Here is a 204,483-nt window from a genome sequence, read left to right as displayed (position 1 = left end):
TGAGAAGAGATTTAAAAGAACTTTTTGTGGGAATGAAATCAAAGAAAAATAAAAGTACTGCCTTGCTGCAGTGAGAGTCCAGCTGAAGTTGCATAATATGAATTTATAATGGACTCAATCAGCAGAGTTATGTGCTTTCCTGTACTGCCTTTCCTACTTTTCAAATTACCCTGTATTTACAGTTTAAAACATTAACATTTCACTAGAACCCAATCTTCTAAGTTACTGCTTTCTCTCTGCTTATCATCTCCAATTTATCCTGTATATGTCCTGTTTGTATATAGGTATGTTTATGTTGCCCCCCCCCACTGGATTGTGAGCACCTCGAGATCAGAGCGTGTGTGTGTGTGTGTGTGTGTGTGTGTGTGTGTGTGTGTGAGAGAGAGAGAGAGAGAGAGAGAGATTGAGATTGTTTCTGGAAGGCAAAAACCTTGTAACTTGTCCAAGGTCATACAGCTAGGATATAAAGATCACATTTGAACTCTGGTCCTCCTGACTCCTGGGCCAGTGCTCTATCCACTGCGCCACCTAGTTGCCACAGGGCAGACTGGCTATGAATAATGCTACAGAATATGAATTAACACTACATTCACTTTTTAAAAAATTTCTTTTTCCTATCTCATAGTTTTATTTTCCTTTAATCCTAATTCCTCATACCAAAAATGACTAATCTATAAACATTTTAAACACAAATGTGCATGTACAATATTCACCTGACTGCCACTGAGGGGAAGGTGGTGGGAAGGAAACTATGTAATTTAAAAATATGCATATACATGTGGATGAATGTTGAAAAATTTTCATAACATGATTAGAAAAATAAAATATCAATTGGAAAAAACATTTGCTACCCTCAGGGGAGTTCCTGACATATAGTAGCAGCTAACTAACTGCTAGCATTAATCACTGAGGTATATGAGGTGTTCAGGGAGGTCAGGGCTATTCATTTGCCTTTAGTATCCACCTGGCACCTGTGGTTCCAAGAAACTGTAGCCATCCCCTGGCAAAACCATTTCAAGAGACAAGTTAAACCAGGATGAAAGAACTGACAGGCTTCAAACACGTTGTTGAATTAGTGGAAGAATAGGTAGAAGAGAACAATTTGTTTTTAAAGGCCATGAAGGCAGCCATAGTGTATGCTATTAAGTGCTTCTACACTGAAGATACCAAGGTCTTCTACTGCATCCTGAGTCACTGGCAGTCATCCTGACTTTTGTTGTGCCACTGGACTTTGATGACTCTGGAAGAGAATGATGCTCACAACTTTGCTCAATTTTGCCTCACTTAATCCAATTCAAGTGTAAGTCATCAGTCATCACTCCTCTTTGAAAACTAGGATGAACAAACACTACTTTCAAAGCTCTAATGATGCCTCACTGAAAAAACCCAACCAAGCTTTAGGCTTTCCTCCCCCTACCCCCAATTCAGCAGCAACATTCCAATTCCATCCCTGATCGTTTTGGGAATCATGATGATCAATGGGCTCAGCAAGAGGGAACCAGAGAAGTACAAAGCTATCCAGATTTCAAGTGACAAGCTACCCAGAGTAAAGATAACTCAACATAGTAAAATAAATCTTGGAATTAAGTCATGAGAACCAACTTTGAGTCCTTTTTCTGCTGAGTACTGGGCAATGCCATGCCAATTCACAATGTCTGTTTTCTTATCTATAAAATGGGCTTAACAATTGTACTAGCTAGGAAACTGCTAGGTACACTTGAAAGACTTGAGCTCTGAATCCTGCCTCAGACCTTGTCAATATGACCATAGGAAGTCATTTGATCTTATCTTCCTCATCAATAAAATGGAGATAATAATCCTAAAGTTTGTCATGAGCATCTAATGATATGATATCTAATGCTTTTATACTATATAAATGCTAGTTATTATTACTACTTATGATTAGGCAATTAGGTAATACAGTGGATAGAATACTGGACTTGGAAAGGAAAACTTGAGATCAAATTTGAGCTCAGACACGAGCTTTGAGAACCTATACAAGTCACTAATTCTGTCTCAGTCTGTCTTTCAGTCTCCTCATCTGTAAATATTTCGGGGTTGTGAGGCAAAATGGGTTTACCTTGGTTTCCTCAACATAAAATAGGAATAATAATAATATCTACCTTCAGGGTTGTTGCGAAACTCAACCAAGATAATCACTGTAAAAAGCTTAAATAAATGTCAGCTATTATGAGGATCAAATGAGGAAATACATTAATTGCACTAAAAAAGCAAATTATTATTAAGTACAAGGAGCAGAGCTTTGCCCAAATCTAATAACCATCTTGGTCTGATAACTCAAGTTTTCAGCTCAGGAAGATAATATATTGAAGTAGTTAGTAGTCATTTTGGTTCAGCCCAAAAGGCATTCTATCACTCTGCTTCATGCCCACACTGCAAGAGATCACAAATCTCTTCACAGAAACAAAGATTTCCAACCAGGAAAGAAACTTTGATGCCATTCAGTCTAGGTTCCTAACTTCAAGAAGTTATTAAATTGTTAATGCACTGATTTAGAGTAAAGCAAAGAATCTTGGAAAAGGATGATACAATAACAACATTGTTACTGAACACATCCACAAAATTAATTATACTGACCAAATATGTGGCTTTCCTCTCTCAGAAGACAGGTGGGAGTGGGGAGGACATAAGACTGTGGTTCTGGAAAATGATGGACACTGCCATAATAAACTGTGAAGTAAAAGTTAGTTTTGCTTCCATGTATTTCTTGGTTACAAAGGTTGTGATCTAGAAGAGGAAAGGATTTAGGCAGAAATGACTATGGCATATAAACACAAAGCAAAAGATTGACCTGACAGGAAAAAAAGTCATGACTCATTTCTAGACTGAGCAATAGATCTGCTCTTGAGGGTGCATGAATCAGAGTTAAGATGACTTGGGATTTTGAGCCCCTACCCTGCTTTTATCAGTTTACCTATCTATAAAGTAGGGATATTTATATTTCCTATTTAATAGATTTGCTGTGAGTTAAGTGGAATGTTGAAGAATACTTTATAAAACTCCAGATACTATATAAATACAGTACTATCATATCACAGTGATGATGACAATAAACGAAATGTTAGAACTGGAAGGGCATCTACTTCACACTGATGGAGCCTTTCATGATCTCAACTGTTGGTGTCTCCACTCTCTTGGCCATCTTTAATTCTGGATCTTTGTTTCTGTCATTAGAATGTAAGCTTCCTATGGGTAGGTAGTGTTTCATTCATGTAGTCTGTGTCCTCAGGGTCTAGCACATAACCTTGGACATACAGTTCAGCTTCATGTTTTACACATGAGGAAATAAAAGCCGGGCAACCTGCCCAAGATCACAAAGCCAAGGTGATAATTGAATCTGGTTCATCAGAGTTCTTTGTTTTCAAGTCTTATGGCTATACCACAAATACATAAAAATGACAACAATAATAATTTTAATAGTTAACTGTCGCCATGGCCTCGAGGGAAGGCTCACCATCCTGGTCTTCAGGATGTGGTGTGGGGTGTGTTCAATTCTTGAGTTGAGGCTTTCCCTGCTGCCAAATAGGGCCAACACATCCAAATTCTTCCCTGGGAAAGAGCTGTATGGGCACTGGGAGGTGCCCAGCAGGATACCTGAAGAAGAGGGTGGGAGTTAAGGCTGGCCCAGGTGCAACCTTAGTGGGGGGACTCATTTGCTTTGCCAGGAGGGCTGGGCCCTGTGCAACCTGCCCCCTACTCCCCCTTACCCTCCAAGCTGTGCATATACACAACTAGAGCTCAGAGCCCTCACCTGTGTCACAAAGCCCCCGTGGGAATGACTGGGTGAGGAGGTGCCATCTGATCTGCTCTGCTCTCCCTAAGACCAGTGGATTTGTGACAGGTTACAGCCCCAAAGACAAATAGATTCTGTCAAGTATTTAGCTGCTCAGTGACAGAAAGAGGTGTGAGTATGTGTACGACAGTGAGTAGCAAAGGGGGGGCAGTCCTGAAAGAAAGAAGTCAGGGGGTGAGATAGGGTGGAGGGGCTACATTTCCCTACCAGAACAAACAGCTACAGGCACTTGAAGCAGGATATGGGTTCATGGCCTGTGCCACAGAAGAGGGGTGGGGTAAGGGGTAGGGGCAGTAAGCACTTAATCCAGAGGAACTCCTCTCTGGAAGGGAATGTTTCTCATTCTGGAGTCAGAGGATCTGACTCTGCAACTTACTATCTATGTGATCCTAGGTATCTCTCTTTGGTCCCAAGTTTCTTTCTCCTAAAAAATGAGGGGTTGGTTGTGCTTTGCTCTTTTCTTCTTCTTCTTCTTCTTTTTTTTAAAGTCTTTAAGGGATAGGTCTCAAAGAGAAAAGAAAAAGGTACAGGGGAAATGAATGCAATATAAAAGCAAAAATCATCAATAACTATATAATGTTTGGGGTTTTTTTTTAGTTTTTGCAAGGTAAATGGGGTTAAGTGGCTTGCCCAAGGCCACACAGCTAGGTAATTACTGATTGTCTGAGGCTGGATTTGAACCCAGGTACTCCTGACTTCAGGGCCGGTGCTCTATCCACTGTGCCACCTAACCACCCCTTTATAAAATTTTTAAAGGTTGATCCTATTCTCCAACCCCCCCCCCCACTCCAGTTGTACCGGGGGCTAGGCCTTATGTGATGGACATCAGAGGCTAGTATCTGACCAACAGGACTAGAACTTGGGTTTTGATTCCAATTTGAGCACTATCTTGCTTGTAGCCTTGGGTAAGCAATTTCCCTTCTCTATAACCCCTCATACCATTATACTGCTCATTAGGCCCAGTTATCCCTGGGTTTAATGTTAAATGTTTTGAGGACATCTCTAGATTTCACAGTTTCCTCATCTTGGCAGAGCTGGGGATTAAGAGTAGGTAGAAAATGAAACAAGGGACCCAAATATTTCTCTTCAGAAATATACAGGTTCTCAAAACCAGAAAATTCCACTCTAGGTGATACACAATTGTTCATTTTGTGAAGAGTTGAGTTGCAAGTGGCACAGGCTTATAGTTACCATTTAGATCTAAAATTAGAGACTTGTATGTGAATTCTGACTCTAGTACTTATTACCAATGTGCCTGGTTCAGTTCCCTTCTCTAGACCTTATTTTTCCATAATTATCGTGGACAAGGGCTCTGCCATTTATACTATCTGCCACATATGAGGGAAGTAAGTTGACCTATTACAATGGAAAGAGAAAGCAATATGGTCAAACTAGTACTATCACCTCTCCTTGGACCCCAATGGAATCAACCCAGAACCCCGAAATCCAATAGTTTCAGGAACAGCAGTGGCCAGTAGCCTGCCACCATAAAAACACACACACAGATGTGAGCATTTCATTAAGAAGGTGATCTTTCTCAACCCCATCACAAACAATCATTTGTCAGTTGCCATTAATGGGCAGATAAGGCCAAGAGAACAAGGAAAGGCAGTACTCCCCCAAGAAACTGCCCTGTGTCTGACCCAGCAACCTACAGTTGATTATCCTAGTAAGCAACCATAAGCCCCTGAAAGCTTAAGAGATCTTGACCCAAAAGTCCTTTGGCACTGTCACATGGTTCAACATCAGAAACACATGATTTAATCAATAGAAATTACATTAAAGACAATGCATTGCTATCAGTTTTGCAGATGTACCCTCCTATAGACCACAAGATCTTTCCATCTGACTTACAGTGAAAACCTCCAATATTAATTTGGCTCCATCAGAATGTGATCTCCTCCAGAGAAGAGACTGCACCTCTGCTTTTCTATTTGAAGCTCCCAAGCTTATCAGTTGCTTTTTTTTAATCTGCAAAATGACCATCCCTCAGGGTCCCTTATAAGATCAACAGTATTACAGTGAAACCCAAGTCAGTAACATACAAAAGACATAATTTCCTAATCTTGTCCCCCCATTAAAATGTGAGCCCCTTGAGGCGAGAGATCATGTTTCTGCCTTTCTTAATATCCAGTGCTTAGCACAGTATGGAGCACCAGTAAGCATTTAATAAATGTTTATTAACTGGCACATATGACCTGCTCTAGTTCTACTTTCCTATTAGGCACCTTGGGAAGTAGCACAGCAGAGTGGCTAAAGTGACCCTTCAGACTCGTGATCATAGAAAACTCAACACAATCAAAATTGAAATCACAATCTTTCAAACCTTTCCTTTTTCTATCAAAGGCAACACCATGTTTCTAAGTCTCTCAGCTATGTGGTCCCTGCATTATGCCAAATCTCTCTGCTTCTTTCTTTAAAACAATTTTTTTTTTAGGTTTTTGCAAGGCAAATAGGGTTAAGTGGCTTGCCCAAGGCCACACAGCTAGGTAATTATTAAGTGTCTGAGACTGGATTTGAACCCAGGTACTCCTGACTCCAGGGCCAGTGCTTTATCCACTGTGCCACCTAGCAGCCCCTAAAACATCTCTTGAGAATGGACTCACAGCTCCTCCCTCAGTTCAGTCTTCTAACATCTGTCTCCTAAATTAGTGCCACAAGTCCCCTAAATGGTCTTCTGCCTCAAAACTTCTCACCACTCCAGGCCATCCTACACACTATTTTCTTTTTTTCTTCTTCTTCTTCTTCTTCTTTTTTTTTTTTAACAAGGCAATGGGGTTAAGTGGCTTGCCTAAGGCCACACAGCTAGGTAATTATTAAGTGTCTGAGGCTGGATTTGTACTCAGGTACTTCTGACTCCAAGGCCAGTGCTCAATCCACTGCGCCACCTAGCCACCCCCTACACACTATTTTCAAAGAAATATTCCTTAAGTGCACATCTGATCATGTCATTCTCCCTCTGCTCAAAAAAAAAAAAAACCCAACAAAAAAAAATAAGGTTTCCTACTGCCTCTAAAACAAATTCCTTTGTTTAGCTTTTAAGTAAGACCTATAAAATCTAGATCCAACTTTATTGGACATATTCCTTCTATATATACACTCTGGGAACCAGCCAAACCAGCTTTTCTTTGTTCAACACAAAAAAACATCTCCTATATCTATTACTTCATACTGGCTGTTCCACATGCCTGTAATAAATTCCATATTGATCTCTTCCTTAGGGTCTCTTTCTTCCTTGATAACAGCTGTTCAAGGACTGTCTTCTACATGAAACTTTTCATAATCTTCCCAACTACTTTGTATGTAGATTTATGTGTTTCATGTTACATTTATGCTGTATATATTTATGTATATGCAGTCTCCCATTAATATTTTCCCACAGAACCAAGCAAATTGTTGGGCAAAGAAAAGGCATTTTATACTTATTGGCTGTTTGACTGATGCAATTTCAACCTGTTTGCTTATCTGTTATCTAGGGAAAATTATATTATCTCACTGAGGAATAATAAAGCAAAATTTACCATGTAAAATCCATAGTAAGTTTTAAAATCTAGCCAAATACTATTATATTACCTTTTATATTATTAAATTATAACAAGCTATTATCTATGATATTATCATATATTACCCATAATATGCTTTATTCCATTATTACTTCTTGAATGGAAAACTCAAGGATCTATTAAGTCACCAACCACGTCTTGGTTTCTCTTGAGCTTTTGTTTCCCCGATTCTAGCAAGAGGAAACAACCTCGCTAATTCCCCCTCAAAGACAAAATGAGGAAATAAATGCAAAGGTTTTGTAGTCATGCCATTCAGGGAGATAGCTAGCTAGAGTACCTGGCATTTCAAAGAATGAACTGAAGCCCTAGTCAACCAGCTAATGATTTGTGATTACCACCCATCTCTTCCCAAGGAGATCAAGCAGCCAGACACAGGCCAAACAAGTTAGAGCAGTGTCATGGAAGGAGTCAAGTCAACATCTCTTGATTGATTCCTTGCCCCACTTTCCTTTCCTCTTTAATCCATCCTACACATATTTGACAAAATAATCTGATCATTGTCACTACTCTGCTCAAAGGTATTTGATGACTATAGCCTCTGGGATAAAATATAAATTCAGCTTGGCATCTAAAGTCACAGTTAGGGGTCCCATTTTTCTTCCCAAACACTTCACATTAATTTCTTAATACAATCTATGTTCCAAAGACATAGACTATTATCTAAAGAACATTTCATCTCTTATCTCCATGCCCCAAACAGGTTATTCTCATGCCTAAGAGACACTTCTTTCTCAACTATACCTTTCAGAATCTTTAGCTTGCTTTTTAAAGATCAAAAGATTTAGAATTGTAAGAGACCTTAAAAACATTTCAAATAACCTTTTTTTTTTTCCTTCAGAGAAAACTGAAATCTAAAGAGGGGAAGTAAGGGGAACCAAGTAAACACATAGGCAATAAGGCAGAACTTGGGAGTCAAGAAATTCGGGAATCACTGTGTAACCTTGGGGATCAGTTTTAGGATTATTGTGAGACCCAGATAATTATAACACATACAAGTAGTTTGGCAAACCTTAAAGTTATAGACCAGTCATTAATAATGGTCTTTCTGCAGATTCAGCTCAGGTGTCAACTCCTAGAGGAAAGCCTTTATTTCTCCCTTGCACCTCTTAGCACTCACCATTCTCAAATGATCTTACATACAGACTATATTCCCTGGAAAGTTCGAACTAATTTTCTGACTTTAGAGTAGAAGCTTGTTTTTTTTTTTTTGTCTTTGTGCCCTCCCCAAGGTCTAGTATCTTACCTCGTATATAGTAGGCATTTAATATTTGTTGAACTGAACTCACCATTCATTTGGCATCAATCACGTGCTGTTTTTAACCTGTTACAGGGATAGCTCATGTTGGAAGGAAAAGGAAGGAGATATTAAAAAATCAATGTAATACCAAAAAACCCACAATTTTTAAAAGAAAAAAATAAATCTTGTCTCAATTCATATTGTCTTTACTGATTTTTGCAATGTATTTAAATTTTCATGTATTCATGGCATATTTTTCTAAATGGACAGCTAATTTCTTGCAGACAGAGACTGACTTAACCAGGACATATTTCCAGAGAAATAATATTTAAAAATGCTGGTTAGGCTCCCACCAGATCAATCTACAAAAATCTGTTTGGTATCCACATACCTTTCCTATTATTTTTTCTATGTGATAAAATTCCAGTTCAGGGAACACATCCTTTCTCCCTGCCTCCTCATCATAAGGCAGCCTGGTAGTAGTAGCTACTTGTCTATTTTTACATGGGGTAGGGTAGGGGGCAACAAAATAAAAATGAACAAAGGCTTTATCAATTGGGGCAGGTATGGGTAGATGGCTCACTCCTTGGTCTATCCATTGAAGGGAGTTTAAGTTGACTCCAGCATGTGTAGATGAGAATCATCACAACAGCAGGGACGGGGTCATACCCAGGATTCAAGAAGGTCTACTTGGCATGTGTAGCCAACCCCCCCCCCCCCCGTTATTTCAATGGGTGGAACAATTCTTTCTTTTTAAATTCTTTTTTTTTTCTTAGGTTTTGCAAGGCAAATAGGGTTAAGTGGCTTGCCCAAGGCCACACAGCTAGGTCATTATTATTAAGTGTCTGAGGCCACATTTGAACCCAGGTCCTCCTGACTCCAGGGTCAGTGCTCTATCCACTGCGCCACCTAGGCGCCCCGGAACAATTCTTTCAAATATAAAAACAATGGTTCTTAATTAGAGAACAGGACAGAAAGGATGGACTCCAGATTTATGTCTGAAAGTCCCTGCCAGTCACCCCACCATCCCACTACTTCAGTACTCAGTATCAAGCAGAGGACTGAATTTAAAAGTAGGTGCTTACTAAGTTTTTCGAACTACTACTTTAGGGAACAGGTTTTTAACCCTTTGACGAGATAGGGATCAATCATAATGGCAGGCTAAGATGTGTCATTGTAGTTGATTGTTCCTCAAAATATAATAGAGTCTTGGATTCTAAATGCTATCAGTGGGGAAGAGTTCTGGGAACCCAGAAACTGGAGACTGTATACTACCAAAGGGTTGACAACCTGAGTGAATGAATTTCTGGGGTGGCAAAGTATCAGTGTAAGCACTTAATAAGTGAGTTAAATGAAACACACCAAGTATGGACAGATGTAGATTTTCTGCGTTAATTTAATCATACAAATATTCATTTATACAGTAATGAAAAGCCTCTTTACCATCTCCTCCCAGGCACTGTGAGGCCCCACCACATCATCCAACTCACTCTCTCTCTCTCGCGCGCTCTCTCTCTCTCTCTCGCGCTCGCGCTCTCTCTCTCTCTCTCTCTCTCTCTCTCTCTCTCTCTCCACATGCATCACCATCCTAACAAGAGGAGGCAGCCTGGAGCTGCTGCTGCTCCTTCAAGGCACCCCCTCCAATGACCAGAGAGAAAGAAGGAAAGCCTAGGTAGGGAACATCGTGCATTTCCAGGTGGGCCCAGCACCCCCACATTCCAGGTGCCAGAGTACAGACCAAGTCCTGGAGGTTCTGTCCCCATCACCTTCCCTTCCTCGTTACTCTTAGGCCATATTACTGTGTCAGGGCAGATTCTTTTCCAGGTTGGAAATATCCCTTCCAGAAGGAGGCATAGATTTAGCTTAGAAAAATGCCTCCAAACAATTCTTATCCTTCCTTCCCCCAAAGGAACACATGCATACACACCACACTTACTGATCTCACCCTGAGCACCCTAGCTACTCCCCATTGTCTAAACAAAGTAGACCATGAGTCGGCACCAAAGGGGAAATACTTCCCATTTTTCAGACAAGGCAGTAAAATGTCTCCCTCCTTATTACTTCAAGGGGGAAGGCTGTTTTGCCCAGAGATTTATAGGATTCTTCCAAAATACAGAGAGAAGGAACAGGAGTATTCTACCAGTTAGTCAAAGGAGAAGAAAGGAAACAAATGGGGAAGTCAGCAGTTAAAAATTCACATCTAACTGATGGCCTTACTACCCCATTGAGAGCTGCTGATCATGCTATGCCCTGCTTCACTTTACCCAGAAAGCTCACTCCTTGGTCTATATGTTGAAGGGAATTTAAATTAAGAAGACTCCAGCGTGTGCGGGTGAGAATCATCACTCAACTGCAGGGAAGGGGTCATACTTGGGATTCAAGAAGGCTCACATGGCATTGTGTAGCCAATCCCTTCTATTGTTATTACAGTGGGTGGAACTCCTCTTTCAAATACAAGTTAGGTTCTGAGTATGATGTAGCAAAGGGCACCCTGGAAAGTGCTACTGATTTTCCACTTTCTGGACTAGCAAAAGACAAAGGAACTTGCAGAAGATTCCTGGGTCTCAGGATATAGCCAAAGCCCACAAAAAAGTTTGAAAGGGCAGATGATGAAAGCAGAAGCGAAAATCTGTATTCCTCCCCCAAATTCCACAATCTGCCAGTTTTAGCTCAGCTCTATAGGCTATTAGTCACCCAGCATATTGTCCCCTTCTGCAAAGGGAAGGAGGCCCTTAATATGTGCACAGAAAAGGGTTACTGCAGTAGAACACCCCCTACATCCTGTGCTGGTCTACAATGCCCCCCCCACTGTTCCTCAGGTCTTCAGTAGGTAGAAAACTCCCTCTCCTCACAGGACAGATACACAGACAGATACCTCTCTCCTACAATCATGCTTTAAAAACACAAGTACCAGAGGAGGACACTCATTCCAACAAAGATGCCAAAACCTTGTACACATATAAGCTCAAGCACACAAACAGAAAGACAGACAGACAGACAGACATACACACGTACACAAGAGGCTACAGGACCCCTGCAGCTGCCCATCTGGTCTGGGCAGTGTTGCACTGCCCAGCAGTGGCTGTGGGCAGACAATATTGCGACTGCATCTCAGATCCACTCACTGAGAGGCAGCACAGTCCTCCTAACTCGGCCATTTGCTAAGACTTTTCAGTGTGGTTTGGGGAGAAAGGGAAGGATGGGGGCAGGAAGAGGACTTTGCATATTCTTGTATCTTTGGCAGACAGCTGTTCTAGCCTGGTTCAAGCTTCCCATTGGGATAGTCTTATCCTACCCATCCCAGAGCCAACAGGCAGCTGGGGCAATGCAGAGATTTGAGCCTGAAACAGATATGGAGCCAGCAGCTGGAACCCAGCTCTGACTGTAAACCCCCTCCCCCTGCCCATTAACCCTAGTTCTCAGTCACTTCTACAAAGCACCCTGCCCTGAGGACCTCTCTTTCCCAGACTAACATGGCCTCTAAGATTGAGAAGTGACCGAATGTGGCTCTCCCCTATGGCTGATTTACACTTCTGGTTCTAGTTTCAGTATCTCTAGACAGCAGCAGCTCAGCCTCCACAGGCTGGCTGTGAATATATCACAAAGGAGGACTTGAGGGAAAATACAGTGAAGGAGATTTGGTGATAACAGAGAAACACAGGACATCTTCAAATGTACACACTACACACTAGTTGGTGAAATTACACCAAGAAGCGTACACACTTTTTTGGGGAGGGGGGAATAAAAGGGCATGTAGCCTATCCCCCGTTATTATAAGGGAAAAAAAACTCTAAATAGCATTTCACTTGTGCAGATTTCTCTTAAGAAAAGTGAGGGGGAAAGCAATTTTGTTTCTTGTTACAGATTTCAAAGTGCATGTGATGTGGGTTGGGGACTCCTTCAGATGAATGAAAGCATCATCTGAGATATGGTTCTAGAGAATTTCTCTGCTGAGGACACTAACGTTTTGCTCTTCCGAGAGGGTTTTCTTGTGATGAAGAGCCATAAGGTTGGCTAATTCAAATGCTGAAAGGGTAAATCAACAAGATTAAAAGAGTAACAATTAATGGCTGATGCCATTTAAAACACAAGGTCAGCACCTGCTCTAACCTCACATTGAACTAATAAACACTCATTACAATGATACAGTCCCCCAAAACATACACAACTTGAGTTTTCAATCCCTCCTGCTCAGAGCAAGGAGAAAAACAGCCAATCCAAAACCACACATGCTGACCCTTGTTTTTTAAAAATGAGGTTGGAGGATAGGAGAGAAGGGGGATGGGGGAATAAATCAAAACATGACTTAACATTTTCTCAAAACAACAGCCTCTCTATAGGCAAAATAAGTTTTGTTTAAAAAGATGGCTTTTCTCTCTCTCCCATTTCTAAACTTTTACCCCCTCCTGAGCAACCTAATTTTTTGTGATACCTTAAAAAAAAAAAAACCAACCAACCAGTCCCTTCCCCACAACACAGCTTGACAGTGAGGATTTCTTCTCTGTAGCCTCAATCAGCATTCCCGCAATTCAGCATTCACACATGCATACGGAGTTTACTTGAAACTAGTCTGTTTAGAGTCCTCTTCATCCAGGATGTGGAGTCAGAGCCAGAGGTCCATCTTGTGTTGTCTGGAATCCAAAGGAACCCCTTGCCCTCCCCCCGCAAAGTCAATCCTTCTTTGTAAATTTTTCTTCACGATGATACCCGTTTTAAGACTGTCCAAAAGGATAAGGGCCGTGGAACCCCTAGAAAAGAGTTGGAGACAATCAGTGATTTATTTTTGATAGCAGCAAGACATTGTTGACAAGTCAACCATTAACAGAATCAACTGCATCCATTCCTTTGTTCCAACAACTGCCTACAGTTGGGTCCCTTGGTCAATAGAAGTCAGTATTGACAGTGGAGGGAACCCAAGAACTTAGGAGTGAGAAGGCCTAGGCTCAAGTACCCATTCTGATACTGTGTAAAAACTCTCCAAAAGTAGCCAGCTAACATGATTTGTTCTTTGACTACAAACCTGGACATGGTATACCACACATGTATGTCACCTGTTAACTATTCTCAAGAAAATTGGCCCTCAAATCCCAAAGATACCATGCTTCTAACTTACATCCCATACATAGGAATCCAGTGTTTCATGGTCTTACTTCCCTATTTGCAAAGAACCAAATTTACTTCAGTATAACTGTTAAAGAAATGACCAAAGGGCAAAATAAGTAGTTCTTCTCCAATCTCAGCATTGCAAATATCACCCTACTCCTACCAGTTCATTTTTTTTTTGAACTGGGATCAATTTTAAGTATCTGGAAACCAAATTCTTTCAGCCAGTAACTGTTAACATTTATATAATTTAGATAATCCTTCATCAAGGATGTTAGCTAACACATAAAAAGTGTGAAGAAAAAAGTCACTAAAATGGTTTTAACTTTTTGTGGTAGAAAACTAAAAACTATGTTAAACTAATGTAACGAGAAATTATTGCATCAAAATAAACTACAAATATGAAGAACTCATGGAAATTTAAGGCAGCTTATATGAACTGCAAAGCCAAGTAAACAGAATCAGGAGAGTCATTTTCAGGAAAACCACAATAATGTAAAGGGAAGCAATTTACTCAGACTTCAGAACTCTTAAAAGAATCACAAGAACTGAGAGAGAAACATGCCTACTTTCTCTTCGAAAAAAGTGATTGACTAAAGCATACAAAAAAGCATACATTCTCAGAGAGAGGTAATGTGTTGACTTATTTCATTAATTGAACCTGCCAGGTCCCATTCCCAACTTGTAGGAGTGCCCTATCTGAACCAAAGGACCATGATGACATAAGTATTGTGGCAAGAAAGAGCAGGGTTGAGGAATGTGACTCAGAAGGGTCAGTCTTGTCACCAACTAACAAACAGCATAACTCTGGACAATTCAAATCTTCTATAAAATGAGACGATATAGAGTAGTTTCTTAACCTTATGGCCCGTAGATGTCCCCTCAATGCATCTGTGAATAAATTTCAGAGACTTTACGAACAAATGACATCTTTATGAACACTGATTATTCTTGTAACACTATGTATTTTATTTTATGCATTTAAAAACATGGTTTCTGAGAAGGTATCCATAAACTTCAACAGTCTGCCAAAGGGGGGGTCCATGCCTCAAAAAGGTTTCCAGGTCCCATATTTTAGTGATTTTATTAAGTTTATAAAAATCTACTTGAACTAGGTCACAAAAGATTCAGAGATCCAGTTGCTTGATTATATTTAAGTCTAAAGATTAGAGAGAAACCACAATCTCCTCTATATACTAACCAGAAGTTTTCTTCTTTTACTACTAACCATCCTACTGAATGATGTCACTGAACCAAAACTCCTGGGACCCATCACTTCCACTTCCCTGATGCTCTATGGCAGTCCACTTCATCCTTCCCTTCTTCCTAAGAAATAACTATTCTTTTGTTAATTCCAAGCAGAACTGTAGTTACAAAATAAAAGAGTAAGGAAAGTGAAATGAGGTGGCTTAAGTGGCTCAGATTCAATTCTCAGCAACAATTCAAACACCCAGTCTACTATAAACATATCAAAAAGCCAGTAGTTTCAGTTTAGAGAAACAAAAGCATTATTTTTAAAAGACAGAAGTAAAGACTGTTAGTTTAGGAGTTAAGGACAAATTGCTTCCCTTTCTTGAGTCATAGTTTTCTCATCTGTCAAAGGGAGATAAAGAATACTGGCCCCACAGAATTATTGTGTGGTAAAATAAAAAAAGTCCTAGATTTTGAATGGGGTTTGATTGAGTCCTGACCACAAAAAATAAGCTAGGTGACATCTTGAGCATTCCATTATCTCTTTGAATCTCAACCTTTTCATCTGTAAGACAAGGAGAATAAAAATTATGCTACCTACTCTACAAAGGGTTGCTAGGAGGAAAGCATCATGTCATAACTTTAAAATATCACTGATAGTACACATTATTGTTATTGCTAACATTTATATAGTGCACAGTGCATTAAGGTTTGCCAGTGACTTGGGATCTATGATCTAATTTGATTCTCACATGAGCCCTGAGTTAGGGATCATTTTTGTCCCTACAATACAGATAGGGAAAGAAGGCTCAAAGAGAGATAAGTGACTTTGCCTGGGGTCACACAATGAGAAACAATTTCATACAGATAAACTTGGTAAGAAGAGTATTCACTTTAAGTCAATGTTTGTTCCAACTTCCCAACCTACCCTACATGAGACAAAATGATCCTAACCCCACTTCCCATCACACATATATGAACTGCCTAGTATTAAAAGTCTGCATACTATCCAGCACAGAGGTCAAGACACTGGTATGTGAATTCATTTTCATGAGGAAACATATATATATATATATATATATATTTATTTTAGGTTTTTGCAAGGCAAAGGGGGTTAAGTGGCTTGCCCAAGGCCACACAGCTAGGTAATTATTAAGTGTCTGAGACCACATTTGAACCCAGGTACTCCTGACTCCAGGGCCGGTGCTTTATCCACTACACCACCTAGCTGCCCCTGAGGAAACACATTTTAAAATTTTCATATTAGTGTTCTGGCCTTTAGAACTTATAAGCGGGTATTTAATCTTACTTTATACAAGTTTCCCTTGATCTTCTTTCCTGGGCTATCTCCTTGACGTGGGGGGGGGGGGTGATTCCTAATTCCCTTTCATTGGGAGAGTTGTGTTAATTCCCGAACTGGAAGTACCTGAAGGTCTATTTAGTGATGATTTCTGATGCATATTCTTCCTCCCTTTCCACCCATCCTCTTTCTCACTGCTCTTCCACCAAGCACTATCACTTTAAAGAAGAAAAGGAATACATTTTTTCAAATAGTTAAAGACACCAATTGTACATATATACTTGATTTTAAATGCTGAGAGCTGATCATTCAAGTAGAGATAAAGAGTAAGGTGGCAAGGAACGAAGATTTCCAAACACAGCTTGTGCAGGTTGTCTTATGGCAGGAGACCACAAACTCCATTTTGTTACAGGAGTTGTTGGCCTACGTTAGTGAGCATACCCACTAACCATGATTATCTCTAGAAGCTAACATTCAAAACACAAGGTAACAGTATACTGTGGCCAATATGACTAGCTCCCATTATAAGACTGAGTTAAAGCATCCACACTCTAAAGAAATGATTCTTTTTCAATGCATACCTAAACAGGGTGAATGTAGAAATTAACTTGTGAAATTCAGCTAAGGATCAAACTAGTTAGGCTCAAGATCACTTTGAGATCATTGACACCAAAATCACTTGATCTGACCTGATCTCAATAGCATAGTTTCTTTCACAAGTCAGTCACACCACTGATGGAAGATGGAATCCAACAAGAGGGATACAGCATTGGCAACACCTAAATTCTGATTGCAACTACAAGACAAATGAAATTACAGACCACTTACAAAGCCTATTTGAAAAGTTAGCAGAGCTCACATCTAGTTGCCCAGAAAAACATCAGTAAACACATTTCATTGTACCTTTCAAATGGAAGCTGAGATTCAAATTGATTCTTCAAATTTACAATAGAAGAGGTTAATGCAATTGCAAAAGTAGAAAAACAAATTGAAGACTCTCCCTAGAGAGTCTTCATTCACAAGAATTTCACAGTGGGAAGGAATTTCAGGGATTATCTTAATCTAACCACTACCACCCAAATAGGAATCCTTTATAAAATGCAAGTTGTTTTTTTTTTGCCTTACATCCAAATTAAAATTTTAAGTTTATAGATAACTAATGAACTGTTATGCTATCTTTATGGGAAATAAGAGACTATTTTCTAAGGAACAGGAACACTATCCTAATTCTTTGTAGTGACAATCCAGTGGCCAAAATTCATGTGAGCCTACAGTAGATATGTTTTCTGAGAAAGAATGGGCCCAACTATCAGAATTATGGTTCCCAATAGAAATGCAGCTCAAGTATTAAATAATGAGGAATGCCATCCTACTCTTCAATGGAGATTCCAATAATGGTTGCTATAACACAGTTATTGGAAATGGAACCTGAGTCCTGGCTCCAGTTAGGGGATAGAGAAACTCTCATGGATAAAGAGTAGTTCTCTATCTCTCAGTTGGGTCAAGAATGCCTTTCTGCTTCCCACATGAACTTGCTCTGCTATGAGAGCAGAAACATGACTGTCAAACCAATTAGATGATATAGTAGTCAGGCAGGCTCCTGAGTCTTCCAGATTTTATATCAAAAGTCAACCAGACATAATCGAGATTTTTTTATTTAAAAAGATTTTTTTTAATGAAATTTAGATAAAGGCACTCTAGTTTCCATTTACCTTGAATTTAGGTTTCTGGAATTTAAAAAAAAATTTCAACTCTTAGTACACAGCATTCACTAGAGCAAAATATTAAAAAAAATCATCAAACATACCATTTCCTCTTATTGTAGTCAAAATAAAAGTGTGGGGAGCATGATAGTTTAACAAAATACTTATATGATACAGGACAAAGTTTACACACTATGATTTCATTACCAATTGTCTTATCTGGGTTTAGCACTTGAAGTACTTTGTGGCTCTGTGATTCTGCTCTGAAGTAATGTCTTCAAAGAAAAATTATTGGTTGAAAACTGCTTCTGAGCAAGAAAATGTTTACTGAGCTAAGTACCAAAGGGAGAAAGAATTAGTCCTTTCAATATTTATTCACCAAATACTTTCAGCATCATTGTATAGAACAAAAGAAACTCTGGATTCAGATTCACAAGATCTGATATTCTAAGTTTCATTTCCCCCACTTAGCAGCTGTGTGACCTTGAATAAGTCTTTCCATATGTAGGGCTCCTAATCTGACAAGTAAACTTAGAAAACAGGGGCAAAAGTCCAGCCAATGGCATTTATCAGTTAATAATGTGATTCTGGGGAAGTCACAGTCTCTCCTGAGACCCAATTGATCTGTAAAATAGGGATGATAATAATGCTTGAACTACTGCCTCACAGGATCCTTGTGAGGAAAATGCTTTATAAACCTTAAAATGAAACAGAAATCTGAGTTATCACCCATCCCCCAGGGTTTTAGTGAGGATCTAAAAATCAGAAAAAAAAAAAAGATGATAAAAGTACTTTGTAAACTGGAAGGTATTATATAGCTGTACAAAATGTGTAACTCAGTGTAGTGGCAGATAGTACTTTGCATGTTTTTGTCTCAGGATCAATCCCTGGCCCCCCTTATGTTTTTTTACATAATGCAGTATACATAGTAGGCATCCAACTATTTTATTTTAAACCATGACTGAAATTCACCACACTTCTGAGTCAGTTCTCTTTAAAATTATCTCTAGAAACTGGAAAGACCTAAACTACTGCTATAATAAATTACTTAAGTACATTGCTGATGGCTTTTATTTTTTTGTTACCCCTTTCAAAAGAGCAAGCTTGCTACTGGATAAACCACCACAAGATGAAAACTTCACACACACCTGTCTTTATTTTGCTTTTATTTGTGATTGATTTAAATAAATAAAAAGGTTCACACAGATTAATAAAGAGACAGGAGACTTTTGCTGCATGGCTGCAAAATAACATAAATCTCCCATTGTACACTGATGGGAGCATCAGATAACACCAAGAGTCCCCTCTCTTCCTGGGTCATTCCCGGTCAATGCTTCTCCAGACTAGTGCTCATTCTTTTATATCACTTATGTACACTGAATACAAACACAGAAGAATATGGTGTTTAGGACTAGATTCTACCACAGTCCTACTAATGCAAATATGGTGTGGCCTGGAGATAAGACCTATCACTCTATAGATACATGGCTACCCTGCTTAAATCAGTGACACTTTCTTCAATCGTCAGTAACTTTCAGCTAAGATAAAATATATTGAAAATTGATATAGATGTTAGGAGCAGTGTTAACTTTTATATGGGTAAGGATCATTTAGTTCTTTTCCCTATTTCTTCTAAACCAGTGCTTTTCAACCGGCATGCTAAGGCATATTAGTGGTTTGCCATTAGTAGTTTTCTGACCACTGTAATACTAACAAAAAAAAAAAAAACACTCCAATGTGACAACAGAAGATTCACACATGTGTTGGTCAAGGATGAGTCAAAGAACCAGCATGAGCAGAAGTTAATATGGCTTGGTTATGAGCAGGGGCATGCTCAGTCTTTTGGTGATGCTTATTACTGTGTCACAAAGCTCCAAGCATGCCACAGAATGGAACAGGTTAAAAAGCACTGCTAAACCATTCCCCATACTTACCACCCTCAGCAGTTCTTCTGTAGCTGCCAAATAACATCTTCAACCCTGTTCGGGAGGCAGTCAATCCCCTCAGATTCACTCATGTGTTCCAGAATCCCCATGGTCAAAGGCAGTTCCCAGAGTCAACTTGAACATCCCCAACCCAAAAGGGGCAGAATAGATCCTACCTTGTTGAGAAGCCCTCCCTTACCCATTTAAGTAACAAGAAAAGCACTCTGAAGAATAAAACTCAAACACTAACTTGAATGAGAACAAGCTGTTTTAAAGGTCTACAAGAAGATGGAGGAGGCTTCCAGCTGGGTTAGACACACCCCTTCAAGTAAAAAGTTTAGAAAGCGAACTCTTTGAACTGTTTGGAATAATGCAAAAACAAAAAACAACTAAAAACAAAAACAAAATGGTTCTCCAACAGTGAAGTGTGCTGGACTCCAGCTGGGATATTGGCAGAGCTCCCTGGTGACTTTTTCTCTACCCTTAGGGCAGGGGAGAACACTAGAATGGGAGTAAGAACTGGATCCAAACACCTGTAGAGTCTCGCTGGGGTGGAAACCCAATGGAGAGGATCTAGTCTGAAGGTCTGCTGGCCGGTGGAGATCCAAGTTCCTGGTGATATAAACAAACTGACATTGGTGCAAGGAAGAAGTCTGAATTCAATAAGGATTTCTGGTAAGGAGTAGGCTGAGACTTAAGGACATTTCCCCTCCACCTTCCCGCCAAGTCCCACAATCCTAGCTGAACTTTAATTCAACTTTGTGCAGCTAAATTTTACTCCTTTTCCCAGAATACAATTATTTCACACACCAAACTGGTGCTGGGTATGAAGAAAATAAGAAAAAAAAAAACACCTTGCTTTCAAATCATCCCCCAAATGAAAAATAATCAATGGCTTTTCATTTCTTTTCACCTAAAACATTTCTAATCAGAGGTCATGACCTCTTCATTGCCCCCCCAGGCCCCACTCCACCTAACTTATTTACTACTATAATTCTTTATATGCACATTGTGATTCTAATCAGGGGCTGTCTCCTCACTGTTCCATATACTTATTTCTACCTCTCCTAGCAATTCCCCTCTGATTTAGGTCTTTCCTATATCCTTTTTCAAGTCCATTTCTATTAAATCTTTTCCAACTATTCTAGACCTGTTCTGTTTCCAAATTTATAAAATGAGTGGTTTGAATCAGATCTAAAAGTTCAGTAGTTATCAATACTTGGTACATATGAATTTTTTTTCTTTAAAGAGTCACAGATACTGATCCAAATCTATTAGCAGTTGGTTATACAATGCTATTGGAGAAGCAGGTCAAACTAATACATCTATACTACCTTATTAGGTAAGAGTTTTGGAGGACTGCAACCTGGGGTCAATAGTCCATATGATGAATACCCAGGAAGTAGTATATAGTATTTAAGCTTACCCTCTGCAGTCTTAAATGCTAAGGTCCTATACTCTAGCTTTCACTGATTCCTCCCTTCTTCTTTGGCTTTTGACTTGAAATAAAGGTAATTTAGGGAACCAGTTTTTTTTTTGGTGGAGAGCAATGGATACTTTATCTTTTCTAGTAGGCTTGAAATAGTAATCCAGTAATAACAACCATAACCAAAAATGAATCTGAAAATATAGATAATGTAAATTAAACAAGGTATAAAATTGTCAGGTAATTTTAAGTATGTAAATAGGGTCAAACCTAATCCTGCTATCCATGTGCAATTCCCTATTAGCCTAGTTTTTTAAAAATTTATTATTTTTAAACTTCTGGTAGATTTGATTGGAAGATAATCTGGTAAATTAATATGATATCAAAAGAAAGTTTCCTCTCATCCTCCAAAACAGCTCAGCACACAAACTCCATTTTAGCTTGTGACCAAGTACACTCAGAATCTGGGCAGCCAGAATAATATTCAAAGTTAAAAGTAAACAGCTAAGTGGTTTTGCTGCCACGAGAAATAAATGAAAACCTTATTAAATGAGGAAAAAAGATCAGCCCTTGGACTTAATTTTAATCTTCAGTCATTCTAATGTGTTATAAAATAAGAGACATGTTTTTAGGCCCATAGTGTTTGATTAATTTATTATGACCCTTGCCAATTTACACACAGGAGAAAATAGTGAACATTTTTTAACTAAAATTCAAAAAAGAATTACTTTAGAATGATCAAAATCAAAACTGGCAAACTCCTCCTGAGTAGAGAACGTTCATGCTGTTAATCTTCCTTAGCCCATGGGAAGTTTCTGAAATCATCCTCTATTTCTTCCTTCTCAGTCACAAATCCCTTTAGAATGATTGACAAGGAAGAAAGGTATACAACCACATTACAAAAAAACAAAAGAACAAAAAAAACTTGTATGGCTATCTTTTTATTTCCCCCAAAATTAACAACTTACCTTGGTGTCTGACATTAAAGATCACATAAGGGCATGTCTAGAATAGCAGAACTATGACTAAAAGAAGATCGGGGGGGGGGGGGGGCAACTAGGTAGTGCAGTGGATAGAACAATGGCCCCGGACGACCTGAGTTCAAATCCAGCCTCAGACACTTAATAATTACCTAGCTGTGTGACCTTGGACAAGTCACTTAACCCCACTGCCTTGCCGCCTCCCCCCCAAAAGGAAGATCCAGGTTATTAGCCTGAGTCAATGACAGAATCATGAATGACCTTTGAAAAGTCATAACTTCTCTTAGATTCCTTTTTGTCATCTGTTAAACAGTGACAGCACCTGCATATTTCCATTGATGTTCTGAGGATCAAATAAAATAACCTTTGCAAAAGGACTTTCACACTGCACATCTATATAGCATTGTTACTATGTTCTGTAGATTCCCTTAGGAAGATAAAAAATTTCAGACTATACATGATTTTCTACTTTTCTTTGAAATTCATGGTACATATTTAGTGGCTTAGTTTTCCCTCCATTTATGGCCTGGCAATCCTGAAGAGTCCCATAAGAATATTTTCTCACAGGGGGCAGCTAGGTGGCGCAGTGGATAGAGCACCAGCCCTAGAGTCAGGAGTACCTGAGTTCAAATCCAGTCTCAGGCTCTTAATAATTACCTAGCTGTGTGGCCTTGGGCAAGCCACTCAACCCCATTGCCTTGCAAAAAACAAAGCAAAACAAAACAAAAAACTTAAAAAAAAAAGAATATTTTCTCACAGCAATAAACCATGTAATAGTAGGAATATCAGTAGACAGCTTCCTTAATGCCAGTAATACTTTATACTATTACCTGGCAAGTCTTAGCCTATTACCCTTACCATCACAAGCTGTCCATGGAGAGTTCATGACAGCAACAGTTAACACAGAAGCAGGTATCTAATCATGTCCAGAAACAAACTCTCCAGGAAGGAGATTCTGGAACAGAAGTTCTTAATTTTTTTTTTAATCTTGTGCATCCTTTTGGCAATCTGGCGAAGATCTAGTGAAACCACTTCTCAAAATAGGAGTTTTTAAATGCATAAAATTGAAATATAACTATCAAAAAACCAAAACACAAACAAAAAACTGACTAAGTTCATGGATGCCTGGTTGAGTTTTCTTGTTCTAGAGGAACAGAACTGAGCAGACTACTTCCTGTTTTAAGACAGAAGACCTAGCTCCTTTGAGAAAATAATCTTACGGAAATCTATAATACTAAAAGCAAAAGGCAACCAAATTGTGCTTAGACATATTTCAGATTGGATAGAGCACTGGACCTGAGTTCAAATCCGACCTCAGATTTTGCTATGTGACCTTCAGCAAATCACTTAAACCCATTGCCTTGCAAAAGTTTAAAAAAACAAACAAACAAGAAAACCCACTCCTTCTTTGGACAATGGAAGAGTGAGTAAAATGCATTTCAGTTAAATTAGTAATAAGAAGCTTACAGTATCACAAATCAATATTAACTGATTTGCTATAGCTATCAAAGGGAATGACACCAAGGGAACAACACAATTCTAAACACTACTGGTTGCACTATTTGCTTCTGACAACTGAATGGAAGAGGTATGCTAGCTTCTGCTACAAAGTGTACCATATACATTGGATAAAATAGAAAGAGTAACAAAGTCCACTTCATTCGCCAGTTACTATCTTTTGTTTTTATATAAAAAGGTCTTTATCTGACAGTCAAAGATAACAACCCTAGAGTAGTTGCTAAAATGATGGTTACATAATTTTCTAATGTCATAGTCATTAACTTCACTATATATGAACTATACTTTAAAAGAAGTCTAAATTGAGAAATCAATGTCATATCTAATTCTACCAAAATCTCCAATCTCTTCCCCAAACCCATATACCTATTATTACCGTGAGATATGAATAATAGGATTCATTTTTGTTTCACATACATAAAAATCTTCAGAAAGCTCTTTCAAAAGAGTGATAGTCTCCTTTGTTAAATCTTCTGCCCCCAGTTCAAACTCCCATAAAAACTGATTTAAAGGAAGAATGGATATTTAAGTTTAAATAGTTAAGTTACTAAGGACACTAGAATAGTTAACTTCTTATTTAATACTTTAATACTTACATAGGGGCAATTAGGTGGTTCAGTGGCTAAAGTGTTGCACCTGAAGTCAAGAAGATTTGAGTTCAAATTCAGACCTGCAAGTTCACTTAGCCTGTTTGCCTTAATTTATTTAGCAATAAAATGGAGATGTCATCAGCATCTACCTCACAGGGTTGTTTTAAGGATCAAATTACGTATCTGTAAAAAGTGCTTAGCAGTCACTAACACATTGTAGGTAGTATAAAAATACTTGTTCCCTTCTCTTACTCCTTCCCTAATAAAAACAGAATAACTTCTGCTAAAATTCTAGATACAGATTTCTTTAGACAGAGCCTGCTAGAAAGACAAATCTCTAAGAGGATGCAAGTAGGTAGGGGGTACAGGAAAAAACAAGAGTAGATGGCTCAGCAATGGATGAATGAACACCTGGGAACAAAGTGAACCCTTCAACACAGATAAAAGAAAGGCAAGAAAACTATTCTGACAAGACATTTGGTAGAATCAGGAAGAGATGATCATACTAGACCATAACCAGTCTAGGCAATGTCACATAGCCAGAAGCAGTTTAAAAAAGCAAAAGCAAAATACCCTACTCCAATTCAAGGTAGTTAAATAAATGAATCTCAAGAGTTTCTTCTTGTCCACAATGATTACTCATCAGGGCAGGTCAGTTACTGGCTAATTAAAAAGTTGCTACCATAATCCTAGTTTAATCTTATTTTAGAGTGATTTTTTTGTTTAGAACCAAACCAATTGGTTTAGGTCGTGATGGGATTGTGACTAGTATCTTCAAACAACTAAATTTCTTCAATAATTTGATGAGCAATAATTACAAGACAAAGTCTAATTTTAATATTTCTTTCCCATCCTTCCACATTAAAGTGCCAAATAGATGCTAGTTTTACCTTAAAAGATAATTCAAAACACTAGAATATACATAATTGGCAAGATTAAACTTGTGTCAAAAGAATGAATATCTATTTGTGTTGTCTGTTTTGCTACAGACATTTTTTTTAAGATAAGTCATATTAAGAGTTAATTTAAAATAGCTTCTAAGTTTCAAGAATAATTGATTCCTTGGAGAGGCTACTTACAATTGAGTTGACAAAAAGACCAGCTAATAAAGACTTCTCTAAAAAGCAGATTTAATGACTGAGCAGAACAGGTCAGCATACACTTTTCAGACTACCTTTTTAAGGCTCTCAGAAACTCCTGGGGTATGGGATGCAGACAGAGGACTCATTCCCACCTGCAGCTTCCCACTGAGCACATTTCATTACATCCAAAGAGGTTTTTTTTTTTTTATTATTAAGTTGTGGTTGGGGAGTTCTAGACATGGAGCAAAGGTGTCTAGTTCCCGACAGTGATAGATGTACCATTATGTTGACATATCCACCCAGCCCTAAACAAGCAGGATGCATGAAGCAATCTTTGAATTTTATTCTGCCAACCTTAGCAAGTTAAACTGTAACTGTGTAGGCAGCAGGAATTTGTACCTGCCTTCTTTAATTGCTCTCTTGAGCCACCAACAGCATCAAGACACACTTTCCTTGCAGAAAGTTTCTTTTATGGCAAATCAAATTTCTAATCATACTCAGTGATTTCAGATGCCAAAGATGTTTCTTTCCTGCCTACTTATATCAGCCAAGGGAAACAACATTTAAAGGATTAAGACTTAGATGAAGAAGGGACTTCAGAGATCCTTTAGTCCAAACCCTTCATTTTACATACAAGGAAACTTGATACATCAAATGACTTGTCCAAGATCACATAGGTAATAAGTGGTAGAGTTAAATATCATGAGCTCCAGTTCAAAATCCTTCCTACTCTAACAACTACATCATGTTGCTGTCTCTAATCTAAGAAACTGTGCTGATGACATACTAGAATCCAGTGGCAAGAATTCTGAGTCAGAATCGGGCAGCTTGTATTCTAGTCCTGTCTCCAAGTCCTGTATTCACTACTAAAAAAATCACTGGAAAATCAATAAATTTCTCTTTGTTTGTTTCCATTTATGTGAAATAAATACATTTTTAATGCTCCAAACCTCAAACATAAAAGGATAATAAGGAATCATAACAGTTACTCACAACACTCAAATGATATATAAGAATACTTTTTTTGGGGGAAAAAGGTTCCATGAGCCAACCTCCAATTTATCTGTGAGGTGATACTGCTTCAACTCTGTTGATTTACTCAATTAATCTACCTAAGTCTTTTGTTGATCTTATTCATAATTTTATTTCCTTAACAGAATTCAGGAAGATTGGACAAAAGTCTTTTAAACAAAAAATACTTAATTTTTTCACCTCTCTGCCTAAGGTGAATCAAATAGTAAACTTCAGAGAATATATGTCTTTACTTATGGAGAAGACACACTAGTCTTTAGATTTTTCCATAACTAGATCTTTACAACATGACTCTTATCATTAAATTTGAATCATAATGTATCCCCAGTACATACTTATTTAAATAGATACAAATTCATAATTTTTCAGGAAATTAAAAATGATTTTTAGGCTATCTGCCACTGTTTGCCTCCATCAGGAAAAATAATTAAAGTCTTACATATGAGCACATGGGGGGTGGGAAGGGGATTGTTACTATGCTCATTCTTGTAATTGAACAAATATTCACAAAATATCTACCTTGTGTAAGGCCTAGTAGAAAGCATTTCAAAGATAATGTATATCCTGCCCTCAAAAAATTTATAATCTAGTGGAATTTACATCTAACACACAAATAACTGTTAAACAAGGTAAGACTATATGTCAAAAAAAGGGCAACAAAGTACTTTGGGGGCTCAGAGGACAAAGCACCAGTCACATCTAGTTAGACAGAACCAAGAAATTACATAAATAAGGTAGAAGAGGGACATGGGATGGGAGAAAGATTGGAGATTTCTCTGCTGAGAAGCTTGAACATTTTTTCAGCAGGCAATGGGGAAAACCACTGAAAATTTTTTTCAAGTAGGCAAGTGACATTATCAAAACTGTGGTTTGAAAGCTAATTAATCTAGCAGCAGAATGAAGAATAAGGAATTTTATCACACCAACTAAAAAGAAACTATATAAACAGACAACTACCAACCCCACCCTTACATATTCAATCTTATTTCCCATTACTACATTCCCCACTCCCGACAAATACTCAGCTCCAATTGGATAGTCATCTAAATTAATTCTTAACTAATTCTCTTAAATTCACACACACACACACACACACACACACACACACACTCATACCACCCCTTCCCACCCCCCCACCTACCTCCTACTTCTCCCTTTTGTACTTTTCTTCATGATATTCCCTAGTTCCACCTCTAAATTCCACCTCTAAATATTGTCCCTCTCCATTTATCCAAATTCTACTCATTTTTCAAGATCCATGAATCTTTCCCTGATGACTCCATCCCACAATGATCTCTATAACTCCTATTAGACTGTCTGTAAAAATGGCACTTTCAATTCAATTGAACAAACATTATAAAACTTTATAAATGACCATTTAATTGTACTTAACAGGTGAGTATTTTAATATATATCAACCTATCTCTACTTGTTTTGTTTAGGTTTTATGTTTCCAATTACACTGTAAACTTGTCAAGGATCATGTCACATGTGGGGGGATAGTGGGGGAAGGGGAAGTCCTTAGGCAACTGCTGGGCACATTCTAGGTGCTCAATACTTATTGATTGTCCAGGAGCACTACTCTATTTAGGAGATAAGAAGTGGAGATGACTGGACCTTAGCTTGAAATGCCAGCAGGGACCTTATAAGGTCAAATGTAGTGATTTAATATTTCTGACCAGGATGCTGTTCAGGTTTGGAGAATCTGGGAACCAAATTTCAGTTTTTGGAGTCTACCTTATGTCTCTCCAGATGCCCCACAGTCAATGTTATTTCCTCTTGGGTACTATCTTCACAGTCTTGCTCTTTGCCACAGTTCCTTTCAAATGTTAATCCCAAACCCAATCTCCAAGTCCTAGAGAATCCAATTATGGTCCATGAAAAATTTCAGGAGGTACTAAGGAAACCAAAACCTCTTCACTATGACCTAACATTTTCAATGTTAAGCAAGGTGTGCAAATCCAAGGAGGGTTAGCAGAGAAAACATCTTATAACACAAGATTAAGAATAAGCAAAAAACCCCCAATGCTCATTTAAAAGCACCAGTTCAAGTAAAAAGTAAAAGTCACAATTAAAAGGGAAAACATTTCAAGTTTCGACCAATCAGTACATATTCTCGAAAATCAGAGGATCTTAGCATCATAAGAGGGACTTTTAGAGGTCACCCACTGAGGGAGTCAACTGCTCTCATCCAAGAGAATACTTCAAAAGACAGCAGCATGTTTTGGGAAGCATTTTAATTGTCAGACAGTTCTCACTCAATCTAGAACAAAATCTGTCTCCTTGTAATTTTCACCCATTGGTCATCCTACACTCTAACTTCAGAGGCTATAAAAGCCTAAGACCACCACTCTTCAACTCACTAAATCTTCTCTTCTCCAAGTTATTCAGGCATAGTTTAAAGCTCCTCTCATTGAGTTATTTCCCTCCTTTAAGACATACTCCAAATTCATCAAAATGTAATATCTGAAACAGACATAATACTTCTGAGATAGTCTGAGAAGCAAAGAGAATGTGATGAATTACCTCCCTAGCTTTTTTGTTGACCAGATACCTTTAGGTTACTTCCACAGAATATCTTGAAATGATGTCAGAGCTCTGACCACAACATATGTTTGTATGAATTTTCCATTATTACTTGGGTCTCTCCCTACAAGGTTACACTGAGAATTATTAGTCAAACTACCAGCTTTCTTTCTATGGTTCCTGATCTATGTTAGGTATAAATCTTTGGCCAGAGATGTTAAAAGCTATTATTATAATCCAACAGCTCACCCCTCAAATAAAATGGTCTTATTATTTTAGCTTCCTATGTCTAAAGGCCATTTTGAAGCAATGTAAAAGTTTAAAAACTGCTTTCATGATTAGAGCAGAAAGGGATGCTGGATCTAACACCTTACTAAATTCAAATCACTAATGGCTTCATCCCAGTACTATCAGAGTGAAATGATACAAAATACAGCAAATATACTCATAAGGCCCCAGCCATATGAACCACCTGCAACAGTACAGATCCCAACATCCGGGCTTTATTAAACCAAGGAAAAAATGAACAACTGGGTATAAAAAATCCTGACAGAGCTTAGAAAACAAGAAGCTATGATTAAAAGGTTTATCAACTAACATAAAGACAAAGGACAATTATGCAAATATCTAGGAGAGGAACTTACAACAATAAAATCTTAAGAAATTCAACATGCATTTTCCACACATGAAAAGCCAAAGTCAAAATACCCCACTCACATCACAAAATTCACTCAACTCTTTATGTGAACAGGTTGATGGGCAATAACTTAGTCAAAGAGTAAAGAGAAGAGTACATCTGTCTAGGATAAGAATATCTGAAAAGATTCAATGGCAATGCCTGAGTCCAAAGTATCATGCTGGTCCTTTCCCTCAGAAACAAAAATCCTGGACCAATTCCAAGTTGTTTTCAAATTCTTTTAGGAATTTTATAAGGGTGTCTACATTTAACTGGGAAGCACAGTTGGTGATATTTTGACTTTGTTTAAATAACACTCAAGAAATTGAAGGACCTCACTGTCTTTTATGGCACCAAAACAACTGAAACCTGAATTTGAAAACATGGATGTAGCAAAGTCTACAGGATATAAAGATTTTTCAAGTAGGGTTCTTTTTTGTTTGGTTATCAAAACACAAAGGTCAACAAGAGAGTAGTCTTAAAAGAAACTCCTTAGATGAACGGCATTCTGGGCTTCGAAGTCTGCAATGACAACAATCACCAAGGCCCGTCACCTACCCCTTCTCCATTTCTCCTAGGGCACCTACCTTACTGTAAGTCACTACCGATAAGTTGTTTGAGTGACTGCTGGGGGAGAGATTTACAGAGTTTTGTGACAGTCCATTTTGATCTTGTTCAATTTGGTCAGGAGCAGGAGCCCATGTGTTTTTGCTGATAGTGCCTAGCCCGGAACCCCCAGGGTCTTTTAAGTTGTTTTCATCTGGTTGCCTGTTCTTCTGCGGAGAGGCGAATGGGTTAAAGTTTCCTTCTACCTTGCGGTGCGGTTGTGTGTTGAACTCGGTTTCAAAGGATGACAGCTGCTGCGTTACTCCTAAAAGTCCTCCCACCTCCACACTGAGGATCACCCAGATGACATCTGAAAAATGAAATCAATTCACATCAATGCAAGGAATTATCCTCAGGGCACTATGGAAACCAGAGGGAATCCCTAAATCTGAACTATAGAGGCTAGACAGCTTCTAACAGGCAACAAAGAGGTAATTAATATTTTTAAGAATTGCTACTGTGGCATTTCTACATAAAGTTTTTGCTTTCTTTCCTTGATTCAGAAATCAACTTTTATGGGTCCTTTGTAGTAAAATGGTCATTTAGTTATAATTCCCAGAATGACTAGAGAGTTGTGATTTTATGGATAGAGGCATAACTCTTAAATAAAAGAAGTTGTAATAAATTATGAAATATAATTCACTCTTTTTCTAACATTTCCTAACATTGCTGAAAAACAATTGACACCTGAAAATGGTTTTATTTTAGTTTTAAATTACTCCAACTTATATGAAGAGGAAAAACATAATAAGTTGCTAAAATTACCTCATAAGAAATACAAATCAAGAATTCATGACATTTAGAACTCAAGAATGACAAAAAATGGGAAAAATTGTTTCAGACAATAATAGCAAAGCTGTGATAAAACAACTACTGTGTGTGGGTTTTAAGCTTTCTTGATTATGGGGAAGGAGGGTGGGAGGGAGTTATCTTTTTTAGAACAGTCAATTCCTAATATATCATACCACCATTATAATCCACTCAAGTAATGGTAACAACAAAGCTGAAAGTCAATTTCACAACTACCACTTCTGATAAGTACATATAACATTATGAACCAATAGTCACTCCATTCTATCAAAATAAAGGAAGTGTGCTTCATTTTCTAATCAAATGACCGTCACTGACCATTTAAGACAGTACCAAACTCAAAAGGGAATACTGACTTAGAAAACCACAAATTAAAATTATGTTCTACTGCCTTTTTATTTTGTTTAACATTTCCAAATTATGTTTTAATCTAGTTCCCTGCAGCTCGCTTGAGTCTGACATCTCTGATTTAAGATGTCTTTAGTGGGAATGTAGTTTAAGTACATTTTGGAGACTGACATGGCAGATAGCCACCAAACTGATCATAATTTTTGACTCAATAATTCCAATGTTAACTGTATCCAAAGTAATCATATAAAAGGGGAAAGAGGAGCTATCTATCTGCACAAACATTTTAAATAACAAAATATCAGAAACAACTTGTATTTTCACCAAGTGCAGAACAGCTGGATGAATTATGGCATGCGAATGTGATAGATTTTTATGTTACATAAAAAAATAAATGTGAAGGAAATAGGCAAAGCCCTACATAAGTGATGCAAAGAAAGACTAGTAGCACCAAACTGCATGTGCACTAACAATTTTTTTTAAAGATGGGGAAAAAAAACCCTAAAATAAAGTCAAAGGTAAAATAATTTTGGGTAGGTCTGAAATGAGAGAATGGAAACATTTTTATTGCTAGTTCAATAATTAATTTAACTGTGTTAAATTCTAGAACTTTGCAGAAGATTTTTTATTCCTATTTTATATGATTTTCCCCTGCTAATGATTAATTTGTAATTTAAAATTAATATCTACATTTTTAATACCAACTGTGTCTCAGATGAAAACCCCTACTACTTGATTACACCAAAGATGATGTCTATCCTTCAATCTAGAAGAAGACCATAACATCTGGAGATGATGCCATGACAAGCACATGAATTGGATTTGAGTGAGGTGCTCTGCAAAATCACCAGCCTTCATTTTAAGGTGTACCACACCTTAAATTTCTAATTGAGTTCCTCATTTCTTGAATCAACAGATTAAATTAGATAGAAACTAAAAAGGAAAGGTAGCAGGTTTCTTCTAAATTAAATTGGGGGGGGGCTGTGCATGTAGGTGGAGAGAGTATCGGCCTAGCTGGGTGACCTTGGGCAAGTCACTTAACCCCACTGCCTTAAATTTTTTTTTTAAAAATAAAAAAGAGTAAATCAAATGGCAAGTCAATGATTCTGCCTATGCCCTTGAGGTACTCCCACTTTCTGGGTCACTGGTTTTCATGGGGTGAACAGTTTCAGGAGGGCTACGTAGCCTTTTCGGTTGTGAATTGGTGTCTGTGGCACACATCCAATGAGTAATAAAAGCTTTTGTTTCAAAAAAATAAAAAAAAATTCCTTCCAACTGAAAAATAAATAAAATGGCAAGATTCAGAGAATAACAGTATTTACATTCTTAATGGATTATCATTTTACAAAGCAAAATAAACTAAAATAAAATCTAGCCTAGATAATTGCTGAAGGTCTAGTATAGGGATCAATTTAAAATTGTTTCAGACTCAGTGATAGACTAGCAATAAATGAAAAACCAGGTTAAAAAAATTCGATCCCAATTTCAGTTAAAATCATATAGATTTTAAAATATGGGTTGAATTTCCTAGTCAAAAGAATATCTGTTTTTCAGAGAGCTGACTTAGGAATTACCATGTCTTGGTGTCAACACATAAATGGCTCTCAAATTCTCAAATTTATCAAAATTGCAATTCCAAATACTAATGTAAATGGGTATATAGTGCCATCTACTGTTAACTTGTGGCAAATCGTCCTAATTAGCAAGGAATAAGGTCCTCTACACTGACAAAAAAAAAAAAAAGCTAGGCTTAGGTGTGAAGGGACAACAGAAGGCTGCCTTCAATATAGGCATAGGATTCCAAGTACTGCAAGAGAACACACAGTGCACAACTTAATTTAGGAACTTGAGAAAGTATCAGAAGCAAAGCAGGAATATAAATCAGAGTCAAATTTAAGGTTATCATATTAATATACTCTTTATTGACTGCAGTATTTTAAAAAATTCAAAATGGCAGGCCTGTATTTAATACTCTCCTATGTTAGTTGCTATCACACAATTCAACTTAATTTACTACACACACATTGCAACCAATAATACCCAGCTGCAGGTCAACGAACCTGAAGTTCAAAAACAAATTTGGAGAGTCTAGGGACTTAGCAAAAGGAAAAAAAATTACTTCTTTATTTTTATTAATTTCTAAATGAAACTTAGCATTTGTTCCTGCAAGGACTATGTTTTGCCTTTCTTTGTATCCTTATTGCCTAATACAGGAAGTGCTTAATAAAAGATGATGATACTTTATCATTATTATTTCTCTTTTAGTCTACTTTCATATTTATTTTCTTATTCATGATCAATAATCTTACTTATTTTTTATTTTCTTTCTATATTTCTTGGGGATAAAACTTAGGGAATAAATGAAGCCAAGAACAGAAGAAAAGCATAAAATTAAGGAAAAAATTTGTAGAATTTTTCATATAAAGGTTTTTTTATCTCAAATAGATAAAGAATTTTGTCAAATCTACAAGAATGAATAACTCCCCAATGATAAGTGGTCAATGGATATGAACAGGCAGTTTTCCAATAAAGAAACTAAAACAATTTATAGTCATAAAAAGCTCTAAATCATTACTGATTAGAAAAATGCAAATTAAAACAATCTTAAAATATAATTTTATACCTACCAGACTGGCTAATACTATTTTTTTTAGTTTTTTTTTTTTGTAAGGCAAACAGGGTTAAGTGGCTTGCCTAAGGCCACACAGCTAGGTAATTATCAAATGTTTGAGACCGGATTTGAACCCAGGTACTCCTGACTCCAGGGCCGGTGCTTTATCCACTATGCCACCTAGCTGCCCCTGGCTAATATTATTGGCTAAAAAGACTGAAGGGGAAAGCAAAAGATGTTTGAGGGGAAAAATTGGGACACTTAATTCATTGTTGTTGGAATTAACTGCTTTAACCATTTTGGACAGCAATCTGGAATTATGTCCAAAGAGTTATTAAACTGCCTATAGATCCTTTGACCCAGCAATACTACTACTAGGTCTATTTCCAAAGATAATTAAGGAAAAAGGAAAAGAACTGGTATGTTCTAAAATGTTTACTGAAGCTGATTTTACAGTGGCAAAGAACTGGAAATTGTGGGGATGTCTATCAATAGGGGGATGGATAAATGCCTTGTGATATATTACTGAGCTATAAGAAATGATGAGCTCAAATACCTTAGAAAAACATGGAAAGATTTGCACAAAATAATGAAGACTGAAATTTGTGGAAACCAAGAGAGTATTGTATACATTAATGGCAATGTTGCTTCAAGAAATACTTTTGAGTGAATAAATTATTTTAACTATTATAAATACCCAAAGCAACTATAAAGGATATGTGAAGACATACTATCTATATCTAGAGAAAGAACCAATAGTAGCATAAAATAATTTTACATATATATATGTATATGAAAGTGTATGTGCACATATGTATTTATACACATACCTATTTGTACTTAATGGTCATCATATCTAGGGTAGGGTGAGGGAAAAGAAGAAAAAATTTACATGATAATTTTAGTCTATAGTTAAAAGTATCAAAAGTTGTACATAATAGATTCACAGTTTCATGTGTAATCATCTTTTTTGCTAAAGTATATTACCAAAATGTTTATTTTATTCCATAAATTAAAAATAAAATAAATTTAAAAAACAAATTAGCAGGCAGATTTCAGAAAAATCTGTAAAGATTTACATGAAATGCTGAGTGAGATGAGAAATTTAGGAAGAAGATTGTACACAGTAAGAGCAACACTATTTGTTTGGTGATCAACCATGATTGACTTAGCTTTCTCAGTAATACAATGATCCAAGACAACTCCCATGGGACTCATGAAGGAAAATGCAATCCACATCCAAAGACAGACTTAGGGAGGTCTGAACACAGAACAAAACATTTTCACTTTTTTTTCTTTGTAGTTTCTTTTGTTCTGTTTCTTCTTTCATAAATGATTAATGTGAAAATGCATTTAACATGATTGCACATGTAAAACCTATTGTTTGCCATCCTGGGGAGGGGAGGAAATGGGAGGAAGGGAGAAGAATTGCAAAGTTAAAGTCTTCTAAAAAATGAATATTGAAAACTATCTTTACATGAGAAATATGGAAGAAAAACAGAAGAGGAAGGGACTTTGATTAAGATGAAATGATATTGGATAATCAATAAGCATTTATCAATCATCTTCATGTGCCAGGCACTGTCCTCAAGAAATTTATAGTCTACCAGGGCAAACAGGGATAAATGAATAAATAAGGTAATCACAAGGTAATATAGAGTGGGGGGAGATTATGAAAAGTTTCATGCAAGAGAAAATAGGAAAGTATATTTTCAGGCATAGGAAATGTTCTATGCAAATGTATGGAGAGAAGACAGGATGTGGTTTGTGAGGAGTAGAAGTCTGATTAGGTTGTAATCATAGAACAATATGGAGGAGAATAATGTATTTATCATTACCAATAAGAGGTCACACAGCTAGTTAATTGTTAAGTGTCTGAGGCTGCATTTGAACTCAAGTCCTCCTGACTCCAGGGCCAGTGCTCTATCTACTGTGCCACCTAGCTACCCCAATAAGAAACTAAATAGTAAAAGCTATTTTATTTTTAATTTTTTATTTTTTTGCAAGGCAATGGGGTTAAATGGCTTGCCCAAGGCCACACAGCTAGGCAATCATTAAGTGTCCAAGGCCGGGTCTGAACTCAGGTACTCCTGACTCCAGGCCGGTGCTCTAATCACTGCATCACCTAGCTGCCCCCAAAAGTTATTTTAAAAAGCTAATCAAACACTATATAGTTAAAATCAGTAAACATGTACTTAAAATCAGAGTAGATACATACTAAATTAGACTCAATACAACACTTTTTTCCTACAAGTTAGTGTCTCCAAATATATAGTAACAAACAGCACACATTTTAGTACTTTGGTATAGCTTTCTCTAGTAAGAGATTTTTGAGCTGTTACAAAGTCTCAAAGTGTGGCACTGCTGTTCTTGTGGTCTTAGATGTCTTAGTACTGTGCATGGAGTACTCCTGTTGCTTAGTAATAACCAAAATCCCTTTGGTCCAAAGTTCTTTGCTTAGCAATCGCTGCAGTAGATTTCCCCTTCCTTCTCTGTCAGAGTTGTTGACTCAAGACTTTTTCCATACTGGGCACACTGGAAACAATTTTTGTGCCAAGGCTTTCCTGCTATTACTTTTTCTGCAGTATACACCCAATCACATCTGGAACACTTCTCAACTCATCCAAGTTTCTGGGCAAATTTGGAAGTATTTGGATTTGTTGTGGGCCTGTGAGGTTGCACATTCTCAGGCTTGATGCCCAGACTCTCTCTTCTGTCCAAGTTAAAGCGTGCCTGCTCTTAGCCATAGTCATTGGGTCCATAGCAAGATTTGCAGTAGACCTCATCATCATGAATTGCCTCAATTGTGCTACCTAAGCTTTTCCTGAAAACCATGCACAGAAAACAGCATCTGAAGAAGGTTCTTCTATCACACTGCACCTCTCTGGCATGGTACATCATCCTTCCACAGGCCCTATATTTGTTACCACTTCCCCAGTTGGGCATTTTGATCCAGGCACAAGCAAGAGCCAAGTCCACAAGCTGTTGGAGCAGAACCCAGCTTCATCTCTTAGGGCTGTAGCAAAACCAAGAAGCAGAGTTCAGGAGAATAATGTATTAATGCATAAGGATTCTGGAAAGTGGAAGAAGCTTGTGAAGGATTTTAATTGGAGTTGGGAAGGAAAGAAAGGTAGAAGCATAGGAACCTATATCTAGAGATAATAGTGAATTGATATTATCATTATAATTTAGGACTCAAGAGTTATGTAGAAGATAGAGGGAAAAAACTGACCAAAAATCCCTTCAATGATATCCTCAACGAGGAATCATTCAGATTTGAAATTTTGAGGTGTAGAAAACAGATTGCTCCTGGAGGAAGCCCATTTCCTTTTTGAATAGTTCTAATTCTTAGCAAATAATGTTTATGGACTTGGGTTTGTATTGAACCTAATCTGCCTTAATAAAAACTTTAGTAAAGAGGACAAGTAAAACATGTCTAATTCCTATTTCAATCTTATAATTCCCTAATTACGAGAAGACAACTATAATATTCCACTTAAGTCTTCCCTTTTCTAGGTAAAAAATTTCTACTTCCTTCAATAAATTTTTGTACATTGGTCTTCAATTCCCTTCACAATCATGCTGTTGTTATAAATGTGCTTCATGAAAAGAGACACCAAGAACCTAAAACAATACTCTGTGTGACTTAAAATGGGCATGGTGTAGCAGGACTATCATCTTCTGACTATGGCTTTCAATGCAGGCTAAAGTGTTAACTGATAGTGAAATTACAACCCACTAAAATCCCTAGCTCTTTTCCAATGAATCTGGCAATTGTTTAAAATTCCACCCGACTTTATCACTATATAAATTCATCTTATTAGAGTTTGGACTATAATTCTAGCCCCCCCCCCCCGAAAAAAATTCTCTGGATCTTGATTTTGATGCTCAACACAATGATTAATCTCCCTACATTCATTTAATCTATAATTTGTTAATCCTGTTTCCTTTCAAGTTACTATTAAAAATATTACATAGTCTAGAACCAAGAACACATCTCTGGGGCACTCAACTAGAGAATTATCTCCATCCAAAGTTGATATAAACCTATTAATGGCAATTCAAATAATTCTGAATGCTCCTAAATACTATAAGCTAACCCACATTTTTCCATACTGTTTACAAGGATAGCATAAGAGATTATCAAAATGTATCAGATAAACCACTGATTTCCATGATCAGTCTAGTAATTTTGTCCAAAAAAAAGGCAAGGAAAAAGGAATGAAGTTAAGTCTAGCATTTTAGCATTCATTTCTTTTTTAAAACTTCTACTTAAAGGGGTGGCTAGGTGGCTCAGTGGATAGAGCACCGGCCCGGGAGTCAGGAGTACCTGAATTCAAATCCAGTCTCAGACACTTAATAATTACCTAGCTGTGTGGCCTTGGGCAAGCCACTTAACCCCATTTGCCTTGCCAAAAAAACCTAAAAAAAAACACAAAACAATAATAACTCACTAAATACCTATGAATTTAATACTTGCAAAGCACTTTCTTCCCAACAAGCCTAGTTTGGAAAAGCCATTATGGAGATATCAAATTAAGAACTGCCATGATACAGAAGGATCTGCTTAGATAACTCAAATTTGTAATGGACTCAATTAATTAGCACCATTTCCTAACTTCTTCCCACCCTGTTCAGCAGCAGGTTTAATAACAGAGGAGTCAAAATTTAACAAGGCATAAGTAGCAATAGGACAAAGGAGAAGAACAAGATTCAACAGTAGAGGATAGTATAGAATCAAGTTAAGCAGAAAATAAAAAAATCTGGCCTAGTAAAGAACTGAGTGGTGGATAAACTGCATACCGAAGTGATAAAAAAAATTCAGGAGGAATAAAGCAAAACAGAAATGAAACTATTAATATACAGGTCATTTTAGAGATCTCGAACATGAAAGTAGAACATTTATGGTGATAACCAGATCAAGGGTATGGCTATCCCATGCGTAACTGAGAAGAAATGGATAAGTAAATCTTGAGAGCTGGGTAGATTGAGGAATTTGGATATTTGAGTGAATATCAATAGGTCTGTTTAAGTCTCCTAATTAGGAGGTCAAGAGTTGAAACAAAAAAGGAGGTGAGTCAGACTAAATTCACTGAAAAAGCAGTAAGAAAACAGCTTCGAGAAATATAACTGGTTGATATATCTGCATAGTCAACCTCAAAAGAGAAAGATTATTCAGTGATAGTGGTAGAGAGTGTAGTAGAAGTGATAAGGAAAAAAGGAGTATTCCAGCTCTACTTCTGGGATTATTAAGTTGAGGAATATAAGAGAAAGTGTAACCAGTACTTCGAAAGGAAGACTAGGGATGCACTGTTATCTAGGGAGAGTCAGGTCTCTATGGGATGCAAAAGGTGAAAGTAACATGACATCTCATGATGTCATGAAGTCTAGAAAGGAAGGGAATTTAGTTTATTACACTGTGAGAATACCAGAGGATACTGTAGTAAAAGTAAGAAGATATCTGAAAGGAATTGAGATGAGCAGAGATGAGAGTAAAAAGCAAGGTTTGGGCAGGGATGTGGGTGGAAGATATTTTTCTAGAGTCTGAAATTCAGTATCACAAGAATCACTGAAGAATTAAATGGAGTTAACAGTAGACAGGAGTAGCTTCAGTAACAAAGGCACTTTGTTCACTTCAGAGCCTCAATTTGGGGTCTGGTCTCGACTGTATCTCTTCACTGTACCCCTAACAAAGAAAGCAGCTCAAATCTTCTGCTTTTGTTTTCTTAAAATATAATTAGAAGAGTACAAAAAAAAGTACAAAAATGGCTAACGGGGATTTCATGACCTTTAATCTCTCTTCATGACCTATTATTTTTTTAGGGGTTTTTTTTTGCAAGGCAAATTGGGTTAAGTGGCTTGCCCAAGGCCACACAGCTAGGTAATTATTAAGTGTCTGAGACCGGACTTGAACCCAGGTATTCCTGGCTCCAGGGCCGGTGCTTTATCCACTGCGCCACCAAGCTGCCCCCATGACCTATTATTGTTGAAATCAAGCTGACTCTCAGTCATTGCTCTCTTTTCTGAAAGTTTACTGCCATCCCTAAGAGTACAGTCAAATTCAACGGCCTATAAGTTTGCAGGTTCCATTTTTTCCTTGTTTTTTTACTATTGGGAAAAAATTTTCTTTCAGTGCTTTTTCATTTCTCATTATCTATGACTGCAATCATTATTTGCCATTCATAACTAGCTCCTTAAATTAGAAATCATCTGGGATTCTGGTAATTTTTTAAAACTCATCAAAGATAGCCCTAGTTATTGCTATCTCTTCGTTTATCTTAGGTTTCAAATCCACATTAGCCATTTTTATAATATCCAATTCAAGTTGAGTATTTGATGGGAATAGGGATAGAGTAACAGGAAATAAGGTTGAATATATAAAGTGGGATTCGTGGTTGTCTGCTTCTAGTTTCTTTTTAGTTGGTATGATAAAATTCTTTATTTTTCATTCTACTGCCAGATTAATCAGCTTTCAAATCACAGTTCTGATAATGTCACTTGCTCACTTGAAAAAAACTTGCAGTGTTTTTCCCACTGCCTGCTAAAAAAAAGTTCAAGCTTCTCAACCTGGCATTAATCAGAGAATTCTCCAATCTTCCTCCCATCCCACATCCCTCTTCTGCCTTATTTCCTGGTTCTGTCCAACTGGATGTGACTCTGTCCTGTGAGCCCCAAAAGTACTTTGTTGCCTTTTTGACACATATTTCCTATCTTGTTTAACAGTTATTTGTATGTTAGGTCTACATTCCACTAGATTATAAGTTTTCCATTATCTTTGAAATGCAAGCTATAAATGATCTATAAAAATGTTCCAAACCCCTAAAGGTAAGAGAAATATAAATTAAACTTCTACTCAGGTTTCACTATTCTCTATTAAAACTAAACAAAAATGTCCAAAAACAAAAATTCCTACCATTAATAGGAAATTTTGGAAGGACTAAAGAAACACTGGCACTGTTGGTGTAGCTCTAAATTGGTTCTCTACCACTCTGGATAATAACTTGGAATTAGCTTAGTAAAGTGACTTTAAGTGTCCATAGTCTGTAATAGTGTTTGCCACCTATTAGGCATATACCCTAAGGAATTCAAAGAAAGAAACTTACATCTAATATATACCAAAACATTCATAATAACACTTTTTGTGGTAGCAAATAATTAGAAACAAAGTAGGTGTCCACCAATTAGAGAACTGTTGAACAAACTTAGGCATGTGAATATAATGAAGTATTACTGCATAATAAAATATGAATGAGGAAGAGAAACAGGAAGACTAATGAATGAATGCTGAGATAAATAAGCAGAGTGAAGAGAGTATACATGATTAAAACTAAAATGAAAATGACAATGAAAAAACTGAATGTTATACAATTTTAATAACAAAATTTGGTCATAGAGAAGAGTGGAGGAAAGATTTTCCTTTACACTTCACTGCAGAGGTGGGAGATAATGGGTATATACTGTAGAAAAAGATCAATATGTTGAGGTGAAATGATTTTTTTTCCTATTTTTAAATTTTTGGTTAAAAAGACATATTTTACTGAGGGATGGAGGGGGAAGAGAGACATATAGAATTTTTTTTTAAAAAGGCATCAACACGTCAGCTAGGTGGCACAGTGGAAAAAGCACTGGCTCTGCAGTCAGGAAGACCTGAGTGCAAATCTGTCCAGAGACACTTAACAATTACCTACCTGTGTGACCCTGAGCAAATCACTTAACCCCATTGTCTTGCAAAAACCAAAAATTTTAAAAAGGGCATTAATTTTTAAAAATCACTAAAAGAAAATTAAATTGTTAGAGATAAGAGACTACTAGGACAGAATGTTGCCATACAATAGTCAAGATGCTCTTACTGTCTGTCCTGTGTGTTTATGCTAATAGCATTTCTTTGTCATAAAAGAGAGTTAAATTGGAATGGGAGACAGAACATTAAATGACTGTGATGTAACAACAAAATAAACCAATAAAATTGATTTTATCCTTTATACTCAAATATATAGTAAGTGTATATATAAGGTATAAAAGTAAAAAAATAAAATGAACCAGTTTAAGCTTACCAAGGTAGCTTATGTTCACTTTATAAAACAAAACTAAGGCTTAAAAGACAGATGAATAATGAAATAATTTTAATGAAATCTAATATTAAAAAAACTGTTGCTTACTATTTTTTTCTGTGGTTTAAACCATCATTTATCAGCACACCTTATTTACAGTAAATACATAGTAGCATTATGAGTATTAAATGAAAGTTAAAATACGAAGATATAATAAGGAACTGGGGGTAAGAGATGTGTCCAAAGTCACACAGCTAAAAAACATCAAATGTCTGAGATCAAATTTGAATTCAGGTCCTCCTAACTTCAATGCCAGTGCTCTTTCCACTGTGCCACCTATCTGCCCCAGAATTAGAAATAGTATAATGAAGATGTACTTTCCTTTAACTCTTAATTTTCTAGAGGAATAGGAAAATTATTAAAAAAAATTAGTTCAGACTAAAGAGAGAGAATATATCATTTTTAAACCGAGAGTGAACTTCCCTGTATCTATCTAAAAGTTGTTTTGAGGATCAAAAGAGACAATGTACATCTACAACATAGCAAAACCTTTCAGTGGTATGTAATTTTGATGTTTCAATAGGCCTGTAATCTTATCAAAGTGGGAATTCCCTAAAACAATGCAGTCTACAACATCTATATTTTCTCATTCTATGAAGTTCTTATATTTTTCCTACTATAAATCTTCCTCAGAGGGCCCATTCAAAATGCTAAAGAACTTCATCTAGCCCTCATGCCATTATGTAGATATCAAGAGTTATGTGAATGATCCATGAATGGCTACAAAGAATAGATCGGATAGACAGATCTAGAATATCAAATCTCAAATGGAATCAGAAAAAGCTGGACATGACTGGAAACAACAGAACGACAAAAACTCCATATTGCTGGCTCAATAACCACCAAATCTGACTTGACAACATCAAACTACTAGTGTTAAAAAATGATGGACCCTGGAACTTCAGGGAAAAACTTGAGGTCATTACTATTATGATGGAGTCATTGATTCTTTACTCTCACATTTAATCCACATATAGCATATAAGTGGTCAGAATTTATCTCCAGAACATTACTTACATCTGTCTACATTCATTCATTCTACAACTACCCTAAGTTTAGGACCCCAAAGCTAGATAGATGGCAACGATGGTTTGAGCCTGTGCCTGGAGTCAGGAAAACCTGAATTCAAATCCAGTCTCAGACATTTACTAGTTGTGTGACCCTAGGAAAATCATTTAACTCTGTTTGTTTTAGTAAAAATGAGTTGGAGAAGGAAAAGGCAAACCACTCCAGGATCTTTGCCAAGAAAACCTCAAAATTGAGAAAACAAAGAGACATAACCAAAACAACCAAACAACAACAACACACACACACACACACAAAACTTGACAGAGATTAAGTATCATTTATAATCTCAATCTTACTCAGTCTAATTACAGAATCATAAGATTTAGAGATAGAAAGGACTTAGTGTCATCTAATCAACTTAGTCATTTTATATTTAACAACATGTCATACTTTTTTTTTTAGGTTTTTTTGAAAGGTAAATCGGGGGTTAAGTGGCTTGCCCAAGGTCACACAACTAGGTAATAAGTGTCTGAGACTGGATTTGAACTCAGGCCCTCCCGACTTCAGGGCCGGTGCTCTATCCACTGCACCACCTATCCACCCATGTCATACTTGTTTTTTTCCCTGAAAACAATCAATCAACAAGCATATATTATTAAGTTACTGTGTAGTAATCACACAACTAGGGACTTCATATTTAGTGAAGGGAACACACACAAAAAATGAAATTTGCTTGTCCTGAAGAAGTGTACATTATTGGGTGAAAGAACAGATTAAAAATAACTGGAAAATACATGCAAAGTAGGAATAAGGATAGGGCTTGAACTTGTGATTTAATTGGTATAGGGAGAACCTGGTGAAGAGCTTCCTCTGCTAATGCAAGAAAGGGGTCAAGGCTGAGTCTGAGGTCTCAAACCACTCACGGAGAAGCCAGAACAAAACATAATTGAGAAATATTCAGCAAAATAATGTGGGTAATGTTAATTTGTGGTTTTCTAAGTCAGTATGTGCTCCACAGAGATCTTTTCTGTTTGAATTTCACCCTGCTGGACTGGCAAAACTGACAGTGTTAGATGACTTGTCCAAGACAACACAACCAATGGATCTCAGAGGCAGGAACAGGCCAGGATTTCCTGGTTCTGTCAACCACTCTCCCTCTTCACTTTGCCATACCACCTCATATATAAAGTGAAAATAAGATAATTTCCAAGCTAGCATGTGAAATGTGACATATTTGGGGGATCAGGAAAAGTTTCATGTAAGAAATGGTGCTTAATAGCTAATATAATTACCCCTTGACATTTGTGAGTTTCAGATTTGTGGTTCTGGTTATTTGCAGGTTGGTCATCAATAATTAAATGGGAATTTTTGAGGATTTGCCATTGATTTGCCCAAAGATCCCCTGCAGTAGGATATTCAAGGCTCCTGTAAACAAGAAGTCCAACATGATACCAAACAAAGAGGCCAGAAAGCTCCAGACTGCTTATATAAATAGCTAATAAAGAAAGTAGGATGCTCACATCAGGGAAGTCTGGAATGGCAGCCAGACAATATATTTGAATACCCCTCACAACCCCTGTAGTAATTATCAAAATCAGAGGAAGAGGGAGTTATAGTGTGTGTGTGTGTGTGTGTGTGTGTGTGTGTGTGTGTGTGTGTGTGTGTCACTGTGGATTGGCTGATACTTTGGAGTTTATTCTTGCTCAGCACTAGGCTTGAGTCCCAGACACCTGGGTGTCATATCAGTGCTGGAGTCCCGGACACACAAGGCTATGGACTAAACATATACTGGTCATGTCCCAGTCGTGTCTTGATTTTTTCTGGTTTACATTATTCAAATTCAAGGCTTTCATTGCTAGGGACCTTAACATATCATCATCATCAATCATCATCAATCATCATCATCATCATCATCATCATCGTTTTCCCTGACAGAAACTTTTGCTGGGAAACCCACATTATTCATGGCTTTTACAGCTTCAGGAAATCTACATTATTGCTTTCACCAATACGGACCACACATTGATGTACTGTGGAAAATCGCAGAAAACAAAAAAAAAATTACTAAGTCATGATTGCCGAAATTATATATATTATAAAATGATTTTATCATTAAATGTAATATATGCATAAATTTATTATAAACAGTTAAAATTTGTTAAAAGTTTAAAAGCACTAAATATAAGCTAAGCAACTCTTTGGGAATTCTTCCTCTGTTTCTCTACTATCCAGACTCAATCAAGTGATTTTTCTCCTGAAGAGAGCTTTGTATATCTTGCACTTTGTGAAAGAGAAGGCAATCCATGAAGCAGTTGCTGCAGCTACACGGATACTTATAGTATGAGAGACTAATCTTTTGTAGAAACTACAACTTTTTTTGTTGCAGATGTTTTGTATGTTAAATCTGATCAGAAATATTAAAAATAAAGGTTTGGATTGGAGTCTAGAGCAATTTAAAGTTTTTCTACATTCACAGGGTAGCAAGCCTAAACCCTTGTGAATGCTGAGTGACAACTATAAAAACAGCAGCTAATATTTAGCTGTCTGCCAGATACTGTGCTAAAACATTTACAATGTTTTATCTCACATTTAATCCTTACAACAACACTGTGCAAGATAAATGCTGTTTTTAACCCCATTTTACAGTTGAGGAAACTAAGGCAAACAGGTGACTTGCTTAAGGTCACATAACAAGTAAGTATCTGAGGCCACATTTGAATGCATGTCTTCCTGACTGCAAGCACAGGGCTCTAACCATCGTGTCACCTGGGATTTTTTAAAAAATATAACATCGAATTCAACTAAACTAAAGTGAAAAAAGAACCCTTCTGGAGGTGTTCAAATGGTGGAAAAATAATCACTTTATGATTGCTACTATATAGAAGTAAGATAGTATTTAACAAACGAAAATCAGATCTCTAAGACTTAGTCCAAGAAAACATAGTGGTTGAATGGAAAGATAAGAGAAATTGGGATCAAATCTGTACCTTTTAACATCTTAGGCAAACACTTTACTTCACATGTCTCTGCTCATCTGCAAAATGAGGGTGGCAGACTTAATTTCTAAGGTCCTTTCCACTTCTAAACATTGTGATCCTATTCCTGTACCCCCCAAAACAGTTCTATTTAAAACAACGTGGGAGCAACAAGATATTTCATCTCTTTGAAGATGTTCAAGAATGGACCTAGTTGGGGCAGCTAGGTGGCGCAGTGGATAAAAGCACCCGCCCTGGAGTCAAGTGTACCTGGGTTCAAATCCGGTCTCAGACACTTAAATACCTAGCCGTGTGGCCTTGGGCAAGCCACTTAACCCCGTTTGCCTTGCAAAAAAAAAAAAAACCTAAAAAAAAAATGGACCTAGTCTATACTACCTCCAATATTAGTTTTTTTTAAAAAAACTACCTTATTATTACATAGAATTATTATAATTATTCCCAGTTTTACACTAAAAGCAAGTAACATTCTGAAGAATATTCTCTTCAGAGACTAGAGAAAACAAAAAATAGTGATCTTTGGAACAAAATAATAACAAATTATATAAAGAGTTTCCTCTAAAAGCACTAAAAAGCAAGAAAAGAGCAAAGAGAAACAAATGTTTTTAACTATGCCATTTGGTAGATGTTTACCCAAAAGTACACGTATCTTATATGTATGTATGTATGTTTGGTATGACTGGTCTCTATTAACCTCCATGAGGACAGAAACTATGACTTTTGTATTCTGTGTATCACCTAACACATTATGCAATAAGTATAATACTAATAAGCAATATATAGCATAGCACATTAGCACACTTTTGTTTACTAAGTTAATTTTAAATCAAATTATCAAGGTAAAATGGAAGAACTATGCTACATAGATTTGTAATTTTAAATTTATTTTAACTCTATACTTAGGGTCTGTTAATAATAGGTTCTAAGCAATGAAAACAACCCTCATCTAGGGTTTAAAAATGACAAACTCACCTCCATAGTAGAGTCCTGTAGCAGTGCACATACGCCATTGTCCCTGATACATTCCTGCTATGCTGGGGCTGCACATCTGCACGCTGACATCTGCAATCTCCTGGGGTTCTAAAGATCTCACCATCACCATGTTCACATGTCCAAATTGGTCTCCCCCAACATACTTAAGACAAACCCCTGGTGGCCAGGCCTCTGCTCCTGAGTTTAAAAAAAAAAGTTATAACATTGACTCCATGGTTGGTATAGCTTACAACCTGAAATAATTGCTCAAACTTTCTAGAGTCTCCTTTACACACACAAGACATTCATTTCCTTGACCTGTACAATTTCAAAACCAGTCAAAAAGAATAAGCATGATAAGCAATTAAGCTCAGTTCAATAAGAGTTCACAACCTCAAAAAGACACACAAGCAGAAATAAAACAAATGCTCAAAATTTAAAAAAGTCAATAGCCTGCCTAAGTCAGGATATATGATTATCATTAATTATACCAAGAGTTATTATTTGGTCTTCAACTTTTCAAGCTGCTCCTAAAATGAAATTATCATTTTGCTCAGTCTTGATTCTTCAATTTACTAACCATTCCAATATCCTAAGGGCTAGGATGATCATATTTACCATTTAAATAATTTTTTAAACTCCTTTTATTTCTTTCCTGTGTCCTCTAAGGAGAAAGGTCCAAGCTAGAAATGTGGCAGGAAGGGGAAGCTAAGTGAAACAATGGCTAGAGCACTGGCCCTGGAGTCAGGAAGACCTGAGTTCAAATTCAGCCCCAGACAATAATTACCTAACTGTATGACCTTGGGCAAGTCACTTAACCTCATTGCCTTGAAAAAAATTGTGGCAATTTAATCATGACACATTAGTAGAAAGAAAAAAAAATATTCATGCTTTTATTCTGACAACCAATGTAGAAACCCATACAGCCAAGCTGTACTGCAACTTTGGCTAACAACCCTCAAGAATGTAGAATGTAGTTAAAATAATAACAGCAATAACAAAACTTTGGCAAAGATCCTCTGAAGATCCAGAAACACTGTGTATAGAAAATACTTTTATCTATATAAGTATCAATTTACTAAAAAATTCAGAGCCACAATGTGACTGACAGGAAACCTTCCTGTGCATAATAATATATATGTGTGTGTGTGTGTGTGTGTGTGTGTGTGTGTGTGTGTGTGTATGTATTTTGAGTCTGAGGTTTCTTGTCCCTAAGGAAGCAATTTCAGTGATGGAAATTATCTGGCACATAAAAAGCTTAGGACCTAGACATCCTCTTCAATAAAAAATAGTAAGCTATAAAGAGAAAAGATGGTATAATGGTAGTAGCCAGCAACGGTCAGATAATTTGGAGGTAAAGAGAAAAGAAAGCTGGGGGAACCTCCAGAGAGCTGGTGATAAAGTTAAATCCTAGAGCTACAAGGAAAGGAGAATTAAGAGATAATGCTACTTTAATTGGAGGATCTGAGATAAATCTACTTTCTTATTCAGTGATCAAAGTAGCCTAGGAGAAGGGGACTTCTGCTTACATTAGGAGTTTCTGATATGAGAAAACTAATTTTAAAAAATCAAGAGAAACTCTTCCTCTGGAAATAGATAAATTCATAAAGGTAAAGGGAAATCTAGAACAAGGCAATTCCTAAAATATCTAATCTGGAAATAATGATTCTTTACATCTACCCTCCCTATTTGTTACTCTGTCATCTACATTTTGAAATTCTTAAAATTGTAGTGATTTTTTTTCATGACTGGCTTAGTTTAAGGTACCTAATACTGAAAAAATGTATTGAGTTGAGGACAAAGAATGAAGTTCCACAGTCTTAACTCAGAGTTCCTCTCCCTTCTATTCTAAATAGTAAGTAGTATTGGAGAATGGATCTAAAGTAGAAAGTCTCTTGTAGAGATTTTTTTTGCATTTTGATGAAATCTCCTTAAAAAAGGTGTTAGCCAAAGTTCTCTGCTAAATAGAAGGCAAAATAATCAAATACACTACAATACAATACAGAAAATACACTAACACACACATAAGTATCATTTTTATTTCTACTATATTATAAAGGACATTTGTGACTTCAAGAAAAAAAGAAAAGCAATTGATTCAATTGATAAAAAACAATTTCATGAAAAACCAACTATTTGTCAGACCCTGAATGAACATACAATTGGGAAGTATAAGAATATGGAGAATCACAAAATGGGCATTTGTTTTGGGTCATTTTTAAGTCGATCCAAATGGTTCACAAGAAAGCTCAAATAAACTTATCCTAGCTAGTAAGGGGTGATATCTGCTTTAAGGTACAAGCATATATATACTATTACACCAAAGAATGTGATATAAGATTATAAACAGTATCACTTCAAAAATAGTAAAAAAGTAGCTGAGAAAAAAAATCCTTCAGAGATATTTGTATAAAATCCCATTGGGGGGGCGGCTAGGTGGCGCAGTGGATAGAGTAACTGGCCTTGGAGTCAGGAGTACTTGAGTTCAAATCCAGCCTAAGACAATTAATTACCTAGCTGTGTGGCCTTGGGCAAGCCACTTAACCCCATTGCCTTGCAAAAACTAAAAAACTAAAACTAAAAAAAATAAAATAAAATCCCATTAGGCTGGCCTAACCTAAGAACATATGAAGATAGGAAATTAAATGAAGAACATAATTAAAATGAGAAATTAAACCCAATCTACTAACATTTTTACAGCAATATATTCTCATTGATAACAATGGCAGGAGAGAGTTCAAATGCAGCATAGTTCCATTTCAGTACCTAGTGTTATGTGAACCAATTATAACACAATGTAAAATAAAACTGAGAATAGCAGCTAGACCTTTAACAAGTACTTATGGGGAAAAATCCTATGCTGGAAGACAATTTTTGAAGTCAAGTGCTTCCATCAATTCTGAATATAAATGGAAGAGATTCCAAAAGAAAAAGAAATATCACAAATACAGTACAGTACAGTACAGATATCTAAAGCCAAATGGAAATGATCTATATAAAATAAAAGGCATTATTTTTTAAAAAGTTATATAACCAAGAAAACATGAGCAATTATTAACCCACACACTTTCTTAGCATTAAATATTTTCCTAGCTATATAAAATTTTTATGAAGATGGCACTTGCACTTTGAATGCAAACTTAACAAAACCAAGAGAAGAAAGAAATCAGGCTTCTCCACATAATTTTTCATTGTAGACTACAGCTTTTATATTCATATGTCTGAAAGTTAGACAGAATATAAACTAACTGATTTTTTAAAAAATTATTTGATTTAGTAGAAAACAATCTTCAAAGTTTTCCTTTGACAAGATATCTCTCAGATGTACAGGAAAATGATACAAAAATCCACAAAAGATACAACTGTTGAGATTATTTTGTCAAACAATCTGCTGAGTATTATCATCAAAAGGACAAATTAAACAAGTGGAGAGGAAGACATATGTGCTATAAATATCTACCAATGTCACAGAAGATCTTCTGCATAATAAAGTCTAAACAAAAGAACTAGCTATTTTTATAAAATTAAGTCCCAACAAAAGGGAAATTTCCTATCAATGTCAAGTCTCCAAATTTGCTATTTGTGGATGACAATGAACAAGCTGCACTGATTTCCCTAAAGCCCTAAGTTTCTTCAGTGAAATCTGTAATAAGATATTATGTGCCAAGTGCTTTCACAATTAGTATCTCATGTAATTCTCACAATAACCCTTCAAGACTATCCCCATTTTTCAACTGAGGAAGCTGAGGTAAAAAGTGATGAAGTAATCTGCCTGGGATGATACAGCTAATATATTGGCTGAGGTCAGATTTGAAATCAGGTCTTCCTGACTTCAGACCAGCACTGTCTTCACTGTGCTATCTAGTTGTCTCTGAGTTTGGTCCAACCACAAATATTGGGGGATGAAAACAAAGCATATCAAAGACATTATGACCAGATTATGGCATATCTGCTAAATTAATGTATATTAATTATTCATATTAATAACATGTATATTTTAAACCAGTATTGCAAATGAGTAATAAGCTAGGCTCAGAACTGAATAAGAGGAAGAAACTGAGCAAAACTGAATTCAAGGCAAAACACAGTATTTTCAAGGATTCTCAAATTGCTCTTGGTTGCAAAAGCCCTTCTCTCAAACAACATTCTTCCAAGGATTCTTATGCCTATAAATCAATGACCAACAAAAACTTCCAAGAATTAGAAATTAGTCAAATAATAACAGAAAAATATAAATGGATGGCAAACAAGCTATAGTAAATGACTTTGGACAATTTGGTTGCTAGAAGCAGAATACTTAATAAATAAGTATGACAAAAAAAAAAAGCTGACTATCCAAAGTGATACATTATTATCCCAATGCCAAAATATATGATACAACTGATATATCATTCTAAAAAATAAACACCACCCTTAAAATCAAATTAATTCGAGTTTGTTATTCATGAAATGATCTTTCAATCCAAGTGTGACTTTTCTAAAATATGTGAGGAAACACATCGATGCTTAAAGATGGTTGAGTTCATTCTACTAGTTTTCTGGTTTTACTTTTTCTTACCATTTTCCTTAATGGAAAATAAAAAACAAAAACTAAAGGAGGTCCCATTGTCATGATCTTTGTCTGGGTTTGTTCCAAAAATCCAGAATTTTGCTTCATCTCACATCAGATCACAAGTTTCAATTAAATCTTGCCTTTTCAAGGAGCTTCACCTTACTCATTTCTTCTGAGAGAATCCTTATTAATTAATAGACTACTTTACTTAGTAGCCTCAAACTAGATCTTCAACTCATTCAAAGTAATAATAGAGCAAGCACAAAATTGGAAGAAATTAAAAAAAACAATTCAAATAGGAAAAAAGTCGGTAAAAAGAGATTTCTAGAAGTTAAATGGCACTGCTAATTTGGACTCACTGTTAACAACTAGAGTACAATAAACATTCCTTAAAGTTAGGATGTTTCTCAAATAGCAGTTCATTCAATATAATGAAATTCTGTTTTCCAAATAGATCTTTCCTTCTTTACTGGTTATGAGCAATCTCTTAAAATTTTTACCCCCTCTTCCATACGGGTAAGACCACTCTTTGTCTTACTATCACAGACAAGCAACTCAGGTCTCAATGAACAGTTTACAGAATTGTGGTCCTAGAGGTTACAAATGATATGAATTTTTTTTAAAGGAATAGCTGTTAACTGACACTCTCAATTACCCAATTTTGCTCAAAAAGACACTTTTTCTACCAAGCGCTGATAATACCCTGAAGGTGAAGACTAATTAGAGCAGAGCTAAAATGGGAAGCAGAAGCAGGTAAAGTCACTAATACATCCAACGCTTCCCTTTCTTTCCTATTTCATATATGGAAGTTTAAATATGTTCATTTGCTGCAAAGTCACAAGTGATTGGGTAGAAGAGAACAAGAGAAAAGTCTCAATTTCTTTTCCTAGTCAGGGACAATAATATTCTAAGGTACTGATCTTTGTCCATCATAGCAGTACAAGAAAATGCTGCACCACGTTTAAGAAGAAGAAAAACAAAGTTACACAATCAGATAGCTCAAGTTAAAACATTTACCTCTTACTTTTATTAAAGTTTAGTTTAAGGAGAAACCAAAAGTTGTGGGCGAGGGAAGCTCCCTGGCCACACATTTACCGGAGTTTTGTATCCGCCACGTTTTTGTAAATTGGGTGTCAGGAGGTATCGATTCCCCTTCTCCTATGGTAACATCCTCAACAAAGGACATAGAGGGCACGCTGATGTTTGGACTCTCAAAATCATAGTAGGCTCCAATAGCTGCTTGCAGGTTCCTGCAAATCAAGAGAGAATGCAATATACTTCAGTCCCAATGAGGTAAAGCCTCCCTTAAGAGAATTAAATCTTCCCTTTAGGAAACTGCAGTTGTTCACTACCAAACTCAAAGGAAAAGGCTTCTTCCTCTAATAGTTTGTCAAATGCTCATATTCCTAGAATGACTTCAGCTTTCATGGATATCACCAAGTAACACACACACAAAAAAGTACTTCCATAAACAAAACATTACCAAATACCAAGAGAAACAAGCAGAAGCGTATTTCATGAGTTAGTCACATTCACAAAGACCCCAGGATAAGTGTGGTATAGGGATAGGAGAAAGATAGACAGTCGCAATGAGAATCAGAGGTTGTCTATCCTTATTACTTTGAGATATTAAAACAACTTTAAAATTTAAATAGTTTCTTGAAAGTCCCATCACGCTACTTCAAAGCATACAAAATAGGATTCACAATTACATTAACACCAAAAGTTAAAAATTATAAAGACTGCCAATAGAAAAAATGCTCTGATTATTCATTATTATTTTTGAAAAATCAAAGAAATGTTGATAACTACAAAAACTGCTTCACTATAACTAGTAAAATCAAGTTCCTTGAGCTAGCAACAATATCCACTCTATCTTCCAAAGTATAATCTAATCCATCCACTAGCTCAACTCAAATGGGCTCCTCAAAATTGTAAATACAGCATACAGTCACTATAACAGGCATACTAGTAATAATAAATTACTTCACGCCAGGATGTTCATCAGTCACTGGAAATGTTTGCAGTTACAGAGCTTTATCTTCCCAACAATGGCCAGCTTGGTCAAACTTTATGAAACTAATGTCTTTAATATTAGCCAGTTTAGAGTAACATTACTATCTCTGATCATATTTATGCTAAACACTTTACAAAAAGTAGAGAAAGGCTAAGTTTCAAAATAAATCCTATTTGCATACCAAATAACAGCATAACTTAGCCACTAGTCTTCAAAGCAATATCCTCTTAAGCTGACAGGGACATGTTTAATTAAAAGCAGTATGTAATTCACCCCCTACCTCCAGAACTAGCAATAAAAGCCACACCTGAGGATATAGTCATCAGATCTTGAAGCAAACATTCAGGAGCAACTGAGAGAGATTAAGATAGAAAAACAGGGGCGGCTAGGTGGCCACTTAACCCCATTTGCCTTGCAAAAATTAAAAAAAAAAGATAGAAAAACAGTAAGGGGGGCAGCTAGGTGGTAAAGGGGATAGAACACCAGCCCTGGAGTCAGGAGTACCTGAGTTTAAATCCAGCCTCAGACACTTAATAATTACCTAGCTGTGCGGCCTTGGGCAAGCTACTTAACCTCATTTGACTTACAAAAAGCCTAAAAGAAAAAAGAAAAAAGATAGAGAGGGGAGTTACAAACTTATTTCCCACAGTGACTACAATCATCAGGCAATGAATTCATCTCATAGTTCACTGAAAAAATTGAGGCCAACTGTCATCAACCCAAACTTTAAAGCACTGCAACATCATCTCTTCCAATCCCTTACTTCTTTTGCTACAATCTCAGAAGAAAAGTCAAAAGTCCTCCTTGCTTCTTTTACTTATACCTTCAATCCCCATCCCCCCCTTTCTCTCTTCTGGGAGTTGCCCCTTTGCTCTCCTTTAACTCTAATTTTCAACCTAACCTTACTCATCGTACTCTTAACTTGCTGCCTACAAATATTCCCATATTTCTCTTATCTTTAAAAAGCCTTCACTTGATCCCCACATCCCTCTCTCAAGCTATCCTAGTCTCCTTTTCAAAGTCAAATTCTATAAAAACTATTTAAACACAAAACACAGCTCAAGTGTTTTTAACATGATGTCCTTGCTTCCAATTTGCTGGTTCTTCCTACAAGCATCCACAACCACCCATGTCTTCATTCCTTCACAGGCTCCCGGGTCAGGAACCTTCATCATACTGGTCGCCACACCCCCCCACCCCCATTGCTTTTATATGTTTCCTCCCCTATTAAAATGTAAGCTCCTTAAATTTCATTGAAAATAATCAATCACGGGTGGCAGGAAAAGAGCCTCTCTTAGGTGTTCTTTCCAAAGTATTTCAAAATCCAGCCCAAGGTAACCTAGAAAATAGTGGAAAAACTCTGATCCACAGGGTTGGGAGGGGGGGTGGCGGCCATGCCAGAGGAACTTGTGGTGCCTCTCAGCAGCAAAAACAGTTTCCTGATCTGCACCCCAGGGAGTACCAAGCCCAAACTGGAAAATCAACAGGGAGATCTCTAGCGGAGCGAGCACAAAACCCAGGCCCTCAGTGAGGTCGCAGCAGCCCAGATCCAGGAAATGGAGACAGTCCCGTGGAGTAGACCAGCAGGAGCTTCCAGGCAGCTGTGCCCTGAGTGCTTAGCCCACCAAAGGTTAAGGGAATGGAGGGAGACTTCCAAGATCTGTCCTCTGTCCCTGGAACAGGACTCTGGGGCTCTGACCACATTCAGACCCTGGTCACAGTCTGGGGCCCCCCATAGAGCAGGGACCCCCTCCCCTCATAGCCCTGTGGCAGAGGGGTGAGCTTGTGGTTATTCACAGACCAGGAACGCAGTCAGAGCCTCACACACTGAGGTCCCTTGTGGGGGTGGTACCAATAATACTCAAAAGCTCAGGAACCCCAAAACCAGGCACAAGCTGGGGGAATGAGTAAACAGAAAAATAAAAAGGAACCTGACCATAGGTAATTGTGTTGGTCTCATGGAGGACCAAAATACTCAGTCTGAAGATGACAAAATCCAAGCTTCTAAATCTAAAGATGCCAAGAAATATAGAAATTGAGCTCAAGTGATGACAGAGCTTAAAAAAGATTTTGGAAATCAAGTAAGGGAGATAGAAGAAAAGTTGGGAGAGATGCAGGAAAAACATGAAAATGAAGTCAGCAGCTTAGTCAAGGAGATCCAAGAAAATGCTGAAGAAAATAACATGTTTAAAAATCAGCCAGGGTCAAATGGATAAAACAGTTCAAAAAGTTATTGAGGAGAAGAATTCTTTAAAAAGCAGAATTGGCCAGACAGAAAAGGAGATAAGAAAGATCTCTGAGGAAAACAAATCCTTCAGATGCAGAATAGAGCTAAAGGAAGCTGATGACTTTACAAGAAGTCAAGACAATACTTCAACACCAAAAGAAGGAAAAATTAGAAGAAAATGTGAAAAATCTCATTGAAAAAAACAACTGATCTGGAAAACAGATTCAAGAAAAGATAATTTAAAAATTATTGGGATAGGGGCAGCTAGGTGGTACAGTGGATAGAGTACCAGCCCTGGAGTCAGGAGTACCTGAGTTCAAATCTGACCTCAGACACTTAATAACTGCCTAGCTGTGTGACTTTGGGGCAAGTCACTTAACCTCAGTGCCTTAAATAAATAAAAAAAAAATTATTGGGATACTAAAAATGATCAGGAAAAGAGCCTTGACTTCATTTTTAACGAATTCCTACAGGAAAATTGCCCTGATATCCTAGAAGCAGAGGGTAAAATAGAAATTAAGAGAATCCACTGATCTCCTCTAGAAAGAGATCCAATCCCCCCCTCCCAGGAATATTATAGCCAAGTTCCAGAACTCCCAAGACAAAGAGAAAATATTACAAGTAGCCAGGAGGACACAATGCAAGTATCATGGAGCTCCAGTCAGGATCACACAGTTCTTAGCAGCAACTACATTAAGGGCTCATAAGGCTTGGAATATAGTATTTCGGATGGCAAAAGAGCTTGGAATGCAACCGAGAATCACCTATCCAGCAAAATTGAACATACTTTTCCAGGGGAAAAGATGGATTTTCAATTAAACAGGGGAATTTCAAATGTTTCTACTGAAACCAGAGCTGAACAGAAAGTTTGAACTTCAAGTACAAGACTCAAGTTAAATATAAAGAGGGTGGAAGAGAAGGGTAAATTATAAGGGATTTAATGATGATGAAATACATGTATTCCTGCATGGAAAGATGATATTGATAATACTCATATGAACCTTCTCATTTAATAAAGCAGATAGAAGGAGCTTTTATAGATGAGGCACAGGACAGATTTGAATTTGAAGCTATAATATACTGTAAAAATGGAGTCAATGGATGAAAGGGAAATGTACTGGGAGTAAGAGAAAGGAGAGGCAGAACAGGCTAAGAAAACTTCATATAAAAGATATTTGCAGTGGTATGGAATGGGGGAAGCCAAAGGAGGAATAAGGGAACCTTCATTCTCATCAAAAAATGGCTCAGAGATGGGCGACTAGGTGGCGCAGTGGATAGAGCACTGGTCCTGGAGTCAGGAATACCAGAGTTCAAATCTGGCCTCAGACACTTAATAATTACCTAGCTGTATAGCCTTGGGCAAGCCACTTTAAATCCACTGCCTTGCAAAAAACTAAAAAAAAAAAAAAAAAAAAAAAAAAAAAAAAAAAAAAAAGACTCAGAGAGGAAACAGCATACATACTCAATGGGGTATAGACATCTAGAGGAAAAAGGAGAGAAGGGGGACAGGGGGAAAGGGGGGATGTGGTTGATCGAGGAGAGGGTAGATCAGAGGAGAGGATAGTCAGATATAACACATTTTCTTTTTTTACTTTTTGCAAGGTGGTGGGATTGGGTGGCCTGTCTGTCCCAGACAGGGTCAGGTGGTCTCTGGGGTGGGATGTGGGTTTGGGGCCTCTTGACTCCAGGGCCAGTGCTCTGTCCACTGTGCCACTCGGCTGCCCCACAGCACATTTTTGAAGAGGGACAGAATGAAAGAAGACAGAAAATAGAATAGATAGTAGTGGGGAGGAATGGATGAAGGGAATTACAATCAGCAACAGCAACTATGGAAAAATATGGAAGTAACTACTATGATAGACTTATGATAAAGAATGTGATCCACCAGAGACAGAGCTGATGGTATCAGAATACAGACTGAAACATATTTTTTTCTCTTTCTTTTACTTTATTTCTTATAAAGTTTTATTTTGGGGGGGGTAGGAAGTATTATGTTTATTCTTAAATATATTTTAGTAATGTGTAAATAAAAAAATAAAATCTTTAAAAAACTTTTTTTTAAATGTAAGCTCCTTGAGGGCAGGAACTATCTCTCTGCTTTTTATTCCTAGGGCATGCACTTACCTGGTATAAACACATGTTTGTTGATGAGGTCTTTCCTGGTCCCCCAACTGCCAGTCTCCTTCAAAAATTTCTCTCTTTCTCTCTCTTTCAGTTGACTTCTTTTCCTCCTGGATACTTTCTTCTCCTGGGCTTTCATGAGAATGCTTAGTTTCTAACTGCCTGACACCACTCAGTCTCCTCTGCAGGGTCAGCATCATATTTTCCTCCACTCTTAACACCTCCTAAAATAAGCATACTCATGTACCTCTTCCTTATCGCTAAGATTTCAGTTCCTATGTATTCAATTATCATCTTTATATAAATGACACCCAAATCTACAAGATTCAGATCTCATTTGTCTCCTGAGCTCCATTCCTAGATTTCTATTTGCTCCATCTATAGTTATCCCATAGCCATCTAATGTAGATCATGTCTAAAATCAAATATACCTTTCTAAAGGTTCTCTAAGGCAACCCTTCCAGTCACTCAGGTCAGTAATTTCAGTCATCCTTATTTCTTCTGCCCACCCGAATCATAACCAATCAACTAATGAATCTTAATTCTATCACATTGTATTTTTTTCATATTTGTCTTGTTCTCTCCTCCACAACTACCTTATCTCTGGTCTCCATCATCACACGTGGACTATCAAAAAAGCATTCCCCTGTCACATCCATCCCTACTGCAATCATCCTAAAGAGTACCAATGACAGTTTTTCCACTACTCAAAAAACTTCAGTGGGTTCTTATTACCTCTAGAATACCACACACACACACACACACCCTCTATTTGACACTAAAGTCTTTCTATATATTGTTCCCTAATACAAAACATTTCACCATCCAGCTCTGCATTTCAAAAATCTCTCCCTCTAGTAGATGTTTGAGTCCCTCTATACCATTAACATTCAGATCAAGTGCCACTAATTTCAAAAGGTCTTTCCTGGTTCTTCCTAGTTGTTAGTGAAAAAAACACATTCTATTTTGTAAATATCCTTCAATTACTTATCTAAGAACATGTTATACTGTATCGTCCCAGAAGAATCTATGCTCTTTGAGAAGTCTTGTTTTATTTTTATATTTGTATCATAGCATTTGATGCATCATATACACTTAAGTCTTGTTGATTTTTCAGTTTGCAAAATTTCTTTAAAAAAACGTGTTTTTTAAAGGAAGCAATATTTCCTGCTGTCAATATAATTATTTCTTCAATTCCTTAACAAGAAGTCTGAAGAAATTGCTGTTTCCTTTCTGTAAAATATTCGTTAAAGAAGCTGTTTATACTACCAAGTCTGCTGCCAATTCCCTTTTCTGTCTTGTGTCACATTTCACCATTTGGTCCTCACATTAGGATGAAACTCAGAGCACTGCAGAAAATTAAATATCTTCCAGATGCAAGTTCAAAAACATATATTTTTTAACCTACCTAAACAGGTTTGTCCCCCACTTTCTGTTCTCAAACAACCAAAGCAATGGTAATTAATACTTAATCTCATAACTTACATATGGTACAGGTTAGTGAGCCAAGCAAAGATCAAACAACTTTTAAAGATCAAACTGAAAATGAAAGTTAGCAAAACATTTTAGAAGCCCAGCCGGAAGAAGTAGTAAGAATGACACAGCAAGTTTACTTAAATTTAGGATTGTGAGGATTTTTAGACTAAATTTAAAATACAAAACTTCTCAATGATCAAATAATTTATATTATAGTTTCATTGTGCTAAGGCAAAGCAATAGTAGAAATAGACTCATTCAGGTTTCAATCCACAGGCACCAAAAAAAAAGCTCTTTCATACCTCTGAGGAAGGGGGCAGAAGCCAGGTACTATGATCTCAGTGGTATGAGGAGTTTCTCTGATTATCCTCTACCAATGCAGTTCTGTAATTTAGAGCCTTAGGGAGTTAACTGAACCCTGACTTGCCTAAGGTCATAAAACCAGGAGCTTAAGTCAGTTCAAAAGTCTTCCTAGGCTCTAGGATATAAATAATTCTTTCACTGATGAGTTCTGCAAAGGATATTTCCACCTTTATAAATAATTTAACTTGATTTTCACTGTAGACTTTTCTGAGCATATATTCCCTGATACAATATAATGTCATACCTTTGGTGGACCATCTATTCAAATGGCACAAAATTTACAACTCTTATTCCAAATACTCTAATTATATGAATCCTTGAAAACTGAAGTAATGTGGAATACTGAAGAGTAAATCCTTTAAATAGATTGCTTGGGGCGGCTAGGTAGCATAGTGAATAAAGCTCCGGCCTTAGAGTCAGGAGTACCTGGGTTCAAATCAGGTCTCAGACACTTAATAATTACCTAGCTGTGTGGCCTTGGGCAAGCCACTTAACTTATTTGCCTTGCAAAAACCTAAAAAAAAAAAAAGATGTAGTTTGCTTAAATAGATTGCTTGTCAACTGTAGAGGACCAGCCCCAGGAAGTAATATTCACATATCCTTGGTGATCTTCTCCATCAAAGGTATGTATGGATTATTGCTCATTGTATGGATCCACTGGCTCACCAGTGAACCCTAACCTAGGATAATCTGTGGCTCCAGGATGGTTGTAAAAGGTTTCTTTGATAGAGAAGCATGCATTTTTCTAAGAGCAAATATTGTAAATTTACCCACCCCTCCAAATTATTCTAAGAATCCTAGAAGCCAAGTTCCTAATGAATTGTGGCAGATAGATGTGACTCTCATACATCTTTTGAAAAAATGAAATTCATTCATGTTACTGTGGATACATTTTAGTTCATGTGCAATGGCAACAGCACAAGGTTCAGAAGTTACACAAGGTATGATTGATCATTTATTCCATTGTTTTGCTATTGCAGGGACAGCAAAATCCACAAAAACAGATAATGGATATACTTCTATGGCATTTAAACAATTCTGCCTATATTACAATATATAACATATTACAGGTATTCCCTATAATCCTACTGGTCAAACTTTAGTAAAAAAAAAACAAAGATTTTAAAAGATTTCTGGAAGTGCAAAAGAAGGGGGAATATATAGGGACAAAGGGGAAACAAGGAAGGAGAGTAAATCTCGCCTTATTTAGCATGAATTTTTTTTTAACAATGAATGATAAACAATTAACACCTGCAGAAAGATTTTTTTTTAAGGATATGTAACATGAAGAGAAGGACATGGTTACATGGAAGGATCCTAAGACATCAACAATGAAAATGACTGGATCCATTATTAACTTGGGGTCGAGGGTATGCTTGTTTTGTCCACAGATGGAGAAACTATCCGAGTACCAGAAAGAAACATCAGACCATGCAGACCAGATGAATCAAGTAATACAGAAAATGAATAATTTTCACTTAAGAAATCAAAAAGGAAAAGATGAGAGGAGAATACATTATGGACTCATGAACAATTTGGGAATTATAAAAGGAATTGAATATTGGACCTAAGTTCAAAACCCTCCATGGATCACTGCTCGACAATGGGGAGAGAGTATGGCTGAAATTCTATTAATTGGAGAAGCTGCAGATTATTTGGGATATAACAAAGTTCCTACTGGAGATATCAAAGAAGAGATGCTGAGAAGAAAATTTAGGCGTAATTTTTCTGGTTTAAATACTCTGACACTTAATTGTTTTCTAAAACATGTATTGTTGAACCATATATTAAATTAAATAAAACTAATCATTCAACTCGTCCAAATATTTATAACAGGGGAACATTTAGGACTAGAAATATCAGGAATTCCATTTGTAGAAAGTATTGAAGAAAGATAATTCCTACAGAATTTCCTTGTTTAAATTTACATGCTTGGGACTTCAAAAATGAATGTTTTCCACCTTGGGTTGCCTGTCATACCCCAAAATAGAAGAATTTATGATCATTCTATTTTGCTACAGGTGGGGAATTCTCCTGATAAGAGTTGTTCCATGGGGTATTCCAGGCAGTATTAAACCAATTATATACCCAGAAATAGAGGTAACTAATTCAGAGATATGGAAGGATATGACAGCTATAGATGTGATAAAGTATATACAATGGAACAAGATGTTGGACAAAATATCTTATGCAGAAAAGAAATTGTCTATGACTGCATGCACAAGACCAGATATTGCCTTCATAATAGGATCTTTCAAAGATGTCAATATTATCAAGAGAAAAAATGGTGGATATAATGTTAACTGTTACAATTGCACTATTGGAACATGTATAAATAAGGAAGTGGAGGATGATGATGTTGTTTTCATAATAAGAAAACCAAAATTTGCTATAATACCCACCAAGGTAGGAGGGTGGTATATGTCTCCTGCTGATGAGTTCTTAGAAAAAACATTAAAGAGAACTAGGCAGAAGATATGTAATAGTTGCATTGTGTATCGTAGCAGCCATTATAGCAGTTATGTCGGTGACTTTCTGTACAAACAGGAAATAAAGAAAAAATTGGAAGCTAAATATATTCTAGAATTATCAGAAGATGCTCAGGAGAGAATTAATGAAGATCTTTATCATTTGATTAATACACTACAAACCTCTGTAATGAACAATGGCAACATGGTTATAGATTTTCTGCTATTTGTGTTACTCCTTTAAAATATAACACTTCACTTATTCTATGGGATAATATAAAGATTATTTGAATGGAATATGGTATAATGATTCTATAACTATGGATATGAATCAATTGCATAAAATTGTTGATGATATTGCATTGGCACCTAGAAAGGAAATGGACTCAGGTATTGATAATTTGTTCAACTTTGTTAATAGGTTTCATTCTTTTCATTTTATGAACCTGTTAGTGAGCATGCTTCCTGGTATCTTTGCATTATTATTGAAATTGTGTATTTTATACCCATTTGTATGAAACGCTTTTTGTCACTGGGACAAATCATAGACGTCTTGACACACCACCTAAAGCTTCAGCATACCTAAGAAGGTGTAATCTGTAGAGGGTCAGCTCCTGAGAGTGATATTCACATATCCTTGGATAATCTGTGGCTCCAGGATGGTTGTAAAAGGTTTCTTTGATAGAGAAGCATGCATTTTTCTAAGAACAAATATTGTAAATTTACCCAGGAAATTGTAAAACTGGTTATCTTTTAACCAGTCATTCCTGAGATACGTTTTTGCTATAAAAAGTCTGAGTTTCCAAAAATAAAGTGGGTAGATTTTCATTTCCCAATCTTTTGTGTTTGGATATGTTTGTCTACCCAACCTGACTCTCAGAAATTCATGTCCAGACCCACACCAGAGCTATTGCCCGCAATAGTCAAAAAAAGGTATTAAATCTTTCTGGTGAATGAATGAGAAAGAACTATACAACACACAAATTGTTGCCAATACAGAATATATTTTTACAAAAAAAATGGCACAAAAATCTACGTACTATACTACAGAAGAGGCTAGTTGTAAAACATACATATACATTCAGGGAAACTTCCCAAAGAGATTGTTAGAAAAAGTTACAACGGATCAAAGACAAAGATATGAGAAAAAGTAAGTTGGGCAAGAACTATTACAGAGACTCCAATTCTGAATTAAAGAAAAAACAAATACCTTCTATTCTTTGAAAAAGCAGAATAATTTCTTTAAGGTATGTCATCATCTATTCTTTAAATAACAGCTAATGAAACAATCCCTTAAATTACTCTCACTTGAAGTGACCAAGTCTTACTGCTCATGCAAAACTAAAAAGATAGTTCAAGAGGAACTTTAACTGAACCTGAGGGGAATTGCCCACTCTCAGTCTGGGATGGAACTGACAATTTTACTTGGACTAGGAAAAGAACTGCAGCTGAGAAATCTAGAACAAAAAAGAAGAGAGTATAATAAGTTTGACTAAATGTCTAATTTTCACACCAAAATTCTCATAACTTTTTAAGTTAAAACAAGTTTCAAGAATTATTAATCACATTTCCTCTTCCTGGTTTTCTCACTGATGGCTTAATTTTATCAATTTCCAGGTCTTCCTACCCACTCCCTCCATCTTTCAAAGTAAAAGGTCAAAAGAACAATTTTTTGAGGCTACAGCTATTTATTATTCAAGAGCAGTTTGTTAAAATTATTGTTTCAAAAAAAAAAAAGAAAATTATTGGTTCCTCATTACCAATTTCTAATTAATACAAAAACAAAAGATCAAACATATCTGAAAACTCAAATATCAACACTGGCCCCAAATTCTTATTACAGAATGCTCCTTAGTAATAAACTTAGTTTTTAATGAATCAGATGTTAATTGCATTAAATAACAAAGATTAGACTTTGAAAATTGGCTGGAAAAACAAGTTGAAACATGTTCTTTAAGTCAGGCTTAAATGTACCACACCTATTCCTTTATTTTAAGGGCATTTCCTATCTGCATCTCTTACATATCAATTTTAAAAGTAAAGAGGACACTTAAATCTAAGACTAAGTCTAACATTTCCAATTATGACAAATGAATTCTAAGTATTAAAAGATTTCAAACTTCCTTTTTACAGCACCATCAACCAAATATTTATTGAGTTCCTACTGTTGGCAAAACACCTCATTTTTTTAATCTCTTAAATATCCTGGCCTAGGATCCAAGATTTACAACTGGAAAGGACCTTAGAAGTTATCAAATCCACCCATTTCATTGTACAGATGATGAAGAACCTGAATATCACAGAAGTGAAATGACTTGCTTGAAGTCACAAAACTAAGGAAATGACAGAACCAGGAACTGAAGCCTGGTATTCTTAAGAAGAGCAGACTGGGGGGGGGGGGGGGGGGGCAGCTAGGTGGAACAGGCCCTGGGGTCAGGAGTACCTGAGTTCAAATCCAGCCTCAGACAATAATTACCTAGCTGTGTGGCCTTGGGCAAGTCACTTAACCCCGTTGCCTTGCAAAAAATAAAAATAAAGAAAATAAAGAAGATAAAGGCAGACAGAAATACAAATTTTCCAGCTCAAGATTTACATCTACATTGGGATCTTTTAGGAAACTGTCTTTTTGAAAAAAAAAAAAATAAACTGAATGAAATTAAAATTTTTCCAGTGTAAAGAATACTTGCAGAAATCATCTTACTTGTCCTAATGGCAAAATGAAATTAAAGCTAGTGAACTTTTCAGGTAAAAGGTGCATGGGACAGAGTGCTAGACTTGAAATCAAATCTAGTTCAAATCTAGCTTCAGATACCTTACTAGATGTATGACTTTAACAGCATTAACCTCTGTTTTTCTCATCTGAAAAAAGGAAAAACAGCCTCTACAGAGTTGTTATGAAGATAAAATGAGATATTTGTAAAATGCTTTGAAAATCTTAAAACTAATTCCCAAACTATCTTGGGTTTCAAAATCCCAACTGGCCATTTTTGAGAACTGAAGTTAAGAAGACCTGAGTTCAATATAGACTCAGACACTTATTAAGCTGTGTGATCTGCACACGTATTTAAACTGCCTCATTTTCTCATCTGTAAAATGAGAATAATAATAGCACATACCTCACAAGATTGTTGTGAGATCAAATGAGTTATTAAAAACACAGGGGCTCATACATAGTAGATGCTACATAAATGCTTATTCTATAGAAGTTCACTGTTCCCTAGCATATAAGCTATAAGGAAAAAAAAATACACACACACACCTAGCAATGGTACCTAGAGCACATAATAGACAGCTAATAAAAGTCTGATGCTAATGAAAACACATACTCTTTGATCAGTCAATTCTTGGATTTGAACTCAGGTCCTTCTGATTCCAGGATTGGTGCTCTTTCCACTGCACCATCTAGCTTCTGATTCCTTTTCTGCTTCCTACAAATAGAATGAAGTCTCACCATTTCTTAATATATCTTCACTAAATCCTATCATAGTCACAACTGTCATCTTATATGTCACATCTCCTTTCCAACTAAACTCCATGAAAAAAAATCACCTGATCTAAGTTACTTCTACTTCCTTTCCACTCCCTAATAAACCCCCACCCTCTGCAATCTGACTTTTGACTTCATCATTCAACTGAAACTGCTCCCTTCAAAGATAGCAATGATCTCAACTGCCAAATCTGAGGACCTCAGTCCTTATCCTTCCTCATCTGTTGCAGATTTGACAATGGTGTGTGAAAGAAAAAGTATTTATGTAGCATCTACTATGGCCCAGGCACTGTGTTAAGCATTCTACAAATATTATCTCAATCCTCACAACAGCCTTTAGAAGCAGATGCTATTATCTGCTTTTTACATTTGAGGAGACTGAGGTAAACAGATATTAATACTGTCTTGCCCAGGGTCACACAGCTACTAAGTATCTGAAGCTGAAATTCAGGTCCTCCTGATTCCTGGTCCAATGTCTATCCATTTCACTTCCTATCTAGCTGCCTCTTACTCTTGTCCTATATCTCTCAGACATTCTCTCCTTTCTTAGGACACTGCACTCTTCCAATTCTTACTGTTCTTTTTCTGTACTCTTTGCTAACTTTTCATACATGTCTTGCATAGTAAGTATCCCTTGGCTTTTCCCTCTGTACTCTCTCACTAGGTGATCTCATCACCTAATATGTTCAAGTATCATCTCTATAGAAATAATTCCAAAATCTATTTATCAAGCCCTTATTCTCTTACCTTGAGTTCCAGTCCTACATCATCAATTGCCTACTGACCATTTTAACCTAGATATTCCATAGGCATCTCATCCTGAACATGTCTAAAACAGAATTCATTATCTTTCTCCCCCAAACCACTTCTCTTCCACATTTTCTCATGACTGGTAAAAAGTATCACCATCCTTCCAGTTATCTAGTTTCATAATTTCAATGTCTTCCTCAATTCTTTTCTTGATCATCCTCATATCCAAATAGCTGTAAAATCTTATAATTTCTTTATATTCTCTCACATATATCCACTTCTCTACACTAAGATCACTAAGATAATCACAAATCCTAGATCTCAACTAGCATTGATTACCCTCTTCTCTGCAATATAACAGCTTCTTAAATTCCTTGGGTTGTCCCCTAACCCATTATCTCCCCCACACACATCAAAGCAATTTTCCTAAAGTAAATATCTGACCACATCATCCCGCTACTTAACAAACACCAAAGGTTGAGTATTATCTCTAGGATCACATACCAAATCCTATTTAGCATTTAAAACCTTTTATAACTGGCTTCTTGCTCTCTTTCCTAAATTTCCTTTCCATCAATTTAGTCTATTGCTATTTTTTCTACATTTTCCTTCCACCAATTTCTTTTTTTAATTTATTTTTTCTTCTCATTTTGTACAAATTATTTTTACATTAATAAAATATTCTTGTTTACAAGTAAACAAAATACCCCTCCCCCATGAACATAGATAGACTTGCTTGGGAGAAAAAAGTAAAGGGGAGAGAAAAAAAATTAAAATTAAAAAAATAACAGTAATAATTGTAGGTATGGCCAGGTAGCGCAATGGATGAAGCACCAGCCCTGGAGCCACGAGCACGCGAGTCCATATCCAGCCTCCTAAGCCCAACAAGCACCAAGCCATGTGACATGCAAGCCACCCGATCCCCACTGCCTTGCAAAAACCAAAAAGAAGAAGAAAAAAGACCCAAAATAAAATAAAATAGTAATAATAGTAGGGGTGGCTGGGTGGCAGACAGAGCATTGGCCCTTGAGCCAGGAGCACCTGGGTCCAAATCTGGCCCCAGACACCCAAAGATCACCCTGCTATGTGACCCCAGGCAGGCCACCCAGCCCCACTTGCCCTGCACCCTTCCCCAAATAATAACAAAAAATGTGCTTCAGTCTTTGTTCCAACACCAACAACTCTTGTCACAGGTGGATCACATTCTTTATGGTAAGTCTATCGCAAAAGTTACTTCCATATTTTTCCAATGTTGCCATTGCTGATCGCAACTCCCTCCTTTCTTATTTCTGGTCCTGGGGCCTAGAAGCTCTGAGCCCCCATACCACCCCTTAGGCCCAGAATCCACCTGGCCCTGTGGTCCTGGGCAGGCCTTCCAATCCCAGCCCCTTGCAAGAAGTAAAAAAGGAAATGTGTTATATCTGACCACTCTCCCCCCATGGTCCATCCTCTCCTCCTTTATTCACATCCCCACCCCTTCCCCTTGCTCCCCCCCCTTCTTACTCCAGATGTCTATACCCCATTGAGTATATATGCTATATCATTGCAATAGCTCATTGTAATAGAAAAAAAATCTTATTATGTGAAATATCTTGGACTATTCCCCCTCTCCTTTTTCTTTCTCCCATTCCATTTCCCTTTTTTTCTATTGACTCCATTTTTACACCATATTTTATCTTCGAATTCAGCTTTCTCCTGTGCTTCAACTATATAAGCTCCCTCTACCTGCTCTGTTAACTGAGAAGGTTCATATGAATATTATCAGTGTCATTTTTCTATGCAGGAATACATGCAGTTCATCCTCATTAAGTCCCTCATATTTCCCCCCCTCTCCTCCAATCTCCATGCTTCACCTGAGTCCTGTATCTGAAGATCAAACCTTCTGTTCAGCTCTGGCCATTACAAAAGGAACATTTGAAATTCCCCTGGTTCATTGAAAGTCCATCTTTTTCCCTGGAAGAGGACATTCAGCCTTGCTGGGTAGTTCATGCTTGGCTGCATTCCAAGCTCTTTTGCCTTCCGGTATATTGTATTCCAAGCCCTATGAGCTTCCAATATAGTTGCTGCTAAGTCCTGTGTGATCCTGACTGCAGCTCCATGATATTTGAACTGTGTCCTTCTGGCTGCTTGTAATATTTTCTCTTTGACTTGGGAGTTCTGGAACTTGGCTATAATATTCCTAGGGGTTGGTTTTTGGGGATCTCTTTCTTGGAGGGGATCAGTGGATTCTCTCCATTTCTATTTTGCCCTCTGCTTCTAGAATATCAGGGCAATTTTCCTGTAGTAATTCTTTGAAAATGATGTCAAGGATCTTTTCCTGATCATGACTTTCAGGTATTCCAATAATTTTTAAATTATTTTTCCTAAGTCTATTTTCCATATCAGTTGTTTTTTCAATGAGATATTTCACATTTTCTTCTAATTTTTCATTTTTTTGGTTTTGAAGTATTGATTCCTGATTTCTGGTAAATTCATCAATCTCCCTGAATTCTATTCTTTGACTGAAGGATTTGTTCTCCTCAGAGAGTTTTCTTATCTCTTTTTCCATCTGGCCAATTTTGCTTTTTAAAGCATTCTTCTCCTCAATAACTTTTTGAACTGTTTTATCCATTTGACCTAAGCTGATTTTTACCATGCTATTTTCTTCAGCATTTTTTTGGATTTCCTTGACTAGCCTGCTGACTTCATTTTCATGTTTTTCCTGCATCTCTCTCTTTTCTTTTTGCAGCTTTTCTTCCAACTCCCTCATTTGATTTTCAAAGTCTTTTTTGAGCTCTGTCATAGCCTGAGCCCAATTTGTTTTTCTTGGAGTCTTTAGATGCAGGAGCTTGTGCTTCCTCATCTTCAGACTGAGTACTTTGATCCTTCTTGGGCTCATTTGCAAAATATTTCTCAATAGTCTTCCTTTTGTTTCTCTGCTTGCTCATATTCCCAGCCTGGTCCTGGTTTTGGGGTGCTTCCTGAGCTTTGGGGGCACTCCCCACAAGGGTCTCAGTGCGTGAAGCTCTGTCCTCCCTCCTGGTCTGTGAATGACCATAAGCACCTCCCTCTGCCACGGGGCTGAGGTGGGGGGGCTGCTGCTGTTCTATGGGAGGGCCTAGACTGGGATCAGGATCTGAATGTGGTCAGAGCCCCAGAGTCCTGTTCCAGAGGCAGAGGACAGAACTCTGCAGTCTCTCTTCACTCCCCTCCCTCAGCTCAATGGGCTCATGCCCTGGGGGCTCCTGCTTACTGGCTCCGCCTGCTTCTGTTTCCTGGATCAGGGCTGGGGAAAGACCAAGCTGCTGGCTGTGTGCCCTGAGGGCTAAGTTCCACATGCTGGCTCTGGCAGAGGTCCCCAGCTGTTCCCCCACTTTATGCCCGGTGCTCCCCGGGGTGCAGCTCAGGAGACTCCCCCGCTGCTGTGAGCCGTGGCTCCCAGCACCCTGGGGCTGCCTCCGGGAGGCTGAAGTTCTTTCGCTCTGGCGGGCTGCCTGTCCGACCCCGGGGAGCAGAGCCTTTCTGCTCTTTTCCAGGTTACCTTGAGTAGGAGAACTGCCTCACTGGGTCCCTTTGTGGGTTCTGTCTCTCGAAAGTTTAGTTAGAGTCCTTAGCTTATGAGTTTTATTAGAGAGCGCCTAAGACTCGATCCCTTCATGTCGCCATCTTGGCTCCGCCCCGCCCCCTTCCACCAATTTCCACAGGTCAGTCATACTGGCCAACTTGCCTGTTCCTCACTCAACATTATACTTCCAATTTTTTGTATATTCCTCAAGCTAGTAATGCTTCTCCTCTCCTCACTTCTGCCTCCTATAAAATCTGGTTCCCTGAGACTCACATTAAGTATCACATCAGATAGGAGGCCTTTCCCAATATCCCAATAAGCCCCTAAACTGACTTCCAATTATTTTAGATTTCTCTTATCTGTATCAATACATGCTTTCTCCTCCATTAAAATATAAGTTCTTTGAGGACAGATTTTTTTTTTCACTTTTCATATCTCCAGAACTTGGTAAATAGTAAGTCCCTAAACAAATGCTTGTTGATTAAGATATTCAAATAAGGATCAAGAAACATAATATAAGTGAACAAAAAGATTGCCCACATAGAAACATTAACTTGACCCATCATCAACAACAGTAGGAGAGATGCCTTGAATGTTTTTTAGTAGTAGTGAGTACTTTATATCATCTACATTCCTTTTTCACTTAACAGTATTTTTTTTCCCTAAATACTTGTAAAGATAGTTTTCAACATTATTTTTTAAGATTGAGCTCCAAGGGGGCAGCTAGGTGGTGTAGTGGATAGAGCACCGGCCCTGGAGTCGGAGTACCTGAATTCAAATCCAGTCTCAGACACTTAATAATTACCTAGCTGTGTGGCCTTGGGCAAGTCACTTAACCCCATTGCCTTATAAAAAAAAATGAGCTCCAAATTTTTCTCTCCCTCCTCCCTAAGACAAAAAGGAATGTGGAATAATTTATATACATGTACAATTATGTTAAATATAGTTCTACATTGTGAAAGAAGATTCAGAACAACAGGGGGGGTGAATAAGAAAAAAGAGGAAGCAAGTTTGATCTGCATTTAATCTTTATAAGTTCTCTCTAGAGATGAGGATATAGCATTTTCAAATTATCTTGGATTGTTGTTTTACTGAGAAGAGTTAAGTCAATCATAGGTTATCATCTCACAATGTTGCTGTTTCTACACCCACATTCTTAATCTTTATTCTGACGTACATAAAAAACTTTAAGATTTTTTTTTAAAAAGTCTAAGATCAGAGAAGGGAAGTAGAGTATATATAGTACAGTCCAAGGTGATGATTCTTAAAGGATCCAGCTCATTAACATGACTTAGACAACCTTAACTTAGCAGGCAAACAATTACACACATATGAGGTAAGAAGATTATTAATAAAAAGAACTGAGTCAGTTAAAGAAACATTCTGAAAAATGATAGAGAAAAATAATATGGATAGACAAACACAACTATCTGTGTTGTCTATCTATACGGGGGGGGAGAGGGAGAGAGAGAGAGAGAGACAGACAGAGAGAGACAGAGAGAGAGAGAGACAGAGTAAAACAAGAAGCAGGAAAATACTCATGTATAACCCAGGAAAGGATGTGACAAGTGAGTAGAAGATTTTTCTTGGTTCAGATGAAATGAAAAATAGGATATTTGAAATATAAACACGAGTCAAGAACTAGAAAAGCAAATTTATGTGAACCATTAGAAGGGACTATTTGAAGGTGCAATTCTAACATTCTACTGGGAAAGAAGAAACAAGTTGTTGGATTGTTTCTTTTAAGTCTTCAAAGAGTATTTGAGAAGATAAAATAAGAATAACATTACAGAGGTGGATTAGTTCTATGCTGGGAGTTTTAAAAGTGAAAAGGGAGGGTTTTGTGATCCTTCATTTTTTATTTTGAATTTTTTTTACAATTCCCCCCCCTAATATTGCTTCCTTCCCCCCACCCCCCAGAGAATGCAGTCTGTTAGTCTTTACATTGTTTCCATGTATACATTGATCTAAGTTGAATGTGATGAGAGAGAAATCACATCCTTAAGGAAGAAAAATAAAGTATTGTGCCTGATTGTGGCACTAATGGAATGAGCAAGTCCATCAAGGTTGGTCACACCAGCCCCCCACCCTCGTCGCTGCTAAGGGTGCACAATGTTCCTCTAGTTCTGCTCAGCTTACTCAGCATCAGTTTATGGAAATCTTTCCAGAATTCCTTGAATTCCCATCCCTCCTGGTTTCTAATAGAACAATAGTGTTCCATCATATACATATACCATATTTTGTTAAGCCATTCCCCAAGTGAAGGACATTTACTTAATTTCCAGTTATTTGTCACCACGAACAGAGCTGCTATGAATATTTTTGTAGAAGTGATTTTTTTAAAGCATTACTAAAATATTCTTGTTTAAGGGTAAATATAATACCCACTCCCCCCAAAAAAACATAGACCCTCATGAGAAATAAAGAGGGAAAAAATGTGTTTTAGTCTGTGTTCTCATACCATCAGCTCTGTCACTGGTGGATCACATTCTTTATCATAAGTCCATCATAAAAGCTGCTTCCATATTTTTCCACAGTTCCTGTTGCCAACTGTAATTCCCTCCATCCATTCCTCCCCACTACCATATATTTTATCTTCTCTCTCCTTTCATTCTGTCCCTCTTCTGAAATGTGCTGTAGGGTAGCTGAGTGGCACAGTGGACAGAGCGCACCAGCCCTGAAACCAAGAGGCCCTGAACCCACATGCCACGCCAGAGACCCAGAAACCACCTGGCCCTATGGTCCCAGACAGGCCACCCAATCCCACCACCTTGCAAGAAGTAAAAAAGAAAATGCGTTATATCTGACTATCCTCTCCTATGATTTAACCTCTCCTCTATCACCCCCATCCCCCTTCTCTCCCTTTTTCTCTAGATGTCTATACCTCATTGAATATGTATGCTGTTTCCTCTCTGAGCCATTTTTTGAGAATGAAGGTTCCCTCATTCCCCCTCAGCTTCCCCCTTCCATACCATTGCAAAAGCTACATGAAATATTTTATATGAAATATCTTAGCCTATTCTATCTCTCCTTTCTCTTACTCCTAATACATTTCCCTTCCAACCAATGACTCCATTTTTACAATATTATTACAGCTTCAAATTCAGCTCTCTCCTGTGCCTCACCTATAAAAGCTCCTTCTATCTGCTTTATTAAATGAGAAGGTTCATGAGTATTATCACTATCATCTTTCCATGCAGGAATACATGTAGTTGATCATCATTAAGTCTCTTATAATTTACCCTTTGCATTCACCCTCTCTAATGTTTCCCCTGAGTTGAAGGTCAAACTTTCTGTTCAGCTCTGGTTGTTTCAACAGGAATGTTTGAAATTTCCTGTTTCACTGAAAGTCCATCTTTTCCCCTAAAAGAGGATGTTCAGTTTTACTGGGTAGTTGATTCTCGGTTGCATTCCAAGCTCTTTTGCCTTCCGTAATATTATATTCCAAGCCCTAGGAGTCCTTAATGTAGTTGCTGCTAAGTCCTGTGTCATCCTGACTGTAGCTCCATGATATGTGAATTGTGTCCTCATGTAATATTTTCTCTTTGACTTGGGAGTTCTGGAACTTGGCTATAATATTCCTGCGGGGGTTTTTTTTGGGGGGGGGGAATCAGTGGATTCTCTCAATTTCTATTTTGGCCTCTGCTTCTAGGATATCAGGGCAATTTTCCTGTAGGAATTCTTTAAAAATAAGATAAAGGCTCTTTTCCTGATCATGACTTTCAAGTATCTCAATAATTTTTAAATTATCTTTTCCTGAATCTGTTTTCCAGATCAGCAGTTTTTTCAATGAGATGTTTCACATTTTCTTCTAATTTTTTATTTTTGTGTTGAAGTGTTGTGTCTTGATTTCTCATAAAGTCATCAGCTTCCTGTAGCTCCATTCTAGATCTGAAGGATTTGTTTTCCTCAGAGAGCTTTCTTATCTCCTTTTCCATCTAGTTAATTTTGCTTTTTAAAGCATTCTTCTCAATAACTTTTTTTTTGGTCCCAATAACAAAAGGCATTTAATACAAATGGGTATAATATACAATATCAACAGTAATGCAAAGATATAGGGGTGGCTAGATGGCGCAGTGGACAAAGCACCGGCCCTGGAGTCAGGAGTACTCAGGTTCAAATCCCGTCTCAGACACCCAATAGTTACCTAGCTGTGTGGCCTTGAGCAAGCCACTTAACCCCATTTGCCTTGCAAAAACCTAAAAAAAATAATAATAATGCAAAGATACAAGGAAGCATGCTCACTAATAGGTTCATAAAATGAAAAGAATGAAACCTATTAACAAAGTTAAATAAATTATCAGTACCTGAGTCCATTTCTATTCTAGGTGTCAATGCAATATCATTAACAGTTTTATGCAACTGATTCATATCCATAGTTATAGAATCATTATACCATATTCCATTCAAATAGCCTTTATATTATCCCATGGAATAAGTGTTATATTTTAAAGGAGTAACACAAATAGTAGAAAATCTATTAACCACATTGCAATTGTTCATTACAGAGGTTTGTAATGCATTAATCAAATGATAAAGATCTTCATTAATTCTCTCCTGAGCATCTTCTGAAAATTCTAGAATATATTTAGCTTCCAATTTTTTCTTTATTCCCTACTTGTACAGAAATAGTCACCGAAGTAGCTGCTAAAATGGCTGCTATGATACATGATTCAACTAATACATCTCTTCTGCCTAATTCTCTTTAATGTCTTTTCTAACAACTCATCTGCAGGAGACATATACCAGCATTCTACCTTGGTGGGTATTATAGCAAATTTTGGTTTTCTTATCATGAAAACAACATCATCAGCCTCCATGTCCTCATTTATACATGCTCTTAATAGTGAAACTGTAACAGTTAACATTATATCCACCATTTTTTCTCTTGATAATATTGACATCTTTGAAAGATTCTATCATGAAGGCAATATCTGGTCCTGTGCATGCAGTCACAGACAATTTCTTTTCTGCATAAGATACTCTGTCTAACATCTTATTCCATTGTATATACTTTATCTTATCTATAGCTGCCATAGCCTTCCATATCTCTGAATTAGCTAACCCTATTTCTGGGTATATAATTGGTTTAATACTGCCTGGAATACCCCATGGAAAAACTCTATCAGGAGAATTCTCCCACCTGTAGCAAAACAGAATGATCATAAATTCTTCTATTTGGAGTGTGACAGGCAACCCAAGGTGGAAAACATTCATTTTTGAAATCCCAAGAATGTAAATTTAAACAAGGAGATTCTGCAGGAATTGCCTTTCTTCCTTCAATAATTTCTACAAATGGAATTCCTGATATTTCTAAAGTCCTAAATGCTACCCAGTTATAAATATTTGGATCAGTTGAATGGATTAGTTTTACTTAATTTAACACATGGTTCAACAGTACACATTTTACAAAAACATATAGATGTCACAGTATTTAAACCAGAAAAATTATGCCTACATATTCTTCTCAGCTTCTCTTCTTTGATATCTCCACAGTAGGAATTTTGTTATATCCCAAATAATTTGCAGCTTCCTCAATTAATACAATTTCAGCCATACTCTCTTGAACGTAAGTCCAATATTCAATTCCTTTTACAATCCCCAAATTGTTCATGAGTAATGTAAGCATCATAAATTGTCCCATCAGTCCATGACATATTCACCTCTCATCTTTTACTTTTCAATTTCTTAAGTGTAAGTTATTCATTTTCTGTATTACTTGATTCATCCAGTCTGCACGGTCTGATGTTTCTTTCTGGTACCCAGATAGTTTCTCCATCTTGTGAGTACAAATTTTTTACTCCTTTCTTCTTGTTTCTCCAGTACCTGGTGTATGTTAGATGACTTGTAGATTGATTGATTTTGACATTCCCCGGGGCATCCTCGTGTGAACTCATACACCATGAGGACTGGACAAACTCTTCATTCACATATGAGGGCATCAATCCTACAGAAGTGAGGCTGGCGCCAAGCCTCACAGCTCCACAGGCAGCTGCAGAAATCCAAGGAACCAAGCGCCCGGCAGACACCACCAAGCCGGGAGCTCCTTGCTTGTTTCTGCCTTATCGCCCTCTGCCCTCCACGCTGCACCCTAGAGATACTCAGCCCCGTCGGCCCAGTGCCTTTCTCTCTATCTCGTCTCCCCCCCCCACTGAAGGCTTTTTGCTGTGTGATCCCAGCATTGGCACAAGGCGCACAAGGCACAAGGGCTACTTATTCAGCATTGGGCGCTTAACGGGTTATGTTTTTCTGCTTCTTGATTTGCGCCTCTCAATAACTTTTTGAACTGTTTTACCCATTTGACCTATGGTGGTTTTTTTAAATAAGTTATTTTCTTCAGCATTGTTTTGGATCTTCTAGACTAAGCCTGAGCCCAGCTCTTTCTTGAAGTCTTTAGATGCAGGAGCTTGTACTTCCTCATCTTCAGATTGAGTATTTTGATCCTTCTTGGGATCACAGACAAAGACTTTCTCAATGGTGTTCCTTTTTTTCCCCTCTGTTTACTCATTTCTCTAGCCTGTGCCTGGTTTTGGGGTACTTCCTGAGCTTTTGAGTATTATTGGGGCACCCGCTTTGGGTTTTTTTTTTTGGAACACCCCACTGGGACCTTTATTCCCTCCAGGTCTTAAGTTCTCTTGCCTGTGCTTTGATATGTAGATGACCACAGCCCTGGAGCTGTGAGGAGGATCCTTGTTATCTTAGTTCAGAAGGCCAAACTGCATCATGAATCTGAGTGTGGACAAACAGCAGAGTCCTGCCCCAGGGAGAGCAGAGAGATTTCTGCAGTCTCCCCTGATCCCCTTACCGTCTGTGGACTGTGCTCTGGAGATGCAGGCTGCTTTCACCAGATTCCTGCTACAGATTTTCACCACAGGGCTGCTCTGAGGCCAGTGCTCCTCACTCCACACTCATTCTGGTGCAGGAGAGTTCTCTTACCTCCCCTTCAAACTATCTGGTCTCTTACCTCCCCTTCAAGCTATTTGGTCCTTCATTTTTTTTTAAGGTTTTTTGCAAGGTAAATGGGGTTAAGTGGCTTGCCCAAGGCCACACAGCTAGGTAATCATTAAGTGTCTGAGACCAGATTTGAACCCAGGTACTCCTGACTCCAGGGCCGGTGCTTTATCCACTACACCACCTAGCTGCCCCTCCTGGTCCTTCATTCTTAAAGAAGATCATGACAGCTTTCCATGACAAGAAAATGAACTGGATTTGATTGAGGGGGTGCTGTGCTAAGTCACCAGTCTTACTTTCTCCTCCAGAACAATTTGGGTCCAGTGGCCAGATATGAATCAGGATGAGAGAAAATGGCCCTGGATATGAGGCAAACAGGGTTAAGTGACTTACCCAAGGACCCAAAGCTATTAAGTGGCAAGTTTCTGAAGCTGGATTTGAATTCCCATTCTCCTGGTTCCATGACCAATGCTCTATCCATTGTGCCACCTAGCTGCCCTGATGAGGGTAAAAGGAGAAAGAATAGAGTAGAATTGAGAAAGAAGGTGTTGATCTTCTTATTCCTCATAATTGGAGAACTTATATAAACACAGAGGAAAAGAAAGGGAGGAACAACAGAAACATTTCTGAAACAGAAAAAGCATGGTTGAAATACACAAAGATGATTTGGTATAGAAATACATCAAACTCAAAAAAAAAAAAAGAAAGAAATACATCAAACTGCATAGGCCACAGTGGAGGGAGATTTTAAACAGAAAGGATAATACTGGGCAAAGAACTGCCACAACCAAAACAAATTTCTTAATCCTCAGGGGAACATTAAAAAGAAAAAATGATAAATGAATACAATGGAATAGTACAAAGTAAGAAATGACAAGAGTAAATTTTGGAGAATCCTAGATGTTATGAACTGACAAAATGAGCAGAACCAGAAGAATATCACCCTCTACCTCTGTCCTCAGATTTTTCTAAATAAAGCTTATAAATTGTAACTTTGAAAGATAATACTGAAAAACCCTTCTTGAGGCAAAAACCATAAATCCAAAGGTCCTAAGATAAAGCATGCTATCCCACTTCCTGACAGAAAGATGATGGATTCAAGGTGCAAAAAGACAAATATATTTTTAGACATGGCCAAAGGATAGATTCATATTCACCTTCTCTTGGTTTTTAATCGCAGAAGGAGGTTGTGAGGGAAAGGGAGTTAGCAATAATGATGTCAAAAAAGAAGGTCAATGAATCATCTTTTCTTAAAATGCACAAAAAAGAACAGAAATCCAAAAGGAAGCAAAAGCAGACCAGACTGGGTTTTTTTTTTTCATAGAAAGGTTTTTATTTACTCTACTTGTTTTTTACTAAAATGAAATTATAAAAAAAAAATTTCCCTCAGAAAACTCTTCACACTTTCCCACAAACATCTCCAGCACTTATGAAATTAATGAGCATAATGTTAGACTATTACAAGAGAGTGGCCAATAAGTAAGGAACACAGCCAAAGTTCCTTTGTTTCTGCAGTCCTGGGAGGGCCCCAAGTCCTTTCTCTCTTCATGTAGTCCTCTGTGCAAGCCAAATTTTTATTGCAAAAGTCAGATCATTTTGAAAGTAATGTATGGAATTACTTTATACCTTTTTAAATAAAAGAAAGGGGCATAAAATAAAACATCCACAGTTTAATATGGAATCAGTTCTCTTTTTTTGTGCTCTTCTGTGTTTAAATGTTTTTTGGTGTTTAAGTTTAGAATAAAAACACTATGTTAATAAACAAAACAAAAACATGATAGTCATTGCTTAAGAAGAATTATATAATCAAGAACATAAATTTGAAAAATTATTTTACTACAGTGTTGAAAAGTGTTTAATTTTACTAGTGTTGAAATCTATTTAAATTTTGAAAATGAGGTGAACAGGACAATGGTCAAAGTGATCAAATGTGTTAGCAAGTGTTCAACAAAGAACTTATCACAAAACAAAAAATAATGATCAAATTCATATCACCAGGGCTGAAGAAAAAACAAATGGGAGTTGGCAACTGATTAAACATAGAATATAACAATTTGGGTGATACTAGTGACCCTCAAGTTGAAAGGAATAGAATTGTCCTGATTGGTGCCATTGAGCCATCCCAAGAGGGGAAAAAAAATCGCAATTCAAGAGAAAATAACATGACAGTGGCAGCTTGCTAAAAAACAAGGGGTTTTCTTATTATGGGGTCACATTTCATTTGAAAGATTACCATAAAAAACACCAGTTACTTCACACCACCTTTCCAGTCAAATATTGAAACATATTTTCACCATAATCATTTTCTTTTTTTTGGCTCAACCTACACTGATAATGAATTTCAACACTGGGCTGAGTAAGTCAGGCTTATATTTGAAATGTCTACTGGAGGGCAGTACAGAATCAGTTAAGAGGGATCAGGAAAGGCTTTATACAGAAGATGATGTTCTTGTCTTAAAAGGAGAGAGAGAGTGTTTGAAGTAGAGAAGTGAAAAAACATTCCAGGCATGGGAAGATCAGGAAGAACAAAGGTCCAAAGATAGGAAATGAAGGGCCACATTTGAGGACCAGAAAGGTGACGTGCTTGGATGAAAGAACTGGGAAGGGAAGAAATGTCCAATGGAGCCAGAAAGAGATTGGGGCTTTTTTGTGAAGTACTTTAAAAGCTCAACATAGGAGTTTATGTATCTTCCTGAAAACAACAGGAATCCACATTCATGTCTACATAAATATTAAATTCTGTATGAGGCCCTTGACAAGTTTTTGTTGGGCAATGCTGCCCAGAAGACCTAAAAGGTTGGATACCCCTGCACTAGAGTGTGATTGGGGAGTCACATACTCAGACTAGAGCTTTGACATTTTTTGTATGAAGACTTTCCTGATCCCTCTTAACTGGTTCTGAACTGCCCTACCTCTCCAAATACCTTATGACATTTAAATTCATTTCCTTCATATTCATTCTACATATATATATATATATATATATGTATATATATACATACACACACAGACACACACACATCCATTACCAGATCCTCCAAAGATGGGATAATTTCAATTCTTCATATGGACTGTAACAAGTAATAAACAGAGAAAGTGATTTCAAATGGATCTAAGAAACCATTTTCCTATCAAAACTAAAACTAAAACAAAACCGAATACCCTGAGTCCTCTCTTTCCTCCCACAACTCCAAAACTATTTAAATTGCAAGTTGGGTGGGAAAAGGAAAGAGAAGGTTGCTTTGGGAAAGAAAGACTAACTTAACTAGTTCATTCTCTCTTGAAGGCAAATTCCAGACGCAAATGAAAAGCAAACTCAAGTCAAGATATGAATTGTAAAGATGACAATAAGGATAAGAGAATATCTTGTATAAAGTTTTATTTTTGCTTAGTCATTACCTTCACCGTAGATCAATGTTGGAGAGGATGTGGGAAAACGACACTAACTCATTGATGGTGGAATTGTGAACTGATCCAAGTCATTTTGGAGAGCAATTTGGAACTGTGCCCAAAGGGCAATAGAACTTTGCAAAATCTTAAATCCAGCATTACCTGCTACGAGGTCTATATTTCAGAGAAATCAGAAAAACCTGGAAAATTTTCACATGCTCAAAAATATTTATAGCAGCTCTTTTTGTAGAAGCAAAGAATTGGAAATTGAGAGGATGCTGATCAATAGATGAAACAGGGAAGACTGATGGTGACCGAGAAATATATCGATTTCTTGTTGAAAATAGCCAACCAGAAAATGGAAGAAAATAAGAAAAGAATTGAAAGGTTTTATAGCTGCCTCCAGCTGGCCCTGGAAAGGGAGGATGCCAGCCATCTAAAACCTGAGACAAAAGAGACCACGCTTTCTGTGTACACTCACAGGAGAAAGAGGAAAACAGAAAAAAACGCATGGCCAGTGCAACTCTCTGGAGAAACAGAAAAGACTTGGAAAATGAGGAGGATAATGCAGAAATCAGTCTTAATTTTTCCCCGAGAATTATTAATATTTGACTTTAAAATGCCTTTTTTTTCAGGAAGACATTCTGTGATCCTTTCCATTATTGCTCTTTATAAGAGTCGTTTCTTTTGCTAAGTTCTGAAATCAATTTCTAAAAACATTTGCAGCCAGACTTTAGATTTTGAATAAGATCTTGTTTTATAAATGTGGGTATTTTCAAACAGCACTGCATAATGGTAGTGTGAAAGCATCTCCAGGTGAAGCCCCTCTAGACCCTCTGAAAACTACTTATACGCCAATATGGAAATGACCCTTATAAATCCAACAGCCATTCTCTGAACTCTCCTAAGCTTATCCCTGTGATTCCTAAAATAGGGTCCAGACCAAGCATAGAACTCCAGGGGAGACCTGCACAGGAAGAGGACAAAAGGATGGTCACCATCCTTATTTTGGATACAACAAGTCTGTTAAGGCAGTCTCTGGGGGCACAAGCTAATTCTGCTGCCATGTTCTATAAACTGTCGAATTTGTTGGCTATTAAACATCCAGATCTTTCTCAAAAAAAAAAAAAACTTCTTTTATGCTTTTCCTTTCTCATGGTTTTTTCCTCCTCAGTTCTAATTCCTCTTTCACAACATGACTAATATGGAAATAGGTTACACATGATTGTCCATGTACAACCTATATCATATTGCTCAATGCCATGGGGAGAAAGGAGGTAGAAAAACAGTATGTTGAAAACTACCTTTGCAAATAATTGGAAAAATAAAATAAAATTTTAAAAAACTCAATTTTCCATTAAAAGTATCTATTTAGAAGTCACTCTATTATCTACAGATGTTCACAACTCTTGACTTCTACTTAAGTTGTCATAGTCACTTTCTGAAATGATAAGCAGCAGCCACTATGTTCAAGTTGATGCTGATTCTCCTAAAGTACTTGCCAAATGGAATTTCCAAGGAAACTTGAGTGTTAAGTACAACAGGAAAAAGTAAAAATATATGATACATACCAAATTTAAGAATGATTGATATAGAAAATGAGAGGTAGATAATTCTATTTTAATTTTAAAAAATCTTGTTGCTATTTTTCATGAAATTTTAAATAGTTTAAAATACAAGTTACATTAAAATTTTTGATAAAATCACAAATTAGTGGTCAAATTCTGGTATAATATTTATAAAGAAATGCCAACCATTCAAAATAACTAGAGAATGTAAAATACTTTGGAGTTGATCTATCAAGACATAGAAATTGTATAAATGAAACTACAAAACTATCTTTTCAGAAATAAAAATAAAAAAAAATAATACTACCTAAAGTAATTTAGTCCTCCAGTGCCATATCAAACTAGAAAAGTGCAGAAAGAAAAGAATTTTTAAGTTAGAAAAATGATAATGAAAACCTGAGAAATCTGATCAATGCAAAGCACAACTCAGTTGAGACTGAGGTCACGAAGCTGTTACCCAGCTCTTGACAAAAAAGAAAAGATGATAAATTCAGGAAGCAGAAAGGATAAGTCTATTTGAATATATTCAATGTGGAACTTGACTATGCATGTAAGAAGCTTTGTATTATTCCATTTCCAATGGAGCAAATGGGCAAGACAAGAAAGAATAAGGAAAAATTAGTCCTCCCCAATCCTGGGAGTCAACATACTGATATTAAGTACTCATATCCATTCAATCAAACTCCAGTGTAGCTCAGAAGACCTGAACTCAAGCAATCTACTTGCCTCTAAAGTGGCTAGGATTACAGGTGTGTACTGCCAAACCCAAAGATGGAAATATTAATACACCATTGATGAAACTGTGAATTAGTTTAACTTCTGGAAATCAATTCGCAATTAACAGAGAAAAGGGACTTAAATTATTCATTCCACTACTTAACATATAATCTAAGGAAGATGACAATTTAAAAAGTAAAAATTTATCTATAAGGAGCATTTTGGTTGTAGCCCAAAACTGGAAACAAAGTATATGCCCCAACAACTGGGGATGGATGAATAAACTGTGGTAGATGATTGTAAACAGACATTTTTCTATCATAAGGAATGATGAATATAGAGAATTTCAAGAAACCTGATTGGGCTGGTTAGAAACTATGAAAACTTATTTAGAATAAAGAGAACCAAGAAGATTCATATAAGCATAGTCATATATAAGATAATACTGAAAGGGGGAAAAATACTTGGATCAAATGCAATGGTCTAGGTTCCAGAAAAATAATGGAGGTATATATTATCTAACTATTTCTAAGCAGAGAGATATAAGCTACAGATCAGGAATGTTATATAAATGCAATATCAAGCAAGGCTTAAGTTTTTTGTTATAAGAGAAGGAAATTAATAGTCCTCCAATCAATGTCTTGATGGCTTAGCTGTGAATTAGTTCAATCAATTTGGAAAACAATCTGGAATTATGCAAATATTGTAGTTGAATTATCCATACCTTTTAAGCCACTAATTCCACTACTAAGTAAATATCAGAGAGAGATAAGGATCTACATATACTAACATTTTTAGAGTAGCATTTTTTGTAGCAGAAAAGAGAAACAAAAATGTCTATTAATTAGAGAACAGCTAAACAACTGTGATATACAAATATAATAGATTATCATACCTGAGGGCAGCTAAGTGAAGCAGTACACAGTATGAAAGTGTCTGGAATCAGAAGGACTTGAGTCTAAATCCTGCCTCTGACACTTACTAGTTGTGTGATATTGAGCAAGGCACCAAAACTCTGTCTCAGTTTCCTTGTCAGTAAAATAGGGACAATAATAGCATCTACCTCTCAGGGTTGTTGCAAAAATCAAAGATGATATTTGTAAAGCATGTAGCACTGTGCCTGACACAATACAATGTAAAAAATAACAATAATTATCATTATTATTATTACTGTCTTTTAGGAAACAATGAATAAATGAATACGCTGAATTCAGAGAGAAGCACATAAAGACATATATTCACTGAGGCAAAATGAAGTAATCAAAGCTAAGAAAACAATATACACAATGGCAATAAATTTAAGAATAACTACACCAAAACGACAAAATTAAACATCACAAAATCTCAAGAAAAAATTTGGTCCTAAAGGAGATATGAGAAGACCTCTTTAAGGGGTAATAAAAGGTCATAAATGTGAAATATTACACAGATTCTTCAAGTATTGATCAGTTTTACTGAATGTTTTTCTTTCTCCTCTTTAAAAAAATGTTACAAGGAATGGCTCTATGAAGGAGAAGAAGGACAGGGAGAAATTTAGATGATGGAAAAACAAGGTATCAATAAAAATATAACAAGTTCAGAATTTCATGCATAAATTTTTTTCTGTTCTTTTTTGAGTTCAAATACAGCCTTGGACACTTACAAGCTGTGTGATCCTGAGCAAATCACTTAATAGCTATCTACCTCAGTTTTCTCATCTGAAAAGTAGAGATACTGGCCCTGTCTCCCAGAATTGTGTGGGAAAAAAATGAACATTTGAAAAGTCAAGCACTTCACAAAACTTAAAAACAATATAAATTCTAGCTATTATTTTTTGTAAGCTAGAATTAGAAGTAGGCAAAAAGTCAATGGTTAAAAAAAAGATGAAGGGGATAACCTGAGTATTCCTGTAATAAGAGAAGAAATAATTGAGGAGTGACTGACAGACAGACAAGAGAATAAAATGACTGAAAGAGCAAACCTGGAGAAGTTAATTATGTAAATCAATCCAGCATGGCTCCAGAGAAGATGGGATATGATGCAGATCATTTATAGAAGGGTTAGCCTTCCAAAATAGAAAAATCACCTTTTTTTCCCTAAGACTAAGGGTAAGGAAAATAAAATGATGCTATAAACATATTTGGGGAGGAATATAGAGAGATATCAGAGTGCCTCAGTAAATTACGATGTTGTGAAGGAGGTAGGGTTTGAAGTTTAAGACAAATTGAAAATATTAAAATCAACTACTACTGGGAATTCCATATGGACAAAGATGAATAAAATTATTAGAAAGCAATATTGCAAGTCCACTTATGGTTATGAAAAATGAAATTGGTATCAATCAACTGGTTCATTTTCATGACTTTCTGCAGGAACAGAAACCAACAAAGTAAATAAATAGGTTGGGTTTAAACCACAGGGCTGAGTTACATGTAAAGTGGAAGAGTAAAAAGTCAGATGTCTGCATCAATAAAGAAAGCCCCACAAAGCAGAGGACCACTAGACTACCTAAGAGGGGCCAAACCAACCCAGGGCAGAAATGCAGTGGGACAAAAGCTGTCATGTTAGTCAAGAGAAGAACTGGGTCCATGAGCTTGTACCTGCACTTCTAGCCTTAGCAAGATATGGAGATTTAGCAAAATAAAACTAAAAAACGAAATTTTAAAAAAGACATGTCTGTTTGCATTCTTTTTTTAATCAGCATTAAAAAATATAACTCAAAATAACAGAGAGGAATTTTAAAAGTTCACAGATGTAAGGGGTGGCTAGGTGGCGCAGTGGATAGAGCACTGGCCTTGGAATCAAGAGTACCTCAGTTCAAATCTGGCCTCAGACACTTAATAATTACCTAGCTGTGTGGCCTTGGGCAAGCTACTTAAAAACCTAATATATATATATATATATACATATATATATATATATATATATATATATATATATATATATAATATATGCTTCTTCATGAAAATGAATTCACATACCAGTGTCTTGACCTCTGTGCTGGAGAGTATGCAGACTTTTAACACTAGGCAGTTCATATATGTGTGATGGGAAGTGGGGTTAGGATCATTTTGTCTCATGTAGGGTAGGTTGGGAAGTTGGAACAAACATTGACTTAAAGTGAATACCAGCCACCCCTACTATTATTACTATTTCATTTGTTTTTTTTTTCTTTTTTTGGTTTTTGCAGGGCAGTTGGGTTGGGGTGGTTTGCATGTCACACAGCTGGGTGATTGTTGGGTGTATGGGGCCAGATGCGGGCTCGAGTGCTCATGGCTCCAGGGCTGGTGCTCCGTCCATTGTACCACCTGGCCAGACCTACAATTATTACTATTATTTTTTAATTTTAATTTTTTCTCCTTTACTTTATCGCTCAAGTGAGCCTATATTTATGGGGGGGGTATTTCGTTTACTCTTAAACAAGAATATTGTATTAATGTATAAAAAGACATTTGTACAAAATGAGAATAAATATTAAATTAAAAAAAGAAAAAAGATCTCATGGATGACTTAATTTTTTTTCTAAGAGTTTAAGAATTCTATTTCCTCTTGTTAATCTGGGAAATTCAATATTTTGTAAATATTCAGCTATTTCATTTGGATTGTTAGATTAATTGGCATATAATTAATTGTACAAGATAGTTTCTAATAATTGCTTTAATTTCATCTTCATTTATGGAGAATTCACCATTTTCATTTTTGATAGTGATAATTTAGTTTTGTTGGGGTTTTTTAGGTTTTTGCAAGGCAAACGGGGTTAAGTGGCTTGCCCAAGGCTACACAGCTAGGTAATTATTAAGTGTCCTGAGACCAGATTTTAACCCAGGTACTCCTGACTCCAAGGTGGGTGCTTTATCCACTACACCACCTAGCCGCCCTTAGTTTTTCTTTTTTTAAAAAATCAGATTTACCAGTGGTTTTATTTACTTTATTGAATTTTTTTCACTTTCAGTAAAACCAAACTTCTAGTTTTACTTGTTGAATGGTTTTCTTTTAGTTTTGTCAATTTTTTCTTTGGTTTTTCAGAATTTTTGATTTGATGATTAATTGGAGATTTAAAGTTTGTACTCTTTTCTAGTTTTTAAATTACATACCCATTTCTTTGATCTGATTTTTCTCTTTATTGTAGTGATGTATGCATTTAGGAATTTAAAATTTCCTGTCAGTGCTGCTTTTTGGCTGCATTCCATAAATTTTAGTACATTATTTTCACTGTTGTCATTCTCTTTAATGGAATTACTGATTGTTTCTGTGATTTGTTCTTTGACTAACTCATTCTTTAGATTAGAATTTCCAATTAATTTTAAATCTATGTTTTCATGATTCTTTATTGACCATAATTTTTATTACATATATGAGATCAATTTGATTGCTGGACTAAGCATGAATTAGAGTGGGGAAAGATTTGAGACTAGGCAACCAATAGGATTTGACAACTGATTGGATACGAATGGAGGATGGGATAAGGTGAGGATTTTCAGAGTGACAAGTTAAGATTTACACATATGTTGAAAGCCTAGTTGACTGGAAGGATAGTGGTACCCTTAACAGTTTTAGGAAGTTATGAAATTCGGAGGACTTTGAGAAAAAGATAAGGAGCTCAGTTTTGGACATTTTGAGTTTAAAATGTTAATGAATGTCTAACAGGCAGTTGGAGATGTACGATGAAAAATTGGAGCAGAGTTTGCGTCAGTTATAGATCTGGAAATTATAAACATAGACATGTTAACTGAATAAAAGACATCTGATGAGATCATGAGATCACAAAATGAAATAGTAAAGTGGAATAAGACTGCCCAGGACTGAGCCTTGGGAAAACTCACCTTTCTGATCTGTTAGGTACCATCCTAACATATCTTTTCTCTTTTTGTGGCCAAATTCCAGGAGAAAAATGGTTTACAGTCTCCATTTCCTTTCTTTTTATTTCACTTTTAACATTACAGTCTGGCTACTAACATTATTCAATTGAAAATATTTTCTCAAAAATTACTAAAGACCCAAAATAAAATAAAATAGTAATAATAGTAGGGGTGACTGGGTGGCAGACAGAGCATTGGCCCTTGAGCCAGGAGCACCTGAGTCCGAATCCAGCCCCAGACACCCAAAGATCACCCTGCTATGTGGCCCCAGGCAGGCCACCCAGCCCCACTTGCCCTGCACCCTCCCCCAAATAATAATAAAAAAAATGTGCTTCAGTCTTTGTTCCAACACCAACAACTCTGTCACGGGTGGATCACATTCTTTATTATAAGTCCATCACAAAACTTACTTCCATATTTTTCCACCATTGCCACTGCTGATCGCAACTCCCTCCTTTCGTATTTCTCCACTACCATGTACTATATTTTCTCTCTCCTTTCACTCTAACTCTGCTGTAGGGTCACTGAGTGGCGCAGCAGACAGATACCCAGCTCTGGGGCCAAAAGGCCCCGAGCCCCCATACCACCCCTTAGGCCCAACATCCACCTGGCCCTATGATCCTGGGTAGGCCTTCCAATCCCAGCCCCTTACAAGAAGTAAAAAAGGAAATGTGTTATATCTGACCACTCTCCCCCCATGGTCCATCCTCTCCTCCATCATTCACATCCCCACCGCTTCCCCCTGTCCCCCCCTTCTTACTCCAGATGCCTATACCCCATTGAGTATATTTCCTCTCCTAGCCACCTCTGATGAGAGCAAAGGTTCCCTCATTCCCCCTTGCCTTCAGCCCTTCCATATCATTGCAATAGCTCACTGTAATAAAGAAAAATCTTATTATATGAAATATCTTGGCCTATTCCCCCTCTCCTTTTTCTTTCTCCCATTATATTTCCCTTTTTTCTACTGACTCCATTTTTACACCATATTTTATCTTCAAATTCAGCTTTCTCCTGTGCTTCAACTATAAAAGCTCCCTCTACCTGCTCTGTTAACTGAGAAGGTTCATATGAGTATTATCAGTGTCATTTTTCTATGCAGGAATACATGCAGTTCATCATCATTAAGTCCCGCATATTTTCTTCTTCTCCTCCAATCTCCATGCTTCACCTGAGTCCTGTATCTGAAGATCAAACCTTCTGTTCAGCTCTGGCCATTACAAAAGGAACATTTGAAATTGCCCTGGTTCAATGAAAGTCCATCTTTTTCCCTGGAAGAGGACATTCAGCCTTGCTGGGTAGTTGATTCTCGGCTGCATTCTAAGCTCTTTTGCCTTCCGGTATATTATATTCCAAGCCCTACAAGCTTCCAATGTAGTTGCTGCTAAGTCCTGTGTGATCCTGACTGCAGCTCCATGATATTTGAACTGTGTCCTTCTGGCTGCTTGTAATATTTTCTCTTTGACTTGGGAGTTCTGGAACTTGGCTATAATATTCCTAGGGTTTGGTTTTTTGGGATCTCTTTCTCGGGGGGATCTGTGGATTCTCTTCATTTCTATTTTGCCCTCTGCTTCTAGAATATCAGGGCAATTTTCCTGTAGTAATTCTTTGAAAATGATTTCAAGGCTCTTTTCCTGATCATGACTTTCAATATTCAATATTCAATAATTTTTAAATTATCTTTCCTAAGTCTGTTTTCCATATCAGTTGTTTTTTCAATGAGATATTTCACATTTTCTTCAAATTTTTCTTTCTTTTGGTTTTGAAGTAATGAGTCCCAATTTCTCATAAATTCATCAACCTCCCTGAGTTCTATTCTTTGTCTGAAGGATTTGTTCTCCTCAGAGAGTTTTCTTATCCCTTTTTCCATCTGGCCAATTTTGCTTTTTAAAGCATTCTTCTCCTCAATAACTTTTTGAACTGTTTTATCCATTTGACCTAAGCTGGTTTTTACCATGCTATTTTCTTCAGCATTTTTTTGGATTTCCTTGACTAGCCTGCTGACTTCATTTTCATGTTTTTCCTGCATCTCTCTCATTTCTTTTCCCAGTTTTTCTTACAACTCCCTCATTTGATTTTCAAAGTCTTTTTTGAGCTCTGTCATAGCCTGAGCCCAATTTCTGTTGTTCTTGGAGTCTTTAGATGCAGGAGCTTGTGCTTCCTTATCTTCAGACTGAGTATTTTGATCCTTCTTGGGCTCATTTGCAAAATATTTCTCAATAGTCTTCCTTTTGTTTCTCTGCTTGCTCATTTTCCCAGCCTGAACCTGGTTTGGGGTGCTTCCTGAGCTTTTGGGACACTACCACAAGGGTCTCAGTGTGTGACGCTCTGTCCTCCCTCCTGGTCTGTGAATGACCATAAGCACCTCCCTCTCCCATGGGGCTGAGTTGGGGGGGGCCCCTGTTGTCCTATGGGGGGCATAGACTGGGATCAGGATCTGAATGTGGTCCGAGCCCCAGAGTCCTGTTCCAGGGGCAGAGCTCTGCAGTCTCTCTCTCTTCACTCCCCTCCCTAGGTTCAATGGGTTCATGCCCCGGGGCTCCTGCTTACCAGCTCTGCCTGCTTCTGTTTCCTGGATCTGGACTGCCTTGGCCAAGCTGCTCTCTGTGTGCCCTGAGGGCTGGGCTTCACATGCTGGCTCTGGCAGAAGTCCCCCTCCATTGTTCCCCCAATTTGTGCCCGCTGCTCCCTGGGGGGGGGTAGCTCAGGAAACTCCCCCACTGCTGGGAGCCAAGGCTCCCAGCACCCTGGGGCTGCCTCCAGGAGGCTGAAGTTCTTTCACTCTGGCGGGCCACCCCTCCAACCCTGGGGAGTAGAGCCTTTCTGCTCTTTTCCAGGTTACCCTGAGTAGGAGAACTGCCTCATTGGGTCCCTCTGTGGGTTCTGTCTCTCAAAAATTCAGAGTCCTTAGCTTATGAGTTTTATGAGAGAGTGCCTAAGACAAGATCCGTTCTTGTCACCATCTTGGCTCCACCCCCTCGAAATCTTTTCTTAATGATTAAGAAAAAATTCATCAGGATCAGATGAATTAGCAAATGAATTCCATTAAAGATCAATTAAGTCTAATACCATATAAATTATTTGGAAAAATAGGCAAAGGAATCCTATCTTTATGACACAAATGCAGTGCTGATATCTAAACCAGGAGGAGCTGAATGAAAACTTTGCACTAATTACCCTAATGAATACTTATGCAAAAATTTTAAATAAAATTACCAGCAAAGTGGTATAGCAATATATCATGCATTATAAAGAGATGGGATTTATACCTGGAAACCAGGGATGGTTCAATATTTGGAAAACTATCAGCATAACTGACCATATGAATAACAAAAGAAAAAATATGTCAATAGGTACAGAAAAAACTTTTGACAAAATACAACACTTATTCCTATTAAAAGGGCATGTAAGTAGAAAGTTTAGAAATAAATAGAACTTTACTTAAATAAGTATTTTCTACCTAAAACTGAGAAAGCAAGTATTATCTGTAATTAGAAGCCTACCCAACAATATAAGGAGTGAAGCAAGGATGTCCACTTATCACTACTAGAAATGCCAGCTACAGCAATAAGACAAAGAAAAATAAATTGAAGGAATTAGAATGGACAATGAGGAAATAAAAATATCACTCTTTGCAGATAACCTAGAAAATCAACTAAAAGTTAAATGAAATAACTTTAGCAAAAGGATATAGGATATTTTATAGGATATAAAATAAACCCACATAAGTTCACCAGTATTTCTATATATTAGATAGATCATCAGGATTTCTATATTACATAAATCATCAATATTTCTTTATATTACCAACAAAGTCCATAGCAGCAAGGAATAGAAAGAGAAATTCTACTTAAAATAACTATAGAATATATATAATACTTTGAAATCCTGCCAAAATAAACCCAGAAACTAACTATATACAATACAATTACAAAACATTGCTCACCCAAAGTCAAATATAAACAACTGAAGAAATTGCCTCATAGGCAGGCCAAGTCAATAAAAATGACAATTCTGTCATACCAATCTAACCAAAAACACTACTTTAGAGAGCTAGAGAAATAAAAACAGAAAATGAACAAAAAGGTCAAGAACATGAAGGAAATCGATGGGAAAAAAAAAAGATAGCTTAGCCTTACCAAATCTCAAACTGTATTACAAAGTGATAATTATCAAATTATTGACTAAGAAATATATGGATCAGTTGAACAGATTAGGTATATAATAAAAAGTTGTAAATGATCAGAGTAATCTAGAGTTTGATAAACCCAAATTTTAAAAAACCATACCATACCAAAATTTATGGAATGTAGCCAAAGTAGTTTCTAGGGGAAATTCTATGTCTCTAAATGCTTATATGAATAAAATAGAGAATGGGGAGTTCAATGACTTGGGTTTGCTACTAAAAAAAGTTAGAAAAAGAACAAATTTTTTTTCTAAATTTTATCTTTTTATTCTCATTTTGTACAAATTTTGTTTTACATTAATATTCTTGTTTAAGAGTAAACAAAATACCCTCTTCCCCCCCCATGAATATAGACTTGCTTGAGCGATAAAGGGGAGAGAAAAAAAATTAAAATATAAAAAAATAGTAATAATTGTAGGTATGGCCAGGTGGCACAATAGACGAAGCACCAGCCCTGGAGCCACGAGCACCCGAGCCCACACCCAGCCCCGTAGACCCAACAATCACCCAGCCATGTGACATGCAAGCCACCTGATCCCGACTGCCCTGCAAAAACCAAAAAGAAGAGAAGAAAAAAAAAGACCCAAAATAAAATAAAATAAAATAAAATAAAATAAAATAAAATAAAATAGTAATAATAGTAGGGGTGGCTGGGTGGCAGACTGGCCCTTTAGCCAGTAGCACCCGGGGCCAAATCTGGCCTCAGACACCCAAAGACCACCCTGCTATGTGGCCCCAGGCAGGCCACCCAGCCCTATTTGCCTTGCACCCTCCCCCAAATAATAAAAAATGTGCTTCAGTTTTTGTTCCAACACCAACAACTCTGTCATGGGTGGATCACATTCTCTGATAAGTGCATCGCAAAAGTTACTTCCATATTTTTCCAAAGTTGCCATTGCTGATCTCAACTCCCTCCTTTCTTATTTCTCCACTACCATGTACTCTATTTTCTCTCTCCTTTCACTCTGACTCTGCTGTAGGGTCACTGAGTGGCGCAGCAAACAGATCCCTGGTCCTGGGGCCAAGGGGCCCTGAGCCCCCATACCACCCCTTAGGCCCAGAATCCACCTGGCCCCATGGTCCTGGACAGGCCATCCAATCCCAGTCCCTTGCAAGAAGTAAAAAAGGAAATGTGTTATATCTGACCACTCTCCCCCCCATGGTCCATCCTCTCCTCCTTTATTCACATCCCCACCCCTTCCCCCTGCTCCCCCCTCCTTACTACAGGTGTCTATACCCCATTGAGTATATATGCTGTTTCCTCTCCTAGCCACCTCTGATGAGAGCAAAGGTTCCCTCATTCCCCCTTGCCTGTCCCCTTCCATATCATTGCAATAGCTCATTGTAATAAAGAAAAATCTTATTATATGAAATATTTTGGCCTATTCCCCCTCTCCTTTTTCTTTCTCCCATTATATTTCCCTTTTTTCTACTGACTCCATTTTTACACCATATTTTATCTTCAAATTCAGCTTTCTCCTGTGCTTCATATATAAAAGCTTGCTCTGGCAGAGGTCCCCCTCTGTTCCCCCACTTTGTGCCTGGTGCTCCCCAGGGTGTAGCTCAGGAGACCTCCCTGCTGCTGTGAGCTGGGGCTCCCAGTGCCCTGGGGCTGCCTCTGGGAGGCTGAAGTTCTTTCGCTCTGGCGGGACACCCCTCTGGCGGGCTACCCCTCCAACCCTGGGGAGCAGAGCCTTTCTGCTCTTTTCCAGGTTACCTTGAGTAGGAGAACTGCCTCTCTGGGTCCCTTTGTGGGTTCTGTCTCTCGAAAGTTTAGTTAGAGTCCTTAGCTTATGAGTTTTATCAGAGAGTGCCTAAGACTTGATTCTTTCTTGTCACCATCTTGGCTCCGCCCCGAAAAAGAACAAATTAAAGATTCCCAATTAAATATTAAATTAGACATTCTGAAAATTAAGGGAAAGATTAATAAAACTGAAAGCAAAAGAACCACTGACTTAATAAATAGAACTAAGAGTTGTTTTTATGAAAAAAATAATAAAATAGATAAAATTTTGGTTAATCTGATTTTTTAAAAAAGTAAACCAAATTATCAGTATCAAAAAATGAAAAGGGTGAACTCATCAACAATGAGGAAATTGAAGAGATAATTTGGAGACATTTTACCTAACTATGCCAATAAATTTGATAACTTGAGTGAAATGGATGAATATTTACAAAAATATAAACTACCTAGATTAACAAAAGAGGGAATAAAATACTTAACTCCATTTCAGAAAAAGAAATTGAAAAAAACCATCAATAAACTCTCTAGGCAAGCCTCTAGGATCCAGATGGACAAGTGAATTCTACCAAACATTTAAGGAACAATTAATTCCTATTCTACATAAACTATCTAAAAAAAAATAGGAGTTCTGCCAAATTCCTTTTATGACATCAATATGGTGCTGATACTTTTAAACCAGGAAGAATCAAAACAGTCAACGAAAATTATAGACCAATCTCCCTAAAGAACATTGATGAAAAAATCTTAAATAAAATTTTAGCAAAGAGATTTTAAGTTATTATAAGGAAAATACACCATGATCAGGTAGAATTTATACCAGGGTAGGCAGGGATGACTCAATATTAGGAAAACACAACATAATTGAACATATCAATAACAAAGCCAATAGAAATCATATGATTATCTCAAGAGAGGCTGAAAAAGCCTGTGATGAAACACAACATCCAATCTTATTAAAAACACTAGAGAATATAGGAATAAATGGACTTTTCCTTAAAATAATAAGCATTAATTATCTAAAACTATCAACAAATACTGTATGTAATGGGGATAAACTAGGAGCATATCCATTAAGATTAGGGGTGAAACAAGGATGCCCATTATCACCAATACTATTCAACATAATATTAGAAATGTTAGTGTATATATTATATGGCAATAAGAAGAAAAAGACTGAAGGAATTAGAATTGGCAATGAGGAAGCAAAACTTTTACTCTCTGCAGATGATATGAGGGTATTCTTAAGAGAACCAGAGAAAACAATCAACAAAACTACTTGAAACAATTAACAAATTTGGCAAAGTAAAAGGATATAAAATAAACCCTCAAAAATCATCAGCATTACTATATATAAACAACAAAGCAAGAGATAGAAAGAGAAATCCCATTTAAAGTAACTGCAAACAATATTAAATACTTGGGAATCTATCTCCCAAGAAAAACCCATAAACTGTATGAACATAATTAACAAAGCACTTATACCACACAAATAAAGTCAGATCTAAACAGCTGGAAAAATGTCAATTGCTCATGGTTAAGCTAAGCTAATATAATGAAAATGACAATTCTACCTAAATTATTTATTCAGTACCACACCAATCAAATAACTATTTTACCACACTAGGAAAAAAAGTAACAAAATTCATTTGGAACAAGAAAAGGTCAAGAATATCAAGGGAACTAATAGAAAAAATATATAAAGGAAGGTGTCCTATACTATACTATATATGGTATATAAACTATATACATGTATTTGTATATATGTACACATATATACATATGTGTATACACACACACACACACAGTATATACTATAAAGCGCTACTCATCGTGATTAAAAAATAAGAGTAATGGACCAGTGGATTAGGATATGTTCAAAAGACACAGTAGTAAATGACCACAGTAATCAAATGTTAATTTCTGGGACTCATTGACAGAAATTGTTGGGAAAACTGGAAAATAGTATGGCAAAAATTTGGCAAAGACCCAAATCTCAGACCATTATCAAAATAAGCTCAAAATGAGTACAAAATTTAGACAAAAAGAGGAATAAAAAGATCAAGAAATATTGTCATATCTATGGAAAGGGAAGAAATTTATGACCAAACAAGAAACTGAGTACATTATAAATTGCAAAATTAATGATTTAGACTATATTATATTAAAACATTTTTTTTCACTAATAAAACCAGTTCTGCCAAGATCAGAAGAAAAACAGAAAGCTGGAAAACAATTTTCACAGCTGGGATTCTGATAAAGGTCTTTTATTTCTAAAATATAGAGAACTGAATGAAATTTATATTTACAAGTCATTCCCCAACTGATAAATGGTCAAAGGATAAGAATAAGTAGTTTTCAAATGAAGAAATTAAACAATCATATTTTAAAAAAGCTCCAAATCATTACTGATCAGAAAAATGCAAATTAAAACAACTATGAGGTACCATTTCTCCATCTATCAGATTGGCTAAGATGACAAAAAGGGGAAAAACAACAATGTTGGAGAGGTTGTGAGAGGATTGGGGCATTAATGCACTCTTGGTGGAGTTATGAATTGATCTAACCATTCTGGAGAGCAATATGGAACTATGCCCAAAGAGCAATAAAACTGATCATACTCTTTTTTTTAAGGTTTTTTTGCAAGGCAATGGGGTTAAGTGGCTTTCCCAAGGCCACACAGCTAGGTAATTATTAAATTTTTAAGTGTCTGAGGTCAGATTTGAACTCAGGTACTCCTGAATCCAGGACTGGAGCTCTAGCCACTATACCACCTAGCCACCCCTCAGAGATGTTTTTTTAAAAATGTTTTCCCAGTTGATAATTTCATTATGAAAAAATAAAATTATCAACTGGGAAAACATTTTTAAAAAAACATCTCTGAGGGGTGGCTAGGTGGTATAGTGGCTAGAGCACCAGGCCTGGAGTCAGGAGTACCTGAGTTCAAAACCAGCCTCAGACACTTAAAAATTTAATAATTACCTAGCTGTGTGGCCTTGGGCTAGCCACTTAATCCCATTTGCCTTGCAAAAACTTAAAAAAAAAAAAGAAAGAAAGAAAAGAAAACAAACCATCTCTGACCTGGCAAAGAATCAAAAAATGAGGAAAACCTTAACTGACAACAAAAAAGGGAACAAAGGTTAAAAAAAAATTCATAATGGCATTTATGATAACAAAAAAGCAGAAAACAAATTTGTGACATATTATACCATGAGGGCTAGATTTTTTTGAAATCTAGATCTCATATATCATATCAGTTAGGTGAGTTTGCAATATGTAAAGAAATTCCTTATACCACTAAAGATTTGTGACTGTTTCTAGTCTCAGTGTTTGGGGTAATGAAATCTGCAGTAAATCACTAGCCAGAATCACACAGCCAATATATCAGAAGTTGGATTTGACCCCATTTTTTAAAATTTAATATTCTTTTTATAACTTTCATTTCTAAATTCTATCTGCCCCTCTAACCCCTCTCCTCTACTCTTTGAGAAGGAAAGCAATATATTCATTACATATGAAGTTATGAAAAAAGGGGGAAGTAAAAAAAAATAAGAAAAAATATGCTTCAATAATAGTTCATCAGTTATAGCTCTGAAAGTAGATAGCATTTTTCATCATAAGTCCTTTGGAATTGATGTAGATTATTTTATTGATTAGTATGTTCAGGTTTTTCGCATCTGATTGTTGTTTATAATATTACTGCTACTGTGTACAATATTCTCCTGGTTCTACTTACTTCACACTTTGCATCACTATGTTTTCTCATGTTTTTCTGAAACTTCAGTCATTTCGTATAGCAAAATATTATTCTATTACAACTTGTTCATTCACTACCTATGTGATGGGCATTCCCTCAATTTTCAATTCTTTGCCACTTCAAAGAGTAAAAATGAACCCTAAATCTTATTATTACTCACACCATAAGGAATGAAATGAGAAATTCTGAGAAAAATAGATGCAGAAAATTTTAAAAGCAAAACCAAAAAACCAAAAAAAATCAACAAATATTTAGTATGTGCTACATACATTAGTCATAATCAGTCATAATTATACTAAAAGGTAATGTGAGGGCAAATTGGCTGAGAATAGGGATTATAGAATGGTTGTCTAACAAGTATCAAAAAATTTATCCTCCAGAAGAAAAATTTTATTAGCACTTTTTTAAATTTCACAAAACCATTCATATAGGAACTTGGCAAAAAATCAATTTTGTTTTAAAGGAGAAATGCCTTTCAAGCTTAAGTTTGTTAAAACATTTCTGTGGGGGGGGGGGCCGCTAGGTGGCACAGTGGATAGAGCACTGGCCCTGGAGTCAGGAGGCCCTGAGTTCAAATCCAGCCTCAGACACTTAGTAATTGCCTAGTTGTGTGATCTTTGGCAAGTCATTTGACCCCATTGCCTTAAATTAGGAAAAAAAAAGAATGTATTAATAATCTAAAAACATGAGGCTACTGTGCAGTCTACAATTCTTTATTCTTAATCTAGAATTTTCTTAATCTATTTAATATTAAGAATATTTCTTAATCTAGAATATTTTCCAACCTTATTTTTACCAATCTGACTTATTGTCTATTTTTGCAATGAAGTCACAAAGTGTTAAAGTATACTAGATACTTGAATGAATCTACCACCTCTTCGATGTACATGTTCTCCTCTTAATGACAAAGATCACAATCTAATACATACATGTCCATTCTATACAATTATTATCTCCTAAATTGTTCAAAGAAAATCTACCCAATAGGTTGGAGTCCTTCCTCACTTTTTCCTGAAATCACAAGGACATCTGTGATGCACTCAAACTGTTTATCTGTTGTCCCTTGCTAGTTATTTTTTAAAACCTTCTATTTCCCTGATGACAACTTTCATTTCTGGTATGCTTTGAAGATCATCTATTATTATATGCCACAACCTACTCAGACATAAAATGTCTCTATTGCCCTCTAAATGATATTCACTTTCAATTCCTCTGAGATTTATGTTCTCTCTCAAAGTAAAATATCAACATAAGAATTAAAGAGATAAATCTTACTTTCCCTGACTCTTTAAAGAGTTGGGAGACTATGTATATGGAACACTGTGTATTATCAGAATTTTGTTGAAAAGCTGAGAAGTTTTAAAGAATTGATTTATATTCCTTTTCTATTCTTTAAAAGACAACTGAGGAGGTGAAGAAAATATTGGAAAATGAAAGTAAAAGAAAAACAAAAGCTAAAAATACAAATTTCTTTAAAAATAAAGTTGGGCTTGTTTTAGGCATTAGGTTCATTAAAAATCTGAACATGAACACTGAACATCTGAACATGAAATCTAACACATTTCTTCTCCTGTGAGATTCTGGTTCTGTCTTGTATATTTGTACCTTCTGTAACATACTAGTGAACAACTTCTATGGGTCATCCATCCATATCCTCTTCTTGTGAGAACCTCACAACTGTGTCAATTCCAGCACAGAGTTCTTTCTATACATTCTGTTTAATCCAACAATTTTTCTTTAGTCAATTTATCAACCAAGAAAAAATTCAGAACTATAGTGTTACAATTCAATTGTGGTATCTCTACTCTGATGATAAAAAAAAAATTGTAGATCTGATCCATTTTCTTCTATTTATTATCCACCTCCTCCTATTTCCAACCTTAAATGTCCTGAGGATGATTACTCAGCTGGGTACCCCACCAAATTTTCTTAAAATGATTTTACTCCCTATTGCTTCTGTCAGTTCTATGAGGCAATTCAGTTCATAATTTTCTACAAGTCTTCTTCATGAGTTTTTCAAAATCAGTTTACAAGGTAACTGGTGTTGGTCTTGACCCCCATCTCTGTTTACTGACTTAAAGTGTTTTGTCATGGTAATTGATTTATATTGTTCAATTAAATGTCTGTAAAAATTATAATTAGTCAAACTTAAGGAATTCATCATTGAATTTCTCTCTTTATCCTGGGCAACTAATAAAGCTGCAAATATATTCACAAAATATATTCATATTTTGCAAATGGTTTTGAGGAGCACTCTCATACAAGATGACCAAGTATTATATGCATTGTTTCTTTTTTTTTAGGTTTTTTTTTTGCAAGGCAAATGGGGTTATAAGTGGCTTGCCCAAGGCCACACAGCCAGTGCAATGTTTCCTGAAGCTTTTAGACACATAAAAAAAATAAGTCTGCTAATTCTTTATTTGTAAGTTATTTTTCCATTTTGCTCCAAGTTCTATATTGTTTCATTTACAGTAAAAGTGTCAAAATTGAGAGAATTTAGTTTTTCCATCAAGAAACATTAATTTGGGGTGGCTAGGTGGCATAGTGGATAAAGCACCGGCCCTGAAGTCAGGAGTATCTGGGTTCCAATCCGGTCTCAGACACTTAATAATTACCCAGCTGTGTGGCCTTAGGCAAGCCACTTAACCCCACTTGCCTTGCAAAAAAAAAAAAAGAAACATTAATTTTCTACTATATGCCATACCCTGCTGTACTAACATCTTCATTTGCTTAACTCTATATGAGGATATCCCATTTACAGTCTCATTAATACATGATAAATTAGTACAACAATTGAGCAGAAATCCATCCATTACAGACCAGATACATATAAATGGTACTAAAGAAGGAAAAGCAGTTAGACTAGACTCAGTGTATTCAGAAATATACTGAAGGCTAATCAAATGTAAAGGTATTGAAGAAACATGCAAAAACTCAGAAAATCTCAGATGTTATTTTTTTCAAAGGCAACCAAAGAACAGCAAGACCCAGCCTGGTGGGTGCAAAAGGGCCCAACATCAGAAGACCTGGTTCAAATCTTAGTCATGGATTTAAGGGAGCTATGGGAGCTTGCAAGTCACTTCTCTTTCAGGATACCCTCCCCCATCCCCTTTCCTGTTTCCTTAAATGTAAAAATGTAAAAAAAAAAGTCTGATACTATGAACTACCCAATTCATAAGCATGTACACAATCAAGAGTGCATAAGAAGGGGCGGCTAGGTGGCGCAGTGGATAAAGTACAGGCCCTGGAGTCAGGAGTACCTGGGTTCAAATCCAGTCTCAGACACTTAATAATTACCTAGCTGTGTGGCCTTGGGCAAGCCACTCAAACCCATTTGCCTTGCAAAAACCTAAAAAAAAAAAGATGTAGAGAATACAAGATAACACACACAAAAATAAAGCAAAACAAAACACAATTTGGTAGACCAAAATGGCATTTTAAATTTCAGGTCCTCCCCTAACTCATGAATATCTGAAAATTTGACAAGCTTTCTTGAAATATATTTACAGAAAAACTTATTCAATGACAATGATCATTTATATCAAGACAGACATCAAATAAGAAGAGATATACTCACCAAAGAGGTTTGCAACTGTCTTGGGAAAAATCTAATGAAGTCTAAATTAAAGAGGAATTTGCTGAGGTTCTACAATGTTCTGTTTTCAGATGACAATTATATCAAGTCATAAAATAACATCTAGCCTCCTGAATGAGAACCATAATCATTGATAAGAATTTCCAAGAAAAATCAAGTGCATAAAGACTATATAGGGGTGGCTAGGTGGCGTAGTGGATAAAGCACCGGCCCTGGAGTCAAGAGTACCTGGGTTCAAATCCGGTCTCAAACACTTAATAATTACCTAGCTGTGTGGCCTTGGGCAAGCCACTTAACCCCATTTGCCTTGCAAAAACCTAAAAAAAAAAAAATAATAAAAAAATAAAAGACTATATATTTGTTTACACTTATGTTATATAATTAGATGAATAACCTGTAGGTTAGTCTCATCATCACATCAAAGTCAGTCAGACAATACACATAGACAATGAGTGAAGCCTAAAAATGGGAGGAGGAGAAGTCTGGCATTGCACCTTTAGGGAAAAGGAAAGGTATTTTTTCTTTTGTTTTCAGTTTTCCCAAATTTCTACCTAAAACAAAGACCTAAATCCATTTGTTTTATTTTTGTACAAATGATGGTTTTTTTAGACATTACTAAAATATTCTTGTTTCATAGTAAACTTAATTCCCCCCCAAAAAAATATAGACCCTCATGAGCAATAAAAGAGAAAAAATAAAAATAAAATAAAATAATAAAAAATAAATAAAATGTGCTTCTGTCTGTGTTCCAATACCACCAGCTCTGTCACAGGTGGATCACATTCTTTATGATAAGTCCATCACAAAAGCTACTTCCATATTTTTTCACTGTTGCCATTGCTGATCACAACTCTCTCCATTGGTACTTCCCCACTACCATATATTTTCTCCTTTCACTCTGTCCCTCTTCTTAAAAGTGCTGTAGGGTAGCTGAGAGCCACAGCAGACTGATCACCGGCCCTGGGGCCAAGAGGTCTGGAGCCCACGTACCACCCCTAAGGCCCAGCAACCACCAGGCAGAGGCCATCCAATCCCAGCCCCTTGCAAGAAGTAAAGACCTAAATTCTTTTTTTAAATTTTTTTTTTAAGATTTTGCAAGGCAATGGGGGTTAAGTGGCTTGCCCAAGGCCACACAGCTAGGTAATTATTAATTGTCTGAGGCTAGATTTGAATTCAGGTACTCCTGACTCCAGGGACTGTGCTCTAATCCGCTGTACCACCTGGCCTCCTCGACAAGATAAATTTAAGTAGTACACAAGAGATTACAAACAAGGAATTACCAAGGAAAAGCTATGCAAAAGACAAAATCAAGAAAAACTGAGAGAAAACAATGGGGTGATCACATGAGAGGAATAAGGAATAACAATGGACAATCTCTGTATAGCTCTATATCCATTTAATATCAAAAGGAAAACAGGAAAGTCAAACAGTAAAGTCACAGATGTTACAAAGTTGATCAAGCATCTGCTTGCCTACAGATGAGTAGTGTATAAAACCCAAATATGAGTTTTAAAAAAGCATTAGATCAACCCACAAATGGTTCATTTTGGGAGTTGAAGTTCAATATTCATGTTGGGCTAGATCAAGGGTCAGCAAAAAATTGTTAAAGGGACAAATCCAACAACAAAATGATCCTCAAGTTAAAAATGGTTTTTACATTTTTAAATACAATAACGTTTTATTTCATAATAAAATTGTATTGTCAAAGTAGTACAAAAAAAAGCAGCACATTTGCTTTAAATATTTTATATATAGGTTTTTTAAATTCTAAACATTTATTCAAAAAATTCCCAAATCTTGTATTGTGTAGTACCTAACCAGAGTTACAAAATGGTTCCCATTATCTCAAAAACTGCTAACATATCAAGTTTCAAAACACACTTCTAACTTAAAAAAAGACATCTCATTCAAAATGACTACAAAATGCATAAAATACCAAAGCAAAGTCAGTACTTGTATAGGCTAATTATCAAATGTCCTTTAAAGAAATAAACAGAGGTGTCAATAAAATTAAAATGACATTACTATGAAAGTAAATTTATAGATAGAATGCTATAGCAATCAAACTACCAAAAATGATACTTTACAGAGCTAGATAAAATAATAAAATTCATTAAGAAGATCAAAAGATCTGTAACATCAAAGGAAACAAAGGGTGAAAGTAAGAATGAAGATGAAATAGCACTTCAAGACTTGAAACTATTTTAGAAAGCAGTAATTATCAGTAAAATTTATTAAGGTCTAAAAAAACAAAAGAGATCACGACAATAAACTAGACAAGGAAGAGAATCAGGAATACTCAAGACTTAAATGTTCAATAAATCCTAAAATTTAAATTAAGTAAAGGAAAGAACTCTGTTCTAAGCTAGGAACTCTAGTCAGGAAAATAAAAAATTGGGCCAAATACATCACATTCTACAATAAAGTTATGACATGAATATTAAAAAATTGTACCATGAAAAAAGAGAAAAGCATATACCTTTAAAAGAGAAATCATTTATCTTTCACAGATATGGGTTTGGAGTGAATTCTTAACCAGACCAGGGATTTAAGAAATTACAAAGATAAAATAATTTTTATTATATGAAACTTAAAAAACTTTTATGTGTAACAAAACAAATACATCTAGGAATAATTAAGAAAAAAACATCTTTGTTTTAATGTCTGTGATAAAGGCTTAACATTCAAGATACAAGGAGAGCTAAAAGAAATATATGACTTTAACAGAGAAGTGACCAATCAGACAATAAACATTTATTAAGCCCCTACTTTGTGACATGGCTCTGCCTCTTGTGCTGGGGATACAAAGAAAAGCAAAAGACAGTCTCTGCTCTGAGTCTAGGAGACAGCAATCAAGCAATTATGTACAAAATGCTAAATACAGGATAAATTAGAAATAATCACCAGAGGGAAGGTACTAGAATCAAAAGGGAATTTGCAAACATTTCTTGCAGAAGGCAGAATTTTAACTGGTCAGTAAAGCCAGGAAACAGATAAGGAGGGAGAGCACTCTAGGAATGGGAATAGTGAAACTATCTAGTCAGGAATGACTTTTTTGAATATAGCAAGGAGAGGACAGTATCACTGGATAGAAGAGTATTTGAGGAGATGTAAGTAGACTGGAAAGGGAGAGAAAAGAGGCAGGTTATAAAGGCTTTCCATTTCAAATTGGAGATTTTATATTTTATCACAGAGTTTTACTGATTAGGAGGGAGGGAGAAAGAAGGCAGGATGACATGGCAAGATCTGCTTTAGGAAGATTACTTTGAGAGTTTGAGTGGAAGATAACTGGAGTGGGCAAAGATTTCTGGCAAGATAATCAACTGGCAGATTATTGTAACAGTCCAGGTGTGACATGATGAGGGCTTGAACAAGAATGGTATGAATGTGTCAGATGAGAAGAGGAAGAATATGCAAAAGACGTTACAAAGGCAAAATTGACAGGTCTTAGATTTAAAGAGCAAAGATGAGTGAGAAGTCAAGGACAACACCTAGTTTGCAAGTCTGGTTGGCTGAGAGGATAGTTGCCAAAACATAGGAACAAAGAGGTCTCAAAAGAATTAAAAACTATATCCAAATCATTAACATCCAAACAGCTCTCAGGTTTTACCTTATACCCAACCAAACTGAAAGAGGGCAAAAAAGATGGGAAGTCAATTGCAGGCGTTACAAAGACTAACACAGCTTGAAGAGGTATGAGTTGGTCCAACTACTCTAAAGAAACTTGTAATTATACGAGTAGAATGACTAAAATGTCCATAATCTCTAGCCCTGAGACTCCATTGCTACACACACACACTTCATTTTTAATCCAAAGCAGTCAAAGACAAACATTTATAGTGACACTTTCTGAAGTACAGAAGAACTAGAAAGAAGTTAATGCTCATCTACTTAGGAATGGTTTATCGCTGTACTATGAAAAACGATGCATAAAGAAAAGCTTGGGAAGACATGAATTTGGTACAAAATGAAGCACAGAACCAGTTTGTACACTGTTACACATAAAGTTAACATAAATGGAAAGAACACAAATGAAACTGAATACTGTAAAATTCTGATGATCAAGACTGGCCTCAAAAGAAGATAATAAAAAAGGCAACTCTTTCCCTTCCTCAAAGACATAGTAGACTGAATGTAGAACAATGTAAATGTCTTAAGAGATACTAAATTTTGCTGAATTGTTTTTTTTTCTGGTTTATTTTTTGTTGGAATAGTTCAATTCCCTGGGAAGGAGAGTTCAATATACTATAAAATACAAATAACATAAACAAAAGATGAATAAAAATGCCTTTAAAAAACAAGGGATGGATCATTGACAACTGGGGGAAAAATTATTTTTTTTTTTATTTCACTCATTTCTATATCCCTTTCTCCTTCCAAAAATGAAAATTATTAGCTTCCCCATGTAGGCTCTAAAACAAAAAGGATGAATGAGAATCCTATTTCAGAACTAAAATAAATGTCATATCTTGTCCGTTCTTTCAAAAAAATAAATTGTCTAATAACTAATTTTAAATTTTCTTTTCACCTAATCTTTTCATTTAAAATCTAGAAGAAAGGGGGAAGCTAGGAAGTGCAATGGATAGAGCACTGGCCCTGGAGTGAAGAGGACCTGAATTCAAATCCAATCTCAGATACTTAATATCTGCGTGACCTTGGGCAAGTCACTTTACCCCATTATTGCCTTGCCAAAATAAAAAAATAAAAATCTAGAAGGGGTAATAAAACTATAAACACAAACACATGGCATATAAGTGTCAGAGAAACATAAGGTAATACAATAGTCTAAAAGAAGTTAAGTACAGCTCTGGATAGTGGGAAGAGAGGAGGCTTCCAGAAGACCACAATGAAAAATAAAAAACATGTCAGTCAAAAACACACGAGCCAAAGACACATGTAAGCATGGCTGAAAAAATGGATAGGATTTCAATAGGCAGAGGTTCATTAAAGGCCCAAGAAATTCTTAGGGCACAGTAAGAATAAAGGTCTGGAGATGGAAAAATAGAATCCATTTGGGACTGGCAAACAGATAGGCCTGTTGGTATAAGATACAACTGACTAGAGAGAGAATATGAAGGATCTTAATTAAGCTAAGAAGTTTGAACTATATTCAATAGATAGTGGGAATCATTGAACCTTTTCACACAGATGGGAATATGAACAGAACTATGCTTTAAGAAACTCACTCTGGCAATAAATAGTTGACAGGACTGGAAGGAAGGAGAAGTAACTAAAGATAAGGTTATAGCAATAGCCCAATCAAAAGAGAGGAGGAACCTGAACTAGGCAGCAAGAAAGGAAGAGAATAAATTCAAAATACAGAAAGAATCTGTATAGGACTTGGCAAACTAACTGGACTTGGGAGTGACATGGAAAGATCAAGGAGAAAAAAGGATCAAAACAAAGTTTTCAGACTCAAGTGACTAGAAAACTAATACTGATCATTACCAGAAATACCTATTTAAGAATGAATGTGTTTAATGGAATATGGTATGCAGTCAGATTTCAGAAAAACCTGGGAAGACTAAGCAGGGTCACACTGTGAGATGATCAAATATGAAAGATTTAGCTCTTCTTTTTTAGTTTTTTTTTTCCAAGGCAATAGGGTTAAGTGGTTTGCCCAAGGCCACACCACTAGGTAATTATTAAATGTCTGAGATTGGATTTGAACCCAGGTACTCCTGACTCCAAGGCCGTTGCTCTATTCACTGCGCCACCTAGCCGCCCCCAAGATTTAGCTCTTAGCAAGTGATACAAAACAAATTCAAAAGACTCATGATGGAAAAAAGAGTCTAAATGCAGTTCGAAGCATACTATTTTCACTTTTCAGGGGTTTTTATACTTTTATTTCTCATATTTTTTCCCTTTTGTTCTAAATTTTCTTTCACAACATGGCTAATATGGAAATATGTTTTAACATGATTGCACATGCATAATCTATAACAGATAGCCTGCTCTCTTGGAGAGGAGGAAGGAATGAAAAGGAGAAAAATTTGAAATGCAAAAATGAATACTGAAAACTATCTTTCCATGTAATTGGAAAAAAGAAAATAAGGAAAAATTTTAAACAGTGGTAGTATTAAGTTCAATTTGGGAAGTCTGAATTAAAAGCTACTGTTTTTGTTGTTTGTCCTCACAAAGAAAACTATGACATCTGGGAGGTGATGAACTGGATTTGATGGGATGGTTCTGTGCTAAGTCATCAGCCCCATTTTATCCTTCAAAATCATCTGGGTTCAATGGCTAGAAAAAAATTAGGATAACTGGAAATGGCCCTGACTTTGAGGCAATCAGGGTTAAGTGACTTGTCCAAGGTCACACAGTAGTGTTAAGATTTGACTCAGGTCTCCTCCTGATTCCAGGGACAGTGTTCTATCCACTATACCACCAAGTTGCCCCAATTAGAAGTTAGAGGAATATCTAAGTGTCCAACAAAGAGAGTTAGATATACATAGTCTTGGAGTATGAAAAAAAAGTTATAGGTGAAGAGTAAGGCTTGAAGGGTCGCCTGCTGGTGGGGTTCTAATTAAGCAAAAAGAACACATAGAGACTCAAATTCTTTCATTATACAGACAAAACCAAAGTACAGAGAACCATCTGCCCCCACCCCGTGCAAATAAACACAAAAAAAACAAACTAAAAAACCCACATCTCAACATATCTCCTTTGAAGAGGCCTAGAAAATATATTAGAATGAATCTTGATCAGAAAATCCAAGAAAAAAAAAATCAGCGAGTCATTTTTCTAGCCCAATTGGGGGTCTGTTCAAGGGACATTCCAGCTGAGGGAGTGGGGAAGGGGACCTAGTTCTGGAAGAGAGAAGTCTGACCTTGTGTCAGGTACAGAAATGAGTGCAATTGGCACCTCTGTTACTCATACTCAGTTCCAGGTAATAGACTCTATCTTTTTTTTTTTTAGGTTTTCGCAAGGCAAATGGGGTTAAGTGGCTTGCCCCAGGCCACATAGCCAGGTAATTATTAAGTGTCTGAGACCAGATTTGAACCCAGGTACTACTGACTTCAGGGCCAGTGTTTTATCCACTGCGCCACCTAGCCGCCCCCCAGGTAATAGACTCTAGACAAATTGAGGAAAGGACCTGTGTTTAAAGAAAGTAATCCATGAGGAGGAGGAGGAGTGGGAGGATTCAAAAAGAAAAAAAAAAAGTTCAGAAGCAAACAGTGGCTCAGATTGAAGGATCTGGAATGGGGTTCTTAGTTCCAACATCTAGCCCAGTCTGAAATCTGCAGAGAAATAAGCATAGTGGGAATCCCAGATCAATATACAAACATAGGAGTCTATCCCTCCAAACCATCAAAATTATTCAGTTAGTTACCCAAACCCAAGTCAGGAAACTCCAGAGCTGATCTCAGTGAAAGCAGACTGTCTTTCCTGTTGTCCAAATCCTGGAATAACACAACACTAAATACCTCAAAAGAAAGCAGAAGGACCAAGTTAGACATTCCTTCCACAAATGCACAGTGCAACCCTAACAGAAAGCACAAAGTAAATAATAAGCAAGCCAGAAAAATGACAAAACAAAATAAAAAAGAATTCCAATATAAAAAGTTATCATAGTGACAGAGACATTCAAAAAACAAACCCAGAAGAGAATGACACCAAAAACAAAGCCTCAAAGAAAAACATAGCTTGTGTGCAAGTTCAACTAGAACTCCTTAAGAGACAAAAGTTAAAAAAGAATTTTTAAATATTTTTATAAATGAAAGCACCAGATAAAAAAAAAAAAAAACTAGAAAAGAAATGAGAAGAAATTGAAGGGATTAATAGTTTGGCTCAAGCAACAACTTCCTGAAATCAAATAGATCAAATAGAAACTAATGATTCCATGAGACAACAAGAAACATTAAAGCAAAAGCAAAATACAAAAAAAAAAATTAAGTTCCGTCATAGCAGTCCAATCCCTAATCTCTTAAAGTCACAAACAACAAAAACAATTCACCTAGATATAGTTCCAAGAAATCTTAAAACTGCTCTGATCTCTCAGAATCTGAGGGCAAAGTAAATAAAAGAATCCATTGGTCACCTCCTGAAAATAACTCTAAAATGAAAACTCCAAAGAATAATACAGCCTAAATCCAGAGCTTCTTAGGCAAGGGAAAAAAATTACTTCAAAGAACCAGAAATCAAAACTTCAAGTAACAAAGAGTCACAGACAATTTCATGTATGAGTCCAAAACAATAACAGCACTTAGTGCTTATGTTCTGTTGCAGACAGTGCTCAGGACTTTACAACAATTTTCTCACAACAATCCTGAGAGGGAGGTGCTATTATTATCCCCATTTAACAGATGAAGACACTAAAGCAATCAGAAGTTAAATGACCTATGAATTTGATCTTTTTTAACTCTAGGCCAGCTGCTCTATTCATCACTGTACCACTAAATCACATAAACTTTAAAGATGTACCAAAAACATTTATAGCTCTTTTAAAAGTGGAAAAGAATGAGAATCTGATATGGTATACAAATGTGACAGAATACTATAAGAAACACTGTAAAATACTTTGAGAAAATGTTGTAAAGGAATGATGAAGGGGATAGTTTCAGAGTAAATTAGGAAGATCCATATCCACTGATGCAGATGAAGTGCGGAGAACCAACAGAACAAGTTCTACAATGACAATAATGTTGTAGGAAAAAAGATCTGTTTTTTGGAGCTCTGAATACCTATGATTCCAAAATACTCAAGAGTGCAGAATCTCCAAAATATAAAAATTGTTTTGTATAATATTAATTTGTTTTTTCATATGTGACTATATTGTTCAAGGCCTGTATTTTTCTACATTTTTGTTTCCCCTATATATGTACACATACACATATGTATAAATGTAAAATGAGTGTCGATGTAAAAATATATTCTGACTAAACATTATTTTAATAGGTAGCTTATTTCTTTTTTCATTTTTCAACAGGGTTGGTTGGGGGAGAGAAGTCAGATTTTTGCTAATTAAAAATATAAAATTTAATTTAAAAAGATACAGAAGAAATGTATTCCTAAGGCAAGTAAAGTAAGACTCTTTTTAAAATGTGTTTTACTAAAACTTTTGTTTTTCACACCACTGTCATTTCCTAATAACAATTCTCCTTCAACCCTTACCCTCGTATAACAAAATGTTTTCCTTTCCTGCAAACATCTGAGGGGCAAATAGTTTGGTACTCAATGGAAATTTAAGGTAAAGTAAACCAAAGGATATTAAAGATGGTTAAAGTGATACTTAAATAACCAAATTCTTAAAACTCAATTTTATTTCCAATTAAAAAATATGGAACATTTCTATCTTTGTCATTCTAGTACAGTGTCATGCTAATCTTTGTATCATTCCAATATTTGTATAAGTGCTGCTAAAGTAACCACTAATCAAAAAACTGGAAGAAGTTTTCCTAAATTTTAATTGCACTAGCAAAAAAAGAACAATTATATCCTCTTATTAATAGATATAATCAACAGCCTAATGACTCAAATACTTTCATGATACAGGAACTGAGGAGCAAAATTGGGTATTTTTTCTTTTTTTCTATCCGTGACACAAAAAAAGCTGAAAAAAACCTGAAAATGACAAATAGTCAAAAATATTTATTCAACATGTACTATCTACATAACACACAACTAAGTTTTAAACAAAATAACTTTCTCTACCCTCAAAAGTTTCCTAATCTGTTGAGAAAGAAATAACCAATCATATATATATTCAATGTATAAAAACAAATACTATAAGAACTTATAAGTGGGGCAGCTAGGTGGCATAGTGGACAGAGCACTAGCCCTGGAGTCAGGAGGACCTGAGTTCAAACTCGACCTCAGACACTCAATTGCCTAGCTGTGTGACCTTAGGCAAGTCACTTAACCCCACTGCCTTGAATAAAACCTAAAAATAAATTAAAGAACTTATAAGTAACCAACAAGTTAAACTATGAAATGTAATTCATATGACCCAGCTGAGCTTCAATTATTTTATCTATAAAATCAGATTGCACATTCTTAACCCAGCCCAGCACTAACAATATAATTTTACAACAGATCAGAAAGTAGATATTATCTCATCAAAGATCTCAAGATCACTTAACATTCTTGTTTCCCCCTCCTCTGAACAGTTCTCTTGTTTTTCTTCAAAATTGGGGAACAAAAGTAGAGGTTAGAAGTCACTCAATCAAATATTAGTTACTATATGCAAGGAACTGAACTGTGTCTGTAGTTGGATAAAGTTAAGAAAAGCTGAAATGGAGGAAGTAACTTAAACAATTCTGAAGGAGGAAAAAAGTGCATAGCTTGGCAGCAAAAAAAAATAGGTAGGAATCTTCCCAAGGGAATTGACTAATGGTTCTATGAGAAGTAGTTAACTTTATGGAAGCAATAATACTACTAATAACTTATTTACACATGAAGAGCTTTTTGTGTATACATACAAACACATTGTTTTTATAGTTATCCAAACAATGTCCTGAAAATTACCTGGTAAAGGAGGAGGATGTATTGCATTTCAGTAATTCTATGAATTTAAATGTCACTGATGTGGTTATCTCCTCTCAGTACAGATCAAAACATCTCTCCCATGTTGTGTGATTCTAGTCCATGTCTGCCCCATAAACTATCCAGAGAACAACTGCCCAATAATCTTATTGTAAAGGTGCCATAGGTGTTTCTTTATGTTTGTTTTTATTTACTATACTAACATAGCTAACATGGTTTTCAGGCTTCTATTTTTATAGATTAGGAAATGCAGTCTAAAGACTTGAATAACAGACTCCAGGCAGAAGGGGTAGCATTGGATTTCCCCTGTAACTGGTTTGCAAAGCCAGAACAGAAATTACAAGCCAGAATCATATGGCAGAGAGTCTTAAAACTCCTGATGAATTCAAGTTTAAACAAATATAAAAGAGCAGTACAAAAAGTTATTGCTAGTCACAAACAAAATGATCTACAACAGCCCTCCCCCCTAAAAAATATGTTTAAAGTGTGCAACAGATAGGCTACCAGGACAGAAAACATGGGGGGAAGAATCGTTAGTTTCAATTCCCACAATTCCCAGTGAAAAGAAAATATGTCTGAGTATATTCAAAGAGAAAGGAAATTTTGAAATTTTAATAGGTTGCAATTAAAATGAAAAATATTTTTATCAATATATCATCCTCAATAATGTAAAACGAGAGGATAAAAGTCATTTTTATTGTATGCAGCTTAATATTTGAAAGAAAAGCATTTTAAACAGTATTTTGGAATTATCCTTAGTGATCCCACTACCAGTTAGACATCTTAATCCCTAAGAGGTCAAAAGCAGAAAAGCCACATGTTTCAAAATATTCATGGCAGCACTTTTGTGGTAATGAAGAGCTAGAAATAAGGAAATATTGGAATCTGAAAGGCATATAGCCAATAATTTTATTTTTTGTTTTCACAAATCAAATAAATATTTCCTGAAAATATAGTTTTCTTTCAATTTATTAAATTCGGATTGCTATCTCTTTATTATATAACCTTCATTTTTTTAACATGCCTCTCATCTTGTCCTACCTAGTGAGTTATTCCTGGGAACAAGTAAGAAACAGGGAAGAAAAAAAAAGATTCATTCTAATTAACCCTCATACTCATTATCTATGCCAATATATGAAGTGTCTCTGATCTCTGCACTGAAGATAGGGAGATACATTCATTTTCTACTCTTGGCCACTGTAGTCATACAATATTTATTTTTGTGGGAGTATATTCCTAGTTTTTATTATTCTCTCTGCTTCATCTAATTTAAGCATTCCCAGGCTTCTCTTGAATTTTTTCATAAACATTGTTTTTCACTGCAAATTCCATAATTTGTTTAGCTATTCCCTAATTGATGTGCTGTCCAATTTATGCTTAACATCAAGAAATATCTAATTAGAGCTGTTCAAAATGGAAGGTTGCTCTTCAAGCCATAGTGAATTCTTCCTCCTGAGAGGTCTTAGGAAGCAATAATTGAGGGACATTGGGCATTCATTTGTGAACAAGTTGCCAATGAGGTACCTTCCAATTTGAAAATTCTGTGATTTTTACTGTCAATGCTATTTGCCTGATGCTTTCCTACCTAAAAGAGTACAGACAAATAAGCATAGGAGAGGATTTTCTGTTAACTCTTTTTTTTCTGCCACTTCATTAGCATACAAAAATATTTATCATATATTAGACATCTAATGTGCATAAAACAATGCAGGAAAAGCTATAAAGGAGTGTGATAAACTCAAAAAAAATTTTTAAAAAGGGGCAGCTAGGTAGCACAGTGGATAGAGTACTGGCCTCGGAGTCAAGAGAACGAACTCGAGTTCAAATCCCACCTCAGACACTTAATAATTACCACAGTTAAGTTTGCAAAGCCAGAACAGAAATTACAAACTAAAACCATATGACAGAGAGTCTTAAAGCTCCTGATGAATTCCAGTTTAAACAAATATAAAATAGCAGTAAAAAGTCATTGCTAACACGGGGGCGATGATCAACCTTGATGGACTTGCTCATTCCATCAGTGCAACAATCAGGGGCAATTTGGGGGCTGTCTGCAATGGAGAATACCATCTGTATCCAGATAAGGAGCTGTGGAGTTTGAACAAAGACCAAGGACTATTAACTTTAATTTAGAAAAAAAAAAACTGATATCTTATTGTCTGATCTTGCTATCTCTTATACTTTATGTTTCTTCCTTGAGGATATGATTTCTCTCTCATCATATACTTGGATCAGTGTATACCATGGAAACAATATAAAGCCTGGCAGATTGCCTTCTGTTGGGGTTGGGGGTAGGGAGTAAGATTAGGGGAGGAAAATTGTAAAACTCAAAATAAATAAAATATTTTTAAAAAAACAAGTCATTGCTAGTCACAAACAAAATGATCTATGACACCCCATCCCCCCTAAAAATGCCTTGGGATTGGGGGGGGGAACACACACACACACACACACACACACAAAAAAAAAAAAAGGTGTGGTACTACCAAGAACCATCCCAGATGTTCTCCATTCAGAGAATCTATCACCCTTAAGACACTTTGACTAAAAATGCAGTGCAAGACTAAATTCAATTTTTTTGATTGTCACTGTCATATTTTTTGCTCATTTTGAGTTTTTATTCCATTAAACACTCCCAGATCTTTTTTAAACCACAGCAACTATGACCTAGCCACACCATCCACATCCTGTGTGTTAAATTATTATGACCCATTGAGTAATCCTATAAAAATCTTTTTTAATCCTGACTGTCAATCACTGTTAGTTCTCCCTCTCATAATCATATCACATGATAATTTCATATATATACCCTAAATGCTGTTCTCCTCTACAAAGCTCATACCCCTTTCTTTAAAGCCAAACTAATTGTTGCTTGATCCTTCATGAAGCTTTCCGTAAGTCTCCCAATCCAAGGAAAAATAAAAAAAATTTCCCACTTTCAAACTACACAAAATACTTTTCTACTTCCCCAATATACTTACCATTTATTTTATATTGGTAGTTTGAATTTGCCATCCCACAGGACTGTTAACTCCTTGGACCTCCAGTGCCTAAGCACAGAATTCCATATACAATTAGCAAACTGATTAAATAATGTTTGTTAAGTTGTATTTAAAATACTATGTAGGACTACTCATCCTTAAGGAACTAAGAATAAAAAAGACAACTATCTAGAAAGATTAGGTTGTCTTTCAGGAAAACCTAGAATGTACTAGAGCTTGAGCTCTCTTCTAGGTCTATCATTTACTACTGTATATTCATAATTTGATTTCATATTTGACTAAGGCTTAGACAACAAGAACTAGACGTCATATTCACAAGGAAGAAACTTTGACCTCACAATTATAACTGAGACAAAGCTCTGGACAGGTATACTTTATTCTTTTTTTTTTTTTTTTTGGAGGTATACTTTATTGAAAAGAAACTGGCTGGGGCGGCTAGGTGGCGCAGTGGATAAAGCAGCAGCCCTGGAGTCAGGAGTACCTGGGTTCAAATCCAGTCTCAAACACTTAATAATTACCTAGCTGTGTGGCCTTGGGCAAGCCACTTAACCCATTTGCCTTGCAAAAACCTAAAAAAAAGAAAATAAAAAAAACTGGCTAACTAACATGAGAAAATCTAGAAAGCAAAGCAGAAGCACTATGGAAAACATTTGGGTATAGGTCAGTGGAAGGAAAAACAGAAGAAATTTTCCTATTAGAATATACTACACACCACCTAAACAGAAAGAAGAAATAAAGGATTAGGTTTAAGAAATAGATCACAAGTCTGGCAACAGAGTCAGGGGCTTAATTATCCAGATGGCTGGTAAAAATACTTATACTTTTTATGCTTGTTTTACTGACAATTTCAGTCTCTAAAAGGTGGAGGAACCCATAAGGGAAAATTCTATTCTGAATCTGAATTCTCACTATCACAAAAGAACTGACTATTAAGAGTAAAAATGTGGAAATACTCTCAAAGAAGTGACTACTGCATCCTAGGATTTATGATAGAGGAAAATCCAATTATACTCTGATACGCCTCAATTTGGGGAAGAAAGGGAAGGAGAATTTCAGTGAGTGAGAGAAAGTAAAGGTAGGATTCTATGGGTTAAAATTCTACGACAAAGTCAAAGAGAAACAAAAAATACTCAAGATAATATAGTTTAGATAAAAGGGAACAATTCCAATGAAGAAAAATGAATATTATCTAAAGAAACTGATATGGACAGCCAGGTAACTCACCACACACTTAAGATTTAAAAAAAAAAAATGAATATATATGCCTAATACAGAAATAAATGGAGAGAGGGAAAGGAGGGTGGTAGAAAAATATGGAATTCAAAAGCTTGCAAAAGGACGCATGCTGAAAACCATCTATACATGTAATTGGAAAAAAATTTCAAATAATTTTTTAAAAGGCTCTGAAAAATAAAAAAAAAGAATGTACAGATGATGACTATGATAATATGGCACAACCCCAAAGAAAAAAGTCAGAAATGCTAAAGTTAAGCTTGTGAGGCTGGTGAGGGAAACTAAAGACAATAAATAGGAGTGAGGAGTTTTTGAACTATACTGGCAAAAAGGAAGATGAAAGAAAGAATAGATCATCTCTCCTTGAAACCTCAAGCAGTCATGCTAACAGCCAAAGACCAAGAAAACACAACAGATCGATTCTTATTTTGTTTATTTTCTGTGCCAAGGTATACAACCTGTACACTGGAAATGACAATTAAAATGGTTAACTGGGAGCTGATATCTGAGAAAAGTGAAGGGGGATAGCAAGAGCAATTTGTTGCCCACTGAGCTCCAACAAACTACAACCTTAAGTACTAAGATGAAAATAAGCAGATATGATTGCTAAAATCGCTCTCAACACATTTATCTAAAAGCTCATGGAAAGCAGAAGACTAGAGAATGGTAAATGTCCCAATTTTCAAAAAAAAAAAAAAGCAAAAAAAGAGAATACTCTGAAAACTACAGGCTAATGAGCTTGGCTTTGACTCTTAAGAAAATTGTAGGACAAATCATTAAAGAGATAGCTAGTAAAGATCCATTAAGGGAAGTGGTGATTAAAAAGAGTCAGTACAGCTTCTTCAAGAACAGGTCATGCCAGACTAATCTTATTTCTTTTTCAAAGTGTTACTCAACAGGTAGATCAGGGAAATCCTGTAGCTATAACATATGTAGATTCTCTGAAAGCATTTAATAAAGTATGTCATATCATTCTTGTGAAGATGAAGAAATGTAATCTAACAATACCATTAATGAGATAGATTCAGAACTCAATGACCTCAGTCAGACTCCTTGGTTCAATATCAAGGTGGCAGGATATCTCTAGTAGGGTCCATCACGGGTCTGCAATTGGCCCTCAATGATAGATAAAAGTTTAGATGGCATGTTCATCAAAGATGCATAAAGTTTCAAAAGACAGTGAACACACACAGGATGACAGGATTAAGATCTAAAAAAAAGATCTTGATATGCTGAGCCCTGGATTGAATTGAAGATGAAATAAATTAGGTTTAAAAAAATCAACTTCACAAGTCTACCTAGTCAGTAGTCTGTCTAAAAAAGATCTGGGGGTTTTGGTAAATTATAAACCCAATATGAGTCAGCAATATGAAGAGGCAGCCAAAAAAAGTCAAATGCAATCTTGGGATGCATTAAAAAAAAAAGGCAGGAATATTATTTCCAGGAATAGTGTCCAACTGCTCTGCTATATTCAGTTATGGGCACTACAGTTTAAGAAGAAAATTGATAAGCCAGACAATGATTATACCATATCAGGATCAGTTAAAGGAATTTGGGGATATTTATTTAGTCTTAAGAAGATTCTAGAAGGACATAATAAACTGTGACAAATTATTTCAAGTTCCAACTTAACGCTTAGAAAAAGAATTAGAGTAGTTTTATTTGGCTCCACAAGAAAGGAAGAGTAGCACTAGGCAGAAGTTGCCTACAGGTAAATTCTGGTTCATGTCAGAAAATCTTTCTCTAAAAATGAGAGTGGCTCAAAAATGGAATGGGTTACCAAGAAAAATGGTAATACTGGAGGTCTTCAAAGACTGGATGACCTCTAAGGTAAAGTATAGTGGGGGAGGGGGTGTCATTTGAATATGGGATAGATTTGGTAGCTACTAAGGCCCTCATCACATTATCAAATTTGAAAAATTCATCTCAGCAGAAATGCCATGCCACCTCTGTGGATAGGTACACTAAAAGTACTTTAGGTTGCAAGATTTATTTTTCATCATTTGAATTTGATTTTATAACTGTTATCATTTGGGAAATTCAGACTTACATTCTTCAGCAAGAAGACAAGAGATAGCTGGCTAGATGGTAAAATGAAAGTACTGGGCCTGGAATTGGGAAAATCCAAGTTCAAATCTAATTTCATAAGACTTCTCGGTAACCATGGGCAATTCAAACACTCACTGTGTGACCCGGAGCAAGTCATTCAATTTCTGTTTGACTCAATTTCCACAACTGTAAAGGACATGATAAAGCAACTGTCTAGCAAGGTTGGTGTGATAATCAAATGATATAAAAGTGCCTGGCACTTAATAGCAGGGGCTTTACAAATTACTTATTCCCTTTCCCTAACTCCATTCCTCATCTGAAATGAGTATTTGATCACAATTTTGAGGGTGCCAGTTCCAAAAAGTCAATCAGTATGGGAATTCCTAGTTTGGAAATTCCCTCTTATCAATGCATATTTAAAACTGTTCTGTAATCTATCCTGGGGCACTAAGATTTTAAATCAAACAAAAATAAACCCAACCAGTTTCTATAGTCATTTTAAAGTTACTACCTAAGATAGATTTGACAGATCATATTACTTTAAATCACTACTCAAAGAATCAATTTAATACATTTTGTTCAAAGATAAAATGTTCATTCTTCTTGAATAAAATTTTAACGTATTTATAATTTTAAATGACACTAGTTTTATTTTTACAAAGTAAATAGTATATATACATGGTAAAAAACTTATATGGATTTTTAGATTACTTATGCAGCTACATCAGAGAGCTGATTTCTTCACTGAAACATTGTTTTTGAGGTCACTGAGAAATGCAACCATCTAATGGAAGATACTACTTAGTGACTATATGAGTTTGTAATGAACATAAGACAACTATCTTCAAAAGCAATAGATGTTAAATTGTTTTTAACTAAGAGGGCAAGTCTATAGATTTAAATGCTTATTTTAACAAAACTTTCTAAATTTTTTAGCTAATATTAACTAGAAATGATTTTGATTAAAATAAAAACTAAGCATATTATTTCACCCAGATCAACAGAAACATCTTAGAAACCTTATTATCAGCTTATATAACTAGTTCTTTTTTACTCAATTTCCTAAATGATTCCTTAAGAATGAATTAATGCAAAGGAAGAAAACTTTACTTCTATATCTACAGAATTTGTAACTAAAAATTGAATTACCACACTTCAGTAGTTAGGTAAATCCCAAAAGTTTACAGAGTTTTAAAGATCATACTTTTTGAAAGTTATCAGAAAACTTTATCTAAATGCTTCACACTGAATTAAGTGATTTACATATTTTCCCTCTTCCAAAATCACCTCTGATCTTTGAGATTTTAAAAGCATATGCTCTGGAGGCAGGTAGATGGTTACTAGAACACTGGCTCAGGAGTCAGGAGGACCCGAGTTTAAATTGAGTCTCAAACACTTAACACTGTGACCTTGGGGGCAAGACACATTGCCTTGAGCAACAACAAAAAAAATTTTTTTTTAAAAGTATATATTCTTTAAAAATGCTGCTTGTTCATGGAAACAATTTCATGAACTGATGCTGAGTGAAGGGAATAGAAACAAGAGAACACTGTACATATCAACACATTGTGAGATGATCAGTTATAATGGATGAAGCTCCTCTCCAAATGCACACTTTGTTTACTTTTTTTAAAACTTCTATATTTTTCCTTCCTGTCTTATGGCATTCTCTTTCCCCACAGCTCTAATCCCTTGTATACAAAATGACTAACATGTAAATACCTAAATATGTACATGTACAACTTTTTTTTGTTTTGTTTTGGTTTTTTTTGCAAGGCAGATGGGGTTAAGTGGCTTGCCCAAGGCCACACAGCTAGGTAATTATTAAGTGTCTGCTACCGGATTTGAGCCCAAGTACTCCTGACTCCAGGGCCGGTGCTTTATCCACTGCACCACCTAGCCGCCCCTGTACAACTTTTACCAGACTGTTTGCAGCCATGGGGAAGGCCCTGAAGGAAGAGAAGGTGGTAGAAAAATGTGTAACTCATAAATTTGCAAATGGATGAATGTTGAAAAAATTACCATAACATGTAACTGAAAAAATAAAATAAAATTTCAATTAAAAAATAAAAATAAAATGCCACTTGTTAAAAAGTATAACAAAAGAAAATTCAATTAAAAATTTTCAAGTCCCATAATTCAGGTGAATTAAATTCTTATTTACACTAATCTATTCTTTACCTTTCATGATACCTCAAAAACAAACATTTAAGTTGCTAGATAAACATTTAATACTCGCTTCAGTCTCATAAAATGCATTGCATTTAGGCAGCAAGGTTTTCTAACCACTACATCAAACAGGTAAAGTTTTAAATGAAAGTCAGAAGAACCTACCAGGACTCCTGATCCATTACTGGCTTGTGACCCTAGTTAAATCATTTAACTTAACAGTAATAGTTGTTCTAAACAAGACTAAGTTACAGAAAAGTGACCTACACTGATAGAATTCACTTGGGAATTCCCTATTGCAATGAAATCACAAGTCTAGCTCCTAACTCTATCCTATTACTAAAAATAAAGGCTATCATGAAACCACTAAACCTAACAATAGCAGGATTTAAGGGCACCACTCACACACTGGTAGGTTGAAGAAAATAATTATCTATCCCAAATGAGATCACTAGATTAATTCTGTCGAACCAAAAACAAGGTTGGGAGTAGGGGGAGAAATGTACAAAAGATTTTCTTCAAAAAAATTATTTTCTTAACTTTTTCTTGCTATTAATTGAATACTTTTTTTTTGTCAAAGGTACTATACTCAGTGCCAAAGAACATCCAAGAAAGTCCCTGTCCTCAAGGAGTTTACTTTAACTTATTAGATAAATGGTGAAGGATGGTATTTGATAAATGCTAAATATCTACCCCGATAATGAAGGGGAGGAAATCATTGTAGGCTGCAGCACACATGAAGAAAGTAGAGACAGATTCAGAAAAGCTAGATTTTCCTCCCAATTTTGACAGGTACCAGAGCTGTGATCCTATTAATAAAGTTACTTAGTTTCTCTGAACCTCAGTTTGCTCATCTATAAAATGGAGATGAAAACAGTTGCATTACCTACCTCTCACAGGGCTGTTTTGAAGTACTCTGTAAATGTTAATGCATTACACCTGCATTATTAAATAATACATAAAGTGGGACCCAACAGTAAATGTCTCAAAAGTTGATGTATAATCTATATAGAGAGATAATGTTAATATAGTCTGCTACCTATGACCCAGTTTTTTAAGCATTAGGACTTAACCAGGACTTTGAGGGTCAATAAATAGTTCACTCCCATTTTTACTATTACTACCATGAGAGGGCAGGGAGGCATTTCTGAGGATGCAGGAAGCAGGAAAAGGCAGATATCAGGCCTGGTCTGACTGACTCACTGGCACTCACTGGCTTGTGTCAGTACAATAAACACATGTGACCTCAAAGACAGGTAGAGAATTGAAGAGGGGCTGGGGCTTACAGTCACTTTCCTGGTGGTGGTCGTTTAAAATGTGTTTATGCTAAATTCCATGAGTTCAGGATAAGACGTGGGACTGATGCCAAGGAAAACAAGATGCCACATGTCAGGAGACTGAGTGCCCAACACAAAGGGTAAAGGGCACTTTCCAATACAACTTGGCCAAAGGAAAATTATCTTCCTGAGAAGTAGTTTACTCTTAGGCACTTGAAGAGTTCCATTCCTCTTCCTTAAACTTTAAAGTTTCCATTTTAGGAAAAAAAAGGACAGAATCCCCCTATTCCTTCGAACATAGCCCCAGGTACGGTGCCCCTGACTGGGACCCTAAAGCCCTGGCAGCGCAGATGAGGAGCCTAACTCGGAGGCTTCCTCCCTTCGGAGCCTCCTCCACACATGCCCAGCATGGCGCTTTCCTAAAGTTTCCTGGGCCCTCGTCTCCCCGCTGGGTGCCAAGCCCGACCTTCCCCGTCTCACGGCACCAACCACTCAGCCCTCGGCCGGCCCCCTCCCCAGACCTTGCCAAACGCGGGCCCCGTCCCCCCCTCGCCCGCTCTCGCCCAGCTGTGCCCCCGGCTCCTCCCAGGCCCTTCCCGTGCCCGGGCCCGCCCGGACCTCGGCCGTGCCCTCGGGCCCCAAGCCCGCCCCGTCCGTCCCGCCCGGGGCGGCGCGCTGCCCGCCTCACCAGTTGGTCATGTCCAGGAAGAAGGCGCAGCCGGCCGGGTTGAGCTGGAAGCCGAGCAGCCGCTGGAACTCGGAGATGAGCACGTCCTTGTCCGTGGTGCCCAGGCAGCTGAACTTCTGCATCAGCTCCGGGTCCAGGTCCACGTCCATGCCCTCCATGGCGGGGGCCGGGCACCCCCGTCGCCCAGGCCGCCGCCGCCGCCGCCGCCGCGCGCCGCTCCCCCGGCTCCACCCCCCCGCCCCCCGGAGCCGAGCCCGAGCCCGAGCCCGCTCCGCCCGGCTGAGGTAAGTACTAGGCCCCGGGCCTCTCACCGCTTCATGGGGGCAAAGTCTCGCCCGCTCTCGTTCTCGCTCTCACGCTCCGCGCTCGCCCCCGCCCCCACCCCCCGCCCCCCCGCGCCGCCGCCGCCGCCGCCGCCGCCGCCGCCGCCGCCTCCGCCTCCCCGCCCTTCCCCGGACCTCCGCCTCCACCTTCGCCTTTCCCTCCGCCTCCCGCGCCGCACCCACTGCGCAGGCGCCGCGGCCCGGCCCCGGGGGGGTGGGGGGGCGGAGGGGCCGCCCCCTCCCTGCCCCTTCCTCTCCGAGTCCCCCGCCCCTCAGTGACGTCACAACCCCGTGACGTCCCCCGCGTGACCTCAGCGCGGTGGAACGGGCCGGCGGGGAGGGCGGGCGGCGGCAAGCGGGCGGGATGCGGAGCGCCTCCCCAACTCCCGACCGAGCCCCCCGCCTCAGTGTTCCGAGCTACGAAACGGGGATGATGAAGGAAAACAGTGCCCGGCCGGCACTTGGTAGGGGTCGCCCATGCCCGATGCCGGCACAAGGAAAAAAGGGGCCGTGCGCTCTTAGCCCCCCCCCCATCCTGTGAGCCGGGCCGCCGAGGGCACAGATAAGCGGCCTCCGTGGAAAGCCGTGGGCCGGAGCCGGGGAGGGGGCGCGGCAGTGACGGGGACCCAGAGGTCCAGTTGAAAGGAATCAGCCACCCATTGTGGGGTTCTAGAACCCCGAGAATTTTACAGCTTAAGGAAAGGGGGCTTCTTTAAAAGTCCGGGAACTCGGGTCTCAGGGGAAAGTCAGAAAAATAAAGCACAAACTTACTGGTTTTCCCTGTCCAGTTTTCTTTCTAACAGTAAACAAACATTCAGTGCCAAGGAGTATCCATTTAAAATTTTCAGAGAAAGCTTCTTGGAGCCTAGTGTATGAGTACATCCTTAGTGGTAATTATTCCCCATAATTCAATATCAATATTTAAAAGAAAAACCTCTCTAAATATAGTATTACTATAGCATATATTTACCTATCCATACCATAGACTAATATATCCTTTTATTGTTACATAAATGGTTGCATCTTTCTTCCAAAGCTTCGTGAGCACTCAAGTAACACCAAACCCAAGCCAAGGGCTAACTAAACTCAAAGCATAAAACAACCAAACTCATCCTCATAAATTTAAATGTGCAATCAAGGTTTTGGTCAACCCCTCACGAAAAACTGGCTAAGTTCCAGTTACTTATTATCCATGTCCTACAGTAACAAACAGTGTAACTCACTTTTAGCAACATGACAGAAGCAACCTCAAGTCTTGTCAATCCCCCATTATTAGCTCACTGAATCAATGAATAAGGAGACTTATACTTCACCTAGTAATTGTCAGGAGAATGAACAACCCTGGAGCTTAAGAGAGGACCCAGAATGCCCCATCTCTATTCCCCATCCAATATTTGCTTTTACACACCACCTTTTTCTTCTGCTCTAGTCTCAGTTTTGCTAGAGGTAAGTCACAGACCCACAGTCTTGCAGTGTCTGTGGCATCAGGAGCGTGAGGAGGAAGGACATACCAACTCTTCCCTCCACTAAAGGTCAGAGTCAACCTTTAGAAGTCATGCCCCCCCCTGCCCCAGTTAGTGTTCATCCAGGTGCCATCCTCTATCCCCAACTTTATTTTCTTTCCTTTCTCCAAGGTTAAAATAGAAAATATTCCATTCAATTTTTAAAATATTTATGAACCAGGTACCAGTTAATGTGCTAGATACTAGGAGTACAAAGGTGGGGACAGAAAACAGTCTCTGATGTCATGCAGTAACAGGATCACTGATGTTTTTACTGCAGTTTTGCATGTATTATTTCACATGAGCCCTATAACAGTTCTAAAAAGTTAAGTATCAGGAGGCTAGGTGGCACAGTGGATAGAGCACCAACCCTGGAGTCAGGAGGACCTGAGTTCAATTCCAGCTCAGACACTTAATAATTACCTAGCTGTGTGGCCTTGGGCAAGTCACTTAACCCCATTGCCTTGCAAAAACCTAAAAAAGAAAAAGTTAAGTATCCCAGTTTTACAGACAGGAAAACTTGCCCAAAATCACATAGGTAATAATTATCAAGAGGCAGGATTTGAACCCAGATTTATAGATTTTCCATTATGCCGCATTGTCTCCCTTTAACTCAATAGAAGAGGATAGCCAACTATGTATGATTCAAAATAAAATAGTAACATTTATATGGCACTTATATGTATCTTCCATAGTTCATAATATCACTGTGTTGAAATTGCCCATTATCATTTCGATTTTACAAAAGAAAATGAGGTTCACGGAAGTTAAGGTAACTTGCCCATAATCTCAGAGCTAAGACATATGGAAGCAGGGTTGCATCATGATCTTTTTAATAACCAGCTCTCAAAAACCCCACAACACACTTTAAATTTAATCTGTGTTAGTAACATTTCCCCATCACCCAAATCTAGATAAATTATGGGAGTCCGGAAATCTAGGTCCTTCTGAAACCACATTGAGAATTGTATTTACTATGCCACACTGCCTCTAGGTAAAACCTGATAAAGGCATTGTTGTTTTTCTTCAGTCCTGTTTGATTCTTAGTGACTCCTAAAGACACTATCCAAGTGGTTTTCTTGGCAGAGATACTTGAAAGAGTTTTGCTTTTCCTCCTGTGTATTAAGGTCAACAGAGGTAAAGTGATTTGCCCAGGGTCACTCAGCTAGTAAGTGCCTGAGGGCAAATTTGAACTCAGGCCTATGCCGATTTCAGTATTCTATCCATTGAACTAGCTGGCTTTTTCATGATAAAGATCTAGAAAAGGTCTAAACTTGTTCTCTAAGAAATCAGAGAATGGAAAGAGGTCAGGTTAACTTAGTCTATATTCAGTAAAAGCTATTGGTATGTTTGTATACTTTCAAGGCAAAATGTGGATGATAATGTATAAGGAAGAAAATACATGAGTTATTTGAAAAACAATCCAGTTTGGTTGGGAAAAATGGGCTGACTTTGGAGGACTTTTAAGTGCAAGGCCAAATTTGTGTCTCTTTTATCGATGAAGATAATCAAATCAACAAGCATAGACTTAAGATTTTTGAACAAGAGATATGACAAATTAGATTGGAAAGTTAAGATTTTTTGGCAGCTACATAGATATATTGGAAATGGAAGAGACCGAAGGCACAGTATAGTTCTACATCTCAAGGATTAGGATACAACTCTGTAGTTTTTAAATGTAACTACAAAATTGATAATATATAAACTGTTCATTCATACACATATGTGTATCTTATAAAGATACAAAAATATGTGACAGCTGGACCAGGTCACTCAATTTCTTAGCTACTCCTGAGCTTCCTGAGCTCTAGTCCTTTCTTTTGTATTTTAGAATTTTTGTTTGTTTATTTGATTAAAGTAGTCAGTCTGTGTTCTTTCTCCTTAGATTTCCCAGGACTTTTAAGAGCCAGACCTTACCACCTGGGTCAGTGTCTCATTCATGGAAGCAGAGTTGATCCAAGAAGACTATTTCTAATACAAGTAGCCCAAAAACCAGAAGGTGACCAAATAACACAAAACACTGAAGGGTCACTTCCAAATCTGATAAAGTCCTATCTTTTCAACTTACCTGTTAATGTTCTACTAAACCCTCAAACTCAACATGTCCAAATGCTATTCATCATCTTCTCAAAAACTGGGCTAAATGTTCTAATTTTATTATATTCTTAATATAGTCATTCAAGATTAAAAACTCATAATCAACAAAACTTCCCCCTCCTACTACTAAATTAATTAATTAATTAAAATTAAATCAAATTCTTTCTATCTTTAAAACTAAAGGCACAGGAAAAATATGTCCAAGGGTAGAATCATCTATTGTAGTGCATTCCAGGAAGGCTTTCCATCAGGAACAATACAAACCTGCTCCTATCCAGTCTGCTGTTCATTCTCCTTGGTCACAATCAATTTCTGCCACTGGTTGGAGATCTTTGAGCAAATCTTTCTCCTGATGTCCAATAGTTTGGTAATGATGGGAGAGGGGAAATATTGTACATGCCTACAGAATGAGCTACCTCATCAGAAAAAGGATAACACTAGTGCCCAATCACCAGGCTAAATATATGAACTGGGGAGTCAGATGCATAAAAATAACAAATGAATGCCATGAGAAATAGGTAAAATTGCCAAGGAAACACAAAAGATAGGAAAAACATCACATGTGAAACCAAAAGGCCTTGGAAGAGTAGGAGAATAGTGATGAAAACTTAAAAGGAATAGCCAGGCTGCAGGATATCTAGCAGAATGTCATAAGAATCAAAGTCAAGAGAGGAGATTGTGTCCAGAAGGAGATGGGGGATGGTTCACAGTGTCAAATGCTGTGGTAGAAATCAAGAAGGTTGAAGGACTAACTACAATCATTGGATTCTTCCTTTGTCCCAGACTTCTATCAGGAGTGACTTTTTCAAAGGGAGCAGAGAAAAAAGCCCCATAAAAATAAACAATATATTGAAACATTGTAAGCAAACAAGTAACCAAAGCACTGCATTTATGAAAGATGTACATCATTTTACAAAGTTCCCGAACTTATGAAATGTTCTAGAACTTAATATTTAGATGACAATAATATAGCCAAACATTCTATCAGTATGTAGCAAGGGAAATTTCTTAGTTCGCTCTGAAGCAGGCACAAAATTTAAAACAGATCAGATAACTGGTCTGAGATTGCATGTATCACATACCCAAAAGATTTGACAACTGGACTTATTTGAACAGTTGTGTTGTGTTGTATAGTTTATAGAGCTAGTAAAGACAGACTAGGAATTAGGAGCCTAGGTCCATCATTTATTTAAATATGTGTGACCTTGACCAAGTCTTTTTATCTCCCCAGGTCTCATTTACTTCACTCATAAAAGAAGGTGATTTGGCTTATACCTTATTCCTTCCTTCATTATTCTTCAAAGTATGCTGACTTATATCACCTATAAGAGTACATATGGAGCGGCTAGGTAGCACAGTGGATAGAGCCAGGAGTAACTGAGTTCAAATCTGACCTCAGACACTTAATAATTACCTAGCTGTGTAGCCTTGGGCAAGCCACTTAACACCACTGACTTGCAAAAACTAAAAAAAAAAAAAAAAAAAGAGTATATAAAAAAGAAAAAAGTCACTTGTCCAAAGGCTTCCAAAGGGAGAATATGTGGTAGAGAGACTGCATTGCTACCCAAAGGATCAGTAGAGATTGAATGATTACTAATTATAAGATTCCTCCCTTCTCTTCCTCCTCTTGCTCCTAATTCTTGGAAATAAGTTAAAATTTTTTAACTTACGCATAAAGCTTTCAAAAACACCCACACTATAAATAGGGACAACATTTCTTGATGATACAGAAATTTCTTAAGTCCACAAATAACATTCTGGAAAAATGCCCTGGGACTAAGAAAGGTGTAGCATGATGACCACAATAATGTCAAAGAAAACATTGAAAGACTTCAGAACTCCAATCAATGAAGTGCTCAATTATGACTTCAGAGGATATTGGTGAATCAGAGGTAAGGAATGACATTTTTAGACATAACCAGAATCTGTTTTGCTAGACGATGTTATCGGTTAAAGGTTACAAGAGAGGTCAAATAGGAGCTGCAGGAAAATAGGAGGAAGAGTGATTAGGAAGTAAGGATGATAGGTCATAAGAAAAAAAAAAAACAAGTAAAACCTTATAAAAATAAAATACAGGTGATGGTAGCTAAAGGAGTCAGTTGAACATTTATTATGTGTCTACTATTAATACCCAGGCTCTGTGCTATCTACTGGGAATACAAAAAAGAGGCAAAAGACAATTCCTGCCCTCAAGGAGCTTACAATCCAATCAGGTAGACATGAAAACAAATATAGACAAAGCATACTTATAGAGAGAGAGGAAAGGCAGGAGAATTAAGGAGAGGGACTTTGTAAAATTTCTGTTGAGATGGTCAGATTTTAAGGTTAAAGTTGCTGTTCATTCAGAAATAAGCATTCTGTGGGATTTCAAGAAGTTAGGAGAGAGATTTCTATGTATTTTGGCCTAGTCTTTTTTTTTTAGGTTTTTGCAAATCAAACAGGGTTAAGTGGCTTGCCCAAGGCCACACAGCTAGGTAATTATTAAGTGTCTGAGACCAGATTTGAACCCAGGTACTCCTGACTCCAGGGCCGGTGCTTTATCCACTATGCCACCTAGCAGCCCCTTAGCCTAGTCTTAAAAAAAAAATTTCATGCAGAACTCAAGACTTGAGTTAGACTCAGAAGAACTGATTCTTTAGGATTTGAGGACCAGTGGAGATGAGATAAGGAAATAGCAAGGCCTGCAAAGTGTCTCAGAAGCTCTAAGCAAGGCCTTCTCATACTGCCAAACACATGCTAAATATAAAAGACATAAACTTGGTTGACTTTGCAGCTTGTTTCTTCTCAGATAAGATTCTGGATTCACATACATAATTACAGAATTCTTTCCAAGGTCTTGGATCTGCCAATTGAGACCTTAAAAGGGGACTCAGAGCTAATAGGTTTCCTACTTAATGGCAATATGAGGTGATATTTATTTTTATTATACTATTGCTAAAAATAACAGCTGACTCATAAAATGCTTTAAGTTTGCAAGACCTATACTTGATTTCAACTAATCTTGGAGATGAGGCTAAGATTCCACAGGGTTAAGTGATTTGCCCAAGGTCACATATATTTAATCTGAAACAAAATTCAAATTTGCTCTGACTATAAGTTCAGTGTACAATCCAGTTGGCTATAAGGCTTCGCAAAACTAACATTTACTTAGTGTTCAAAAGTTTGTGGACAGGGTGTGACCCAGGAAAAACCTGATTATTTAAGGAAGGTTAAAGATGAGGTCTTTGTTCTGGTTTATATAAAGTGTGAGCTCCAGGGGCTGGTATTCTATACACTACACCACCTAGTTGTCCCAATCTAGATGCACAATGGGTAGAGCATCAAGCTCTGAAGCCAGGTGGACCTAAGTTCAAATCTCACCTCAGACACCTACTAACCCTGATTACTCCACATTCAGGGCCATTTCCAATGGTCTGGCCACTGGACCCAGATGATGCCAGAAGAGAAAGTGAGGCTGGTGACTTAGCACAGCATCCCTCACTCAAATCGAATTCACATGCATGTCTGCGTTCACATCCCTGATGACACAGTCATCATATCAAATCCTAGATGTGATATGAAAAATTCTTGCTCTGGATCCTAACTGGCTTTTCTATATGGATGAAAAGCATAACTTCCCCCTCCGACAGAAAGATCTACATGGAAAGATAGGTATGGAATGATGCATACATTGTCAGAGATGCCCAAAATATGGTTGGGTTTTAAGACCTTGTGGACCATAGTACACCAGGCCTTTCTATTTTCCTGTCTGTCTAACTTCATAGTTGTTGTTTCATGATACTATCTATTCATCTTACCTTCTGACTTCCCCTTTTTCTCTTGCCTTCAATCATTCCCAACATCAGGGTCTTTTCCAGTGAGTCCCATGTTCTCATTATGTGGCCAAAGTATTTAAGTTTCAGCTTCAGTATTTGACCTTCCAGTAAATAATCTGAATTAATTTAAATATTGACTGACTCAATGATCTTACTGTACAAGGGAATTTCAAAAGTCTTTTTCATAATCACAATTTGGAAGTAGTAATTTTGTGGTACTCAGCTTATAGTCAAATCACACAGTCATATATTGACAGTAGAAGAACCATAGTTTTATATACCTTTTTCCACAAGGTAATGCTTCTTTCTTAACTATTTAGTCAATCCACAAGCATTTATTAAATATTTATTCTGTGACTGGCACTGTGCAAAGCCCTAGAGATATATAGAAAGGCAAAAATCAGCACCTCACATTCTAATGCAGGGAAAAACAACAGGCAAATAACTGGGTAATGAACGGGTGCAGCCTTAGTGGAAGATGGAAGGGTTTGGGGGTAGGGAGGGAGCAGATATCTCACAGAAGGTGGGATTTGGGTTGAGTCTTGAAATAAACCAGAGCAGCTTGGAATCAGATGTGAGGAGGGAGAACATTCCAAGAATGTAGGAAAGCCAGTACAAATCTGTGTTGTTAGGAAATGGAGCATTCTACGTAAAAACTGCAGTAAAATGGTGTTACTGGTGGAAGGGAACTAACATATGAGATGGAAATATAGGAAGGAGATTGTGAATGACTTTAAATGATCCTTTGGATGTTCCGTAGACATCTTAAACTTGACATATTCAGTTTCTTCCCTCCATCCCAAAACCTGACCCACTTTCTAACTTCCCTGTTGCTCTCAAGGGGGCACTACCATCCTTATGTCTTCCAGGTTCAGAACCCAGGTGTCAATTTCTTTTCTTTACTCCTCCATATCCAATAACAGCATAATGAACATCAATGAATAACTTAGCAATTCTCAGCAATACAATGATTCGAGATAGTTCCCAAGGGATCTTGATGAAAAATGTCCTCCAAAGAAAGAACTGATGTTGACTGAAGACAGACTGAAGTATTTTTTAATTTTTTTATTTGTTTGAATTTTCTCACACAAAATGACTAATGTGGAAATATTTTATGTGATTGTACACGTAGTAGCCTATATCAAATTGTTTACTGTCTCAGGGAAGATGGAGGGAGGGTTAGAATTTGGAACTCAAAACTTAAAAACAACAAATGCTAAAAATTTTTTTTATATGTAATTGGGGAAATAAAATATTAAAATAGTAAATGAACTTAGAAAGATTCAGAAGAAAAGAAGACAAAATATATGTTTTGTTATATATTTTACGTCTTAAAAAAACTAAAACCTGAAATATAGGAAGATGAGAGAGAGAGAGAGAGAGAGAGAGAGAGAGAGAGAGAGAAAAGAGGAGGGGTAATCTGACATGTCATTCTTTATTCAATAAATTCCAGTGGTTCCCTATTGTCTTGCTTTTAAAGCCTTTTACAACCTGCTTCTTCCTACCATCCCTCTAATATCTTCCTCTCTTCCACTTACTCTTCAATGCAGTGACACTGGCCTTCTTAGCTGTTCCTAGAACTCCATCTCCCAACTCCATGCATTTTCACTAGCTTTCCTGGCTTCCTTCAAGTCTCAACTAAAATCCCAACTTCTGCAAAAAGTCTTTCCATATCCCTTTTGCTAGTGTCTCTCCTTTCAGACTGTCTCCAGTTTATCTTAACTATATTTTATTTGTACATGATCTTTTGTATATTGTCTCCTCCATAAGATTTTGTGCTCCTAGCAGGCAAGAATAATTTTACCTTATGTTGTATCCCTAGGATTTATCACAGTGCCTGATACATAACATATACCTAACAAGTTTTAGTTTTCTTAACATAATTGAATAGTAGAGTGCGGAACATTGAGATCAGGAGTGCTTTAGGACAATCTTTTTGACAGTTGAATGTATGTTGGATTGATGTGGATAGAGACTTGAGGCTTGGAAACCAATTAAATTGCTACTGTGGGGCAGTTAGGTGGCACAGTCAATAGAGCACTGGTCCTGGAGTCAGGAAGACCTGAGTTCAAATTTGGTCTCAGATATTTAAAAATTATTACCTAGCTGTGTGACCTTGGGCAAGTCACTTAACCTCATTGCCTTTCAAAAGAAAAAAATGCTATTGCAACAGACTTTGTAAGGAGTGAGTAGAGCCTACACTGGTACAGTGGCTGTGTAAGTAAAGAGAAAAGGATGTAGATAACAAATTTAAAGATAAAAAATTACAAGATGTAACTGCATCAAAGAACAATTCCATGGGTCCAAAGGAGTCATTGGGAAGTCCTAACAAGTTTTCAAAACATCATCAAAAATTTATTTTTTGAAAAATCACATTGAGTCTGATTGAATGCTGGCCAACATTTGGAAGATTAAGTGTGGCTAATGTGTTTCTAAATTACAAAATCCACTTGACATAAAAGAAAGCAGTGACACTCTGATCTGGTGACTGGTGCCTTAGGGAATCTCAGTATCAATCTAGGGTCAGTTAGGGGGGATAGGAAATATGAGGTGGCTCCCTGCTTCCCTTACTATCCATTATAATAACTCAGCTTTGGTCCTCTTCCAACCAGTGTCCTCCTCTATACTTCATTTCCATTGTGTTTCTGAGAAACTTCCTCTTTTGAGGCATGATGGAGTATTGGATTTTAGAGGATCTGAGTTCAAATGAGACTGCTTCTTACTATACAATGAAAATTTAGGCAAATCTCATAATCTTGCTTGGGCATCAGTTTACACATTTATAAATGATGGACTAGATAATCTCTAAGGTCTCTTTAGGTTCTACATCCATGTTCTATAAGAGTTGCCTCAAAATGAGGAAAGGTCGGGGGCAGAGCCAAGATGGCAACAGGAGAGGATCATCTCTTAGGTGCTGTCTCTCAAAACTTATAAACTAAGGACCCTAACTAAATTTTCAAGAGACAGAATCCATATAGGGATCCAGTGAAGCAGTTCTCCAGCCTAAAGTAACCTGGAAAAGAGCAGAAAGGCTCTGCACCATGGGGGGGGGGGGGGGACCCAGCCAGAGAAAAGGAACTTCAGCCTCCCAGAGGCAGCCCCAGGGCGCTAGGAGCTGGCTCACAGCAGCAGGGGCAGTTTCCTGATCTACACCCCAGGGAGCAGCAAGCACAACTTGGGGGATCAGTGCGAGGGGGGGGGGGGGGGGTCTCCGCCAGAGCGAGCCTGTGAAGCCCAGCCCTCAGGGCACCCAGCAAGCAGCATGGCCATGGCAGCCCAGATCCAGGAACCAGAAGCAGACAGAGCCAGTAAACAGGAGCCCCCAGGGTGTGAGTGCTGAGCCTAGGGAGGGTATTGGAGAGAGACTGCAGAGCTCTGTCCTCTGTCCCTGGAACAGGACTCTGGGACTCTGACCACATTCAGATCCTGATCACAGTCTAGGCCCCCCACAGAACAGCAGCCCCCCCCCCCCACCTCAGCTCAGTGGCAGAGGTGTGTGCTTGTGGTCATTCACAGATCAGGATGGAAGACAGAGTCTCACAGACGGAGATCCTTGTGGGGGGATATCCCAATAATACTCAAAAGCTCAGTAAACACCCCAAAAACCAGGCACAGACTGGGTAAATGAGTAAACAGAGAAAAAAGAGGAACACCATTGAGAAATACTTTGCCTATGATCCCAATAAGGATCAAAACACTCAATCTGAAGATGAGGAAGTTCAAGCTCCTGCATCCAAGAAAAAAAGAAATTGGTCTTAGGCTATGACAGAGCTCAAAAAAGACTGAAAATCAAGTGAGGGAGATAGAAGAAAAGTTGGGAAAAGAAATGAGAGAGATGCAGGAAAAACATGAAAAAGAAGTCAGCAACTTAGTTAAGGAGATCCGAAAAAATGCTGAAGAAAATAACATGTTTTTTGGTTTGTTTGTTTGTTTTTTTAGTTTTTGCAAGGCAATGGGGTTAAGTGGCTTGCCCAAGGCCACACAGCTAGGTTATTATTAAGTGTCTGAGGTTGGATTTGAACTTTGGTACTCCTGACTCCAAGGCCAGTGCTCTATCCACTGTGCCACCTAGCCACCCCAGAAAATAACATGTTAAAAACCAGTATAGGTCAAATGGATAAAACAGTTGAAAAAGTTATTGAAAAGAATGCTTTAAAAATCAGAATTGGCCAGATGGAAAAAGAGATAAGAAAGCTCTATGAGGAAAACAAATCCTTCAGATGTAGAATGGAACTGAGGGAGGTTGCTGATTTTACAAGAAAACAGGACACAATACTTCAAAACCAAAAGAATGAAAAATTAGAAGAAAATGTGAAACATCTCATTGAAAAAACAACTGCTATGGAAAACAGATTCAGGAAAGATAATTTAAAAATTATTGGAATACCTGAAAGCCATGATCAGGAAAAGAGCCTTGACATCATCTTCAAAGAATTACTACAGGGGCGGCTAGGTGGCTTAGTGGATAAAGCATCGGCCCTGGAGTCAGGAGTACCTGGGTTCAAATCCGGTCTCAGACACTTAATAATTACCTAGCTGTGTGGCCTTGGGCAAAATATTTAACCCCATTTGCCTTGCAAAAACCTAAAAAAACAAACAAAAAAAATAAAAAAGAATTACTACAGGAAAATTGCCTTGATATTCTAGAAGCAGAGGGTAAAATAAAAATTAAGAGAATCCACTGATCTCCCCAGGAATATTATAACCAAGTTCCAAAACTCCTAAGTCAAAGAGAAAATATTGCAAGCAGCCAGATGGACAAAATTCAAATATTCTGGAGCTGCAGTCAGGATCACACAGGATCAGCAACTACATTAAAAGCTTGTAGGGCTTGGAATATAATATTCCGGAAGGCAAAAGAGCTCAGAATGCAACTGAGAATCAACTACCCAGCAAAACTGAATGTCCTTTTCCAGGGAAAAAGATGGACTTTCAATGAACCAGGGGAATTTTAAATGTGGAGAGAGAGAGTGATTCTTTCAGGGGCAACCAGTACAAAGTCATGAAGAGATGGTATGGAATGTATAAATTCTGCTAGCAAGCAGGCCAATGTCAATGGATTGTAGAGAGTCTGGAGTGGGGGGGGACACAAGAAATCTAGAAAAAAGAGGAAGGGGTCCCGTTGTGAAGTTTTGAATGACAGAACTTTATTTGATCCTAGGTGCCATAGGGAAACAGTCTCTACTCACACAATGTAAACAACCTCTTTCCTTGGATTAATGCAATAATCTTCTAATTGGACTGTTTGCCTTCAAATCTCTCTCCAATGTATCCTTCATTCAGACATCATGTATCAGATAACATCATTCTGTTGAGGGGGTCTCAGTGGCTTGCTATTGTCTCTAGGATAAAATAGACATTCTTTTTTTTGGAGGGAGGGGCAATTAAAAACGCCTCACAAGGGGCAACTAAGTGGCACAGTGGATAAAACATCAGCCCTGGAGTCTGGAGGACTTAAGTTCAAAATAGACTTCAGATACTTACTAGCTGTTTGACCCTGGGCAACTCAGTTAGCCCCAATTGCCTCCCCCTCAAAAAAAAAAAAGTTCCTTACAGCCAAGATTCTTTCACATTGTTTTCCATACTCTACTTCCTTCACTTTCCATTCAAGCTTTGCCTCCTCCTATCTTAAGAAATTTTCATTGACTAAGCTTATTCTCCTCACTTCCACCTCTTGGAAATCCCTACCTCCAAGGTTCAGCTGGTGCTATCAACTATAGTAGTTCTTTCCTGATCTCTCTCAACCATCACTCCCCCCAACAATTTACTTTTCTGGGTATGTTTTTTTGGATACACTTTGCACTTCCTCAATAGAATGTAAGCATTTTGAGTGTCAGAATTGCTTTTTCTTTGTATACAATGTGCTTGGTACATAGACAGTGCTTGTAAATACTTATCAAGCAAATTGAATGAATGATTAATAAGAATCACAGAGTACAGACTATATCAGGCCATAAACTACACTGTTGAATGAGTACTCACTTCAATAAGATCACAGATTCAACAAAGCATTGAAGTAGTGCCACGAAACACTGGACAAATCTCTGATGACTCCATTACTTTAATTGTAAAATGATAGGGGGTTAGACTAGATATTTTGAGAAACTTTAAGTATGATTTTGTGATATATATATATGATCATATTTTTAGTTTTTCCAGATACTTTGTCTTCGACAGCAATAGATACGGCTTTTTAAAACTTTTAAAAACTATTCAGAGTCCCTAGTATATACTAGATACTCAATAACACAATTCATAATTGATCTTAAAGCATTTCTTTAAGATCTAAGGCAGTTCCTTCTTCCCAGAGCCCAAAGCAATTTACTTTGGATCACTTACGCAAAGTTCTTAAAAAGTGATCTATATTTATATCTCCATGTTAAAGGTGAAGAAAATTAAGTGGAAAAGTTATATGACTTACCTACTAAGATGAACACATTCTTTTTGATTCAAATTTTCTAATAAGCTCTCATGGGGGAGCTCCTATCTATGCTGCTTTGCTGATCTACTTATATTCAGGGTCAGACAAACTCAGGACATGCTTCCAGTGATTCAGGCTTATCATTAGAATGCAATGAGGTACTTGTGGACCATAAAAAAAAAAAATAAAAGAAACATTACTTTAGAATAAGATTAAAAAGGATACAATTCTTAAAGTTAAAAAAGATACAAATTTAAATTAAGTACTACTTTCTGACTCCTCTATTGTCAGAAAGGCATCCCTGTCCAGTTTTGGTTCCCAAAATGTGGCCCCCAGATCCTTTCAGAGGGTCTAAGAGGTCAAAAAATTATCATAATAATAATATTTAAGATATTTTTATTTCTAATACAGTAAATATCAACAGGCTGGATTTGAAATCATGAAGTTGAGTCTTCCTGACTCATTTATCTACTCTATCTTGCTCTATCCACTGTGCTACCTGGGATGGAGGGGAGGGAGGGGGTTCAGTAATTAAAAACATAAAGAAACCCCAAGAAAGTTTGAGAACCACTGTTTGGGAATTCCACAGAAATCTGTGGCACTAACTCCACATAGGCTGGGCCTTTTATACTTCAGGTAGCAAGGAAAAGCGGATCCTAAGAATGACCCTCCCACTCCCTGAAAGGTAAACCAGCCTAGACCATTAATCAATCAAAGCATTTTACTGCTTACTATGTGCTAGGTCTTGTACTAAGTTCTGTAGACCCAAATACAAAGAACGGGCAAAAAAAAAAATCACTACTCTCAATGAGCTTTCAAAAAAATAGATACTTTTCCTATGCTTACCAACAACAAATGACCAACAATTTTGAAAAACTCTTGAGAATTTTTTAGACACCTATACAATTAACTAAAGTGTTCTTTTGCTTTGAATCATTGTTATCACTAACACAAATTTAAATTGGGAAAGAATTAGGAATTAGAAGACCTGGGCAAACCTAGGTTTCAACACTTAACTGTTAAGAGTTTGGACAATTCACTTAACCCCTACTAGTCCTATTTTGCTCACCTTTAAAATGGGCATGTAATCTAATCTCTCAAGGCCCTAGGGAACTCTATGACTAAAGCTGTGAAATATGTCCTGACCTGCATTTGGTAGAAGGAGTTTTCTCCTCAGAAATTCTCAACCCATGAAAACACAGATCCAGTGAAAACAAAACAAAAAATGGCAAGGATAATATATACTAGCTATCTTAAAGAGTTATTAGAAGAAAAGTGCTTTGTAAATCTTAAAGCTTTATACAATTAAATCTGAGTCATTATTATGTTAACTTTAATTTGCTAAAAAGGATAGACAAAACAATAGGAAATAATACTTTGATGCACTGAAGTTTTGGGAAATTTTCTGTGTGACTCGGAAACTGAAAAGTAGGTAATAAGCTTTTTTCCCCCTTGGGGTTTAGGAGAAGTAGAGATGAAGACAGGCTTATTTTGAATCTGAGCTAAGAGTCCTGACAACTTTTAAGGACCCAAAGTGATTCTTGAATTAGGGCAGATCAGTTTGGGGGAATTTCTGCATCAATCTACCTGGGTTTAAATCCTATATCTTTTTGGAGTCTTATTGTCCTTTTCTGACATGAGTTTTAAAACCTGCTCTACTTATTTCAAAGGGTTGTTATAAAACTCAAAAAAGAGAATGTATGTGAAAGTATTTTGTAAATTGTAAAGTACTCTGTATACACAAAAATATTCCATGTGTCAAAAATTGTATGGTGCATGATTTATTGATTATCAGAGAGAGGGTATGAAAATAAAACTAGGACTTCCCAGAAGCTAAATAATATAGGTCATATATTAAATAATATATGCCACATATTATCTAATATATAATGCTATATGATAGTTTTGTAGGCCATTATGATATGATCTATATGAACTACAGTCTGCTAATAATGTCAGAAAGACCTGGGTTCAAGTCCAGACTTTGTCAATTTAGGCAAGTGCCTTAACCTGTCAGCAACTTTCTAAAACTATAGGTGAAAGAGAAGATCCATGTAGGTGTGTGTTTGTCTTTTTTTATCCTTACAATCACCTTTGGAAGTAAGTGCTATTATTATTTCCATTTTATAAAGGAGTAAACTGAGGCAAACAAATTAAATGACATGTTCAGTGTAGTAAATTCTTTTTTATTGATTGAGATGGATAGAGCAATGAAATTTCCATAATGAAAATTCCCCATAGGTACATCTAGGTGGTGCAGTGAATTTCCATTGGTCCTGGAGTCAAGAGGACCTGTGTTCAAATTTGGCCTCCAGCACTCAGACATTGACTAGCCCTGGGCAAATCATTTAACCCAGATTGCCTGCAAAAAAAAAAAATCCCTTGTGAGTCCATGAATAAAGATCAAAGGTCAATGTAGATAAGATGAACTGCACTTATCTCACCTAATAGGACTCAATCACTGATGGTCAAAGATCTGTAGAAAAGATGTCCACAAGTGTAAATAAATGCAGGTCAGAGGGAAAGGGAAAGGTTCATGAGTCACCCAGCATTTTTACTGTCAGATATGTTTCTGAATGTCACTTGAGAAATGCTATTTCAACAAGGGTCTTTGTAAATTGTTCTCTAGGATGGTAAAAGCTCTAGTTGCTTTGTGAAGGGATAGTTTTAGATTAATTTATGTTAGATTGAATTCTTCTATAAAGGGAGAGGTAAATCTAGTAAAAGGGCAGTGGTTAGATAGTCTGGAGTCAGGAGGACCAGAATTCCAATCCAACCTCAGACACTTTCCTAGCTATGTGACTCTGAGCAAGTCACTTCAAGCCTGATTACCTCGGTTTCTTCATCTATAAAATGATCTGGAGAAGGAAATGGAAAACCACTCCAGTATCTTTTGTTAAGTCCCAAAATGAGTTCACAGAGATGGACCAAACTGAAAACAACTGAAAATGACTGAACAGTCACAAAAAATCTATTTATGTCCCTGAAAGCCCTTAGTAGTGTTTGTCGAAAGACAATGAACTCTGATCAATGAAGTGATCAAACATTCTAGAAGGCAGATGACAAAGTTTATGCTTCCCACTTCCTGGCAAAGGTGGGATGCAGAATGGGGCACACATTTTCAGACACAGCTAACAAGTAGTTATTTTCTACTTGATCATACTTAGTTGTTATAAGTAAAAGCTTTGGGGGAGGAGAGATTAATGGAGTTGGACATAGCAACGATGGTGATATTAAAAAGAGATAGTATCTAAAAAGCATTTTAAAAACTATACAAGGGACGGCTAGGTGGCACAGTGGATAAAGCACCGGCCCTGGAGTCAGGAGTACCTGGGTTCAAATGCAGTCTCAGACACTTAATAATTACCTGGCCTTGGGCAAGCCACTTAACCCCATTTGCCTTGCAAAAAACCTAAAAAAAAACTATACAGAAAAAAGACATTCGGGAGAAATGGATGAACAGCAATGATGGTACTGCCATAGTAATTTTAATATATATTTTTTAATATATGCTTTTCAAAAAAAGTATAATGTAAAGAAGATTTATGCTTTCACAAGCAATCTTCTTTTTCTATTCTTTGGATATGGAAATGTTTATGTTTTTCAATATTAAGTTCATTATAATGAAAATTTTTGTTTTGTTTTTCTTTTTCTTTTGAAAGGAAATTTTTTAAAGAAGAGAAGTTAAATTCCCCCAGATTCCATCCTGGGAAGCCCCATGAGATCACATAACCAACCATAGTTGATTTCAACTTGAGCAATGCAGTAATGTAGCAAGTTTCCTAATACTTCATTCTGCCCTTAGGGAGATGAGATTACCTTTGCCACTCCATGCCCCCAAGGGTTTTGGCTATTTATAGTTGCCTGCTCTGACCTAACAGGTCATATGGGATAACACAGCAACCCAAGTCAGTTAAAAAAATTTCACAGAAGTAAAAACCAAAAAAAAAAAAATTGCAAAAGCTTTTGTTGTGGGTTTGAAGCATAAATTATTTTTTCTGGAATGTACCTTCTTGTTTCCAGTCGAGTCTGACTCTTTGTGACCCCAAATGGGATTTTCTTGGCAAAGAAACTGGAATGGTTTGCCATTTCCTGCTCCAGGTCATTTTACAGATGAGGATTTGAGGCAAATGGTCAAGTGACTTGCTCAGGGTCATCCAGCTAGTAAGTATCTGAGGCCAAATTTGAACTTAGAAAGATGAGTCTTTATGACTCTAGGCCAGGCACTCTATCTACTTTGCCACCTAAAGGCCCTGGAATGTACCTTCAAGAACTCCTAATTCACTTGAAACATAAAGAAACTGAGACCCAGGGAGAGGAAGTAGAATTTGTGACAAAAGTTTAGGATTCCTGCACTCATTTGTATTTTTTTTCCTTTCAATAGTTTTTCTTCTTTATAAATCTTGAGATTAAATTGATTCTGTATTTTTTATTGATCCTAATTAAAATTAATTGATTTTGTCCTGTTATTGCTTGTTATTATTCTTTGTCCTGAACTTAGATCAGAAATTCAACATGCTTAAATCATTGTTCTATTTTTTTTTTTGGTTTTTGCAAGGCAAACGGGGTTAAGTGGTTTACCCAAGGCCACACAGCTAGGTAATTATTAAGTGTCTGAGATCAGATTTGAACCCAGGTACTCCTGACTCTAGGGCCAGTGCTTTATCCACTGAGCCACCTAGCTGCTCCATTTGTTCTATTCTTGCCTCAGAGAATTCTGCCATCTATGGGGAGAACTTGTAGCTTCACACCACCAAGAAGTCTGGCCTAATGTTTTTTGAATTTGCAGGTGGACACAAACAGTGAATTTTTCTTAGTCATAGGTTGGGAATGAGGGAGTTGTTGCTAGACTCTCTTCTTCAACCTCCAACCATTCATAATGTTCCCCTGAGAGAAATGATCATTTCTCTCTTAGATTAAAACCAATTATTGAATTGGGACTAAAGTTTTCCCCCTTTTCTACTTCCTCATTTAGAAATCAGTGTCTGTATTCAGGCAGCCTATGAAGTGCTTGGCTCAAATGAGATGAAATCCTGGGTGAAACTGACCCAATTAGATCTCTTTAAAAGGTAAGGAAATTTTAATTTAGGTGAATTGAAGGATTCCAGGCCATTGTGTTTCATTCAGACAGGTCTGGTAAAAGTGGATTTTCCCTTTTATCCAGATTACTCTACACAGGGTGATATATGGGTATAGATAAAGTCTTTTTGACCAAGACTGAGAGATCAGTCATGGTCTCATTAGAATAAACCCATCTCTCATTATAGTAATTTATTCTTTTAATTGTTATCCAATCTTAACTGATTGTTCCCTACTTACCCATCTAAGGTCATTATAAGCATTGAATGGGTTCTATGAGGGCCTTTGACATTCAAGAGAGCCACTGTGGATCAGCTAGGTGGATAGAGCACTGGCCTTGGAGTCAGGAGGACCTCCGACAATAATTGCCTAGCTGTGTGACCTTAGGCAAGTCACTTAATCCCATTGCCTTAAATAAATGAAATTTTTTTAGGGCTCTTTTTTTTGCAAGGCAATGGGGTTAAGTGGCTTGCCCAAGGCCACACAGCTGGGTAATTATTAAGTGTCTGAGGCTGGATTTGAACTCAGGTACTCCTGACTCCTGGCTCCAGGGCCTGTGTTCTGTCCACTGTGCCAACACCCCATGAAATTTTAAAAAAAAGAGAGCCACTGATATTTTATTAATTATATTCTAGCATGATTAATAACATGATTATCCAGAATCTATGTCTCTCAAATGTCACACCTCTCGCCTCAGCTATGGAACCAATCATGTTGTCCTCAACCCATGATGTTATCTACCCTATTATGTTCTTTTTTTGTTTTGTTTTGTTTTTATTTTTTTTTGTTCTTTTTTTTTCTTTTTTTTAATTGTTTTTCCTTCTTGTTTTTCCTATTATGTTCTTTATTCTAACCTTATACAAATGAATTGTCTTCATTTCAGAGCCTTTGACTAGAAACTGAGGCAAACCATTGACTTGTTTATAGGTTGGATGCTGTAGGAATAAACTGTTATCTTGCTTGGAGAGAATATGCCTCAGTCTACGTTTTTGTTGAATTTAACTTTCTTTTTTTTCTTACCTTTTTATAGGTATTTTTTTTTTTTAGGTTTTTGCAAGGCAAATAGGGTTAAGTGGCTTGCCCAAGGCCACACAGCTAGGTAATTATTAAGTGTCTGAGACCGTATTTTAACCCAGGTACTCCTGACTCCAGGGCCAGTGCTTTATTCACTACACCACCTAGCTGCCCCCAAATTTCACTTTCAATAATACCTTTGTAGACCTCTCTCTCTCTCTCTCTCCCTCCCCCCCTCTTTTTTTTTTTTTTTGGCAAGGCAATGGGGGTATGACTTGCCCAAGATCACACAGCTAGGTAATTATGAATATTTGATATTGCATTTGAACTCAGGTCCTTCTGATTCCAGGGCTGGTACTCTATTAAGCCACCTAGCTGCCCCTAGACTTCTCTAAATGATTCTTGTTTGTTTTTGTGGGGCAATGTTAATAATGTTCATCCTTCATTCTGGAAAATGACAATGACATCAGGAAAGTGACATCATGACAAGCACATGAATTGAACTTGAATGGGGAATGGGATTTTGCTAAGTCACCAGCCTTATTTTCAGAGTCATCTAGATCCAGTGACCCAATATGAATCAAGATGACTGGAGATGGCCCTGGATATGGGACAATCAGTGTTAAATGACTTGTGCAAGGTCACATAGCTAGTATCAAGTATCTGAGGTTGTATTTGGACTCAGATCCCAGATTCCAGGGCCACTGCTCTATCCACTTCACCACCTAGCTGTTCTTCTAAACAAATCCTAAGCAAAATAGCATCCTATAGGGCTTTTATTCATTTAATAGAAGAATTCAATTAAAATAAAACATTATTGATATCTTTTTTACATCACCAAAATGCCTCCCTTTATCCTGCCCCTCCCCATTCTGAGAAAGCCATCCAATATAATCAATATTTTTAAAAATAAAAAATGAAAAAAAAAACAAAACTGACCAATATATCAAGGAGTCTGAAAATATATGCAATTTATAATATCTATGGATCTCCTAGCTTGACAAAGGAGTAGAGAGAGAGGATGTCTCTTCACATCTTTTCTTTTGGGCCAAGCTTGTTCTTTGTAATCTTCTACTATTCACTTTTTATTATTTTGTAGATGTTATTTCCATTTACACTATCAGAGTTAAGTATATTGTTTTCTTTGCTCTGCTTACTTCATTCTGCATCAGATCTTATAAATCTTCTCATGCTTCTCCCTATTCATTTGATTTGTTATTTCTTATAGGAGTCCTTTTCTTTTTTTGAAAGGCAGTGGGGTTAATTGCCCAAGGTTACACAGCTAAGTATGTATTAAGTGTCTGATCTCAGGTCCTAACTCAAGGACCAGTACTCTAGCTGCCGTTGTTGTTTCTTATAGCACAGTAGTATTCTATTACATTTATGTGGCACAATTTACTTTTAGACTTTTCCCAACAATGAATATTTACATTGTTTCTAATTTTTTTACTATTATAAAAATGCTACTATGAATATGTGGGGACTTTTTTCTGATCAATGACCTTATTAGGATATAAACCTAATATTGGAATTTCTAAATCAAAGTGTATACATATTTTAGTCAGTTATGAACAATTTTTAAGGAAAGAGCTACAAACTATTAGTAATCACATGAAAGCATGCTCTAAATCACTAAGAATTAGAGAATGCAAATGAAAACAGTTCCAAAGTTCACATTATACACTGCAAATGGGCAGAAGAGAATAACAATAAAAGGGAAACTTTGAATAGAAGGAATTTGAAAAGGCAGACACAGTCATACACTGTTGTGTAATAGTAAAATGGTCCAACCATTCTAGATATCACTTTGGAAATATGGAAGAAAGGCTATATGCCTATCAGTCACCCTATGGGACGTATCTCTCAAATAGCTAAAGGTCAGAAACATTCTCCAATATCTACCAAAATAGTCATAGCAACAATCTTTATGATAGTAAAGAATTGAAAGGAAAATGGATATCCAATGATTGGGGAATGATTGAACAAACTGTAGTTAAATAAATAATAATGGAACATTATTGTTCAATAAGAATTCACTACTATTAGAAATCCAGAGACAATGGAAGATTTGTATGAAGTGATGGAAAGTGAAAACCAAAAGAACAATGTAAATGTTCCTAGTGAATGAATGAAACATTAAGTGCTTACTTTGCACAAAGCTCTATGCTAAAAGCTGGAGATACAAAGAGAAAAGTAGGAGAGTTCCTAAAACAGGTTGAAGTTTCATCTCTGAGTCAGTTGAAAAGGTTCCACAATCCTTAGGGGACAGCCACAAAGTCAATAGTGATATATTCTTCTTTCATATTATTTTCATTGATACGATCATTTTTTTAATGCCAAATTCATTTCATTGATGGATTTTCAATAGATGTGACTGAAGCACCTTCAGAACCAGGTGCTAGGCTGCATCTTCACAAAAGCTACTTCCCAGGAGAAGAGCTAAATCATCCAGTCAACTTTTTAGTAGTCAGCTAATTAAAGTGATAGATACTATGAAAAATTCTGGAATTGGCAAAGAAAAGCATAAAACAGCTTCAGCTCTCATGGAGCTTACAATCAAATGGCAGAAGGCATTGGGTTGGAAGCTTAGCCATTCCCAAGGCACTTGAGTTTAGGGTCCTAGGTTGTCTCCATCAGGATCTGAGGGGAAGTGATGGTCAAAGTTGATGATCTGACATTTTGATGGTAGCAGAGACAACACAACTTCCCTGCCCCATTCTTGCCTGGTATATGCTGCCTTCTATCTATCCCTGAGAAGACTTTGCTGCTTCTGGTAGGCTGATTTGCCTGCTCTGTGGATGGCAGTTTTTGATGAAAATTTTGACTGGCACAACAGGAACTGCCTCCCTAAGATGGTTAGGAGAGCTGAGATGAAGCAGAACTGCTGGTTGATGGATGAAGTGCTGTCACTCCCAGAGATCCATCTGTTGGTGGCAGTTGGTCAGCAGTAGCTGCTGCTGGTGGTGAGCAGGGCAGAACTCTTCTCCCGTCATTGATGGTTGTGGAAATTAGGCTGAATGCAGGTCTAGTGGATTTTTCTGGGGGGGTGGTGCTTATTGTCTCAAGATCCTAGACTTTGTCTGAGTGAACACAGTGGTGGTGGTGCTTTGACTCATAGAGCATATGCCGTCCTTCTATCTCTGCCTCAGAGAGGGCCTTGATGCCTCAGATGGGTTGTATTAACTGCTTGGAGTGTGTGTGTGTGGCAGTTGGTTGGTAGTTGATGGGGATGGCTGGCCTTTTCTTCATGCCTCCTTAGATGACTGTGAGGATTGGGACTGAACCAGAACCAGGGGAGGGGTTGGGGGGGGGGTGAGATTTACATAGAGGAAGCCCTGAAAGCCATTATGGAGAGATCTATCTTTCCCTTGGACAAACTCTGAACACATAATGAAGGGAAAATTCACTTTGGAGGTGGGCAGAGAGAGTTATTTCTAGAAATGAGGCATCTATCCTTTAAAAAAAGGGTAAACTTTTTTTTAACCTTTGCTGATACGGAAAAAAATTAAGTCCGTGCAAAGCTAAAACTTTAACCCTGGGCTCTAAGACTTTAAACATGAAATAAACTAACAGACAGCAGTGTTGGCCAACCAAGGTACATCATGGGAAAAATAAACAGCTGTTGTCAATTATCAAGATAAGGAATGCCAACTCCTGCCAAAGTTTCCTTCTGGCAGAGGTGAAAACAGCAAAGTAAAGTGGAAAGAACATTGGATAAAGATTCAGAGAACCTGGATTTGAATACCAGCTCTGCTCCTTAGTACTTCACCTCCCTTAGTCTCATTTTCCATATCTATATTGGATTAAATGATTTATAAAGCCCTTTCCAGATTAGAGTGACCCTAAATTCAAATCTAACCTCAGACACTAGCTATGTGACCTTGGGCAAATCACTTAACTTCTTTGAGACTGTTTCCTAATCTGTAAAAGATAATAATAGGATGGAAGGAATAAACATTTATTAGATGCCTACTATGTGCATCTCATTTGACCCTTAATAGCACTAACCACAAGATGATTGTGAGATTTTTTTTTTAGGTTTTTGCAAGGCAAATGGGGTTAAGTGGCTTGCCCAAGGCCACACAGCTAGGTAATTATTAAGTGTTTGAGACCCAGTTTGAACCCAGGTACTCCTGACTCCAGGGCTGGTGCTTTATCCACTGCACCACCTAGTCACCCCTGATTGTGAGATTCAAATGAGATAATATATGCAAAATATTTTGTAAACCTTAAAGGAACTATTGAAATTTTGGCTGGTTAAATATATGATCCTTTGATATAGCTACTTCCAGTTTTCTTCCCCAGGAGCCCTTCCTCTTTTGCCCAAATCATGATTAAAAAAAGAAATAGAAATGAAGAAGCATAAAAAGACCATGACCAACTAATTGAGAATAAACCATCTAAAATATTAACTTGAATTAATTTTAAAATATTAATAGTTTTATTTACTAAAACTATTTAACATTTTGACACAGAAATGCTACAGACTAAGTCTGTATCCCAAAGATCAAAAAAAAGAGGAAGAAAAACCCATATATATACAAAAATATAGCAATTCTTTTTGTTGTGGCAAAGAATTGGGAACTGAGGGAATACTCATCAATTGAAGTATGATTGAACAAGTTTTAGTATATGATTGTAATGGAATACTATCGTGCTGTAAGATGATGAAAAGGATGGTTTCAGAGAAATCTGGGAAGACTTTTGTGAACTGATGCAAAATGAAGTGAGCAGTGAGCAAATTCAGAATAATTTGTATAGTAACAACAATATTATAAAGATATACAATCTTGAAAACTTTAAGAATTCTGATCATTGTACCAATGACTTACTCCAAAGGACTCAAGAAGAAAAGTGTTGCTCACCTCTTGAAAGAGATAAAGTACTCAGGGGCAGCTGGGTGCCGTAGTGGATAAAGCACCGTCCTTGGAGTCAGGAGTACCTGCGTTCAAATCCAGTCTCAGACACTTAATAATTACCTAGCTGTGTGGCCTTGGGCAAGCCACTTAACCCCATTTGCCTTGCAAAAACCTAACAAAAAAAATATAGAGAGAAACTACTCAATAGATTGAGATAATTTTCAGGGGGACATGGTCAATATGTTTGTTTTCTCTCTAGGGGAAAGAGAGAAAAGTGGTAGAAAAAGAAAGTTGGATCTTCATTTGAAAAAAATTAAAAGAAAAGCATTAATTGCAGTATTTCTGGAAGGAAAGAGGGAGAGAAAATTGTTTTCAGTTTCATAAGTTTATTTGGGGATGTCAGGAAGTTTGCAGATTCCTTGTATACATTGAAAAGTGGCGAAGATGAAAAATACCAGCCTTGATGAGACTAGTAGAAAATCTTAGGATAGGCAGTAATTGTTGGACCTTGGTCTTCGAAAATTGAGTTTGTGCCAGTCTGGAGAAAATAGAATGGTTCACAGCAATTGCTTGGCCAACACAATTACCACTGTTATCAGCATAGGGCATGTGTGTGAGTATGTGTGCGCATGCAAGATAACTGAGACACGTTATTAATGTGTAATTGGCTCATGCAGAACTTGGTTGTGCCAGTACCCAAAATGGCATAGGCCAGTAAGGAGTCATGGATAATGATAGCCATAAAATCAGACTTAGTAGTATACTATTTACTTCCCAGGCCAAGGTCCCATTCTTGGTGGAGTTGTTAAAAAATTAATTCCAGCTGAAATAGTTTGTTGTTTTCAATGATGCTTGACTCTTTGTGTCCTCATTTAGGATTTTCTTGGCCAAGATACTGAAGTGGTTTGCCATTTCCTTCTTCAACTTATTTGACAGATGAAGTACTGAGACAACAGGATTTAGTGACTTGCTCAGGGTCACATAACTAATAAGTATCTGAAGTCAGAGTTAAAAACTCCAGAATGAAAAGAGATCCTAGAGATAACCTACTCCTATCCCTTCATTTTTACAGACGAGGAGACAGAGAGCTGAAGACATTGACTTGCCAGATGTTTCTCAGGTAATAAGTAGAAAAGTCAGGTTTCAAGTCCAGATTCTTTGAATTCAAATCCAAGTCTAGGACTTTTTTTTAATGATTTTATTGATACTTTTATCTAATGTCAATTTTCAATTCGACTCCCTGGTGAGAACCAGTAATACCCTCTTGTTATAAAGGATAGTTATGCAAAACAAATCAGCTTCCTATAACAGAAACGTCTTTCCACACCTAGACTGCATCACCCTTCTATTAAGAAGAGGAAGACTTGTTTTTTGAAATCGTTCTTGAAGTCACAAGTATTCATTGCATTGATTTGAGTTATGGTGTCTTTTACTTAGTGTCATTTTCCTTTGCATTGCTCTCTTTGTGTAATTTGTTCCTGTTTGCTTTACTTCATCTCAATTCAAACTAGTCAAGAGGGATGTGGTAGAAACAGTTCTAATGTAATAGTCAAGAGGACTTGGATTCCAATATTGATTCTGTCCATATGATGTTAGGCATAGACTCCTCTCAAAATGAGGGACCAGACTGAGGTTCCTGCCAGTGCTGAACCTAAGTCCTAAATTTCTTTCAGTTCCTCACATTCATCATTTAATTAGGTAATATTACATATACAATGTTTTCAGTCATTTACTAATTAATGTTTGCCCACTTGTTTTAAAATTGTTTCTATGAATGTTATAAAAGGAAGGAAGGAGAAAAAAAACCTGTGCCGATGCTTTACAAATATCTCTTTTGATGTTCACAAAAAACCCTGGGATGTAGGTGATATTATCTCCATTTTATAGTTAAGGAAACTGAGTCAGACTGAGGTTAAGTGACTTGAGCAGGGGCATGTGGCTAAAAAGTAGCTTGATTTGAATTTAGATCTTCCCAACTCTGCCAGGTCCAGTACTCCATCACAACTGTACCACCTAGCTGCCTAAGATGGGACTTTTTGTCATTCTTCTCAGTAGAAAAATTTCTGGGTCAAATGCTATAACAATGTAATGACTTTTCTCAAATAATTCCAAACTGTTGACCAGAATGTGCAAACTAAATCAGAGCAATAATAATATAGGATCTACCTGCTATCTGTCCAAGAATGTTTTCAAAATTTCCCCCAAAGCTCTTTTAGGTGTCAATATGATTCTACTACATTCTTTTTTTTTTTAGGGTTTTTTTTGCAAGGCAGTGGGGTTAAGTGGCTTGCCCAAGGCCACACAGCTAGGTAATTATTAAGTGTCTGAGGTCACATTTGAACTCAGGTATTCCTGACTCCAAGACCGGTGCTCTATCCACTGCGCCACCTGGCCACCCCTACTACATTCTTTAAGGTCTTTCTGGACATAGAGTTGGGGTTTATGTTAGCTTAAAAAAAAAGTTGATTTTTAAAAAGAATTTCTGGTATATTTTAAAATCCTGACAGAATTTCCAGGTAGCTCAGGGGCTTCTATTGAGCAAAATCACTGATATCAAATAGTATATTTCATCCTCTCAAAAAGACTCTATTATTAAGAGTTGATTCTTCTGAAGTGATGTGATAACTGACAAGGTCAGTCAACCATTATTGCTTGTCAATCAAGGTACTTCATGGGAAAAGTCTGTGATTAAGGTCCCAGAATATCCTTTCAGGCTCCAGTGAGAAGTCAGGAGAGAGGAGGGGATCTTACATAAGGCCTTGCATTCTCTCTCTTATGAGCATTTGCATTTTAAAAGTAATATTGATATTATGTGATGATCAACCATGATAGACTTATCTCTTCTTGGTAATACAGTGATCAAAGACAATTCTAAAAGACTTGTGATGGATAGTGCCCTCCACATCCAGAGAAAGAATTGTAGAGTCTGAATGCAGATCAAAGCATAATTTTCACTTTTTCTTATTTTGTTTCTTGGTTTTTTTTCTTGTGTTTTTTCCTTTTTTCCTCCAATTCTTCTTTCATAACACGACTAATAATGGAAATAAATTTTTCTAAAAACTGATTCTAAGGGGTGGCCAGGTGGCGCAGTGGATAGAGCACCGGCCCTGGAGTCAGGAGTACCTGGGTTCAAATCCGGTCTCAGACACTTAATAATTACCTAGCTGTGTGGCCTTGGGCAAGCCACCTAACCCCATTTGCCTTGCAAAAACCTAAAAAAAAATGATTCTATCAGAATTCCCAAATGGGAAGGGATCTTGGAGAGAACCTACTATTGGCTCTTCAGATGAGTAAACCAGAGACTTAGAGACATTAAGTGACTTGCCAAAAATCTCTCATATCATCATTTGCAAAACCATTTCACTCCCTTTCCCTAATTATCTTCCTTCTATGGATCTCTTAACTTCTGATTGAGTCAATCTTTTCAAATGATTTAGAATTGGGTAGGACTTCCTTTAGAAATTGAATGACTTAGACTGTCACCCACACAGTAAATTGGCAGCATCAAGATTCAAATCCAAGTCCTCCAGTTCCAAATCATTTGTTCTTTCTCTGTTTTTCCTGTGCTACAGGGTCTGAAGAGAGTAGCAGCTGGTAGCTTATTAGCTAAAGTATCAGATCTGGAGTCAGGAAGATCTGAGTTCAAATTCAGCTTGACATGAACTAGCTATATGACACTCTATAAGTCATTTTACCTCTGTTGCCACTAGTTTCCTCAATTGTAAAACAGAGATAAAAGCACTTATCCCTGAGTTGTTGTGACAATCAAATGAGATATTTATAAGGTGTTTAGTGTAGTATCCATATAGGTAGGTACTACAAAAATGCTAGCTGTTATTTGCTCTTAGAAACACACTACCACATATTTAATCTTATGTCAAAATGTTTGCCTTATCAATGGGGGAAGAAAGTGAAGGAGAACTCAGACCTCATTAAATTAAAAAAAAATGTTCAGAATTGTTTCTGCGGGTAATTGGGGAAAATAAAATATTAAATGATTTTTAAAGCACAGTATCATTCTTTCCTTGAAAATTACTTTTCTGATGTTCTAATTAAAGTGCATGAAATCAACCACTCTTGCTCAGTCCTGAATAACTAGTTTTTCATACACATATTTTCTCACCAGGGTGTGGATGGCAACTGACTAGAGCTGAGTCCAGAAGGTTCCAGTTCCTATAGTGACCATCTAAGCAGGAATGATCTGGCAGATGCCACAGGTAAACTCAGGTAAGGGATCAAGTGCATGGAAATAAGTTATTCAATTCAACAAGTAATTAATGTGTCTCTTATGTGGAGGCATCAGGTCATGTGTGAGGTGTGAAGTCCTTGCCTTCAAGGAGTCTACTTCTTGTTTACAGTATGCAAACAAATAATTTGATGGAAAAGACAGCAGTAGCTAGCCTCTCTTTTTTTTCCTTTAAACAGTTATATAGGGCAGCTCTCTTCAAGGAAAAAAGGGGTGCACACTGGGAGAAATTTTAGCATTAAAAACACACACACACACACACACACACACACACATATATATAAAGTTAAAAAGTCACAAGAACAGGGTGGCTAGGTGGTGCAGTGAATAGAGCACTGGCCTTGGAATCAGAAGTACAGGGGTTCAAATCCGACCTCAGACACTTTGTAATTACCTAGCTGTGTGGCCTTGGGCAAGCCACTTAACCCCATTGCCTTGAAAAATCTAAAAAAATAAAAAATAAATAAAAAAAATAAAAGGTCACAAGAAGGGGCGGCTAGGTGGTGCAGTGGATAGAACACTGGCCCTGGAGTCAGGAGTACCTGAGTTCAAATCTGGCCTCAGATACTTAATAATCACCTATCATTTTTAAGTAATTCACAATAGTAGATAGAATATAAGACATAGAAGATATGAGTTCAAATCCTGCCTCAGATAATTACTAGCTTTGTGACCCAAGGCAAGTCATATAACTTTTCTGTGCTTCAGTTTTCTTTTTTGTAAAGTGGAAATAATAACACCTGACTCATGTTAATGTGAGATAATATTATGAGGATCAAATGAGCTAATGTATATAAGACCTATTATAAATATCTTAACTGCTATAAAGGTGAGTGGTATAGAGAGGGAGAGTTATGGTGAAGTTCAAAGAGTCATAGGAGTGGATCCTGAAGAGAAAGAAGTAAAGGAAAAAGTGTGGCTGGCCTGAGCACCTCCTCATAATGAAGGAATGAGACTCAAGCAGAAAGACACAAAAGGCAAAATTGCTTTAAAACCTACAGAGGGTTAGGGTTAGGGTTAGGGTACCTTCTTAGATTTATTCAGCTGTCTTGCCTATGTACCAGCATTGACATATGCTGACCCAGCCAAATCTTTTATTTTCCATACAGGTGTCAGCCTAGAAGGAAGATGTACCATACCAAGAGAGTGATGGTCATCAGAAATCATTTGTCTTCACCAGAAGAGGCTTGACTTCCAGGTTGATTTAATTACACTATCTACAGGCTTGAGTTCTTGGCTTGTGAAATGTGCCATCACTGAGGTCAAAGACTTACGTATAGGGAGCAAAATTCCAATTATAGTTTGACAAAAATCCATTGATATATTTTAACTGCCAAGTTGGATGCTGCTTACTAGGGTTGGTGAGTAGCCATAGTCAACTATGATTTCAACTTACACTACAAGTTTGGGAAGATTAATGTGGATGATTCATCTAGCATGCCACATGACAGTGGAGCTATAGTGATACCAGAAGGAAGTGTGAGAGTTATTTGGGATATCCCAGGAGTTGGACTATAACCAAGTGGAAGTGTAGCTGAGTGCTTAGGACTTCCACCAAAGACTATGCCAAACACCTATGTAAATTTTGTTTCACTGAATCAAAATTACTTGCCTTGGGTGTCTGGATAATAGGAAACAAAAAATGACTGATGTACTAAGAGAAGCGATACAAGCCAAAAAGCAAGGAAATCATGCTAAAACCCAATTTCTAGTCTTGAGAAGTAACTCTGCTGTTGGGACAATGGAAGAAGTTGGGGTTGTCCAATGGATTTTGACTCTGATCACTTTCATGGAATAAAGAAGAAGTTGGTGCTGATCAGCGCATGGACATTAAAGTCCTCCCTGACTTTGGTCATATGAGTCAAAAAATGAACCTATAGATTTTTAGAGACCCAAGATGGTTGCAAATATCACCAAGAAGTGAGAAATTTGTGCCCAGTGTGGACAAAATAAAGCATTGCCAATTCATGCTACATATTTGGAGAATATAAGTATGAGTAGTCCTTGGAACTTATTTACCAAGGACCTTTTGTCTCAGGAAAAAAAAGATATGAAAATATAAGACACATCTTAGTGATGATTTATTGTTTCATACCAAGTATGTGCAAGCACATCCAACCAGGAGCCAGAGAGCATCCATGTTAAAGTGGTATGGGAAAAGTATTTCTCAGGATATGGTAAACTCTTTGGGAGAAAGCTGCTCCACAAAATCTTGACTTTGTCAGGTATAAAAATGTCTAAAAATATGCCTTGCCATCCACAAGGACAACCGCAGTTTGAGCATTTCTGCCACAAATTGTAGAACATGGTGGAAATTCTGAGTCCAGAACAAAAAATTCAGTGAATCAACATGTTCTTTCTAGTACATACAAATAATTCCATCAAGAGTGATGCTATAAACTTTGCACCATACTTGTTCATGTTGAAGGCTGGTAGTTTTGGAGCTACAGATATAAGAGGAGGTATAAATACCCACACTCCATATACTGCTCAGCTGAGAGAAAAGTTATCAACAAGCAATAGTTTCATTTCAAAGCAGGATGTCCCAAAAGTCTTAGTATACCTAAGACTTTCATAGCTCCAGTACATGCATAGTCACATTCTAACAGCAATAATAAGCAAAGAAAAGCTAATAAAGTAAAGCTACCTTGAAAGAAATAAAAGAATGCTGGAGTATATTGTCAAGATCTTCAACAAGAGGGTAGAGGGTAGAGTCCTTATGAGAAACCTTTGCATTTAAGATATTCACAATTTGGCTGACCAAGAGAAAAATAATAAATACTAATAACTATAGCACACTTTAAAGTTTGTAAATGATTCATACATATGTGTATGTGATTAAATGGGATGTTACAGAACATCTCATTTAAAATATTAAATACATGGAGCATCTAGGTGACACAGTGGATAGAGCACCGGCCCTGGAATCAGGAGTACCTGAGTTCAAATCCAGCCTCAGACACTTAATAATTACCTAGTTGTGTGGCCTTGGGCAAGCCACTTAATCCCATTTGCCTTGCAAAAAAAACAAACCCTAAAATATTAAGTACATAAAAATTATATGTATTATTCTCTTACTCCTTGGGAAGTAGATGTTATTATCACTTCCATTTTACAGGTGAGGAAAATGAAGAAAACAGAGGTTAAATGACTTGCCCAGGGTCACACAGCCAGTGTCTGTGGTGGTATTTGAACTGAGATCTTCATCACTCCCACCACTACACCAACTAGATGACTCTAAATTGTTAATTGAGTTGCCCTCAAAAATTAGGGAGACACTATTCTGACAAACATACAGAAAGAAAGAGTGGTCAGTCTCCATGTTGAATGTTGAGCAGAGACTAAATCACCAGTAGTAGGAACAAAAACTGTATTACCCTAATAATATATCGAGATAATACAGTGGATAGAGCCTTGGCCTTGGAGTCAGGAAAATATGAGTCCAGATCTTCTCTGAGACACTTTTGAGCTGTGTGACCCTAGATACCTCAATTTTCTCAGTTATAAAAATGGGAATAATACAATTTATCTACCTCCCAGTGTGGTTGGAAGAATTCAAAATATTTGTAAAGTCCTTTAGAAACCTAAATGCTTGCTATTATAAGAACATTGAAAGTGATATTTTAGTGGAAATTAGATTACTACCACAAGGGAAAGGGGACTAAATCCAAAGTGAGGTTTTTATTCCTTGCCTAGAATTGCTATGATAGAGACTTCTAGGGTACAGATACACCTCATAAGCACAAACATAATAAAAGAACTAACCTGTCCCTGACACCTAAGTGTAGATAAATGAGTCTATAATAATCCTGCTGGCCAACCCTATCTACTGGCTTAGGTGTAGAAGGAGAGAGATCAACCAGTGAGAGACAAGGGACAAGGTCACTAGAACCACTTAATAATGACATAGTCATTCCTGAAGAAATAGTTATAGATGTATATTCAGGTAACAAAATTACAGACTACTTGAATGTATATGTGTTTTATTGTTTAATGTTTGAATATACTTATTTTATATCTGACTATTGTCCGTGTTATCGTCATACTTTTAATTATTTACATGCACATGACATTTTAATTATTTACATTATTTACACGCACATGACATTTTTATATACTGATAACTGGCCGGCTTTGCTTTATTGTTTATGATTATTGTTGTGGTTAGAATATGAATATGTTTGTACTGGAGCTATGCCTGATAAGAGAACAGAATCTGGTACTATGTTCCGCACATAATATAGACATGTTATCACCAAAGTACCCCATCAAGTCATCATTGCATAGTGATACTATAGAGTATATAAAGTTAATAGCCATTTCTTTTCTCAATGAAGGACAACAGGATAATACCTTTTACTCTTTAAAGTGCTGGTGTGTATCTGCTATAGAATTACAGATTTTATATTTGCCTCCAACTAATTTTTGCACAAGAATGCAAACTGTTTCAGACTATATTTCCCCATTCTCAGGTAGGTTTGGTTGTCCCACAAGGACCCTTCTAGGAAGTTTTGTTTGCAATTAGCTAACAAACTGCTGAGAATAAAAAGAAGGAGAGAAGAGAAGGAAGGACCCTAGAACCAGGCCTGGGGAAGAAGCTGGCATCCCAATATGTCCTTGATAACACTTGTAACTCTGGCTATAGTTAAAGTAAAATAGCCAGTGAGATCTGTTCCTTTCTGGGATTTCATCTTGCACCTAGTTCACAGAACCCCCCTAAATCTTGTGATTTCTGTTGCCCCAGTAAACTGTATGATTTACTTGAGTACTGTTTGTACTACTTGCTTTGATATATTAATGTTTGCTAGCCATGTGAGACTATCTTTTGTATACTTAGCTTTTGATACGATAAAAACTAAACTTAATTTAACTGTTAACTTCCAGGATTGTGTGGAACTATTTTTGAATCAAAGGGGGAAATGGCTTTTATCTTGAGACCCCCCAAATAATAGTAATATCCTTTAACTGTGAATATCTGATATGTAATAGATATAATTCTAACTCAGTACCTCTTTTGAAATAGGAAAGTGGAGGGGCAGCTAGGTGTTGAAGTGGGTAGAGTACTGGCCCTGGAGTCAGGAGAACCTGAATTCAAATGTGACCTCAGACACTTAATTGCCTAGTTGTGTGACCTTGGGCAAGTCACTTAACCCCATTGCCTTGCAAAACAACAACAAGAAAAGAAATAGGAAAGTGGAGTTATTCCCCAGTCAAGGATTATACCCTAAAAAGTTAATTTCCTTCCCAAATTTGGAGTGCCAATTTCCCTAAAATACAGTGTGGGAGCATTCATTCCAAATGACTAAAAATCCTTGTTATATGCAGGCATCTGAATCTTTGTGATATTGCCCTCTATTACAAATTATCATGGAATTGCAGTAGGATTTTTGTTTTTGTTTTTGACTCTTAATAACCCTAGATTTCAAACCTTGCTTATAGTTTAAAATGTTTATTCTTTTTCTGATTTAAAAGATATTAATTTGGCCACACTAATGAATCAAATTCTGATTTCCAAATCTGCTTAAACTTTTCGATTTTGTCCAGAAGGCTGGACAGGTGTGTTTTGGTAGATAACTTGTTGACTCCTGTCTTTAATTTGGGTATATGGCAGAAAATGGAGTAAGAACTATGGTGACTGCAAATACCAAATCCTGATGATAATTCCTAATTTCCAGGAAATTCCTGGCAGTCATAGAGAGGAGGCTATTCAGGCCATCGCTCACTTTGGGGGAGAGCTAGTCCTGCCAGTAGCTCAAAGTCCCATGGTGGTATTACCCTCAGAGGTCCCTTAATCATGTTGTTGCCGACTGGTCCACCTAGGCTGCTTGCTCAGCATAGTGACTCCCAATGTGAGAATGGGGAAACAGGCAGCTGTGACCTATAAGCAGTTGCAGTTGCCATATCCCTACCACCACCAAGGAAGAAAGCTGTTGCCTCTTGTCAGTTCTCTGTCAAGAGATTGAATAAATCGTTTGGGCTTGCCAAGAGGAAGATTCACAGCTGTCTCTTGCCTGAGGCATTTCCACTGAAGCATATTCCACCAATCACATGACTGGATCTCAACTACCTATAATATATTTTGCTATGGAGGCTGCACTCTGAGGCTCTGATCATCCTTGATCTGGAATCCCAATGCAAATCTATGGAACTTTGTGGGCTGAAAGCAGTGTGACAAGGGTGCCTCTCGTGGGAGGAGCTGGCAAGAGCTCCTGCTATTGCCAGCCAAAGAAATAAGATACTTGGAGCTACTAGAGAAATTTGAGAAATTACCTAGCCCAGACCTGAGCTTTAAGACAGCTGACTGTTGGTCATTAACTGAATATATAATCTTAGACAAGTCCTACCAAACTTTCTTTGCCTCAGTTTTTCTCTTGCATCAAACTGAGGTAGTGATTTCTGATCTTCCAACTTTGCACAGTCATTAGGGGGGCAAACAAATTTCTAGATCTAACATAGTTTGAAAAGTAAAACCCCATGTACAAGGTAGAACCCGAGCAGGACATATAAGAATTAGAAAATGACCTGAAGAAGATTTTTCCTGAGGAGGGGGATAACACGTATGGCTAGGACAGGAACTTTTAACCTAGATCCTATGAATTTGATGTTAAAAATATTTTTTATAACATTTCAGTAGGTTTCCATTGTAATCCTATGTATTATATGTATTTAAAAACATTCTAAGGAGGAGGTTTGTAAGTTTTGCCAGACTTCTAAAAGGATATAGGACACAAAGGGGCAATTAAATAAGATTTCATGGAAGCAGAAGCTTTTGAGATGTTATAGGATGGGCAGAATTTCAGCAAACAGAAATGGGGTAGAACATTCCAGATGTAGGAAACAATATGAGCAAAGAGAGATATGGTGAGCAATTAAAATTTTGGGAATGGGAAGGAGTCCAAATGCTAGAAGCTACAGCATAAGAGGGAATAGTCTGAGAATTTTGAAAAGAAGGTTAAAGTCAGATTTTTATGCAGCAAATGACTTGATGGTAGTAAGTATTGAGGAGCCATTGGAAATTTTTGAACAGTAGTAATAAGCAGATACGTATGTGCTTTTAATTAGTTTAATTGATAATGGGGATGAACTGAGTAAGGGAAAACAGTAATATATTGCAAAGCCTTTTAAATAATTTGTTTTCCTTTTACCTTGCCACTGACAATATTCATGTGTCAGATGGCTGATGGGCCATCTGTGGTCACAGAACAGAACAAAACCAATGGCCTCAGAAAAGTCAGATAAACAAAATATGATGTGGGCTTCTTAACCATGCCTTATCTAAACATCTCCAGATGTTTTTGATCATGTGCCCCTATCAGTAAAAAAATTTTGCAAAGCCATTACCAATAGATGCATATTTATATATTATACAAATGTAGTACTACTGTAATACATTATGAGAAATATAAAATAACAATTTAACCTTTTTATTTAATAAAATAAACATTTTCTACTCCTGACTTTCTGGACTTCACCATTTCCCAGAAGCTTTTTCACTCTGAAAGATGCCTCTACCCCTGTAATCCTTTCTTCCCATTTTGAGGAGGTACCTGAGTCAATTGATGATTCCTCATTCTGACTATGAGGGTCAATAGAAAAAGACTCCTCTCAACCACTTGACTAGCCAAAGAGAAGCAGTAACAGAATATCCATACATATTCCATAATCTCCCCAAGGCATTTCCCTTATACATCATCACAATGTTCCTAGAAGCAGTTCCCTAGTTCTCCTAGTTCCCTAGGACAGTGGTCCCCTAAGCAAACTAATGAGATTTACCCATGTTCAATATGCCCATTTAACCCATATAATGTTTCATTTATTGCTTTTTAACCCTTATACCTTGGAGTAACAGGACCTAACTCAATCACTCATACATATGAAAGTATTTTTAAAATTGTGAAAGTCTATATTAAGGAAGCATATGGTCAAAAAGAGTTGGTTAATTAGTTCTTTTCCTTCAAACTGACAGCCAAAAGACATCACTATGTTGGAGTGTTACTATAGTTATCTGTTTGTCTTCCTATGAGTCTATGAGCTCTTTGAGGACATAGTTTTATCTAAACTTTTGGAGTACTATGAGTAGATTTGGTACCTTTCCTGATGTTTGAACTTCATTCTCTTCCTGACTCAGAGCTGCCACCCAGCTGTCCCTTGTTTGTCCTTCATTCTCAAAAATAGACCGTGACATCAGGGGGGCTTTGCCTCCTGAATTGTATTGGAAGTACTTGAATTGGATTTGAGTGAGGGGATGCTGTGCTAAGTCATCACACACACTTTCTCCTCCAGAACCATCTGGGTCCAGAGACCAGATATGAATCAGGACAACTGGAGATGTCCCTGGATTTTAGCCAGTAAGGGTTAAGTGACTTACCCACAGTACCACACCTAGTAAGTATCAAGCATCTGATACTGATTTCAAACTCCCATCCCCGGACTCCAAGGTCAGTGCTCTACTCACTGTCCTACCTAGCTGCCTTTGGTCTCTTTTCATGGAAAGGAATGATGATGATGATGATAATGAATTCATAGGTATAACCAAAGAAATTCAATCAATTCTAGTATGCCTCATTGCCTTGCTACCTATTGGCTGCTATAAATACCTAAAGTTTTCTCATCCTGTATTAGTGTATATATAAAGAAATATAAGTTTATAATATTAATAATCATTAAAATAAAAATCCATATAAGATATAAGAAACTTGTTTAGTTCTGAGTACAAAGGAATGTCCCTGAAAATGGACCATTCAAAACTAACCCGCAGTGTAGGCAGAACTAGACAAAATCTGTCCTGTCACACAATCTAGAATTGGGATAAAATGGATCCAGCGTTTCCAGATCACAGGTTAACCTATGTTCTTATTATGACCTAACTATATCAATAAAAAAAATTTTTCACCAGATCTATGATTTCATTGATATAAGGAATTCCTCAGCAAGAAAAGCTCTCTACCATTGAAAAAAGGCAACTCTTTGTAATTTGCAGTATTAAAAACTTACCTGGGACACTAAGAAGTGAAGTGAAGCCTATAATCACATAGCTAGTATCCCCTTTGCTAAACAGCAGAAAACTAGGTAATCTGTGGCTAAGTGGGTGTGAACTAGAGGTGAACTTTTGAAATTTCATATTTCCCCAGTTTTTAACATATTGTTCTGCACACAGAAGATATTGATTGTGGTCATTACCATCACTGCCTGTGGGAAATGCCACACATGATCTATATGCAATATGGAATTAAACACACTCACCCTGATGCAGGAAGCCTTAAAACATAATTAAATGGTCAGATTTTAGAATAAGGTTTTCACATGCAAAAAAATATATTTTAAATGAATGGAAACAAAGATAACATGATGAATAGCAGTCAGAAAAGTATGTACAAAGAAACATGGTCCTTAGAACTATGAGACCTTAGAGATCTTTTAGTCCAACCCCTTCATTTTATAGATGGAGAACTGAAAAGCTAAGAGAAAAAGTGATTTGCACAAGATGACCCAAACAAAGTAGTAGGACCATGATACTGAGCCCATCTGATTGTGAATTCAGTGCTCTTGGCATGATTTTATCTTTCACTTCCTGACACTAGTCATCCTCAAATCCATGAAACCAGCCCAGTCCAAATAATGCATGCATCTCAATTTAAACTTTACAGAAAGTAATCAAGATACTGTATAACCCATGCTGAGGCTCTGCCTCTTTTCTTTATGTTTTTATTTACCTCAGGATCCAGGGTGATTGGTGGGAATTCTGGGAGCAGAGAAACCTTCTACCCACACTCCTCACTCGGTACCTTTACTGTCTCACTGAAGGAGGTGCAAGATTACAGGGAGACAGGGCAGCCACAGAGCATACATGGTCTGGAATAGACAGCCATGAGATTAGAGGAGTGAAACAAGATCTCCGCTTCCTCTGCCTAAGAGAAAAGACTTCCATTCCTCTTTTTTTGGGGGGGGGGGAATTGGGTTGGGGGGGTATCACAGGGAAAGAGGAATGTGAGAGCCAGTTGGAACTTAGTCACAAGAGCCAATTTTCAGGGTGTGTATTTATTTTCAACTTGGAAATAGGCAAGCTATAAATCAGAGCTCAATATGTTTTGTTGATTGTCCAGTCTTCCAAAAAAAAAAAAAATGATGGAGGAAATGTTACCGCTGTTCATTCATTCTTTGTTTTTGAAGACCTATGAAATCACAGGTGAATTGGATTTAATTAGGGTGGCACAAAGTCAATAACTTAAAAGTGTGTCCTGCACACAGTTCAGCTGAATATTTAGCAACATATGGCATATGGAGAACAGAAAATCACTACTGATCTACTGAGACACCCTGCCTAGCACATGAATTAATAGTCATTGATTACTTGACTATGGTAATCTGAGACTTCATTGGTCAAGACCAAGTTTAAATCCTGAATCTATACATATTATTGGTGAGAACTTCGACAAATCACTTTATCTTAGTCTCAGTTTTCCCATCTGTAAAATGGTACTATTGGTCTAGAATGATTGTCCATTTCACCTATAAATCTATTATCCTGTGAGTTAATCAGTACTTCCCCAATTTACAGATCAGAAGACAAAAACCAGAGTCAGAGAAAGATCATTCCATAAAGTAGATGATGGGGATCATAGAGACAAGATCAGACTTGTAGCCAGGCTGGTGAGAAGACAGGGAGATTGAGTCACCTCCATGAACTCCTGCTCCTCTCTTGATTACAGAGCCAAATCCATAGCCAGCTAGCTTCCTTGGATCTTCCTCACAACTTGCTACTTGAGGGGTAAAAAGGCAGAAGGAGCCAGTCCAAGTGCTTTAAACTGACCCTCCAACACTCCAAATGGAATACTGGGAGGGCTTTGAGAGCAGATTGGTAGAATGTTCCATAAGGAAGTGCTTAGTCATTTTACTAGGGTAAATAACATGAAAAGAGCCAGTTATATTAAACTAGGATACTGTAAATTCAGTGCCTTTGTTTACTGAATGTGATGGTTGGTCCAAAAGAGAACAAGAAATTTCCCACATGGAGGTTGGGGAAGTAGAAAACAAGATATTTTAAGTAATCTTATGGCTTCGTACTATTTCATGCTCTATATCAGTTCTAAATCCAAACACTGTAGGGTTTTTCTGTTAACCTGTTAACCATGAAACCCTGTTTGGGGTGGGGGAGAAAGTGGAGGTGGGGAAAGGGGACTCAATGGCCTAGGCAACAGAAAGACCTTGATGAGAACACTGGGCTAGTGATTTGAGTATAAAGTCACCTGATGGGCAAATTATATATTACATTCCCTTGCTTGTTAATTAATAAAATGATACCTTGTCTTCCTGTAAACCACAAGCTGTCATGGGCAGCTTGCACCACTGGACTGCCCAAAGTATCACATGGGCTACCAAGTGTCCGCACAGCCTACACCCATGTCACCAGGAGTTGTTTTCCATCCCAACCCCCATTCACTCCCCAAACCAGTTTTTCTGCCTGGGTTGGTTAGTGTCTGGACTCACCTGTGAATCTTTCTGGCAGGTAGAATTAGTTAGGGATGAGAATCTACCTCTATTTATTGAAATAGCAGAAAAAGAGATGAGCTCCTGGGTTCTTGGGACTTGGAAAGTCTTTTCTATCCTCATTTGTGAGCACTCTGTTTACTCCAAGGGATGCCACTGAAATGAGGGACAAATGAATGGTAATCTCCTTCTAAACATAGCAAGGAAAAGGATAAAGTTTCTGTCACCACTTTCTTCTAAATCTGAAGACAGACAGCACCATCGTTTTTGCCTAAGAAGGTGGTAGTTACTAGTTCACTATTTTTTCCTTGCCTGAGATCTTTTTTTTTAATTTTTGCAAGGCAGTGGGGTTAAGTGATTTGCCCAAGGTCACACAGCTAGGTAATTATTAAGTGTCTGAGGTAGAATTTGAACCCAACTCCTTCGGACTCCAGGACCAGTGTTCTATCCACCACGCCACCTAGCTGCCCCTTCCTTACCTAACTGAAGAGATCCTGCCCACTTTGTCCTGGAAACTCCTTTTGCTTTAAGCTTATTCCTTTGTAGAGAAGAGCAGTGGGAGGGCTGGGTGACTTCAGCCAAAATGATTCCCCTCTCTCTTTCTCTCACCAGCCAGTCACAATTATGGCTCCAACCTCCTGGAAAGGCCACAGTGAAATTGCAAAAATCTGTACTCCATGGTCCTATGGTGCTCCAAGATTTTAGCCTTCTGAATCCATTTCAGAACAGAAAAATCTCAATCAGGTTCAGACCCCTTCAGCTGACTTGAAGTGCAGAGAGCAGTTATCATTCACCAGTATTTACCTGGCTTCTTTCTAGGTAGCATTAATAAGATGGTGATTTTGGGCTATGAAATGAAATTTAGAGTTCCAGATTTAAGGTATATCAAAATAGAACCATGTATATAAAGTCTGAGACCAATGAAAGCCAAAGATTGAGCTGAAACCTGTCAGTATCATCTACAGGTCAGAAAAATATAGTTCTCTTAAGTGGTCCCGGGGGCTGCCCACCTTTTCTCTTTGCCAGAGGTAATTTGGCTAGTAGTAGCAGCTCATAGGTAAGAGCTTGCAAACCACTTTTATTTACATTATTTTATTTGATCCCCACAACAATCAATCCTGGGAGGAACTTCTCACAGCTGGTATTATATCACCATTGATTTGGCCATTGTTTCATAGCAAGTAACTTTTGGACACATACATAAATGTTTTTAACCTTAGATCTATGAACTTATTTTTTTAATTTATTTTGAAAACTTTGAATTTCAATATTTTTGAATTTTATATTTCAATATAGTTGGTTTCCTTTGCAATCTCTCATGTTTAATTTTATACATTTAAAAACCTTTTACTGAGAAGTCCCTTGGTTTTATCTCATGGCATGTTTTGAAGGCTATTATTATTATAACTACTAAAATTCGTAGAACAGTGTGTTAAATGCTTTATAATTATTTTTTAATCTCTTTTATAGATGATGAAACTGAAGTAAACAGAGTTTAAATGACACAGCTAGTGTCTCAAAAGGTTGAATTTGAACTAAGGTTTTTCCTGAGGTAGAACTCAAACTCTGGCTTCTTTTTAATCTACTACACTTTCCATTATCCCACACACATAATGTCTCTGCATCACATTTTAATAATTCTTGTAATATTTCAAACTTTTTATTGTTAAATCTATTTGGGGAATCTGTTTATTGTACCTATGTAAGATATCAAATTTAATTGACAAATATGTCCGTTTTGACTGCAGCACTGGCCATTTCCATCTCCCTCTCTCCCCTTGGACCTAATATTGAAATTCAGTCAATAAAGAGTTCTACAATGACTTCTAAGTGTCTTAGTGAAAGGAAGAGTCAATCCATGAGGGCAAATTTCAATTCTGTCTTATTTTAAGAAATTTCCAGAGACACTCCAACTTCAGTCACTACCACCCTAAGCAGTCATCCCCCATCAACACTGAAGGAAGACCCTACACCAACAAAAAGACTGCTACTCACTGAAAGTTCAGATGGTGGTTAGAATTGTTTAGCAATAAAGTATTTTTAATGGGCCAGTTAGTTGGTGCAGTGGATAGAACACTGGTCTTGGAATCAAGAAGATTTAATGTCCCGAATTCAGATCTGTCCTCAGACACTTCCTAGTTGTGTGACCCTGTTTGCCTAGTTCCTCATCTGTCAAATAAACTGGAGAAGGAAATGGTAAACCCCTCAAGCATCTTTGCTAAGAAAACCCCAAATGAAGTCATGAAGAGTCAGTCTGAAGAACTGAAACAACCAACTTTTAAATTAAGGGATACGCACAGTCTTTTCAGAAATACTACTTTTGCAAATTTAATAAACTATGGTTACGTATAAACATAATTTTTATATGTACTGGGAAACCAAAAAAATCTTTGTGACTTGTTTTGATATTCCCTTTAGTGAAGTGGTCTGGAAACTTACCCACAATATTGCCAGGCTCTGCCTATACATGAAGCTGAAATCTAGGATTCTATTTCCCATCCAAACTGGGCAGTGAACATCCATTATTTTGTTCATTCATTCATTCAACAAACATTAAGTGCCTATGGAGGCAGCCTAGCTGAGTTGAAAGAGTACCTGCTAATGATAAGCCCATTAATATATGTCACCTATTATTATTGCTTCCCTTCAGTTTAATTCTGGGCACAACTCATCAACCATTATTCTATTTGCTCCTGCCATGTATTCTCCAATCCAATGACATCAACTTCCTAACTATTCCAGGAAAAAGACACACCATCTCTCAACTACAGGCATTTTCCCTAACTGTCCTGATGCTGAAACATTCTCTCTCTTCACTTCTACCTACTAACTTCCCTGACATCCTCTAAGTCTCCACATAAATCTCATCTTTTACAGGAAAGCTTTCCCAACTCCTCTTAGTTCTAGTGCCTTCCCTCTGCTTTGAATATCTTTACTTGCATGTTGTCTTCCTAATTGACTTTAAATCCCCTGAGAGTTAAGACTGTCCTTTTCCTTCTTCTGTATCTCTAGTACTTAGCACAGTTCTTTGAATAGTAGGTGATCAATTAATATTTATTCATTGATTAATTCCAGGTGCAAATGAATTGTACAAATAGAATTTAGTCATTTTTTATCTATCTTTACCTTTATATATTGGTATTGTATATATATATATATATATATATACACACATGTATATATGCATATATGAAGGACAACTGGTTGGCATAATAAATAAGAGTGCTAGACCTGGAGTTAGGAAAATTCAAATCCAGCCCCAGACACTTACTAGCTGTGTGGTCATGGGCAAGTCATTAAATCCTATTTAGCTCAGTTTCTTCATCTAAAAAATGAATTCAAAAGGAAATAACAAACAATTCTAGTCTCTTTGCCAAAAAAAACCTCAAATGGGAACACAGTCAGACATGACTGAAATGACTGAACAGCAGCAACAATGTGCTTATATAAATAAGTCCTATAGTTTGCCCAACTAGCTACAAATTATTATCTGGTCAATTGATGTTTTTCATCTATGTAGTTTTTTTCCTCTGTGAATGGTCAAGTCAAACTCCTTTCAGTGGTTACAGGACTTTATCTAGCACTTAGTTACATACAGTTATATTAGATCAATATTATTCACACACCAAAGCATCTGGAAGATTTCACCATCTATAAGGTATCCCTCTTCCAATTGAACTTGATGCTGGATCTCCTCCATGTTATTGGTGAATATCTCAGGAGAACACATTTCCCTGTTACCCTGATATTGAAGACTGGAGGGTCCTCAAAGTTCTAAGATAGAAAAGATATGCAAAGATTTCTTTAACGAATTTTTTTTCTCCATTAAAGAAAGAAGAACCTCAATACTTGAACTCTCCTGACACAATACCAGACATGGAGAAGGCAGAAATGATTCTACAGAGACCAAAGGCAGGAAAAACAGCTGAATTAGACTCAGTGTACAAAAAGCAGAGCCATGATGGAGGTAATACAATAGTGAAGCTATTAGGAAATCAATTCAAAAGGTATATGAAGAAGGAAAAAGATGCCAAAAGTGTGAGAGGAAGCATTATTATTGAAAAAGGCCAATGAACAAATATTAACAGCTACTGCCCTCTATAGTTACTTTTGCACATAAATAACTTGTGTATGTGTGTTTGTGTGTGTGTGTGTGTATGTGTGTGTGCATGTGTGTGTGAAAAAGACCTATATAAGCACCAGGAGAAACTTTTAGGAGGGCATTAGGAGGTTACAGGCAAGCTTTTATAAGCAAAATTCCATAAAAGATTCTATCCTTGGCATTACATAGTTGACTGAAAAATATAAGACTGCATTTACATATATTTGATTTTTTAAAAAAGCATTTAAATAAAGCAAAATCCAGTCTCAGAGGCTTTCTTCCAATTATTATTTGCCATCTATATATCAAAATGAAAGCTTTTTTTTATTTTAAAGCAATGGGGTTGAGTGACTTGCCCAAGGTCACACAGCCAGGCAATTATTAAGTGTCTGAGATTGGATTTGAATTCAGGTACTCCTGATTCCAGGGTCAATGCTCCATCCCCTGTGCCACCTAGCTGCCCAAAATGAAAGCTTTTAAAATAAAGATAACCTTATTCTCCACCTTTACATTTGAAAATTGGGCACTTTAGATTTTCAGCCCTGAAGTTCCAGGAGCAACAGAGATAAAGTTGTATAACAAGAAAGATATTCTAAGTCCTATAACCTACCTCCCTGGATCCCTACAGAGAGAGAAGGAGAGGAGCCAGTATTTCTCTCTCTTTTCTATCTTTGAGAAGTCATCTCTATCCTTTTCAGGGCTCCTCTGTCTCAGGGGCTGCTGAAGAGATTGAGGATACATCCTCATTATATCACTTTCTGTACTACCATTTATGTCACTGTCTGAGTATTTTATCCAAGGGAAAGGGAGGTCTTGTCAAATCCCAGACTTAGCTTACTCCCATTTCCTTCACTCCTATTTTTTGCTATATGAAGAAAATTACAAACCTATACTGACCGAGTTCCCTACAAATTTATATTATATAATCTCAACTGGAACCTCACAGCAGCAAGGCAATCTTTTTATATCTCCTTAATAAATTCACTATCCTATTCACCACAAATTCTGTTTCATTCTCATCTCTCTTCAACAACAAATACATCTTCCCACTCTCTTAGTTGAAATCCTTACCTAATACGTCACCAAAAATTAAGATTATTTGCCAAGAACCCCTTCTTTTCATCTTTTTTATATCATATGTCTTATATCTACCATTACTATTGCCCCATTCCCTCCTATCTCATCTAAAATATGACTACTTTTTGTCATGAAAACCCTTCTGCATTCATTTTTGTTCTTATTCTTTTCCTCCATCTTCCTTAGATAGTACCCTATAGCTTTCTTATTCTTTTTTTTTTAGTTTTTTGCAAGGCAGTGGGATTAAGTGGCTTGCCCAAGGCCACATGGCTAGATAATTATTAAGTGTCTGAGGCCGGATTTGAACCCAGGTACTCCTGACTCCAGGGCCGGTGCTTTATCTACTGCACCACCTAGCCGCCCCTAGCTTTCCTATTCTTTCCCTATTTTTCAATCTCTACATAATGGCTCCTTCTTTGACACCTACAAACATATTTCTATTCCCCCCCACTTCAAAAACACTCACTTGACCCCACCATTCCTTGAGCTCTCATTCTATAGCTTTTCTCTAGTTTTTGGCTAAATTCTTTGAGATAGCCATCAATGGTAAATATATTCTCTTACACGCAGTCTCTCTCTCTCTCTCTCTCTCTCTCTCTCTCTCTCTCTCTCTCTCTCTCTCTCTCTCTCTCTCTCTTAAGGTTTTTGCAAAGCAAATGGGGTTAAGTGGCTTGCCCAAGCCACACAGCTAGGTAATTATTAAGTGTCTAAGGCTGAATTTTAATTCAGGTACTCCTGACTCCAGGGCCAGCGCTCTATCCACTGCGCCACCTAGCCACCCCTTAACTCTCTTTTAAACTCTTTGCAATCTGACTTCTAATTTCATCATTCAATAGAAACTGTTCTGTCCAAAATTATCAGTGATTTCTTAATTGCCAAATCTAGAAACCTTTTCTCAGTCCCTATCCTTCTTGACCTCTCAGTCTTTGCCTCCTGTATTCTCCTTCTTCTTTACTTTCTCCAAGTTCTTTTCCTGTCTGACTTACCTCTTTCTTATCCCCTGTGTTTGAGCTTCATTCAGATCATACACTGTAACCAATGGGTATTTTTCTTCCTTTATACTGTTTTGTTTTATGATCTTGTCAAATGCCATGGAACCAATTATAATCTCTATGCAAATGATTTTCAGATCTACATTGTCTCTTCTTCACCCCAGACCCACAAGACTATCTTTGGACATTTCAAATAAGAAATTCTGAAGGCATCCCAAACTCAGCATGTCATTTTTTTCCTCCTAACTCCTCCCATCATCCAAATTTTTCTATTATTATTGTTGAGGACACCGTCATTCTCCCAGTCACTCAGGGTCATAATCTCAGTATTATATTTAATTCTTCATTTGCACTGATCACACATGTCTTGCCATTTCTACTTTTACAACATCTTTCATATACTTCCATCTCTCTACTCACTCTACCACCATCCTAGTTCTCTTTTGTTCCAACTTTTCTTTTTTTTAAATGTTTTTAAGTTTCATTAAATATTCTCAATTATTTTTTCTTTTAAGTGATATTTTTTCCAATTAAATATAAAGACAATTTTTTTTTCAAGGCAAATGGGGTTGAGTGGCTTGTCCAAGGCCACACAGCTAGGTAATTATTAAGTGTCCGAAGCCAGATTTGAACTCATGTACTCCTGACTCCAGGGCCAGTGCTCTATCCACTGCACCACCTAGCCACCCCATAAAGACAATTTTAGCATACATTTTTATATGAAATTTTGAGTTCCAAATTTTCTCCCTCCTCCTTCCCATTCTCTTCCTTAGGTTACATATGAGCAATCATATAAAAGATAATTATGTTGTGATAGAAACAAAAGGAAAAAATCTTAATTAACTTAAATTAAAAAAAAATTGACAGAAATTTTCTCCCTCCTGCCCTCTACTTCTCCATCCTTTGAGAAAGCAAACAATGATATTAATAAGCAGTAAGTAATAAGAAAAATGATACATGTAAAATTACAGATAATATATTTTCATTTTAACCATATAAACACAAATACAAACTCAAGAAAAATAAAGAAAGCAAAAAAAAATTATGCTTCAATCTGTAATCAGAGTTCAACAGTTTTCTTTCTGGAGATAGATAATATTTTTCATCATGGATCCTTTGGAATTATCTTGGATCATTTTCTTGATCAGAGTAGCTTAAGTTTATTTTTTTAATTTTCATATTGGTCATGTTGAAAAAAGAAAACATAGACCAAAATGAAAAACTAAGAAAAATAAAATTAAAAAAAGAATTGTCCTATTTATATTCAGATTCCATCAATTCTTTCTCTTGGAATGGGTAATATTTTTTATCATAAGTCTTTCAGAGTTGTCTTGAGAATAACCATTTCTTTCACAATCTTTCACAATACTATAATAATACTTTACAGTGTACAATGTTCTCATTCTGCTCACTTCACTTTGCATGAGTTCATATAGGCCTTCACAGGTTTTCCTGAAATCATCCTGCTCATCACTTCTCATAGCACAATAGTTTCACACCATAATCATATATTACATGTTCAGTCATTCCCCAAATTATGATTCCCAGACTATTTCCACAATCTGCTATTTGGTTCCTCTGGCTCAAGTCTCTTCCTACTCCATTCCAACCTCTATTCAGCTGACAAAGTGATTTTCCTAAAGTACAGATCTGACAATATTATTCCTTAATTAATAAACTCCAGTGTCTTCCTATTAACTCTATAATCAAATATAACCCTTGTTCAGCACTTACTGTCTTTCATAACCTGTCCCTTTAACACCTTTTCTATTCCATTATTCTGCCTTATTCCTTTACACATATTTATGATTCATCTACAATGACCTCCTTCCTACTTTGCACAACCCTCCTTCACTTAAATCCAATTCACTTGCAAGTCATGGAGTCACCTTCCTGATGTTACTGTCCTTTTAGAGAACAGGACAAACAAGGACAACCTCCCATGCCTGGAATGCTCTTCCTCCTTACTTCTGCCTTCTAGTTTTGTCTGAATCTCAGTTCAACTCCATCTTCTACAAAGGTCAGAAAAAGTCTGGTCTCCTTCCACAGTACCTTCCATCAACTTTCTATATATCTTTTTCATACATAGTTGTTAGCACGCTATCTTTTCCCTTTGAGGGCAGAAACTATGTTTTTGTCTTTTTTTGTATCCCTCAAGTCTCAGAACAGTGTATACTAAGCACTTAATAAATCCTTAACACTCTACAATCTGGTTTCTGACCTCATCATTTAAACAAAACTACTAACAATCCCTTAATTGCTAAGTCTAATGGTCTTTTCTCAGTCATTGACACTGTCAATCACATTTTTATCCTTGATGCTCTCATTTCTCTAGATTTTCATGACACTACTTCCTCCTGTCTCTTCTTATCTATTTCACAATTCCTCAGTCTCCTTTGCTGGATCTTCATCCAGGTCCTATCCACTTACTATGAATATCCCACAGGATTCTGTCCTGGGTTCTCTTCTTTTCTCCCACTATATTATTTCACTTGTTATCTCAGTCAGCTTCCATGCATTCAATTATTACCTCTAAGCTGATAATTCTCAAATTTACTTGCCTGACTTTTCAGCTGACCTTCAATCTTACATCTCCAGATCTCTCATGTTGTATGGACATCTTTTTTTATATTTATTTTTTGTGGGGTAATGGAGTTATTAAATGAGTTATGGAGTTATTAAATTAAATGGAGTTATTAAATTAAAAGTAACAAAGGTCTGAGACTGAATTTGAACTCAAGTCCTCCTGATTCCAGAGTCAGTGCTCTATTCACTATGTTAAAGTAGCTGCCCTGTTATGTAGACATCTTAAACTCAACATGTCTAAAGCTGAACTAAAACCTTTTCTTCATCCTAATTTTGCTATTGGGGGATCATCTTCCTCCCAGTCACTCAGGCTGAGTGGCTTTTTACTCTCTCAGAGTATGCCTCCCCAATATCTAATCTGTTGCCAAGGCCTATTGATTTTTACCTTCATACCCTCTTTCTTGAATGCACCCCCTTCTGTCCTCTGATTCTGCTATCACCTGGTGCAGGCCTTTATCACCTCATGCCTAGACTATTGCAATGACCTATGAGTTGGTTTTCCTCACATTAATCTCTCTTCATTCCAATATATCCTTCACTCGATTGTCAAAGTGATCTTTCTGAAGCATAGGTTTGACCATGTCACCCCCCTCTACTCAATAAACTCAAGTGGCTTCCTATCACCTCCTTCAGAATTGCCCTCTTTTCACCTTTTTCACCTCATACCCCATTCCCTTCTCTGTACACATATTCTTTAATTCAGTAACCCCCATCTCTTGTCTCCAAGCATTTTCACTGGCTGTCACCATGCATAAATTCTCACTTCTATCTACTTCCTAACTTCCCCAACTTCCTTCAAATTCCAGCAAAAATTTCTACTTTCTACAGGAAACTTTTCCCAATTTCCCTTAATACTTGTGGGTACTTCTGTTGATTATAATTTTTCCTAAATATAGCTTGCTTGTATGTTGTTGCTTGCCTAATATCTATCCCATTTAGACTTTAAGCAATCTAAGAGCAGGGATTTTTTATTTTGTTTTTTTTGGGGGGGCTTTTCTTTGCATTCCCAACACTTAATATAGTGCCTGGCATATTTGTTGGTTGGTTGTTATCCTTCATTCTCAAAGAGGACCAAAATGACAACACTATGTGAGAGTCAAGTTACAGGGTGTAACTTAGACATTAAGAGCTTGGAATGCTCTACCATAGGCTGCATAAATAAGTCATGTGAACATATGGAGTGGATTCTCTATCTCTGCACATCTCACTTTTCTTTTGAGAATATGTAAAAATGGTAAAATGATGATGTCTTGATTCATGTGTAAATTGAAATTAAGTGAGGTAGAGTTGCACAAAGTCACTGGCTTCACTCTCCGTCATCACAGTTCAGTGACAGGGCAGATTCAAGATAACTCGTAATGACTGGAGATACAATGGAGGATTTGGGCATCTTTGATATCCAACCAAGCTCTAAAAGTTTCATGATGCCTGCTTCAGCGAACTTCATGGCTGTTGGAACAAATTGTTCTCATCTTCACATGCTTGAGGTAGATATACCCCTAAGTGATTGGTTTGAGATCCCTAGTGTCCTCTACCTAGTTTAATCCATGGCTGTTGTGCATACTACAGCTTCTTTATTTTTTTAAGGCATTGGGGTTAAGTGACTTGCCCAAGGTAGCTAAGCAGTTATTAAGTGTCTGAGGTCACATTTGAATTCAGGTCCTCCTGACTCCAGGGCCAGTGCTCTATCCACTGCACCACCTAGCTGCCCCCATGCTACAACTTCTTGAAGCCATAGAAAAGAGGTAGGTGGTTGAGGTGGACATCAAAAATGGAAAGCAGCCCTCACATGAATGGTTCTAGTCTCTGATCACACCCCTCATTCCTCTGGCACTTAAGGTGGAAAGGCTCTGACTGAGAGGGGAGAAGAGACTCAGCTCTGAGGGAAGGCCTTTACTTTGCTGAGTAAAAGAGAAGAGATAACTAAAGGGAAGACTTTTCCCCCTTCCTTCTCTCTACCCTTTTACTCTCCTTCCTTCCCTACTTTGACTGCTTTATTGCTGTCTCATCAATGTGACTATCACATTTTCTCACTGTCTTTCTCTTAACTCATAAGGTCACCACTCTTTCAGGGTTCCCTCACCTCTTGCATAGGTTATTATAATAGCCTCCTAGCCACCTTGCCTCAAAACATTTTCTCTCTAGCCCATCCTCCACAAAGCTGTGAAATGACATTCATAAAGCTGTGACCTATGTCACTCTCAACATCAAAAGCTCTGGCTCTGGGTGACATTGAAAGCTTTATATGATGTGGCTCTACCCCAGTTTTCCAGGCTCATTTTCCATTATTCCCTTTCACCTACTCTGCAACCCTAAACCCAACTGACCTTGATTTTCCTTCTGACATGCTCCTTGCCTTGCTCTGGCTTGTTCTCCCACACTTGGAAAGTACTCTGAGCTATCCTCATCTTCCCATCCTACAATCCTTCCATTGCATCCCCACCCCCCAACACACACACACACACACACACACACACACACACACAAATTATTAGCTGTGTGGCCCTGGGCAAGTCCCTTCACCTTTCTCTGTGCCTCAATATTCCAGTTTTACAATTGAAAAACAAGTTAAGTGTCTTTTCTGTGGTTGATTAAAACTTGTCTTCTGACTCTAGGTCCAGAGCTCTATCCACTGTACCACATAGCTATGCTTCACGTGGAAAGTGATACTTAAGCTATTTTGAAGGGAACCAGAGATTCTAACAAGTAGAAGTGGGAAAAGGCACGGAGATGGATGTGTAATAACAAAAATAGTGGATTAGTACATAGTGTGGATTAATGTTTCAAAAGACTAGAAAGATAGGAAGGGGATAGATTATAAAGAAATTTAAATGTTAAACAAGTTTTATATTTTATCCCAAGGGTTGTTATTATTGTTCAGTTCTTTCACTTGTGTCTGACTCTGTGACCCCATTTGGGGTTTTCTTGGCAAACATAGTGGAGTGGTTTGCCATTTTCTTCTCCAGCTCATTTGACAGATGAGGATACTGAGGCAAACAGGGTTAAGTGACTGGCCCAGGATTACATAGCTAATAAGTGTCTGAGGCTAGATTTGAATTCAGGTCTTCCCAATTCTAGACAAATTATCCAGCCTTAATGTCTTTGCTGACTTCTCTCTGATTAGATTTGAACTCAGGTTCTCCTAGAAACCAGGGTTTCTATCATATCATCTAGCTGCACCTGACTTCTGATCTCGAATCTTCAACTGCGTTTTGGATATCTCAATCTGGATTTCTTGTAGATATCTTAAATTCAACCTGTACATTGCTGAATTCATTATCTTCCCCTCAAAACACTCTCTTCTTCCTAATTTCCCTATTATTATTGAGGGTACTACTAACTTCCCAGCCACCAAGCTCACATGTGCCTGATGTTCAACTCCTAATTCTCTCTCTTTTTCTCCTCTGCTCCCCCATCCCCATCTAATCTGTTGTCAAGGTCTGTTGATTTTATGAAGGTAGCTTCATAAAAGCTCTCTGAAATGCATCCCTTCTCTGGCACCATCATCTTCCTGATGAGTTTCCCCATCACCTTATGTCTGGACTATTGAAATAGGCTACTGGTTCATCTCCCTCCCATATGTCTTTCCTCACCAGAATGACCATGTCAGTCATTCCCCACACCCCAAACAACCACTCAAAAAACTGCAGTAGTTCTCTATCATCCAGGTTAAATAAAAATTCTTTGGCATTCCAAGCCCTTCACAAACTGATTCATTTACTTGATTCATTTACCCTGACCTTTCTAATCTTCCTACTCCCCTCCATGTACTCTTCAATCCAGTGACACTGGCCTTGCTTTTCCTGGAATAAGACACTCCATCGCTCAACTATTTTAAATTTAGTATTTTATTTTTCCTCAATTACATGTAAAAACATTTTTCAACATTCAATTTTTAAAATTGTATCTCTCAACATATAAAACAATCTCTACATTTTTACTGGCTATAAACCTTCCTTCCTCATCTCTGTCTCCTGGATTCCCAGGCTTCTTCATGTTCCATCCAAAGCCCCATTTGATTTTGAGCTCCTCCAGCATAGGGATTCTTTATTTGCCTTTCTTGTATCCATAGCACTTAGCACTATACCAAGAACTCAGTGGATGTTTAATAAATGTTTATTAACTGACTGACGTCTTAAAAAAAATCTGTGCTTTAGAGTTTGCCAATATTACAGCTGGTTAAGAAATTTAAAAAACTTGATTAAATGTGCTTAGGTATTTTAATGAATAGAGTGCCAGTCTCAGAGGTGGAAAAGATCTGAGTTCAAATTCTGCCCAAAGAAACCAAATAGCTATGTGAACCTTGGTAAATCATTTAACTTTTGTCAGTCTTCATCTGTAAAATGGGAGCAATAATAGCACCTACCTTTCAGGGTTGTTGTAAATGATTTAATGAGATAACACATGAAAGGCTCTTTGCAACCTTAAACACTATATAAATGTTAACTACAAATTTAGCCTGTGGCTGTCCTCAAAAGCTTATCACACTTGATGCCCACATCCCTGTTCATGACCTTGCAAATAGCTATTATCTCAGGGATACCTGTCACAAAATTCAGTTCTGCAACAGCCAGGCATGGTAATGATAACAAAGTGAATGCTATTAAACATTTAAGGAGCAAGTAACAGTTCCACACACACACACACACACACACACACACACACACATATATATATATATATATATATATATATATATATATATATATATATATATATATATATATGCTGGTTAGTACAATCTTTCCTTGTTTACTTTGCAGACACTTATCAGGTCTATAAGTAGTCCCCAATGTATGCTCAGGTATGACCATGGTATTCTACTAAGAGTCTTTAGTAGCTCTCTACTACCTATGAAATAAAATCCAAACAAATAAGCCTACTTTAACCTACCTTCTACTTTTATTTCACCACTAGGTGACAGTGGATAGAGCTCCAGCCCTGTAGTCAGAAGGACCTGAGTTCAAATCCAGTCTCAGACACTTACTAGCTGTGTGATCTTGGGCAAGTCACTTAACTTTGATTACCTCCCATCCAGGGTCATCTCCAGTCATCCTGATCCATATCTAGCTCTGGAGGAGAAAGTGAGGCTGGTATCTCAGCACAGACCCCCTCACTCAAATCCAGTTCCTGTGCTTGCCATGGCTTCACCCCCCCCATGTCATGGTTTCTTCATCATTTCACTCTACCTCCTCTAAGAACTCTATATTCTAGTTAGACTGGATTACCAACCATTCCCTGGTCTCATCTTGGTCTCACCTGACTTCCTGCTTGGGCCCACACCATATCTCTGCCTATTGAACTAGTTTTCTTCAGGACCGGGCCCTGCCTCCTTCTGGGAGCCTTCTCTATTGTCTCAGCTGAAAGGGACCTTTCCCTCCTCAGATTTCCTTATGGGACCTCAAAGCTTACCTGGCACATCCTTCCTAATGTCATACTTCTTTGGGTGCTTATCACAACCTCCAAATTAGATTATAGGCATTTAGAGATCAGGGACTTTAATTAACACAGTGTCTGGCACATAGTAGATACTACATAAATATTAGTTATAATAATTAGTATAAGTATTTTCCTTATCATCCTCATTATCATTTAAAGCAATTGCCCTGAACATTTTTTACATCTTCTGTGGTCCATAAATATGTCTTGAGAAGTTGGTTTGCGTTGGAAGTAAGCATAGGGAAGTGGTAAGGCTAAGGAAGATGTAGAAAGCCTGACTTTTGGACATATGTGTCAGGCTTATTTATTTCATTTAAGATTAGAACAAGAGGATTTTCAAAAAAACAAGCCATTCCCCAATTGACAAATGATCAAAAGATATGCAAAGGCAATTTACAGATGAGGAAATCAAAGCAATCCATAGTCATAAGAAAAATTGCTCTAAATCATTACTTATTAGAGAAATGCAAATTAAAGCATCTCTGAGGTACTACCTCACACCTCTAGGACTGGCTAATATGACCAGAAAGGACAATGATCAATGTTGGAAGGGATGCAGGAAATCTGGGACACTACTACATTGTTGGTAAAGCTGTGAACTCATTCAGCCTTTCTGGAGAGCAATTTGGGATTATACCCAAAGGGCAACAAAAATGTGCATACCCTTTGATCTAGCAATACTACTACTACTACTGGGTCTATACCCTGAAGAAATTATGAAAAAGGGTAAAAACATCACTTGTACAAAAATATTTATGGCAGCCCTGTTTGCGGTGGCAAAAAATTGGAAATTAAGTGAATGTTCTTCACTTGGGGAATGGCTTAAAAAAAGCCATTTTGTGGTATATGTATGTGATGGAACATTATTGTTCTATTAGAAACCAGGAGGGATGGGAATTCAGGGAAGTCTGGAAGGATATGCATGAACTGATGCTGAGCAAGATGAGCAGAACCAGGAAAACATTGTACACCCTGACAGCAACATGGGGGTGATGATCAACCCTGATAGACTTGCTCATTCCATCAGTGACACAACCAGGGACAATTTGGAGCTGTCTGCAATGGAGAATACCATCTGTATCCAGAGAAAGAAGAATGGACTTTAAACAAAGACCAAAGACTATTGTCTTCAAATTAGAAAAAAAATCCATTATTTTGCTATCTTATACTTTATTTTTCTTCCTTAAGGATATGATTTCTCTGTCATCACATTCAACTAAGATCAATGTATATCATGGAAACAATATAAAGACTAACAAGCATGCCTTCTGTGGGGGGGGGAGGGAAGCAAGAATGGAGGAAAAATTGTAAAACAAATTAAAATCTTTCAAAAAATAAAGATAAGGGTATTGGATTAAAAAAAAGATTAGAACAAAAGGGACTATAGCATGGGGGAGAGAGAGTTGTCTAAGAGAATCAGCATGACTGCAGTTCTGACCCAGACTGCTTATGGGACCATGGTCCTGTGACTTAACTATCACTGCTCTGGGCAAATCAGAAAGAAAAAACTATTGGGAGAGAGAATTTCCTTTCCAGGAGTTTCTTCTATCAATGAACCCACAAATATGGAATCCCTTTCCATCCCTCCCCAGAAGACAATTAAAAAGTAATAATAGCCAACATTTATGTAGCATTTACAATGTGGAAGACACTTTATAATTATTATCTCATTTGATTCTCACAACAACCCTGGGAAATAGTGCTATTGCTACCTGCCTTTAATAGGTGAGAAAACTGAGGCATACAACAGTTAAGTGACTTACCTAGTTATGAAGTCTCTGAGCTGAAATTTGAACTCAGGACTTTCTAACTCCCTGCCTATAACTCAACCATAGATGAGCCTAATCAAACAGAGAAAGTATGTAAGCCTGCTACATCTTTAACTGATAACTATTGTAAAATTGATTTACAGTTTAGAAAGGTGAAAGTTTGTTAACTGAGCAGTCTACAAAGGATCAGGTTTGAACTGGAAACATGTGAGGGTTACTGAAATATAGGGTAACCCAAGAGTCTTAGTGAAGTTTTAATCTTAAAACAACACTAACTCTTCAGTTTTTTAGTTTGTTTTTTTTTTTGCAAGGCAGTGGGGTTAAGTGGCTTTCCCAAGGCCACAGAGCTAGGTCATTATTAAGTGTGTGAGGCCAGATTTGAACTCAGGTACTCCTGACTCCAGGGCCAGTGCTCTATCCACTGCGCCACCTAGCCGCCCCAAAACAACACTAACTCTTTTGAAAAAACCTTTATAAAAGAAGTCATTATTTTAAAAATAGGTCAGAAAAATTATGATTATCTAAAATTCATCCTAAGCTTTAAAAAAAAATCCTGTTTTCAGCAAAGCAAAATTCTTCTTATGCTATGCACTGGACGTCCACCAGGAGGTGCTACAATCACACCTCCTTCCAGTCCCCAGAAGTTTAAATTTGTACTACTTCATTTTATGGTTTGGAACTTTGGGCAGAATTTACTTTGATTTTATTTAAAATGAACCTCAGTTGATTAATTTAATTTAATTTTTGTTCAAGTGAACAAAAATCATTTTTTTATTCCTCATCTACCATTGAGAAAGAAGAGATGGAGGGAGGGAGGGAGGGAGGGAGAGAGAGAGAGAGAGAGAGAGAGAGAGAGAGAGAGAGAGAGAGAGAAAGAGATAGAGACAGAGACAGAGGAGAGAGGATAGAGACAGAAAGAAAAACAGAACAGAGACAAATAGGGAGACAGAGTGAGAGAAAATGAATCATTGTAACAAATAGTCAAGGAAAAGGAATTTCAGCTCTGGACATGTCTCAAAAATACATGTCTGAGTTCACGTCCTAAATCTTCATCCCCTTTTTGACAGCAGATGACTAACATTCTTAATATTAGTCCTCTCAAAGTTGCAAAAATGAGCTCTAATTTAAAAGTAGTATATAGTAAATACTTACTGAATGAATGAATAAAAACTAATCCAAAATGTCTTCAAAAGAGTAACAGTTTCTGTGAATGTTGTCTCTTGATCACTAATGTAGGAGAGGGGTTTAGAATTATGATTACTATTTTAAAGGAATATACCACTTAAGATCTTTAAATTGATTAAAAAAGAACAGAATGTGCTTCAATTGTTTATACTAGATTACTTCATTGATGAAATGAATATCTCTGCCTCTCTTAACAGCAGTTTGCTGTGAATGGAGTGGATCAAAAGTTGCTATTTTTAGAAGAAACAAAATTTCCCCCAGTGGTAAATCCTGGGGATTTGGGAAAGATAGGCACACTTGTATATTGTTGTTTTTTAATTTATTTTATTTAAAATTTTTTTCTAATTATTTTATTTATTTATTTTCTAATATTTTATTTTTTCTAATCATATGTAGAAACAATTTTTAGCATTCATTTTTTCTTTCTTTTTTCCTTTTTTTTTGCAAGGCAATGGGGTTAAGTGACTTGTCCAAGGCCACACAGCTAGGTAATTATTAAGTGTCTGAGGCTGGATTTGAACTCAGGTACTCCTGACTCCAGGGCCAGTGCTCTATCCACTACGCCACCTAGCCACCCTGTATTTTATTTTTAAAAATACCAATTCCTGTAGGTTATAGAGATTATATTTCACCATGGCAGGAATCTTCCTTTGTCCCTGATTGACCAGTTTATTATTAACTTTTGCCCTCCCTGTGATCATTTTTTCCCCATTTGTCATGCTACCCTCTCCTATGAGTCAGTGTTCACTTATTCTTTCAGAGGGTCAGTTGTCCCCAGAAATGCCAATTCACCTATGCTTGGGGAAAAATAAGTTATCTCTATATACACCAATTCACTGAAGATCACTCCTACTTCAGGATCCCTATTTCCCTACTGGAACATTTCTCTTCCTCCATGGAAATTTTCATCAGTAGCATACCTTCTCACCATTGAAACAAGATCTCTCCCTTTCTTGTCTATATTTTTCCTAATTCCATTTAAATGTAATTTTAACATTCATTAAAAAAGTTTTTGAGTTCCAAACCATCCCCATCCATTTCCACTACTCCCCTTATTGAAAAGGCAAGCAATTTGTTATAAATTATACATGTGTAGTCATGTAAAACTTATTAGTCATGTTATAAAAGAAAACAGACCCAAATAAATATCCAAGAAAAATAGAAAGTTAAAAAAGTATGCTTCAATCTGTATTCAGATTCTATCAGTATTCTTCATCATTAGTCCCATAGAATTGTCTTGGATCATTGTATTCCTGAGAAGAATTAAATTATTCATAGTTGTTCATAATATTATCATTTCTCTGTATAGTGTTCTCCTGGTTCTGCTCATTTCACTTTACATCAGTTTCCAGGTTTTTCTGAAACCACCCTTCTCCTCACTTCTTTTTTCTTTTGTGTTTTCCCTTTTTAATTAATATTTTATTTTATGTTTCCAATTACATGTTATGAAAGTTTTTCACATTCATCCATATGTATACGCATATTTTTAAGTTACATAGTTTCCTTCCCCCCCCCCCCCCTTAGTGGTGAACAGTCTGGTGAATATTGTACATAAAAATTTGTGTTTAATATGCTTATAGTTTAGTCATTTTCAGTGAGGAATTAGGATTAAGGGAAAAGAAAGAAAACCATGAGATAGGAAAGAAATACATAAAAGGAATTTTTAAAAAAGTGAATGTAGTGTTCATTCAGATTCTATAGAGTTTTTTTGGTTTTGCTTTATTTTTTCTTCCTCTGGTTGTTGTCCTGGCTCCCTGAACTGCTGAGAGGAGCTGTACCCATCAAGGTTGATCAACTCACAATGTTATTAGGTGTACAGTATTCTCTTCCTTCTGTTTCCTTCACTCATTGGTTCCTGTAATTTGTTCCATGCTTCTCTAAAGTCCAACTACTCATAGTTTCTTATAGAACAATAATATTCCATAACATTCATATATCATAACTTGTTTAGCCATTCTCCAATTGATGGGCATATCCTCAATTTCCAATTTTTGCCACAGAAGAGAGCTTCTATAAATATTTTTGTACATATGGTTCCTTTTCCTTTTTGTTTCTGTGTTCTTTGGGATGCAGACTAGTGGTAGTACAAAGGATTATATAGCCCTCTAGGCATAGTTCACCAGTTTACAATTCTATTAACAATGAGTTAGTGTCAGTTTCCCATATCCCCTTCAATATTTATCATTTTCCGTTTCTATCCTATTAGCCAATTTAATGAGTGTGAGGTAATACCTCAGAATTGTATGTATTTGCATTTCTCCAATCAATAGTGATTTAGAGTATTTATTTTATTTGGCTATAAATAACTTTGATAACCTGAAAAATGATTCTTTATATCTTTTGGCCATTTATTAATTGGGGAAAGACTCTTATTTTTATAAATTTTGATTTGATTCTCTTTATATTTGAGAAATGAAGCCTTTACCAGAGGAAATTTGCAATCACAGCTGTGATTGCTAATTGTATTTCTCCCCATCCTATTTCTCCCCCACCTTATTCTGTTCTCTTTCTCCTTTTATCCTGTCCCTCCTCAAAAGTGTTTTGCTTCTGACTATCACCTCCCCCAGTCTTTCCTCCTTTCTGTTAATAGCACACTTTTATTCTCCTCCTATTTTTCTGTAGGTTTATACGCAATTGAGTGTGTATGTTATTTGCTCTTTGAATCAATTTCAATTAATCTTCAAGTGTACCCCATTATCTCCCTCATTTTTCTCCACTATAAAAGCTCTTTTTAACTTTTTTTTGTGAACTTATTTATTCCAATCTATCTCTCCTTTTCCCTTTCTCCTAGTACGTTCCTCTTTCTTATCCTTTAATTTTATTATTTTAGATATCATCCCATCAACTTTACATTGCAACTTGAGCTCCCTTGCTCTTTGGAACACACTAATAAATTCTTTCCTGTGGTTTCTAGGGGGTGAAAAATGGTCCGGAGTCATTCAAATTTCTCTTCTTTTGTATGTGAAGGTACTTTTCCTGGTCACTTATAAGAATTTGTTGTTTGTCAGTAAAAAATTTTAATTTAGTCATGACATTTCTTGGATCTGTAGCATAGGTTTGTTTTTATCTGGGGACAATCTGTGAATTCTATTGATTGGCACTTTGTTGACTTTTTATGTATAGCTATTTTGGGCAGTTTTCCTGTATCATTTATTTCATCATGCTGTTCAGGTGTTTTGACTTGCGTGGGAAACCTATAATCCTTAAATTGTCTCTATACATCCTGTATTCAAGATCATTTTTTCCACATGAAGATCATGTATTCATTTAATGTTATTTATTTTTGCTTCTCTTCCAGATTGTCCTTTACTTCTGAATATTCCTATGTCCAATCATTTGGGAATCTTTTATTTATTTGGTGAGACTTGCTACCACGGATTCAAGTTTTTCTATTTTGTCAATTATGTCAATTTGCAGGTCTAAATTTTGCTTTCACAATTTTTATTTCTTTTTTGAACTAATTAGAAATATCTTTCTGTAGTTCCATACTTTCTTGGGAATTCACAGGTTCCTCTGACTCTATAAATTAATTTGACTTTTTTCTCACAATATTTATTCATAGATACCTGGAGTCTTTTAGCTGATCTGAAGGTTATCTTCCTTATGATAGTATTTAGTTCCCTTATGAAGACATGATATTATTATCAGTTTATCTTTTGATTCTTTTTTTTTTTTAGGTTTTTTTCAAGGCAATGGGGGTTAAGTGGCTTGCCCAAGGCCACACAGCTAGGTAATTATTAAGCGTCTGAGGTCGAATATGAACTCAGGTACTCCTGACTCCAGGGCCGGTGCTTTATCCACTGTGCCACCTAGCTGCCCCCTATCTTTTTATTCTTAAAAATGAAGTAATTTTGGTCTTTTTCAAAAATGAAGGAAGTAAAAGGGGGAGAACAAGTGTCAGTCGCAGAATGAACTGTGGAGGAATTCAGGCAACAAAGGTCATATTCAAGCAAAGGGTACTAAAGACAGGTGTGGCAAGCCCAGGCCCTGCTCTCTCAGTGCCCTCTCCTCAGGTTTCTGTTGAAAATGACTGCTGGGGGATCAGAAGAAAGGACACTTGGGTGAAGCAGTGTAATTTCCTCATAGTCCACAGAAACAGAAGATGCAAAGGTTCTCATGTAGAGGTCCCAGAAGAACCAGTCTACATTAGCTGAGGTTCAGCCCTGGCTCCCTGCCCCTGGCCCTAGAGTCTATTCTTCCACTTTCCCTTCCCTTCCTAAGAATATAGGCTTCATGGAATCCCCATGGAATCCCACATAAACAGTCAAGTATAGGTAAAAGTGCCACAAACCATTTCCATTATGGTGAGAAACCTGAGAAACTGATGACTTTGGGATGAGCACTAGTAAGAGAGAGGCAGAAACTTTTTATTGTCAGTAGAAAGAGAAGGGGATTTGGGGGTAGGGTGGAGAAAATCAGTGAAGGAAACAGAATTTCTGAGGTTTCCCCAGTTATCAATTCTAAATCAAAATTTGCTGGGCTTTAAACCTTTATTTAGGATTGACCAATAGTGAAAAAAAGGATTTTGATGAGTGACACCACAGAGTCCCATAAATCTTGAGCAAAAATAAATGCTAACATTTATATAATGTTCTAAGATTGCAAAGTATTTTATGCATGTTATCTCATCTGATCCTCACAAATCTATGAAGTACAGGTTATTAATTATTCTCATTTTTCAGATGAGGAAACTGAGGCTGAGAAAGGTTGAGTGGCTTGCCCAGAGTCACACAATTAGTGTCTCAGGTAGGATTACAAAAATTATTGGTTACATATGGCCAAGGGACCTTAGAAGACTAATTTCTTTTCTACTGATTTTCATTCATTATGTCACTGTCTTGTGTATGAACTGTGCATAGTTATTAATAGGTTCTTAGCATGACTCCCACTCACTGTTTCCATGCTAAGGGATAGAATTGCCTTCTGGGTCCTGTTCATATTTATAACAATAAAATAGCCCCTGGTCATAGAAGGCCCATAGGACTTAAGGGTCTGATTTAACATGTTTCTTGCCCTTATGGGAAGGAGAAGGAGAAGGAGACAATTTGGGGAAGTATCATTACTGTCATCTTCTGAAAAGCATTCTGTTTTTTTCATAGCAATCTATTAACAGTTTGCCTTGTCAGTGGATTTTCAGTGATTTGTAGAAAGGATGATTTTGCAGAATTCCCTCCTAATTCCCTTTTTCAGCATTTTACAACTGAAAAAATGTGAAGAGGAAGGGAAGGGAACATGTGACTTTAAGAATGACTCAAAACTTACTTCTTCAAAAAAGACCAAAATTTATTTGAAAGCGAGAAATTAGAACAACTGATTCAACATAAAAAGTCTAAAAATGTGTATAATATATCACAGCTCTGCGAGGGGATTAGGGACAAGTGGAGAGCGTCAGAGTATCTTCTTATTTCTCTTTTTTTGGCGTCATGCTTGTTTGAAATTTTGTGAAACTTTTAGTGATTTTTTTTCCTTTTACATTGTCATAGTCATTTTGTGTGTTGCTTTCTTGATTTTGCTAACCTTATCTGCATCAATTCATATAGATTCTTCCATGCTACTCTGTATTCAGCACATTTATCATTTCTTACAGTGCAGTGATATTCCAGTATAATAGCATAGCCATTCTGCAATCAATAACCATCTACTTTTTCTCAATTCTATATTACCACCTAAAAATGCTGCTATAAATATTTTGGTCTGTTTGGGAATTTTCTTCTTATCAATGACCTCCTTGGGGTATAAACCTAGTAATAGAATCTCTGGGTCAAAGAGCAAGGATATTTTCATCACTTTTCTATATTTCTTTTTTCTTTTTTTTTTTAGGTTTTTGCAAGGCAAACAGGGTTAAGTGGCTTGCCCAAGGCCACACAGCTAGGTAATTATTAAGTGTTTGAGACCCCGTTTGAACCCAGGTACTCCTGACTCCAGGGCCAGTGCTTTATCTACTACGCCACCTAGCTGCCCCAACTTTTCTATATTTCAAATAGGAATGGAAAATACATTGAAATTCCAAAATTTCAAACTGCTTTCCAAAATGGTTTTACTGACTTACAGATCCACCAACAATGATTAGTGTGCATGTCTTCCCACAGCCCCCCAAAAGGCGATCAATTTAACCTTCTGTTATCTTTGTCAGTTTGTAGGCTGTGAGGCGAAATATTGGAGCTGTTTTACTTTGTATTTCTCTTATCATTAGGTATTTGGATCATTCTTTCTTGTGATTGTGAACAATTTCTAAACTTGCTATGTATTATTATTCTCAGAAGTAAGAATAACAAGTTCAAAAGTCTTTTTAAAAAAGTTTTATTGGGGATGTAGCAAAACTCCAAAAGCTGCCAAATTATGAGTCCAGTCAAAATTTAGAGGGATGAAGCCACAGAAAAACTGAGTGATACAATTTCCCCAGTCCAAGACAACTTTAGAAGTTCTGCAGGAAAGGTCTATTTCATGGGGATGGGGGGGGGGGGTTTGGAAAGAGCCACAGTACACCTGTAATACAGCACAGCTGGATAAGCTAACCAGTTCCAGCCTTCCAGGAACAACCTGTGAGGTGCCTAGGTCCCTGGAAGAGGGGGTGGTTTCCAGACCTCTTGGCCCAGGGATCACCAGGGACAGCTGGAAGGGGTGGTGAGAGAACTCGGCCACACCAGAGTGAGCGCAAGCCTCAGAGTAGCTCTGTGGTGAGAATCTGCAGCAGGAATCAGCAAAGCCACCCAGCACTTCCAGAGTGCCCAGACCACAGACTTATGTGAGAGGGTTGGGGGAGACTGCAGAGGTCTCTCTGCTCTCCCTGGGGCAGGATTCTGGTATTTACCCACACTCAGATAAAGGTCACAGTGTGACCTCAGACACCTAGCCATGTGGCCTTGAGTAAGCCACTTAACCCCATTGCCTTGAAAAAAAATCTAAAAAAAAAGAAGGTCACAGTCTGGGTTCCCATACTACCATAGCTGAGCAAGGACCCTCCTCACAGCCCTGGGAACAGAGGGGCATACTTGTGGTCATCCATATACTAAAGCACAGCAAGAGAGTAGTCAAAGCATCTCATAAGACCTTGGAGGAATTAAGGTCCCTGTGGGATGTCCCCCCAAAAAAACCCAAAGCCTTGGAAGTGTAGTAAATCAGTCATAGACTGAGAAAATGAGCAAACAAAAGAAAAAGAAGAATCTGACCATAGAAAATTACTTTGGTCCCATGGAGAACCAAAATACATACTCAGAAGATGACAAAGTTGAAGCTTCTGCATCCAAAACCTCCAAGACAAATAGAAAATGGGTTCCGGCAATGGAAGAACTGAAAAAAGATTTTGAAAAATAATTGAGGGGCAGCTAGGTAACATAGTGGATAAAGCACCAGCCCTGGAGTCAGGAGTACTTGGGTTCAAATCCAGTCTCAGACACTTAATAATTACCTATCTGTGTGGCCTTGGGCAAGCCACTTAACCCCGTTTGCCTTGCAAAAACCTAAAAAAAACCCAGAAACAATTGAGGCAGCTAGGTGGCACAGGGGGCAGCTAGGTGGTGCAGTAAGCAGAGCACCGGTCCTGGAGTTAGGAGGTCCTGAGTTCAAATGCAGCCTCAGATACTTAATTACCTAGCTATGCAGCAGAGCCAAGATGGCAGCATGAAAGCAGGATTTCCCTGAATCTCATTCCCCCCAAAACTCCAAAAGCCATGAAATTATGACTCTAGCCAAAATTTAGAGGGGCAGAACCCACAAAAAAATTGAGTGATACAATTTCCCAGTCTAAGATAACTTAGAAGTTCTGTGGGAAAGGTATGTTTCACCTGCCCGGGGGTTAGAAAAAAGCCAAGGCCACAGCATAGCCCAGGGATCACCAGGAACAGCTTGAAGGGGTGGTGAGAGAACTCAGCTGCACCAGTGGGTGGGAACACCAGCCTCAGAACAGCGCTGTGGCCTCAGAACAGCCCTGAGGTGAGAACCTGTAGTAGGAATGGGGAAGCCAGCCTGCAGCTCACAGACAGTAAGGGGGTAGGGGGAGATTGCAGAAATCTCTCTGCTCTCCCTGGGGCAGGACTCTGTTGTTTGCCCACACTCAGATCCAGGTTGCAGTTTGGGTTTACATACTAAGGTAGTCAAGCAGGGACAGTGCTCAAAGCTCCAGGACAGAGGGGAACGCCTGTGGTCATCTACATATCAAAGCACAGGCAAGAAAGCATAAGACCATGAAGGAATATAAAGGTCCCAGTGGGATGTCCCAAAACCCCCCCAAAGCTTTGGAAATGTGGTAAATTAGTCTTAGGCTGAGGAAATGAGCAAACAAAAGAAAAAGATGACTATGACCACAGAAAATTACTTTGGTCCCATGGAAGATTCAGAAGATGACAAACTCGAAGTTTCTGTATCCAAAAGCTCTAAGAGAAATAGAAAGTGGGCTCAGGCTATGGATGACCTCAAGAAAGACTTTGAAAAGCAATTAAGGGAGGTGGAGGAAAAATTGGGAGGAGAAATGAGAGCAATGCAGATAAAGCATGAAAACCAAATCAGCAGTTTGGTGAAAGAAATACAAAAAAATACTGAACCAGTTTGGGGGAGAGCCAAGATGGCAGCATAAAGGCAGCATTTTCTGGGAACTCCTTCTTCCTAAAACTCCAAAAGTCATCAAATTATGACGCTAGTCACAATTTAGAGAGGCAGAACCTACAGAAAGACTGAGTGATACATTTTCCCAGTCCAAGATAACTTAGGAGGTCCATGGGAAAGGTATATTTCCCAGGACTAGAGTTGGAAAAAGCCCTAGTTGCAGCACAGCACCGGAACAGCTTGAAGGGGCAGGGAGAGAATTCTGATACACCAGAATGAGTGTGAAGTGAGGGAGCACTTGCTGCAGGTTCTGCAGCAAGAATCTGGAGAAAGCAGCCTGCACCTTCAGAGTACAGCCCACAGACAGCAAGGGGGTCAGGGGAGACTGCAGAAATTTCTCTGCTCTCCCTCAGAGTAGGACTCAGATCCAGGTTGCAGTTTGGGCTTCCATACTAAGATGGCTGAGCATAACTCCTCCTTACAGCTCCAGGGAGGGAAGTGCTGTGGTCATCTACATATCAAAACACAGGCAAGAGAGCATAAGACCTTGGAGGAATAAAGGTCCCAGTGGGGTGTCCCCACCCCAGAAAAACCCAAAGCCTTGGAAGTGCTCTAAATTAGTCTTGGGCTGAGGAAATGAGTAAACAAAAGAAAAAAGAGGAATCTGACCATAGAGAATTACTTCAGTCCCATGGAAGATCAAAACACATACTCAGATGATGACAAAATCAAAGCTTATGTATCCAAAACCTCCAAGAGAAATAGAAAATGGGCTCAGACTATGAATGAGCTCAAAAAAGACTTTGAAAAGCAATTAAAGGAGGTGGAGGAAAAATTGGGAGGAGAAATGAGAGTGATGCAGAAAAATCATGAAAACCAAATTAAGAGCTTGGTGAAAGAAATACAAAAAATACTGAAGAAAATAATATGTTAAAAACTAGTTTAGGTGTAATGGAAAAAGCAAAACAAAAGGCAAATGAGGAGAAGAATGCCTTAAAAAGCAGAATTGGCCAGCTGGAAAAAGAGATTAAAAAAACTCTCTGAAGAAAATAATTCCTTCAAATGCAGAATGCAACTAAAGGAAGCTAATGACTTTGCAAGAAATCAGGAAAAAATAAAAATCTTCCAAAAAAAAGCCAAAAATTAGAAGAAAATGTGAAATATCTCATTGGAAAAACAACTGAACTTGAAAACAGATCCAAAAGAAATAATTTAAAACTTATTGGACTACCTGAAAGCCACATACAGGAAAAGAGCCTAGATTTCATTCTTTAAGAAATAATACAGAAAAATTGCCCTGAGATTCTAGAAGTAGAGGGTAAAATAGAAATTGAAGGAATTCACCAGTCACCTCCTGAAAGAAATCCCGAGAGAAAAACTTCCAGGAATATTATAGCCAAATTCCAAAACTCCCAAATCAAAGAGAAAATCCTAAAAGTTTCCAGAAACAAATAATTCTACTACTGAGGCTCCATAGTCAGGAATAGAGTGGGGAGAAATACAGCTAGTAATAGCAACTGTGGGAAAAATATTGAAGCAACTTTTCTGGTGGACTTATGATAAAGAAAGCAATCACCCCAGAGACAGAGCCATTGGAATCTGAACACAGACTGACATACATTTTTTTCTCTCTCTCACCATTCTTGAGGTTTCTCATCTTCTTGGGGGAAAGGGGGGTTTATGTTTACTCTTATAACAAAATTATTGTAATAATAGCAGTAATAATAAATTAAAGTTCACTTGTAAAAATCCAATAAATAAACAAATGAATAAATAAATGAAAACCAGTTCAGACCAAATGGAAAAAGCAAAACCAAAGGCAAATGAGGAAAAGAATGTTTTAAAAAGAACTGGCTAGATGCAAAATAAATTAACAAAGCTCTCTGAAGAAAATAAAATATCTCATTAGATAAACAACAAACCTAGAAAATAGATCCAGGAAAATTATTTTAAAATTATTGGACTACTTGAAAGTCACAACCAGGAAAAGAGCCTAGAGTTCATTTTTAAAGAAAGGGGCAGTTAGGTGGCATAGTGGATAAAGCACCAGCCTTGGAGTCAGGAGTATCTGGGTTCAGATCTGGTCTCAGACACTTAATAATAACCTAGCTGTGTGGCCTTGGGCAAGCCACTTAACCCCATTTGCCTTACAAAGACCTAAAAAAAAAGAAATAATACAGGGGGTGGCTAGGTGGTGCAGTGGACAGAGCACCAGCCCTGGAGTCAGAAGTTCTGAGTCCAAATCCAGATTCAGACACTTAATAATAACCTAGCTGTGTGGCCTTGGGCAAGCCACTTAATCCCATTGCCTTGTAAAAAAAAAACAAAACCTAAAAAAAAAAGAAAGAAATAATGCAGCAAAATTACGCTGAGTTCCTAGAAGCAGAGGGTAAAGTAGAAATTGAGGGAATTCACTGGTCACCTCCTGAAAGAAATCCTAAAAGAAAAACTTTCAAGAATATTGTAATCAAATCCCGAAACTCCCAAGTCGAAGAGAAAACACTAAAAGTTGCCAGAAACAAACAATTCAACTACCATGGCTCTGTAGTCAAGATTACACAGGATCTAACAGCATCTACATTAAGGTCTCATAGGGAAAAAGATGGACTTTCAATGAAACAGGGGACTTTCAAACTTTCCTATTGAAACAACCAGAACTTAATAGAAAGTTTGACCTTCAAGTACAGGATTCTGGTGAACCATAGAGGGGATGGACTAGAAGGACCAACTGTGAGGAACTTAATGATGTTGAACTGTTTGTATTTCTGCATGTGAAGAAGATATTGATAACTTATATGAACTTTTTCATTTATAAGAGCTGTTAGAAGGAGCATAGATAGAGCACTGGAAGGAGCTGAATAGAATGGTATAATAAAGTAAAAAGATGGAGTCAAAATAAAGGAAAGCACTGGGAGGAAGAGAAAAAAAGGAAAAAGGGGCTAAGATATTTCACATAGGAGTCAAGAAAAAGATTTTTCAATGGAGTGGAATAGGGGAAGGCAAGGGGGAATGATTGAGCCTTCATTCTCATCAGAAATGGCTAAGAGAGGAAATAACATATGCACTTAGTAGGGTATAGAAATCTATCTTACCCTATAGAAAAATGAGAGGAAAGGGATGCGAGAAGGGAGAATGGGGGGAAGGCAGGGGGAATAGGCAATAGAAGAGAGGGAAGATTGTGGGAGAGGGTACTCAGATTCAACACACTGTTGGACAGGGACAGGATGAAAGGAGAGAAATAAGAGAATAAATGAGAGTGGGGAAAAATAGAGTTTAGGGAAGCTTTAGTTTAGCTAGTAATAGCAACTTTGGGAAAAAATATTGAATCAACCTCTTTGGTGGACTTATGATAAAGAAGATAACTCATCCCAGAGACAGAGCCATTGGAATCTGAACATAGACTGAAGTACATTTTTTTCACTCTCATTATTCTTGAGGTTTTTCAACATCTTGGTGGAGGGGGAGGGGGGTTTATTTTTATTCTTATAACAAGATTATTTTAATAATGTAAAACAAAAAATTAAATAATTACTTAGCTGTGTAACCTTGGGCAAGTCACTTAAACCCACTGTCTTGCAAAAACCTTAAAAGAAAAACAATTAAGGGAGATAGAGGACAAAATGGGAGGAGAAATGGGAGCAATGGAGATAAATCATGAAACTAAGTCAGCAGCTTGGTGAAAGAAATGCAAAATATTACTGAATAAAAAACATATTAAAAACCAGTTTAGGTCAAATGGAAAAGGCAACACAAATGGCAAATGAGGAGAAGAATGCCTTAAAAAACAAAATCGGGACTTCTGGCTAAGATGAGATGGAGAGCAGCCAGGCACTGTGCTAAAGTCTCCTGGTTTCCCCTCAGAAACAATATGAAAGGACCTCTTAACAGAAATTTGATTGATAAAACCCAGAAAAAGAGGCTAGGAAAAGAACATCTACCAACAAGTTCTTTCTCAGGGGACTGTGGGGGAACTGGGAGCCGAGAGCTAGCTCAGGGGTGGCAGGGTGAAGCCAAAAGAGTGGCCTTAGCTACAGTCTTTGGGGGTGTGGCGGTCTGGGGAACTCTAGCACAGAATTGCAGAATGCAATCATCATCAACCTGCTTGGCTCTGAACTGTGAGCTCCAGGCTTCCAGTGAGCAAGGCCTCTAGGGTTTTCAGAACCAAAGGTCTATGAACCAGTCCCTCCCCAACACAAGATCCTAGGAAAATAAAGAAAGGCCAGCAAAAGGACGGCCCATTGAAAACTACCTTGAAGACACAGATTCTAACCCAGAGAGATCTAGAACTTCTGAGGAGAATATGAATTGGTTTCCAACTCAGAGAGACTTCCTAGAAGAAATCAAGAAGGAGTTTAAAAATCAATTGGAAAATTTGGGAAAAGAAACTCAAGAGAAAATTAACATCTCATAATAAGAAAACAAATCCTTGGAAACTACAATTGGAGAAATATAAAAAGAATTCTCTCAAATCCTCAATTGGGTAAATACAAAAAGAAAATAATCTCTCAAAACTACAATTGGACAAATGGAAAACTCCTTCAAAGTTAGAATTGACTAATTGGAAAAGGAGTTGCAAAAGGTAAATGAAGAAAATTCTTCTCTTAAAAAAATGGATTCTGTGGAAACTAATGACTTCATGAGACAACAAGAATCTGTTAAACAAAACCAAAGAATCAAAAAAATAGAAGAAAATGTAAAATACCTCATTGGCAAAACCTCTGACCTCAAGAATAGATCCAGGAGAGACAACTTAAAAATCACTGGGCTTCTTGAAAATATTGAAGAGAAAAAAAAAAGCCTGGACTGAATATTACAGGAATTAGTGATGGAAAACTGCCCTGATATCATGGAACCAGAAAGAAAAATAGTTATTGAAAGAATACATCGATCCCCTCTGGAATGGGATCCTAAAATGAAAACACCAAGGAATATTGTGGCCAAATTCCAGAACTATCAGATAAAAGAGAAAATCCTCCAAGTAGCCAGAAATAAGGAGCCACAGTAAGGATTACACAGGACCTGAATGCATCAACATTAAGGGATTGAAGGATCTGGAATACAATATTCCAGAGAGCAAGGGAGCTTGGAATGCAGCCAAGAATTCACTGTCTCACAAAACTAAGCCTTTTCTTCCAGGGGCAAAGATGGACATTTAATGAAATAGGAAACTTATAACTTCCTGATGAAAAGACCAGAGCCAAATAGAAAATTTGGACATCGAACAAGAGACTCAAAAGACACATGAACAGGTAAAAGAAAAGGGTAAAAAAAACTGCTATCCAGTAAGGTGATATTGGCCATATCCCCACATCAGAGAATGATTGTCATAACTCTTGAGAATTGTAACTCTATTAGAGAGAATATACTTAGCCAGAAGTGTTGGACACTCATGACTTATCCGTGACTCTGATAGGATGACTTAAAAACAATCTCCTTAAAAAGAGGACAGTAAAGAGATGGGAGGATGGAGGAGATTGAATACTGTAATCACATTATCACATTACATGAAGAGGTACAAAGGACCTATTGCAATAGAGGGGAAGAAAGGAGGAGGTGAGAACCACCTGAATCTTACTCTCATCAGATTAGGCCTAAAGTTAACACACACACATACACACACACACACACACACACACATACACACACACTTGGTTAAGTTGAGAAACTTATCTTACCTTTCAGGTATTAAAAGGGGGAAATGGGAAGGGGGGAAAGAAGAACTAACAGAAAGAAGAAGGGACAAAGGAAAAGAAAGGGGAGAAGGTGTTGGATACAAGGAGGCAAACACACTGAAGGTGGTGATCTTCAAAAACAAAATACTGGGGAATATGTATAAAGGAAAAAAGGGAAAAAACATAAACAGAGGGAAGATAGCATGGGAGGCAATAAAGTGTTAGTAGTTATAACTTTGGATGTGAATGGGATGAACCCTCCTGTAAAATGTAAGCAAATAGCAGACTGGATTAAAAAACCAGAATCCTACAATATACTGCTTACAAGAAACTGATTTGAAGCAGAGAGATACATACAGAGTAAAGGTTAAAGGTTGGAGGAAAATATATCTTGCTCCAACTGAAGCGAAAAAAGCAGGGGTAGCAAACCTTATCTCAGACAAAGCAGATGCAAAAATAGATCTCATTAAAAGAGATAAAGAACAACATTTCTATATATGATTAGCAAGATACAGCAGAAAGAGCTAGAAAAAGAAATCCCATTCAAAGTAACCTTAGACAAAATAAAATACCTGGGAGTCTACCTTCCAAAGCAGACACAAAAGACCTTTTTGTAAACAATTGCAAAACTCTTCTCATGCAAATAAAATCAGATTTAAATACCTGAGCAAACATCAACTGTACATGGATAGGTCAAGCTAATATACTAAAAAATGACAATTCTACCAAAACTAAACTACTTGTTTAGCACCCTACCAATCAAAATTCCAAAAAAATTACTTTAATGAGTTAGAAAAAGTTGTAAGTAAATTTATATGGAGAAATAAAAAGTCAAAAATTTCCAGGGATTCAATGAAAAAAGTGCAAAAGCTCTTTGGGGCAGCTAGGTGGCATAGTGGATAAAGCACCGGCCCTGGAGTCAGGAGTACCTGGGTTCAAATCCGGTCTCAGACACTTAATAATTACCTAGCTGTGTGGCTGCAAGCCACTTAACCCCATTTGCCTTGCAAAAACCTAAAAAAAAGTGCAAAAGAAGGTGGCTTAGCCTTACCAGATCTGAAATTATTTTATAAAGTATCAGTCCTCAAAACTGTCTGGTATTGGCTATGAAATCGAGTTGTGGATCAGTGGAATAGACTAGGGGCAATGGCAAGAAATGATTATAGTAATCTGCTGTTTGATAAACCCAAAGAGTCCAGCTACTGGGATAACAACTCTCTTTGATAAAAACTGTTGGAAAAATTAGAAGTTAGAATGGAAGAAACTTCCTGTTGAAACAACCAGAGCTGAACAGAAAGTTTGACCTTCAAATATAGAACTCAGGTGAAACATAGAGAGTGGAAGAGAAGGGTAAAATATGTGGGACTTAATGAGGATGAACTGCATGTATTCCTGCATAGAAAAATGATACTGATAATATTCATAGGAAATTTCTCATTTAATAGAACAGGTAGAAGTAGCTTTTATAGATGAAGAACAGGAGAGAAGTGAATTAAAAGCTATACTATATTGTAAAAATTGAGTCAATGGTTGAAAGGGAAATGTACTGGGAGTAAGAGAAAGGAGAGGTGGAATAGGCTAACATTTCATATAAAGGATAGGTTTTTTTGCAATGAGCTTTTGCAATGATATGGAAGAGGGGAAAGTGAGGGGGAATGAGGGAACCTTCACTCTCATCAGAAATGGCTCAGAGAGAAAACAGCACACACACTCAATAGGGCATAGACATAGAGAGGAAAAAAAGGAGAGAAGGGGGACAGGGGGAAGGGGGGTGATGTGAATGATAGAGGAGAGGGTAGATCATAGGAGAGAATAGTCAGATATTTTGAGTTTTACATTTTCTTGGTTGGCCTGTCCAGGACCACAGGTCCAGGTGGTTGCTGGGTCTCAAGGGTGGCATGTGGGCTTTGGGCCTCTTGGTCCCAGGGCCAGTGTTCAGTCCACTTGGCCACTCAGCTACCCTACACACTTTAGAAGAGGGACAGAGTGAAAGGAGAGAGAGAAAATAGATTAGATGGTAGTGGGGAGGAATGGATGGAGGGAATTACAATCAGCAACAGCATCTGTGAAAAAATATGGAAGTAACTTCTATGACAGGTTTATGATAAAGAATGTGATCCACCCAAGACAGAGCCGATGATATCAGAGCACAGACTGAAACACATTTTTTTTTCTCTTTCTTTTGCTTTATTTCTCGTGAGGTTCTTTATTTTTGTTGGGGGGGTTGTTATGTTTACTCTTAAACAAGAATATTTTAGTAATGTATAGATAAAGTCACATTAACAACAACAACAAAAAGAAACCAGGAAGGATGGTAATTCAGGGAAGCATGGAGGGATTTGCATGAACTGGTGCTGAGTGGGATGAGCGGAACCAGGAGAACATTGAGTACCCTAACAGCAACATGGGAGCAATCATCATCCTTGTTGGATTTGCTCATTCCATCAATGTAACAATCAGGGACAATTTTAGGCTATCTGTGATGGAGAATACCATTTGTATCCAGAGAGGGAGTTGTGGAGTTTGACCAAAAACCAAAGTCTATTACCTTCAATTTAGGAAAAAAAAATACTGTTATCTTATTATGTAATTTTGCTATCTCTTACACTTTATTTTTCTTCCTTAAGGATATGATTTCTCTCTCATCACATTCCACTTTGATCAATGCATACCATGGAAACAATGGAAAGATGAACAGATTGCCTTCTGTGGGAGGTAGGGGGAGGGAAGCAAGAATAGGGGTAAATTTGTAAAACTCAAAATAAATAAAATCTTTTTTAAAAAAGTAAAAAAAAAAGATAGTAGTATGACAAAAAAAAGCAGAACTGGCCAGATGGAAAAAGGAGATAGAAAAGCTCTCTGAAGAAAATAAATCCTTCAAATGTAGAATGGAACTAAAGGAAATTGATGACTTTGTGAGAAATCAAGAAACAATAAAACAATATCAAAACTAAAAATTTGAAGAAAATGTGAAATATCTCATTGGAAAAACAACTGACCTCAAAAACAGATCCAGAAGAGATAATTTAACATTACTGAGCTACCTGAAAGTCACAACCAGGAAAACAGCCTAGACTTCATTTTTCAAGAAATATTGCTACAAAATTTCCCTGAGATCCTAGAAGCAGAGAGTAAAATAGAAATTGAGAGAATTCACCAATCACCTCCTGAAATAGATCCCAAAAGAAAAACTCCCAGGAATATTACAGCCAAATTCCAAAACTCCCAAGACAAAGTGAAAATACTAAAAGCTTTCAGAAACAAACAATTTACCTACCATGGCTCTAGTCAGGTTTACACAGGATTTGGCAGCCTCCACTTTAAGGGTGTGCAGGGTTTAGAATATGATATTCTAGAATGCAAAAGAACTTGGATTACAACTAAGAATCAACTACCCAGCAAAACTGAACGATCTCTTTCAAGGAAAAAGATGGACTTTCAATGAAACAGGGGACTTCCAAACTTTCCTATTGAAACAACCAGAGCTGAACAGAAAGTTTGATCTCCAAGTGCAGGACTCAGGTGAAGCATAGAGTAAACTAGAAGGACTTAAGTATGAGGAACTTAATGATGTTGAACTGTTTGCATTACTGAATGGGAAGAAGATACTAATAACTCATATGAACCTTCTCGTTTATAAGAGCAGTTAGAAGGAGTATATAAAGATAAGGCACAGGAGGGAGTTGAATATAGTATAAAGATGGTTGTCAATTGATGATAAAGGAAAGTACTGGGAAAAAGGGAAAGGAGAGGAAGAATGGGTTAAGATATTTCACATAAAAGAGTCAAGAAAAAGCTTTTGTATTGGAGTGAAAGGGGAGAAGGTGAGGGGTAATGAGTGAGCCTTCATTCTCATCAGAAATGACTCAGAGGGGAAATAACATATACACTTAATAGGGTATAGAAATCTCTCTTACCCTAGAGAAAAATGAAAGGAAAGGGATGAGAGAAAGGGGAATGGGGGGAAGGGAGGAGGGAATAGGTGATAGAAGAGAGTGAAGATTGTGGGAGAGGGTACTCAGATACAACACACTTCTGAGCAGGGACAGGGTGAAAAGAGAGAGAGAGTAGAATAAATGAGAGTAGGGAGAAATAGAGTGGAGAGAAATACAGCTAGTAATAGCAACTGTGGGAAAAATATTGAAGCAACTTCTCTGGCAGACTTACAATAAAGAAGGCAACTCACCCCAGAGACAGAGCTGTTGGATTCTAAACACAGACTGAAGTATGCTTTTTTTCCTCTCTCACAATTCTTGAGGTTTCTCTGTCTTTTTTGGGGGTAGGGGGGGTTTATGTTTACTCTCACAACAAAATTATTGTAATAATATAAAATAAATAAATTAAAAGTTCTATTGATGAGTTTTAGTTTTGATACAATAATCACTTCCCAGTGATATCCCCACCCTACCTCCATTTTACTTTTCCTTATTAAAAAAAACAACAAATAATAAAGGAAGACCATCTGTTATGGTGATTACTCACACTCCTCCATCCTTGCAGTTTACTATTTCTTTCTAGAGAAAGGAAGTGTGCTTTAAATTAGTCAACTGAAGTCAGCATATTAGTTAAGTGGCATAATGTATAGAGCTCTCATATGGAGTTTAAAAGATCTGACTGGAAGTGGCTAGGTGGCTCAATGGATAGAGCACTGGCCCTGGAGTCAGGAGTACCTGAGTTCAAATCCAACTTCAGACACTTAATAATTACCTAGCTGTGTGGCCTTGGGCAAGCCACTTAACCCCATTTGCCTTGAAAAAAACCTAAGAAGAAAAACAAAAAAACAAAAAGATCTGACTGAATCTGGCCTGTGACATTAACTACTTGTGTGACTTTGGGCAAATCATTTAACCTTCTTGCCTCATTTTCCTCATTTGTAAAATGTGGATATTATAATAGCACCAGCCTTCCAGGGTTCTTGTGAGTATCAAATATGATAATAAATATAAAGTGCTTAGTACATGGTAAGTACTATATAAATGATAGTTATCAACATCATTTTGGTTTAGCTGAATTCAAACTCAGCAATAGATATTCTCATAGAATCATAAAGTTAGAACTGCTTAAAATCACCTCAACCAAAACTCCTTCATTTTGTAGAGGCTTAGCAAGGTTAAGTGCCTTGTCCTCAGTCTCATGGGTGGGAGCAGAAGTAGGATTGAAACCCATGTCCACTCATTCTAAATCCTTTCTCTTTTCCACTGTACCGTCTGTGTAACCAAAAGATTGAGCTGCAACTTAACTTTGTACGCTTGTTAGGTTTTATATAGTAGGTTATTTCCTGATTCTTAGATGACTAATCTACTTCTATATTTAGGAGGAAACATTTGGTTTCCATTGCTTTTGACATGAGGCGATTTATTTTTATTTTTACTTTTTCACCCCTGGTAAACCAATTACAGAAGACTGGTTCTCTGGGAAAATGTCTCTATTAGGACAAAAACACTATATTTTGCAAATTTGGAAATTTGCCAAAATCTTGTTCTTATTGAAAAAGAGTTTTTGCTTCAAAAAAAATCTTGTTATTGTAGTATAACTTGCAGCAAATTTTGGTATAAATCTATATTTATTCAACAAATGCTTTCTACACCCTCTACCTTTCCTGTCAGCGAAACATCTGGCTACTTTTCATTCCAGAGCAATACTAATGTCTTTGTATTACCAACCCCTGGTATGGTACCTGGCAGATTATTGGCTACTTATTAAAAAGGAATTGATATGCTCAAAGGGCTCTAAAAAACTCCATACTCAGAGAATACCATCTAAATTCCAGAGAAAGAACTGTGGAGTTCAAACAAAGACCAAAGATTATTATCTTAAATTTTAAAAAAGTCATTTTAGGTATTACATAGTTTTGCTATATCTAATATTTCCTTCCTTATGGATATGTTTTTTCTCTCCATGCATTCAATTTTGATGTGTGCATATTATGGAAACAAATTTAAAGATTATCAGATTGCCTTCGGGGAGGGGGAGAGAAGGAAGAGAAGGGAAAAATACTAAAATGCAAAACCTTGCAAAAAAAAAGATTGTTAGAAATTACTATTGTATATAATTGTAAAACAAAATATTTATATTAAAAAACAAACCAAAAAACCCCCTCCATACCCTTTGATCCACCAATACCATGATTTGTCCTGTATACCAAAGAGATCATAAAAAAGGAGAAAAGTTCTACATGTACGAATAAATTCATAGTTCTCTTGTGGTAGTAAAGAAGTAGAAATTGAGAGAATGTCCATTTATTGGGAACTGATTGAACAAGTTGTGGTATATGAACATAATGGAATATTATTTTAAGGAATTTCTTTTAGAAAGGATAAGCAGGAAGATTTCATAAAACCTGGAAAAATTTACCTGAACTGAAGCTCAGTGAAGTGATCATAACCAGAAGAACATTGTGCACAGTAACAGGAACACTGTATGATGATCAACTATGAAAGACTCTTTTCAGTAATACAGTGAACAAAAACAATTTCAAAACACTTGATGGAAAATGCTTTCCACATCCAGAGAAATTTGAATGTAGATCAGAGCACACTAATTTCACTTTTTAAAATTTTTTTGATTTTATTTTTCATGGTTTTTCTCCATTGTTCTACTTCTTCTTTTACAATATGACTAATATGGAAATATATATAACATGATTATCCATAACCTATATCAGATTACTTGCTAGCTTAGGGTGCAGGGAGGGAAAGATGGGAAGAAGAAAACTTTACAAAAATGAATGTTGAAAACTTTCTTTATACATAATTGGGAAATAAGTTAAAAATAAAAAAATTGAGTCTTTACTACAAAAAGAGATGCCATCCTTAAGAGCTCCCATTTTTCTTTTTAAAAATATCTCAGTATCATATTTCCATTCTCACCTCCTTTGCTTCAATTGTTGATAAAGATGTAGATGTGCTCTTTGCCAAGAACAAATTTTCCTCTTGGATCTTTGATCCTTTATCTTTCTGCAGTTTGTCTTCAAATCATTGTCTTCTAATTTTCTCAATGTCTGTGTTGCCTCTCTGTGCATCTTCAATCTCTTTTTACCCATTGGTTCCCTCTGTGGCACCATAGGAGCATATCCAGGTCTCTCCCACTCCCTTACCCACCATGCCCCTGCCTTCAGGCACGGGTATGGTCCCAGCCAAACTCTAAGAAAAGCTGTTGATAGTCATTTCCTCCACTCCCTCACCTTCTATTTACTGCTTGACTTCTTGCCATCTAGGGCTTCTGTTTCCAGTTTCATTTATCTATTTATTTATTTTCATCCATTTGTACATGCATATTTCCAAGTTACAATGTTTCCCTCCACCCTTCCTTCCCACCCCACTCCCCCCAGTTGGGAACAGTCAGTTGGCATTTTACATATATATTTTTTCTTAAATATATTTACAAATTTGTAATGTTTGGCATGAGGAATTAGAATTAAGGGAAAGAGATACATAAGAGATAATTTTTTATAAAGTATTCATCAGATTTGGTAGGGATGGTTTTTTTCCTGTGTTTTGTTTCATTTTGTTTTTCTTTCTCTGGTTGGGGATAATATAGTCCATAATCTGTCAAATATAATTGTCCTAGCTCTCTGGATTGTTGAGAGGGGTTGCTTCCATCAAGGTTGTTCATCTTATAATGTTGATATGTAAATTGTTCTCTTGGCTCTACTCCCTTGGCTTAGCATCAGATCCCATTAAGTCATTCCATGCTTCTCTAGAGTTCAGTCATTTATTGTTTCTTATAGAAAAATAATATTCCATAGTATTTATGGACCATAAATTCTTTAGCCTTCCCCAATTGATGGGCATCCCCTCAATTTCCAATTCTTTGACACTACAAAAAGAATAGTTTGGAACATGTAGGACTTTTCCCATTTTTTTTTACAATTTCTTCTGGATATAGTCCTAGAATTGGAATTGCTGGGTCAAAGGGTATGAACAGTTTTATTGCTTTTTGGGCATAGTTCCCTATTGCTCTCCAGAAAGGTTGGATTGATTCACAACTCCACCAGCAATGCATCAATGTCCCAATCCTCCCACAACCTTCCAACATCTTCCCCTTTTCTCATCTGGGCTAATATAATAGGTGTGAGATGATACCTCATTATTGTTTTAATTTGCATTTCTCTAATCAATAGTTATTTGGAGCAGTTTTATAATTATGTTCATACAGTTTCTGGATTTATCTTGAGAGGTAGATTCCTAGGTATTTAATGTTGTCTACAGTTATTTTAGATGGAATTTCTTTTTCTACCTTTTGTTCTTAGGCTTTGTTGTTCACATATAGAAATGCTGATGAGTTATGTGGGTTTATTTTATATTCTGCTACTTTGCTGAATTTGTTAATTGTTTCAAGGGGATATTTAAATGATTTTCTCAGGTTCTCAAGGTATACAATCATACCATCTGCAAAGAGTGAAAGTTTTCCTCACTGCCAATTCTGATTCCTTCAATTTCTTTTTCTTCTCTTATTGCTACTACTAGCATTTCTAATACTATATTAAATAGTAATGGCGATAATTTATTTGGAATTTATTGGAAATGCTCTGAATTTGTTCCCATTAAATATGATATGCATTGGTGGTTTTAGATAGATACTACTTATTACTTTAAGGAAAACTCCATTTATTCCTACACTTTCTAGTGTTTTTTAGTAGGAATAGATGTTGTATTTTATCAAAGCCTTTTTCAGCATCTATTGAGATAATCATATGATTTCTGTTGGTTTTACTATTGATATATTTAATGATATTGAGTGTTTTCCTAATGTTGAACCATCCCTGCCTGCCTGGTAAAAATCCTACCTGATAATGGTGCATTATCCTGGTAATAACTTGCTGTAAACTCATTGCTAAAATTTTATTTAAGATTTTTGCATCAAGATTCATTAGGGAAATTGGTCTACAATTTTCTTTGTCAGTTTTGATTCTTCCTGTTTTAGATATAAGCACCATGTTTGTGTCATAAAAGGAGTTTGGCAGAACTCCTCCTATTTTTAAAAATAATTTATTTAAAATAGGAATCAATTTTTCCTTAAATGTTTGGTAGAATTCACTTGTAAATCCATCTAGACCTGGAGACTTTTTCTTAGGGAGTTTATTGATGGTTTCTTCAATTTTTTTTTCTAAAATGGGGTTATTTAAGTAATTTATTTCCTCTTCTGTTAATCTGGGCAGTTTGTATTTTTGTAAATATTCATCCATTTCACTCATGTTGTCCAATTTATTGGCATATAGTTTGGCAAAGTAGCTCCAAATTATCTCTTTAATTTTTCTCCTCATTGATAGTTAATTCACCCTTTTCATTTTTGATGCTGTTAATTTGGTTATCTTCTCTCTTTTTTTTAAATCAGACTAAGATTTGTCTATTTTATTGGCTTTTTCATAAAATCAACTCTTAGTTTTATTTATGAGATCAATGGTTTTCTTGCTTTCCATTTTATTAATCTCTCCCTTGATTTTCAGAATTTCTAGTTTAGTATTTAATTGGGGATGTTTAATTTGTTCTTTTTCTGACTTTTTTTAGTTGCATAACCAATTCATTGATCTCCTCCTTCTCTATATTATTCATATAGAGATATAAAGTTTCCCCTCAAAACTGCCTTGGCTGAATCCCATAAATTTTGGTGTGATGTCTCATTATTATAATTTTCTTGGATATAATTACTGATTATTTCTATTATTTGATCTTTGATCCACCATTATTTAAGATAAAATTATTTAATTTTCAATTAGTTCTTGGTTCATCTTTCCCTGACTCTTTATTACATGTAATTTTTATTGCATCATAATATAGTTCTGAGAAGTGTGAATTTATTATTTCTGCTTTTCTACATTTGATTATAACGATTTTGTGCCCCAGTACATGGTCAATTTTAGTGAAGGTGCCATGTACTGCTGAGAAAAAGGTATATTCTAGGGGCAACTAGGTGGCGCAGTGGATAAAGCACCGGCCTTGGAGTCAGGAGTACCTGGGTTCAAGTCTGACCTCAGACACTTAATAATTATCTAGCTGTGTAGCCTTGAGCAAGCCACTTAACCGCATTTGCCTAAAAAAAAGGCATATTCTTTTCTATCCCCATTAAATTTTCTCCAGACATCTATCATATCTAAGTTTTCTGAGATTTCATTCACTTTCATAACTTCCTTAAGGATATGATTTCTCTCCCATCACATTCAATTTAGATCAGTGTATACCACGGAAACAATGTAAAGACTGGCAAATTGCCTTCTTTGGGGGTGGGGGGGGAGGGAAGTAAGATTAGGGGGGAAATTGTAAAACTCAATATAAATAAAATCTTTAAAAAAAAAGTAGTTTTTTTCTAACTCCTGAATATATAGACACAGGTCATATTTATTGCCACTGAATGATGTTTATGAGTATCTGGTTTAAATCAAAGAATGAGAGCTTTAATGAGAATGTATGAGATGAAACTATGCATTCGTATTGGTGATGCATATTGAGGCCTTTCAGTATGGAACAATGTAAACACTGGGGATTTAGAAGATGTGGTTTGCTTT

At 37.0% G+C, this 204,483-nt stretch overlaps 1 protein-coding gene, 1 long non-coding RNA gene and 2 pseudogenes across 8 annotated transcripts; 1 reads left to right on the top strand and 3 right to left on the bottom strand.

The window, feature by feature from the left end:
* Nucleotides 1-9,992: 9,992 nt before the first annotated feature.
* On the bottom strand, nt 9,993-122,137 carry ILRUN (inflammation and lipid regulator with UBA-like and NBR1-like domains). 5 transcript variants are annotated; one of them, XM_074236515.1, is made up of 6 exons: nt 121,774-122,137; nt 52,773-52,927; nt 47,126-47,323; nt 30,254-30,582; nt 19,846-20,448; nt 9,993-13,362 (listed from the first exon to the last, which is right to left on the bottom strand). In XM_074236515.1, exons 1-5 carry the CDS (start codon nt 121,929-121,931, stop codon nt 20,410-20,412), a joined length of 879 nt encoding a protein of 292 aa, XP_074092616.1. In that variant the 5' UTR covers nt 121,932-122,137; the 3' UTR covers nt 9,993-13,362; nt 19,846-20,409. The 5 variants fall into 5 exon arrangements, with proteins under 5 accessions (XP_074092616.1, XP_074092617.1, XP_074092614.1 ...); XM_074236516.1 differs by lacking the exons at nt 19,846-20,448; nt 121,774-122,137 and adding exons at nt 58,046-58,266; nt 114,337-121,570 and having other exon boundaries at nt 30,479-30,582; XM_074236513.1 differs by lacking the exons at nt 19,846-20,448; nt 121,774-122,137 and adding exons at nt 58,046-58,266; nt 114,337-121,567.
* On the bottom strand, nt 30,589-47,118 carry LOC141523368 (cysteine and glycine-rich protein 2 pseudogene; annotated as a pseudogene).
* LOC141490301 (U6 spliceosomal RNA) lies at nt 110,145-110,242 on the bottom strand (annotated as a pseudogene).
* LOC141523369 (uncharacterized) lies at nt 122,006-152,327 on the top strand. Of its 3 annotated transcripts, XR_012478466.1 has the most exons (5): nt 122,436-123,628; nt 140,907-141,000; nt 147,956-148,003; nt 151,010-151,110; nt 152,239-152,327. It is a non-coding gene; the product is annotated as an uncharacterized LOC141523369 (long non-coding RNA). The 3 variants fall into 3 exon arrangements; XR_012478467.1 differs by lacking the exons at nt 122,436-123,628; nt 140,907-141,000 and adding an exon at nt 122,006-122,057; XR_012478465.1 differs by lacking the exon at nt 122,436-123,628 and having other exon boundaries at nt 132,752-141,000.
* Nucleotides 152,328-204,483: the final 52,156 nt, after the last annotated feature.

The sequence above is a fragment of the Macrotis lagotis genome, chromosome 5, assembly GCF_037893015.1.
Source record: "Macrotis lagotis isolate mMagLag1 chromosome 5, bilby.v1.9.chrom.fasta, whole genome shotgun sequence".
In the NCBI taxonomy this organism is placed as follows: Eukaryota; Metazoa; Chordata; class Mammalia; order Peramelemorphia; family Peramelidae; genus Macrotis; species Macrotis lagotis.
This window is presented reverse-complemented; position numbering and strand designations above follow the sequence as displayed.

What these genes read in the sequence shown, in the direction of transcription:
- ILRUN (XM_074236512.1), bottom strand. An exon ending in CAAACATGTGTTTATACCAG is followed by an intron (nt 52,928 to 58,045) that starts GTAAGTGCATGC and finishes CTTGATTTGCAG; the next exon opens with GAACCTGCAAGCAGCTATTG. An exon ending in TACAGGACTCTACTATGGAG is followed by an intron (nt 30,583 to 47,125) that starts GTGAGTTTGTCA and finishes TTCATTTTTCAG; the next exon opens with ATGTCATCTGGGTGATCCTC.